The following is a 286,226-nucleotide window of genomic DNA, read 5'->3' on the forward strand; positions in this document are numbered from 1 at the left end:
GGTGTGGGTGGGGCCATGTTAGGGGGGGCATGCGTGCTTTGTGCTGGGGGGCTGGGGCAGTGTTGGATGGGGTTGGGGGCAGGGGACGGAATTGGATGGGATTGGGGAGGGGCGGTGTTGGACCAGGTCGGGGTGCGGTGTTGCACGGAGTTGGGGGTTGGGGGGAGGGGGTTGGGGGCAGGGGGCAGTATTGCACGAGGTTGGGGCGGGGACTAGCGCTGTGTGCTGCTGCAGTCTCTTGAACGAGGAGCAGACTTTAAAAACTCCGAACCACAAATGAAAGGCATTTAATCAATTTTCTGAATAATTGATTATCCGAACAAAATAGTGCCCGCCCATCTCGTTCAGATAATCGAGTTTCCACTGTATTTCTCTTGCAGGATATATTTATAATTGCTCAGATATTGATGTAGTCCATCTCCAAATGCAGCAAGATCTCAGCAATATCCAGGCTTGGGCTGATAAATGACAAGTAACATTCATACCACACAAAAACCAGGCAATGTCTACCTTCACCAAGGCAGAATCTAATCACTGTTTTTTTAATCTGCCACGAACAGACCATTAAACACCAATGAACATGGGCCATTCCTTCATTGGTGCTGGTTCAACCGCTTGGAAATCCTTATGTTCTCAGAACAGCGAGAGCCCAGCCTTGTACCACACAAGGTGCAATGGTTCAAGAAGATGGTTTCACCATCATCTCCTTTACTTATGTGGACACTTAGTTTTAAAATAACTGTCATAAACACATATGGGAAATCCATAATAAAGCTTTAGGGAAGGTGGTATGTAGTGGTAATGTCAACAGCACTAAACTAATAATCCTAGGTGAATATTCTGGGGATATGGGTCAAACTACACTGTAGCAGATGGTGAAATTTAAATTTAACAAAGGTTTGGCCAAATGATGACTATGTAACCACAGTTGAAAGCACAGCAGGCAACATCCAAGGAGCAGGAGATGAAGGGCTCTTGCCTGAAACATCGATTCTCCAGCTCCTTGGATGCTGACTGACCTGCTGTGCTTTTCCAGCACCACACTCTTGACTCTGATCTCCAGCACCTGCAGTCCGCCTTTCTCCTCTATGTAACCACAGTCAATTTTGTGAAAATCCATCTGGTTCACTATTGTCCTTTAAAGAAGGAAACTGTCTGCCATTCCTTTCTGGATCTGCTGTATATTTGGTCCCAGATTGACAGCAATGCAGCTGCCTTGAAACTGTCCTCTGAAATGGCCTAGTGCGTCAGTCAGTTCAAAGGCAAATCAGGATGGCAACAAATGTTGGCCTTGCTGGTGACACCCACATCCCACAAAAATTTTTAAAATAATTTAATTATGTAGAATAAAACATCCCGAAATGCCTCACAGCAGCACTATCAAACAAAATTTAACACCGAACCATGAAGTTATATTAGAATACATAACCAAGAAATGTTAACCAAAAAAAGGAAGAGAGAGTTTGAAATGTTTTGGGAGAGAATTACAGAGCTTAGGACCAATGAAACTGAAGCACAAATGCCAATGATACAAAAAAGGTCAGAATTAGAGGGGTGCAGAGACCATAGACGATTGTGGTGTCACAGAACTGGGAGATGGGTTCCAGGCCATGTCAGAACTTGAAAGCAAGGATGAGCAAATTAAAATCAGGCTATTTTCTGGAATTGATTAATTCGATGTATTTATTGTCATGTGTAGTTTGTTACAAAATACAGTGAAAAGTGTTGTATAGTGTCGCCACTTTCCATTGTCATCTTAAAACACAAAAAAACCCACAACATTGAACATAAAGGCAGAAGAATAACAACATTTTTGAAAAGTGTTCAGCTTTACAGTCCTTCTTGTTAAGTGCTCTGCCATGGGCCATGGACCAGGCATGAGTCTCTTTGCCACAGTGGCTGGAATGAAAGTCTCCACTCTTCTCCTCCATCAACGTCCTCACCACAACCAGTCCTCGCTGGAGCTCACCAGTGCAGACACTTAACAATACTGGGTACCGCACTGACCCAAACTCAATTCTACTACCACTGAGTCCACTTTGGGCTCATCTTGCTGATGCAGCTGCTGCCAATGCTGCAGGCTTTCATACCCTGAGAACAAATGTACTAGTAAGCAGATGGCTGGTGCTTGGTGTATGCTAAATTGTGGGGTGGCTTCAAGTTCATAGTGGATCGATCAGGACAGCATTGAATTAGTTGAGTTCAAACATAAATGATGTGGTTTCAGCAGCAAATGAACTGAGGCAGTGGTAGGAAAAGATAGTGTTACGGACGTCATTATTCAAAATCACACAACACCAGGTTATAGTCCAATAGGTTTATTTTCAATCTGGTGTTGTGTGATTTTTAACTTTGTCCACTCCAGTCCAACACCGGCACCTTGAGGTCATGATGGTAGAGAGGATATAGAATTATATTGCAAAGAATTTTACAGCACAAGGAAATGTTATTTGGTCAAACAGATCTTTGCTGTTATGCTCTTATGCTCCTAAAAAAGCCTCTTGCCACCTCACTTCATCTTATCTTACAAGTTTTGTGCTTTATGCCTTTACTGCTAACTGGTCACTGAGATAGCTGTCTGGACTATCTCTGGCTGTAGATGTCCAATTCCTCATATCTAAATAAGAGTCTTCAACCCTGTAGGACTGTAATAGTCCCTTATTTACATTTACGCACTGTGACATCACACAGTACACAGTTCTCTAATGTAGTGTCTAAGTTTTCTCTTTTGACACTCTCATTCTATATAGGTATCTCCTCTCTTATTAATGTCAAAGTCATATGATCAGCTACATCTTTGTAATTTACATGAATCTCACCTATCACAATCCTTCTAATCCTCTTTACCTTAAGAACTTATCTGACTTTTCCTGAATTTTTCAGTACAAAGGTTAAATTCTGTATAGATGCTGAAAATCTGTAAACAGAAAATAAAGACCATTCCCCACCCACCCACCACCACCCCAAATTCAAGAAAGATGGTGAAGTTGTGGTATTGTCACTGCACTAGTAATGCAGAGACCAAGGAAGTGTGTGTTCAAATCCTATCAGGGCAGCTAGTGTAATTATATTTTAAATTTTGGAATAACATGGACCATGACAATTTTTATTTTACATAAAGCCATCTGGTTCACTAATTACCTTTTCTGGGAGGAAATCTGCCCTCTTTACCTGGTGTGGCAGTGCCCTCAGAACTTCAGCGATGGGTTGAGTCCAAAACAGCTTTACTTCCAGGTCATTTGAAGATGAGCCACAAATGCTGCCTTTGTAGGCGTTGTCCACATCTAATGAATGAATGAAAAGTCAGATAGTCAGCGAGGACAGAGGGGCAGAGTCATAGAGATGTACAGCATGGAAACAGACCCTTTGGCCCATCTCATCCATGCCGACCAGATATCATAACCTAATCTAATTCTATTTGCCAGCACTTGGCCCATATCTCTTTAAACCCTTCCTATTCATATACCCAACCAGATGCCTTTGAAATGTTGTAATTGTACCAGCCTCCACCACTTCCTCTGGCAGCTCATTCCATACACGCACCACCCTCTGCGTGAAAAAGTTGCCCCTTAGGTCTGAGTTGATGGTGATCTTTGTCATCATCGTTTAGTGCTTGTAGCTTGTTATCAATTTTGCGCAATTGTTTTGCTTTATTTAATAATATATTTTTATTGAAAAAATAGATTTTTAAATAATACAAGTACAAAACAATGCAATTCAAAACAGTACAAAAAACCCAAATAATAAAAAAAATCCCCAACCCACCCTCATGTACAAATGTATTAACATATATAGAAAAATATAGAATTTTTAAAAAACCCAAACTGGCTATTTAACTAAATAAATAAATAACCAACAACAAACAAATAAATAGTAATAACTCAGCCCAGCCGAACAAAACGCTCATACATTCACAGTTCCTCCTCTCTGGACATCGGACTCATGAAACACAATTGTACGGCTCTTATAAAAGCCCTTGTTAGTGTGGCAGATAAATCTGTGTCAAGGTATTCCAAAAAGGGCTGTCATGTCTTGTAAAAATTCTCAGTTTTGTGGTGTACCATACTTGTGAGAAAATCCAGGGGAATATGCTCCATAACAATCTTCCACCAACCCGACAGGCCTGGGGTTTTTTTCGGATATCCAACCTAGCAAGATATTCTTTCTTGTACGGAATGTGAGAATATTGAAAAGTTTTTTCTTATGTGCATTGCAGGAAATACAGTTGGTATGCCCAAAAGGAGAGAGAGATAGGGTCCTTCTCCACCCTTACACCCAAAATTCTCTCCATTGCACCTGCCACAGCACTCCAATATGTTTGAAGCAAGATCAAAGGCAACGAGTAAGAGTGCCTGTGCAGACCTTGCAATTGGGACATGCTGAAGATACCCCTAGTTTAGACTTTGACAAACAGTCTGGAGCCAAGTGGACCCTGTGGAGAATCTTCAACTATAATGCATGGGTCCTATGTCTTCCTTGCATTCTCCCAAATATCCTCCCATGCCTCTGTGGAAACTTCAACACCCGGCTCTCTTAATTGTTTTGCTTTTACGTGATTTAAGTTTCCTATATATTGTGATTCCCATTTGTTGTGCTGATGATGTTTACTTTCTCAGTGATGTTCCCTTCATTTATTGTGATGCTCCTGCGTGGGTGACAGACCAGGGCCTAGGACTACAACTCCCACAATTCTCCGCTCGGCTGCGCCTGACGTCAGGCGGCCAGCGTGGTGAGGTGGCACACGTCAGTTCCTGTGTTTGGAGGTTGCAGGCTGAGACGAGTCAGGGCCCTGGGGCTGCGGATCGCTATGGGAGACCAGGCTGTGGGGAGGCGAGTGCCCGGGGACAACAGCCGGTAGACGGATCACCTTACAGCACCGTCTGAGTCTGCACTGTCCTCCTGCCCGCGGGGAACGACCGAGGGAGCCGCCGCCGGGGATCTGGCCTCTGCTCAACTGCCTCAGAGTTGGTGAGAGACCCGAGAAACTGAGCCCTGCGCCCGAGGACTGTCTGCCTCCCACTGACGGACAGTGACAGCAGCTAAACAACTTCATCGTGAACCCCAACCACAACCTGCTTCAGCACTCACCCACTCTAACACCTGATCCCCTCTTCTCCCCCCCCCCCACTCAACCCCGATCCCCTCTTCCCCCCCCCCCCACTCTAACACCTGATCCCCTCTCCCCCCCCCCACTCAACCCCGATCCCCTCTTCCCCCCCCAACCCCGATCCCCTCTCCCCCCCCCACTCTAACACCTGATCCCCTCTCCCCCCCCCCCACTCAACCCCGATCCCCTCTTTCCCCCCCCCCCAACCCCGATCCTCTCCCCCCCCACTCCACTCCCCACAGTCTCCCGTGCTCCCACTGTCTCCCATACACCCTCTGTCTCCCCCACTGTGCCCCCACCTCTCTCCCCACACACAACCCTCCAACCCCACTGTTCCCCAGACCTCTCCCCATACACTCACACCCACTATTCCCCCGCTGGTCCCCCCACCTCCCCCGCTGGTCCCCCCACCTCCCCCACTGTCCCCCACCTCCCCCACTTCTCTCCCCACTTCTCTCCCCACAGTCCCCCACTTCTCTCCCCACAGTCCCCCACTTCTCTCCCCACACACACAACCCTCCAACCCCACTGTTCTCCAAACCTCTCCCCGTACACTCACACCCCACTGTTCTCCAAACCTCTCCCCATGCACCCACCCCCACTGTTCCCCAAACCTCTCCTCATGCACCCACCTCCACTGTTTCCCCAAACCTCTCCCCACGCACCCACCCCCACTGTTGCCCAAACCTCTCCCCACACACACAAACGCCCCACCCCCACTGTTCCCCAAACCCCTCCCTGTACACCCACACCCCACTGTTCCCCAAACCTCTCCCCATGCACCCACCCCCACTATTCCCCAAACCTCTCCAGCCCCCACACACCATTGTTCTCCAAACTCCCCCTGCATACCCACCCCTCTACCCCCAGTGTTTGCCAAACCTCTCCCCACACACCCAATCCTCCACCCCCACTGTTCCCTCAACTTCCCCCCCCCATACCTCTGCTGCCCCCCCCCACACCTGTTTCCCCTTCCCCATAACCCTGCGCTAACCCTCACCTCTTCACCCTAGCTAGCCCCCAAAGCACCTCCCCCCTCCGGCTGTCACCCACACCTCTTCTCCCCCCACCCTTCTGTCCACCCCACACCACTTTCCCCCCGCCCCCACTACCCCCACACCTCTCCCTGTTCCCTGAACCCAAAATTGGCCCCTGTCCCCCAGATCATTCCCTGTCTCCCAAACCACTCCCCTACCCCATCCTCCAGACTAGTTATCACATCCTTGTTCCCCAGATCCCGCCCGACTGCCCACGTCTTGTCTCCTTAACCCCATCCTCTCCCTGGTCTTGTCATCCCATCATCTTTCCCCTTGGCCTGCACTGTAACCATTGTAATCCAACTCTTCTGCCCTCCCAACCTCGTGCTCTTATCCTGTATACTTTTGTTGAAAATGTGCTGCTGGAAAAGCGCAGCAGGTCAGGCAGCATCCAAGGAGCAGGAGAATCGACGCTTCGCGCATGAGCCCTTCCTGAAGAAGGGTTCATGCCCGAAACGTCGATTCTCCTGCTCTTTGGATGCTGCCTGACCTGCTGCGCTTTTCCAGCAATACATTTTCAGCTCTGATCTCCAGCATCTGCAGTCCTTGCTTTCTCCTGTATACTTTTGACATGTTTGACATGTTCAGTGCATTGTCAGGATATTGAGTAACACATTTGGAGGAAGTGGGAAAGGTTTCACTTTTGTTTGCTTTCAAAAACATTTACAGTATTTTGACTGATTTGAGCACCTCTGCTGCGATACAGTCAGTGTTTTAAAACTCTTCTAATGTTGGAAAGGGTACAACGTAATATGGGGGCTGGGGATGTTTTGACATAAATGGCATATCTGTAGTTTTACTTTGTATTCCTTGTTTAGCTGATGTGGTTATGACAGTGGAGTCAATCTGCTATTGTTTAAGTCTCCTCTTGCCTTCCCCCTACCAAGTTCCTCGCATAGGGGATAACATTTACCAAAAAAAATCCAGAGATTTCACATTTAAAAGTAGAGGCCTTTCCTTTGAGGTACCTGGCCTGCTTTTTCAATGTTGTGCGTACATGTCGAAGGATGAAAACGTACATGTTGGCAACAGCAACATATGTTTTTCATAAAATATATGCAATTCCCGTGTCCATGTTTTTAATTAACTCACGAGGCATGAAATATTCATGTAATGATCAGATTTAATAGAACATAGAACAATACAGAACAGAACAGGCCTTTCGGCCATCACCTTTCAGTCAGTGTATTCTTTCTTTGCAAGAAAATTTTTATTGTGAAGCAAATAATAACGCAGGCTGCTGGCTTTGTTCTGAAGATACTTGAAGTGAAAGGTGTTTGGAACCATGTGCAGTTCGCTTTGCATCAAGCACCTGCTCACCATACTTCACAGGAGTGTCACATTTTCAAACTCAAATGACTCCTCTGTTGAGTCATAATTGCCAGCCAGACTGAACCTGTGATGTACCTTGAAAAATAAATGCAAGAATTTCTGATATTTGAAAATGCCACAGCCATAACTAGAGCAGATCACACTTTGTTTATTGTATGTATATGAGCATTTAAGACAGGAGGATCCGAGGGTTATCCTTGATCTGTTCTGAGGCAGCAAAGTAGTTACTGAACAAAAACAGAAATCTGGCATCATCGATGGGGAGAAACCAGAGTTAATGTTTTGAGTCAAGTGACTTTTCATCAGAAGTCATCCTCTCCGAAGACTCGTCAAACTTGAAATGTTAACTGCTTTTTCCCACAGAAGCACCCAGACTTGCTGAGTTTTGCCAGTAATTTTCTGGTTTTGTTTCAGATCTCCAGCATCCACAGTTCTTTGTTTTATTTAAGCTGTTAATTTAGCCTGGGTGGTGGTTGGATTTGGAGGGGAAAATCAGCCCGGATTCCCGTACTTTCGAGATTGGCTGAGCAGATTCGATGTTAAAATGGAGAGAATGGAAAACACTCAGCTATTTAGAAAACTGCAGCGAAGAAATAACAAGTTAGGATTTTGGGTTCATATCATGAAGCAAGACTGAGGAGGTTTGTTACCAGTTCAAAATGCTACTCTTGTTTTCAGTTAAATAATTCCTGATGCATGCCGTCAAGGCTCAAGTTAAAAATACCCATTCTGATAAGATGCCTTCCATGCCATGAAAGGTTTCCTGCTATTGGAACCTTTATGAGCCTTGTATCCTTTCATACACAACTCTTTAGTCTCTGATCAAGGCCATCCCTCCTCCCCTCTACCTGTTGAGGTCAGAGTATTTGCATATCTTGGGTATCCCTTTTACTTCAGATTTAATTCCGATAAATGCGAGGTGCTGCATTTTGGGAAAGCAAATCTTAGCAGGACTTATACACTTAATGGTAAGGTCCTAGGGAGTGTTGCTGAACAAAGAGACCTTGGAGTGCAGGTTCATAGGATAGTGAAGAGGGAGTTTGGTATGCTTTCTTTTATTGGTCGGAGTATTGAGTACAGGAGTTGGGAGATCATGTTGCGACTGTACAGGACATTGGTTAGGCCACTGTTGGAACATTGCTGCAATTTTGGTCTCCTTCCTATCGGAAAAATGTTGTGAAACTTGAAAGGGTTCAGAAAAGATTTAGAAGGATGTTGCTAGGGTTAGAGGATCTGAGCTACAGGGAGAGGCTGAACAGGCTGGGGCTGTTTTCCCTGGAGCGTCGGAGGTTGAGGGGTGACCTTATAGAGGTTTATAAAATTATGAGGGGCATGGATAGGATAAATAGACAAAGTCTTTTCCCTGGGGTCAGGGAGTTCAGAAGGAGAGGGCATAGTTTTAGGGTGAGAGGGGAAAGATATAAAACAGACTTAAGGGGCAACGTTTTCACGCAGAGGTGGTACGTGTATGGAATGAGCTGCCAGAGGAAGTGGTGGGGGCTGGTACAATTGCAACATTTAAAAGGCATTTGGATCGGTATATGAATAGGAAGGATTTGGAGGGATATGGGCCAGGTGCAGGCAGGAGTGGTACTAGATTGTGTTGGGATATCTGGTCAGCTTGGACGGGTTGGACCGAAGAGTCTGTTTCCATACTGTTCATCTCCATGACTCTACTTGAATTTTGTGAAGTTGGAATTATCTGCCATGGCTCAGTGGTAGTCGTCTTGAGGTTCAGGATCAGACCAGGATTTGAATGTATAAATTAAGTTGAAGTTTCAAAGTAGAATTGAGGGAAGTTGCAGTGTAAGAGAAACCATCTTTTAGATGAGACAGTAAAACCGAAGTCATTAGCTGCCTCAGCTGGGTATGAAAGAACATTTCAGAAAGGAACAGGAAGTTCTCCTACAGCAAAATACAATGGATTTTGACCGTCTGAAATAAAAACAACATACTAGAAATACTCTGCAGTTCAAATAGCATCTGAGAAAGGGTCAGAATCTGAAATATAAATTTTGTTTTTCTCTCCCAGGATGATGTCAGACCTGCTGTGTATTTCCAGCATGTTCTGTTTTCATTTAGAAAATCTTTCTGACCTCTTTACTGTAAAATCCAGAAGCAGGTGGTTGGTGAGAAATTAGTTCTCGTTTTGTTAAATTCTGCCAGGGTCTTTGCCAAATTAAGGAGTGGGTGCAATTTGCTGGGCCTTGGTTTGATCCTTGGCAATGGTTAAGGTGCTGTTAGCTCTGTTGACTTTCACTTTATCTTTTGACATATCCAAGGGAATGATGTGGTTTCTCCACGTGTTAGATTGAGAGGATTCTTATGTCACAATTTCCAGTTTTGTGGCCAACCTTTGTCCTTCACGCAACAAACAGATCATCCTAATTCTCTCATTAGCTGTATGCAGGGTTTCACTGTGCAAATGGCTTCTGTTGCCATCAAAATAACAAGTACTGCTTTGTTTCTTTTAAAAAATACCCCTCCACCAGCACTCTCACCTTCAACTGCACCATTGCTGGTTTGCAAAGTTTTTTGCTTTGGTATATTCTGATTTTCTTTCAGATGCATTGAGCTGTAATCTTACATTTGCTGTTGGTAACCTTTTGCTTTTAGGTTAGTGAAAACAAAACAAAGTATCTAAGCATGAACACCAATCCTTCGAAATGTCCATATATCTTGATTGTACTGGCAGATTTATCACATACAATGCATATTAATCCTGACACAGAACTTAATAACTTTGTAATTAAGCAGCTGTGTCTCAATTATTGTCACTACAGCAAGATCCTTTGCTGTTCTTTTGACGTTTTATCCCCATTCCATTTGGAGACTGTCTCTGAAACTAAATTTCTTTTTTAAAAAATAAACGTTAGTTTTGTTTTATACTGTGTTTCGCAAAATGGAGAAACTGAAGTCCTCCCTCTCTGACCATGTTGCTGAGAGTGAAATTTATATCAATGATCGTAGTGAAAGGGAGTTAATGTTAGGAAGTTGCACAACAAATCAAACAGGGCAGTTAGCTGTGCATTGCCTGCTGTACATCAGAACTGCTCAGAAATCGGGGCTTGTCTGTCCTGGCTTATGATACTGGAATCAGAATGAGTACTGTGTGGGCATTGTTGTAAGTTTGGGGAAAAAAGCCTGCATACAAAATTGTCTCTGGGTTCAAAAGGAAAGGATTGATTGTCATTGTTCAAGTGACCGATGTCTAGAATTTGAGCTGTGACTCTTGTCAGATTTTTAAATGGGATCTTGTGTGAAAACTGCAAATTTGTAAAGAATAATGTTTGTTGGTTTATCAATTCTCTGAATTCAGTTCAGTGAAAAACTTGGAAACAATGCAAATCCCCACAGTGAGAATAAAGCAGGGAAAATGAACTCGGACCATTTTTTTTAACTGCAAAATTTAACTGTAACTAGATTGGAATGGCATATGTGGAATTATCTTAGCACTTCCACTTGAACTGCGGCAGAACCACTTTCACTGCTGGCACGGGGGTGAAATACTATGTTACGGACCTTTCAGTGATGAGAGTAGAGGTAGAACAATTTAAGGTGATGAATGAGGAATATTGGTGCTGTACTAAAGTGCACTGGTTGAAGTTATACAACAGTACAAAATATTAGTACCGTATTTAATTAGTATGTGGACTCCTTTAACTTCAATTCTTTGCCTCCTGATATTGGATTTTTTAATGTATTCAGAGAGAGGATATGAGTAACAAGATGAAAAATGAAAAATAAATAAGAATAGACTGTTTAGTCATTCCTGTTCTGCCTTTGAGTGAGTTCTCTGTTGATTGGATCTCTTTCTTCCACTCTAGTAAAATTTACAAAGCCCTATACAGTTGTTGCAAGAATTCACAATTCTTGTATTCGAGCTCTGAAGTAATAAAGACCAACATGCTGTTTTCCATTTCGAAATGTTTGTTTTCTTTCATGTTCCAGAATATTTAGATCTTCCAATTCCAGAATATTATGCTTTTCTATTCTTTCTATCAAACTGAATAATCTCTCATTATCCTGCATTGTACTCCATCTGCATTTTCTTGCCCAGTCACTTCATTTGTCTGTATTCCTTTTGCAGTCCTTTGTGTCCTCCTCACCACTTATCGCCCCACTAGCTTTGTCATCAGCAAACATGGGTTTATTACTTAGATTAGGTTCCCTACAGTGTGGAAACAGGCCATTTGGCCCAACAAGTCCATACCGACCCTCTGAAGAGTAACCCAACCCTCCCGATATTTACTGAGCCACTTCATCCCTTTATTTTAAGTAATTAGTATAGATTGTACATAGTTGAGGTCCAAGCGCAGGCTGCATGGTGGCTCAGTGGTAAGCACTGCTGCCTCACAGCTCCGGGGACCTGGGTTCAATTCCACCCTCCGGTGACTGTGTGGAGTTTGTACATTCTCCCCGCATCTGTGCAGGTTTCCTCTGGGTGGTCTGGTTTTCTCTCTCAGTCCAGAGATATGCAGGTTAGGTGGGTTGACCATGCTAAATTGCCCAAAGTGTTCAGGGATGTGTAGATTACGTTTGCCATGGGAAATGCAGGATTATAGGGTAAGGGTAGGAGAATATGGATGGTGATGGGTCTGGTTGGGTTGCTGTGGACATGTTGGGCTGAAGGGCCTGTTTCCACAATGTAGGGTTTCTAAGCTTCATTAGCAGAATTTTGGTTTACAGAGAGTAGCGATAAAGTGAGTAAAGTTGGTCGGCTATAACACTGAAATGTCACAGCAATTTGTATGGATTCTTCACTATGTGGAAACAGGCCCTTCGGGCCCTATTATCCCATATCTACCCATGACTAATTCACCTAACCTACACATCCCTGAACACTATGGGCAATTTAGCTTGGCCATTTCAACCTGCACATTTTTGGATTGTGGGAGGAAACTGGAGCACCCGGAGGAAGCTCACACAGACACGGGGAGAATGTGCAAGCTCCACACAGTCACCTGAGGTTGGAATTGAACCCGGGTCCCTGGCGCTGTGAGGCAGCAGTGCTAACCATTGTGCCACCCTCAATAATAATCAATTTTGAATTGTTATTAAAGCTGTTTGCATGAAGCTCCTGTTGGATATGGCAGGTAATCTGCTAATACCAAGCTGTCTTTTCAGTTCTTTGAAATGGTGAAGACTGTACTCGAGGGAAGGAAGTAATGGAATACTGTTTGAATACTGCATGCAATTCGGGTTTCCCTCCTATAGGAAGGATGCTGTGAAACTTGAAAAGGTTCAGAAAAGATTTACAAGGATGTTGCCAGGGTTGGAGGGTTTGAGCTGTAGGGAGAGGTTGAATAGGCTGGGGCTGTTTTCCCTGGAGCATCGGAGGCTGAGGGTGACCTCATAGAGGTTTATAAAATCATGAGGGGTGTGGATCAGGTGAATAGACAAGGTCTTTTCTGTAGGGTGGGGGAGTCCAAAATTCGATGGCATAGGCTTAAGGTGAGGGGGTAAGATTTAAAAGAGATTTAAAAATCTTTGACTTGCATCAAATTTTAGGGTGAGACCTGAACAAAGCACAACCTTGCATTTCTGTTGTCTTCCACAATATTATGGTGTCTCAAAGTGTTTCATTGCTGATTGAAAACAGTATGGCCAATTTTGTGATATGGAAATATGCAGCACCTATTTACTTATTGTAAAATCCTTTAGATAGCAATGACTAAATAATATTTATAAGCTGCTTATTCACCTGGGCAAAAAGAATTGAAATATAGGAGATGAAACAAGCGAGGCTCTAAAGAGGGTTATGAGTGATTAAGATATGTTTTCGCTGAATCTTTTGTGCCTTACAGGAGTACAAACATTGTGCAATTTCTAGGTTTTGTTTGCATAGTAGGTATTATGATCTTGGTGTGGTCTTGACTCGTGCTTAATCATTTCCCATATATAAGGATGGAAATGGGTCCCAGGGCTCACTTCTGACGATAACAGGAGAAACCAATTGGAATTACTTTGACTCTATGTGCTTAATTTTATTTTGAGCATTTTCATCATTTTGCTGTGTGATGTGAATCGTCTTGTGGCTAGTAGGATCAGAAATTAGTGTGCCGTCCATCTGCATTGCGTGGTTTGCAGAATAGCTAATTACTCTCCTGATAACTAATGTCAAAAAGAAATCAGCAAATGGGACTTGTAATAACAGTGTAATACTGCAGAATCTAATTACCACGTCTGGACAGATGTGATTGAAATTGAAATAACATACAAATCGTGTTTGAAATTAGCAGTTCTTATAGGCACAGTACATTGAAATGAGCGAAGTGCTGTATATGGTGCATAAGAAAATTGTATTGCCTCAGAAAACAAGAGTTCTGTTTTCTATTTTGAATGAGTTTGCTGCACAGTAAATCACTTGTGCTGACAACTTGCTTGTCTGAACACAGCACTCGTCACATCATCACCAGATAGATTTGGAAGTGCTTCATCTCATCTGATCTTGCCATTCCAGAATAACAGCTTTCATACTCCCAATTACAGTTCTTAGCTGCTGAAATAAATCCAGTATCCTTGCCTGAGCCACTGTTTCTGGCAATCTGTTTTAGCTTTTCATTAACTTAGTAAAAGCAGTCTTTTCCGCCATCAGTCCTACCCTATCTCGTCTGAACCTGTGGCACCCTTGGTCAGTTGGCATTGGCAACATTCTGTTGTACACCTTTATAATGTGAAATTGTTTGTGAAAACCCTCAAAAACTAAAGCTTTAAGTATTCAGAATACTGGGAAGTCCTTTTAAAGAATATTGACTTGCTGATTTAATGTTTCTGCCTGAAGGCAACAGAGACTTGAAATTGCCAACAAATCTGTGATTGAGGCTTATAATACGGATTGACGGACAACTGTTGTATAGTTAGTTCTAAATTAGTCTTTGTTATAACGTATAAAAATTTTACAAAAGTATTGTCATGACCTCAAAACAACAAACTGAGCATGTTATCCTTTGTAAGCCTGGGTAAATTTATGTTAGCCATGGAGGTCCTTTAAGAAGGCATGGGCGGAAAGCAGTTTGCTCGATTACTTTTTCTGTATTGTGTAATTTATGTCTGAGTTTTAAGAGGAATGATTTTATGGGTGTGGTTAGGAGTGATTGTTCTACCTTTCCAAATAGATTCAAGTATGCCTTACTTTACAGGACATTTTGATTCAGAAACTGATGGGCTCTTGGCAGGATAATTTTGAAATCCGAATTGCTGTGAGGTTACAGAGCTTGAAATGATCAGTAATACTCTCGGAAACTCAACTTTGGTTTAAAGTCTCTTGCAATCATTCACCTTGGGGAAAATGAGGACTGCAGATGTTGAGATCAGAGTCTAGAGTGTGGTGCTGGAAAAGCACAGGTCAGGCAGCGTCCGAGGAGCAGGAGAGTCGACGATTCGGGCATAAGCCCTTCGTCAGGAATGAAGCTTGTGGGCCTGGGCTGAAAGATAAATGGGAGGGGGGTGGGGATGGGGTTGGGAGGAAGGTAGCCAAGAATGCAATAGGTAGGTGAAGGTACGTTGGGACGCTGCAACTACACAGCATTAATGTGGATTTCACCAGTTTCCTCATTTCCCCATCCCTGCCTTATCCCAGTCCCAGCACAGCACTGCCCTCTTGACCTGTCCATTGTTTTTCCCATCTATCCATTCCACCCTCCTCTTCAACCTATCACCTTCTCCCCACCTTCATCTACCTATTGTATTCACAGCTTACGCTCCCCGCCCCCCCCCCGCCCCCCCCAACCCCCTCGCCCCCCCAACCCCCTCCCATTTATCTCTCAGCCCTCTTGGCGCACAAGCCTCATGCCTGATAAAGGGCTTATGCCTGAAATGTCAATTCTCCTGCTCCTCAGATGCTACCTGTCCTGTGCTTTTCCAGCACCACACTCTCCACAGTCATCCAGTTTGCCAAAGTATCTGCAGTCTTTTAATGGGCGGGAAGAGTATTTGAGATTTCCATTACCATTTACGTGAAAATACATTTTGGGATTGTAATCCCTAACAGAGTCGTAGAGATTTAAGCACAGCAAAACCCTTCAGCCCATTACTTCTGTGCTGGTCAAAAGCAACCACCTAAGTATTTTAATTCCATTATCCAGCATTTGGCTCATAGCCTTGTATGCCTTGGCATTGCAAGTGCACATCTAAATACTACTAAAATGTTATGAGGGTTTCTGTCAATGCCCCCCCCCCCCCTTTAAGGCAGTGAGTTCCAAATACCCACCACCCTTTTGTTAAAAAAGAATTGTTCTTCATACCTTCTCTAAAAGTTCTGCCTTTTACCTTAAATCTGTAGCCTCTGGTCATTAATCCCTCCATCAATGGGAAAAGTTTCTCTCTGTCTACCCTATCTATGCCCCTCATAACTTTAGACATCTCATTTGTGTCCCTTCTCAATCTTTTTTGCTTTAAGGAAAATAACTCTAGTTTTTCCAATCTCTCTTCATAACTGAAACTCTTCGGGCCAGGCAGCATCCTGGTAAATATCCTCTGCACCCTCTCCAGTGCTATCACACTCTTCCTTAATATAGATTACAGAACGAGACACAGTACTCTCGCTTTGGCCTAATCAATGCTTTATACGGATCCAGCAAAATCTCCCAGCCCTCAAACTCTGGGCTTTGATGAACAAAGGCAAGTAGATGCTGTGTGGTGCTGTAAAAGGCACAGCAGGTCAGGCAGCATTTGAGGAGCAGGAAAGTCCGAATGAAGGGTCTTGCCTGAAACACTGACTCCCTTCTTCAGATGCTGCTTTACCTGCTGTGCATCTTCCAGCGCTACACAGTATCTGCTTTGATTCTCCAGCATCTGCAGTCTTCACTATCTCCTAATGAAGGCACGTGTAACTACTTTATCCACGGGTCTAGCTAACCTTTGTGCTATCTTATTCTGGATTTCCACAGCAGAGGAAATAGTTTGTTTCTTAAAATAATCCATGGTAAACTTGATGAAATTTTGTTCCAGGAAATAATAATGTGTCACGTGTTTAAGGAAATCAGTTTCAGTCTTACAATTAGTCTGGATCAGTTGACATTTCAGTATAGTAACATACCGTTGCTATACTTTTTTTTATGGCGGTCTGTTTGATACATTGTCTGAACCCATAGCATTTATTCATTCAGGCCAGCGTTCCAAGAGGTGCAAGGAATTCTCACAATATTGTTCATGAATCAGATAGAAATAGGAGAAAGTCATTCAGCTCCTCAAACGTGTTCTGCTATTCTGGTTCACCTGTACCTCAATTCTGTTTAAATCTTGCCTTGTTTCTTTTACCTAAAAGTAAGTCTATGAATCTCAATGTGGGAAAATGATTGCATAGAGCTATTATTGCTAAGAGAGTGGAAGCAGAATTTTTTGATTTGTATCATGTCGGAATGTGGCATTGGTGCCAATTAATGATTGCCAGTTAATTTGGACATGGCTTCCAAGTTAATTGATGTAGAAGATGTGATTTGCTTTGGGGAAGCTCTGTTTGGTTTCTACCATTCTTGTTTATTAGCTGGAGAAGAAATTGATAAAATTCCATGGGTAGGTAGTGGTTACTTAAGGGTTTTTTTTAAAATATCCACAGCTTGTGGAAGTTTTAGTGTCACTTTTTTAATAGATTTTATTTTTACAAAATTACAAAAATAGTACAAACTAGTGTATTCCACTTTACAGTATAATAACAGCACCAATATAAGATTAAAAAAGAAAAAAAAACCTAACTAATCTATTCTACAAACAACCAAAACATTGAAATAGAATATCATATATTACTGACAATAAACAGAAGGAGCAAAGAAAACAAATAAGTAAATAAGTAACTAAATACATATTCAAAACAGATTTGTATCCAGTTATAACAAAACCCGTATTTATACGGGATTCCACCTCCCAGGGGTCCCCGAACCAGCCAGAACCATTACCACGACTAAGCAAAGGCCTTGAACAATATGGCTGAAATATGTGTCAATGTAGTTCAAAAAGGCTGCCATGTTCTATAACATAATTCTCTTTTTTGGTGCACCATACTTGTGAGGAAGTCAAGGGGGATATATTCCATGATTATCCTATGCCAATTTGAAAGTCCTGGGGGACCTTTGGATACCAAATTCACAAAAATATTTTTCCTCTCAAAAAAGGAAAGGAGAGTCAATAATTTCCTCCCGTATACATCCAAAGAGGGGAAATTTGGGGAGCCCAAGAGGAAAGACAGTGGCTCCAACACAATCTCTGTACTCAAAATCTTTGTCAAGGCATTCACTACTCTGTCCCAGTACCTCTGGATCTTATGGCATGTCCATAGACAATGCGTGAGTGTGCCAACTTCTATTTTGCATTTAGGACACATTGGGGATGCTCCTGCCTTGAACTTTGCCTGGAACTGTTCAGGTGCCATTTGAGCCCTGTGGAGTATCTTTAATTGAGTAGCCTGAGTTCTGCTACAAATAAAGATCTCCCTGGCATTTTCCCAGACATTCTCCCACATTTCTAAGGAGATTTCCATCCCCAAATCTTGACTCCAGGCTTTACATAACCGTTCCATGTCCTTCGATACTTTATGACATAGTAAGTGGTAGAGAGTACTGACAGAGGTCCGACCCATCAGCTGAAGCAGGCTCCTTTCCCTATCTGGTTTATAAGGATTAATTATCAATGTGGTCATCTTTTGTATAAAATCTTCTATTTGAAATTACCAAAAAAGGTCCTTGCTAGGCAGCCAAAACTTCTGACGCTGCTGCTCGAAGGACGTCATGAGCACCCCATCGAACAGATCTCCCAAACAGGAGATAGAGTCATAGAGATGTACAGCATGGAAACAGACCCTTCGGTTCAACCCGTCCACGCCGACCAGATATCCCAACCCAATCTAGTCCCACCTGCCAGCACCCGGCTCATATCCCTCCAAATCCTTTCTATTCATATACCCATCCAAATGCCTCAAATGTTGCAATTGTACCAGCCACCACCACATCCTCTGGCAGCTCATTCCATACACATACCACACCCTGCGTGAAAGCGTTGCACCTTAGGTCTCTTTATTGTCTTTCCCCTCTCACCCTAAAACTATGCCCTCTAGTTCTGGACTCCCTGACCCCAGGGAAAAGACTTTGTCTATTTATCCTATCCATGCCCTTCATAATTTTGTAAACCTCTAAAAGGTCACCCCTCAGCCTCCGACACTCCAGGGAAAACAGTCCCAGCCTGTTCAGCCTCTCCCTGTAGCTCAGATCCTCCAACCCTGGTAACGTCCTTGTAAATCTTTTCTGAACCCTTTCAAGCTTCACAACATCTTTCCAATAGGAAGGAGACCAGAATTGCACACAACATTCCAACAGTGGCCTAACCAATGTCATGTACAGCTGCAACATGACCTCCCAACTCCTGTACTCAATATTCTGACCAACAAAGGAAAGCATACCAAACGCTGTCTTCACTCTCCTATCTACCTGCGACTCCACTTTCAAGGAGCTATGAACCTGCACTCCAAGGTCTCTTTATTCAGCAACACTCCCTAGGACCTTACCATTAAGTGTATAATTTCTGCTAAGATTTGCTTTTCCAAAATGCAGCACCTCGCATTTATCTGAATTAAACTCCATCTGCCACTTCTCAGCCCATTGGCCCATCTGGTCCAGATCCTGTTGTAATCTGAGGTAACCCTCTTCACTGTCCACTACACCTCCAATTTTGGTGTCATCTGCAAACTTACTAACTGTACCTCTTATGCTCTCATCCAAATCATTTATGTAAATGACAAAAAGTAGAGAACCCAGCACCGATCCTTGTGGCACTCCACTGGTCACAGGCCTCCAGTCTGAAAAACAACCCTCCACCACCACCCTCTGTCTTCTACCATTGAGCCAGTTCTGTATCCAAATGGCTAGTTCTACCTGTACTCCATGAGATCTAATCTTGCTAATCAGTCTCCCATGGGGAACCTTGTCGAACGCCTTAGTGAAGTCCATATAGATCACATCTACTGCTCTGCCCTCATCAATCTTCTTTGTTATTTCTTCAAAAAACTGAATCAAGGTTGTGAGACATGATTTCCCACGCACAAAGCCATGTTGACTATCCCTAATCAGTCCTTGCCTTTCCAAATACATGTACATCCTGTCCTTCAGAAATTTCCTCCAACAACTTGCCCACCACCGAGGTCAGGCTCACTGGTCTATAGTTCCCTGGCTTGTCTTTACCGCCGTTCTTAAACAGTGGCACCACGTTTGCCAACCTCCAGTGTTCTGGCACCACATCTGTGACTATCACTGATACAAATATCTCAACAAGAGGCCCAGCAATCACTTCTGTAGCTTCCCACAGAGTTCTTGGGTACACCTGATCAGGTCCTGGGTATTTATCCATCTTTAACAGTTTCAAGACATCCAACACTTTCTCCTCTGTAACCTGGACATTTTGCAAGATGTCACGATCTATTTCCCTACAGTCTATATCTTCCGTATCCTTTTCCACAGTAAATACTGATGTAGAATATTTATTTAGTATCTTCCCCATTTTCTGTGGTTCCACACAAAGGCCGCCTTGCTGGACTTGAGGGGCCCTATTCTCTCCCTAGTTACCCTTTTGTCCTTAGTATATTTGTAAAAACCCTTTGGATTCTCCTTAATTCTATTTACCAAAGCTATCTCATGTCCCCGTTTTTCCTTCCTCATTTCTCTCTTAAATATACTCCTATTTCCTTTATACCCTTCTAAGCATTCACTCGATCTATCCTGCCTGTGCCTGACATATGCTTCCTTTTTTTTCTTAACCAAACCCTCAATTTCTTTAGTCATCCAGCATTCCGTGTGCCAACCAGCCTTCCCTTTCACCCTGACCGGAATATACTTTCTCTGGATTCTTGTTACCTCATTTCTGAAGGCTTCCCATTTTCTAGCCGTCCCTTTACCTGCGAACATCTGCCTCCAATCAGCTTTTGAAAGCTCTTGTCTAATACTGTCAAAATTGGCCTTTCTCCAATTTAGAACTTCAACTTTTAGATCTGGTTTATCCTTTTCCATCACTATTTTAAAACAAATAGAACTTTGGTCGCTGGCCCCAAAGTGCTCCCCCACTGACACCTCAGTCACCTGCCCTGCCTTATTTCCCAAGAGTAGGTCAGGTTTTGCACCTTCTCTAGTAGGTACATCCACATACTGAATCAGAAAATTTTCTTGTACACACTTAACAAATTCCTCTCCATCTAAATCCTTAACATGATGGCAGTCCCAGTCGATGTTTGGAAAGTTAAAATCCCCTACCATAACCACCCTATTATTCTCACAGACAGCTGAGATCTCCTTACAAATTTGTTTCTCAATTTCCCTCTTACTATTAGGGGGACTATAATACAATCCCAATAAGGTTATCATCCCTTTCTTATATCTTAGTTTCACCCAAAATACTTCCCTGGATGTATTTCCGGAATATCCTCCCTCAGCACAGCTGTAATGCTATCCCTTATGAAAAATGCCATTCCCCCTCCTCTCTTGCCTCAGATCGATGTCTTTCCTCACTATCTCCCTGGGTCCCACCCCCTCCCCCCACCTTCGTAGTTTAAATCCTCCCAAGTAGTTCTAGCAAATTTCCCTGCCAGTATATTAGTCCCCTTCCAATTTAGGTGCAATCCATCCTTCTTGTACAGGTCACTTCTACCCCAAAAGAGATTCCAATGATCCAAAAATGTCAATCCTTCTCCCATACACCAGCTCCTCAGCCATGCATTCATCTGCTCTATCCTCCTATTCCTGCCCTCACTAGCTCGTAGCACTGGGACCTCCTTTTTAAATTTCTGTCTAACTCTCTGTAATCTCCCTTCAGAGTCTCAACCTTTTCCCTTCCAATGTCGTTGGTTCCAATGTGGACAATGACCTCCTGCTGGCCCCTCTCCCCTGTGAGAACATTCTGCACCCTCTCTGAGACATCCTTGATCCTGGCACCAGGGAAAAAGCACACCATTCTGCTTTTTCTCTGCTGGCCACAGAAACGTCTGCCTGTGCCTCTGACTACAGAATCCCCTAACACAATTGATCTCTTGGAAGCCGACGTACCCCTTATCGCATTAGAGCCAGTCTCAATATCAGAAACTTGGCTGTTTGTGCTACGTTCCCCTGAGAATCCATCACCCCCTACATTTTCCAAAACAGCATACCTGTTTGAAATGGGTATATCCACAAAAGACTCCTGCATTAGCTGCCTACCTCTCTTACCCTTCCTGGAGTTAACCTATCTATGTGACTGTATCCCCCTTTCTATAACTGCCATCCATCACATACTGTTGCTGTTGCAAATTCCTCATCGCTTCTATCTGTCTCTCCAACCGATCCACTTGATCTGATAAGATTCGCATCCAACAGCATTTAAGGCAGATATAATCTGCAGTAACCCTTAAACTCTTTTTAAACTCCCACATCTGACAAGAAGCGCATACCACTCTTCTAAAGGCCATTTTTGCTCCTTCACAATCTACAGACCCAGAAAATAACACCATCTTATTCCTCTACAAACACTGCCCCAGGTTAAATTAATAGCTATAGCTTATATTTTAAGTTTAATCAAGAGACTTATCTCCAAAAACACATAATCAAGAAAGAATCCACTCACTTCTGCAGCCTTTCCCTTGGACAGACTGAAAACAACAATTAACTTATCTGATTCTGTGCTGTGAACTTCATACGTCTGGACTCCCAGATTTTGAATACAGCATCGGTCAGCCCTGGCTGGAATCCCAACGTTCCCACTATCTGGGTATAAGGGGAGGTTTTTTGTAGGTTACCCTCATCCTGTCGCATTATCCTCCAGGCTTTAACTGTATTTAGTACAATAGGGTTTTTTACAATAATCCATAATAACTCTCACCTTGTCCATAAATCGTAGATTTATGAGTAGATTTTGCTTGGGGCGCCTTGATATCTAACCAAATTGATTATGGGTCACAAGAGACCCAATCAGCTGCATAAGATAATATAGAGCTCAATTTCAGATGAGACTTCAGACCTCCTGAAATCTGCAAAGTCCAGCCCACCCCTTGTGGCAGCTGCAGCTTTTCTAATTGATAAGGGGCCGTCTATGATTCCAAATAAAGGAGCCGAGCCAACCATAAAGCTTACACAGCGCCTGTCGCAGCAGCATCAAGGGGAGCACTCTCATAGGATATAGAAGACAAGGTAGAATATTCATCTTAACTAAGGCCACTCTATCTAGCCAGGATATTGGGAGAGCTTCCCAGTGTGTGTAATTGGCATTACATAGTTGACCAAATGCTGGAATAATAAAGATACCTAAGCGACCACCGAAAGGGGAAACAGGATCCATCTGGAAAATTGGATATACTGGCAAGACCTTCCAGCGGCATGGCCTCCGATTTCATAAAATTGATTTTGTAACCTGAGAACATAGCAAATAAGTTAACCACTTGAATTAAGCGGGGCACGGATGTCGAAGGATCATTTAAGAAAAGGAGGACATCATTGGCATAGAGAATAATTTTGTGCTTGTCCGATCAAATCTCTGGAGCTGTTATTTTAGGGTCAGTTCGTATAGCTTCCACCAGCGGCTCAATCACTCGCGTAAATTGTAATGGTGCGAGAGGACATCCCTGATGACAGCCTCTGCCAGCGTTAAAGCTATCTGAACTTAAACCATTGGTGATCACTGCTGCTTTGTGATCATCATATAATACTGTAACCCATTTAGTGAAGACCTCTCCAACATCAAACCATTCCAGTGTATAAAAGAAATATGGCCATTCTACCTGATCGAATGCCTTCTCTGTGTCTAGGGAGACAACTAATCCCGGTATCACTCCTTGCTGGCAGGCTTGTGCCATATTTAAGACCCTTCTAATGTTATTAGTTGACCTGCAACCCTTTATACACCCCATCTCGTCTTTTTTTATAACGACCCTCTTCAGTCTTAATGCTAACATTTTTGAGAGAATTTTAAAATCCACATTTAACAAGGATAAGTGTCTTTATGACGAGCAGTCATCTGGGGCCTTTCCCTTCTTAAGAATGAGAGAAATGTTTGCTTTTCTCAATGAAGGTGGGAGGCAGCCCTGACTATGTGAATAATTATACATATTTATAAGTGGCCCGGCCAGTTTCCCTCTAAATTCTTTATAGAATTCAGTCTGGAATCTGTCTGGCCCAGGCACTTTGCCACTCTGAAGCTGCCTAACCGTGTCCTGTACTTCCTGGGTTGCCAGAGGGGCATTCAAGATCGACACCTGCTCCGAGGTTAGGCCCAGATTTTTAAAGAAAGACTCCATCTTCCTCGTTCTATCCTCACAGTTCTGTGATTTATACAATTCAAAATAGAACTTTCTAAAGGGAGCATTGATTTCTTGACGATTCTATGTCAGGGAACCAGCGGTTTCTCTAATAGACGTAATGGCTTGGGGAGCTTTTTTCTTTCTGGCAAGGTATGCTAGATACCTGCCAAGTTTGTATTCAGATAGTCTCTGCTTCGCAAATAATATCTCCCTCTTTGCTGTTTGAGTAAGTGTGTATTCAAGGCTGCCCTAAGGGCTGTGATCCTCTGTAGCTTAGGAATGGAGGACCTATCAACATACGCAATTTCATTAGCCTTCAAGCGAGCCTCAAACAGGCACTGTTGTTCTCCCTTTTGTCTTTTCCGAATCACAGAATATGAGATAACCAAGCCTCGGGCGTATGCCTTAGCAGTCTTCCACATCGTCGAAGGGTTACTGGCCATGCCTGAATTGATATCCCAGAAGGTTTTAAATTCTTGTGAAAAATATTTTATGAACTTGCTATCCTTCAATCAAAAAGGGTCCATACGCCAATGTCAGGAACCTATCTCATCATCAATAGTGTAAACCTCCATATATACTGTGGCATGGTCCGAAATAGTTATATTGCCTATTTTACAAGATCAAGTTCAGAAGGGTCGAGGGGATAAAAACAATGTCAATTCTGGTATGGCACTCATGTGGAATAGAATAGAAAGTAAAGTCTGTACCCTCTGGATGAAGACACCTCCACACATCTACCAGCCTCAACTCCCTCAGCTGCCTAGATCGCAAAGATATTTCCGCAGAGTTCCTAGGTATCCTGTCCATCTCTGGGTCAATGGTACAATTAAAATTTCCCCCTATAATTGTATAGCACATCCCAAGGGCAATCAACTTGGAGAATGCTCCCATTACAAATTTAAAAGGGTGTGCCCAGGGCAATTAAGATTCAAAATCCCGTATTCCACTCCATATATTAGGGCTTTAAATAATATATACTGTCCAGACTAATCTTTTATCTGGCTTAGCGTTTGGAACGGCAGTTTCTTCCAAACAAGAATGGCTAGTCCCCTTCTTTTTGATCTGAAAGATAAAAAGAACACCTGGCCAAGCCTGTCTGCGGTGAGAGCCTTTGCCCTGAGTCATTTTAAAAAGCACCAAACTGTTAAAGTTTGATGCAGATTGGCCGGCGATGCTGGGAAAAAATTATTTTAGGTAATTTCGTAGGTGAGGTGAGGATGGGTACCCCACTTTGCCTGAGTCTTGGGCAAAACTCTGCAGACTCTGACCTATTGGGTTGCCGCCATCTTGGATCTCCCCCTTGTGTCACTTTTTAACTTCGTTATCAACTGTGCTGCTGACTTGTATTGGCTTCCCTGGTTCTAACCTTTCCTGTTGGCTTTCCCGTTGGTTTCACTGTCACTAGACACGACTAAGGCTTTAGCTTCACACAATGCGTCATTATGGTACCCTTAACTTCAAAACAACACATTTAGGGTGAAATCTTCACTGTTGGTTGTAATACATGAAGGGTAAGTCCCATAGTTTTTACATTCCCAGTGGTTAGAGTGGACTGGGTTCTTTACTTCATACAATATATTTTCTTATTAAAAAGCTGACATCTTCTAAACATTTTTCCTCATTTTGGGAGCTTTAATATTTTCATAAAGGCAACAGTCTGTGTCCTAAGGAAACAGCTAAATTCACTGAAATAAGTAAGAAACAAAAGGTGATGTTTGAAATAAGAACAGGCTATGATCTTTCAGAGTTGCTGCACTGTTCATTAAAATCAAAGTTCTATCTTTTTCCTCATTTCCATGTTCTTTCCCGATCTAAGACAGGTTTTTTAAAAACAGAGAGAGAATGTGAAGACAGCAGCATCCGAGAGAGAGAGAAAACAGCAACTTCAAAATGAGAAGAGTGACTGTGACAAGAATGGCAGGAGTATGAGAGAGTGCAAAAAATTGAACCTATTTCTACCTGTCAGAGCTAAAGCATGGCATTAGAGGTACACAAGTGCATGATTAGGTAATACTTCTGCCTCATTTGGCCAATTGGCTTAAATCAAAAGACATTCTTTAAGCAGAAGAGTACGGTTAAGAAATTAATTTTCAAAATATTTAACCTGCAAAGTAACTAAATAGGTTAGATTTGATGGGACAGGTGATGTGTTTGACCTGTGGGATATGGGAGCTGGTGGACGCGGATGAAATCCACAGTGACCACATTTGCAACAAGTGTTGACTGCTTGAACTTTGACTCAGCATTGCTGAGCTGGAGTCCAAGCTGCAAATACTATGACACATCAAGGAGGGGAAGAGTTGACTAGATTCCCTGTTTCCTAAGGCAGTTGAACAGTTTTGATTAATTGCATCAGATTTGCTCCATACTCAGGGCAGAGTGCAGTCTCCATGAGTGAGGCAGTTATGGGGATCCAAGAATTAGCTTTGGTAAAGGACCAAATAGTGCCCTGTACTCTTGGTATAATAGGTGCAAGATTCTTGCTCCTAGTGGGACAAAGGCACAGACTGCAGGGAGGGTGAACAAACTGACCACAACGCTGTGGTCCAGAGCACCATTCGTGGGGAGGGAGAAAAAGAGAAAGTAGTAGCAATATCCTTGAGTATTGAATTCCCAATCTTGATATCTCTGTGACATCAAGTGAGAAAGTGAGAACTGAAGATGCTGGAGAGTCTTCATTTAGTGGCATAGATAATCTTCCCTCGGGCAGAAACCGGTTTCCAAAGGCTGTGTTGCCTACCTGGTGCCAAGGTGCAGGACATCTCTTCTGGGCTGAAGAGGAATTTGGAGTGAGAGTTGTTGTTGTAGCCCACATATTCACCAATAACATAGGTAGGACTAGGGAAGAGGTTCTGCTGAGGGATTATGAGCAACTTGAGGCTAAATTAAAAAACAAAACGACAAAGCTAAAAATCTCTGGACCATTTGGGCGGCACAGTGGTTAGCACTGTTGCCTCACTGTGCCAGAGACCCGGGTTCAATTCCCACCTCAGGCGACTGACTGACTGTCTGGAGTTTGCACATTCTCCCTGTGATTGTGTGGGTGCTCCGGTTTCCTCCCACAGTCCAAATATGTGCAGGTTAGATTAGATTAGATTACTTAGTGTGGAAACAGGCCCTTCGGCCCAACAAGTCCACACTGCCCCGCTGAAGCGCAACCCACCCATACTCCTACGTTTACCCCTTACCTAACACTACGGGCAATTTAGCATGGCCAATTCACCTGACCTGCACATCTTTGGACTGTGGGAGGAAACCGGAGCACCCGGAGGAAACCCACGCAGACACGGGGAGAATGTGCAAACTCCACACAGACAGTCGCCCAAGGCTGGAATCGAACCTGGGGCCCTGGCGCTGTGAGGCAGCAGTGCTAACCCCAGAGCCACCATGCCAACTTAGGTGAATTGGCTATGCTAAATTGCCCGTAGTGTTAGGTGAAGGTGTAAATGTAGGGGAATGGGTCTGTGTGGGTTGTGCTTTGGCGGGTCGGTGTGGACTTGTTGGGCTGAAGGGCCTGTTTCCACACTGTAATCTAATCTAATTATCCAGCCATATGCAAGTTGGTTTCGGGTAGATAAGATTCGAGAGTTAAATGCATGACTCGGTTAGTTTGGACGGAATGGGTTCTGATGTTTGTGGAACTGGGATGAGAGATAGCAGTTCCAATGGGATGTGCTTCATTTGAGCCATGCTGTGACCACTGTCCTGTTGAATTCTGTAACTAAAGCGTCAATAAGTTTTTAAACTAATTAATGGTAGGATGGGTTCGATTTGACGAGAAGTTTAAAAAATCAAAGGACGATGAGAACATATAACAGTAGTGAAAAGTTGAACATGAACTAAAATGTGACAGGGAGGGGTAGAAAATAGATCCAGAAGCGTATATCAGCATTGTGAACCAGAGTAAATAATGCTATTTGTGACAAAAATAGATGAGTTGTCTGCACCAGCAGAAATAATTGAATACGACTTGACAGTTATTATGGAAATGTGACCACAGAGATACCAAGGGTCAAAGGGTGTGGCACTGGCAAAAGCACAACAGGTTAGGCAACATCCGAGGAGCGGGAGATTCCGCATTTTGAGCATATACCCTCCTTCATTCCTGATGAAAGGCTTATGCCTGAAACGTTGAATCTCCCGCTCCTCGGATGCTGCCTGACCTGCTGTGCTTTTTCCAGTGCTACACTTTTCAAGTCCGACTCTCCAACATCTTCAGTTCTCACTTTCTCACTTGATGTCACAGAGATATCAAGATTGGGAATTCAATACTCAAGGATATTCAATATTGGAGAAGAATAGGCAAAGAGGAGGTGGTGACTGGCTTTCTCAGTAAAGGAAGATGTCAGTGCAATGAGGAGTACTGATATAATTACAATAAATTGTGATTTGGAATTAATTTGGGTGGAAACAAGCGATATCAATAGAAAGAAGTCAAAAGTATAAATTCAGAAATAATGGTGGCATGTAAGAAAGGCATCCCAGTTGTCATAGGTGATTTTTATTTGCATGCTGACTGAACTAATCAGATGATAAGGGTAACATGTAACATGGAACATGCTGGTCAAAAAGAACGACTCTGAGAAGGGTGAACTACCTGTGGTTAAGAGTGGTCAAGGAGAGTTTCTAATCCAACTTAATTACCAACTTAATTGAGTTCTTCGAGGAAGTGACCAAGTTGTTAGATGAAGGAAGGGCTGTTGATGTCATTTACATGGACTTTAGTAAGGCATTTGATAAGGTTCGCTATTGGAGACTAATGGAGAAAGTGAAGTCACATGGTGTGCAGGGTGTTCTAGCTCGGTGGATAAAGAACTGGTTGAGCAACAGGAGACAGAGTAGTAGTTGAAGGGAGTTTATTGAAATGGAGAAAGATGACCAGTGGTGTTCCACAGGGGTCAGTATTGGGGCCACTGTTGTTTGTGATATATTTAAATGATCTAGAAGTGAGCACTGTTGGTATGATCAAGTTTGCAGATGACACAAAGATTGGTGGAGTAGCAGAAAGCATAAGGCACTGTCAGAGAGTACAGGAGTACATAGATAGACTGGAGAGTTGAGTGGAAAAGTGGCAGATGGCTTTCAATCCAGACAAATGTGAGGTGTTGCGTTCAGGCAAATCTAATTCTAGAGCGAATTATCCAATGAATGGAAGAGCCTTGGGAAAAATTGATGGGCAGAGACATCTGGGAGTGCAGGACCATTGTACCCTGAAGGTTGCTGCGCAGGTGGATAGAGTGGTCAAGAAGACATATAGTTTGCTTGCCTTCATTGGAAGGTGTATTGAGTATAAGAGCTGGCAAGTTATGTTAAGGTTGCATAAGATATTGATTCGGCCTCGTTTAGAATACTGTGTACAGTTCTGGTCGCCCCATTACCAAAAGGATGTGAACGTTTTGGAGACGGTGCAGAGAAGGTTTACGAGGATGTTGTCTGGTATGGAAGGTGCTAGCTGTGAAGAGAGGTTGAGTAGGTTAGGTTTATTTTCAGAGAAAAAAGGAGATTGAGGGGGGACCTGATTGAGGTTTACAAAATCATGAAGGGTGTATACAGGGTGGATAGAGACAAGCTTTTTTCCAGGGTGAAGGATTCAATAACCAGAGGTCATGCTTTCAAGGTGATAGGTGGAAAGTTTAAGGGGGATACACGCGGCAAATACTTCACACAGAGGGTGGTGGGCATCTGGAATGCGTTGCCAGGAGAGGTGGTAGAGGCAGGCGCGGTAGATTCACTTAAGATGCGCCTGGGCAGATGCATGAGTAGGTGGGGAGCAGAGGGATACACCACCTCCAGCAGACTACACCTCCTCCTACCCTGCCCCCTGTAAAAACGTCATCCCATATTCCCAATTCCTTCGTCTCTGCCGCATCTGCTCCCAGGAGGACCATTTCCAATACTGGACAACCCAGATGGCCTCCTCCTTCAAAGACCGCAATTTCCCCCCAGATGTGATCGACGATGCTCTCCACCGCATCTTCTCCACTTCCTGCTCCTCTGTCCTTGAGCCCCGCCCCTCCAATCGCCACCAGGACAGAACCCCACTGGTCCTCACCTACCACCCCACCAACCTCCATATACATCGTATCATCCGTCGTCATTTCCGCCACCTCCAAACGGACCCCACCACCAGGGATATATTTCCCTCCCCTCCCCTGTCAGCGTTCCGAAAAGACCACTCCCTCCGTGACTCTCTCGTCAGGTCCACACCCCCCACAAACCCAACCTCCACTCCCGGCACCTTCCCCTGCAACGGCAAGAAATGCAAAACTTGCGCCCACACCTCCCCCCTTACTTCCCTCCAAGGCCCCAAGGGATCCTTCCATATCCGCCACAAATTCACCTGCACCTCCATACACATCATTTACTGCATCCGCTGCACCCAATGTGGCCTCTTCTATATTGGGGAGACAGGCCGTCTACTTGCGGAATTTTTCAGAGAGCGTCTCTGGGACACCCGGTCCAACCAACCCAACCACTCTGTGGCTCAACACTTCAACTTCCCCTCCCACTCAAGGACATGCAGGTCCTTGGGCTCTTCCATCGCCAGACCATAGCAACACGACGGCTGGAGGAAGGGCGCCTCATTTTCCGCTTTGGAACCCTCCAATCACCAGGGATGAACTCTGATTTCTCTCGTTTCCTCATTTCCTCATTTCCCCTCCTCCCACCTTGTCTCAGTCCCAACCCTTGAACTCAGCACCACCTTCCTAACCTTCAATCTTCTTTCTGACCTCTCCGCCCCCACCCCCACTCCAGCCTATCACCCTCACCTTATCACCCTCACCTTAACCCCCCTCCACCTATCGCATTTGCAACAACTCTCCCCCCAAGTCCCTCCTCCCTACCTTTTATCTTAGCCTGCTTGGCACACTTTCCTCATTCCTGAAGAAAGGCTCATGCCCGAAACGTCGATTCTCCTGCTCCTTGGATGCTGCCTGACCTGCGCTTTTCCAGCAACATATTTTCAGCTCTGATCTCCAGCATCTGCAGTCCTCACTTTCTCCTAGAAGATGTATTCCTCTTCAGTCTGCTTCTGCCATCCTTAAGTGATTGTTACGTTTAAAATGAAAAACAATCAATTTTTCCATTGTTTTGCTACCTTAGACATGAATTTATAACATGAAGTACTCCCAAGTAGTCCACACCAGGATACTGAAGATTAAAATTAGGATTTACTTTGAGCTATGGTGCCACCAATTAGCTTTGGAAAAGACAACAATCTGCAACCCTGGTGTATGGGAAGACTGAAGTGGGTGGTGGAGGCAGGCTCTCTTGCAGTACTTATGAAGCAATTGGATAAGTACTTAAAATTCAAGGGCATAGAAGGCCAATTGCAGGTAAATGAGATTCATGTAGATTGGTGCTTGTTGGCCCACCATCTCTCTGCCAACCAAAAGGCCTGTTTCGAAGCTGCATGACTCTGTGCCTCTAAGTCACTTAGATGGAAGTGGACTAACAAACAAACAGATCAGCCAAAATTATTTGCACTTACTTCACTACATTATTTTATATTCCAACCAAACTCAAATGTAACTCTAGCTGTTTGTTTTTATGCTTCTGGCCAATTTACTTTCATAATTAATTTTCACCCTCTTTTTTAGCTGTTTAGTCATCAACTGTTGGTTTCTTTAAATAAAAATTCCCAATTCTACAGCTTTTGTTGTTTTGTATGGTTTAGGTTGGGATAAGAACAAAGAAAATTTACAGCCCAGGAACAGGCCCTCCAAGCCTGAGTCGATCCAAATGTACTCTCAACCTGTCGGTCAATTCCTAAGCATTTTCAGCTCTGAAGAGGAATACATGCAAGTTAAATAATGTGGCAGATGGAATATAATATGGGGAAATATCAGTTACGCACTTTGGCATGAACAATATTAAATATTAGTTAAATGGAAAAAGACTGCAGAAAGATACAAGTCTGGATTTGGGAGTTCTCATACATGAATCACAAAAAGCTAGCATCCAAGTTCAGATAATAGGGATGGCAAATGGAATGTTGGCTTTTGTTTACAACGGGGTTTAAATGTAGAGAGCATTTGTTAAAACTAACAAAGGCCTTGAGGAAAGTCTGTGACCAAAGGGCATAACCTGAGTAAGCAGTCTCACATTTAAGGCTCATGTAAGGAGGAATTTCTTAGAGAAGTGAATGTGTGGAAATCTTTACTGCAGTGGGATGTATAGGTTGTGTCATGAAGTATATTCAAAGCTTAGATGGGTAATTTGTCATTAAGGGAATCACAGTTGTGGGGAAAAGACAGGAAACCAGAGTTGAAGGTATCGGATCAGCCATGGTCTCATTTAATAGTAGCGGTGATTGATGGGCTGAAAGGCCTACTTCTGCTTCCATGTCTTACGGTCTGAGAATTAACCTCTTGGCAACTGGCTGCTCTGAATAAAGTTCTAAATACAAGTGCATATATGTAGCATTTTTAATTTAGTAAATTTATGGAACATAATCAGACAAAATTTGACACTGAGCTGGTTGAAGGTGTTAAGATGGATGATCAAAAGAGTTGTGTTTTAACTGTTTAAAATGTATTATGTTAAGCATATAAAAGCACTTGGTTAGAAAACTGTGAAATAATGTACCACAATTTTAGTTTATAATGAATGGGCTTCACAAACCTTTTCAGTCTGCTGTAACCTGTTGCACTTTCTGAATTGTTTAAAAACTACATTTGCGTCTGCCATATGTATATAAATGAGGTTATGCTGGTTATCTGTGCAGACTGATTTGCTTGCTACTTGTCTCATTGAGGAAATTTTCACACGTTTCATTACTGCATTCCATTCATCCAGAAAAACATAACATTGAAATATGTTCCTCTTTACTGAATATATCTGCTTATGAGGTGTAAACCATAAAACATCGAGTACTGGTTTTTTTTTGCAAAATGACTTTGCTGCATATGCTTGCTAAAATACCTAACATTTATTTGTACTGCAATAAGTACTTGACTGTTTTCTTGTGTCAGTGGGCAAGTATCTTGCTTGCAGATGTTGCAGTGTTTCGGAGCAGCTAAGGGTATTAACCTTTATTCATTGCGGCAAACTTTGCATGAAGGAGAGCAGTTCAGTGACGTTCCATTGGTAGCTTATTTTGCCATATTGTTAAATAAGACCACTGGGTGTAAATGAGGAAAGGGTAGTGCCTATTGACGTGAAACAAATACTTGTCACCTTTGGTAGAGTCTTAGCAATTTAAATGGTGTTCCAAAATTTGTCTTATTTCCTTAAATCTTTGTTGCTTTGCTTTGCTTCTGTTATTCTCCAAGCTGATTTGCCCCAAATTTCTGCTATGTAAGTTTTTTCAGAAAACCAAAGTTTTTGTTAGAATATATTCAAATGTTAAATCTCAGCACCTCTTATGTCTACCACTTCGACCACTGACAAAGAAAAGGTCAGCAGCTGCAAGGAAATGCCGTTAGTTCCAATGTTCCATCAAAGTCACTCATCCTGATTTGAATTGCTTATCAATTGCTGGGTCAAACTCCTGGAATACCCTCCCAAACATCTCCAGATGAAAACCCAGGCCACATGCATTAGAGGTTGAAAAAGACAGTCCATTATCTTCTCAAGGGAAATGAGGGACTAGCATTAAATGCTGACACTACCAGTGACGCCTATGTCCCTTGCATGAATTTTAAAAAATCAATTAGCTTAAGGTCCACTTATAGTTTCTGCGAATTGTCTCACTTTTTTTTTCCTGAGAGGAATAACTCATGCTGTTTTCATAGCCCTTGGATAGACCCTACAAATCTTTGTATTGCTACCCTTTACAGTCTTTGTAATTGTTGGCAATCCAACAAATCCTGAGACCTCAAACAGACTTGCCACTTTTAGTAATGCCATACAGCTAACATTCTTTTGTGAATTTGAGGGATCTCATGCTAAGCATTACAGCCTTATTTCCCTTATTAATTCATGGAATGGAAAATATAACCTACTTGAGACTAACTTAGTGGTCTATACATAGTATAGGCGTTTAACTTGGTTGAAAAAGCTCTGTTTTCAAACCAAAATCAAGAAAATAGCATTTCAGCTATGCGTTGAAAGTGCATGAGTGTGAAAAACAGTTTAATTCAACAAATGTGGCCTAAATCTATTCCAGTTAGAACCCATCTAAATTATAAATAAAAATCAGGAAAAGTTGAGGTGAAAATTAAATGGTCACAATTCCGATTATGAAGACCTTTAACTTGCAACTGTTCACAAGATGGGGGCAAGTCATTTTTAAAATGTTTCAGTATGCATGTTAGAATGAATGCCTTTAAACATAATTTTTTGAAGATGATATATGGCAAAGAGCAATTGATTCTTTTATTTATGAGGTTTTTTTTGTCTCCAAGTAAATTATACGTAATGTTTGAGATGTAAGTTGACATTTTGGAACAATACATGAATGGTTATCTGGAGATGGTTCTGATACTGTCAGTCTTGAAAGACTAGCAATGGTATTTCCTCTAATACTGTGCACTTAGTACATTAATTATATATAATCCTATTGCACTGTAAATTTGAATAACTAGGATAAATTAAGTTATTTAAGAATTGGAATAGATTTGTTAATCCAAAACTTAAAATGAAGGTTTTATTTTAAGGTTTAGAGTGATAGGGAAATTCCATTTACAACATTATCAGAATGAACCAGCACATGCTGCAGAGATAAAATATCTAATGCTCATTGGAGCATGCACATAAAGGCTGGTCTTCCCCAATATGAGTTATTGTATAGGAAGGGAGAGAGATTTGTACTGAACTATGAAATTTAAATGAACAGTTGTGGAAGACTGTTTATTTGGTAAATGAATGTTTAGCAATATCACACAGGGCTTAAAGTTTGTGAATAAACACCTTGTGACCATTCTTGTGACTCGGTTGGAATTTCTATTTCAAATCAAATGATTGATTTACCTTCCTGCAATTTATTATGGTCGAGGATTCCCAAAGTCAAATTGTTAAGCAACAGAGAGAATTCTTTGGGGTAAGGAGGTAAGATGTTAGGTGAGTGAGTGGTAAGGTGATCAGGAGGTGGATGAGCGGGTAGAGTGGGTTGGGAATAGGGAAGGGAGTGTGGAAAGTCACGTAGGGTCGGGGTGGCTTGGACTGGATGTTGATGGGTGGGGGAGGGCTTAGTACGTAAGAAATAGAGTAGGTTTTAAACCTCTACCTGGATAGTTAACCAGAAAAGTTACGAGCATTGGACTCCTTCAAAGTCTCTGACTCCGAGTTGGACTCTTATTCATAGAGTTCTGAATGCAGGGCACTTGTCTGTCAGAAGTTTAAGCTTCCTGAGCAATTTATGTCTAATCATTGTGTTGGGATTTTCAGTGGGACTCAGTGTAGTTTGTCAGGGTTTGTCTGATTCTCGACTATCCTTAAAATGGATAATCTCTGCCATTGTTTCTCCAAGTTTTGTACAATCCCATATTTGTTGTGAAATGGAATAATTTTAGCCATAAAAGAAAAGTTGAGTTTTCCAAAATTAGTGATTGTGCAGTGATGAAAGGGCCCTTGGTGAAGCACTCTGTATTACTTGTTGTCTGGATGGAGACCATTTACCTTGCCAAATCTCTGTTGGCTCTGCACTGACAATCGAGTCCATTCTGCTTGATCTATGTAGCCCTGCAACTTTATTTATTTCGACTGCTTATCTGATTTCCTTTTGAAATCATTCATTGTTTTGCCACCCTTGTGGACACCATTCCAGATCATTACCACAAACTACGGTGAAATACAGCAGCGTTTGTTTCTTTTATTACAAAATAGATTATTGCTATTGATTTCTGTTTACTGGATTTAAATTCCAAGTAATTTTCTCTCGTTAGTCCTTCTTTTATTTCCTCATTTGTCCCATTTAAATGTTCTGTGATTCGAGGTTTATGAAGGGCTGTTGGTGCTGTTTCCTTGACCAGTTTTTGCCATAAAATCACTGTTGTTTGATATTTGCAGTTGTGAATGTATGCAAACTAATTAGAATATGAAGTTGAAAGTTAGGCATGGCCTGAAACTCTGTGTGCATGTTTTATGTGAAGACTAAACTTGGAGCATCTGGGAACAAGAGCAATGATCGCTAATTATCTGGGTTTCACGTGTGTACAAATTGTACTGGAATGTAACAAAAATCACTTTCAAACTTATGTTCTGAATGAGGGTAACTGAACTTGAAGCATTAACTCTGATTTCTGTCTAGATGCTGCTGGACTTGCTGAGCTTTTTCAACAATTTCTCTTTTGGTTTCAAATATTAGACCAGGAAACTTTGAACTGCCATCTAAGGCAGCACCATATCTGTAGAAACTTGAGTGACCTTGTTCTATTCTATACAGGCTGGAACTTTATAAGTACGCAGCAAAAGGTTTTGACAGTTTTGCCTCTTGAATTGGTGCAAATCAGAGAAGTCATCATGTGGAAAGCAAAACGTTATTAGGGTCATCATGCTGCTCCATGGGGGAAATTTATCCATAGCAATGCCTGACCATAAAGCCAGTGTCAATCAGTTATGTATGAATCTCCTGAGAGATAACAAAATTTGAGAACGTGCTCTTAGGTAGTGATTATGCAAAAACATTCCAGGACATTTCGATATGTCCAAATTTTTATTCACTGAACTCATTATTCCCTGATTGTATCTCATTGTGGTGACGTGCTGTCACTATGTAGAATTGAGAACGTTTGACTTGTAAAAATAAAGTATCGCGATGAATTATTTTGAAACCTTTGGATCAAAATTGGAGCAGATTGCAAGTCGGATTGAGTTCTGAGGCAGTAATGGCTGTGAGAATCTCCATCTGAGTTACAGGCTCTCAGTCTCACATTGCCCAGGTCTCAAAGTTCTCACTTGTGCAGTTATGATGATTTTTGAGCCTTGAAATGGGGTCATGGAGGGAAAATGTTGAAACACAGCTTTCGGTTACTATAATTCATTGGGTTATAACAGCAATTTGCATGCACTTGTGTTCTGTGCCTACTATAAAAACAAAGTCCTGCAGGGTGCTAGAACTGTGGAACAAGCACAGAATGCTGGAGAAACTCAGCAGGTCTGTTAGTATTTCTGGAAGGTGAAGCAGAAGTAACGTTTAAAGTCTTGGATTATTTTAGACCTTCTCCAGTCAAATCATTTCAAAGTATTTCATAATGGATGAGTTACTGTCAAAACTTTTGTGGAGGTTTTTAAAAAAAGCAAGCAGCTCAACTGAGACAGATATCAGTACACTCTATGACTGGATGTGTGAGTAGTTCAATGCTCCGTGTTTTATTACTGGTGTTTGTAGCAGTTGGATAAGCCTCGCTCTGAAATGGAAAGCCACCTGTCGATTGGCCCTCTGACAATTGAATTGGCAAATTGAAGTAGCCCTGTCATGGACAAAAAATTTAGTAAACGTATGATGCACCTCATCAGCTGATCCAACTTTTCTGGCTAAGCTTACATACTGGATGTACAAAGTTAAAAATCACACAACACCAGTTATAGTCCAACAGGTTTAATTGGAAGCACACTAGCTTTCGGAGCGTCGCCTGATGAAGGAACGATGCTCCGAAAGCTAGTGTGCTTCCAATTAAACCAGTTGGACTATAACCTGGTGTTGTGTGATTTTTAACTTTGTACACTCCAGTCCAGCACCGGCATCTCCAAATCATGAATACTGGGGGTGGTCTTGTTTTGTAGCCTATTCACAAGGCTTTAAGAGCTGCAAATGTGATCAGTGGAGGATGCTGGAACAAGTAACATGCTGTAGTCACATGGAGACGGATGGATGCCAAAAATGTAATTGCTGTGTCAACTAATCATTAAATGCATTGAGCCTTGTCCATGTGGGGGTTCATGTCAATATGATAACAACAAGAATGAGTTTCCTCAGTGCTTGCGAGACTATAAATTTTCCATGTTTTAGGGAACTTAAGGAGTTTGTAACATTTTGATTGAAAGTGTATAGTAGACTAGCTGAGGTGGCTGCAAAACACCAGATGGCAAGCATGTGGATGAAACTTGCCTCCTCATTAAGACATTTGTGTGGCCTAGTTGCCTCCAGCTCAAAAATACTGATGTTTGCATTACTAAAGCTTGGCTCGGTTTTACTTCCAGAACAGTTGTTGTAACTTTGTGATTTGTTTTTCCTTCCTCAAGATTGAGGAATTGAAAAGACTTTGATCTTGAGAAAACGAACACTGGCCAAAATTGACTTTGATGTTTTCTTGGAAGACTTCTAGCTATTTGAGACCGAAACAGCGGTACTCAGTCTCTTCAGTGGCATCAATCTTTTTTTTCTCCATGAAGGTTTGGTTTCTTATTTACATAGAAATTTTATAGGAGCAAGATCCACACAATAAACACCACCAGGGTTGACATTGCAAAAAATACAGTGGAATGGTTTCAAGTAACAGTGACTGAATTATTTCATCCTTGATTTTTGGAAGTTTTACTTTTTAAGAAGTGCAAATTTTAGTGGTGGTCATATTTTACAAGACTGGGCAAGAACAATTGAAAAGTAGAAATGATGTACGATCTTTGATTTAAGCAGAGTGTTGGAAGGCCATGCAGGATAACATATTCTTTGATCAGTTCCTCTGATATGAGTGCCATGGAGTTGCTAATGATAGAACCACATTGGTTTGTGTGAGGTCCTCAAACCATTCTGTGCTGCCCTTTGCTGGAGTTGTCAAAAAAAATTCCCACCATCCTGCTTTATTTCCATTGGTTGGTTTTGTACAAATATTGTTTTCTTCCTTCCCTTCCTGTCTGCTTCTTCATGTAAATGCAACTTCATACAATCCTGGACGGACCCTCAATTTTGTTATGATCTTGATTGAGATTGGAAACATTTTTTGAAAGAAATCCAAAATCCCAGTTTTTTTTTTACTGAAGGAATTAAGTCACAGGAATCAACAATTTAATTCGAAAGGATTTTTTCCAATGTTAAGAGTCAAACAAGCAATCTCTAAACACTATTTTTAGTAAACACCTATGTTCTAAAGCACAGAATCAACTCAAGTTAAATATAAATGAACAGACAAATTGCATTTGATTCCAAAGTTTAAATTACACACAAAGTTACAAATACAGTTAGGGCTTTGCAAATTGGCTTGGCAGTCCAGTCAGCATGTATGTCATCTTACTTGCAGAGTCTTTCAAAACTGTCTTCTAAAAATCCAGTTCCTCTTCTAAATGTAGCCTGATCCCTAGGCAACAGCAGTGCACAACCAACCTGAGTGTCACAGTTTTCAGTAGAAAGCACAGATCTGCAGAACCTCCTCAAAACACTGGTCTGAGTAATATACAGAAGACATCCACCAAGACTTGGGGGTGGGAATGGGTGTTCAGGTGCATAGCTGTTTGAAATGCCTCCAGCAGCTGCAGAAAATAGTCAAGGTTAATGGAATGCTGGCCTTATTTGTAAAAGGCTGGAATGGATGAATTATTCAAAACTCTAGTTAGAACCCACTTAATACTAAGAGCAGATCTGGGCACCACCCCTCAGGAAGGATGTTTTGTTGTTGGACAGTATTCAACACAGGCTGGTTAAGGATGATACCTGGGCCTCAAGGGTTAAGTTAGGAGGAGAGATTAGACAAATTAGGCCTTTATTCTCTAGAATTTAGAAGGTTAAGGGTTATTTCAAGGTACTAACAGGGAAAAGCAGGGTAGATTTTTTTATTCATTCTCAGGTTGAGGGTGTTGCTGGTTAGGCAAGCATTTATCGTCCATTTCCAAGAACATTCCAGAGTCCTCCACATTGCTGTGGGTCTGGAGTCGAAGAATTGGGGCTGGGTCATTCTGGAGAGATGTTAGAAAGCATTTATTCACACAGAGTAGTAGAGGTTTGAAACTCTTACTCAAATGGTGGGTGATGCTAATTCTATTATTAAATATGAATACGAGAGACAAACTTTAATTAATCAAGGGATATGGACCAAAGACTGGCATATGGAGTTAGGCAACAGATCAGTTCTGATTTTTAGAGCAGGTGTGAGGGGCTGAATGGCCTACTCCTGTTCCTAGATTCATCCATGTTCACTTCACTTTAAAAAACTACTACAGCAGGTATTTGCTGATTGTTCCAGTTACTGTTAGCTTCAGCCTGCTTGTTATGCATCACTGTGTTGATCGTCATCAACAACTGAGTTCTCATGGTTGCCTTTTTTTATGATTTCAACCATTTCCAACTGCTAACCAATTAACCAGCTGCAGCTACCTTGAGCACTGAGCTGGTTTATCACTGAGACTAAAGGAAACTTTGGGTAATTCTCAGTTATGTTAACTGCTAAATGCGACCTTAACAGGATTTTACAGAGGTCAGCTCCTGAAACTTCCCCACTTAGCAAAATGCCAGAGTTAAGCACTTGGCCTTGCTTCACTCAGTTCTGATCTGTACTTCATAAGCTTTTTCTTTAAAGTTGCAACACAAACTGAGGTGTTCAACCTTGTTTTTAGAATCATTGCCTGAGTCTGCCTAAAACGTTTTCTGAAAAGGGAACTGTTTACATTTTGGTTTTGAGCTTCCAGCTTTCTTGACAAATCTTCCAGCTTTCTCATCTTTCCTGATAATGAATCTTTCTCGGAGTAGGAATTCACGGACGCACGGATTTCTGAAAGCAACCACTGTAGAAATATTAGCAAAATCTGCACAGGAAAGTTGAAACTTGCTCAAATACCGTTGGATGAAGTGACCGTGTTGGGATCGAGAGGACATTTTCAGGATGGCAACCGGCAATGTGGAGTGCCACAGGGATCAGTGCTGAAGCCACAATTATTGATAATATATACTAATGCCTTAAATAAGGGAAGTGCATTTACTATCACGGAGTTTGTGGTTGAAACAAAAAGGTTGGAAGGCAAATGAGGATGACATACAATTTACAGAGGCATATCGACTTTTTCGACGTTTTAAATGTGAGAGCCAAAACTTGGCAGATGAATATAATGTGAGAAAATGTAAAATTTTGTTATTTGCCAGGAAACTTGGGCCTCAATATTGATAATGTGGAGAAAGACAACAGAGGGCTGAGAATTTCATAGTGGAATTTGAGAGTCCTCCTGCATGAAACACAAAGCGAGCATACAAGTTCAGCAAGTAAAAAGGAAGAGTAACTGAATGAAGAGAGATCGAGTAGGTTGGTCATGTGTTTACTGGATTCTCAACCAATAAGCGATGCTGTTATTGAAGCATGTAAGATTGTTTGGGGGCTTGAAAGGCTAGATTCTCAGAAGTTGTTTCCCTTTGAGAGACTAGAAGGCATAATTTCAGAATAAGGAATCACCCATTTTGAATCTGTGGAATTCTTTATTGCAAAGGGCTGTTGAGACTGGGTCATTAAAAATATTCAAAGCTGAGATAGACATTTTTTAATCATTAAAGAGATCAAGGGTTATGGGAAAAATGCAGGAAATTGGAGCTAAGAATGATTAGGTCAGTCATGATCCTTTTAAATGACAACAGACTCGATGGGAGGCAAGCCGATGTGTTCTACTTTTTGTGGTCATAGATGAGGCTTTATAGCTAAAACTGTAGATATGGACAGGATTTGGTTGCTTGTTTTGCATAAACAATGAGAATATGAACAAAGGAGATGGAACTGCTACATTTACAGAAGGGAATATAAATGCTGAAAAATGTTACATGTTTTTGAAATGATGCATTAAATTAATTGTAGACACTTTGAGTTCTAATTGCTTCACAAACAAAAACAGTCACTCACTTTGTTGACAAATGTAAGTATCACACACCTGTACTGAAGTTGCTTGCTGGGTATCTCGGGCACTCTGCCCCACTGGGCTGGAGTTGTGGTCTCCCTGGTGCAGCTTGCAGTCCCTTGATTAACTCTCATTAAATCACAAATTGTATTCTTTCTTCCTTCTCATCCATTTCTCAGTTCAATAACATTCACTGTTCTCCCCTTTCCAATCTAATGTCGAAGCTGGTACTTAGCTTGTACCTGAGTAATTTCAACCCACCCTCTATTCAAATTAGAATTTTACTCTTACTCGCGCACCCGTGCTCTAGTTTAAGGGAAACTGTAGTCGATGTATAACTGAACCACTAATTCAGAGGTTAAAAAAAACGACTACCCCTCATATTTTGCAGACTCAGCAGTGATCTTACACAGGATAGAAATCTTTAAAGTCTTCTCTCCACAATTACAACTTGGCCTCCTGAGTATTTCTAGCATTCTTATTTTCTTTCTGATTTCCAGCATGTACATAATTTGTTTTGTATTTGGTAATTCAGAGATCTGAACTAATGATCCAGAGTCATGAGTTCAAATCTCACCAAGGCAGCTGATGAATTTAAATTTAATTAAATTGGACTTGAAAGCTGATATCGACCATGTGTTCGTGGAACTATTGAAGTGTTTTAAAGTTATATCGAGTTCGTTGTCTTTTAGGGAAGAAGCTGTCATATTTCTCTGGGCTAGCCTGCATGTGTCGCTGCATGCATTCTGTTTAACTCTCAACTGCTGTTTGAAATGGTCTAGCAAGCACCTTGTTTGTGTCAAACCACCAGAAGAAGGTCTAATATACCAAAGCCAGACTTCACATTTGGTGTTCAATTCGGTCCCAGATGTGACAAAAGTATACCCAGCCCATTTGTCCTGGCGTGTTCCCAGATGCTAATGGATTTTGTGCCAAAATTGGGACAGCTACCCCACAGACAACAACCTGATCGAGTAGTACTCAAAATCATACCATCCAGCCATCTCAAACACCATTGCTTAGTGCCAGTAACAAGATGGACCCATTAGAGATCGTGGCACAGTGGTATACCTCAATATTGATGATCAGCATGGAGTCTCATGACACCAAGTCAGATGTAGACAAGGAAACCCCCTGCTGATGGACACCTACCACCCTCACTTTGCTGACAGACATTACGTAATCAAGTTGAACACAACTTTGACGAAGGACTGTAGGTGGTGAAGGTCCAGAATCTTCTACTGTGTCGGGGTTGCAATGTCTGCCAACAACAGTGTTTCAATAACACCACAAATTGGGTTGGCCATACCCTAAAGGACATAGCTGCAGAACTGGATTCATAGTTGAGTGATGAGATAATAAACAGAAGGCGAAATTTGTTCTTGATTTTGTCTCCGTCATGATTGCATGAGTGGGAGTGATAACTAGACAGTCTTTCTGGTCACAAAATTTTGTCTTCCTCATGAAGTCACTCTCCATTTAGCACCTCTCTTGTGCTAAATGGGATAAATACTGATCTGATCAAACTGTTGCAAACTGCAAGGGACTATGGACCATCAGCGGCAGAATTAATGACATTATGATCTGTAACCTCACGAACTGGCATATCCTTCTGTTACATTGCTTTCAAGCAAGGAGACCAAACCTATTTCAATTGGAGCGTTACCAGGGCAAAGCATACCTAAAAATGAGAACCTATCCTGGGAAGCTGAACAGTGGAAGCAATGTGCTGTAGACCGAGCTAAACAATCTGACAACCAGTGGATCAGATTTAAACTCTGCAGTCCTGTCACATGCAGTTGTGTATGTTGTGGAAAATTAAACAACTCAATAGAGGAGGAGGCCGCACAATTATCCCTGTCCTCGATGAACAGGGAGCCCACCACATCTAAGGGGAAGATTGAGCATTTGCAAACATCTTCAGCCAGAAGTGCCAAGTGGGTGATCCATTTCAATGTATCTAAATCCCCAGCATTATAGATGCCAGCTTTTAGCAAATTAAGTTCATTCCATGTGCTATTTCTTGATATCACAAGTATCTGAATGCTACAAAGGCTATTGGCCCTGTCAACAGTCTAGCAGTTGTATTGAAGAAATGTTCCAGAGCTAGCTGTGCTCTTAGCCAAGCTGTTACAATTTATTTAGGATACCAGCAGCTAGCCAGAATATCGAAATTTGCAAGTCTACAGGGGTTAGGCATATTCTACCTGATCAATTACTGCCCCGTCACTTTGCTCTCGTCATCAGAAAAATAATATAAGATGTTGTCGAAGGTGCTATTGTCGAAGGTTTTTCATTAGCTGCTCATTGATGTTCAGTCTGAGTACTGCCAGGGTTTGTTGTAATAATAGACCTTGATCCAGACTTGGACAGAAGAGCTGAACTTACTCTTTGATGCCACATTCAGTCAAAAATACTATCAAAACTGGAGTCAGTGGGAATCTGGAGGGCAACTCTTCCCTGATTGGAGTCATTCCTGAAGAAGGGATTATGCCCGAAACGTCGATTCTCCTGTTCCTTGGATGCTGCCTGACCTGCTGTGCTTTTCCAGCAGCACATTTTCAGCCCTGATTGGAGTCATACCTAGCATACAGGAAAGTGGTCACGGTTGTTGAAGTTCAATCACCTCAATCACAGGATATCACTGCAGGACTTCCTTAGGGTAGTGTTTTGGCTCAAATATCTTCAGCTGCTTCTTCAACAATCTTCCCTCCATTATAAGGTTTGAATTGTTGATGGCTACTGATAATTGCATAATATTCAGCATCATTCTCATATCCTCAGACATTGAAGCAATTTGTGTTCGTATACAGCAAGTCCTAGATAACGTTGATGCATGAACTGATAAGTGGCATGTTACATTTGCGCTGCACACATGCCAAAGAATGACTATCTCCAGCAAGAGAGAATCCATCAATTGCCCCTTGGCATTCCTTAGCATGGCCTTCCCCTTTATCAATATTGCGGACTAACATTGACCACAGACTGAACTGGATCAATCTTCTAAGTACTGTGGACAAAAGAACAAAGAAAACTTACAGCCCAGGAACAGGCCCTTCAAGCCTGAGCCAACCCAAATCTACAGTCTAAACCTGTCATCCAGTTCCTAAGCATCTATATCCCTCTGCTCCCCACCTACTCGTGCATCTGTCCAGACGTGTTTTAAAATGAATCTACTGTGCCTGCCTCTACCACCTCTACTGGCAATGCATTCCACACACCCACCACCCTCTATGTAAAGTACTGGCTGCATGTATCCCCTTTAAATTTTTCACCCCTCACCTTGAAAGTGTGACCTCTCGTTATTGAATCCTTTACCCTTGGAAAAAGCTTATCTCTATTTACCCTGTCTATACCCTTCATGATTTTGTAGACCTCAATCTGGTTCCCCCCCCCCCCCCCCGCCCCCCATCTCCTTTTTTCTAATCAAAACAAGCCTAACCTACTCAACCTCTCTTCATAGCTAGCACTTTCCATACCAGGCAACATCCTCGTAAATCTTCTCTGCACCCTCTCCAAAGCATCCACGTCCTTTTGGTAATGTGGTGATCAGAACTGTACGTAGTATTCTAAATGCGGCTGAACCAACATTGTGTACAATTTTAACATGACCAACAAAAGGAAAAGTCCAAAAGCAGTTAATTCTATGGCAAGTATCTTGCGTTCTGACTGTCCAGTGCCTGTCTGCCATTTGCAAGGTGCAGGTCAGGGATGTGATGGAATGCTCTCCATTTCCCTGAAGTATTGCAATTCTGATGACACTCTATGCTCAATCCCATTGAAAACAAAGTTGTTGACTTAATTGGCGCTCCATGTACATGCTAAATATTTGACTGCTCTGTCACCGACCCATACAAACATAAGGTGCACTGCAAACATTCACCAAACTCCTTTAGGTAATGACTTTCAACCATGAGCTTTACTGTCTAAAAGGCTAAAGACAGCAGATATGTAGGTGCACCACCTTAAACCCCGCACCATCCTGACTTGGAACTACATCCTTATTCTTGCACTGTCGCTGGCTCAAAATGCTGGAAGTCCCTCTCAAACAGTGGTGTGGGTGCCTCTTCAACCAGAGAATTGCAGGGGTTCAAGAGGCAGCTTATCACCTTTTCAAGGCAATTGGGGATATTCAATAAATGCTGCCCAGCCAGTGATGCTACATCCTGAAAATTAATTTTCAAAAAACCTTAATTGGGTGAGTGGCATCAGTATTAGAATATAGAACATAGAACAATACAGCCCAGAACAAGCCCTTCAGCCCTCGATGTTGCACCCACCTGTGAAGTAATCTAAGCCCATTCCCCTATACTATCCCATCATCCTCCATCTGCTTATCCAAGGATTGTTTCAATCTCCCTAATGTGGCTGAGTTAACTACATTGGCAGGTAGGGCATTCCATGCTCTTACCACACTCTGAGTAAAGAACCTGCCTCTGACATTTGTCTTAAATCTATCACCCCTCAATTTGAAGCTATGCCCCCTCGTACAAGCTGATGTCATCATCCTAGGGAAAAGACTTTCACTGTCTACCCTATCTAATCCTCTGATCATCTTGTAAATCTCTATCAAATCCCCTCTTAGCTTTCTTTCCAATGAGAACAGGCCCAAGTCTCTCAGCCTTTCCTCATAAGACCTTCACTCCAGACCAGGCAACATCCTGGTAAATCTCCTCTGCACCTTTTTCAATGTTTCCACATCCTTCCTATAATTGGGCCACCAGAACTGTACACAATATTCCAAGTGCGGTCGCAGAGAAACACTGCTCATCCACACTGACCAGACATCCCAATCTAACCTAGTCCCATTTGTCAGCATTTGTCTGATATCCCTGTAAACCCTTCTGATTCATATACTGTATACATCCAGATGCTTTGTAAATGCTGTAATTGTACCAGCCTCCACCCGTTCCTCTGGCAGCTCATTCCATACTCTCACCATCCTCTGCAGGAAAATGCTACCCCACAGGTCCTTTTATAATTCTTTGCCTTCTCACCTTAAACCTATACCCTCTCGTTTTGGGCTCTTCCACCCTAGGAAAAAGACCATGACTATTCATATCCCTCCTGATTTTATAAATCTGGACACGGTCATCCCCTCAGCCTCGGACGCTGCAGTGAAAAAAGCTTCAGCCTCTTCAACTTCTCCCTATAGCTCAAACCTTCTAGTCCCAGCACCATCCTTGTAAGTCCTTTCTGAACCCACTCAAGTTTAACAACATCTGTCCTATGGAAGGCTTACCAGAGCTGTATGCGTTATTCCCAAAGTGGCCTCATCAATGTCATGTCCAGCTGTAACATGATATCCCAACACTTATACTCAATGCATTGACCAATGAAAGCAAGCATGCCAAACACTGCCTTCACACTGTCTCCCTGTGACTCTATTTTCACCCCAAGATCTCTTTGTTTGACAACACTTCCCAGGACCCTACAACTGGGATTGAGTGAATCCCTAGAAAGGTACAAGGGCAATGGGAATGTGCTCAAGGGAAATTAGGAAGGCAAACTGGGGACATGAGATAGCTTTGCCAAATAAGGAGAACCCAAAGAAATTCTCTAAGTACGCTAAGGGCAAAAGTGTAACTCAGGATAGAATAGGGCTCCTTAAAGATCAGCATGGCTATCTATATGTGGAATGATAGGTGAGATATTAAGTGAATATTTTGTCAGTGCTTACTGTGAAGAAAGACTTGGAATCTAGGGAACATGGAGAAATAAATATTGATGTCTTGAAAGGAGTTCATATTAGTGAAGAGGAGGTGATGGTGGTGTTAACACGCATTAAGGTAGAGAAGTCCCCAAGACCTGATGAGGTGTTACCCAGAATTTGCAGGAAGCTAGGGATGAGATTGCTGTGCCCTTTACTAAGATATTAGTATCATCGATAGCCAACAGTGAGGTTTTGGAAGACCTGGAGGTTGGCTGATGTGGTGCCATTATTTAAGAAAAGCTCTAAGAGAAAGCAGGTGAATTACAGACCGATAGCCTTGCGTCACTAGTGGGTCAGTTTTTGGAGGGGATTCTGAGGGACAGGATTTACATACATTTGGAAAGGCAAGGACTGATTAGAGATAGTCAGCGTGGCTTTGTACATAGGAAATCATGTCTCACTAACTGGATTTGAGTGTTTTGAAGAAGTAACAAAGAAGACTAATGAAGGGAGAGCAATTGACATTGTCTATATGGACTTCAGCAGAGTGTTTGACAAGCTTTGACATGGTAAACTGGTTGGTAATGTTGGGTTACATGGAATCTGGGGAAGCTAGCCAATTAGAGAAAGGGTGGTGATGGAGGATTGTTTTTCATACTGCAGACCTGTGACCAGTGGTGTGCCACAAGGTCCAGTACTTTTTGTCATTTGCAGAGAAGGAGCAGTACTTGACCTTCTGTTTGGGAATAAAGCAGGGCAAGTGACTGAAGTGTCAGTGGGGGAACATTTTAGGGCGAGTAATCATAATTCTATTAGTTTTAAAATAATATTGGAAAAGGATAGATCTGATCAAAATGTTAATGTTTAAATTGGAGTAAAGCCAATTTTGTCAGTATTAGATAGGTACTTTTAAAATGTGATGGGAGAGGCTAATTGCAGGTAAAGGGACAGTTGGGAAGTGAGAGACTTTTAAGAGTGAGAACAAGAGTTCAGAGACAGACTGTTCCTTCTCGTGTGAATGGCAAGGCTGATTGGTGAAGGGAATGCTGGAAGTTTAGAGAAATTAAGGCTCTAGTCAAGATAAAAAGGTATGTATCTGGTATAGACAGCTACCTTGCTAAGACAACTTGCAGCACTTAACACGTAGAAAGTCAAGGGTAGTAGGTGTATAGGAAAACAATCAATTACAAGTTCCCCTGCATTATCTTGCCTCCAAAACCTTCACCAGCACATGATCAAAATTCTGGTATTCTTTCCCTCAGAGCACAATGTGTGTCCATGTCCACACAAGCTACATTGATTTAAGAAGCTGGCTCACCATGGGCCACCAGATAGTTGGCAATAATTCCTGGCCTCGCAGTGGTATTTGCATTGATTAATAAATAGGACTTGTATGACTTTGGTTCAAGACAGACTTAAGGGAAACTTGCAGCAACCGATTATCGTCTTCTTCCTCCATCTCTCTGTCCCAAAAGTGGTAATGTTGCTTAAAATGCAGAACTTTATGCTTGCTTGAAGCAATACAACAATTCATCATGCATACAAAACAGCAGTAGCTCCTTGCGTAATCAAGAAAATCACTGCTTGCATTGCTAGTTGTGAACTTGAATCATGGAATACCTGTTGAATGGTTTTAAAACTTTTTACTAACTTGATGAGATTGCTTATGTTGTATACAAGACCGCTAGAGCAAGCATTGTTACAGCTCACTGCACCTGTCTGCTTTGTATCGTCTGCGCCTTTATGTGTGCCGATGTACACTGGACGAGAAGGCATTTAACATAGTTGTCCTTCTGTTTTGGTAACTAAATAATTGGCATGGTCCACATTGAAGTGCTGGTGGATGACTGTACACTTTCGGCTAAATTGTGTTATGCTCTATTTGCAGGCATGTGAAACATTTGGAGTGCTTCGTTCTGCTTCATTGCGTGGTGATGATGGCTGAGCAAGTAGTGGAGGAGGAGGTAATCAACGTTTCAATGTACCAAGGAGATTCCCATAGTGGTAGGTACTGCATGGCAACAGTGTTGCTCTTTCATACATTAAGTTATGGTTTGCTTGCATTAAATGGTGATGCCCAAAATACAAAGACAGTGTGCACATTTGCTCTTTGCACATTTTTTTGTGAGATTACAATTAACATTCTTTAAACCTTGTTACCTTGTTTCCTTGTGGCTATCTTTCCATTTGTCATATTTGTGCATTTCCTTGCAGAGAACGTTCAACTCCACTTCACTTCATTCAACTAGATCATGCGCATCTTTAATCTCTTTAGTTCTTTTGGTTCCCTAAATCTTTAACATCGTTGCTTAACTGATCTAATAATCAGTTTTGATTTTTGAATTGACTTTTGGCCTCAACAACTTTGCTTCCAGTCTTCCATTATCCCATTACGTTTACCTGATTCATATAAAAGATTATTTGCATCAGAAGTCTAAGTCAATTTAGATTTTCTATAAGACAGACCAGTTATGCAGCTCCATCATCAGGGTAAGTTGGAATTCATGCAGATTTTGTGTTTTTTGTAACGAGTAATTGCATTTGGTGTTTGAATTGACAAAATGTTTCCATGAAAATTATTAGAATAACAATTTATGTAGAATGTTTAGAAATTATGGTTGTTAGAGGAACATTCCTGTCATGAAAGTAGTTTTTTTTAGCTTTGCCTCCCTGCTGCTGATGAGAGAGTCATGAAAACATTGAGCAAGTAGAGGCCCTAATTGGGTCCTTGATAGTCAGCTTTAAAATCTTATGATGTTTTTGTTTAATACTTGGGGTTGTTGCTCTATTTTCCAGCTGATCAAAATGACTGTGCAGCTGTTAGCTAATTTTGAAATGTTCTTTTTAAGTATCTCTCTTCTTAAAATTATTTCATCATTCCCTTCTTGTTGGTGATTTAGAATGGATGAAATTACGTTCATTTCAAATGTTTTTGACACTTATTCCTGTTCCGATGAAATTGATGTTTACCCTGACCTCAAATTTTCCACCCACCGTGCAGTTTATATCTGAGAGCCACATTGTCTTTTGTTTCCAAATCGTTCTGTCACAGACCTGCAGCACACAAGGCCACGTTGCATATTGGTGAGATTTTTCAGTTTTCTTGTGGCACTGTGTTGAAATTAGACTGTTAAAAAAAATTTGCTTCTTTGACATTCACTGATTTGGAGTAGTATTGAATTTGATGCAATTTATTTCACAAGAACTTCTTCCTGCTAGCAAAAAGAAAAAAAACGTACAGCACACCTACTGGATTCCATCCCATCTCAATTAAAAGGAGTAGACTATGCAGCCATGCACCCCCTTCGTGCTTGTTTAGCCAGTGCACGCTGAATCCAGAATAGTTTGAAATAGTTGTACCTTGGAGTTTAACTCTCATTTCTGTTAAACTCAATTTTCCTTCAACTGAGATAGAAAGTTATGAAGGGACCCTCCTTGAAATCACATTGGTCAGGTGATTCAGTCAAGAAGTGATATTCCCAGACAGGGGCAGACCCTTTTCTCAAACTGTTATTTGAAACTGTAACTAAATCTTTGAGGAAATGCAGAATTACAGTACTTAAATAGAATGGAAGAGCAGAGATGTGAGAGCTATGGCTTGCTTCTCAAAGCTGCTTGTATGGGCTTTTTTCTGTCCTGTGTAGAGCTGCAATCAAGTGGCAGAATCTAATTATCCAAATGTACCAATGTTGCTTTGCAGAAGCATTCCATAAGCACAAATATATTTAAGACTGCCTCTCCTTTTAGGTTTTAAAGTGATGGAAGAGTAACATGAATAACGCTAGTTGTTCCTGTAATTGGCAAGTAGATATATCATTCCAAAAGCAAGCCAGTTACTGTTTGTTGGCCTTATTTTCATCCTGTGGATGGAAAAGGACAGACAGCGCTAAGAGTCATTATTGTAATGACTCTGCTTTTTTTTTTGTTGCAAGATCTTAAGTTGACATTTTAGTCTGTTAATATTTTTGCAAGAAAAATACTGCAACAAATGGGTTTGTGATCTTTAATAAAAAGTATTTGAACAAGCTTTGTAATGCAGAACCAACCATTTACCATCACCAGCTCCTGGGAAGACCACCTACAATGTGAGGGAAGTGTTCCTTACTCTGTCTGTGTTTTGCCCTGCCATCATTTTTCATGCCATTCTGCTCTGTTCCCCTTTTTTCCAATGATTCTATTGTGCTGCATTATCCATCCAACTGCTCTGGTTTGACTTGTATCACTCAGTATCTGAAAGAAACATTTCACGAAGGCTGGAAAAAAAATTATAAATGTTGTAAATATCTTTTTACAACCAAGTCTTTATTCCTCAATTTTTGTTCCAGTATGGAGAGACCCTCGCAATACGCCAGTCATCACCATCTCAGATGACTCTGACTCAGATGATGATCCTCCAGTTGTGGCCATTGAGAATCAACTCGTAGAGGATCAAGATGTTGTACTCATTGAGGTATAATACTTTGTTACAGAGCCTTCTGTTTAGGGAAATGGGTTTACTCAAAATATGCATTAATAGGAACAGTATGATGGTGCTTCAGTATGTGATATGAATTTTTGGAGTTGACAGTATTGGCCAAGAAGACCTTAGCTATTGATCTCAGCAAGAGAACTTTTTGATACAAACATAGAAATATATGAAATAGGAGCAGAAGCAGACCTTTTGCTCTTTGGAGCCTGCTCCACGGTTCAGTAAGACTGTGGCTGATTTGTTTGTGTTTTGAATTCCACATTACCATCTAACCTCAAACCTAGATTCTCATTAGTCAAAGGAAATCAATCTATTTCTGGTGTAAAAATATTTAATGACCACTGCATTCACCACATTCAGAGGCAGAGAGTTCCAAAGTTGCAAAACACTGAGAATTCATCTCATTTAGAGTCATGGAGATGTACAGAATGGAACCAGACCCTTTGGTCCAACCCGTCCATGCCGACCAGATATCCCAACCCAATCTAGTCTCACCTGCCAGCACCCGGCCCATTTCCCTCCAAACCCTTCCTATTCATATACCCATCCAAATGCCTTTTAAATGTTGCAGCCTCCACCACTTCCTCTGGCAGCTCATTCCATACACGTACCACTCTCGTGTGAAAAAGTTGCCCCTTAGGTCCCTTTTATATCTTTCCCCTCTCACCCTAAACCTATGCCCTCTAGCTCTGGACTCCCCGACCCCAGGGAAAAGACTTTGTCTATTTATCCTATCCATGTCCCTCACGATTTTGTAAACCTCTATAAGGTCACCAAGGGATCCCTACTTTTGAAACGCTGCTCCTTAGTTCATGACTGACCCACAAGAAGAAACATCCTTTCCACATTCACCTTGTCAAGACCGTTCAGGATCTTAAACACTTCAATCAAGTGACCCTTTACTCTTCTAAACTGTAGTGGAACAAGTGCAGCTCACCCAGTGTACCCTTAGCTGTCAACCCACTCATTCTAGTTATCAATCTAGTGAACCTCTTCTGATCTGCCTCCAACGCATTTACATTGCTCCTTAAATAAGGAGACCATACCGCATGCATTATTTGAGATCTGATCTCATCAATGCAATACAGTAGATGAATACAAATAATCTGTTTTTTCTGGTGGGGACAAAATCTTAAATACAGAGCCAAGTTGTACAGGAATTAAATCAAGAAGCGCTGCTTTCTCACATGCATTAGCAACCTGGAACTCTTTTTTTCCAAAAAGTTCTCAAAATTGGGTCAGTTGTAAAGACATATTTTTAGTATTTTTGTTTGTGGACTGAAATGAGAAAAGAACAGGTTTAAAAACAAGTTATCTGACACTTTGCTGTGTAAACATTGTTTACACTATTGGTTCAGCAGTTGAAGCCTTATTATAAATGTGCTGGAGCTGTACACAAATGGACGGCAAGAAATAACTGGTCTGTGAAATGCTGACTAGTTCGCAAAGACAAACTTCATTGGCCTATCAACAACGATGTGATTGGCTCACAGGCAACAAAGTAGCTTGGGGTGTAAATGTTTGGATCTTTGTTTTTGCTTTGCAGCAGGTTGTCATGCCTGAAAATAGCCAGTTTATTTCCCCTCACCTATTATTATAAACTGAGACCTTTATACGTAACAGTACTTGGAGAAGGAAGATTAAGATGCACAGTTCCGATCAGCAAATGGTTCATCTCAGCAAAGTCCATGAACAAGGATAATTGCCTCCCAGTCTTTACCTCTTCCCATAGCACCCTTTTTTTTTGTATCTGCCGTGTGTGTGTGTAGAACGGGTGTTTATAAGCGAGTTAGAGTTTTAATTAGGAAAGTCATGTTATCTGGGGTCTATTTAATCTAGAATCTATTTACAAGAAATTGTCATTTCTGTTATCTAAAAGATTGCTAAATTGAGGAATTCTCTGTACTTTTGTCTTGACTCCAGAAATAGCAGGGGTTGATTTCCAGTATGTGAACCCATGGAGGTATAGCACAATTGAAACTTTCACCACTGAATTTGATAGTTTTCTGCTTAACAAGGTATCATATAATATGGTACAGTGGAGGTGCTGTATGGTTTATTCTGTCGTCTGTACCTATTATTCATAACAATGATATGGTTCCCTAAAGACAAATACCTTTTGGCCCACAACATTGTTGTCAAAAATCAGCCATGTGGTAAGCTATTAAGTGGGAAAAGGAATGTCCAAAATAGTCAATATGTTATGATGTACAATATAACTTAATAAATGTAAATCAGTTGGGAGGATAAGAGGAATAATTTAATTTGCTCATTCGAATATTATTGTTGCTATAGTTAATTGCAAGTGAATAGAGAAACTAATTTATGTAGTTTTGTTTCTGTTGATGACTTTGTAAGCCACATTATATGATTAGATTAGATTACTTACAGTGTGGAAACAGGCTCTTCGGCCCAACTAGTCCACACCGACCCGCCGAAGCGCAACCCACCCGTTCCCCTACATTTACCCTTTTACTTAACACTACGGGCAATTTAGTGTGGCCAATTCACCTGACCTACACATCTTTGGACTGTGGGAGGAAACTGGAGCACCCGGAGGAAACCCACATAGACATGGGGAGAACGTGTAAACTTCACACAGTCAGTCGCCTGAGGCAGGAATTGAACCCAGGTCTCCGGCGCTGTGAGGCAGCAGTGCTAACCCTGTGCCACCGTGCCGCCCAATTATACATTGATGCTGTTCAAGATATAAATTACTGATATAATTTCTTTCAAATATATCTTGTCTCCAGTAGGAGTGAGCTGCATTTGGTTGATTTAGCTAAGCTTGTGATGGATTCTGAAATCATAGTGGCAGATTGCTTGCAATAGTACAAGCTCAGTCCAAAGTAGTCTGATTTGCAGTAACTTAATTAGTTGAGCTTTAAATCTGCTCTAGAAAATTTGGGGGATTTTGGGACAGGATATGGCTTGGAGTGGGTCATATTGTGGGGTATGTAGAGTTAGGAAGGATTGTGTTGGATCTGGGGTGAGGATGGGCTTAGGTAGGGGATTGTTGCATCAGTCGTCAGATGGACGAGCTTTGTGAGGGGTTCAAATGGGTAGGGTGTAGGAGGTTCAGGAGCGTGGGTGGAGGAGAGCAGGTAGGTAGTCGGGTATGTTCTGTTTATCTGGGTTGGGATGTTGGGCGGGAGATGATCAAGAGTGTGCTGGGAATGTGGTCAGCGCGGAGCGAAGGCATGGTTGATCAGGAGAGGGGCGTCCAGTTGATAGAGTTCAGGTTGAAGGTGAATAATGTTGGTTTACAGTTAAGTGCCATGTTAGAATGGGTTGCGCCTGTTGTTTCAGGTGTGAGACCTGTTGCGTTGAGGCTATTGACATTTTGGGTCAATTGGAATTGGAGGGTGCATCGGGTTGCATTGGGTGGAGTTGGGATGGAGGATCAGGTTGGGTCAGTCAAGGGCAAATATAGCGTCTGGTCGGTGGGGGAAAGACTATGAGCAGGAATATGTGAGGGATGTTGTGTCTAGTATGACTGTATAAAGCGATTGAATTTCCTTGGGGATATTCCCATTGTGCCCACTGAAATTCTAGCAGGAATCGTAGCACAAATCTTGTTTACAAGTTTAAAAGTGGTCTCCACTGAATTACAGCTCAAGCTGAAACAGACCCTTCGGTCAAACTCATCCATGCCAACCAGATATCCTAAATTAATCTAGTCCCATTTGCCAGCAATTGGTCCATATCTCTCTCAACCATTCCTATTCATGTACCCATCCAGATGCCTTTAAAATGTAATTGTACCACTCTCCACCACTTCCTCTGGCAGCTCATTCCATACATGTACCATCCTCTGCGTGAAAATGTTGCCCCTTATGTCCCTTTTAAATCTTTCCACTCTCACCCTAAACCTGTGCCCTCTAGTTCTGGACTCCCCTACCCTGTGTAAAAGACTTTGTCTGTTTGCCCTATCCATGCCCCTCATGAGTTTTTAAATCTCGATAAGGTCACCCCTCAGCCTCCGACGCTCCAGGGAAAACAGCCCCAGCCTGTTCAGCCTCTCCCTATAGCTCAAACCCTCCAACCCTGGCAACATCCTTGTACATCTTTTCTGAACCCTTTCAGGTTTCACAACATCTTTCTGATAGGAAGGAGACGAGAATTGCACGCAATATTCCAACAGTGGCCGAACCAATATCCTGTACAGTCGCAACATGACCTCCCAACTCCTGTACTCAATGCTCTGACCAATAAACGAAAACACACTAAATGCATTCTTCACTATCATATCTACCTGCGACTATACATTCAAGGAACTATGAACCTGCACTACAAGGCCTCTTTGTTCAGTAACACTCCCCAGGACTTTGCCATTAAGTGTATAAGTCCAGTGTTGATTTGCTGTTCCAAAATGCAGTACCTCACATTTATCTGAATTAAACTCCATCTGTCACTCATTGGCTCATTGGCCCATCAGATCATGATCCTGTTGTGGGGTAATCTTCACTGTGTTACATCTCCAGTGGTGTTATCGGCAAGCTTACTAACCATACCTCCAATGTTCAAATCCCAAATCATTTGTATAAATGACAAAAAGCGGTGGACCCAGCACCAGTCCTTGTGGCACACCATTGGTCACAGGCCTCCAATCTGAAAAGTAACCTTCCACCATCACCGTCTGTCTTCTACCTTCAAGCCAGTTCTGTACCCAGATGCCTAGTTCTCCCTGTATTCCATGAAATCTAACCTTGCTAACCAGTCTACCATGCAGAACCTTGTTGAATGCCTTACTGAAGTCCATATAGATCACATCCACACTCTGCCATCATCAATCCCCTCAGTGACTTCTTTGAAAAACTCAGTCAAGTTGTGAGACATGATCACCCATGCCCAAAGCCATGTTGACTATCCCTAATTAGTCTTTGCATATCCAAAGACTTGTAAATCCTGCCTCTCCGGATTCTCTCCAACAGCTTGCTTACCACCAATGTCAGTCTCACCGGTTTACAGTTCCCTGGCTTTTGCTCACCACTCCTCTTAAATAGTGGCACCATGTTACTCAATCTTCAGCCTTCCAGCACCTCACCTGTGACTATCGACAATTCAAGTATCTTAGCAACTGGCCCAGCAATCATTTCCCTAGTTTCCCACAGTGTTCTAGGGTACACCTGATGAGGTCCTGGTAATTTATCCACCTTTGAATTTTAAGACATCCAGTACCACCACCTCTGTAATATGGACACTCTTCAAGATGTCACCATCTATTTCCCCACATTCTGTATCATCTATGTCCTTCTCCACAGTAAATACTGATGCAAATACTCGTTTAGTATCTCTCCATCTCCTGTGGTTGCGCACACAGGCTGTCTTGCTGATCATTGAGAGGTCCTTTTCTCTCCCTAGTTACCCTTTTGTCCTTAATGTATTTATAAAATCCGTTTGGATTCTCCCTCACCCTATTTGCCAAAGCTATTTCATGTCCCCTTTATTCCCTCCTAATTTCCCTCTTAAGTATACTCTTACTGCCTTGAGACTTTTCGAAGGATTCACTCGATCTCTGCTGTCTATATCTGACATATGCTCCCTCCTTTTTCTTGACCAAAACCTCAATTTCTCTCATTATCCAGCATTCCTTACATCTACCAGTCTTACCCTTCATGCTAACAGGAACATAACTGTTTCTGGACTCACGTTATCTCATTTTTGAAGGCTTCCCATTTTTCACCAGTCTCGGAGTTTGGGGGGCGTTATAATTCAATCTCAATATGTGAACATCCCTTTCTTATCTCTCAGTTCCACCCAAATAACCTCCTTGGACCTATTTCGAAGAATATCCTCCCTAAGTACTGTTATGTAATAGAGTCATAGAGATGTACAGCATGGAAACAGACCCTTCAATCCAACTTGTCCATGTCGACCAAATATAACCCAACCCAATCTAGTCCCACCTGCCAGCATCCGGCCCATATCCCTCCAAACCCTTCCTATTCAAATACTCATCCAGATGTTATCCCTTATCAAAAATGCCTCCTTTCTATCTTCCCTATAGCATTTGTATCCTGGAGCATTAAACTTCCAGTCCTGACCATCTCTGAGCCATGTCTCTGTGATTGTTATGATATCCCACTCCTGTTTCCCAACCGTGCCCTGAGTTCAACTGCCTTCCCTTTTAGTCCTCTTGCATTGAAATAAATGCAATTTAATTTACCTCTCCCTTTGCTTTGTTTTGTTTCTGCCTGTCCTGACTGTTTGACTTGCTCCTCTTCCCAACTCTACCAGTCTCGGATTGATCTCTTTCCTCACTATTTTTGAGTCTCTTCTCCAAGAAGCTCTAGCAGATCTCCCTAACCAGTACATTAGTCCCCTTCCCATCCAGGTGCAATCTGTCTTCCTTGTACAGGTCTCTTGTACCCCAGAAGAGATTCCAATTATCCAAAATGTGAACCCCTTCTCCCCTGCACTAGCTCCTCAGCCACTCATGCTCTCTTGTCCTATTCCTACCCTCACTAGCTCATAGCACCAGGAGTAATCCTTTTTAAATACCTGCCTAACTTCCTAGATTCTCCATGCAGAATCTCATCCATTTTTCTTCCTATGTCATTAGCTCCGATGCGTACAAAGAACTCCTCAGAGTGGAGTGCGACCACCAAAATATTCTTCACTGTTTCTGAGTTATCCTTGATTTTAGCATCCGGGAGGCAACACACTGTTCTGATTTCTCGCTGTCTGCCACAGAAATGTCTGTCTGTGCCTCTGACTAGCGTGCCCTATCACAATCAATTGCTTGGAGCTTGTTACATTAGAGCCAGTCTCGATACCAGAAACTTGGCTGTTCATGCTATATTCCACTGAGAGTCTATCACCCCCAAAATTAAAACAGCATACTTGTTTGAGATGGGAATACATACAGGAGACTCCTACACTATCTGTCTCCCTCTCCTACCTTTCCTGGCAGTAACCCATCTACCTGACTGTGTTTTTTTCTCGTTTCCTATAGCTGCCATGCATCACACCCCCTTAGCTCCGGTAAATTCTTCATTGCCTCTAACTAAAGGAGTAATCTGCCATGGGTATTGTGCGAGATAAGTGGCTATCCAGCCCCATCTACGGCACTTTTTATTTCCCTTCCCAGGAACAAAGACACGGAGGAGTCTGTCCAAAACTTTTTCATTCAACTTTGCAAAGTCGGGTGCTGTTCCCAAAGGTACACACACACAAGCATAGTAATCTCCACACATTATATACATGTATATGTGGGCTGGGTTTACTACTGCTGCCTTGACCAACGAGTGCTCGGATTCCCCACTGTTTTCCTTATTTGGGTTCTGGTGCCTGGGATTCTTTTATCATTCACTTGGCCAATCAGTGTTTGAGCTTCCCATTCTTCCCTTATATGGATGATGTTGTACAACTGTGGTTAAGGGCGGCCTCTCAACTATCGAGGAAAGCTGTTACAACTGTTTCATTCATATAAACGTGGGGGAGGTCCGGCAACAGTTGAGTGTCTGCTTGTGTTTACTATGAGGTAGAAAAGACTAAAAGGCAGCTAACCGTTTAAAAATTACACTACCCCCTACAGTATCCAGGGAACTAAGGAAGGCTATCAAATTGAAAGAGAAGGTATATAAAGTGGCCAAGATCAGTGGGAAGCTAGACAATTGGAAAAGCTTTAAAGGTTAACAGAAAGCCACAAAAAGAGCTCTAAAGAAACATAAGATAGGACATGAGAAAAAAAACTAGCACAGAATATAAAGACAGATAGCAAATGTTTCTATAAATATGTAAAATGAGTGAGTGGCTAAAGTAAACGTTGGTCCTTTAGAGGATGAGAAGGGCCATTTAGTTATGAATATGATGAAATGGCCGAGGCATTGAAGAGATATTTTGTTTGTCTTCACAGTGGAGGATATGAATAATGTGCCAGTTATTGACAAAGAGACGAAGGTAGATGAGGACTTGGAAACAATCATTGTTATGGAAGAGGTTGTGTTGGACAAGCTAATGGAGCTAAGTCTCCTGGCCCTGATGAAATGTATCCCAGGGTACTAAAAGAGATGGCGAGACAAATAGCAAGTGCACTTGAGGTAATTTTCCAAAATAAACTGGAGTCTGGGGTAGTTCCAGCAGATGGGGTAAACAGCAAATGTGATGACACTGTTTGTAAAGGATGGGAGACAAAAGATGTGAATTTATAGACCAGTTAACTTCTGTAGTAGGGAAATAGCTTGAGTCTGTTATCAAGTAAGAAATGTCAAGGCATCTGGATGGAAATTGTCCCATTGAGCAGATGTAGCACGGGTTCATGAAGGGCAGGTCATGCTTAACAAATCTTTTGGAATTCTGTGAAGACATTACAAGCTTTGTGGACAACGAGGACCCAGCAAATGTGGTGTACCTAGATTTCCAAAAGGCATTCAACAAAGTGCTGTTGAAGAGGCTGCTTCATAAGATAAGGATGCATGGAGTTAGGGGTAAAGTATTAGCGTGGATAGCGGAATGGTTGACTAACAGGAAGCAAAGAGTGGGAATAAATGAGTACTATTCTGGTTGGTAGTCAGTAACTTTGTGTTCCTCTGATCAGTGTTGGGACCACAATTATTCACATTTTATATAGATGATTTGGAGTTGGGGACCATGTGTATTGTGTCAAAGTTTACAGATGACACTAAGATGAGTGACACAGCAAAGTGTGCAGAGGACTGTGAAACTTTACAGAGGAACGTAGATGCTTTAAGTGAGTGGGAAAAGGTCTGGCAAATGGAATACAATGTTAATAAATGTGAAGTCATCCAATTTGATAGGAGTAACAGTAAAAAGGACTATTACTTGAATAGTAAAATGTTGCAGCACACTGCTATTGTAAAAGGACCTGGATGTCCTTGTGCATGAATCACAGAAAGTTGGAGGACTGTATGTACAACAGGTAATTAGGAAGGAAAATGGAATTTTGTCCTTCATTGCAAAAGGGATTGAGTTTAAAAGCAGAGAGGTTATGTTGGAGCTATACAGGTGCTGGTGAGACCACACCCGGAGAATTGTGTTCAGTTTTGGTCTCCTTCCATGAGAAAGATTGCACTGGCACTGGAGGGGGTGCAGAGGAGATTTGCTAGGTTCACTAGTTGAGGGGGTTGCCTTATAAACTGGGATTATATTCATTGGAATTTAGAATAATGAGAGGGAATTTTATAGGAACATATAAAATTATGAAGGGAATAGCCTCAAAATTAGGGGGAAGCAGATTTAGGACTAAATGGAGAAGGAACTTCTTCACGAGAGGGTTGCGAAACTATGGAATTCTCTGCCCTGTGAAGTAGTTGATGCACTTCAGTAAATGTTTTTGAAGCTAAGATAGATCCTTTTTTGAACAATAAAGGTTACGGTGAGAGGGTGGTAAGTGGAGCTGAGGCCACAGAAGGATCAGCCATGATCTTATTGAATGGTGGAGCAGGTTTGAAGGGCCAGATGGCTACACCTGCTCCCGATTCTTAGGTTGTTTATGTTCTAACTGCTGCTCCAGCCAATCCACGTGACCTGATAGGATTCGCAACCAAGTACACGTTACTGCAGACATAATCATTAGTAACATGGAAACTCTCCCTAATCTCCCACATTCAACAGGAATAGCACATCACTCTGGTAAAGGTCATCTTTGCACCTGAACAATCTACAAAAAATAGCACAATCTTACTGCATTAAAAAAAATTGCTCCAGGCTAACTTACTACCCATGTTTTGTTTTTAATTTTTAATCAAGAGATAGACCGAAGTAAAACATATAACCAAAAAGAACCCACTCTGCTCACTATTTTAGGAAAAAAGACAGGAAGGTTACACTTACAAACCATGCACTTGTCTGCTCCTGTGCTGTGAGTGCGCTCACACAGGTTCTTCCAAGGCCAGCTGTGAATTTCGCTGCTTGTTAAAGGCAGTAGCTGTGCAAATTCACTGCTTTCAGTCAGCAGTGTAGGTTTCTGTTTCTCTTGCACTCCCACTCTTCTGCCCATCCTCTCGCTCTCTCACTTACCATGTCTTCGCTACCTTTGTTTTCTTCCTCCTTTTTTAGAGTGCCATTGTTTCGATCTTTTTTTTATCCCCGAAGTTCCAGAACAATGCAACAGCTTATAAAACAGGAATTACTGCGTCAGGAATTTGAGCAAATCACCTCCAACATACCTCAAAAAAGGAGTAGCTCTTACAGCCACAATTTTTCCTGTCCTCCATCTTAGATTATGTTTCACAGTTTGGCTCTTAGCTTTAGCATATTCCATTTTACCTGCATTGTCTTTCTGTCAAATCCTTTGCAGACCCCTGTTCGACAAATTCGACCTCCTATCATCATCCGACCTGCGTCGGAATGGCGAAACATGCAACAGGAGGAACGGCCAAGAGAAAACCATGGGGGGAATGAAAACTTTGAGGAGGACCGGAGTTGCATCTTGGTGGCTCAGCATAAAATTACATCCAATATCGTGGAAGTGAAGGCAGAACCTCAAGCCCAACCTCAGTTGGCCGCCAGAAATCAGGAGATTGAAGCAGGTGAACAGCATCATATTGCACAAAGGAATCAAGAACAAAATCAGGTGGACCCTGGAGTAGCTGTTGGTCCCGCTGAGGATGTGCAGGCTCCAGAAGTCCAAGCAGATGAAACTAAACTACTGGGCATTCCACTTTTTCCAGCAGCTAAAGTGATGGAAGCAGAACAGGAAGATGCTTCAGTAACACTGGTGAGGGAACAAGATCCTGTGTTACCTCAGCCAGATATTTTACAGGATCCTGTAAGAGAACAAATTCAGCAAGTTGATAATGAACTCGGGCAGGGACACCAAGGGGAGGATGTATTAGGAAATATAATAATGGACTTGGAGAATTTTGAGGAAGCTGCTGGTGAAGGCAAGGAAATCTTAAGGTCACTTGTGAAAGAAACAGTAAGTGTTTATCTTTGTGTATTATGCTCAGTCAGTGTAATTTGTTTTAATGTTTGACAAACCAATTTATTGTACAATTCCTGATGTGTTTCCGCTATTTCTAGCAGAAGTGTTCGTACTTGAGACCTCGCCTGAAGTATTTTCAACACGTTTTACATTGAAACATAGATAATAGGAACAGGAGTAGGCCATTGGCCCTTTGAGCCTAGTCACCATTCAACATGATCACAGCTAAGAAACTCTTACACTCTTCCTTTATGTCACTGGCTCGCTTACCCTCTTATTTAATCATCTAACTCCTTATTTCTTTGTTCACTGCCTCCTGTTGGTCTTTGTAAGCTTCCCAATCCTCTGGTTTCCCATTGCCATACACCACTTTTTATGCTATACCTGACTTCCCTAGTCAGCCATGGTTGCCTCATCCTCCCTATACCATGCTTCTTTTCCCTCCAGATAAACCTCTGCTGTGTCTCCTAAATTACTCCCAGAAACTCCTGTCAATGCTGTTCCACTGTCTTTCCTGCTAGGCTCCTCCCAATTAATTCTACCCAGCTCCTCCCTCATGCCTCTGTAGTTGTCTTTATTCAACTGTAATACTGTTACCCCTGATTCTATCTTCTCCCCCTCAAATTGCAAAGTAAATTCAAACATATTATGATCACTGCTTCCTAAGAGTTCTTCACCTTAAGCTCCCTTATCAAGTTTGCCTCATTGTACAACACTAAATCCAGTATTGCCTGTTCCCTGGTGGGCTCCACCGCAAGCTGCTCCAAAAAGCCATCTGGTAGACACTCCAGATTTGTTTTCTTGCAATCCACTCCCAACCTGATTTTCCCAGTCCATGTGTATATTGAAGACCCCATGATGACTGTAGCTTTGTCTTTCCTACACCTTTTATATCTCCTGATGTAGACTGCACCCCACCTCCTGACTACGGTTTAGAGGCCTGTACATAACTCAAACTATTTTTTGTTTTATCTTTGCTGTTCCTCAATTCTACCCATAAAGGTTGTACACCATCTGACCGTACTTCGTTTCGTACCTCTGCTCACCTGCCTATCTTTCTAAGATTACAAAGGGATCTTGATCAAATGGGTCAATGGGCTGAAAAATGGCATTTGGAATTCAATCTGGATAAATGCATTGTGTTGTGTTTTGGTACAACAAACAAGGGTAGGCCTTATACAATTCATGGTAGAGCATTGCAGAGTGTTGTAGAACAGAGGGACCTAGACGTTCAGGTACACAACTCTTTAAAGTTTGCATCATATAGACAAAGTGGTTAAAAAGGCATTTAGCACCCCTGCCTTCACTGCTCAGTCCTTGGAGTAGAGGAGTTGAGAAATCAAGTTGAGGTTATATAGAACACTGGTGATACCTCTGTTGGAATTGTGTGTCCAGTTCTGGTCACCCAGTTATAGGAAGGATTTTATCAAGGACTGACCGGGTTCAGAAGAGATTTACCAGGATGTTGCCTGGTGTGAAGGTCTGAGTTGTAAAGAAAAGCTGCATAAACTAGGACTTTTTTTTTCACTGGAGCGGAGGAGGTAGAGAGGCAACCTTACACAAGTTCATAAACTAATGAGGGGTATAGATAGAGTTAATGGTAGTTGTTTTTTCCCCAAGATGGGGAATTTCAGGACTAGGAGGTACATTTTTAAAGTGAGAGGAGAGAGATTTCATAAAGATGTGAGGGCAACTCTTTTTACACAGAAGGTGGTTTGCATGTGGAGTGAACTTCCTGAGGAACTGGTGGGTGTGTGTAAAACTATAACGTTTAGAAGACATTCGGTTAAGTACATGAATAGAGAAGTTTTGTGGGGATTTGGGCCAGGAGTAGACATGTGGGACTAGTTTAGTTTGGGAATATGTTTGGTATGGATTGGTTGGACCATAGGGTCTGGTTCCATGCTGTGTGATTCTACTTAGAATATAGAACATTACAGTGCCATACAAGCCCTTCGGCCCTCGATGGTTCCATAGGTTGGCGCAACAATCAGAAGCCCATCTATCCTACACTATTCGATTAACATCCATATGTTTATCCAATGACTATTTAAATGCCCTTAAAGTTTGTGAGTCTACTACTTTGCAGGCAGGGCATTCCACACCCCTACTATTCTCTGAGTAAAGGACCTACCTCTATCATCTGTCCTTTATCTATCCCCTTCAATTTAAAGCTATGTCACCTCGTGTTAGCCATCACCATCCAAGGAAAAAGGCTCTCACTGTCCATTCTATTCAACCCTCTGATCATCTCAAATGTCTCAATTAAGTCCCCTCTCAACCTTCTCTCTAATGAAAACAGCCTCCAGTCTCTCAGCCACTCCTCATAATGCCTTCCCTCCATACCAGATGACATCCTAGTAAACCTCCTCTGAACCTTTTCCAAACCGTCCACACCCTATAAAGCGATGACCAGAACTGTATGGAATTGTCCAAGTACAGCCTCACCAGGGTTTTGTACGTCTGCAACATGACCTTGTGGCTTCGAAACTCAATCCCTCTACCAATAAAAGCTAACACACTGTATGCCTTTTTAACGACCCTATCAACCTGAGTGTCAACTTTCAGGGATCTGTGTATTTGAACACCAAGATCGCTCTGCTCATCTACGCTATCAACAATCTTACCATTAGCCTAGTACTCTTTATCCCTGTTGCTCCTTCCAAAGTCAATCACCTCACACTTTTCCACATTCAACTCCATTTGGCACCTCTCAGCCCAGCTCTGCAGCTTATCTATGTCCCTCTGCAACCTGCAACACCCTTTGGCACTGACCACAACTTAGCATCATCTGCAAATTTACTAACCCATCCTTCTATGCCCTCATCCAGGTCATTTATAAAAATGACAAACAGCAGTGGCCCCAAAACAGATCCTAGGGGTACACCACTAGTAACTGAACTCCAGGATGAGCATTTCCCATCAACCAACGCCCTCTGACTTTCAGCTAGCCAATTTCTGATCCAAACAGCTGAATCAGCCTGAATCCCACAGCCCTGTATTTGGTACAATAGCCCACTATGGGAATCTTATCAAATGCTTTACCCTCATCCACCTGTTTGATCACCTTCTCAAAGAACTCAATAAGATTTGTGAGGCACGACCTAATGGATAGGCAAGATTCAGAGGGATATGGGCCAAACACCGACAAAGAGTATGAACTCTATTTAGGAAACCTGGTCAGCATGGATGAGTTGGACTAAAGAGCCTGTTTCTATCCTCCACGATTGTATAATTATTTGAATTATGGAGCAAGTTTAATAAGTGGAGTGGCCTATTCTTCTGACTATTTATGATCTTATGAAACAGCCATACCACAAAAAGAATAAATTTCATGTTTGTCAGGTTTTTAATCTTGCTCACTGAGGACGTGAGAGCAAGTAATTCATGAGTGCACAGAGATAGGTGTTGGGCTTTTTAACCCCGAAGCCTTTTCTGCCAGTTAATGAGGTTATGGCTGCTCAGTGAGTTTAGTCCTCATAGCCATATTTTCCCTGTACTTCTAATATGTTTGATTAAATACGATCTACCATAAATTACCACTAGCAGAACAATGTGAAATTGCTTCCACCTTTTACGTGGAGATGTTGCCTAATTCCACTCAACAGTTGGATTCTAATTTGCGGACCACAGCCCTCGAGTCAGAATAGCCAGCCAGCTTATTTCTACTCTCTTGTTTCCCTTTTAATGTCTTGAAAGCTATTCCAAATTTCAAGGAATAAAACCCTAATTTGTTTGTTTTTTCTTTGTATTTTAATACTTGGAGTGTTGATTTTCTTTTCCCTGCAGTAAGTCCAAGCTGCAGTCCCTTCAAGGACAATATTATCCTTTCTAATGTCTCAAACAGAACTCTGCATTGTATTCCAGATGGTCTAACTGGGCTTTGTATAGCTGAAGTATGCCTTCCACTCTTATAGATATAAAGACCAGCATTCTATTAGACATTTGGTTATTTTCACTGCATGACAGTTTAATAATCTGTGTATCCAGATCCCAAATGTGTTTGCACCTTTTTTTAAATAGCTTACCACTGTTTCAAGTGTACCTTGTTCTATCGTTGAGTCAAAAGTGGATGAGCTAAGATTTGCATGTTTGAATTCCATTTGCAACAGTTTTGTCCATTCATTAATCCACTCATATTACTATGTAATGCTTCCATCTTACCTGAAGAATGGGCCCTCTGAGTGTGCTACTCACCTTCCATTGATGTGTTTACCTAGATTATCTACTGACGTGGAACTTCAACCCCAAAGTCAAGTTTTGGGAAAGAATGCAATCAAAAATTCTTTCCAGAAGTCTCACCCAGAACTCTTCATAGTATTCCAGATGTCTAGCTCTGTGCCAAATTTTATGCTTTGAATTCTGATAACTTTGGGGAATCTCAGCATTGCTTTTGTGATTTATGAAATCAGAATTAAAATACTTAGTTGCTTTTATTGATTTGATTTTCAGCCATCTGATACCAATTGAATGTTCTCTTTTGTTCATACATGGTACTAAAGTGGGCAGGGCTATTGTTTAAAAGTTTTCCTGGCACTTTTTAAAATCTGTTTGCTTATTTGTAGTAGCCTTCTTATTTGTATCTTTTTCACTGCATTTACTGTGTTTTACAAGCTAGCTTAAATTTCATACCTTGACTCTGCTAATCTTAATCAGCAGTTTTTAATGTCACTTTTTTGTCTGACTTTTCTTCATAATAATTTGATTACCATTTCAGGTGCACAAATATAGTGTATTCCTGAGACCCAAGGATTTGTGAAGATTTTATTTTTGATTTGGTTTTCCTTGTCCACTATGTACAACAAGACCCTCTTTTGTAGAAGACTTTAAAACATATACAGAGTTGTCGAAATAGAGATCTTTTCAGTTAATCTCAAGTTGTTTTACTACGGTTTAGACATGTCACAGCCATTGCAGTACTTAATAAATCACCAAACAGTAAATAATGCAATGCAGAGGTCTTTTATATTGTGTAATCATGACTACTTTAAATGATCAGTAACGTAGAAAAGAAGTTATAGAATGTTCCATTAAATGTAATTGTAATGTTAGCAGTACAAAAATATTGCTGGAATGTGAAAGTGACGTTCAAACAGATGACTTTGCTGATCAAGAATGATCTGGGAAAAGCGAGCAGCTGAAAGGCTGCCATTTTAACCTTCATGTTACTGCATTTATTTATCCAAATGGTTCCAGCTGTAATTTTTGTTTTTGTCCCAACTGAATTTATTGGCTTACATGTAATATTTAAGAGACGACAGCATCAACCTTGGCTAAGTGTTGTTGCACTTACAAGATTGAGAACTCAGTCATCTTTTGAGATGTTCTACTGGAGTACCAGGAGTGTGCTGTATTGTTGGAGAAGCTGCGTTTAGAGTAAGACATTAAACTGAGGTCTCACCTACATTGTCAAATGGATGCAAAAGATTTCTTGGCACTGCAAGGGTAAAGGATAAATTTCCCTCATTTTCTGGACCAACATTTATTCTTCAGTTAACACTTAGAAATCAGAACAGATCAATTATCAATTTATATTTTGTTTTATGGTTGACAGGATCTAGTTGCACTGAAATTGACTACTGTGTTTTCGATGTTACAAAATACTCATTGCCAGTGACAGTCAGAATAATCATAATTTAAATACAAGTGTGGCCTTTAATGAACCTATAAATAATTTGCAATTCTCCTGTAAAATCTGGTATTCCATCTTGCTGCAGTACTGTTTCTTTCTGGAATCTAATTGCATCACCAGAGGCTGGGATTAACTTCTGCTTGCATGGAGCTAAACTACTTTCTCTGGTCTTTGTTTCTTTCTTTGCCTCCTTATTAGTTACAAAACAAGTGCTTTTTACTTGATTCATCTGATCTTTCTTTTGGTTCCTAAACTGGATTTTTTTTCTCATTCGTAATCCCTTCAAATTTGTTACAGCTTTTGAATATGCCAGCTGTAACACAGTAGACACCTGAGCACCTGGGGGATAAATATAATATCAATACCCCAAAACAAGTCATTTTTTTGTTGAAAGTTTAGAACATCTTGTCAAGGCCTCAGAGTATTCTCTGTACCCCCTAACATAGACCGGGCTTCTCTTCTGTGCTTACTTGCTAATCTCCAATTTGCTCCCAAGTCAGGCAGTCCCCTTGATTTTTGAAATTCTAATCCTAGTTTTCCAATCTGTCCCTGATCTGATCTCCATATTCCATCAATCATTTGCAGTCTTAAGGCCTCCTGAGATCTGAATCATTAAGTCATACAGCATGGAAACAGACCCTTTACTGACCATGTTCCCAAACTAAACTAGTCCGACCTGCCTGGTCTTGGCCCATATCCGTTCAAATGGTTAATGTTCGTGAATTTACAAACGTTGTAACTGTATCTGAATCTACTATTTTCTCTGACGAGTCATTCCACACATGAACCACACTCTGTGTAAAGAAAGTTGCTCCTCTCACTTTAAATATGCCCCCTAGTTTTGACCCCCCCCCCCCCAAAAGGGGAAAGACCATAGTCATTCACCTTATCCATGCCTCTTGTGATTTTATAGACCTCAATAAGTTCACCCCTCAACATCCTATGCTCCAATGAAAAAAGTCCGAGCCTTTACTGTCTATTTTTATAACTTGAATCCTCCATTCCTGGCAATATCCTGGTAAATGTTTTCTGAACCCTCTCCAGTTTAATCATTGCCTTCCTATAAACAAGGTGACCAGAAATGCACACAGTATTCCAGAAGAGGCCTCACCGATGTCCTGTACAACTTAACAATGACATCCCAATTCCTAGACTCAAATGTCTGAACGATGAAGGCAAGCGTGCTGAACGCCTTCCTAACCACCCTATCCACCTGTGATGCGAATTTCAAAACATTGTGTACCTGAACTCCGAGGACTCTGTTTTACAAACTACCCAAGGCCCTACCATTAATTACATAAGTCCTATCCTTGTTTGTATTGCCAAAATGAAATACCTTTTATTATTTATCCAAATCAAGCTCCATCTGCCCCCCTCAGTCCGTTGACCCAATTGGTGATGATTTATTTGTAATCTTAGATAACCACCTTCGCTGTCTGCTATACCACTAATTTTGATGTCATCGGCAAATTTATTAACCATGCTTCCTTTTATTCTTATCCAATTCATTTATATCAATGACAAACAAAAATGAACCCAGTACTGATCCCTGTGGAACATTGCTGGTGATAGGCCTCCAGTCTGAAAAACAATCCCCCTCCACCACCCCCTCTCCAATCATAAAGCCAATTTTATATCCAATTGGCAAGCTCGCTCTGAATCCCATGTGATCTAACTTTGCAAATTATTCTACCATATGGAACCTTGTTGAAGGCTTTAGCAGTCTTTTTTTTGCATAATCTTTGGAATTCAATCCCCATGGCCTTGACCACCACCTTCACAGTGGTGAAAGGTTCACTTTTCACCAAGCTTTTTATCACTCTTCGTGGTATCATCTTGTGTGGCTCTGTGTCTAATTGTTTCTGAAGCATTTTGGGAAATTTTACTGCGTTATGAATGTCGTATAAATGCACACTTTTGTATAGACATTTAATTTTTGTGTCTGGAGATATGTAGAGAGAGTTGATTGAAGCATTTGTCAAAATCTGTAGTGGTGGGTTGTATTTTGTTTAAAATTCCTGTCTTCTTTCAGCGAAGATGTAGCAATGATTCTTTTTACTTGAATAAATGTTTTTGCAGAGAAGTCACAACTGTGTTTGGAAGTGAACTGCTGTGTAGGTCATGAGCAAACTGACCTTGTAAGAAATTATGGGAAAGCTGACTTCACTGGAGTAATCTAACTTGTAGGTGGAGAAGAAAGGGCTGGTTAATCCATTATTAAACACTGCAGAACAAATTAGACACGTACTTGACCGTAAATGAATTTATTTTGGTAATTTTCTAAAATGGCAAATTTTCTTGATTTGTAACCTCAGCCCCGTATATATTATACACCATTGCTGCCATCAAACCAGTGGGTCAACTTTAGTTCAATGACTAAGAAAGCATGCCAGGAGCAGCACGAGGTTTATCGAAAACAGAAGTGCCAATCCAGTGAAGGTGCAACATAGGATTCTGTACCTGATAAGTAATAAGAAATAAGTGATCCCAAAACCAATGGATCAGGTCAAAGCTCTGCAAACATGCCACCTCAAGAAGTCTGGTAGGCAATGCAAACTAACTGGAGAATGGGGTTGCGTTCTTGATGACTGAACTCAGTGCATGTGACAAAGATCAAGCCTCAATGTTTGCAACTAGTTTCGAGCAAAATTGCTTAGTCATCTCAGCCATCTCCTAATGTCCTCCATTGCACATTGGCACCCTACGGTAAACTTCACTCCAACAATATCACGAAACAATGAAGCTAATGTGATATAGCAAAGGCCCCAACACTTTCAAATCTGGGGTAGTGAGGAGTTGTATTCTCGAAGCCACACCTGTCGCCAAGCTCTACCAGTACGGATACAATATTCGCATCGACCTAGTGAAGTGAAAATAATTGTCTGGTATGGCATGTCTGCAAAAGCAAGACAAATTTGACCTGCCCAGTTATTGTCCCATCAGTCTGTTCTCAGCATAAGTATGATGGTTGGGTTTGTCAGAAAGTTTATCCAGCAGCAATTGTTCAGCAATAACCTGTTGACTGCAGCTAAATTTAGTATCTTCCAAGATCACACTGTTCCATATTTCTTGATCTGAACATAGGTGAAAGAGCTGAATTTGAGGTGGCATCAGAGTAACTTGATGTCAAAGCCAAGAATCCCAAATACAAAATTCATGTGTAAACTTCAAGTACATGGGATTGGAGTTAGTGTACAGAGAAGGATAGAAAATGAGTTAGCAGATAGGAAACACAGTAGAAATTAATGTGTCTTTTTTTTGAATGGCAGACAGTGACCGCATATGTCATGGTGTGATTTGGGCAGGTTGAGTGACAGGGCAAATGCACATGTAGTATAATGTGAATAAATGTGAAGTTATCCACTTTGATAGCAAAAATGGGAAGACACATTGAGAGAGGAGAATGTTCAAAGAGTCCTGGCTGTCCTCGTACACCAGTCACTGAAAGTAAGTGTGCAGATGCAACAGGTAGTTAAGAAGGCAAACTGTATGATTGTCTTTGTAGTGAGAAGATTAGAGTACGGGGACAAGATGTCTTCTGGAAGTCTTGAGGATAGAACCAGTTGAGTTAATTGGGGGAGGAACAAGTAGATATGTTTTATTTGGACTTTCAGAAGGCTTTTAATAATGTCCCATGTAAGAGATTAATGCATAAAATTAAAGTACATGGGATTGGGGTTAGTGTATTGAAATGGATAGAAAATTGATACCAGACAGGAAGCAAAAGAGTAGGAATAAATGGGTCTTTTCTAAATGGTAGGCAGTGACTGGTGGGGCACTGCAGGGATTGATACCAGGAGTCCAGCAATTTGCAACATGGTCATGATTTTAGATGAGGGAACTAAATGTATGATCTAAATTTGCAGATAACTTGGAGCTGGGTGGAAGAGTGAGCAGTGAGGAGGATGCAGAAGTGTTGCAGTGTGATTTGGACAGTCTCTGTGGGTAAATGCATGGCAGATGCAGTAAATGTGGATAAATGTGAGGTTATCTGCTTCGCTAGCAAATATATGAAGGATTATGAGCAAGAGTTACAGCTGGGGGAAGGGAAATTACGATGCAGTTAGGAAAGATTTAGGAAGCGTAGATTGGGGAAGGAAACTGCAGGGGATGAGCACATTAAAAATGTGGAGCTTATTCAAGGAAAAACTCCTGTCTGTCCTAGATAAGTATGTACCTGTCAGGCAGGGAGGAAGATATAGAATGTGTGAGCTGTGGTTTCCTATGGAAGTGGAATCCTTGGTCAAGAAGAAGAAGAAGGCTAATGTTAGGACAAAATATGAAAACTCAGGGCGCTTGAGGGTTACAAGGAAGTCAGGAAAGATCTAAAGAGAGCTCAGAAGAGCCAGGAGGAGACATGAGAAGTTGTTGGCAGATAGGATCAGGGTTAACCCTAAGGCTTTCCATAGGTATATCAGGAATAAAAGAATGACGAGAGTTAAATTAGACCCAGTCAAGGATAATAGTGGGAAGTGGTGTGTGGAGTCAGAGGAGATAGGGGAAACACTAAATTAATATTTTTCGACAGTATTCACAATAGAAAATGAAAATGTTGGCGAGGAAGATACAGAGATACTTGCATCTAGACTAGAAGAGATTGAGATTCACAAGGAAAAGGTATTAGAAATACTGCAGAGAGTGAAAATAGACAGGTCCCCTGAGCCGGATGGGATCTATCCTAGGATCCTCTGGGAAGCAAGGGAAGAGATTGCCAAGCCTTTGGCATTGATTTTCAAATCATCACTGTCTACAGGAATAATGCCTGAGGACTGGAGGATAGCAAATATGGTTCCCTTGTTCAAAAAGGGTAGTAGAGACATCCTGGTAATTACAGACCAGTGAGTCTCACTTCAGTTGTTGGTAAAGTGTTGGAAAAGGTTATAAGAGATAGGATTTATAACCATCTAGAAAATAATAATCTGATCAGGACAGTTTTGTGAAGGGTAGGTCGTGCCTAATGAATCTTATTGACTTTTTTAACAGTGACCAAACAGGTAGATGAGAGTAAACCAGTTGATGTGGTGTTCGATAAGTTTCCCCACAGTAGGCTATTATACAAAATGCAGAGGAATGGGATTGTGGGAAACATAGCAGTTTGTTTTCTTATAGCATGCCAATTACTGATCCAGAGGGTTGTAGTTGATGGAACATGTTCATCTTGGTGTCCAGTTACTAGTGGCGTACTGCAAGGGTCAATGTTGGGTCCACTGCTGTTCGTCATTTTTATAAATTACCTGGATGAGGGCTTGGAAGGGTGGGTTAGTAAATTTGCAGACAACGCTAAGGTCGGTGGAGTTGTAGATAGTGACGAAGGATGTAGTAGGTTGCAGAGAGACATAGATAGGATGCAGAGCTGGGCTGAGAGGTGGCAAATAGAGTTTAATGTGGACAAGTGTGAGGTGATACACTTTGGACGGAGTAATCAGAATGCAAAGTACTGGGCTAATGGTAAGATTCTTGGGAGTGCAGATGAGCAGAGAGATCTGTGAGATCCCTGAAAGTTGCCACCCAGATTGACAGGGGGGTTAAGAAGACACACAGTGTTTTGGCCTTTTATTAATAGAGGGATTGAGTTCTGGAACCAGGAGGTTATGCTGCAGCTGTACAAAGCTCTGGTACGGCCGCACTTGGAGTATTGTGTACAGTTCTGGTCACCACATTATAAGAAGGATGTGGAAGCTTTGGAAAGGATGCAGAGGAGATTTACTAGGATGCTTCCTGGTACGGAAGGAATGTCTTACGAGGAAAGGCTGAGGGCCTTGAGGCTGTTCTCTTAAGAGAGAAGAAAGTTGAGAGGTGACTTAATAGAGACATACAAGATAATCAGAGGGTTAGATAGGGTAGACAGGGAGAGCCTTTTTCCAAATATGGTAACGGCAAACACGAGGGGACACGACTTTAAAGTGAGGTGAGATCGGTATAAGACAGATGTCAGAGGTAGTTTCTTTACTCTGAGAGTAATAAGGATATGGAATGCTTTGCCTGCAATGGTAGTAGATTCGCCAAGTTTCAGTGCATTTAAGTCTTCATTGGACAGGCATATGGACGTACATGGAATAGTGTAGGTGGGATGGGCTTCAGATTACTATGACAGGGCGGCGCAACATCGAGGGCCGAAGGGCCTGTACTGCGCTGTAATGTTCTATGATTATTATTTGAATGGCTGTAAATTGAGTACAGTGAGTACAATGATCAAATTGCAGAGCAGACCTGATGGGCCGAATGGCCTAATTCTACTCATTTTCTTATGGTCTTGTGTTGTGTTCAATGACACCTGGGTATCCCTATGTAGTACTAAAAGTAAGTGGGCAGGTGTAACATGTAGTAAAGAAGACAAACTTTATGTTAGCCACCTTAGCGAGAGGATTTGATACATTAGCAAGATGTCTTACTGCAATTATAGAGGGCATGGGTGAGGCCACATCTGGAATAATGTGTGGAGTTTTGGTCTTCATATCTGATGCAGGACATTCTTGCGATAGAAGGAGTGCAACAAAGGTTTACCTAATTGATTCCTGGGATGGAAGGATTGATGTGTGAGGATGGTTTGAGTATTCACTGGAGTTGAGAAGAATGAGGAGAGAATCTCACAAAACCGATAACATTCTCACAGTGAATGAGACAGAATAGATGCAGGAAGGATGTTCCAGATGGTAAGGGAGTCCAGAACCAAGGGTCATAGTTGAAGGATAAGGGGTAAGAGGATTGAGAGGAGGAAAAATGTTATCACCCAGAGAGTAGTGAGCCTGTGGAATTCACAACCACAAAATGGTTGAGACCAAAACATTGTGTTATTAAGAAGGAGGTAGATATAGTTCTTGTGGCTGAAGCAATCCAGGGATGTGGGGGAAGGGCAGGATTAGGGTATTGAGTTCAATGTTCAGCCATATTATATTGAATGAATGAGCAGGTTAAAAGAGTCAGATGGCCTCTTGCTGCTCCTATCTTTTATGTTTCTCTGTTTTATGTTTTTTTTGTAATTCTTACAAAATGAAAGGAATTGGGGATGAATGGAAAATTGTGTGGCTACTAGGAGCAGGTCAGTGGCTAAGAATTGTGTGGCAACTCACCCCATGTTTCCCTACAGCTGGTTCACTATCAACAAGGTACAAGTCAAGAATGTGATGGAGTGCTCTCCACTTGCCTGTGTGAGAATGCAACTCCAGAAACACTCAAAAACAACTCAAAGACAACACTCAGTGCAAAACAACTGGCTTGATCAGCACCCTTTTCATTACCTCTGCACTGTGGTGGTAATATGCATCTTGTATAAAACACAGTGCAGCATTTTGCTGAGACTTTTTCAAAATATCTCAAACTGTGACCCCTCTTTGTGGGAGGATAAAGGAACTCGTCTATCACCGACCTAGCTTGGAACTGTAATTTCACTCCTTCACTCTCGCTGAAAACCTGATTGCAGTTCCCATATCACAATGACTCCTGTTCAAGAAAATGTCGTATCAACTTCACAAGTGATATTGCTGATAAATGCTCACCTTGCAAATGATGGCCACACCCACAAATTATACAAAATATACTTTCACCTCTTGTGGCTTATGTTTTGAACCCTCCAGACTAATAATGGTTTGATTTATTTTTGTGCTGGCTAGGTGTCAAATGAAATGATATATAGGGTTGGACAGCATTGATCTGTTTTGTTGGGAGCTGTATGTCATTGAATAGCAAAAGGTCTCTGTAACTCATAATTAGTCAAATATTGTGGAAGTCTCAGCAGTGACTCTTATGGAAAAATGGTCGCCCCCTCTTCCAACTTTTCAGAATTTTTTATCCAGAGTCTCAGTTGCCATAGTTTTGGGGTTAATGGAACAATTTAGTGCATTGGACATTGGAAGTTCAGTTTGGTTTCAAAATACAGAAACTCTTTGTTTGTAATATTCGGCTAATCAAGATTTTGCATTTCTAGCGTTGTATTTTAATTCAGCTTGACTTTTACAGGTGAATCTGTTCCCTGATATCGAAGAACAGTTTGTTGAAGAACTGATAACGACAAACGAAATCTGGGATTTAAATGTGTAAGTCATTCTAATCATTAGATGGAGGAATATGTGATACTGTAATTTGTGGAAAATAGAGGTAACAATAAAGTCGCCAATATCATGGTGGACCATAGAGCTGCTCTCTAATAAGAGAGAAGCAACTGGTGATGGTTTCACCTGAGGGTCACTACACCTCAGGCGATGGAAGAGGTTAAGAAGTGCAGACCTTGAGGATGACAAAAATTGTGGGAATTGATGCAAACTGGCCATCCAGCTAACTGACCCTGAAAACACACAGAATAGGGTACTGCAAATGTAACCAATTTAGTGTACCCAATAACATTTCTTGAGTATTGTATTGCTGAGAATGCTGTTTCTCTTGCAGTGGTTCTTGCATATAATTCCACCTCTTCAGAGAGAGTGTTTCTCAAATATTATCAGTTTCAAGCACTCCATATTTGATTTTGTGTTTCTGCAATCAGACTACTACAGTGTAGAAGGAAGCTATTTGGCCCATCAAACCTGTAATGCCTGTTTATTAGAGTTCACAAGCTAATCCTACACACTGACTACTTTTTAAAACTTCATTCATGGGATGTGGGTGCCACTGTCTCTGCCAGCATTAATTACCGTAATTGCACAGAGGGCAGTTAAGTGTTACCTATAATGCTATGGGTCTGGAGTCATATGTAGTCCAGATCAGGTAAGGATGGCAGTTTCCTTGAATAAAGGACATTAGAGACTCCGATTTTATGGTCATCATTAGGCCCCTAAATCCAGATACTTAATTCAGATTTCACCATATTATGTAGCAGGATTTGAACCTGGACTAATAGTCTCGTGATAATATCACAAGGTCATCATCTTGCCCTTCTTTATAACCCTTCAATGTTTTTCCTTCCAAATATGTATCTAAGTCTCCTTTGAAATTTAGTATTGAATATATTTGAGACTCTTTTTTTCAGGAAATGCATTCCTGGTCACTTCAACATCCTCAAATAATCTCAACTTCTTTTGCCTATCACCTGAGCACTGTGTGCTCTGGGATCTTGTCCATTTGCCACTGGAAAGTGTCCATCAGAGTCCTTCTTGATTTTGATGATATTAAATGTCTTAACATCACGTCAGGCACACTGCAGTCAACTTCTTAGGGCGACACGGTGGCACAGTAGTTAGCACTTCTGCCTCAGCACCAGAGACTCTGGTTCAATTCCCGCCTTGGGCAACTGTCTGTGTGGAGTTTGCACATTCTCCCAGTTTCCTCCGGGTGCTCTGGTTTCCTCCCACAGTCCAAAGATGTGCAGGTGAGGTGAATTGGCTGTGCTAAATTGCCCGTAGTGTTAGGTGAAGGGGTAAATGTAGGGGAATGGGTCTGGGTGGGTTGCTGGTTGGAGGGTCAGTGTGGACTTGTTGGGCCGAAGGGCCTGTTTCCACACTGTAAGTAATCTAATCTAATCTAATCTAAACAAGCACCCAGCATCTGCAGTCTCTTAACATAACTGAAACCTTTTAATTTTGGTTCATTTTGATAAGTCTGCTCTGCAACTTTTCTAAGGCTTTGTTATCTTTCTGAAGTGTGGTACCCAAAATTGAACGTATTATTCCAGTATTAGCTTTTTAGTATAATCTTTTCTTTGACTCTTTGTAACAATTATCATTTCTAAGCTAAGCTTTAACCAACGTGGTCACTAAAAAGTGCATGACAGCACAATTTTTGTTTTTATTCACTTCAGACATGGGCGTTGCTGGCTTGTCAGCGTTTATTCCCTATGCTTGGTTGCCTTTGAAAAGGTGGTGGTGAGCTGCTTTCTTGAACCACAGCAATCCATGTTCTGTAGGCTGTTAGGGAGGGAATTCCAGGATTTTGGCCCAGTGACACTGAAGGTGCTGTAATATATTTTCAAGTCAGGATGGTGAGTGGCTTGGAGGGGATCTTGAAAGTTTTGGTGTTCCCATGAATTTGCTACCCTTGTTCTTTTAGATGAAAATGGCCATGAGTTTGAAAGGTGCTGTCTAAGGATTTTAGTGAATCATGGGATGACTTAGTTCTCCTTTACTCATTATTTGAGTTAACACCTCACTTATGGATCTCACTTTGTCTGGCCACATCATGACTATGATATCAAATTTGTTTAGTTAAAAGTCACAACTGTGAAGCTACATTTGTTACCACAAAACATTTTTTGACAGCAATGCGTGTGGTCTAAAACTTGATTTTGAGAATAGAACACATTTTCAAGAACTCAGGTAGTTGCAGAACATATAACATATTTGTTACCTTTGCAATTTTTTTGAGTTGAAGTGCTTTTTAATGCACAACGTTGTGCAGTTAAATGGAAAGATAAGCAGGAGGATAGCATGTATGCAGGTGGATTTAACCTTGAGGTAGATTAGGAATACAACAAAAAGGAAGGATAATTTATGACATCTTACGACTTCCAATATCTCTAATGATAAGAATGTTAGCCTTCAGGCACTTTACCTGAATGCTCGTAGCATTCATAACAAAGTAGATGAACTAACGGCACAGATCATCGTGAATGATTATGATGTGGTAGGCATCACAGAGACATGGTTGCAGGGGGTTCAGGACTGGCAGTTAAACATCCAAGGATGTACAACCTATCGAAAAGACAGGGAGGTGGGTAGAAGGGGTGGGGTGGCCTTGTTAGTTAAGAACAAAATTAAATCTATGGCACTGAATGACATAGGGTTGGATGATGTGGAGTCTGTGTGGGTGGAATTGAAGAACCACAAAGGCAAAAAACCATAATGGGAGTTATGTACAGACCACGCAACAGTGGTCAGGACCAGAGGCGCAACATGTACTGGGAAATAGAAAAGGCATGTCAGAAAGGCAAGGTCACGGTGATTATGGGGGCCTTCAATATGCAGGTGGACTGGGTAAATCATGTTGCCTGTAGACCCAAAGAAAGGGAATTTTTGGAATGCTTACAGGATGGCTTTTTGGAACAGCTTGTCATGGAGTCCACAAGGGAGCAGGCTATTTTGGACCTAGTGCTATGCAATGAACCAGACTTTATAAAAGATCTTAAAGTAAGGGAACTCTTAGGAAGCAGCGATCATAATATGGTAGAGTTCAGTCTGCAGTTTGAAAGAGAGAAGGCAAAATCGGATGTAACAGTGTTACAGTTAAATAAAGGTAATTGAGGGCATGAGAAAGGAACTGACGAAAATCGAATGGAAACAGAGCCTAGCAGGGAAGACAGTAGAGCATAAATGGCAGGTGTTTGGGGGTTTAATTGAGGACACAGTACAGAGATTCATCCCCAAGAAAAGAAAGATTATCTGGGGAGGGATTAGACAGCCATGGCTGACAAAGGAAGTCAGGAAATGTACCAAAGAAAAAGAGAGATCCTATAAAGTGGCCAAGAGCACTGGGAAATCAGAAGATTGGGAAGGCTACAAAAGCAAACAGAGGATAACAAAGAGAGAAATAAGGAAAGAGAGGATCAAATATGAAGGTAGGCTGGCCAGTAATATTAGAAATGATAGTAAAAGTTTCTTTCAATACATAAGAAACAAATGACAGGCAAAAGTAGACATTGGGCCACTTCAAACTGATGCTGGAAGGCTAGTGATGGGAGATAAGGAAATAGCTGGGGAACTTAATAAATACTTTGCGTCAGTCTTCACAGTGGAAGACATGAGTAATATCCCAGCAAATAAAGGGACTCAGGGGGCTGAGTTGAGTATGGTTGCCGTTACAAGAGATAGTGCTAGAAAAGCTAAAAGGTCTTAAAATTGACAAATCTCCTGGCCCCAATGGGCTACATCCTAGAGTTCTGAGGGAGGTGGCTGAGGAAATAGCGGAGGCGTTGGTTGAGATCTTTCAAAAGTCACTGGAGTCAGGGAAAGTCCTGGATGATTGGAAGACCGCTGTTGTAACCCTATTATTCAAGAAAGGATCAAGACAAAAGATGGAAAATGATAGGCCAATTAGCCTAACCTCGGTTGTTGGTAAAATTCTAGAATCCATCGTTAAGGATGAGGTTTCTAAATTCTTGGAAGAGCAGGGTCGGATTAGAACAAGTCAACATGGATTTAGTAAGGGGAGGTCATGCCTGACAAACCTGTTAGAATTCTTTGAAGAGGTGGCAAGTAGGTTAGACCAGGGAAACCCAGTGGATGTAGTCTATCTAGACTTCCAAAAGGCCTTTGATAAGGTGCCACACGGGAGGCTGCTGAGTAAGGTGAGGGCCCATGGTGTTCGAGGTGAGCTACTGGCATGGATTGAGGATTGGCTGTCTGACAGAAGGCAGAGAGTTGGGATAAAAGGTTCTTTTTCGGAATGGCAGCCGGTGACAAGTGGTGTCCCACAGGGTTCAGTGTTGGGGCCGCAGCTGTTCACGTTATATGTTAATCTGGATGAAAGGACTGGGGGCATTCTAGTGAAGTTTGCCGATGATACGAAGGTAGGTGGACAGGCAGGTAATACTGAGGAAGTGGGGAGACTGCAGAAGGATCTAGACAGTTTGGGAGAGTGGTCCAGGAAATGGCTGATGAAGTTCAGTGTGAGCAAATGCGAGGTCTTGCACTTTTGAAAAAAAGGATACAAGCATGGACTACTTTCTAAACAGAAAATTCATAAAGCCAAAGTACAAAGAGATCTGGGAGTGCTAGTCGAGGATTCTCTAAAGGTAAACATGCAGGTTCAATCCGTGATTAAAAAAGCGAATGCAATGTTGTCATTTATCTCGAGGGTTGGAATATAAAAGCAGCGATGTGCTACTGAGACTTTATAAAGCTCTGGTTAGGCCCCATTTGGAGTACTGTGTCCAGTTTTGTGCCCCACACCTCAGAAAGGACATACTGGCACTGGAGCGTGTCCAGCGGAGATTCACACGGATGATCCCTGGAATGGTAGGTCTAACATACGAGGAATGGCTGAGGATCCTGGGATTGTACTCATTAGAGTTTAGAAGGTTAAGGGGAGATCTAATAGAAACTTACAAGATAATACATGGCTTGGAAAGGGTGGACGCTAAGAAATTGTTTCCGTTAGGCGGGGAGACTAGGACCTGTGGGGACAGCCTTAGAATTAGAGGGGGTAAATTCAGAACAGAAATGCGGAGACATTTCTTCAGCCAGAGAGTGGTGGGCCTGTGGAATTCATTGCCGCGGAGTGCAGTGGAGGCTGGGACGCTAAATGTCTTCAAGGCAGAGATTGATAAATTCTTGATGTCACAAGGAATTAAGGGCTACGGGAAGAATGTGGGTAAGTGGAGTTGAAATGCCCATCAGCCATGATTAAATGGCGGAGTGGACGTGATGGGCCGAATGGTCTTACTTCCACTCCTATGTCTTATGGTCTTATGAATTTGATATGAAGGGTTTAATTTCCCACAATTTCATCAATGAAATGTTCCTTTGGTAATAGCTGCTGGCTTGATAGTTGTCGTTCCCCAAAGCTTTGTTGATCACATGCACCTCGTCAGAGAGGGCAAGAATGGGTGAAGAATATGAAAGTAAGGTTACCTGATGGACTTGCCAGAACTGTTACTGATTCATGGTTTGGTCAGGAATGTATGGAAGACCTTAAAGTTAAGTAAGGCAAAGCCTTTTTTTCAAAGGTATCAAATCTTGTGTGGTTGTAGTCAGTACTGAAATTTTGCATTTTCATATACAAAATATAAATATTCATCCCCTCCTTTAGATTCTCATTGCTCTTTGCTTAGTCAATGTATACTGGAAAATTTTCCCCTTATGTTTGATATAGATAGGAAGCTGATTTTCAATTTAAATAAATTTTAGACCGACATGTTTTCTGTCCTTGTTTTCAGCTTGTGTAACCATCTCCTGGAAAATCCTGATTATCCGAAGAAGAATTTAATTTTCTCACACAGCAGCAGTTTGCTTGAAAGTAATGAAGAGGTAACTTGGTTTGTTCTTGTTATTTCACATGGAACATCACTTTGTTGCAGATGTTTGAGTGAAACTGGCTTCAGTTATTTTGCTGTGCGGCATGTCTTGTCTACAGTAACAGAGGAGAGGAGGACATGACACCACGAAATCCTAGCTTAGACTTTGTTTCAGGCATGAAGGACAAGCTGCAACAGCCCAGAGGTATCCCCACCCCTTTGGAGCCTTCCTCTCCACCACTATCTGCTTCCATTCCTTCTCTCAACCCCCACTGCTTGTCTCATATATTTATTATCCCTTCTGACCTTCTGTCTCTGCTGAATGGTCTATACTTAGCAGAAGTCTTAGTCTTATCCCTCTTAATGAATTTGAGGCACAACATGACATGGAATTCTCGCCCTGCATTTGTGGCCATTTCTTTGGACTAGAGTACGCTCTCCATCCCACAGTCCCCTTTACCCACCTCCATCACACCCCCTCCACCTGGATCCTTCCGTCTAATTCAGAATTTAAATTTATCAATTTCATTTCTAATTTCCACTCTGCCCTCATCTTCACCTGGTCCATCTCTTACACTCCCTTTTCTTCCTTGACATCTCTTTCCACTTCTGCGCAATGGCTGTGAAATAACTCCACAGAGATCAGTATCCTGACACCACGTTGCCCTTTATTTACACGTGGAGAGTCCTTGACGATGATCCAGCTCCCTCAAAGTGAACAGGATGTCTGTCATTCCTGTTCATATCTGTTGGCTGCCTGATTGGGGCTATTAACCTGATCCAGTCAGGAAACTTTTGTATTCTTTGAGATCCAACTAGCTACCCTGGTGACAGTCATTACACTGGCTACACCTTGTACACTACAGTGTCGCCATTTCTCACCCAAACTATGCATCCTTACTCCCTGCATCCTGTAAAAACTTGACTCCGTTCTCCCAGTTTTTTCATCTGTTGTATTTGTTCTCATACTTTTTGCAGAGGATCCTCCGAAACGTCCAAATCTTTCCCCACCGCCATAGTTGACAAAGACCTCTGAAACGTCAGACATCTCCTGCACTTTGCCCTTCACCCCTTTTCTTCCTTCGCACAACACCGATAAAGTTCCTCCTGGTGCTCACTTTCCACCTCAGTAGCATCCACATCTAAAGGATCATTTGCCTCCAGTGGGGTGCCACCACCAGATATTCATTCCTCTCCTACTCCTTGTCAGTATTCCACAGGTCCTGGTCCATACAGGGCACCCTGGTCTGAACCTCCTCCATTCCCAGCTCCTCCCCACATCCATACAGCACTTTCCCATGCAATCACAGAAAGTGTAAGATTTGCCTGTTTCAGGTACACCTTCCAGATGAAGAAGTGATTTACCTGCACTCAGCTCACTCACTGTTCACAATGTGTTCTGCGCTACGCTGGGGAGGCAAAACATAGATTGAGCAACCGCTTTGAAGAACAGCTACGTTCTTTCTGCAGACATCACCCCGAGCTTCCAGTTGCCTGCCATTTTGCCACACCACTGTGTTCCCTGGCCAGTATTTCTATCTCAGACTTACTTTTGCACTCCACTAAGGCTCAGTACATGTTGGAAGAGTGGCATCTCGTGATCTGCTTGGGAACCCTGCAATCTTCAGGACACAATAGAGTTCAATGATTTTAGAACCAGAGCACAACCAACCCATTGTCATGGTCCCATTAACAGTTCTTCTTTCTCCCTAGCTTAAAATTATCCATCACTCTGTATGCTGAACTGTCTGGCTTTCGAGCTCCACCTATCACTTGCTCCCTGTACCTCTCCTTGTCTTCATTTATACCACCTTTTCCTAGCTATCATTTGTTCTGGGGAAGGGTCGCTGGACCAGAGATGTTAAGTCTGCTTTTCCTCCACAGAACTGCAAGACCTGCTGTGTTTCTCAAACAGTTTTTGTTTTTGTGTGTAGTATACATGGTGCAAGTTATGGGAATTGTGGGAAGATATCTGTTAGCTTCTGCAGTCTAGAACTTCATATTGCATGTTCTTTTAGTTTATTTTTCCACTTAGGAATGGTTTCCAGGGAAAAAGTAAAACATTTAAAATTGCAGATCTGTTGTTTTTGCCAGCTTTGTTTTTAGGTATGAGATGCTTATCTGATCAGTTGTTATGTGCTCATGAATTTGTGCATGTGTATGTGTTCTGTACTGAACAGAAACCCAAAATGGACTTTTTTGACTTCTCGAAGCTTGCTCCTGTGAACCAGCAGTGTTTTCTTCAGGCTTCTGACCTCCTCATGGCAGATTTTAAAATGTTAAACAGTCAAGACATCAAATGGGCTTTACATGAGCTCAAGGGACACTATGCAATCACCCGCAAGGTTTGTATTATCAGGTGCTTCTTATTTTCTCCTTTTCAGTTTTGTTTTAGTTACTGATTATTCATAATCATCTTAAATAAAGATCTATTCCAGTACTAATGTTAAGTTGACATGTATTACTTACATGTCTGCGTGTGCACACACAACACTCAATGTTATGTTTTGCAACTTACTTACTCGAGATCAATGACACAGTTAAAGTTTGCTTATATAAGGAAATGAAAACTTGTGTAATCTAATATCAATAACCAGAAATGAGGCTACATTGATTGGAGATTTCAAGCTAACAGCTTCCTGAAGTTAACTCTCATAGAGTCATAGATGTCTACAGCATGGAAACAGGCCCTTTGACCTAACCCATCCTTGCCACCCAGTTTTCACAAATAAACTAGTCCTATTTGCCTGTATTTGGTCCATATCCCTCCATACCTATCCCATCCAAGTACCTGTCTAAATGTTTCTTAAATGAAGAAATTGTACTTGCTTCTGCCACTACCTCTTTAGAGACAAAAAAAGCAGATATTGGACTCCAAAGTAGACAAACAGGAGGCTGGAAGATCAGCAGGTGGAGAAACCAACATTTTGGGTGTAACCCTTCTTCAGGACTGGGGTTGGGTGTAAGGGGAGCTGCAGATAAAGGGGCTTGGGGGGGGTGGGGGTGGTGAAATAGTGATAAGAGAAAACTAGTAGAAGGAAGGAATCAATCCAGTTGATAGCTGGAAGGAAGGTTGAAAAGAGGAATGGAAGGGAGGGGGTGGGTTTTGAAAGGGAGGTTATTTCAAGTTGGAGAACTCAGTGTTGAGTCTACCGGGCTGTAGGCTGCCTCGGCGGAAGATGGGGTGTTGTTCCTCAAATTTGCGGTTTGATTCACTGTGGCAATGGAGGAGGCCAAGGGTGGTCATGTTGGAGAGGAAGTGGGAAGGGGAATTAAAATGGGAGGAGACTGGGATGTCAGGTCAGTCTTTCATCTTTCTTTGATCCTGGAATCCCTACAGTATAGAAACAGGCCCTTCAGCCCAGCAAGTCCACACTGACCCTCTGAAGAATATCCCACCCAGACCCATTCCCCTACCCTATTACTCTACATTTACCCCAGACTAGTACACCTAACTAACTATGGGCAATTTAGCATGGCCAATTCACCTGACCTGCACATCTTTGGTCTGCAAGAGAAAACCGTAGCACCTGGAGGAAACTCACATAGACACAGGGAGAACGTGCACACTCCACACAGACAGTCGTCTGAGGCTGGCGTGGTTGTTTGGGAGAGTGGCACAAACCAATGATTGGTGAAGGGAACGGTCCTCGCAGAAGGCAGTGAGGGGTGGGAGGGGAAGGTTTTCTTGGTGGAATCTAGTTGGAGTTGGCGCAGGTGTTCAAGGATGTTGGAGACTGGAGACTGGTGGAGTGGTAGGTGAGAACAAGAGGATCCTGTCTTTATTACATTTGGTGGAGGGAGTTAGAGTAGTGAAATAGGGAATGGAGATGATGCAGTGGAGAACTGTCTGGATGACAGAGTGGGGAAAAGCACAATGTTCAAAATAAGTGGGCATCTGGGATATTTGGGAGTGGAATGTCTCCTCGTCCAAGCAGATGCCTGGGTGACAGGGAGGAAATGAATGTTGTCTCCCCACCAACCTTCCTGAGCCCCGAGGTACCTTCCCTGCAACTGTAAAAGATGCAAAACCTGCCAGCACCCCACCCCCCTCACCTCTATCCAGGGCCACAAACAGCCCTTCCAGATGAGACAGAGGCTCACATGCCTCACCTCCAACCAATTTTACTGTATTAGGTGCTCCTGACGTGGTCTTCTCGACATCAGGGAGACCAAACGTAAACTTAGGGAACGGTTTGCTAAGCATCTCAGCCAGACCCCCAGGGGCCAACCTGATCTCCCAGTTACAGCCCATTTTAATTCCCCTTCCCACTCCCTTTCCGACCTGACTATTCTCTATCTCCTCCATTGCCATAGCGAATCAGACCACAAGTTGGAGGAGCAGCACCTCATTGTCCGCCTGGGCAGCCTACAGCCCAAAGGACTCAACATTGAGTTCTCAAATTTCACGTAACCTCCCTTCTTGTCCCCGACTTCCTTCCCAGACCCTCCCCCTGCCTTCCATTCCTCTACCCTTTCTTTCAGCTACCAACTGGATTCATTCCTTCCATCGACAAACCAGGTCATTTCCTGTACTTGTGTTCACCTATCCCCACCTCATCGAACCCTCCACTCCCCAATCTGCTGTTTTCCCCTTACACCCTCGCCCAGTCCTGAAGAAGGGTTACACTTGAAAAGTTGACTTCTCCACCTCCTGATGCTGCCTGTCTTGCTGTGTTCTTCCAGCCTCCTGCTTGTCCACCACTACCTCTGGAAGCCTGTTCCAGATACTTAGTACCCTCTGTGTGAAAAAGAAATTGCCCCTCCTATATCTCTTCCCCTCTTGCCTTAAACATGTGCCCTTTACTTTTGGACTCCCTTACCTACCATGGGGAGAAGCTGTTGCTTATCGACCTCATCTATGCCTTTCATGATTTTATAGACCTCTATAAGATCACCCCTCAGAGATTAAAAGTCCCAATCTCTGCTTTTAACTCAAACCTTCTAGTCCAGGTAGCATCCTCGTAAATTTTTTCTTCTATAGTAGGGCGACCTACTATAGAATTGCACATAGTACTCAAATGTGACCTTATCAATGTTTTGTACAGCTGCAACAAGATGTCCCAGCTCCTACAGTTAATGCTCTGACCAATAACAGCAAGCGTGCCGAAAGCATTCTAGAATTTACCTAGCAATGTAATTTACATAATAAGTTCTAAAATGCGTGGTGCGTAAATGTTTGTTTCCGATGTGTGTTGATTTTGTACAAATAATATATCTTATACAAAACAAGCAAAGGTCCTTTGAGCAAAATTGTCATTTTGCTGTCCTCCAGCTTTGCATATTGCATTAATCTCTAAATATAAACTTGCTTTTGGATTTTTTAAACTTCTTTGCTTTTATTTCATTTTGCTTTTAATTTAAATTTCAAAGCTAATTATTGCTCTGAATAAAATTCTTTTTCCGATTTGTGACCTATCATCAATATTACATAAATGTCACTGTGATTTAAGTAAGCTTAGTTTTATTATTCAAAGACGTTCATGCCGATGCATCAACAGACATAGGGTAAAAAACCTTATGAATTCTTTCCATTCATAAAAGGACTTAAATAGCTAACTGTAGCAAAAGGAGCTTTACTTTTTTTATTTTTTACGATTGCTTTTATTTTACGATTTATTTATTAACTACTTAGTTTGTGAATGATAAATCTGAGGACCAACTTTTTTTTTTGTTCTGTGAACTGTATACCATGTCTGTTGTTATAATTTTTTTTCCTCTGTCTATTTTTAAGGCCTTATCAGATGCTATTAAGCAATGGCAGGAAAACTCGCCACAATCCAGTCAAAAAAAGAGCAGACGAAAAGAAATGAGCTCATCTAATTCAATCAGTTTCAAATTTGAACAAGGTAAGGAATGAAAATTGCTACTCTATGGAATGCCCATGCTTTAGGTCCTGAGTTTGGATTAATGTACTTTGAGATAGTCCAAATCAAACTTTGCCATAATTGTTTAAGTGCCTGTTGTTGTATTTAAATGATTTGGCTCCAATCCCATTTTTATTTCATTTCGGTAATTCAGGGAAAAAAAAGCTATCATCTTTTCTTGACACAAGCATGCAGAATGTTGGGGTCAGTGTTAACATATCCTATGTATTACACGCAACATCCTGATTTTTTTTTTTAACCCATAAACATGTGCAACAAAATGTGATATTCATCTACGGCCTATTACTGAGTTTATTGACAGCCACATTTGAGGAACAGTTTGAATAACCAGAGATTATTTACATCTTTTGTCTTCCTTGTGAGATTCTCATTTCACTTGTTTGTTGAAAAATAAGGGGAACACTCTTGTTTAACAGTCCAGCAGAAACTGTCTGCTAACATATGCAAATGTGTCCTTTTATTGTGCTTGGCAACACTTGTGCTGCTGTGGATTCAGTTTTAATCCCATTTGTTGGGAACAGTTTAAAGTATTCCAGGACCAGCATTTTAATGAAAGCCAGATAGTGTTACCATAATATGTCTGATAATAGCATGAGTTTCTACCTCCAGTGAAGTTTCAAGTATTTCAGTGAGGCCTTAAGCATCTGTTTTGTGTGCCTTATTTGCTAAAAAACATTGAAATGTAAAGTGGCCAACTGCAGAAGAATAAAAAGTTGGAAAACCAAAATAAATTTATATATCGGCTTGTCCAACAATTTGTACATGTTCACTTTTGCACTGTTGGAAATGATAGTGATTGGAAGCTTCTCATTCTGGCTGTGTGTTGCAATTTTCTCAGGTGCCTTTAAAATAGAGAGACAGATGCGCTTTCTAGAAAACAAAAGACGACACTGGAGATCGTATGAGCGGGATGGCCTTCATCCTCTAGTGCGACAAGAACTGGAGTTCTTCCATCAAAAGATGAAAGAGATGGAAGAGGTGAATCATATGCTCAAGATGTACAGCAGTGAAAGTTCCAAAATTCTTAAACTTTATCTCAAGTGTATGTTTTAAACAGTTTGTGGGCAGGATCCTAATTTCTCCATATCTTATACCCAGGCACAAGGCATTGGTCTGTGTTGTTAGATTAGATTAGATTACTTACAGTGTGGAAACAGGCCCTTCGGCCCAACAAGTCCACACCGCCCCGCCGAAGCGTAACCCACCCATACCCCTACATCTACATCTACCCCATACCTAACACTACGGGCAATTTAGCATGGCCAATTCACCTGACCTGCACATCTTTGGACTGTGGGAGGAAACCGGAGCACCCGGAGGAAACCCACGCAGACACGGGGAGAACGTGCAAACTCCACACAGTCAGTCGCCTGAGGTGGGAATTGAACCCGGGTCTCCGGCGCTGTGAGGCAGCAGTGCTAACCACTGTGCCTGTGTTATTAATGCTGAGCAGAAAACCTTTTATTTCAGACAAAAAAGGTTCTCCATTTGGATTAAAGATATTCAAAAAAGATAGAGAAAGACAGAGGAATCCTGGTCGCATCGATTATTGAGAATAACATTGTATCTAGAGAGAGTGGAGTTTGCACGTTCTCCCCGTGTCTGCGTGGGTTTCCTCCGGGTGCTCCGGTTTCCTCCCACAGTCCAAAGATGTGCAGGCCAGGTGAATTGGCCATGCTAAATTGCCCATAGTGTTAGGTAAGGGGTAAATGTAGATGTAGGGGTATGGGTGGGTTACGCTTCGGCGGGGCGGTGTGGACTTGTTGGGCCGAAGGGCCTGTTTCCACACTGTAAGTAATCTAATCTAAAAAAAAAAGAAATGCACAGTGTTTGAGTTTGATTTAGTGTCATACATACCAAGATACAATGAGGATTGTTGTTTTATGTACTATCCATACAAATTGTACCATACAAAGTGCATCAGGGTAGCAAAATAGAGTGCAGAATACAGTGTTGCAGCCGCAGAGAATGTGCAGGGACAACGATCAAAATTAACATTTGAGAGGTCTGTTAACAGCCTGAAGCTGTTCTTGAATCTGTTTGTACACTTATTCAAACTTGTATATTTTGTCTCCAATGGAAGAGTATAAACGGGTGTCAGAGGGTCTTTGATTTTGGTAGTTGCTTTCTTGAGGCAACGGGAAGTATAGGTGGAGTCGATGGATGAAAGGCTGGTTTGCATGATGGACTGGGCTGTGTTCACGACTCTGTGTAGAAATTCAGCACATCTGGCAATAGCTGAGGAGACAGAAACAGTCTTAACTGTTCAAGACCGAGAGAGAGTCCTTTTCCTTTTTATTTTATGAGAGTTGAGAAATAGAAATCAACTCAGTGTACTCCATATGCTATCAGCTAGTTGGGGAAGTTCTCATAGTTTCAACGTATGTCTCTCATGTCCTTTCAAAAGCTATAGACTGGTGATGATGGGATCTTTAGTTATCTCAATGTAACTGGAATGGTGACTGTGTGAAGGACTGAAGGGGAGAAAGGTTTCTGAACTATACTGAAGAGAGTTGTCTCTTGGGTAGCATTATAGAACCGAGGGGTTCAGGTCCATAGTTCTTTGAAGTTTGTGTCACGTAAAAAGCATTTGGCACACTTGCCTTCATTGTTCAGTCCTTTTGAGTGTAGGAGTTGGGAAATTATTTTGAGGTTATGCAGGACATTGGTGAGGACAATTGGAATGCTGCTTGCCCAGTTATAGGAAGGATATTATAAGTTGGAGAGGGTTTAGAAGTGATTTACCAGGATATTGCTGGGTACGGAAAGTTTGAGTTAGAAAGAAAGATTGGATAGTCTGGGACCTTTTTCACTAGAGCATAGGAAGTTGAGAGGTGACCTTATTGAAATTGATAAAATAATGAGGGGTATTGATAGGGTTAATGATAGTTGTCTTTTCATTTGGATGTGGGATTTCAAGACTAGGGGGCACTAAGGCAAGAGGAGAGAGATTTGCAAAAGATGTGAGAAGCATTTTTTTTTACACAGAGTGGTTCATGTGTGGAATGAATTTCCTGAGGAAGTGGTGGATGTAAGTACAGTTAGAATGTTCAAAAGACATTTGGATAAACACATGAATATGAAAGGTTTGGAGTGATATGGGCCAGGAGCAGGCAGGTAGGGTTAGTTTAGTTTGGAATTATGTTTGGCATGGACTAGTTGGACCAACGGGTCTGTTTCTGTGCTGTATTTGTATGACTTGAAGAGGGCATTGCTGGATTGGATTCTAGGAAATGAGGTAGGCCAATTCGATCAAATGTCAGTTGGGGACTGATAATTTGTCTTCCTCTCTCGGGGTTTTTAGGGTGGAAATTTCTTCTGTAGAAGGTAGGGTCTTTAAATGTATTGAAAGCTGATTAATAGATTATTGTTAGACATGGAGTTGAGAGTTGTGCAGCTCAGAGCACAATTAAATCAACCCTGATCTTATGCATTGATCAGGCTTGAAGTACCAAATATTCCATAATATCGCAATGATTAGACAAACAACAGAAAAATAAGGTGCAAAATATCCAGAGTAAAAGGTAATCAAAATGAACACAGAGTTCATGTCGAGAATTATTGAACTCTTATGTTGAGTCCTGAAATGCAGACAGAGCAAGGGTGTCCTGCAAAGCAGTCACCAGTCTGTGACTGATCTCATCAATGTAGTGAGAATTATCTGGATAAGTTGAAATTTGGTTGGCAAAACTTGAATGGGCCACCTTTTAAGTATATGCTTCATATATGGATCAGGTACATTCCCAAGTGGTGGTACATTCCCAAGCGGTTGACAGTAGGACAAATCAAGACACTGCACAATGCATGGCAAGAACAATAGTGAATAAGATGAAACAAAGATGATGTAAATTACAGATTGATAGGACGACTGACAGCCAGCCTGAATATAGAAATTTTAGAGGAAGAAATGACAGACAAATAGTATAAGAATAGAATTGCTACTAACAACAGGTTAGTAGCAATAGCATCTATTGTAGTCATGTTAATAGACAAGGAGGAGTGGGGCTGATCAAGGACCAAAAGGAGGAAGAATTTGTGAAGGCAAGAGACATGGAAGCACAGTCCTGTGAGGCTGGCAAAGGCAGATACTCTTGCAACATTTAGGAAGCATCTGGATAAGTACTTAAAATGTCAGAGCCTGGTACACTGTAGAACAAGTGCAGATATGTAGGATTAGTGTAGTATGTTTATTGATCAGCATAGACATGGTAGGCCAAAGGCCCTGTTTCTATGCTGTATGGGTATATGACATGCTTTTGGTGCATATTCAGTGCCTTACATCTGTTGTTACCAAGGAAGATAATGCAGTTTGGATCAGAGAGAAAGAGGAGACAGTTGAGATTCTAGATCAGCTAAAAATTGATCAAAAAGAATGATTTCAAGTTGATAAGTCACCAAGACTGGTAGAATGCACCCAAAGCCAATAAGAGTAGGAAAGGAAGTACAAAGTTGCAGCAATAAATCCAATACCTATAGGCAAATCAGTTTACCTTTGATGGGCAAGTGTTTAGAAGCTATAATTCAGGACAATATTAAGTTAATTACACCAATGTGCAGTCTAATAAAGGAAAGCCAACAAGGATTGTTGAAAGCAAATTCATGTTGAATTGCCTTGACTTTGTTTTTTCACGTTGAGGATTGACAAGAGTAATGCACTTGAAGTGGTATAATTATATATGATATTTATATATGACTTATAAATGATATTTAATAAAATTCTGCCCAGTCAGTTTGCCAGCAAATGACTGTGTGCACACGTGTGCAGACTCTGGAACAGTTCCGACAGGTTAGAGGGTAGCTAATGCATTTCGACTATTTAAAAAGGGAGGTTGAGAGAAATCGGAATTATTGACCAGTGAGTCTGACATTGGTAGTGGGGGAAAATGCAACAGAGTGTTATCAAGGATTTTGTCACAGTGCACTTAGAATGCAGTGGTACAATCAGACAGTCAGTCTGGGCTTATAAAAGAAAAATCATGCTGGACAAATCTTCTAGAATTTTTCAAGAGTATAACTAGTGTTAGTCAGGGCAACTAGTAAATGTGATTTATTTGAACTTTCAGAAGGCTTTTGACAAAGTCCCACATAACAGATTAATGCGTAAACTTAATTGGGATTGGAGTTAGTATATTGAGATGGATAGAAAATTGGTTACCAGATAGGAAGCAAAGAGGGTCAAATCCAGTGGCCTAATGGATAAAGCAATGAGTTCCTAAACCAGGGATTGTGGGTTCAAATCCCATCTGTGGTGTTTGGTTTCTCTATCCATGCTGGTTGAGTGTCCTTTAAAAGGTAATAAATTAGTTAGACATGATTCCCCTTTCATGAAGCCATGCTAACTCAGCTTGGAATAGGTATTGAATTCCCAAATGTGCTGTTTATCATTTCCTTAATAATTGATTCCAACACATTTTCCAACAGTAGGTATTAGGCTGATCAGCCTACAGTTACCAGTTTCTGTCTCCCTTTTTGAATAAGAGTGTCATATTGACAGTTTTCCAATCCTCCAGTACTTCAGTATCCGAGGTTTTTTGGAAAATTACAAACAACGCACCCACTATATCTGTGGCTACTTCTTTTCGGTTCCTCAGATGCAAGGCCATAGGACTTAACTGTTTTTAGCCTCATTGCTTTGTCTAATACTGCTTGTCTCGTAATTCTTCCCCCATATTCTTTAGTATAAATGGCATGTTCAAAGTATCTTCCACTCTAAAGACTGGTGCAAAATATCTGTTTAACTCCTCTACCATTTCCTTGTTCCCATAACCATCTCCCCAGAATCATTTTCTAAGAGGCCAATTGTTCACTTTGACTTCTGTCAATTTATATTGGTGGGGTGGACAGCTAGCAGTAGTGCTAAATGATGTAGGTTCTGAAATAAAAACAGATGAATGAGGTTCTCCATTAGGAAATGAGAGTTGGGTCGTAGGTTGAAGAGGAAAACAACTAAGATTATAATCACTGGATCCCTTCCAGTGCTACATGCTACTGAGTATTGGAATATAGATCAGATGAACACATGGCTAAATGGATGATTTAGGAGGGAGGACTTTAGATTTCTGGATCATTTACTGCAAGTAGGTGTGCTGATGCAGCAGGCAGTGAAGCCAACTATATGTTGGCATTCATAGCTAGAAATTCCAGTACAGGACCAAGGATGTTTTGTTGCAATGATCCAGAGCATTGGAATACTGTGTCAAGCTTTGGTCTCCTCATCTGAGGAAGGATGCAGTTGCTATAGAGGGAGTGCAGCAAAAGTTTACCAAATTGATCCCTGGAATGGCAAGACTGACGTGTGAGGTTGAGTGGGTTAGGATTGTATTTAAGAAAATTGGGCAGGTTAGATGCAGGAAGGATGTACCAGATGGTTGAAGAGAGAGAGAGAAAAAAGCCTGTGGAATTCACACTCTCAGAAAGTGGCTGTGGTCAAAACACTGTGTTCTCAAGAAGGAGGTAGATGGAGGTCTTGTGGCTAAAGGGGTTAACACATATGGTGAGGAAGGCAAGATTAGGATATTGAGCTCTGTGAGTAGCCGTGGCTGTATTGAATGATTGAAAAGGTTTGAGATACTAAATGGCCTATTCCTCCATCTATCTTCTCTGTTGCTATGAAATAGCAAACAACTAAGCAGTCATGCTAATTACTATAGAATCAAGTGGAAGTAGTCTGCCAAGCAATCTACCAGGCTGTGTCCAATGTAATGTTCCAATGAGACACAACACAGGCTTGTTTTCCATTTAGGAACTTCACTACAGCCTTGTGGCCTCAATATTGAATTCAGTAACTTTATGAACACTCTGCATTATGTCTTACATTCTCTGCCTGCTCCGCTCTCAGCACACCCACACACACAAACACGCAGTAGTCTTGTTTACTTTGCACTTATTAGAAGCAATCGTTCTCTCCGTCTGGTATCTTAATTTACACGCTTCTCATTTTTTTCCTCCACTTTTAACAACTCTTTATCTTTTGCACTGAGCCTTTTACCCCATTTGCGCTCATGCTCCCAAAAGTATTCAAAGCCACTTAATTTCTATCACCTTTCCGATATGAAGAAGAGTCCTACCAGGACCAGAATTAACTCTGCTTCCTTCCACAAATCCTTCAGACTATTGAGTTTTTCCAGCATTCTCTGTGCTTCAGATTTCCAACATTTTAAGTATTTTGCTTTTAGTCAAGTGTATGCTTATGTTTCTCAGGTCAGTGCAAGAGCCATTGCTGCTCTTGATCTGTGTTACATTTAGACTCTGGGTACACAACATCTCTTTGAAATTTGCAGTTGATGCAAACCTTGGAAGTACTCCTAACTGTAATGAGGTTCGCAATTGACTTTGAGAGAACATAAGCAGATTGGCCAAACAAGACACATGGCTGATGAAGTCTAATGCAGAAAAAATGTGAAGCTGAAGACTTGAATATGAACTATGAAGGGAATATGAATCTAATATGGATAAGATAACTTAAATGGTTCAGTCTAATGATGATGTGGGAACATTCAAATATTCATTTAACTGAAGGAGGCAGAACAGAGAGAAATGATCAAAAAGACATGCTGGATCATAGACTTTGTAAATAGAGGAGTGTATAAAAGCAAAAAACGTTGTGATGAATCCTTGTGGAGCTCAAGTTTGGCCTCACCTTGAATCTTGTCTCTATTTATGGTCACCACATTTCAGAAGAGCTTTGGAAAAGATCCAGAAAAGATTTATGGGAATGGTTCCAGGACTAGGGTCCTCTGTTGTATGGATGGTTTAGAAAGGTTGTGCTGTTCTACTTAGAATGTGGAGAGAAGATTTGACAAAGATACCTGAAGTCGCCAGTGCTGTGGAGTTTGCACCGGGATATTGTTTGCATTGGTAGAAGGGTCAAGGATCAGAGAACGACAATATAGGTTCAATGACTAATGAACAAAAAGTGACATGAAGAAAATCTATTCTACATGTGTGACTATGATCAGGAACACGTGTAAGATTGTAGAGAAGACTGGTTCAGTCGTGCCTTTAAAAGGGAATTTAGACAGTGATCTGAATAGGAAATCTTTGCAGGGTTGTGGCGAAAGACCATGATGATGGTACTGAGTTGTACAGAGCTGGCATTTACTCGATGTACCACATAGCTATATACTGTGCTTTAATCGTTCTACCTTGGAACTTTGTGTTTGGTGAAACAGCTTCTATGTATGTTGCATGCTCTTTATGCCAGCACAGTTTAGCTTCAACAATATTTCAAATTCAAACTGCAGCATCTTTGACAATTTGCATGCAGTTGCATTTTTATTTTACATTTTACATCTTCATGTGAAGCACTGTCTTGTTTCATACCAATGACAATGGTACCAAGTAGAATTTCTTAACCAGTACTGATGGCAGCTGGACATTGTTTGGGGTGGTGTAATTAACCTTGAAAGAATTTTGCCTGAGAATAGACTGGTTTAGCTTTGCAATCTGTAATCAATTGATCCTCTGCTCTGTGTTTTATTTCCCTATTCCTTTTCTCATTCCACACTCTCTCATTTCATTTCCTTCTCAAGTTTTGCTTTCTATTATATATCCTGGTCTATGTTTTAATGGATTTCTTCTGATATTCCATACAGTGAGTCAAAGGTTGTATGTTGTCTGACATGGTTGGATGTGAAAGTGGAGGATAGCTTGGGAAAGCGCTCGTTTTAAAAAGAAAATTAGAACTTTGTACCAAATTTAAATAATGTACAGTCCTGGAACTTGCTATTGGTATGAGTAACTGTGGTATTTTTGGGATTGATAATGTGAAAAGCAATTTGTGCAACCACTTAGAAAACAAAATAGCTGTTTGAAGAGTAAAATGCATCATGTAGGCTTCAACCCTTGATGAGTCAATAATCTCAAAATAGGATGATATTCTCCCTCAGACAGAAGTCACATGACACCAGGTTAGAGTGCAACAGGTTTATTTGAAATCACAGGTTTTCGGAGCGCTGCTCCATCAGGTGAAGTGACTTCACCTGATGAAGGACCAGCGCGCTCTGAAAGCTTGTGATTTCACATAAACCTGTTGAATTATAACCTGGTGTCATATGATTTCTGACTTTGCCCATCCCAGTCCAACACTGGCACCTGCAAGTCATGACTCCTTCAGAAAATTTAGGAGAGAGAAAAGCAAAATCCTGAATGAGTTCACGCAAGGAGCAACTGAGTCAGAATCTGAAAATTCCCCTTCCTCTTGAATTTGTTGATCTTCATCCAGGCAGGGTATGGCTGCTGCAGCTAGTCTCAGTGCCTTGTGTTCAGTAAAGAGTAAATCTGTGAGAATTCCTATTCCAGATTTCTGTCCAGAGATTCGTGCTATGTGTGCCCATGTGAAGACGGGATTAACTTTGAAATGCTGACCTTATCTAACGTTACACGTGAAAAAGTTATTGAAATACTGGAAACTACCTGGGATCTATGAAACCACATCTCAGTAAAGAATCAGTGCCTTAAATGGAGATTGGGAAGTGATATAACAGCACACCAAGAAAACCAAACTGTTAGGTGGTTTGCCAGTCATGCTTGGAACCATGCTTATAATTCTCTTTCTTTTGCAGTATGCAGATTTTCAATTTGCTATGCAAATGAACGAAGAACAATATCAGAAGGTAAGTGCAAGTTGTATGGCATCTCAAGTCTCCACATTAGTTTTTAATTTCCAACTTGAGTAACAGCAAACTTCATACTACCTTTAGAAGTGACCTTGATTTCTTCCAAAAGTGACCATGCTGAGAGACATCTGAATGTTCCATCATCTTAAAACATTGCTGCAAATCCTCTGTGATCTGATTTTTAAAACAGATGGGATTTGTTCTGCTGTTCAGTTTCCTTGTTGAAAAAAGGCCTGCTCGGAACCATCCAAGCATAGGTTGTATCTTGAACTGCTGTAAATAAATGCAAACTTTTTGAATTTGTGTTTTTGCCTATCCTTAATTCTATTTCTTCGCTTCTATGTCAGTTTTGTACTCAACTGACTTTCTCTTTCCAGATGCCAATAGAGCTGTTGTGTATTTCCAGCATTTTGCTTTGAAATCTTGCACATTGTGAATATTTATCTTCAAGCTGGAATAGTATTCCTCCTTTGCCTTTTTCTCCCAAACTAATGTGGGCGTTATATAATACTGTCTGGTTAATTCATTACGTGGTTTGAATGATGTCATCTGATTACAAAGAAAATATGGAGTCAAGTATTGTATTACAAACTTCAGGAGCCATTAATAAAATTGCATGGAAACCCATTTCTCAAGAACCATATGGAAACCTACAGTTCCAAAACTATAGGCAGAAAGCATGTGTGCAAATTGCCACCCATCATGCACAAGCGAACTGCTGTCTGCTAGCCATAGCCCAAGTCTTTGACCGTTGTTTTCTATCCCTTGTGCAGCACTCTTCATTCTAATGAAGCCGGAATACATATCCCTATATTCATAAGCATGGACGCTTCTGAATCTTTAGACCAAGGGTTAAAAAAAGTATTTTTGTTCAAATTAATATGCCATTCTTTTTAGGCATAAATTCTGTTAAAATGTTGTCCTTGGAATAGAGTTGCTGTTTTACAACTCTTCTATTAATTTCAGCAGATATTCCTAACTACTCTCCTGTCATTAGCCAGTTATTACTTTAATGATTCAGATGTCCATGCACCCTTCATTTAATTCACCAGCATCAAAAGATAAAGCATGGCACTTCAAAAAAAATAATAAGCATTGTGCTTCTTCACTTTTTTTCTACTTGAATCATACTTTGCTCAATTTTGAATCCACGCTGTAGGATTCAGTTATTTTATGTATTGAATGGCTAAAGCTAGCCTGACTGACTATCATTTCTGTCTGGTTCAGATAAGCCTACTTTTAGCTTACTCTTAAATACAACTTTAAAAGCACCCTTTGAATCTATCATTTTCTCCGTGAGGGTCACAAAATGTGGATTGGTAACCGGGTATATTGTTGGAACTGTGCCTTGGGAAGGATCAACAACAAGGCGGAATGATTGTCCCAATCAGTGTAACTACTGCAAATGAGAGAGCATGGTTTTAATTTATTGTCGCACTTCATCATTGCCTTCTATTCAGAATTGATCAAGTTTTCATAGAATTGATTTTCCAAAAGTACACTTGGTTTGGAAATTTGTGGAAATAAATTACAAAGCATTGGGACTTGAACCTTAGACAGTTTGCAATAAAATTCAGCTTATTCCCATACAGCATGTTCTACTCAATGCTATTGAAATAGACTTAATTTTCACAAAGTGCATTCCTTGTCAGCTGTACAGCCTGAGGGCAAAATATTTCAAATTGGAAGTTATAGAAGGTATAATTGATATAATGTTTTTCTGTATACAGCATGCTCCACTCTGAGGTGCCTCAATACATTTTCAATTTTCTTGATTTACAATGTTTATTCCTTATAAGGTGCACAGCCAAAGGGATTTTACAGTTTCCAGCCCCTCAGTTTACAAAGTCTCAAAGGCTTCAGGCAGTAGTTCTTCCCAGTTGTATCTCTGTGGCTGTCCCAATCTTCAGTGTGTCCCTCAGCACATAGTTATGGACCTTGCTGAGTTGGTGATCCCCCAGGTACAGGAAGTTAAGATCAGGTCATGTAGGAAGTATCTGAAGAAAAAGACCTTCCTTCCCACTAGCCAAGCTACATCTTGGTGATTGTAAGTGCTGGTGAGGCGGCCTTCTGCCATATAACTTTGACAGTTTGCTTGGGGACATCTGACAAGTCCTATACGTCCTCTTCCCAAAGAGCATCAAGGACATTGCATGCTGATGATCACTGCCAGATGGTATGTGATTCATGGTGTTTTCTACCTAATATTCTCTGCTAGAGACTAGCAGTAGAAATTGCAGAATTATTTAAAACAGACTTGAAGTATCCACTGTTTCAGTTTATTTTAAATTATTGGATTAGTTGAACTTGATAAAAAGTGAAATAAAATTTCATATTGTCAAAAAATCCTGAATAGCAAATAAATCCATGATTGTTGCACACAGGATGGACAGCTGATTGAATGTGGCTGCTGTTATGGAGAATTTGCCTTTGAGGAGTTGACACAGTGCAGTGACGGTCACCTCTTCTGTAAAGAATGCCTCATAAAATACGCACAAGAGGCTGTGTTTGGAGCTGGCAAGGTAAAGTCTTAATTTAAAATGTGTCCTTTGATAAACTGAAGACTTGCGTCCTTGAGATTTAATTGTGTATGTAGAATAATAAGACCTGGATTCTGTCATCATCCACTTTCTTTTTGACATTGTCTAGTTAAAGTTATTTCATTGCAAAAGTTGTCCAAATTTTGACAGTAGCTTGCATACCAAAAGACTTTTCTGTTTTTTTGTTTGTTCTGTGCTAAGTCTCTTACCATTGATCTGTATTTGTATGATTGGCAAGTTGAAAATGATGTGAATCAGAAGAAGCCAGGTTAGTTTGGGATTTTCAATTGACTAGTTGCTCCTGTGACAGTCCAATTAGCGCCTGGTCTGAAGGAAATGGGTTTTGGATGAGTATTACGTAAATATGGTCATCATGCAAATGAGAGAGTTCCAAGGGAAATTAATGATTGAAATAATTGATTGAAAAGTACAAAGTTCGTATTTGGAATGCCATAATGCATGAGAAATGGTGCCTTCATCCCTCTCATACAGTACAAAAAGGAAAATACAACAAGCTAAAACTTTTGATCACTAACCAAAAAAAATGTTTCTTTGTGTTGAATTCTGGGTAAGCAGAAGGGAGTGCTTAAAGTGCCAGATGACAGACATTATTAAGAAACCAATGATGGTCAATTGGTTCAAATATTAGAATGGGATTGTGGCCAAACTGGCCATCAACAGGTCCAGGCAGCGGGCCATGGAGGGGGTCGTTAGGGCCGACTGCCTGCTCCTCTTCCGGGGTTACGTTAGAGCCCGGGTGTCCTTGGAGAAGGAGCACGCAGTGTCCACCAACACCCTGGAGTTGTTCAGGGAGAGGTGGGCGCCGCAGGGAGTGGAGTGCATTATTTCTCCCTCCAACTCTATTTTGATTTAGTCCCTACCCTCCCCTTCACTGTTTTGATCACACAGCATTGCCCTTTGATGTGAAGGGCAGTGCTTGTCACTGGCCACTCGGGTGTTTTTCCTATCTTCCTGGTGGTGGAAATTGAATAAAGATTCGTGCACTTTGTGTCTTTCACTGTGTTTCACACCTGCACACACACACCATGGGTGCTGGGGAAAAATAAGCACTACCGCAGTTAGGCGGTAGTGTGGGGGTTTAAAAAAAAAAGAATGGGATTGATGGAAGTCTGTTCTAGGATGATATTGTTACCTGTTGAAGCAGATAAATTTCACACAAACATGTGGTATTGGAGAAACAATCTGAAGTCCACTAGAATAGTTTTCTTATTTGTAATGCCATGACCAAATCAAATTTGAGAATCTGAGGTTGAAGATGATATATGAAGGATGAGGGATTTGGGAAAAACTATTTTGAAGGTATGGTGGAACACTGAGGATTTGAGAAGAAAATACTGACAAGTGGGATTTAAGTGTCACTGAATGGTTTAATGGTTTGTTAGTCTTGTGGCTTTCTATTTAATACAAAATTCTCGCTCGGAATGAGATAGTTGAAGATAACATCAAACACACCTGGAAGGGCATGAATTTGGAGCAGGAATGGGCCTGGTGGCTCTGATCTGCCATTCAAATAAGATCATTGCTGATCTAATTGAGCCTTCACTATGCATTCCTGACTTGCCTTGGATAACCTTTGACTTCTTTGTTTGTCAACATCTACCTCTGACTTCAAACAGGAATAGGCAATGACTTTGCTGTCTGGGCTGAGTGTTCCCAAAGACTCAGCCATCTGAGAAAAATATCATCTCTGCCTTAAAGAGACTTTAAATTTATATTTAAATCTTTAAATGATCATAAAATTTAATTATTCACTTAATATTTGTTTGCAATCAACTCTGTCTGATGTTGACAAGTTAATACATTTGGTAATTAATTTTTGGTGGCCAAACAGTTGCCTTTTGAATTTTTCAATGGATCATTGTGTCTAGTTTTCTTTTGTTTTCAGTCCCAGTTGTGTTGTATGGATAGCTGTTGTAGCTGCACGTTCCTCAATGGTGAACTGGAAAAAGTATTGCCAGAGAACATACTATGCAAATACTATGAACGTCAAGCAGAAGAGGCAGTTGCCACTGCATGTGCTGATGAGCTAGTACGGTTGGTATCCCATACACACATTCTGTACTTCTCAATTAACCAATCCTAGACCAATGTTGAACCAGCATGCAGCTTATTAGATAATGGTACACTAAAACGTGTTTAAATAGGTTGGTTTAGAAATAATTTATTAGTTACAGTTGTGAGTTATTTGCTGGGATTGATCACTGTATTTATAACTACTTCGAGCAGTTGTTCGATGTGAAAATGGTGTTTATCTGAGCAATGTTCACTTTAAATAAAGAAGAAGAAAGACTTAATTACAAAACATTTCCTACAATCTCAAGAACCTCAGAACTGACTTATAGCCAATTAAGTTATTTTCAAGGGAAGTTGCTATTGTTATGAAGGAAATGAAGGAACCAGTTTGTGTAGAGCAATGTCCGACAAGCAGCTCTGTGATAATGACCAAGTCATCAGCTTTTAATGATATTGCTTGTGAGTTTAATTTTTTTCCAGGGCATCTCAGGTAATTTTCTGATCTTTAAACTTTAGTGTCTATGTATGGGAATACATGGAGTCTCAATTTGATGTCTATCCTAAAGAGGACATCTTTAGAAGTTAAGCATTCCTCAGTAATGGAATGGGATGGCAGCCTTGTCTATATCTTCTAGTCTCTGGAATATTGTCTGTGTTGAAGAATTATCTTTCACTAATGCTGACTTAAGAATAGTGACTTGACATAAATATTTACTTCTAAAATGCATTTAAACATGAAGTTGCTATACAAAGTGCATTATTTTAGCGTTTATCTTGTGTAGAAATAAGAAATCGTGCTGCGTTTACGTTTAGCTTTAGTGGTACAGCATGTGGAGTGCTGTCGACGGTCTCCACCATGGAGGTTCAACAAAGGTGCTCCCGATTAATTCCTAGAATGGAGAGACCTCTCCAATGAGAGCAAATTAAATAGAATGGACCTGTGTTTTCCAGAGTTAGGACAAGAGGGGATCTTTTTGAAGCTTAAAAATCTGTAGAGGCTTTGATGTGAAGAAGTTGTTTCTCTGGTTGCAGAGTTGAAGATTTGGGGAGATGAGAAATTCACTCAATGTTGTGGAATAGTTTACCTCAGAGCTGTGAATGCTTATTGACTGACTTTATTAGCAATTTTGATCAATAGTTTTTTTGACTCTGGGGGAATCAAGGGATAGGGGATATGAAAAGGTAGAGTTGAAGTAGAAGATTAGCTTTGATCTTATTTGAATGGCAGAGCAGGCTCCAGGGACTTGGAAGGCATTCTTCCAATCAGTTCTTAGAGTAGGAACTAAATTTAATATCCTAACCTTTTCCTTTTGCAATGTTCTTATTTCTGCTCCTGCCATGATTTTGAACCATGCCATTTGTTGATGCACCAGTGGGATACTGTGAACAGGAAAGCTAGGCAAAACCCAGCTGTCAATCCGCATTGCAAGGTGCAGTTGCTTCAATGTCCTGCTCCACCTGGTGGTTTGAGTCAAAGCTAACAAAGCTGTTCCACTAAAACCAGCAGAGTTTAGTCACAAATGCTGTAGACCCGAACTTGTGTGCTCAATCATGGCTGACTGGGTTACCTTTATTCAGAATTTGGTAATTTACTGATTTCTTTAATACATCAACTTGTTACTGATACTACCAGTTTGTAAGCATCTATTTTATTGGATTTCCATGCTGTCAGTGGCATGTTCCCTCGCATTAATTAAAATGATGCTGTCTTGTTATATTGCCACAATACTTATAGTCTGAAGGAATTGGAAGAAGAACCCAATCTCCAAACCAAGCGCTGACAAAAAAAATTATTTGCATCCAACTGAAATACATGAAGTGTATTTGCCTGTCCTGATTTCTGTAGTCATTGTCCTTTCGAGGGTGCCATTCCATAGGTATAGAAATTCTTTCCTTGCTTTGCTCACTTTTCCATTAATTACATGTGAGCCTGAACATTAATTGTCTGTGGGCTATTCAATCACATTGCAGCTAACATATAGATACAATTAAAAGTAGGGTACAGAAACAGAAGTTTACATTCATACAGGAATAGATGGGGAGCAAGCTAGTCTGGAATACTGACATAGATCATCTGGGTAAAAAGCTTATTTCTGTTTTTTACATTGTGTAGCATTAGCTTGATCTTGCCTCAGCTGATTTCCAGGCATTCGAACAGTATCTAATTGGAGTTTCTCAATATTAAGTGGTATTTCTGATGCATGTTTTTCCCTCAATCAGTGAGGCACTATAGAGCCAGTTTTATTGCTGCAACTGCTGTCCTGTCTAAGATCAAAACAACACAAATTGTGAATTGAATTTGGGATGTAATTGGCTTAAAGTTATGGTAGACATTCCCTTTGCTCACTGGATAATTTATTAGCCTATATGAAGGGTATTTGTTAATGTTGCAAGACTTTAATCGCTTTTTTTTGGTTCTTTGCTTGTTACAGATGTCCATTCTGCAACTTTCCAGCATTACTGGACAAAGATATTAATATGTTCAGCTGTCCCAATCCTCGCTGCCGAAAGGTAAGAATCTGCTCATTTTTTTTTCCAAGTGTAGCTATTGGGAACTTGCCTTCAAGGAATTTGGTTGTTTGAAGTTTTTTGAAAATCTGACTTCAGTCATTCATAGCTAAGCACCAAGCAACCGATTTGTGTTTATACAGAGAATCTCCACCCGAGGTTAAAGTGCAATGGTCGTATTAGATGTTGCAAATCACCAATATGAAGCAACCAGATGCAACGATGAAAAATAGTAACTGAGATCTATAATTGCTTGGGCAAGCATTGTCCTAGTGTTGGTGTGGATTTTGATGCCGTGTCCGAGAGAAATGTGTAGGTGCTAGTTATCTCCTTTTGCTCCTGATATACCACATTACAACTATCAGCTTTAATTAAAATAGTTATAGATTAATACTGTGAAACCACCAATTATTATACTTAGTGTGATTATATTGTTTTTCATAATTAGAGCTTTCTTCAAATTAAAGCCAGAGAGAACAACGTGCTTTTAATGGTAACCTCTTAAATGCATATTGTGTTTGAACTGCAGAGGTTGCCATTTTTCCAAATAAATTATCCATTGTAGGCATTTAATCTCCAATAAAGCACATTAAATGTCATGCAAATGAATGTAATACAATTGAATATTTTTAACACTGCAGTAGATAAACGTTGTCAAAAATCTATCAGGCTGATGGGAATGTACAGTTGAGGCCACAGTCCAATCAGCCTTCACGTTGTTGAATGGTGGAATGGTTTGAGGAGCCAAATGGCCTGCTCTTTCTAATTCACATGTTTTAATAAGGTGTTCGTAAAACTATATCTGTTAGAGAGGGTGTCTGTGATGGTTGTTGGGAAGCTGTGGCAGATGCAAGGCAGAGGTGAAGTGGATTTCTTGAGCAAATGGTTTGGAATGATACACAAAAACTACCGTGGTATTAAACCTGGGAATTTACTATCATTTGGTTCAATTATAAAAATGTAGAGGTTATCCCCTTGATTTCTTGGTGTGTTTCATTTTATTTCAAAAACAATAATCCAGATTGCGTCTGCCCGCTGACTAAAATCAACCCAGTCTGATAAAATCAGGAAATTGGATTGCCTGAAGCAGAATAGAATTTTACTTGTAATAATAATCTTGCAAGTCTGGGAACATGTTTCTTTCCGATTCATAATTTGAGTTGGATTTATTTCCCGCCTTCACTGAGACAATTCACATTGGTTAATACAAATTTTTTAGTTGTATTAGGTCATTAATGGTACAAGTAATGTTTTTGGTGCTCATAACAGACACTATCACTTAAGTTGTTTAAAGTTTGACCGAGTGAACATGCTGCGTTTTGGTGAGATCTGTTTGTACATATTTTTTATGTTACTTTGTGGGTTTTTTTCCCATTTCCTCCTCCACATGTTGAGGCACTTTGTGTCTTACTAGTAAAATTACTTCTGGAAGATGCATAAAGGTGCTTTGGGGTGACATACCTATGGTTAAAGGAGTTATGGTTGTTGCTCAGCAACACTCTGATTCTCTTTCCCATCCAGAAAATCCATGTGAAATATGGAACTTTACAGGTGGGGGGGCGGGTTGGATCTGTTAGCTGACACTCCACAGCGTGTAAGAATACTGGATTAAGAGATGTGAAAAATAAAAGCACATTGCATCAAGTACATAGTGAGATGGCTTCCTTGTTTGGGTGGAGGCACTGGTCTGCAAGACCTGCATTCGACTGCTAGTTTAGAATCACTTGTAAAGCAATGGATCTTCAAAAATCTCAGCAAAGTATAATAGAATTTCCACTAGGTGGTGCTGTAGGACTGCATTGAAGTGAAGTTTCTAACCTGAGAAATCTGTCTGGCTGAATGGAGAGTATGAGAATAGGATTGATAATACAGAGAAATTTTAAGTTTCTGGAAATTGTTTGCATTCTGCTTAAACATGCTCCCTTCACTTTTTAGTAGAGGTGATACACTTCCACCTTTTTAAAAAAAAGACCATTTCTGGAGAAATGATCAACTTTTTTAAGTATAACATAATACCTCTGAACCTAATTGTTACATGGTGATTGTGTAAGAAGTGAGGAGGAAAAAGCCCAATAGGATTCTGTTTCATGTCTGGCCGTACTGGTGGGTGCAATAGTTTGTCTTTTGAGGGCATGCTTTGAATTTTTATATACTTGCACTTTGCTTTTCGCTGTTAGCTGGGATACTGCATGTACCACTCCAAGATAATAGTGAACTATCCATCTCACAGCAAGTTGTTCTTTAATTAAATTGTTGGATGAGACGTTAAGGAAAGTTGAAGGTCTACTTTCTGTGGATGGGGTTAGAGGAAGGGAAGTCTCAACTTAACATAATGGCAATTGAGATTATTCAGAGAAAATTGGGAAAAAAAAGTCCTGTGATTCCATATCATTTAATTGTGTCCGAGAGCAAAATTATTTTTAAAAAGCAGATTGTCTAAATAATGAGCAATTGTGATCTGGGCGTCCTCACTCTTTGAATCACAAAGGGTTAGTGTGAGTATGCAGCAATATTTAAGAAAGCTTAATGGAATGTTATTTTATTACAGGGGGAATTGAGACACATTTTTGTGTGCTGTAAGCAGAGTCTTGGAATATTTTTAAGCCAGCCAGGGTTGGGTAGAATCTTAGTAAGCAATATTTTGGTGTGGACAGGGATGTAGAGCAGTCCGATCAGTAATGATAGAAGAGGCCCAAGTGGCCGAAGAGACTGCTCCTGCTTCTAATATATGCATTCTAATGTATATTAGTGTAAAAGAATTCTTTGAGTTGTATGTTTTGCTGTGGCCCTCTCCACTCTCTGAAGTGATGTCTCCAGGTGTGAATAGAACAAACCTGGCATTGAACGTATTTTTTTTGGACTATTGTGATAGAGGTGTATTTTGATATCTTCTATGTTGGATGAACTGTAAAGAAAGACTTAAAGGCCTCCTATAAATTCTTGACATAATCTACTAAAAAAAAAGTCACTGATCATTTGTTCTTGGCCTACTTCCAAACATCTAATTTATAAAGCAGTATCCATGGAATCCATTGTAGGGAAGTTATGCTGACCTAGTTAAATATGCCAAGTACAAGTTTAACCTTGGAATCTGTGGAATGGCAGAATGAAACGGAAACTGAAATGCAGGTTTTATTATACTTGGGGGAAGGGGTAGAAAAATTCTTTCCTGTTCTTCAAGGAATGTATTTATAAGGACTTAACAGGGTGCTGTCATTCACCTCCATTGTCACGGAATGTAAGGAAATTCTGGAGTTAAGTTAGCACTGTGTAATCAGAAGTGTTGACATTGATCAGAAGAGTGTTAATCCAAATTCAAGGTTACAGGCATTTAATTTAAAATTGCTGAAATAAGTTTAGATTGCTGCCTTTGAAATCTGATATGGAGATGCCATTGTCAGACTGCAGTAGACAAGGTCAGAAGTCACATGACACCAGGTTAAAGCCCAATAAGTTTAGTTGAAATTGTGAGCTTTCAGAGCGCTGCTCCTTCAGGTGGAGTATGAGCTTCACCTGACGAAGGGGCTACGCTCCAAAACCTTGTGATTTCAAATAAACCTGTTGGACAAAACCTGGTATCATGTGATTTCTGACTTTAAAATCTGAGACATGCTAGTTGTTGTATGAGTACATGTTTCTAATTAGTGTTCTGTTTAGGATGTTCGCTGGCATAAATGCACTTGGGTTTTTCTTGAATCCACCCGTCATGTGCTTGCAGAAGTGCTAGAGTTTTTAAAAACAGTAGAGGAAGTATTTGATGAAATATCCTTGAATGTTTTTTGTTTAATTTGCACCAAGGTTGTAAAAGTTGGTCATGTACTACAGTACTGGAGCTGAGGATCTGCTTTGTTTTAAAACCTAACACTCTGTTCAGTTTTACGGAACTGTATAATTCTGGCTAACATCGTCAAAGTTTAAAACCTGTTTGTGTAATTATCTGAAGCAAGTTATGCAGGTTGATTTGAATCTTCATTTACTGGTGTGCAGATGTGATTTGCTGCACTTTTCTCGAGTTTTCATCTATGGATAGATCTAGATTTGTTGGTCAAATGCCACTCTTTTGCTATGTTATTTCAGGCAGTCCCTGAGTTACGAGTGGGTTCTGTTCTCAGGTATGTTACTAAATCATCGAATCATACAACATGGAAACAAACTCTTCGATCCAAATCATCCATGCTGACCAAGTTTCCTTAACTGAACCAATCTCACTTTCCTGCATTTGGCCCATATCCTTCTTAACCTTTCTTCTATTGATCTACTTAACCAAGTATCTTTTAAATGTTGTAACTTCCTCTCAGACCTTTGGTCTTCACCTTATCTACGCTCCTCATAATTTTATAAACCTTGACTTATATGCAAATCTGAACATAAGAGAGCAAAATAAAAAAGTCCTTTGTAAGTAGGAACAAACATTTGCATGTCAGACCTTTAAACTTAATAATGATATACCCCAGTATGGGATCTTGTTCAAGCATTTGACAAGGTTCTGCATGATAGACTAGTTAGTAAGGTTAAATCACATGGGATTTGGGGGAGCTAGCTAAGTGGATACAAAATTGGCTTCAAGTTAGGTGACAGAGGGTGGTTGTAGAGATTGCTTTTTAGACTGGAGGCCTTTGACCAGCGGTGTTCCACAAGGATCACTGCTGGGTCCACTGCTTTTGGTCATGGAAATAAATTGATTTGGATGTGAACGGAGGAGGAAAGGTTAGTAATTTTGCAGATAACACAAAGATAGGTGGTGTAGTGGACAGTGAAGAAGTTTATCTGAGTACATCAGGACTCTGATCGGATGGACCAGTGGGCTGAGAAACGGCAGATACAGTTTAACTGAGATAACTGCGAGGTGTTGCACTTTGGTCAGGCAAACTAGGGCAGGACTTCTAAGGTGATGGTAGGGTCCTGGGAAGTGTTGCTAAACATAAAGACCTCTGGGTGCAAGTGCATAGTTCCTTGAATGTGGAGTTGCAGGTAGACAAAGTGGTGAAGAAGGCATTTGGCTTGCTTGCCTTCACTGATTTGAACATTGAGTTCAGGAGTTGGGAGGTCGTGTTACTGCTGTACAGGACAATGGTAAGGCCACTTCTGGAATATTACATTCAATTCTGGTCGTCCTTCTATAGGAAGGATATTGTTAATCTTAAGAGTGCGGGAAAGATGTACAATGATGTTGTTGGAACCAGAGTGTTTGAGTTATAGGGAGATGCTAAATAGTTTGGGATATTTCTTTTTCCCTGGAGCATCGGAGACTATGGGGTGACCTTAAAGAGGTTCATGAAATCATGAGGGGCATGAACACGGTAAATAGCCATGGCCATTTCCCCAGTGTAGGGGAGTTCAAAACTGGACAGCATAGGTTTAAGGTGTGAGGGGAAAGATTTAAAAAGGACCTCAGGGGTAACCTTTCCACGCAGAGGGTGTGTGGAACAAGCTGCCAGAGGAATTGGTGGAGGCAGGTACTTTGAAACAGCCTCTTCTCCAGAAAAAATAACTGCAGCCTATTCAGCACCTCCCCATAGTCAAACCTTCCAACCCTGGTAACATCCTTGTCTGAACCCTTTCCGATTTAACAATATCTTTCCTCTATCAAGGAGCTCAGAATTGAATGCAATGTTCTGAAATGATAGGTTTTCAATCCCATACTCCTACCTTTTCCCTGTAACTTTTGATCTCCTGTTTAAACAAGAACCTATCTGTTTCAGTCTTAAATACACTCAATGTCCTCTGTGGCAGTGAGTTCCACTGATACACCACCCATTGGATGAAGAAATTCCTCCTCATCTCAGTTTTAAAGGGTCATCCCTTCACTCTGGGATTATGCCCTCGGCTCTTCTACGAGCAGAACCATCTCCACGTCCACTCCATCCAGGCCTCTCACTGTTCTGTTAATTTCAATCAATTGCACCCCTCAGCCTTCTAAATTCCATTGAGCGCAGACCCAGAGTCCTCAACCGCTGCTCAGATAACAAGCTCTTCCATGGAATCATTATTGTAAACCCTCTCCAATGCCAGCTCATCATTGTTGAGATACAGAACCAAAATTGCTCACAAGATTCCAAATGCAGCCTGACCAGAGCCTTTTATAGTCTCAGCAGTACACCTCTGCTCCTATATTCTAGCCCTCTTGTAATGAATGCTAACATTGCATTTGCCTTTTTAACTACCAACTGAACCTGCATGTTAACCTTAAAAAAAATTTCATAAACTAGGAATACAGTTTCTTTGTGCTTCAGATTTCCAAAGCCTTTCCCCATTTTAGAAAATAGTCTGTGCCTCTATTCTTCTGACCAAAGTGTTTAACATCACACTTTTCCACATTGTATTCCATCTGCCACCTCTTTGCCCACTCTCCTAGCATGTCCAACTTCTCTTGCAGCTTCCTCGTTCCTCTCAATACTACTCGTTTTTCCACCTATCTTTGTATCATCTGAAAACTTAGCAACAATGCCCTCAATTCCTTCGTCCAATTCGCTAATGTATAACATGAATAGTTGTGGTTCCAACATAGGCTCCTGCAGAACGCTATTAGTCACCAGCTGCCATTCCTGAAAATAGACCCATTTAGCTTCACTCTGTCTTCCGCCAGTCAGCCAGTCATCTATCCATGCCAGTAACTTGTCCTTTATACCAAGGCCTCTTTTCTTACTTATCACCCTCCTGTGTGACACCTCATCAAAGACCTTCTGTAAATTCAAAAAGATCATAATCACTGGTTCTCCTTTGTCTAACTACTTTGTTACCTCCTCAAAGAATTCAAACAAAGATTTGAGAGATTTGGCTTGATGAAGCCATGCTGACTCTGCCCTACTTTACCTTCCACTTCGAAGTACTCCACAGTCTCATTGTTAATAATGGGCTCTAAAATCTTATCAGTTTCCTGCCTTCTGCCTTAAACAGGGGTGTTTTATTAGACATTTTCCTGTCCTCCAGTGACCCTCGCTGACTCCAATGGTTCCTGAAAGATCACTAATCCTTCTACAATCTCTTCAGTTATCTGCTTCAAAACTCTGTGGTTTAGTCCACCTGGTGTTAGACCTGAACTGATATTTTCTAATCACCCTGTTGAGAGATGTTATTACACACGTCCACAGCAGATGGGACACGAGCCCAACTTGGAGGGAGGGGCACTACCACTGCACCACAAAAGCCTCCATGCAACCCAACTAAACTTGCATTTAGTTATATAAAACTGCTACATAGCCCTAAAAATTAATAAAACAAGGCAGACCACCAAACGTCGACCCCAGCATCAGAAGCAACAACGAGCTCAATCCTGTCGACTCAACTAAGTCATCCTGATTAATATTTGAGACCAGTGCCAAAACTGAGAACAGTCTCTCAGATGAGTTGAGCAACAACCTAATATTGTCTGTAAGGTATGATTTGGAGAGTGTGACTATGTCCCAGAAAACGCCACCACCATCCCAGGGTATATCTTGTCACACCAGGACAGACCCAGAAGGAGTAACAAACGCAATGGTACGCAGTCAGGAGGCTGTTACATACGAATCCATAACATTTTTCCTCCACTTCCAGGTTAATGTGTGATCCTGTGTTTGAGGGTTATTTGAATTTATCAGTTTGACGTTTTCTCTATTCTGCACTAATCCACCAGAGGGAGCAAGACAGCATCTTGTCCAAGGCTGGAAAGTGATTCCTATGCATGAGCCTTGGTATTGATTTGATGTTCCTTTCAAGCATTTTTTTGGTTTTGTTACCAGTGCAATCCAATTTCAGGGAGATTGCGGGTAAGTGGCATTGGAATGTCCATCAGCCATGATTGAATGGCGGAGTGAACTCGATGGGCCGAATGGCCTTACTTCCACTCCTATGTCTTATGGTCTTCATTAACTAATTTTAAAAGCAGGTGATATTCTCTTTTATTTTATACTGAACACCAAGCTGTTTGGTTGTACTGTTGAGGGAAAAAAAAATAGGACATTAACCTCCACCTCATTTTGTGTGATATGATGTGATTGGGAAATTACAAATAAACATTTCCGGGAGCTAGAATTGCGGAAGCTAGAATAGCAGGAGGCCATTTGACCCATTGAGCTTGTGCCAGCTCTTTTGAAATAAGATGGCACAAGTATAAATATACCTTTTGAATGTTTTAATTAAAGCCATTTCCCTAATCTTTTCAGGTTGAGAGTTTCAGACCATATTTACTTACTTAATGAAATTGCATCTTCAACTCAACTCTGCCTCTATTCCCAGTTATTTTAAGACTGTCAGAACTAAAAGGAAAGCAATCAGAGTGTCCCAACGGTGTGAAAGGAGGCCATTCAGTCTATCGAGTCCAAACCAACCTTCCGAAGAGCATCATCCCCCCCACCCCTAACCTTGCATTTTCCTTGGCTAATCCACCTACACATGCCTGAACACTACAGGCAATTTAGCACAGCTAATCCACCTAACCTGCACATCTTTGGACTGTGCGATGAAACCAAATCACCGGGAGGAAACCCATGCAGACACTGGGAGAATGTGCAAACTCCACACACAGTCGCCCAAGGGTGAAATCTGACCCAGATCCATGGAGCTATGAGGCAGCAGTGCTAACCACTGTGCCTATCCTAAAGAGTAAAGATATGGTTTCAAATTCATTTACGTATGAGGGATCATGTGGATATTGTCCCACTCCTAAGGACCCCAGGTGTGAACACATTAAGGATAATTTCAAGTTAGCCTTGACAATTATGCAAATATGTAGTGCTGTCACTGAAGAAGATAAGTCACCACAGTCTTACCAGACCATAAGACAGCTACACTCATTAGTGAGAGATGACTGGTAGTTTAACGTGAAGGACATCCCACTCAGGTGAGGGGAGAGGTTGAGAAGGAGAGTTCTTCATGGTAACCTCAGTTGGCATGGGAATTGAACCCACTCTGTCTTTCCTGCATCGCAAGCCAACTGAACAGATTTCTAATTAAGGGCGGTTGGGTTGGAAGTTTTATGGACTCGATCTTTCTACTGCAGCTACTGTGCTTTCCCTGCTCTGTCCTACTCCTCTTTCCATGAGAGAACTTTGACATGAGATCAGACGGAACCTCTGAACTGACCTAAAATCTTTGAATCACTCTTTTCTAGCTAAGATTAATTATTGGTTATTCTGAAGAGAAAATTGATGACTTTGATATTTACCCAAGGCTCTAGCCTACTTGTGAGGAAGCCTCAAAGAGAGTCACTTTCTAAAGCAGATTTAATTTGTCATCCTCTCTTTCATCTTTTTGAGATTTTGCTGTTATCAAAATGGCTTGCTGCACTTTGCTACATACCGAGTAGTTTTATTTCAGAAGGAACGTACTATGTACAGTTTTGAGACTTCCGAGATCATAAAAGCTGTGTGTAAATGCAAAACTTTTTTTTACTATTGCACTCTACTTTGCTAGCTGTTGCAAATTTTGTGTTGTAATTAAGTTTAGCGAATAATTAACAAAACAAGTCATCCAGTTTGATGAACTAAGTTAATTATCTTTGAGTTTATGTTGTTCCACGTTTATGCTTACATGTGTAAATACTGGTCAGTAATATGCCTGATCATTTTCATTGTGGTTTTGCAAAACAAACGAACAAGATCTTTTGCAGCATGTTTGCCTGACCAGGAATTTAATACATATTTCTGCCTAATTTAATAGAATTATATAATCTGAATTGCACAGAAACCGATCATTCAGTCCTTGCCAGTGTTTATGCACCTGAAAACCTTCCAATATTTACTGATGTCAATCTGCAATTTGAGTTCTAAGCATCTGCACCCTGCATAATCGTAGGCTGTGTTTCATTATATTTGGGAGCATAATGTAAATCGACTTTATTTTAAGTAAGACTCCTCATTCATGTCAGCTCAGGGGTTGAAGGAGGAGATATCAGTTCAAATTTGGGAATTGATATTGGACTGGTTGTGACATGGGTAAAGTGCACACAGATGCAGGTTCAGAAATGACTTCGAAATCTCGCCGGTACCATGACAAGACTTTGATCCAAAGCAGCTTACATGATTTATCTTTTTTAAAAAAAGTTGAAATGAGATTTTACTTTGGAAACCATCCCTCTATATCATTGATACTCAGTATAAAACTGGTCTTACTGTTCAGTACAAAAACTACAAAGCACTTTACAGATATGCAAGGTGAGTGTAAGTAGAACCTGAGCCAGTGGATGAGATATTAGAGTGTTAACCAGTAACTTGGTCAGTGAGGTAAGAGTTTAGGGAGGAGTGGAAGAATTGGCTGGAAATGAATTCATTTGGTGCTGATATAGTTGAAAACACAGCTGCCTGTTTTGGGATGGGGTGTTGGCAATGTGTGCAAATGTTCAGTGTCAGGGGAATCGAGTTCAATGGGAGATCGTTTTAATGTTGGGGTGGGACATTACAAAGATGTGGCCATGAAAGAATTTTAAAACAGATGGGACTTTTAAGTTTGACATGTTGGGGGACAAGGAGCTAATGGAGGTCAGCCAGGACATGGATGATGGGAGAGTAAACCTTGAAAAGTCATAAGATTCAGGCAGCAGTTTTGGGTGAGCTGAAGTTTGCTAGTGAGTTGCAAAATGTGAAACTGATCAGAAAAGCATTGAACATGTTTGATCTAGAAGTGATATGACTATGGCTGAAGTTTTCAACATCTGGATAATATAGGACTATTGATAAATAGGTAGTCTTAATAAAGACGAGGACATGGAATTAGTTTGTGATCTGTTACAACTGGTCCCTGGACAAGACATCCCGATTTGTTACGACTGCAGAGATGATACCCTCAAAAATGGTTATGTTCATTAGTGAAGAGGGGGGAACTGGCTCCTCTTCTTAATTCAGTTCCTCTCCTGGTTAGTCACTACAAGGTTAATTTAGAAAAGGACCCCTTCCCTTATGAATACCTATTTTACAATACAAAAGTATTTGCTTTACAACCGTTAACTTGGTTTTGTTAAGTGAAATAGGAGAAGGTGAGGACTGCAGATTCCTGAAGAAGGGCTTATGCCCGAAACGTTGATTCTCCTGCTCCTTGGATGCTGCCTGACCTGCGCTTTTCCAGCAACACATTTTTCAGCTTTGTTAAGTGAAAGAAGGCTGTATTGTTCGTTAGCTACGATACCTGAGAAACGATGATAAAATGTGACGTGTACAAAGAATGGAAATGAGTAAAAAGTTGACAGTTTAAAAGGTACATAAATCATCCTTTGGATTCCATGAAGAAAGTATGGTGGAACATTGCAGCAGTTAAGTTGGGTGATACTGGTAATACTGACATTGGTAGTGCGACTGTTGGTTTCAAGATTCATGGTTTTGCAAGTTACCTTGGCGTCCTTTTGTCTTGTTTCCTTTTCGGCGGCTTTACTGGCTTGTCGGCCTTCCATCTGTCAGAACCCGAGAGAAGTTTTCTTTACCTGCAGTATAAGGATGTCTATTGGCTGTTCTCAGGAAGTGACTTTCACAGCAAGCCAATCCACACCAGCTAGTCTGCTAATGCACATTGACCATGGGTTCCAGTTATTTTTTTAACCATTTTTTTGCATATTTGTGGGAAGGTAAAATGAAACCCCTCTGCACTTTCAGACATTATTCACAGGAGATGGCTTTCTACTGAGGCGACAGGCTGCAGTTTGTTTGAAATTGCATCTCTCCTTTTGAAGAATTAATTTTTATTTCGTTTCCCTGGCATTTTTTTTCAGGCAGGACATTGAATGGTATCTCTCCTGACTTTGGCATCCACTGACATTGGCCATAAGTCGTCATAAAAGAAAAACTCATATTGGAAGATGACACTAGGAAGATGTTACCTAGTCTGAAAATGAACCTTTCAGCTCAGGGAACAAACCTACATCCGAAAAACTCATATTTATGATTAAAAGTTCTGTATGTCCATACATAACTCAGGGTCATGAGCTTTTGTCATGACAGTGGTAGAATAGAGCACCAAGAATGCACTGAGAGTGCTGCCTGAGAGTGTAGGTGGGGAAAAAAAAATTGCAGAAGGGCAGATTTATGGCAGAAGTCGAAGATAACGATTTTACTTTTCCCAATTTTTAACCGTACCAAATCACAGCCCATGTAAAGCTGGTGAAATTGACTGCCCAGATGAAGAGGGAGGAACTGGTTGCTGTTCTTAATTCAATCAAGATAGATTGTTTCTCCACGCTAAAAACTTCCAAGGGTGTAGACTCAGAGTGAACTCTGCAAGGCAGAGATACTTGTGATTTTGATTTGTGGTGTTGCAAAGGTGCAAATGAGTTATGAAGTACTTTTACTCAGCATTTGAAGTTACGTAATTGGCGATTGTTAAAAGGTTCTGGTAGCAATGGGGAAGTGAGAATAATGTTTACCCTGGAATATGTTCAATTTACTGGCAATTTCTTTCATTTTGTTCATACATGTATTTTTTTCAAAGTGAAGGACCATAGTTGAGAACCTGTATGACTGATAAATCTTGCTGAAAGTACTACTTGTTTGTTTTCAAATGCCAAAAGTGTCTCTGACCAGAAAGGATGATTCATGTTTAAAAAGGTGATTGAAGTGATTGCCATCGTACTCAACAGTACATTTCAGCACTTGCTTCAGCTATTGCAAGGGTTTGCCATTATTCTTTATACCATATTTGGGAAATTAAAGTTTCAAAGCTTGAGTCATGATTTTGTAATCCTGAGGAAGGTGATGGTTAGGGCTATTTTTTTAAGAATGAAACCTTAGGAGGAAGTAATGGCCTAATAGTAGTATTGTTGAATTATTAATCCAGAGACTAAATCCCACCATGGCAAATCATGGAATTTAAATTCAAATTTTAAAAATCGGGAATTAAGAGTTTAATAATACTGTGGAATCATTGTTGTTTATTAGAAAAATGTGCCTGGTTCACTGTTGTGCTTTAGGGAAGGAAGCTGCCAACTATACTTGGTCTGGCCTATATGTGACTCCAGACCCATAGCAATGTGGATGACTCTTAACTTGCTCTCTGGGCAAGTAGGATTAAGCCATGAATGCTGATCTTGCCAGTGACACCCACATCCTAGAATCATTTTTTTTACTTATAAAAATGCACTTGGTGCAAGAACAACATAAGAGGCAAGATCGAGTCCTTAATTTGATGCTATCACAGGCATCAAATCTTTTGATTGAGAGATAGTCAAGGAGAAAATCCTTGAGAGAACCTTGTGCATCTCCCAGGTGTCTTATTCACTGCCAGTACATCAGATGCCAAGAATTAGGAATCGTAGTCACACTGGGATCAAGATTTTTCATACAGGTTTACCAGAACTAATAGCAATTTATAGGCAAAAGTGAGTACCGCAGGTGTTGGAAATTCAAGTCAAGAGTGTGGTGCTGGAAAAGCACAGCAGGTCAGGCAGCATCTGAGGAGCAGGAAAATCAACGTTTTGGGCAAAAGCCACTCCTGATGAAGGGCTTTTGCCCAAACGGTTAATTTTCCTGCTCCTCGGATGCTGTCTGACCTGCTGTGCTTTTCCAGCACCACACTCTTGACTACTTGTAATTTATGCTCTGCTTATGAAGCCTGTTGAAAACTCAGATTTCAGTGTGATACACCTGACAACCGTGGGTTTGCTAGACAAATATACACAACTTGCTCTTTCATATTGTGCAGTCAGCTCTGGTTCTTTGAACCTAGCTTTATGCAATACTTGGATGACGATATCGAAAAGACTTTGGATTGGTAAAGTGAAAAATCACTGGAACTCTGCCTCACTCCATCTCACATACTGTCTGTTTCCATCACAGACTGTCTGCCACCTTTGCTTGGACCTTCTGTGCCTTCGACAGCATGCTGTTTGTACCTTCCTCACTCACCCCTGCCCTGACTGCCTCACTCACTTGGTAAGCTGTCCCAGTCTGCACCTCTGTCTTAACTGAACATGTATGCCCTCTCTCCAGCACACATACCCTCTATGCCCCTCCCTCTCTTGACATGGTATTGATTATAGGGCTCTAAGCAATTCACCCAAAGAAACCTGGGGCCTGTGGCAACAATGAGAAGGAAATACTAACTCATTTATATTTGAGTTTGTGACCTGTTTGGTTTAAATTAACAAGTGTCTGTTAATTCTGAAAGGACCTTTGTTTAAAACTGCATTTGTTTCTGCTTAATAGTTAGAGCTGAAAAATTGTTGCTTGCCTCATATTGTTTGTACTAATTTGAGAGATTTGTTTGTAGCTAGTTCAAACATTTCATGGTATTTATTCCAGGATATCAATTTCAGAGCATTATTTTGTAGCAAACATTGATAAAAAAGCAGACAGTTCATTTTCACTTGTGCATTTGTAATTTTTGTGACTTCTATCGAAAGTGTTTTGGTCACTTTGGTATTAAACTCTGTTCAGGCAGTTATGCAAATGCGAATATTGATCAGAAATGGAGAGAAGGAACATTTGTTTGGATTGGTGGCTCGTTTGCTTTCTATTGAGTTTGTCTGGGTAACAGGATGATTCTGTGTGTTTGTGACTGTTATAAATTCCAGATGACTGTAGTGCAGATTGCACTGTTTGTGGGCTATTTGGATAACATAGCCAAACAAGTGGTGAGCTGGACTTGAAATTTTATTGAATTTTCACTCAGTGAGGCAGGAAGGAGGAAATAACCATCAAGGGATGAATTCTTGTGTGAAAATGAGAAGTCAAAATTGAACCTATATCCACTAATTTGCTCGGGACCAACTGTAAGAGTTGACGTTTTCAGAATTGGTCCAAGTTTCTAGGTTTGCAGCTTGGGTGAGACATGTGTTACCTTTTCCTGCAGTGGACACAACTCGATGTTTCATTTGTTCATTTGTACAAAATATGAGACTCACTCTTGCATTCTATCTATGCAACTAAGAGGTTTGAGAATTCTTTTGTATTATTGAAACTCAGGCACACAGTTGGCCTTTTTAGTTGATTTGAGCTCATCAAAGCAGTACATAACCAACCCATGTTGAGCTAAAAGTCATACCTGTGAACCTGGCCAAAGCTGTTTTGGCTGATATTTGTGAAAGGCGAAAACTGTGCTACCATTCGCCTTGGTGCTTCTGAGCTAGGTAGGTGTAGCTGGCCCAAAGTCCCGCTTCAGTTCATTATCTCAAAACCGGACTGAAACTTGTGCATGTGTGGATATTGGTAAAGGCCAGGATTAAGCTTGGGTGTAACTTGCCTCCTGTAGACAAATAAACTATTGTTAGTCTTTGTGGTCCCTAATAATGGCATCCGTCCAAGGAAGCATTCAGACATCTTTATGCCCATACCTCAAAGAGTTGATGACTTCAGATGGAGGGAAAGCAGAGAAATGATAAAGGAACCAGAAAAAAAAATTTAGTTTGCTAAAGTACTTATGAAATACTTTCAGCTGCTCATCTCTCTACTTGTAAACACTTACCTTTAACCTGAATAACACTAAGGCAAATGTCTATGTAGCTTGCTTGTTGAATGCAGTCTTTATTTGAAAATGGGAGATAGTGACAGAAAGTTGGCACAATTGTAATTTTCACTTCCGATAGATTCTTATGAGATAAACAAGGCTTAATTCCATCATAAAGTGTACATTCAAAGATGAGTGCAGGCACTGTAAAAGGGCAAATCTACACTTGTGCTACAAGACAAATGTGATGTTGCTGAAACGCAAGGACTCAATTATTTATGTGTATGTGTGTGTATGCACGCTGCCTTTATAGACGCATTGGTTGCTTTTAGAATGACTGCCATATTGTCATCGAGCAACACTTGGCAAGGTAATTTTGAGAGTGTCACACCCCAGAATCGTGGAAAATGAGTAGGCCGAACCAGAAAAAGATCAAATTAGGTCCTGTGGAATGACTCACCACGTTGTGACTATTGCATGCTTGCCCTGCCTGATGAGAGGATGAGTGCTGGCAGTGCAGTATTTTTACATGCTCTGCAAGACCTTATTACTTGGGGGAAAAAAATGCTGTGCAGTTTTGTAAGCTCTATTAGTCGAATTCTAGCAAGCTGCCTGCCGTGAGCCTACTCGTTAAATGTCATGCCCGCTGTGAGGTCTTGTCAAATCTCATTCCCAGATTTCCAGTGTAAAAAGAAATGTTCTCGTGATACATATTTGCTGCTTTATAAAATGTAATGTACAAATGATAAAATAAAATTCTGTCAAGTAGTGCTAACACTGCTTCTAATGAGCTGCCCAATGCTACAAAACACATGGCCTTTGTACATTTTTGCTCATGTCACTGTGTATGTTTCCTTAAAAGTGTACTCTTTCTGTCCCAGACTGCAGCTCCCATTGTCATTATTTCCTTATAAGGAAGCTGTAAAGTTGCAAGGAGTACTTGAACTCTGGAAAAACTTCCTCATTGCATAGTGTGTAATAGACCATTAACCAATTGCAAATGTGCAAAGCTACATAAAATCAATTTTGTTTGTTTTGCCAACACAGAATAAATAATTCCAAATATATTTAAAAGAAGCCCTCCTTTTATGTATTCGTGCCTTGTCTTCTTAGTCATTCTTGTTCTAGAATTGCATCAAACTAAGCTAGACAAAGAACCGTAGGCATTAACTGATGCACAGAATACATATTCTTAGGTTTGTTGGTAAGTATTTCTATTGCAGTGTGATATTTCAATGTAAGCTTATTTACACTTTAAATTGCTGTCCCGCTAAGTGATTGTATGATGCTGAAATCTTTAATTTTAAGGAGCTGATGATTAAAAAATGTCACAAGTGGAGGGAATTGTAACTTCTCTGAATTGTCTGCAGCTTGCACATTTTGCTGTTCAGCTTTGAAGATTTTGTTGTTTGATGGATTTAATGATGGTCTTAAAGTTGGTATTTATGCTCATGAAACTTATGATATATCTTTCTCTATTGTGTAGCACCGCTGCTCTTGATGCTATTACATCGAATAAAACTAGAATTACTTCTTCAATCAGGAAGTGTAACTAATTCCGTTAGCATGGAAACACATTTCCAGATTCCCATTAGTGTTTATGTTTCTTGATTCCAAATTAATTTCTCAAGTCGTCATAGTAACACTTGCCTGGTGTACCCAGATGTTCACTTAAGTTCAACAGTCATTCCCATATTGGATCCTATGCCTGTATGATTGGGAATAAATCTTGACTAGCTGTACAATATGGTGATCTGGTAATACCGATGAAAATTCTGCTATAGAAAGTGGACACTAATCTGTGTGCTCATTCATCTGCACATTTCTGAATTAACTGAAAGAGATACAATCTGAATCAAATCAGCAAGCTAATCAATTACATAAGTCTTAAGTAAATCTACTGAGCAATCTTTAAAGTATTTCAGATATTCAAAGTGGCTTATAGTATATTAAGAAAAAACTGTGACAATATTCTTGTAAAGAATAGTAATGAAAGCTATTCTATTCTGTTCTATTCTAAATGGGTTAAATAATCCTTCTCTTTCTAGCCAGCCATCTCTGAATCTGACTTCATTGTAAAGGAAGAGAAGCCCTCTCTCATCTGTCACTCTTGCAGCACATTCAGATTCAATAGCACCACTGTGTGTCTTTTGTTCTTCTGGGCATGCCCATTAGGGCTACCATTTAAACTAGATTGCTGTAATGAATAGACTAATATCCTCCATTGGAGGAGCCAGAATTAGAGCGCAGAGATTTTATAAGGTTGTAGAGCTGGTGGAAATATTCCTATAGAGATGGAGGGATGAGGCATTTGTACCTTTGCCCCAGTTGTAAGGCGAATTCAGCAATGCTCATGGATCAAGGCCTAATTTTTATCTGATTAGTGTGACTCCGGCGGCACGGCTCAGTGGTTAGCACTGCTGCCTCAGAGCGCCAGGGATCTGGGTTTGATTCCAGCCTCAGGCAACTGTCTGTGTGAAGTTTGCGCATTCACCCTGTGTCTGCGTGGGTTTCCTCTGGATGCTCCGGTTTCCTACCACAATCCAAAGATGCGCAGGTTAGGTGAATTGGCCATACAAAATTGTGTTCTGGGATGTGTAGGTTAGATGCATTTGTCTGGGGTAAATACAGGATAATAGGGTAGGAGAATGGGTCTGGGCGAGTTACTCTTCAGAGGGTCGGTGTGGACTTGTTGGGCCGAAGGGCCTGTTTCCACACTGTAGGGATTCTATGGCGACTCTGAACGTTTTGTCTTTTTTTTCATTCTGCTTACGGAGAAGTGGAGATGGAAATAGAGGGTGAATGCATCCAACATAAAGAGGATCCCAGACTTGATTTTTGATATGTTGACATTGCTGAATTGAGCTGGGTGGATGAGGATGCCAAATTTGCTGTTTCTTAGTGGAGTGGGGATTAGCTAGAGGATGCTTCTGGCCCATAAATTGCTCAGGTGTGTATATTGGATGGTTGAAAATAGCATTGGGATTGTCTGTGGTCTGTGCTATTGAATAGCCTGCTGACACTTGTTATAGAACTCAACATGAAATATTCTGTCATGGGTAATCCATCATAGGGCTGTTGGCACTTTTGGAGGTTTTCCCTCATGGTGGGATACAAGTCTGAAAGTACTGGGAAGGAAGAAGCAGCTAGCAGTTTTAATGTTTTTAAATGTTGCCTGTTACAGAGAAAAAAAAGAGCTAAAATAGTAAAGTAACGAAACTGCAGTCCACAAACTAGAATGGATAGATGGTGATGTGCATAATTCACTATTCCTGACTTCTCCTACTCTGAGCAATACCGGTAATGGATCAACCCCACAATTCGTCAAGAATGCCACAGTGAATCTATTTGACGGGTACCAAGGACAGTCTTCCAAGGAAACTGGCTGTGTTCTTGGGTATAGTAAATTACATTGTGGTGAAACTTAATCCAGATAAATAAACATTTGTTCCCAATAAGTATTGTCAGAATTTTGCTTGGATCAGAGTTTCTACATACCTCAGATTAAAAGTTGCTGGTTGCTAATTTTTTGTTGCAGGAGCTGTGGTGCAGTATCTTTGCAACTTATTGTATTTTGAAAAAAATTGAAAGAATTAACAAAAATGCTCAAATTCAAATAAAACTGGTGAAATTTGTGTTTCTCAAGGTCAAAATGTTTGCACAGCAAAATAGGCATGTCCACCTCTGCGTCAGGAATAGAGCAGGGTGTCCAAATTACAAGGCTTGGTTCACATGCTGCCCTGGCATTGATAAGGTGGACCTCAAAGCAAGGACACTTTGCTGCTGTTAACATCCTTTCCCAATCTCAATCAGCTTCTCCCCTTTATAACCTTAGGAGATTTCTGAACTCTTCCACTTTGGAGAGCACACCCCTGTTTTATTTTGCTGTGCTATTAGTAGCCATGTCTTGAGTTGTCTAAGCTTTCACCTTTGAAATTTCCTCCCTGTACCTCTCAGTCTTTACATCTTTTAATACAAGGCTTAAAACCAACCTCTTTGACCAACTACTTGGTCATCTGCCCTAACTTCCTTACGTTGCACAGTATCAGATTTTGTTTGATCGCATTGCTGTGAAGCACCTATGGATACTTTACAATAACAAATGTGCCACATAAATGAAGTTGTACCTACTTGTTGGTTTGTCATTTTCTGGCTTAATTTTTTTTTAGGAATGTTCTTACAATAGTTTCCTGTTAGTATTAACAATTACAAAATAAATTACTGCAGGCATGGATTCAAACTTTATGACCCCTAAAATTTTGTGATGGACCCTTGTGATCCATAATACTTGGACATTGTTTCTATGGCAGTAATCATTTATAAAATGCCCCAAGGTGATACTTAATGTTTAATACTTGGATATTTAGTGAACACAAAGTTTGAAGAGTCTATCTCAAAGCTTGACTCTCCTGGACAAAGCAGTTCACTAGATTGGCATGTCATTCACTATCTTAAACTATCCCATCCTTCCACTCTCAGTGTACTGTGGCTGCAACATGAACTATCTGCCAGATACATTGCAACAACTTGCTACTGTTCATCTGACAGTCCCTGGCAAATCTGTGGTTACCACTCCACAGAAGGAAGACTATTGAATGGAACACCATCTCCAAGTTATCTTCAGGTCTCTCTTTAATTTGCAACATGCATCATCGTTCTTTCTTTATCACTATGTCAAACAGCTTTGTGGGAACACCTTCATTAGTTGGACAGCAGCAATTGAAGAAGGGGCTTCTTTGTCAAGGGCAACTAAGGATGAGGAATAACGGATGGCCTGCTAGTCAGCACTCATGCTTTGAGAATGGGAAAGAAAACTTGTAATTGTTTACGTGTTAGATTTCTCATCGTCAGACAGTGATGTGGTGGTAGGCTGTTCAGACCAGGGAGATTCCAAGTTTAATCTGTAGATGAGCAAAAGAGAACATTTATGTTTGAAAGGACTTTGCAGTCATGATGTCCCTTTGACATAGACTCACTCTTTTAATGAGGGAAATAAAGCAGCTGGTTTGCACTTGGCAGGGTCCTACAAGCTAAAACACATTTTTTGTGATGAAGGCTGAGGGAACAATATTGGCCAATAAAGCAGGGATAACTTCTCAAATGTTCCTTGAAATATACCATGCAGTCCTTTATGCCTGTTTGAGAGGGCCGATGGTTGAAGACAACTTCTGAAAGATATACTGATCTTAGACTTGGTTTTGTACTCAAGTTATTGGGAGTGAAACTCTACCAAAAGTAAAAGTGTTATTAAATGAGCCAGGGTAGAAAATTCTTTTTGCCTGTGCTTGCCAGGTTTTAATCCAACTTAACCATGTAGTTGCATCTGTGCATAATTGTTTGTAGAAACATGATGAAGCCAGTGTGTGATGGCTCCTTCCCCCACAGCCTCACACATGAAACGGGCATTCATTTACAGCATCTGCCAGAGAACTTATCAGGTTTAAAGGGGTATTGGAGGCTTTAAGTCACAACATGCTCTATTGTTGCTTAATGAATTGTTTATTTCCTCTCACAAGTACCATAAAAGGACAATGGAATTTATCAATAGTTCGAATGCGACACCACAGGAAGACCAACGAGATGTTATCAGTATTTCTTAATACGTGCGGGTTAAGTAGTAAACACTGAGGTTTAGGAATGAAACACATTTGCTAAGCTATGGCTTCTGAAACATTGTTTCCTGTGACAAGCGTATTACCAAAATAGTTTGAATAAAATTCTCCTTATAGATCCATTTGTCTTATTGCTGTTGAGTTTTGAATGGAGAGCATCAAACTGATTACAGGAAGTCACATACCTTGCACTGGTCTTCCTGTTTTTCCTCCTGCAGTGATGAGAGTTTCAACCCTGTCTGACCTGCTGCTGCTAACTTACTCTTAAAAGCTCAATCTGTAAATTTAAAGCAAAAACACACTTTAATTTTCAAGCAGCTTTAGCTGAGTAAAATGTCCCAAAGCACATGACAAATTGAATAGAATTAGAGTACTGAGCAGCTTGCAGTAGAGGAGATCTTCAGTGAGCTGCAGGTTTAGGGAATTAAAGTGCCTTCCATGCCTTTCTGTAGAACTGATGATACTAATTAATCATGGCAGGACACAGGTGATTAGCTCATGGTCTTGAGGGAAAAAAGGAAATGAGGTCATGAAATGGCAAAGGCACAGTCAAGAAAAACTGGTCAGAGCTTTTGAAGCAAGGGAGGAAAATCTAGTAACAGAGACACTGAGGCTTTCAAGGATGTAGAGGGGTAGATTATAGCTGATTGGAGGGAGCAGGCAACAGGAATCTGGCTGGAGTTGGAGGAACGGTATTGCTCATAGATCTGTGGAGTTGGAGGAAATTCTCGATATTGGGAGGGCCGATAGTTGAGGTGAATTACAGGTGAGAATGTAGAAACCATTTCTCCAGAGGTGAGGGACCCGTGTTACTTCATAAAAGACGTAGAGAATGTCGGTGTGGATTTTTGTTAAGATGATGATCAAGATGTGAATGAGAACACATGAGGTATTCTGAATGAGGTGTAGCTGATAGAGTTGTCTTGGGGTATCTGCTAAGGATAACGTTGGAAGTGATTTGAATTCCTGAACTGTACACAGGTCAGGGATGATCAAGTGGATATCCTGGGACAACTTTTTGTTTTTAAAATGTAGATATTTTGTTTACAAGTTTATAGACTCTTTAGGACATGAATATTTTGGGTGGGATTTTGAATGATAACAAACAAAGGAATTGTCTCTGGACCATAGACAGCAATGTCTGTCTAACTCCAGTACAGTCCACACTGAGCACTGCCGTGGCCCAAGTGTGAAACTTGTTTTTGAGTCTTGCGCAATGCTAAAATTCTACAACTGCTTAATCTGCATTCATCAATCAGTGAACAGCTTGCATATTCAAACGACGATCATCTGGTGCTCAGGATAAAGATCAGCTGGAATCTTTTATCATTGTGTCAAGGAAAGTCATCTATTGTGCTTGCTATAAGTGAATGTATAGAAGACCTGCAGATATTGGATGCAAGGTCTGTCTTATTTCAGTACCAGAAATTAAAGCAACAGGGTGATTTCCCTTTATGTTTTAATTCTACTAAATACTTGTTTGCAGTGTTGTTTCCTTTCACTGTTCCCTCTAACCCTGTTGCTACAGTGGGTTCTGTGTGTCTCGTCACACAACTGCAACTTCCCAAATTGGTCAGTCTCATGGAAGAGGTTCAGCAACCCTGAAAGGGATCACAACTCAGCCTGACCCTGTCCTCACCTACTGACTGTAAAATGCACTTTGCAGCTGTGATTGCTGGGCAAGGATTAAATTGGGACACATGCTTTATTTTGCCCTCCAGTATCCTGGGATGGACGCTGAAGCAATCTGCCTTTCCAAGTTGAAATAAACACATTTTCCTCACACTGGGAATTCGGTTTAGCCTTTCTGGTCAGCTATGTACACGTGAACAACAGGGTTATCATAGATATATTTGTGAAGCTTTTTTTGGAACTTTAGTGCACCAATAAATGTATTTTGTCAATCTGTGATTTTATTAATAGCAAGCAAAACATAAAAAGAGTGGGTTGACTGGTATTTAAAAACTTATTGCTCATTGTAAGTTAAGTTGAATTGCTTGCCTCTGACTTCCAGACAACAGTATTCATCTTCAAAAGCTATTTACTGCGTAAGTCACAAAATGTGTCTTGAGAAGGGGTTAAATGAGCTTTGGAGATTGAAACTAGAATTTTTTGCCTAATTTGGTTAGAGCTACTGGAAAGGCAACCTGTATGTTTGAATCATGCAAGCAGGAGGAAATGGCTCTTATCAGAAGAGTTGCAGATTGACACTCACTTCCTCTTTAATGAGGAGGCAGATTCTTGCATGCTCCTTTTTTTTTTAAATAATCTATTTCTGATACACCACAACATATCCATCTTTCCAAAAAAATTGCTAGTAGAAAGGTTTTGACAGGAAAACAAAAAAAGAAGTATCACTTTTGTTTGACACAACTTAGGCATTTTTCAGATCTGTTTACTGTTAGTACATTTGCATTGAAAACAATGTGCGACAATGACGAAGAGAACAGTATCCCAAATTTGGAAGAAAGCTGCCTTTCCATCGTTTTGAACATTCTTAAATGGCTTCAAAAATAGTTATAACTTTATCCAATGCTGGATTCTCCAGGGATGAGAGGCTTTTTAGCGACCCACTGTTCGTTCTTCCGTTTCTTACTTGAAATACTAAAATAATAATTTTACATTCGTTAAAGAAAATTCAAATTCAAATAATTCCAGCAGTTTTTTTAATTTCACCAAGTAAGAACACAGATTCAAATGCTAATGTGCAATTTGATCATTTCTAGGGCTGCTTGCAGCAGTTTCTAGGAGATTGGTGTGGAATCTCCAGGGGGGGTGGTGGGTACTGCAGATGCTGGAGATCGGAGTCAAGATTAGACTGGTGCTGGAAAAGCACAGCATCTCAGGCAGCAGGAAAATCTACGTTTCAGGCAAAAGCCCTTCATCAGGAATTCCTGATGAAGGGCTTTTGCCCGAAAAGTAGATTTTCCTGCTCCTCGGATGCTGTCTGACCCGCTGTGCCTTTCCTGCATCACTGTAATCATAGAATCTCCAGGGTCAGTCTTGAAGGTTTAGCAGTCTTGAAGTTAGTGTGTCCTCTTAACAGTCAGTTGTACAGATTCAGTGAACAACTACTTGAACGTACTTGCCTAGCAGACACCGTCCTGAATTGAAATTCATCTCAGCATGAGTCACTTTCAGGGGAAGGAGAGTTGGAAAGCTGATGCATTTGTAATTGCTCTAATTTGCAATTTATTGCTTAAGTTTGAATCCCAAATATTGTCTGAGTGGCAAAAATAATTTGTCCCAGTCGCTAGTCTTGTACTGGTAAGATCATATTTTAGTTCATCTCTCAAATCTAACTTTCCATTTTTACCTCCACTGTTCTGGTATCACAGGAAGATGAAAGGAAATTTGGGAAACGAAATGAATTACAATCTTAGACAGCAGCAAAATTAGTTTGTGTTTAAATAGCATATTCCACGTGGTGAAACAATCCAAGATGCTTCACTGGTGTGTTGTCAAATCTAATTTTGACACTGCACTGTTTTTTAAAAAAAATCATTCACAGGAAATTAAAATGTTGGTGCTCAATATTTTGTAACAGTTGAAAATCCAAAATAGAAATCATACCTTTGGAAGAGTACCTGTATGCACTTTTTTTAAACATTGGTTTGTTTATAGGCTGTAACTTTCTTGGAACTGCTTCCATTTCAAAGCAGCAGAAGTTACAACAGTACAAGTGGGATCAGTCCAGAAGAAATTCCTGGCCTTGGTATTACAATAGTAGTTAAACATGAAATTTAGATTGAAAATCAGTTGATTTTCATGAGATGAGAGTGAAAGATACTTACCTGTGTTTTAGATTAGATTAGATTCCCTACAGTATGGAAACAGGCTCTTCAGCCCAACAAGTCCACACCAACCCTCCAAAGAGTAACCCACTCAGACCCATTCCCCTACCCTATATACACCCCTGACTAATGCCCCTAACACTATGGGCAATTTAGTAAGGCCAATTCACCTGACCTGCATATCTTTGGACTGTGGGAGGAAACCGGTGCACCCAGATGAAACCCACGCAGACAGGGAGAATGTGCAAACTCCACACAGGCAGTTGCCTGAGGCAGGAATCGAACCCAGGCCCCTGGTGCTGTGAGGCAGCATGCTAACCACTGAGCCACCATGCCGCTTGTTGGTGCTTTGGTAAAACTAAGATTTCCCATATGCGTTTTAGGAGAGGTTGCAAAGACCGACACCAGAAATCCATTATATTAATTTGGAGGATGAAGTCCACTATCCCATATCATCATTTTATAGCATTTTGTATTAAATAATAGTGAAAAAATGTAGAGACTGGATTGGGGAAGGCTGGGAAATTAATAGTTTGAAGAACTCTGTAAAGATTGCCTCATGAATCTTGGGGATTTTGTGGCTGTAGTTTGAAAATTTTTTTCTGTGGGTTGACTCAGTCTGGATTTATTGCCAGCTGAAAAAAAAAGTACATTTTTTTCCAGCAACTGCCATTCAGTCTGGATGTGTTTTTGTAGAGGTTACCAACAGAGGTCACTATTGCAACATATTTTAGTCCATTTAAGGCTTTTAACTGCTGCTTGGACGTTGATTGGCTGAATGAATTGATGCCCTGCTACTTAATATACCAGGGACATTTCCGTTTGCATAGCATAAACTGTCTTTTTCTTTTAGACTTGGGCTCTGAAAGTGTGTTTTAACTAAGTCATGGCCACTCTTAAAGCTTCTATAGCCCAAGGTTTATTTTCACTACAAAGGAAATATTATTTTTTGATATCTCAGTATAAATGTGAATATTAACCATTTGCTGCATCCTTTTATTTGAGCACACAAGTTAAAATACTGCAGCAATATAGCAACATCCTATGGCTCTTCTATGTTTTGAGCCAGTTTTGGGAAATCAAAACCTGTGCTGTGCACAACTCTTCACTTTTTTTTATTTTGGAAGACTGACATCCACGTGTATCGTGAGTTTGACTTCCAGTGTAGTGTCAGGGAGAACAAAGAGGCAGATTTTCTCTTCTTCCAGCCAGGTAATCCTAGATCCATGTTTTAGTTGTCTGCAATGCAGCAAGTTCCAGGGAACCCAGCTTTCAGAGCGGTTAGGACAAAGCCTAGTCTGCGGTGGTGCATGTGAAAGATCCCAACACGGTATTTTGAAGAGGAGCAGGGGAGTTCAGTTTGGTGTACCAGCCAATATTTATCCCTCAACCAAGATCAATAATGCAGGTAATCTGGTCATAAGCTCATTGTTTGTATGAGCCTCCTGTATGCAGATTGACATTTCCCGCATCATAGCAGTGAGAACATAGCTGTACTTTAGTGTTTAAAACTATGTCTTGAGGGTGTCCAAGATGCAGCGCTTCACATGTATGCTGAGGAACACAGTTGACACACACAGATTCTCAACAGCTAGTTGTACCTTTCTTGTGTACGAGCTTTCAGAAGTAAGTAATCTGAAGTCATCTGCCTGTCTCTATTCTGTAAGCGTATAACCCATGGTACATTTTGATAGATGTTTAAATGATTTTTGTCTCGTTTCTCACCAGTATTAGCTTTCTCAGATGCTGGTCCCCATTACCAGCATCGGTATCAGGAATCTTGGGAGAGTACTAAACTAGTAATTTGAAGGAACTTATAAACGTGCTTAATTACCAAATCTCTGAGAAGGGGTGCCAGATTATTAAGTGAAACCTAGAATCACATTTCTTTTCAGTTGCTTTCACATTGGTATTATAAATTGGAATTCATCTTGCATCTTGTGGTTTAGTGGTTAGAACTGCTGCTGCATGTCACCATGGACCTGGATTTGATTCTACTCTCGAGAGACTGTCTGTGGAGTTTGCACGTTCTCCACATGGGTTTCATCCCACAGTCCAAATATGTGCAGGTTAGCTGGATTGGACCTGTTGAATTGCCTGTAGTGTCCTGGGATGTGTAGGCAAGGTGGATTAGGCATAGGAACTGCAGGATTACAAGGATAGGGAAGGAGTTGAGTCAGGGTGGGATGCTATGGGGACGATTGGTGAGGATTGGATGCGCCAAATGGCTTGCTTTCTCAACAATGTAGGTTCTGGTAGTTTGTATGCATCTTCAGTCTGCCAAATTTTAAATTGATTGGCAAATATGGCAATATTGAATGGCCCTTTTAAAAATTTTGAATAAGTAACTATTACCTTAATTATTAATCATCTATTGTTTCTATTTCCTCCCTAGAAATATTGCACTTTGCAGTTATCTGTTATATTTTGCTTCTCTTTAGCTTGCTGTGACTTATGATTTCTTACGAACCATTTTATTTCTTAAGTAAAATAACATGTCAAGTAAGTTTAGTGGTCATTGAATTTGCTGACAAATTGGCTGCTTACCAAGTAGTGTATGATTTGTTCTGTGCAATGCTGTTCCACAATAGTATTATGCAGTGCCCTCCAAAATGGTGGGTGTGCTTGTGTTCCCCCCAGTCTGCTTCGTGCTTAGCACACTGCACTTTTGCATTAGAGACAGAATCAGAGACTGTGATTCTTTTTTGCTGGTTGTAGTATGAATGGTATAACCAGCAAGTTTGATAAAGCAACTTTTATATGGGTTAATAATGCTATAAGTTTGCTTGCGGGCAAATGGGACATGGTCCTGCCAAGTAAGTGCAATTGTTGTTTCTCCAAGCTTCCAGTTGTAGTTGGTTTATCATGGTTAGATAAATACAAAGCTAAAAAGTTATCTTTTGCCAGCTTGAGGATGGGAGGGAGTTCTCTTACTTTGCCCCCCTATGATATATCTACATCCTAAATTTTGAGATGCATCATGAAATAGTTTTGATTCAGCAGAATGGAAACTTCTGTCAGCTGGCTGTTAGCACCCACAGTTGCAAGTTTTGAAGAATTTTAAATTGTACAGATTCCAAGTAAATACTTCATGAAAAATCATGACCCTGAAAAAATAAGAGATTTCTTCTGGAATATGTGCTATTGTTGCAACTTCATTGAAATCTTTGAATGTAGCTTAAAAAATGCTTTTGTATTGCTGTTTGATGATTAGATTGGTGAATAAAGCATAAACTTCTTCAAGAGCATTCTGGGAAATTTTACACCACTCTCGGGAAAACAATTGGCTTTAGGTTCATAACTGAAATTGTTGAAGGAGTTGAATGCTGAGAGCACATGCTTAGCTTGCTGTGAAAAAGTAAACTTCTCAGCATTTTGGGTGAGACCAGAAAATTTTACTGGTGACTATTTAACAATTTTTAAAATTAAATTCTTTAAATTGATCTCTTTTCAACCATTGTTTTTCACTGTTACTCCTCTGTAAAATAAGACAGAAAGTTCTTCAAGAATGCATTGAATATAGTAATATAATTTTACTGTTGTTTATCTCGTGTAACTTTGGAAATGGTAAAGCCCTTCGTACACACTGAATTTTTTCTCATTTAATCATGCTAAATAAACTAGACGTTATACATTTACTTGGCTTAACTCATATCCTTCCTCTCCTTAAGCAGACAAAGAAACCTTTATATGGTAAAAATAGTGAGGAACCCATTGACCACAGGAAGTGTTGCACAAATTAATGCAGACATTTTAATCTATTGATTGCAAATTTTCAACTTGGGTCAGCTACTAGAATATATTTATCTACTGTAGCTTAATACAAACTAGATTGTTCATCTGTCTCTTTTACCCAAGTTCTGTTACAAAATTAGTTTTCAAGATAAATCAGATTTATTTACTTTGGTAAGGCTAAATTGTGTTCCCTTCTTCCCCTTCTGCTTAATCCCTCTCAGGGCAAAGAAGTGGTTGGAGGTTTGCCCACAGCAATCTGTGGTTGCATCTTGGTAAATGGTTTTTACACAACAGGATGTGGTAAAACAATATGATCTAGTATCATAATCTGCCAAGTGGTCCAAATAGAAAGTTGCCGTAATTATTGCTTGCCAACTTAGAGGTTAGGGCTGTAGTTACCTGGCTGAAGCCAGGGGGTGGGTTGGGGGGAGGGGTAAAATGTTGACAAACTCTTGGTAAAGTGATTCAGTGGTTCATTGTTTGATGTTATATGGTGTTAAGTAAAGGAATGTAGGTTCAATCCCTAGACTAATGCTGGGTTCATTGCTTCCATCTAAGGTGGTCATGGGGAGAAGTTAAAAAGGACAGGCTCCAAGTTGCAATTGCTTTTTAAGGAACTTCGGTTTGACATCGAGTTGATATGCTATTGATTTAGCTGTGGTAGTCTTCATTGTGGACCTTCCTTGCCATTGTTGTCCATCTAGGCTCACTCATGAGATCAGTACAATTGGGTAGGCTATCAGAAAACGACAGCATGAGTGGAATAGTGTTCAACAAGAGCACCAATGTAGCAGTAAGAGCCAACTTAGTTTTAGGCTTTTGCATCAGCTGATCATATTTCTGATTTCACCCTCCCTTTGAGGAGTGAAGGGAGACATTAGAAGGATTTGTACTGCTTCTGTACTATTTCACTTCCCAGCGCACACTGGAACCATGTTCCATTTTCAGTTGTAGAAGACGTTGTGCTTATTGTTTTGAAAGAAATAAGTTTCTCAAACTGGACCACGCGCGAGGGTGAAGTCGGAAATATAATCAGCTGATGCAGAAGCCTAAAATTCAAGTTAGTACTTATTGCTCCATTGCTGCTCTTGTTGAACACTATTCCGTTGGTGTTGTCATTTTCTGGCAGCTTACCCAATTGCACTAATCTAATGAATGAGTACCACAGACACTTTAAGACAAGTAAGGAGGACTTTCCTTCTCTTAGTCAGCTTTCAATGCAAGTGATTGAGGCGAACACCGAAGAAAATGCAAAGGAACCTCGATTATCTGAATGTTGGATTATCTGGCAAGATCGCAAGGTCCCAATGCTTGGCTAAACTGTTACATGACATTCAATTACCCAGAATTTGAGTAGCCGAGCGAAATACTCCCCATCTGTGTCCTTCAGATAATCAAGGTTCCTGTGTACTTCCATGCTGACACAGAGGAGAAAGGCACCACCTGCTGCAGGTTGTTCTGCTGTAACACGACAGTTGTGTTCCACTGCAACCTCACGCAACAGAAAATTGAGCTGTAGAAGATAGCTAATAGAAAATTGCTATACCTGTTCAGCAGAAAGTTTGTCTTAACCAAACAACAACTGCAATTTGTCAATCATGTAATAGCCAATTCGTCCTGACAAAACATGTATTATAGCAGAATGACCTGGATTCTGAAGCGAAAGTGAGGACTGCAGATTCTGGAGATTAGAGTCAAGAGTATGGTACTGGAAAAGCACAGCAGGTCAGGCAGCATCGGAGGAGCAAGAGAGTTGATGTTTCAATGAAGGGCTTTTGCCAGAAATGTCGATTCTCCTGCTCCTTGGATGCTGCCTAACCTGCTGTGCTTTTTCAGCATCACACTCGAATGTATTCTGAAGCGTGCAAACCAAAAGATCGCAAATTTGGTGTCAGAGTTGTATTGTGTTTGCTGATCTCACTCAAGGTAACGATGAAAGAATCAAAGTTTGCCTTATCATTCTGAATTAGGAAAGTGAAAGGTCAGTCTGGCATCTGCTCCTGATCAGAGTGGTGCTGGAAAAGCATAGCAGGTCAGGCAGCATCAGAGGAGCAGTAAAATTGACATTTCGGGCAAAAGCCCTTCATCAGGAATTCCTGATGAAGGGCTCTTGCCCAAAACGTTAATTTTCCTGCTCCTCTGATGCTGCCTGACCTGATATGCTTTTCCAGCACCACTCTAACCTTGACTCTGATCTCCAGCATCTGCAGTACTCACTTTCATCTATCTGCTCCTGATCTACAGCATTAACTGGCAGTTTCTTGTGCATGGATATTGGATAAGAATATGATGAATCTCCACTCTGATACACTCTTTTTATGAAGAGCATGGAGAGGACCACTAAGGCATTGAGAGGATAATACCATTGGTAACAATAGAGGGATGGCAGAACAATTATTATCATCAGAATTACCCAGAAGATAGACAAAGCAGACATGTGTTGAGTGATGAAAAGATTAACAAGATAATTGGATTTGAAATAAGTGTCACTGTATTGAATAAAATAAATAAACACCCAGAATAAAGCACGATTTTGTGTATCACTGGACATCGGAGTGCATCTGGGAAAATTAACAAACAGTGAAATTCACAACTAATCTTGGAGGAACTATTGGGCAAAGTTCACAGCACAGAATCAGATAAGTTAATTATTGTTTTAAGTCTGTCCAATAGAAAGGCTGCAGTAGTGGGTACAGTGGATTCTTTCTTGATTATATGTTTTCGGAGATAAGTCTCTTGATTAAACTTAAAATATAAGCCATAGCTATTAATTTAACCTGGGGCAGTGTTTGTAGAGGAATAAGATGGTGTTATTTTCTGGGTCTGTAGATTGTGAAGGAGCAAAAATGGCCTTTGCAGTGATATGTACTTCTTGTCAGATGTGGGAGTTTAAAGAGAGTTTAAGGGTTGCTGCGGATTATATCTGCCATAAATGCTGTTGGATGTGAATCCTATCAGATCGAATGGATTGGTTGGAGAGACAAATACAAGCAATGAGGAATTTACAACGCTACAGTATGTGATGGATGGCAGTTATAGAAAGGCGGGAAAGTCTCAGATACAGTCACATAGATGGGTTAACTCCAGGAAGGGTAAGTGAGGTAGGCACCTAGGGCAGGAGTCTTTTGTGGATATACTCATTTCAAACAGGTTTGCTGTTTTGGAAAATGTAAGGGGTGATGGATTCTCAGGGAATCGTAGCACGAACAGCCAAGTTTCTGGTATTGAGACTGGCGCTAATGCAATGAGGGGTATGTTGGCTTCTAAGAGATCAATTGTGTTAGGGGATTCTGTAGTCCGAGGTACATTTCTGTGGCCAGTAGAGAAAAAGCAGAATGGGGTGTTGTTTCTCTGGTGCCAGGATCAAGGATGCCTCAGAGAGGGTGCAGAATGTTCTCACGGGGGAGAGGGGCCAGCAAGAGGTCATTGTCCACATTGGAACCAACGACATTGGAAGGGAAAAGATTGAGACTCTGAAGGGAGATTACAGAGAGTTAGACAGAAATTTAAAAAGGAGGTCCTCAAGGGTAGTAATATATGGATTACTCCCAGTGCTAAGAGCTAGTGAGGGCAGGAATAGGAGGATAGAGCAGATGAATGCATGGCTGAGGAGCTGGTGTATGGGAGAAGGATTCACATTTTTGGATCATTGGAATCTCTTTCAGGGTAGAAGTGACCTGTACAAGATGGACAGATTGCACCAAAATTGGAAGGGGACTCATATACTGGCAGGGGAAATTTGCTAGAACTGCTTGGAAGGATTTAAACTAGTAAGGTGGGGGATGGGACCCAGGGAGATAGTGGGGAAAGAGATCAATCTAAGACTGGTACAGCTAAGAACAGAAGTGAGTCAAACAGTCAGGGCAGACAGGGACAAGGTAGGACTAATAAATTAAACTGCATTTATTTCAATGCAAGGGGCCTAACAGGGAAGGCAGGTGAACTCAGGGCATGGTTAGGAACATGGGACTGGGATATCATAGCAATTACGGAAACATGGCTTAGGGATGGGCAGGACTGGCAGCTGAATGTTCCAGGATACAAATGCTACAGGAAGGACAGAAAGGGAGGGCAAAAGAGAAGGGGAAGTGGCATTTTTGATAAGGGATAGCATTACAGCTGTGCTAACAGAGGATATTCCCGGAAATACATCCAGGGAAGTTATTTGGGTGGCGAACTGAGAAATAAGAAAGGGATGATCACCTTATTGGGATTGTATTATAGACCCCCCAGTAGTCAGAGGAAAATTGAGAAACAAACTTGTAAGGAGATCTCAGCTATCTGTAAGAAGAATAGGGTGGTTATGGTAGGGGATTTTAACTTTCCAAAGATAGACTGGGACTGCCATAGTGTTAAAGGTTTAGATGGAGAGGAATTTCTTAAGTGCGTATAAGACAATTTTCTGATTCAGTATGTGGATGTACCTACTAGCGAAGATGCAAAACTTGACGTACTCTTGGGAAATAAGGCAGGGCAGGTGACTGAGGTGTCAGTGGGGGAGCACTTTGGGGCCAGCAACCATATTCTATTAGTTTTAAAATAGTGATGGAAAAGGATAGACCAGATCTAAAAGTTGAAGTTCTAAATTGGAGAAAGGCCAATTTTGACGGTATTAGGCAAGAACTTTCAAAAGCTGATTGGAGGCCGATGTTCGCAGGTAAAGGGACGGCTGGAAAATGGGAAGCCTTCAGAAATGAGGTAACAAGAATCCAGAGAAAGTATATTTCGGTCAGGGTGAAAGAGAAGGCTGATAACTATAGGAAATGCTGGATGACTAACGAAACTGAGGGTTTGGTTAAGAAAAAGAAGGAAGCATATGTCAGGTACAGGCAGGATAGATTGAGTGAATCCTTAGAAGAGTATAAAGAAAGTAGGAGTATATTTAAGAGGGAAATCAGGAGGGAAAAACGGGGACATGAGATAGCTTTGGCAAATAGAATTAAGGAGAATCCAAAGGGTTTTTACAGATATATTAAGGACAAAAGGGTAACTAGGGAGAGAATAGGGCCCCTCAAAGATCAGCAAGGCGGCCTTTGTGTGGAGCCACAGAAAATGGGGAAGATACTAAATGAATATTTTGCATCAGTATTTACTGTGGAAAAGGATATGGAAGATATAAACCGCAGGGAAATAGATGGTGACATCTTGCAAAATGTCCAGATTACAGAGGAGGAAGTGCTGGATGTCTTGAAGGATAAATCCCCAGGACCTGATCAGGTGAACCCGAGAACTCTGTGGGAAGCTACAGAAATGATTGCTGGGCCCCTTGCTGAGATATTTGTATCATCAATAGTCACAGGTGAGGTGCCAGAAGACTGGAGGTTGGCAAACGTGGTGCCACTGATTAAGAAGGGCGGTAAAGACAAGCCAGGGAACTAAAGACCAGTGAGTCTGACCTCAGTGGTGGGCAAGTTGTTGGAGGGAATTCTGAGGGAGAGGATGTACATGTATTTGAAAAGGCAAGGACTGATTAGGGATAGTTAACATGGCTTTGTGCGTGGGAAATCATGTCTCACAAACTTGATTGAGTTTCTTGAAGAAGTAACAAAGAAGATTGAGGAGGGCAGAGCAGTAGGTGTGATCTATATGGACTTCAGTAAGGCGTTCGACAAGGTTCCCCATGGGAGACTGATTAGCAAGGTTAGATCTCATGGAATACAGGGAGAACTAGCCATTTGGAGACAGAATTGGCTCAAAGGTAGAAGACAGAGGGTGGTGGTGGAAGGTTGTTTTTCAGATTGGATGCCTGTGACCAGTGGAGTGCCACAAGGATCGGTGCTGGGCCCTCTACCTTTTGTCACTTACATAAATGGTTTGGATGCGAGCATAAAGATGCAGTTAGTAAGTTTGCAGATGACAGCAAAATTGGAGGTGTAGTGGACAGCGAAGAGGGTTCCCTCAGATTACAACAAGATCTGGACCAGATGGGCCAATGGGCTGAGAAGTGGCAGATGGAGTTTATTTCAGATAAATTTGAGGTGCTGCAGTTTGGGAAAGCAAATCTTAGCAGGTCTTGTACACTTAATGGTAAGGTCCTAGAGAGTGTTGCTGAATAAAGAGACCTTGGAGTGCAAGTTCATAGCTCCTTGAAAGTGGAGTCGCAGGTAGATAGGATAGTGAAGAAGGCATTTTGTATGCTTTCCTTTATTGGTCAGAGTATTGAGTACAGGAGTTGGGAGGTCATGTTGCGGCTGTACAGGACATCGGTTCAGCTACTGTTGGAATATTGCATGCAATTCTGGTCTCCTTCCTATCGGAAAGATGTTGTGAAACTTGAAAGGGTTCAGAAAAGATGTACAAGGATGTTGCCAGGGTTGGAGGATCTGAGCTACAGGGAGAGGCTGAACAGGCTGGGGCTGTTTTCCCTGGAGTGTCGGAGGCTGAGGGGTGACCTTAGAGGTTTACAAAATTTATGAGGGGCATGGATCGGATAAATAGGCCAAGTCTTTTCCCTGGGGTTGGGGAGTCCAGAACCTGAGGGCATAGGTTTAGAGTGAGAGGGGAAAGATATAAAAGAGACCTAAGAGGCAACCTTTTATGCAGAGGGTGGTACGTGTATTGAATGAGCTGTCAGCGGATGTGGTGGAGGCTGGTACAATTGCAACCTTTAAGAGGCATTTGGATGGGTATATGAATAGGAAGGGTTTGGAGGGATATGGGCTGGTGCTGGTAGGTGGGACTAGATTGGGTTGGGATATCTGGTCGGCATGGACAGGTTGGACCGAAGGGTCTGTTTCCATGCTGTACATCTCTATGACTTCTATGACCTGGTCTGGATGGACTGCATCTACATGTCGTACAGCATGGAAACACTCTTTGGTCCAACTTGTCCATGCTGACCAGATATCCTAAATAAATCTCGACCCATTTGCCAGCACTTGGCCCATATCCCTCTAAACCCTTTCTATTCATATACCCATCCAGATGCATTTGAAATGTTGTAATTGTACCAGCCTCCACCATTTCCTCTGGCAGCTCATTTCATCCATGCATCACCTTCAGTGAAAAGGTTGCCACTTCGGCTCCTTTTAAATCTTTCCCCTCTCACCGTAAAGCTTGCCCTCTAGTCCTGAACTCCATTACCCTGGAAAAAAGACCTTGTCTATGTACCCTATCCATGCCCCTCCAGGATTTTATAAAACCTTATAAGGTCACCCCTCAGTCTTGAAGCTCCAGGGAAAACAGCCCCAGCCTGTTCAGCCTCTCCCTACAGCTCAAACCCTCCAACCCTGGCAACATCCTTGTAAATCTTTTCTGAACCCTTTCAAGTTTCACAACATCTTTCCAATAGGAAGGAGACCAGAACTGAATGCAATATTCCAACAGTGGCCTAACCAATGTCCTGTACAGTCACAACATGATCTCCAAACTTGTCTACTCTATGCACTGACCAATGAAGGTTCATTAAGCAAAGTTCACTTCACTCCTCCCAAGTGAAGAAACAAACGTGTTGAAAGCAAACAAAGAAGCAGTAGCCTGGCTGACCAACTTTAACTTCTGAAGAGTGCAGGAGGAATGTGAAGGTAACAACATGTCCCAAATTGGTGTTATGAATGGACATATTGCAAAGGGCCTTGGCATTGAAGAGCATATTTTGAAAGCATCTCGCAAGGCATACAAGACATCATTACTGCTCAAATTTGATCATTCACTAGAGAAATGTGTAGTGCCAGTGGACCGGCAGATAGCCGGAGTAATTCCTATATTTGAGAGGGCATAATATTTCCAGAGAGTAATAGACAAGGTGGCTTAACATTTAGTAAGAAAAATAATGGAATCCTTAGCAAAGGAGTGTAGAACATCTAGAAGTGAGAAATATGCTCATGAATAGTCAACATGGATTTCAAAATGGAAAATCTTGTTTGACCACTTGATTTGAGGAGGAAATGGGAATGTAATTCACCTGAAGTTTCAAAAGGCCTTTGGCAATATATTCCATAATGGACCAGTGAATAATGTTAGAGAATCTGGAGATGGAAACAAGTAAAAGAATTAGTAGTAGTTGGAATAAAGGTTAGCCGGTTAGTGTGACGGGAAGTGTTGTTCCACTAGGATCAATGATGAGACCATTTCTGTTCACCATATGCATTAATAGTTTTGAGTCTGGAATCATAAATACAACTTTAAACTTTGTCGATGTCAAAAAATTTGGAGGGATGGTCAATGCACAAGAACATGATAGGTCTAGATTAGATTACTTACAGTGTGGAAACAGGCCCTTCGGCCCAACAAGTCCACACCGCCCCGCCGAAGTGCAACCCACCCATACCCCTACATCTACCCCTTACCTAACACTATGGGCAATTTAGCATGGCCAATTCACCTGACCTGCACATCTTTGGAGTGTGGGAGGAAACCGGAGCACCCGGAGGAAACCCACGCAGACACGGGGAGATCATATGGATCATTCGCCTGCTTCACCATTCATTCTGACCACAGCTGATCTCTCGCTTGAACTCCTCTCTCCCACCCTGTTCCCTTGATTCTGACACCAAAATTGTCTCCATCTCAGTCTTAAATATATTCATTGAGAGGAAAAGAGACTGTAGAAATAAAAATACAGAGGACAGTAATAACTTTGCAGAATAGGCAAATAATTCACAAATTAAGTTCAATGCGGGTAAATGAGATGTCAATAAAGGTCTTTAAAAGTATGAAAGGTTTTGGCAGAGTTAATACAGAGACAATGATTGCTCAGTGTTGAGACATAACTTTTCACTTTATAAATTAACGATCTAGACAAAGGGACTGAAGATATTCTGGCTATGTTTGCAGATGATACAAAGACAGGTAGAGGGATTTGGACAGGTTAGAATGGGCAAAGAAATAGCAGATGGAGTATCATGTGGGAAAGTGTGAGGTCATGCACTTTGGTAGGAAGAATAGAGGCATAGACTACTTTCTAAATGGGGAGAAAATTCAGAAGTTTGAAGAGCAAGAGTCTTGGGAATTTTAGTCCAGGATTCTTTCAAGGTAAACGTGCAGGTTGCGTCAATAGTTAGGAGGGCAAAGACAACGATGGCATTTATGTTGAGAGGACTTGAACGTAAAAGCAGGGATCTACTACTGAGGCTCTATAAGGTTCTGGTCAAACCATATTTAGAGTATTGTGTACAGTTTTTGGGGCCCATTTCTCAGAAAGGATGTCCTGGCCATAGAGGAGGTTCATGAGAATGGTCCCAGGAATGAAAAGTTTAACATATGAGGAATGTTTGAGGAATCTGGGTCGGTATTCAATGGAGTTGAGAAGTATGAGGGGGGAGTCTAATTGAAACTTGCAGAATACTGAATGACCTGGACAGAGTAGATGTTGGGAAGATGTTTTCTTTGGTAGGGGAGACTAGGACTCGAGGGCATAGCTTTTAGAGTAAAGGGAAAACCTTTTTAGAACGGAGATAAGGAGAAACTTCTTCAGCCAGAGAGTGGTGAATCTATGGAATTCATTACCACAGAAGGCTGTGGAGGCCAGGTCATTGAGTATATTTAAAACTGAGGTAGGTTCTTGAGTATCAAGGGCTATGCCAACAAAAGGGGTTGAGAAACTTATCAGCCATGATTGAATGCCAGAGCAGACTCGATGGGCTGAATGGCCTAATTTTCTGCTCCTATGTCTGCCTGTCTTCTGGGGGAGACATAACTAGAGGCCATTGATATAAAGTGGTTAACAAGAAATCCAATAGGAAGTTTAAAAAAGTTAGTAATGAGAAGCTAATAATATGGATTCATTTCAAGGGGAAGCTGGACAGACAACTGAGGGTGAAGGGAATGATGATTACAAAAGTAGATTTAGAGACTTGAGTAAGCATCAACTCTGGAATTGGATAGTTAGGCCAAATGTTATGATTATGTCATAATCCTGTGTGATCTCCAAACTGACCACAGCACTTGAACTTCATACAATTTCCTGATGGAACTAAAATGCTCCAATTAGTCTCGGTATCTTCAGGAAAGGAGATGGAAGAAAACTAATGTGAAAGAAAGCTGCAGCAATTTGAAAATGTATTCACTAGACTTAACAGGGGAAACAACAATTTGAATTTAGATTACACAATAGTAAAACTAATGACGTACAGCTTGACATTGGCCAAACTTTTGTTACCTCTTCCAGACTGTGCACTGAAGAATGGTCCTGCAGTTTCAACCTGGCAGCTTGAACAACAATGAGGCTGAGAGCTGACTTTAGTGTCTTACCCCAGCATCAAGGAAGTGTTATTTTCCACAAGTTTTTTAAAAAAAGGTTATGGTACCTTGCAGACATGACAAAATTGAGCTTTTAATGCAGCAAGTGATTGGGATCTGAATGCACTTTCTGACACTTCAGTGGAGGTTGGTTCAACTGAAATAATCCAATAGAGAATTACACTGGTAGCTGATTTCAGGGAGAAGTTGAGAGTATGGCACGAAGTGAGGACAAATTACTGCAGATGCTGGAATCTGTCCTCAAGGGGGAAAAAAAGTGCTAGAAATCACAGCGGGTTAGGCAGCATCTCTGGAGAGATAGCAAGCCAATGTTTCGGGTCCAGATGACTTCACCAGAGCTCATCTAGTCTCAATGTTGACTTGCTCTCTCTTCATCCATGCTGTCTGGCCCCCCTGTGATTTTCTGTCTTTGAGGCACTCAGTGAATTGCTCAGAGCTAGTGCAGACACAATAGGCCAAATGGCCGCCTATTCTATAATGATTTTGTGACTGATCATTTTGGCTCAGTTGTAGAAATGTGCAGAGTACCTGAAATTTCTGATTCAGCTTCTGGTGAAAAGTGATAAACTTATGTTACAAAGTAACAGACGCTTTGAAACAAGGCACAAATTCTGTAGTGAAGAAGCAATTAACACAAAATCATATTCTTGTTATCTTTGAGCAAGCTGATATGTTACTTTGTTATCCAAAAAGTGTGTGAATCAATGTTTTGATGGGGTTGGAAAAGTTAGTTTGATAGCATTAATTCTGGGTAAGGGTTCTGAAAAGAATGTGTGCCATTCTTGGTTAATGAGAATAGTCCTTCATAAATATAATCAATCCAGTTGTTCAAATCTCAACCTCCGCAGTTTTTTCAAAATTGTAGTATTTCAAACTTTACTTCACTTTGTTCAAGCCATAATTCACTCAGTTCACAAATGCAAAGTTTGCTCTGATTGTGAACCAAAGCAAAGAAGGTCTGCTGAAAGTTTTGTATTTCAATTGAAAGATTCAGAATATAATATCTACAATGCAAATAATCGTCCAAATTCCGCTCCGCTCCCCCCCCAAAACCACAACCACCTCCCTAGAGCTCCACATCCTTCCCCAAACGTCTGGAATTGCCGACTTGTGCTAATTCTAAGAGCAGTACATAAATTCTGTATGCCACTGAAGTGCTAGACATATGCCTGCACAACAGGTGTTTGGCTATTCAAATGTAGCACCATCGAAAGACATTTGATTTTTTTTCTCTGTTGTTCACAATCTAACTTTGCAGTATAAGCAATGGGAATAGAGTTGGTCATTTCACCCCTTAAATTGAATATCTCGTTGTTCTAAACTCAAAGAAAATAGAACCTAGCCAACTCCTTGCAATTTTTCATCAAAGGACAATTCCGCCAGCCTAGCAAGAGTCTTGTAAACGTTGGTTGCAATTCCACTAAAGTGAGAATATCAATCCTTGGTTAAGGATACAAATAGAATATGCAGTATTCTATATTTGAGTTTACATATATATGAGCAGCATGGTGGCTCAGTGATTAGCACTGATGCCTCACTGCACCAGGGACCAGGATTCGATTCCAGCCTCTGTTGACTGTCTGTGTGGGTTTCCTCTGGCTGCTCTGGTTTTCTCCCACAGTCCAAAGATGTGCAAGCTAGGTGGACTGGCCATGCTAAATTCCTTACTGCGTCCAGGGATGTGTAGGCTAGGTGGATTAACCATGGGAAAAGCAGGGTTACAGGGGTAGGGTAGGGGGCTGGGTATTTGTGGGATACTCTTGGGAGTGTTTGTATGGGCTTGATGGGCCAAATAGCCAGTTTTCATACTGTAGGGAATCTTTGATCCTCAAAGACCTTATCACAGAATGGCTACTCTCAGAAAATGACCATTCAACCTGCCATGCCTGTGTCAGTTCCCTGCAAGAGAAATTCATAGTCTATTTAGTATGCTTTTTTTCCAAACCCCTGTATACATTTCCTCCTCAAATAATCAAATTCTTTTGAAAGTCATTACTCAAACCTGCTTCCGCCACACTCCTAAGACAATATATGTGACTGAAGTTAAGTAACTTGATCAGCTACCTGGGCAGTTAATTACTGAATATTTATCAAGTTTTTTATGATACAGAAACACATGGTCAGGGAAGACTACTAGGTTGTGTTCAGAATAACAGTATCATAGCAGAAGAACAAGGGTTATTTTTCACTTTTTGAATTTTCTAGACTGAAGGTTTAGTTTGTACAAAATGTCACAGCTGATAGGGAATCTGCTGGCTGTCAGAATTGGAAAGAAATTTTCAGGCCTTCAGATCCAGAAAAACATTTTGAGCTGTTTCAATTGAGAAGGGCTTGAAAGAGTTGTTTGAGTAACCGAAACATCAAGATAGACGTGACATTTCATTGGGATTGAGTGACCGGCAAGTATCTTACTGGGAACAAGGTTAAAATTTTCTTTTCGCTGTTAATTTTAAGGACTGTAAGTTGTCTTGTAAGTAGTTTTTTTGTGTACTTAATTTATGTTCTTCTGTTCAAAGAACATTGACAACCCCATGTGAATATCTTCAGTGACTGTCCATCATGGTAACCAAACTGCAAAAATAATAGATATGAGCTTTTTTTTCTGAAATCTGGCTTGTCCAGTATTACCATTAACTGAGATCATAACGTTGAGTTATAATTTTAAGGAAAAAAAGTCATCCTCATTTGTTCATCCTTCACAGTCGACCAAATTATGGAAATTATAGAGCTGCAAGCCCCTCCCTTTGGCTTTTGTATTGTTCTGATATTGCATGTTGAATCACTCTTGCGTCAAGTACCGTTTTCTGAAGTTGTTTCTTTGTCTGACAGAAAATTATTTTTCACCAGCATTTTATTCCATCTGTTTTCCGAGTTAACTTCCTCTCTTTCCTAACACACATTCGTAACCGATTTGTTGAACGTCGCACTAGGTTAGTTTGATTTCTGAGTCAATTCTACCGTTATGGATCGGTACAAAGGCATAACGTAAAATATAAATGTTTTGCAATCATTTCAGATCGGCATATTACACCGAGTGCAAATATTCTATGTTCATGGAAGAAGTGTGGATTCATGTTTTTTGAGCTGTCAAAGAGAATCTTTCAACGACGCTGTTTAGGGGTTTTGCTGCAGCCATACTCAGTTAAGTGAATAAAATGCCGCTAACATCAGCATTAGTTTTAAGGGGTAGCTTAAATCTGCGCAAAGCAGATTCTGCAATATCAGCTGCGCAGCTTCACTTCTTTTCCCTGAAGATTATTTATTTAAAAAGCTTTTCTCTGTAGTACCCTCACCATTCCGCCTCTGATCCTCGGTCTCTTCAGTGGACCCAGTCCTCTGTGTATTCGGTGAAGTAAGACGAGGCAGTTGCTACAAAGGTGGGTGTGGTTTTTGCAGGCGTTCTACAGCTGTGACATGGTAATACTTTTTTCCCCCTCAGCACTTTCCACTGCAGCGCTTTACCTCAGGAAGAGATGTGTGTGTGTTAAACGCGTGCTCTGAATGTTTTATTACTCAGGAGGCTGCCAGAGACTTCCTGCAGCATTTGTTCAGTCTGACAAGCAGTTACAACATTGTTCATCTAACTCTTTGAGGGTCAGCGTGACATTTTTCTTACATTATTTACCAAATAAAACAATTTTCTTGGTACCTTCTGAGTGTAATGCCTGCTTGTACAATACGTTTAAGAAAAAATGGAATTAATAACATTTGATGCCCTTTTCCCTTCAGGACACTGTTGATGGCAATGAGCACAAACGTATTAAATGATCTCAACTTTTCCTTTAACTACACTCAATTGTGAAAATTATGCAGGAATATTTCAAAAATCCAAGGTGTAATTCCAATAAATGGCATTGTGGTGATGACCAGATGATTATCTTCCATTAATGATGGTTAAGAGATCAGTATTGATCAAGAAAATGGAAGCACTAACCTGCTCTGCTGAGAATAGTTCAGCTTTTAACATCCACTTGACAATAAATGAGGCCTTGATTTAACATTTAATCTGAAGGATAGCACTTCGAACACTGCAGTACTGTCTCATTACTGCATAGTGCCAGCCTTGAATTTCAAATTTTCAAATAGGGCTCAGAGCATATTTCTGACTTGGGGTGTGAATAGACCATTAAACCAAAGTCTGATACATTGGTGGACACACATTGCCTGTTTGTTTTATGCACCAAATTTATTGACTTATTGGTTCTGATTTTGATTCAATATACCTCATTCTTTTCCTGTGGAAGACTACATAAAGCTCTAGGAGCAACACTGGAATGAAATGTCCTGCATAGTGTGAAACTGAGCCATGTGAGACAACAAAATTCCTGTTCCGTTCCATTGCTTGTCTCTTGAATTCATTCAACTCCACAGAGCTGGGTGGGTGGGGGGGAGCATTACAAATAGCTTCCTGTCTAGCAAATGACATCTTAGTCAAGATTTCCCACTCCTGATTACTATTTCTACCATTAAAAGAGACAAGAAGTGTTTTGAGTTGAGATGTGTTTGGGTCTACCAACACTTGCTTTCTGGGTTCATAGATGGAAGAGCTGAATTTCAAAGCCATGTTTTATTTCAGATAGCCATTTCATCTGCCTGTATTAAGTATGTACACTTACTTGTATTTCATGAATCATGAACTGTAGGTGCGTGTTGGACTCGCTCTTGCCAATTATTTAATTTTTTCAATTTCAATCTTTGCTGAATGTTAATGTAAAACATGAGATCAATTTCAGTGCAGCCCATCAAGCAATTCTAAGTTTAAAAACACTGATGAAAGTTCTTACTACTTAAAGTCATTGTTCAAGAAAGTGAGGTTTGTGAATTGTAAATCTGAGACTTGTTGTTTTAAATTTAATTTCTGATGTAGTGCATTCAATGCATAACTGTTGAATAAAAGTAGCCATCAGATGGCAACAGTGGCGCAGTGAAAGGCTTGCAGTCACACCCACAGCTCTGCTCAAAAGCTGCTGTGCTCAGCAGACTGTATTATGTGGACCAAGGAGCAAGAGTTCTGATTCGTCCTAGAGATGGATAACATATGTGATTTTGAAATGCTGCAATTATTAAAAAATTCTGTTAAAGTTGCATGCAATAAGCCTGGTCAATTTAAACTGAACTTCCAATCAACCCTGTTCTTTTATGGATGTTGCTATTAGCATTTGTTCTCTATTATTAATTGCCCTTGAGGTGTTGGTGCTCCACATTCTTGAACTATTGCAGTCCATGGGATGTAAGCACACCCACAGTGTTAGGAAGGGAGTTCTCAGATCTTTTGCAGTACAGGTGAAGCTACAATGATACACTTGTAAATCAGCTTGGAGGGATAATTGCAGATGTGTTTGTATGCATCTGTTGCCCTTGTTCTTACAGATGGTAGATGTTGTGGATTTGGATGAAGCTTTCAGAGGAGTCTCTGTGATTTGCTGCAGTGCTGCTACTGTGTCAGTGTTGGAGAGAATGAATTTTGACAATGTTGAATGAAATACTAATCAAGCAGAATGCTTGCCCTGAATGATGGAGCATCACCCATCCATGACTGACTGGTGCTTTGCAGTTGGTTGATCAGCATTAGGCAGTTAGGAGGTGAATCACCCACCTCTGACCTGCTGTTGTAGCCAGTATTTATAGGGCTGGTCTATTTCAGTTTCTGGTCAATGATTGTCTTTGGAAGGTTGATAGCGGAGAATTCTGAGATTGTAATGCTATTGAATGTCATGAGGGAGCATAGTGTGGTTAGTGTCTCGCTTGTTGGAGATGATCTTTGCCTGACAAGTGGCTGTAATGTCATTTGCAATTATTGGTCCAGACCTTGATGTGGGACAGATCTTGTTGGATTTGGACGGCACCAGTATCTGAGGAGACGGGAATGGCACTGAATCTTTTCTGATTATCATCAAATGTCACTATTGCTGGCTTTGTGGTGGAGGTAAGGTCGTTGATAAAACAGCTGGAAGTTGGTTGGTGCAATAAATGTGCAAGAACCAAGATACAACGTAAATCCAAACTGGGCATAATTCACTTTCCAGGGTGACCTGAATGGGCAGACCCTACTAATAGTGCAGTGATTTAAGTTACAGTCATAGAGATGTGCAGCGCAGAAACAGACCCTTCAGTCAAAATCGTCCATGCTGACCAGCTATCCTAAATTAATCTAGTCCCATTTGCCAGGGTTTAGCCCATATCCCTATAAACCCTTCCTAATAAATACCCGTCCAGATGCCTTTTAAATGTTGTAATTGTATCAGCTTCCACTGCTTCCTCTGGCAACTGATTCCATACGTGCACCACCCTCTGCGTGAAAAAATTGCCCCTTAGGTCCCTTTTAAATTGTTCCCCTCTCACCTTAAACCCTGTAGTTTAGACTTGCCTGCCCAGGGGGATAGAACTTGTCTATTCACCTTATCCATGCATCTCATGATTTTATAAACCTGTATAAAGTCAACCCTCAGCTCCAGGGAAAATAGCCTCAGCCTCTCCCTACAGATCAAACCCTCCAACCCTGGCAATGTCCTTGTAAATCTTTTCTGATCCCTTGGCATGAAAAGCAGATTTGATATGTAATCCAAAATGACTTGATCTCTTGAAGGATGTTATGAAATTATCCATCATGCTCTGTTTCCCTACTAACTCCTGATTCACAATATACAGTGTTCTACTAAATAGCAAAGTGAAATGTATTTGCTAAACAGCCTGTGACACCAGTGGCAGCACTGTGAGGTCACTGCTGTGAATATTAATATGGTTTAACATGTCATCACTATCCTACTTTCAGTTTGAAAGTATTCTTAAACATTTACAGTAACCCTCTATGAATTCTTCTGAACTAGTTTCACTACTGGATAGTGATGCATCTGACACAGCTATGTGACTGTGCATGCAAACTGCAGGGCATTCCCCTAAATAGCTGCAACAGTTATTGGCATTGAATGGATGGTAGCCATTTATCTGTTGCAGTTCTGGGAAAAAGGTTTTTTTTAATTAATAAAAAGCCCCTTTTAATCCTTGAGAGGAAATGGATCTGCAGAAAGAGTTCAAATTAAAATAAAAATTTGAAGATTACTTTCCCTACAATGTGGAAACAGACCCTTCGGCCCCACAAGTCCACACTGACCCTCCGAACAGTAACCCAGACCCATTTCCCTCTGACTAATGCACCTAACACTATGGGCAACTTAGCATGGCCAATTCACCTGACCTGCACATCTTTGATCTGAAGAGGAACCATAGGTCAAAAAGAAACCTGAACAGCCCAGAAATGATTTATTTTGTATCCAAGCAATAGATAATGCTACTAGAACTTCCTCACTTCTATTTCCTAGTGCTTTCAAATATTAATTTTTTTTAATATATGTAGATTGCTATAATTTTAGTGATGATCTGTACATGAGAAAGAACCAACGTTGTGCTGGTGTGCAATAAAGATTGAAATGGAATTTGTGCTTGACTAAGATCTCTCCATTTTTAGAAAGGTTAAGTATCTTAGATTCAGGTATATTTCTAATTAAAGTCAGTTGCATATTGTACTGACAGGTATTTGGTATCTAGATGAGACATGTGTTCCTCCTCTGACATCTCTCCACATGCCTTGAATGACAATTGGGTGATGGTGCAACATTCCAGTTAAGCACATTATCTGCTTTTATTCTGCTGCCTCATTCCCTTTCATGATTTCTACATTCCAATTTGGTTATGGATTTGACTGAACATGTGAGCTTTTTGTTAAAAAACTGACTGTGCTCCCCTGCTGGCTCTTCGTGCTGAAAATGTGATTGTTCAATCAGCTGGGAGACATTGTCATGGAAACTGGATCCATATGATGATGTGAAGAGTGCTGACGCATCACCAGCCAGCTTCTGATTGTTAGGCAAATAATTTAAAGTTCGATGTTCGATGCATAGTTAAAAAGAATAAGCTATTAAAACCATTTTCTTGCCTTGCATATTAAATACTCATTATTATCTTGGTTAGCATAACAACTGATAATCAGACCACTGATTTATGTGTGGTGTCAGGGTTTTGCTGCCCTGGTGACCCTGATCCTCTATATATTTCTCATTGGCTTATCACAGTAAGATTGGCTGCAAACAAAAACTCCTGGCGTGGCGTTCAGTTGCATAGCAATTAAGAACTTCATTTGTTCCTGGCTGATATCTCAGCTATTCTTGCTTATGGTGTCAAGTTAGGATTGGATCTGGTTCCACCAGACATGTGCACTCTTGGCTGGTCTGCATGGGGATACTATTTTAAAACAAAACTTTTAGGGAACATGTGCAAGTTGGCCTGTAAGATGTTGTCTAACTACAGATTGACGATGTGTGTAATGCCTAATAAACACTATCAAAACTGAGAATAGTGAATGCTTTTGTGCTGTATCATAAGGATGTGCCACTTTTATCACGGGATTTTAGCCAGATTTAGAGATTTCCACCAGGTTTGTTGTAAGTATTTTTGCTTTTATAATTTAGCTAAAAATGGGAAACGTTTATGTGACGTGGTTGAAAGTTTTCTTACTTGTAGCAGGGCATTTTTTTGTTAGTTTTGTAGAGAACAAGCATGAAGCCATGGGGAAAGTTGCAAGCTTGCTTTACATCAGCTAGTGTACTGAATCACAAACCAATTTATGAGACGGGGAATCCCTGATCAAAAAGGTATGAATCTATGAAACGACTTTTAATGAGCCATGTGCCATAGCCTCATTATCATAAATCTTCACTGTCTCTCTCCACTTGACATATTTGAAGAAAGCACTGACAAAAAGGAATAAGGCTTTGCTGAAGTGATTAGGAACAGGAAGAAGGGAATTCCAGAATTCCGGGATTAGGCAGCTGAAGGCATGATCACAAAAAGTGGAATCATTAGAATCAGGAATGCTTATGGCTGGAATGATGATCTTGAGAATGGGGCCAGGTGTTTGTTATAGAGCAGGAAGTGATTAAAGAGAAGACACCAGCCATTAAAGACATCTGAAAACAAGGATGCAAATTGAAAATCCAGGCATTGTTTCACCAGGAGCAAATCTAGGTCAGCAAGTTTAGGGGTGATGGGGAATGACATTTGATGTGAGTCAGGACAAGTTCAGCATAGCTTTGCGTGACAGTTTTTCGGAGGGTGGAGTGTGTGAGGCCCACCAGGAGTTCTTTGGAATAATCAAGTCTGATGTTAACAAAAGGCACGGATGAGAGTTTCAGTCACAAAAGAGTTAAAATTGGGAGAAAGCCTTCCACAGTTATGATTGTGGAAATAGGTAGTCTTGTGATAGTCAGCATATAATCGTTAGCTCATCCTGGGGTCGCACGTGATACCAATGCTGAGAGCAATTGGAATTTCTGACTATTATTAGGGAGAGAGATGAATCTGTGTCAAGAGTTGACTTTGTGGAGAGGCAGAAGAATATTTCTGTTCTTTAGAGTGCTGAATGTTGGATAAACTGACAATTTCAATGCATTGTAGGTGTCAGGGAGATCATGGTAAAGAAGAGCTGGGTGACATCAGCACAAAGGTTGTGTTTTTATGTGATTAGCTGAAGCATAGTATATCAAAGAACAACAGCAGGATTCAGAGGATTGTTCCTTCGGGTAGTCAGAGTAACTTTATGGGCATGATAAGAAAAGCCATTTATGGTGATTCTCTGGCTATGAATAGATAGATAAAAATGCAAATCCAACAAGCTGGACAATGTGTGAGAGGCATGGAGAAAAATACTGTAGTCAAGCATTTCAAAGACTGCAGTGAGGTCAAAAAGATAAGGAGAGAGTCTGCCTTTCACAGTAACTGGCCATGTGATTTTTGACAGGCATTTTGGTATGTGGCTGGCACATACATCATGGAGTTCTGGGAAGGATGGTCACAAATTTGGGAGGTGACAATGCTTGGAGAGGAAAGAGATGATGGAGATTGGGTAGTAGTTTTCAATGACGGGGTGAAGGGTGTTTTTTTAAGGCGAAGGGTTTTGATGACAGACTTAAAAGAGCCTACAGATGTCTTCCTTGGTAGGCTAACTTGTAGGCTAAAATATGTCACTCTTAAATTTATTGACTCTTTGATCCTCAGCTGAGAGCACATTGTGAGCAAAAGAGACACTGTTCTCTTGCACACATTTTTAGGAAGAACACCATCCCTGAAAATGCGTTTTTATCCTGAGGCATTTATACACTGCAGACTCTGTTGCTTTTAAACCATGCCATCCACAATTAGATATACCATTCTACACGCTTTTAGTTTGAGCAATATTGCCTAAGGTGTTGGGAGTTTTCAGATATAAAAACAACTATTTTACTTTTTGGAGAAGGATGTTTCATGAGGCTTGTATTGGCTAGAGAAACAGAAGCAAGCCTGTTGGAGGTTTCAAATGAGTTGTCTTTTCTTTAGTTTATAATCAGAGTGTTTAATGGAATAAGTTTAATCCTTCTTTGTTTCTACATGAAACACTGTTGCAATTCAAAGGATATGAATAAAAATGGGTGAAATGATGTGTTTCGTTGCTCTTTCTAATCTCTGCTGGCTTTGAAAAACATTGAGTAGTTCCGAAGTTTTGCTGGTGTCTCAGGTTGGTAGTTCTTCTGCCTGAGTGGCAGAAAGTTTTGAGATTTGACTTCAGTCTGAGATATTTGAGATTATTGTCAATAGAACCCGTTTCTTTTAACTGAGAGATTGCATTTGAGATGTGATCCCTTGTAACTGCAGGGTCTCTAAAGATTGGTAGTGGCTAACATTTGGGCTTCAACTTCAAAATATTATCAATGTCCTGTTCCCTTCTTACTGTAGGGAGAATGGGATGAATCATTTTGTAACCATTCACTGCTGGTCAGACTACAGGTAATTCTTGAGAAGTATGATGCATTGCAATGGAAGTCAGTTTTCCTATTCTTTCCAGATAGTGCTGCTTCATCCTAGTGAGAGTTCCTTGGGTATTAGTTGTCGCCATGTATTTCAGCTCTTCAAATCTCCTGATACAATAAGCTTTGGTTCACAGCCAAGCTCAATCATCTCATTGAGGAAGATCATCTTGGCACACATTCCACCATTATTGGATAGTAAAGAATATTAGCTGATTTTTTTTTCATTTCCTCCCAAGTCCAAAGGTGCTGACTTGAACCAACTGCAATCAGTTGAACCATCATTGTTGATCCAACTGCAATCAGATAATCCAGCATGGACTCAAGTGAGATATGGTGATTTTAATTCCACAGTGGCTGGTGCACTTTCACACTCATTTGGGAAGCTTGTAGTGTTTAATATTGAATTTGATTGAGTTTAAACTACACATTTCGGAAATGAGTCGAAAAATGCATAGCTTTCCCTCCTTCCTATACTCTTTACTTGTCCATGATCTAACTAAAGAAATTGATGGGAAGTCTGGTAATAACTCGCCTTTAGAGTTGTAGTTCCTTGCTATGTTAGATTTGCAAATTTTGAAAACTAGCTATAAACGGGGTAATCCCTATTGCAGCTTATATACCAATGAAAGATAAGTTCACACAAGAATTATTAACAAATTAATGTCCTATAAAATGGATTCCACAATTTATATCACACTCCAAAAGGATTTTGAGTAAATAGGCTTAATGGATCAGCCATTTAAATGTAGCTACAACAGCAAGTCAGAGGCTTGGAATGATACAATGAGAGACTCATCACCTGCCCCATTGCCTGTCCACCTACAATCCACAAGTCTGGAGTATGTTGAAATACTCTCCACTTGCCTGGATGAATGTAGTTCCGATAACACTCAGGGTTGATACCATGCAGGACAAAGAAACTCACTTGATTGGCATCATATCTACAAACGTTCGGTCTTTCCACCATAGTTGCATATTGGCAGAAGTGTGCACAATTTTCCACAGTGAACTACAGTGACTCACCGTGGGTCCTCTGATGCACCTTCTGAGTTCATAACAGCAGATGCATGAGAACCCTATTGCGTGCAAGTGCTTCTTCAAACCATACATCATCCTGACTTGGAACTATATCACTTGTTTTTTTCACTGTTGCAGGGTCAGAATCCTCAGGGTCCCTAACAGCATTATTTGTGTCCCCATGCTGCAAAGACTGCAGTGGTTCAAGAAAGCAGTTAACTAAACCTCTTTCATGTTGGTCTGGAATAGATAATAAAGGCTGACCCTTCCAATGACACCCATTATCCTATGAACAAGTTTAACAAAACAACACGCTAATACTCGAACTTCTGATGGATACGTGAATGACTGAACTGGAGCTGTAAAAAGGGCCAGTTTGGTTGTAAGTGCATTCTTTCCTTGGTGTAAGTACTTCACTTTCCTTGCTTTTACCTCAATGAGCTCTTTGGAAAATGCAAGAGGAGGCACAATGGATATCTTAATGGATTTAAGCTTGCATAGTGAGAAAAGACTAATAATGGATTGAGGTAGAAATTTGGTGCGAGAAGAGTGAAATGAAAGATGATGGCAATGTGGAGGACAAAAGGTGTAAAAACCTGAAGAGAAAATAAAGAGGGATTGGGTCAGGAGTGACACAAAATTAGAATGTGAACGGACTGCGTTTGTTTTAGTATGGCAGAGATCAAGGGAAATATGTTCTGATTATGCATAAAAGATGGAGAAAATAATAGTATTTATGTCAACTATCCAAAGGTACCTTGTTTTGTTGTTTTATTTGGAACACAGGTGAAAGTTGGGAATGGACAAAGTCAAACCTCGGTTCTCTGCTGCTTGGCATTTATGTTGTCAACAAGAGTCAATTTAGGTCCTGACACATAGACATGAGTTAAGTGACCAGTAAACTAAAAAATGACAATGGCTCCTTGTCTAATGAAGTTGGGGAGGGTTTTAAATCCAAATTTAGCTTATCATTCTGTGACCATCTATGAACTTGTTGTCAAGTTTTTTTTCCACTATTTTTCACTTCATTTCAGAAGAGAAAGAGTAAATTCTTCCATTTTTGTGTCGAGTCCACAACATTCTAGGTTAGCATAGTTGGTACTATTTAGAAATAGTGCTGGTCACCGTTGCTCCTTGTGTGGTGACAGGGGCCCACCATTGCAACACTTATGTATGGGCACACAAATCCAAAGCGATTTCATTGGGATTAGGATGTCCATCTTTCTGATCTCACTGGAAGAGTTGTTGAGTAAACAATATGGAGTTTATAGCGTTGCTGCAACTATTTACAGACTGCATGAATATGACTTGGACTTATCCTGATGATTGCAAGACAAAAAACTTCAAAGTCATCTCTTTATAGCAGTGTTCAAATTCTGTATGACCAAGCAATAATTAGTATGACCTATGTTGTGACTGAAACTGTTAGGAGCACTCAAGCTCCAGGTCTTTCTCCCACAAACTAAGAACAAGGAAAATTACAAGAGAGGAACAGGCCTTTCGGCCTCCAAGCCTGCGCCGATCCTGATCCTCGATCTAAACCTGTCACCTATTTTCTAAGCATCTGTATTCCTCTGCTTCCTGTCCATTCATGTATCTGTCTCGGTAGCATCACTTAAGATGTATCATGCCCGCCTCTACCACCTCCGCTGGCAACGCGTTCCAGGCACCCACCACCCTCTGTGTAAAGAACTTTGCATATCTCCCTTAAACCTTTCCCCTCTCACCTTGAACTCATGACCCCTTGTAATTGAATCCCTTTATTTTCACCCTTGAAATGAGAAGAAATACTGAATATTTTATATGTCATGCTAAATGGGAAAATAAAATGGTTTTTAATTTTTTTTGGCAGTCAAGAATATAATTAGATCATTCAATCCCCCAAGCTTATTCCAGCATTCAGTAGAATGTGTTTAATCTGCATCTTAACTCTTCTGAGTCCTATTGTTTCAAGTTGGGTATTTTTCATCTCCTTTTTCCTTCAGTGAACAAGGGTTGATTACAGTCCCTAGATCTCCTTTGTACTCAGTCATGCCATTTCTGTAATGAGAGGCAAATTTTGGTTCACTCTTCTGCAATCTTCAGTGAGTCATCATTGGTAGGAGGGCCTTATGTAGCTGTACGCTGGGCGGGGGGGGTTTGTAACTGATCAGAATGGCAATGGGAAAGCCAATAGAATATGCATCCAATTTTGAGCAAATGGCCACTTCTTCAACCTGAGATGACTGAAGCCCTCAAGTAAGGTCTGTCAGATAATACAGTAATTGTTGTTTGTTAAAGATTATACCTTTGTGTCAGACTGAAAGCATGGCTTTCAAAGGATTGATGGACTTCTGCAAAATGGCTGACAACAGCTAACTACCAGCTTAAGGAAGACAAATGCTCTTCTTAACAAATCCTGACTGTATCCCATCTACTGTAACTGCCATTAACACAAGTCTCAACTGTTGATAACCGCCCATATTGGAAGCACAATATATAGAAATATCTATATTGAGATGGCCAATCAAATTGTCAGAGCAAGCAAAGTATTTGAAACATCATAGTTGTTAAATGAAAGGACCAAGTGCCCAACTCTGAAGCACCAAAATAACTGCAAATGAAGCACTCCTCTTCAGAGCCCAGCTTCGATGGAGAGGATTTATTGCACATATAAAAGTAAAATGCTGAGGGCAACTTAAACTTGGATGCCATTTGTAAGATGGCTGGGATTAAGATTCAAGGACTTTTTGAAGACAAAACCCAGGAAATGAGGCACGTCCACCATAAACTAAAATTCTAAAAATGTGCAAGAAAGTGCTACTGTAGTTAGATGATGTGGAGGTGATGGCCTAGTGGTATTATTGTTAGACTATTAATCTAGAAACTCGACTAAATTTCTGCAAACCTGGGTTCAAGTTCACATGCCAGATGTTAAAATTTGTACTTGATTAAAAAGAACTGGAATTGTACTCCAATGCAATCTGCAATCTCATGGCATAACCCCTGCTCAATCATTACGATTAAGCCGGGGATCAACCATGAATCAGTGGAAAGCATCAGGAGCTTATCGATGAGGTGTCAACCTGGTAAAGCTACCAGCAGGACGAGTAGTGTACCAAACAAAATAAGCAGTAAGTAACAGGCTAAGCTAAGTGATCCCATAACCAATGATCAGAGCTAAATTCTGCAGTCGGGCCACAACCATCCGCCAATGGACCTGGACAATTAACAACTCACTGGAGGAGGAGGCGGCTCCATAAATAACCCCATCCTCAATGATGGAAGAGCCCAACTATCAGTGCAAAAGAGAAGGCTGAAGCATTCACAACAATCTTCATGAAAAAGTGCCATGTGCATGATCAATCTTGGCCGTCTCCTGTGGTCCCCACCATCAGAGATGTCAGTCTTCAGCCAAGTCAATTGACTCCACATGATATCAAGAAACTGTTTGGAGGCACTGGATATTGAAGGCTAAAGGCCCTGACGACATTCCGGCAATAACTCTCAAGACTATGTTTGGATATCTGGTCTGCATGGACAAGTTGGACCGAAGGGTCTGTTTCCATGCTGAACATCTCTATGACTCTATGATTAATACTCCAGAACTTGCTACTCCCTCTTTCAGTATAGCTACAACACTGATATCCACCCAACAAGGTGGAACGTTGCCCAGATGTGTCGAGTATGCACAAAACAGGACAAATCCAACCAGGCCAATTACTGCCCCATCAATCTAGTCTTGATCATCATTTAAAGTAATGGCAAGTATTATTAATAGTGCTACCAAGCAGCAGTTTGGGTTCCAAGGCCACTCAGCTCCTAACCTCATTACACCGTTTCGTTCAAACATGGACAAAAGAGCTGACTTCCAGAGGTGAGATGAGAGTGACAGCCTTTGACATCAAGGCTGCATTTGACTGTGTGGCATCAGGAAACACTAGCAAAACTGTTTTAAATGGGAACTGGGTGTAAATTCCCCTTTGGTTGGAGTCATAGTTAGCACAGAAGATGATGATTTGGTTGTTAGAATTCAGTCACCACCTCTCCAGCGTGTATCTGCAGAAGCTCTTCAGGGTAGTGTCCTAGGCCCAAGCATCCTCAGCTGCTTCATCAATGACCTTCCCTCCATCATAATGTAGGGCTGTTGATGGATGATTGCACAATATTCAGCACTATTCGTGACAACTTAGATACTGAAGCAATCCGTGTTCAATTGCAACAAGATCTGGAAAATATCCAGGCTTGGTCTAACAAGTAGCAAGTAACATTCATGCACACAAATGCCAGGCTATGATCATCACCAATAAGGGACAATCTAACCCCTGCCCCTTGACATTCAGAGAAGTTACCACCATTGGATTCCCCCCCACTATCCACATCCTGGAGATTACCATTGATCAGAAATTCAGCTGGACACTCTGCTGTTTGTGGTCTATGTAAATGATTTGGAGGAAAACTGCTAGTTAGTAACTTTGCAGGTGAAACCAAGATTGGTAGAGTTGTGGATAGTGAGGAGAATTGTCAGAAGATACAGCAGCATATGGATAATTTGGAAGCATGGGCAGAAAAATGGCAGATGGAATTTAATCTGGACAGATGTGAAGTGATGCATTTTGGAAGGTCATGGACAGGGTGGAAATTATACCGTGAATGGCAGAACCCTTTGGAGTATTGATGTGCGAAGGGATCGGAGTGTGCGGGGTCTACAGATCATTTAAGGTGGCAGCACAGTCAGGTAAGGTAGTATAAAAGGCTTATGGCATGCTTGCTTTCATTGGAAGGGGATTTGTGTATAAGGATAGAAAAGTTATACTGCAGCTTTAAAGAACTTTAGTTTGGCCACACTTGGAATTTTGTGTACAGTTCTGGTCACCACACTACCAGAAGGATGTGAAAGGAGAGAAAAGAGCTGATGTTTTGAGTCTAACTGACCCTTTGTCAAAGACTCGAAACATCAGCTCTTTTCTCTCCATACAGATGCTGCCAGACCTGCTGAGATTTTCCAGCATTTTCTCTTTTGGTTTCAGATTCCAGCATCCACAGTAATTTGCTTTTAACCAGAAGGATGTGGATGCTTTGGAGAGGGTACAGAAAATGCTTACCAAGATGTTGCATGGTCTGGGGGATTTTGCCTATGAAGAAAGGGTGCAGAGGAGATTCACTTGGTTAGTTCTGGAGTTGAAGGGGTTGGTTTATGGAGAGAGACTGAGTAGATTATGTTCATTGGAATTTAGAAGAATGAGGGGGTATCTTATAGAAACATAAAATTATGAAGGGGACAGATAAGATAAAAGAAGAGAGGATGTTTTAACTGGTGGGTGAAACTAGGACAAGAGGGCATAGCATCAAAATTAGAGGGAACAGACTTAGGACTGAATTGAGAAGCAATTTCTTTACCCAGACGGTTGTGAATTTGTGAAACTCCCTGCCCAATGAAGTGGTTGAGGCTTCCTCAGTAAATGTTTTTAAAGCTGAGATTATGTTTTGAACCTTAAAGGAATTATGCAATATGATGAGAACCCAGGTAAGTGGAGCTGAGGCCACAAAAAAGATCAGCCATGATCTTAGTGAATGGCGGAGCTGGCTTGAAGGGCCAGCTTCCCCCCTTGCTCTTAGTTCTTATGTTCTTATAGACTGGGCTTGTTTTCTCTGGAATGCAGGAGGTTGAGTGGCAACCTAATAAAAGTTTATAAGAATATGAATGGCATAGATAGAGTGGAAACTATGAAGCTTTTTCCCATGGCGGAGGGGTCAATTACTCGGGGACACAGGTTCAAGGTGCGAGGGGGGATGTTTAATAGAGATGTGCAAGGCAATGGTGGTGAGTGCCTGGAACGGGCTGCCAGATGAGGTGGTGGAAGCGGGCACAATAGTAACATTTCAAGAAGCACCTATTCATGGATGAATACATGAATAGGAAGGGAATAGAGGGATTCAGATCCTGTAAGTGAAGGCGGTTTTAGTATGGAAAGGCAAAATGTGGTGGCACAGGCTTGGAGGGCTGAAGGACCTGTTGCTGTGCTGTTTTTCTCCTCTGTATAAATATATATTTGTAGTGGCTACAAGAACAGGTCAGAGGCAAGGAATACTATGGCAAGTAACACACCATCTGACTCCTGGAAAGCATGTCCACCATCTACAAACCATGGATTGTGATGGAATGCTTACCACTTGCCTCGATGGGTACAACTTCAACAATACTCCAGAAACTTGACACCAACAAGGACAAAGCAATCTACATGATTGGCACCACACCCACGAGCATCTACTCCCTTCTCTACTGTCACTATGTAGCTTCCGTTTGTACTATCCACAAGATGTACTGCAGGAATTCACCAAAGATCCTTGGCACCTTCCAAACCCACGACAACTTCCATCTAGAAGGACAGGGGACGCAACCACCTGGAAGTTCCCCTCTTAGCCACTCACCATCCTGACTTTGAAATATATCATTAATCCTTTGCTGTCAGTGGATCAAAATCCTGGAATTCCCTTAAGGCATTATGGTTCTACCTTCAGCACAAGAACTGCAGCGGTTCAAGAAGGCAGCTCACCACCACCTTCAGAAGGGCAATTAGGGACAGGCTGTCCAACCAGTGATACCCACGTCCCACAATTAAATAAAAAAGGCAGCAATCTTTTGTTGTTTTTCTTCAAATGGCAAAAAAAAATACAAGCCACAAAGGGCAAGCCACCAATACTGGGCAGTCCCAACAAAATCAAATAGTCTATCCCTGCAAACTATGTAGATCTGCAGTCTGGCTCCACACCCATGTTAGAATGTAAACAGATGACTCTGTGCAAGAAACAGCTCTCTTTGATTAAGTGGAGAACAAACAATGAGGAGTGATGTTGGTATCACAAAACCAATACTTTTTACATGAACTCTTTAAAAGCATTCCACTCAGAACACATTTTATTTTATTTTGTGACCTTTGAAATTGTGAGATGTGCACTATGCTGTATCTGTGACCACAGTTGGCAGTATTATTTGCACTAGAAAGGCACTGGTAACCAATTCATTTACAGAGGGGAGTAGCCAATTTACTGTGACCAGTCATAACAAAAAATCTAATTATTCCAACAACATTTCCTTTATGGCATTAGTTTATAAGCCTAGAATATTTCCTTTTCTTTAAACTGTGAACAGCCTCATCTTTGACTTAATTGTCAAATATCTGTAACAACCTGATTAAATTTTAACTATTTTATGGGTCCGCATAAGTTGAGCAGTCGTAGAAATGAATAGAATCCATGGATTCTATTGCGAAGAGGTGCAGCGATCTGCACACTGAAAAAAAACCGTTCAGTTGCAAATTCAGACTCCACCCCTGACCAAAATTGCGGCAAATAATTTCTTCCTTATATGGCCTGGTGCTGCTTACAGCGTGTGTGACTGGGATTGAGAAAGTATGGGTGGAGAGGAGATGCTGGGAACTGAGACTGCAGGGGGAAGGGAGGAAGTGCATGACTCAGCTCAAGGAGTATGGAACTGATCTGTGTAGCTCAGGGAAGAATAAGGAACATTTTTGCTATTATCCTAGATTTAGAAAACAACCTATTGACATTTGATCACTTGCATCTGAGGACATCTAAATCATTTGGTTTTGAAAAGTACTAAATCTGCCTTCCCTACTTTGTAACGCCACTGCAGATCAGTCTAGTTGTGAATCACATATGTTATTTACAGCGCAGCTCTCAAGTTTTGGTTGGTTTTGGACGTACAGATGTTTCAAATCAAATTAATTTTTTTAAAAAATCACTTGCTTCCCAATGCAGTTCACTTTTAAAATAAACTCAGTTCAAATCCACTCCTATACCACATATTCCAGTCGAAGAAAGTCGAAAATAATAACTGCAGTATCAAGGAGCCTCAATACAACCATGCAGGAAATACCCCGGGAAATATTAGAGGGTTTTGTTGGGGTTTTTTTTTCTAATGCCAAAACGATTAGCAAGTTGTTTTATCTGAAGCAAATCATATTTTCACTTATTGAAAATACAAGGTGATTGACAGGACTGTGTTTCATTGCCATATAACTGCCATACTTGGCACAAAAACAAAATATTGCCGAGTGTTGGAAATCTGAAACAAACAAAATGCTGCAAACAATTGAAAAGATCGGCAGCACCCATGAACAGAGAAGAGTTAACATTTCAGGTAAATGACCTGAACTGTCATTGATCTGAAATGTTAAACATATGTTGGTAATTGTATGGATTGAATAAAAGCTCACTTTCTCAGGATAAGTAACTTTTTTTTAAATCAATGTCGATATCTTACGTAGTAAATAGTCACAATGGTAATGCATATATGGCTTGGGATTCATTTGATTAATATCTGCTGTCAAGGTGTTTCCTATCACCAACCAGGTACAGTGCTGCTTATTAAGGCAACATGGTTTCCCGGTTACCTCCGGAAGTTGCCTCATGATGCTGAGTAGAGTAGATAACTGTTCAAAACCTACCTATTTTAGTTTCAAGCCGATTAGTATTTGGGAGTATTTCAAAAATTGTAATTGCCATGAAACAATTCCTGCACTTTGTCCAAAGTTTGGGTGCACGTCGTTCAATTTGATTTCTTGCCCATCATTTCTCATAATCACAGCTTGGGAGGTTGTCTCCCACAGGAAATATGAGAGGGTAGCCTTGAGGCGTTAGAGAATCCACGTGCTATCCTGCTGCTCTCTTATTTCCCAGTGGTTTTATTAAGTAGACATCTGGGAGCAGATGATCTCCTTGCCCTTTTAGGCAGAGATGGTATGGGAGTGACAAGAGGTGGGGAAAAAAGCATAGAATCAAGATATCCCCACAATGTGGAAAGAAGCTATTTGGCCCATCATGTCTGTGCTAACCCTCAGAAGCGATTCCACCCAGAACCAGCACCCCTCCCTGTAACCTCACATTTATCATGGCGAAGCCACCTGTACAGCCCTGGACACTACAGTGTAATGTAGAAAGGCCAATCCACTTGACCTACATATCCATAAATGCATAAACTTAGTGCACTGTTGTGTATCCTTATTTAGATGTGCCCTTTATAAAACTGCCAGACCTGACATTTCTGTGTTTAACATTTCTAACAATTTTCTTCAATCGTTGTTCAAGTATGTATGGAAGACAAAATATATTTTTGTATGAACTTCCTTCACTCTATGATGAGCTTCACTGGAGCTCTCACAAGATATTCTAAACAGAGTCTGACTGACCCTCTTTCCCAGTTCCCGTAAATATAAAAACCTCAGTCACTTAAGTCTGCAGAGCTATGCACGCTGGATTGAGTCATACAGCATGACAATAGACCCTTCAATCCAACCAGTCCATGCCAACTATAATCCCAAACTAAACTTGTCCCACCTCCCTGCACTTAACCCATATCCCTCCAAACATTTCTTATTCTTGTGCTTATCTAAATGTCTTTTAAACATAATGACTGTACGCGAATCCACCATTATCTCTGGAAATTCATTCCCCACACAACACTGTTTCTTTTGAAAAAAAAGCTCCTTTTTTTAAATCTATCTTGTCTCACCTTAAAAAATGCCCCCTAATCTTGAAAGTCCCCACCCTAGGGAAAAGACACCCATCATTCACCTTACCTATACCCATTATTATTTTATGAATCTCTATAAGGTCACCTCCCAACCTTCTATACTCCAGTGAAAATTGTCCCAGTCTTTGGATTTATCTTTGTGTTTAGCTGATCTGAGACAGGTTAGTGGTTTGGGTGATGCTGTTGGCCTCGGTGTCCCCCTCCATTAGGATTGTGAAATCAATCCTAATTTGTTTGTATGAACATCATTCACTCTATGATGAACTTCGCCTCCTATTCAGGAGGTTTCATCATGTGACACAGTAATCCCAATCTCCCCATTTTTGTGTGCTGCCATCAGCTGCCTGATAGCCCAGACTTTCTGTCGAGGCACTTCCCCACTCCAATCCATGATCCTATTGAATGATACTTGATCTTCAAGCAATCTTTTGCCCATGACCAGCATTTCTTTAGTCACAATTAGTAAAGAAAATTAACGAAATCACACACAAACAAATGTGATAGCAAAAGGAGTAGATTCTGCACCCTGTAACATTTCCTTCATTATTCACTATAGTTCAAACTTGGGCTTCAATTTCACTTTCCCACCCAGTTCTTATCCCTTGATTCGCTGAGATACTAAAAAATCTGTCTATAACAGCATTAAATTTAAACAACATTCGAATATCATCAACCCTTTGCCATGGCTAATTCTCAAGATTGAATGAAGAAATTTTCCCACATCTCAGTCCTCAGTGATTGGTTACTCCATGCTATAGTGGAAGCAGCCTGGAGGAAGAATGTCTCATCTTCTGCCTCGGAACACTTCAACCCCAAAGCATCAATGTGGACTTCAACAATTTCCTCATTTCCCCTTCCCCCACCTCACCCCAGTTCCAAACTTCCAGCTCAGCACTGTCCCCATGACTTGTCCTACCTGCCTATCTCCTTTTCCACCTATCCACTCCACCCTCTCCTCCTTGACCTATCACCTTCATCCCCTCCCCCACTCACCTATTGTACTCTATGCTACTTTCTCCCCACCCCCACCCCCACCCTCCTCTAGCTTATCTCTCCACCCTTCAGGCTCTCTGCCTTTATTCCTGATGAAGGTCTTTTGCCCGAAACGTCGATTTTACTGCTCCTCCGATGCTGCCTGAACTGCTGTGCTCTTCCAGCACCACTAATCCAGAATCTGGTTTCCAGCATCTGCAGTCATTGTTTTTACCTCTGGTCTATCCTGATAAGCCTTGTTAGAATCATGTATATTTCAAAAAGATCATCTCTCATTCTTAACTTCAAAGAATATAGACCCAATTTACCTTGCCTCTCATCATAGGAAAGTTGTCTCATCCCAAGCACCAGTCTAATGAGACCGACTGCTATTGGTGGCAATCATCATTGCATATGGAGTTTAGAACTGAACGTAATACTTCATGTTCTCTCCAGAGCATTTTATAATTATGATGAGAGTTGCACTCCAATCCTTTGCTTTATTGCTCCAATGATTTTCCACCCATTTGCTGAGGAGGTTACTGTTTAATGCTTGGTGACTTTTGGGCCATCCTTATAATGCTGGCATGTCTACCCTCAGTCCAAAATCAGCCGAGGTTCATACTCATTGCTGTCTCGTGATTACTGCGTGAAAACATAGTTGTGGGTGGGTGAGGGAGGAATGCTATTTCGCGTGGTAGTTTTTCCTAGTTATCTAGTCTTATGATGCTAATTGTTCAAATTCACGTGAAGAGTTAGCAGTGCAAAATAGCTATCTGCAAAATTAAGATTAGATTAGATTCGATTCCCTACTGTGTGGAAACAGGCCCTTCAGTCCAACAAGTCCACACTGACCCTCTGAAGATTAACCCACCCAAGTTCATTTCCCTGTGACTAATGCACCTAACACTATGGGCAATTTAGCATGGTCAATTCACCTGACCTGCACATTTTTGGACTGTCGGAGGAAACCCAAGCAGACACTGGGAGAATGTACAAACTCCACAGTCTCCCAAGGCTGGAATCGAACTTGGGACCCTGGTGCTGAGAGGCAACAGTGCTAACCACTGACCCACTGTGCTGCCCCCATTAAATGATGGGATTTTGAATATCTCATTTGAGGTTCATGGGGCGATGAAGACCAATAATGGGATAAAACTTTCATCATTGCTATACTGAATAAATGCAGATATTTTGCTCGATTATAATCTGAATTTAAAAACTTTCTGCCAAAGCTGGTATTTCATCCAATAAGTGCCCTGAAGATTTTTGAATACATTCAGTGAGGTTAACAGCAGTCTTGTATTATTAGCCGTAATGTTTCCTATAGCAACCCTCCACATGTTTATAGTTATGCATTGGTTCTGTGACGAGCAGAAGCTGGAGATTTGACCTTTGCCTTTCAGCTGATCTCCCACATGACCCAGCACACAACTACGTCCAATCAGAAAACACCAGCTGTCACCAGCAGTCTGCATTCGTGCTCAACTGTTAGCTGGCAGAAAATGGAGTGGATTTAACTGTTTGAGTGCTAACCTTTATTTAAATATGACAGACTTTTATCTTTTTTGCATATTTACAGTTTTTTTTTTGCAAAGGGGTATGCCAGCTGCCTTTTGTGGATTCCGAGCAGGACTACAAGTATTGGATCAATATTTGTAGCTCACTTGCAATATATTGATCATCTTAAACACAGATTACTTTGAAGCAATAATAAAAAAAACAAATGGAAGAGGGAATGTTACTTTCCTCATGAAGAGCACATATTATAAATAGCTCTGTCAGGTAACCATCTTCAGCATAGGGTGGAGTGAGTGAGAGACTGTAAAGGAGAGAGCAAGGGCTGATATCTTAAGGGTAGGTTGTTGCACTGTGCAGCAACCAAAAACATGCATATTGTTGTATGTCCATAAAGCAGATTTGCCCATTGTAATTGGCCCTTCTGTGTTTTTATTGAACACTAAGCTCAGTCTCTCCTCTGTTCCCCTTATGTGTGTTTTCTCTCTCCCTTGATTCGTTCTGACCATGAAAACTGTCAGCAAGTATATATAATCAGGAAGACATTCACCATGTACTACACAAAAAATATCTCTTGATAGAAGAAAAATGTACAAAATTGCACTCAATATGAGGGAGGAACAGCAGACATGTCCAACTCTGCCAGTTTAGAATGCCAAACATTGTACACGGTCTTGTGTCAGAAATACAATTGCTGGATTTGTGTATGGAGATACATGATGCCTGCACATATGCTTATGTTTGTGTGTGTGTGTGTGTGTTATATATTATATATTTTAAAATGTGCATTTAACGTGTGTGTGTAGAGGCTTACGTACCAAAATCCATAAAATGTAAAACTAAGGAATGCTTCAATGTATTTTCAACGTGTCCTTGAGCCAAATTAGAAAAGTTTCAGGTTCAGTATACATTCTGTCTTGGAGAAGTTGGGAGGGATGTACTTATTTTGTGTTTTTGGATAAAGAGGAACAATTATTCTGGGCTTCTGCACCTAATTTGCTATCCAGGCGCATTTCTCAAATTGGATATATGTGGGCTTCATGGTGTGGGTGTGAGCTTTGATGAATAGCTCAGTGATTCTGTCTAGCTTCCTATATAAGTGATTGCTTAAACAGCAAAGTGTCAGTGGGATGGTATTCCATGAGATATTGATGCCTTTAAGGGAAGATTGCAGCAAAGAAAATTTGGCTGAATGGATTTTTAAAATGGAACTTGTGCAATCGAAGCAAATTTGATATGTCTATAAAGACTAAATGCAGAGTCTGAATTATTGATTTTTTATTAATGTTAATATTTGCTTTTGCATTGAACACTTGAAGAATGCCCTAATAAATGCTTGAGAGGAAGCAGTGGGGTAGTGGTATGTCACTGAACGAGAGGTGTAGACTGATACTCTAGGGATATGGGTTTGAATCCCACTGTGGGAAATAGCAAAATTTGAATTTAGTATAAATGTAAATTTAAAAGCTAGCCTAATGGTGACTGTGTAACCCAGTGCATGGCAAACCATTTGCTGCTGTGACCCTGTTTGACAGTTTGAAAGTGTTGGGACCCATGTCAAGAGGTGAGAGCAAGGGGTAATGTGGGTTCAGTTGTGACACTTAATCACTTATTCATTCTGTGTGTTGCTTGCTCAGTCTTGATCTCTCTCCATCAAGTTCCTCATCTATGCCCCTTTCAGGTCGAGACTTCATGATTCTAATACCTTCCCCATTGACTTCTCGTCCTCCGTAAACCTGAAATTATCCAGTACTCTGCTGCCGTTCCCAAAACTGCAACATCGTTGGTTTACATAACTGCCCATTACATGGGTAATGTTAACGAGACTGATTTCACATAATGTTCAAATGTGTAACACTTGTCAATAAATTTGAAGTTATTTTTTAATGATTTGTTCATTAGTACTTTACAAGATGAAAATTCTCAGTTGTTTTGGCTAGGTTGACAGAGTAAACATAGGGAGGTCTTGGAGCAGTGGTGATGGGGTGGGGGTGTCCATTTTATGGTCAGTGGACCTGAGTCATCAGATCATATTCAAAGGAAAACTACTCTCAGAAGTTCCTTTGGTCAGCTGATATGTTTGGGTGGACAGTGAGACTTGGCACATGTGCACTCATGTTCCTTTCCACACGACTCATTTTCTCTGTGGTTTCCACGGTCCATTGCTTTTGTGTGCAAGGGGCACCACTTCATTTTACCATAGCGAGCATCACAGCTAAGTTTGTACTTCTCCATTTTGGCATCAACAGGCTGAATGCCAGAGTAGGCTGTACAATACAATTCTGACACAATGTCCAATCTCAATTATAACTGCGGACTCCTGCCTATACTTAAGGCAAACTCCACATAGGACAGGGTTTTGCCTCTGTCCTGGTCTGTATAAATAAGCATGTAACACTGTCATAACTGGATTGTTTGTTTTTCCCTGATATTGATTTTGCATCTTACCTCAGTTTTTCTTGTGAATGTGAATATGACTCACCTCTAATTGCCTCAGTTCTGAAGAAAGATCACCTTAATTCTGTCTCCCTCTCTACACAGAAATTCCCTAATCTGAGGGTTTTTTTGTAGAATTTCTTTTGTTTTTATTTCAGATTTCCAGCATCTGCAATATTCTGCTTTTTCAATTAGTGAATTGCTCACTGTTAAAGCTGTAAGGTTGATATAACCTGTATTGCTTTGCATCTCATGACATAGTTGCTGTGTATGTAATCTGTTTTTGTAGTCTCTTTTAAGCCTTCAGAGAGATGTTTGAGAGTAGTCCCTACAGAGAGCAGTAATTCTATATTTAGATTTGCATTGCTGCACTTTACCTAATCAATAACATTTTACATCTGTGTTAACGTTTTGCAAAACAGATGTGCCTAAAAATGTTTAAGATACTGTAGTATTTTTGAAAATCATCAAATTCCAAACCCCAGTTAGCATTTTCTTCCTTCTGGTATCCAGCATTAACTGATTTGTCTGCTTGCCATTTCTAAACTAATAAACACTGATAAGAATTGGTCCTGAAAAGTGCTGTCAATCTGTTGGAATACAGGAAATTCTGTAATTGATCTCATCCCTTGAAAATAATCATGTGCGAAGGCTATGACGCAAGGCACTGCCTGAGACAGTCTAGTATTCACGTGCACATTAGTGTTTTGGTTTCAGTGGGTTAGAATAACTTGGGGGGCAAAACCACCTCCTCGCATTATAGGAGGTTGAAAGCTGCTTTCAGGGTTAAATTTGCCTATGTTGGCCCTGGCCGCTAACACGGATGGGTCTTGTGTTGTCAATACCTCTCATTTACCCTGTCTGCACTGATGGCAAGTTTACTTTGTGTTTGCAACTGGTTGTGTATGACCCATGTAAGCAGATCTAGTAGCACAAAACCAGTACAAAAGACAGCAATTGTTTTTGTAAACATTAAACATTCTTTTCAATAAAACATGTTTTGTGTGTTTTTGATACATTTTCTTGACAAATGTAGAATAACACATTATTAAAAGAAGTTGAACAGCATGGCTCTTTTAAAAGCTTGGATTACTGGTAATCTTGATTCCTGGAACCTTTCTCTGTTACTCTATTCAGTGTTAAAATGGAGGCAATGAAGGTGACAAACAACCTCATCCACCCCTACTGAAAAGGCGCCTGTCATCAAAAGCAGAGCCTTTTTGTTTCCCACTAGGATGCCCCTTAATTATGGCATAAATCTTGTCATGAGCAATCCTTAAGTTAGCCTCCTAGTCCTTTGTGATGCAGAATTGTGACCCAGCCTGAGTGCACAGAGTTCAGTATCATTCAAGTATTGCAATTGGAAAATGCAGGGTTTATTATTGAATATCTGGCCCAATGAGGCATCAGTCGGAGCTTTTTCAAGTAGATAAAAATTCAATTTTGTTTGGGTTTGTACATAGGTTTTACCTGCTAGATGTCTGCTCCCTGATTTATTGGCTCATATGCTTTTAAATGCTACTCTGGCCATTAAACTTGTCTCTCTAGTGGCATAAAGCAGCAGCTGTTTTGTGGAGTTGTTTTATCAGAAAGAAAGATAAACAGTGGTAGCAAAACTTCACAGAAAATTTCATGTCCTGCCATGTTTGAACTATCTTTAAAAAATTCCAGTGGAAATTATCTGCAACAAACTGTCCTCTATTTGACCACAAAAGAAACTCCCAAAACCATTTGCAATGAGAACACAGTAATTTATGTGGCACCCAATTTTGCATTATGCACCCCAGAGGTTATGGAATTATAAGCGGAGGCATTTTGGCCAAATGTATCTGGGCCAGCCTTAGGAACAAAATGAAACTGACTTTAACACTGAACACCACCACCCTCTGATGAATGACTTTGTCCCTGGCCCCAAAGATGTTTGCGCACATGTGCACCTCAAGTTTTTACCTCTGTTGTGCTTCCCATACAACTTGCTCATAATTTCATTCTGAATGAAATTGCACACAAAATGTTTCAGAATTGGATTTTGCATTTAAGGTATTTTCAGTACACAAACGTGTATGGATAATTATATACCTTGACCTATGACAATCAAGTGTGCAAAGATTTCCTAGGTTTTCCATGTGGTTGACAGAAGGTATGCTTCAAGTGAAACTTGCAGAGCTGCTAACTGCTTAATCAGCTGCATTACTTCATTCTCCAAATAGCTTGATTTTTTTTCCCCCTTGTATCCGGGCAGATTCCACAATTGTTACATTTGGAAGCAGCGACTGAGGCAAGAGACCATTGGTTAACAGTACAATATACTTGTTGTTTCAGGATTTGCTCTGGGATTCAGTAACAGCTTATATAGACAGATAACTAGTTCTGTTTAATCTGATTTCATTCTGTTTAAAATGGACTTTGGCTCAGTTGGTGACCTCTCAGTTAGCAGGTCATGTGTTCATGCTCCATTTTAGAACATTTTCCAGTTTGGCAGTTCAATGTACTACTGACAGAGTACTATGTTATCAGTGATCTAGTCTTCCTGAGTCATTAAACTGTGGCCCCATCGTTCGATCATCCTGTTCCATTGGTTCAGATAAATGTTGCTAGTTTTACTTTACTGCATGAGGAAGAGTTATGGTATTCTGCTGTTATTAAAATAAATATTCCTTCCTCTATCAATATCGAATCTCACTGTGCACAGAATGGCTGTCCTATTTGTCAATGCAGCTGATTACTGCACTTCAAACATATTGAGTCATAGTTAGACACTTTAACTCAAAAAAGAATTACTTGCTTTTATATAGTACCTTTCTCAAACTCAATGTCCTAAATAGCTCTCAGAAAATGAAGTACTTTTGTGATATTGCTATTGTAAGAAAAGCAATAGCCAAATTATGCACAATAAATCCTGTCAGGCAGCAATAATGACCAGGAGTACCCATAAGGTTGATCAGAGGTTGTTTTCAATGGGGACTCAAAAGAATGTTCAGATAGTGGTGCATGTATTTAATGTGCATTGCTGCATTGTTTCCTGTTTACAGAGACTGTTGCATCTGTATCATTGTGACTACTTAATGCCTGTTGCTGTATATATGTCCTTATATGGATGTATGAAATGTTGCACTCACCTTTACAATTTTTTTAAACTCAATTATAGTATTTGAATACTTGCAGTTACAAAGTTATGTCCCTTTTTAAACAACACAGCATGTGGCAATGTTTTTATTCTTCGCAAAAAAGGTCTCCTATTGAGAGAGTTTCTGTCAGTGTGGAACTAATATGAAGCCTACATTTATTTTCATACAATTCTGAAGTATAGACGTTATAACACAATGTGGTTTCTACACACAGTGAAAGGTCACAGTACTCGTGTGAGGTTAGAGTTGACTGCTGCTGATAATCAGAGCTATTTTTAGCACCTGTATATAAAGTAGATTCAGCCTCCCCAGCTGCCAGACTGGCTTAGTTCGACTCTCCTAGTTACCTTCTCGCGTATTTCAGTAAGCATAAACTTAAAAGAAACTTAAACTTCTGCAGGAGTTTTAAAATTTTGGAAGGATTGCTGAATTCAAAGGCTATGACTAAATTGTTAATTTAAAACTTTTTAATGAAGGCCATTAAATCAGAATCATTCTCTGAAATAGAATATTTGCCTGACTGCAGGTCATGCGATAGACCACTTGGATATATTCAGATATGGATTTTTCTTCATCTTGAGAATGTGGTTTTAAACTTCCCAAAAGCTGCAAGCCTGATGCAACTCTTGACTTTTAACCTGCTATATAAAGAAGATTTCTATTTGATCATTGCTGCAAATGCCAAGACTGACAGTGAGGAATTAGTAGTAATCACCAAAGGAGACATTTGTCTAATCTGGCAGGACGGCACTTGAATCCAGTATTGAAAGGTTACATGGGCACAGAATTTTGCCATCTGGTACCCTAGTTCTGTATGTTCCCCATGTTTATTATTGGTGTATTAATGTGTTTCTAAAGTTTGGTCTTGATATTGACCAGGCACAATGTTATTTGACAAATAGTGTCAAGGAACAATTTAACTACCGAGCATAATGTTATGTTGCACAATAATTCAGAATTAAAATAACCCAGAGGCAGCATGCTTGCCTCATGGTTCATTATGCAGAAATATTGGAAATGAGATTTGTTTTCATTTTAGTCATTCATGGTCAGGTCAGCATGAACTCCTATCCCTAATTATCCTTTTGAAGATTCTCGTGAACTGCCATCATGAACTGTTACAGTCTTTTGTGTTATGGGTGCATTCATCGTACTGTTAGAGAGGAATTTCTGAGATTTTGACTGAAGAAAGTGAAAGGATATGGATAGATTTCCAAGTCAGCACAGTGTGTGATTTGTTGGGGTACTTGCAGGTGATGGTGCTCCCTTGCCTTTGCTGTCCATAGGTGATAGAATTGGGAGTGTGGAAGTTGGTGTTGAAAGAGCCTTAGCAGGTTTGTGCAGTGCACCTTGTAAATGGTACATGTCTGTGTATGAGTGATGGAGGGAATGGATAATTAAGATTAGTGGAAAAGCTGTTTTATCCTGGACACGTTTGTCCATGGTGAAAAAGCATCCAGGATTCCCTTCCAAGTTGTTATTCATTTGACATCTGCTGGAAAATACCTGTATGGGACATAAGGTGAAGACAAGCTTGAGCTGAGCTATGAAAACTCATCTAGTTGAATTGCGTTCCAAGACTGATTGATTGTATATGCTGGCTCCTGGGCAAGGTAATCAGGGGCCCAAGAATCAATGCCTTCAGGTGAAGAGAAGATAAAACAAGAGAGAGGAGAAAAGGAATCTAAAGCAATTGTGATGCTAATTTGTTTTCTTTAAAGAGTGTGAAATACAGAACAGGGGAATAGGGATAAGGATCTCCTGAAAACCAATACACCCTTTAAGTGATGAGTTGTGACATTGAGAGTTTAAATAAACGAGTTAGCTAACATATATTTGGTGTATAAGCATCTGTTTCAACTCCTTGCTTTTTCTAAGACAAGTCATCAGAATGAAATTGTAAGCTGACTTCCTTCAAAATTTAAGCTTTCCAGCTACTGCAAGAAAATTGTTTTTCTGTTTAACTGCACCCTGACGTGAGAGGATGACCAGCAAACAGCACTGGAGTGGTGTGCTTTAGGCCGCTTTAATAAATACAAGTGAAAGGTGAGAGGAAAATGAGCAAAACTGTCCTCTTTCTATTCACCCTATCCAGTTGAATTTTTATTTTCAAAGTGACAGCAATTTTTTGAGAGTTGCAACAACTTCTATCGTTCAGCTGAAACAGTTTGTGTCAGAAGTGAATCCTATTTCACCACTAGGGTTTGCTCAGTCACTACTGAAAACCAGTGTTTACTGCAGTGTTTCCACTTTGAAGGCGTGGCTTTACACGCTGCTCTGACAAGGCGTGATCTAGTTTTTTTTAGTTCCAGGTTTTAGTTTCTTATCTGCTGAATCCATATTTAAATGAAATGCTTTAAAAATTCAGCAAACTAGGATTGATTTTTGAAAAGGTGGCTGATTGAGACATAGTCCTGCCTGAGTTTCAGGCCAAAAAATGGCGCGGCCCATTTTTTTTTCAAACTGGGTATACAACTTTAAGTGAATGATCTGCCCAAAGATGGTATTCATAAGTTAAAAATCAAATTCAATTTTACAAGGTATACTTATAATCAAAGGTTTCATGGTTAAAAAAGCATTCACTACGCAAGGTAGATTAGTTTGCAAAGTTCAAACACGCAGAATAGTGGGAGAACTAGTTATTTGGATACAGAAGTGGCTTGCAGGTAGAAGACAGTGGGTGATGGAGGGTTGCTTTGCAGACTTGGATGCCTGTGACCAGTGGTGTGCCACAGGATTGGTGCTGGATGCACTGCTTTTCGTCATTTATATAAATGATTTGGATGTGAACATCGATATAGTTAGTAAGATGACATCAAAAATGGAGGTGTAGTGGACAGTGAAGACGGTTACCTCAAGAGTACAATAGGGTCTTGATCAGATGGGCTGATGAATGGCAGATGGAATTTAATTTAGATAAGTATGAGATGCTGCATTTTGGAAAGGCAAATCAAGGCAGACTTAACCACTCAATGGTAAGGTCCTGGGGAGTGTTGCTGAACAAAGAGACCTTGAAGTGCAAGGTCATAGTTTGTTGAAAATGGAGTCCAAGTAGACAGGATAGTGAAGGCGGTGTTTGGTGTATTTGTTTTTATTGGACAGTGCATTGAGTATTGGAATTGGGAGGTCATGTTGCGGCTGTACAGGACATTGGTTAGGCCACTATTGGAATACTGTGTGCAATGCTGGTTTCCCTGCTATAGGAAAGATGTTGTGAAACTTGAAAGGGTTCAGAAAAGATTTACAAGCCTGTTGCCGGGGTTAGAGGACTTGAGCTATAGGGAGAGGCTGAATAGGCTGGGTCTGTTTTTCCTGGAATGTTGGAGGCTGAGGGGTAATGTTGTTATAGAGGCTTATAAAATCATGAGGGACATGGATAGGGTAAACAGGCAAGGTCTTTTCCCTGGGGTCGAGGAGTCCAGAGCAAGAGGGCATAGGTTGTGGGTGATGGGGTCGAGACTTAAAAGGGAACTAACAGGCACATTTTTCATGCAGAGGGTGGTGCATGTATGGAATGAGCTGCCAGAGGAAGTAATAGAGGCTGGTATAATTAGAATATTCAAAAGGCACCTGGGTGGGTACCAGAATGGGAAGGATTTAGAGGGATATGGGCCAACTGCAGGGAAATGGGACGAGATTAAGATTTTGAAGATTTGTAGCTCAGGTTTTGGGACAGGTTGTGGGTTTGCTCGCTGAGCTGACGGGTTTGTTCTCAGCCATTCCATCACCATGCTAGGTAACCTCATCAGTGAGGCTCTGATGAAGCGTTGTTAACTTGTTTGGCTTGCTATTTGTGGGTCTTGATTTGTTGTGGTCGGTGATATAATTTCCAGTTCTGTTTGAGAGGTTGGTAAATGGGGTTCAAATCTATTTGTTTGTGGAGTTCTGGTTTGAATGCCAGGCGTCTAGGAATTCCCGCTCGTGTCTCTGTTTGGCCACTCCTAGGATGGATGTATTGTACCAATTGAACTGGTGTCCCTCTTCGTCTGTGTGCGTGGCTACCAGTGACAGTTGGTCATGTCTTTTGGTGGCCGGTTTGTCCAATGTAATGTTTGATGCAGACCCTTACAGATTATTTTGTATATCATGTTCATTCTGATGGCTGTGGGTATGGGATACTTTAACTTCATCAGTAGTTTAGTGTGGTGGTGGGTTTCTGGGCTACCATAATGCTTAAGGGCTGGAGTAGTCTGGTGGTCATTTCAGAAATGTCTTTGATATATGATAGGGTGATTAGAGTATCTGGGTTTGTTGTGTCTTCCTTTTCAGGTTATGACATTTCAAGTGCTCATCCATGAGCGGTTTCCCTACTCTCTACCAATTTTTATTTCCAAAGGAAGGATATTAATACATTGGAAAAGATGCAGAAAAGATTTACCAGGATGTTACCAAGATTGGATGGTTTGAGTTATAGGAGAGGCTGGATAGGGCTGTGACTTCTTTTCCCTGTAACATAGGAGTTTGATGGGTGACCTTATGGAGGTGTATAAAAACTTGAGGGATGTAGATAAGGTGAATACTAAGGATCTGTTCCCTCGGGCAGGAGAGTTCAAAACTAGAGAGCATAAATTTTAGGTGAGAGGAGAAAAATTTAAAAGGGACCTAAGGGCCAAATTTTTCACAGTGTGATTCATATGTGGAATGAGCATCCAGAGGAAGTGGTAGATGCCGATTCATTTAGAACATTTAAAAGACATTTGAACAGGTACGTGAATAGGAAAGGTTTAGAGGCATATGGACCAAATGCAGGCAGATAGGACGAATTTAGTTTGGAAGCTTGGTCAGCATGAATGAGTTGGACTGTTTTTATGCTGTATGTCTCTCTGACTCTATGAATGCCAATTATTTTCACTAAACTGTAGTTTACATGTTGCTTTAGTTAATTTGCTGAAAATGTCCACAGCGAGAGGACAGTTCAAAGTAGAGCATGATACAATTTGCTTATTTAGCAATGCAGCAGTGATAGAGTAAGGAATTGGTTTCTGATAGATATGTATATTAACCCAGCTGTCCAAAGGCTGTTTTATCCATTGTGATCTTCAGTTCAGGTTGCAGCATCTGCAGTAATTTGCTTTTGCCTGATAATCATGGAGCTCTACTCGGTATTCCAATTCAATCTTCTCAAACCTTTTTTAATTCCTCTTTCTTCAGTTGGAAGTAATTGTGCTATCGAATGTTAAAACCATTAAGTTGAAAATGGTTTGGTGCCATGGTTCTAGGCAAGAGACCTAAGGGGCAACTTTTTCACGCAGAGGGTGGTACGTGTATGGAATGAGCTGCCAGAGGATGTGGTGGAGACTGGTACAATTGCATTTGGATGGGTATATGAATAGGAAGGGTTTTGAGGGATGTGGCTGGGTGCTGGCAGGTGGGACTAGATTGGGATGGGATATCTGGTCGGCGTGGACAGGTTGGACCAAAGGGTCTGTTTCCATGCTGCACATCTCTATGACTCTATGACTAATTAAAATGGAACTGAACTAGTGAGACCCAGACGGATTTTCAGGTTGTGCTGAATTAGGTAACAGCAGTGAGCCTACAATAAAGTTTTTTGTACTCAGGGGCAGTATAGTCAGAAAGTAGATTTCAGATTATGTTATCATTTATCAGTCGCTATTAAATAAGTATCAGGTCATCATCGGATGTGATGGTGTTCTACAGTTGAATATTCTGCTGATAGTCCCAGGCTGATGGGGAGAGAACTCGTTGCTAAAGTGGCTCAAAACAAACCTCATTTTCCATTTTTTTTTAACTCTCCCTGAAGTGTTGCATTTATCTTTGCTTCAAATATGTCCCCCTTTGATCTGCATTCTGCCAATTGTAAGCTGTTCTATGCGCAAAAGCTGTTGCGGGGAAAAGAATTATCCTGCCTATCTTCACTTGTAACGACAATTTTGCATCAATAACCACTTAACGGTTAGACATCATAGGATGTAGTCTTTCACTATTCACTCTATTAGAACATTTCATAACTTTTAAAACTTCAGTGCACTTGGTTATTTTGGTGGCAGTGATTCGTCTCAATATCTCACTCTTTTTATCTTTTTCCTCCTATTCCCTACACTCATAGTTTTGATGGAGAACTTCATGTAAACTGGCATGGTGTAAAAGGGGCAGTTCAGTCACTCTTTGACGTGGTGAGTTAGCAAAAGGAACAATGGCAAAATGAGAGAGAGATTTTCAACCAGTGATAGGCACAAACTACAGATTTTGAGGAGAGGAAATAATGCAAGTTAGAAAGGAGAAGTAAATTAATTCAAACACCTTCATATTCTTGAATGTTCAAATCCCTCAACAATGAATATTTTTGAAATGTAAGGATGTAATGTTCCCAAGCAAGATAGTCAGTCAGTTTTCACAATGCAATGTTTCACAGATGTATGGGGCAGTTCACTTGTTCTCAAAGGTGTTTGTTGAGTGGTAAATGTTGACCTGGATAGTTCCCTAAGATATGTAAATTACTGCCACAGGACCTTGGTTTAACATCTAATTCAAAAGATGACATCATGAGCAATGCAGAACCCTCGTGCTGCGTTGAAGTGTCAGCCTGCATTATGTGTTTAAAGTATGGAATGGAACCTGAATCTGTAACCTCTAGACCCAAATGTGAAAGTACTACCACTGATTCCAGCTACAACTTGAAAGATGGGGTCTTGGTAATATATTTTATACAGTAGAGAAGGGCTGTAGAAAGGGCAGAAGTTATTGTATGGGGTTAGTTAGTTCAGTTGTTAGGGCAGCTAGTTTGCGATAATATGGTGCCAACAGCATGGTTCAATTCTGCACTAGCTGAGGTTATCCTGAAGCTCCCACATTCTCCGTCTCTCCCCTCACCTTAGGAATAGTGAACCTCCCGTAAACCACCATCAGTTGCCTGTCTCCGAGAGGGCAGCCCTATGGTCTGATAGGCCTATAGCGACTTTACCTTTTATTGTGGTATTTTGGCTGATGAGAAATTTACACATGAGCTTCCAAGATATGAAAATACAATTGCTTTACTCCCAACCAAATTAAAAAATCTGTGGTCCGCAAAACCTCAACCATCTTTTAACCGGTACCCTGTATCCTTAAAACTGTAAGAAATCAAAAAGTGACAAGATTTTAAACAAACCTTGGTCTTAACTAAACAAGGGATTCCAGTCTCTTTGAACACATGTACACAGCTGGTGGAAACTCATGTAAGTTTCCAAAAGGAAGCATTTTTTTTCAATAATTAAGATGTTTTATTTCAATGTTCAGGTGAGAGTCTTATTATGAGCACAGTCTTGGCTATCTTTGCTCATTCTATTAGAACAGTTGTGGTAGAAGCTGTGATCTGCTATGGTTTTGCGCTGTACAGAAATTTCACTACCTTCTGTCAGCAATGCTAGTTTATTATCAATTTCTCTTTGCTCCAAGAAGGTTGTCAGTTAATTCTCCTGATAATGCTTCTGGAGAAAAACAATTTTGCACTGTGACTCAGCAATAATGAAGGAACATTAAAATCTGTCCAAGTTGCTGTCATGTATGTGGATGGTTAGAAACAGGGAAAACAGCTTCTGTAGTATTGCCTGCTTCTGCCTTGGTAATTGAGGTTGAGGGCTTAGAGATGCTGCTGCAATAAGATTGATAAGTTGCTGCAGCGCTTCCTGCAGAAGGTATTGAAGGTGAAGTGGCCGTAACCCCAGGTGACCAAAGGGCTGCTCTCCCAGTTGAGAGAGATGACTGGTGATGGTTTAACCTGAAGGTCACCATACCTCGGGCGCGATTGAGAAAGTGGGACCTTCTGGTGACTTCAGCCAGTACAGGAATTGAGCCTGCAATGTTGGCATCACTGCATCGTAAACTAACCAATGGAGCTAACCGACCCCCACAGTTGGTATTAACCGCAGCCACATTGTTAAGTCAAGAATCGAATGGATAGTAAGTCGAGCTAGAGACATCAAGCTGGTATGAATATTTGCATATTGAAAGTGCTATCATCTGTGAAGGGAAAAATGTTAATGTGCTGGTATATTTACTTTCGTTATCAGAAAATATGAACATTACACAATGATTTGATTATTATCCATCATGAAGATTTGGACTTTATTGATGGAAGGGCTTTTAACCCCTTTTAAATTTTCCTTTGTTTTTAATTTTTTTTTTCCTGAAGCAGTTGGCCATCATTCATTGGCAAAATTTCACAATGAATGCTGGCAGTCTGTTGCCTCAGGGAGTTGGGTCCTGGGTATGCTACATCATCCAACAACATCCATAGGATAGTAATTGGGAGTGGCAACGTTGGCTATTTTTTCCTTCCCTAATGAACTCCAACAAAAAGCAACAACAGTACAATTCAAATTTCATCTCTGTGCTTTTGAATATCAACAATTTTGACTAGCGTCAGAAAAAAATACGTAAGTATTATGCTTAAGGCCAACACGTGAATGTAATTATTCAGGTCCCTATTTATCGCTCTGTGATTTCCATGTTCTACAAATTCATGTCGGTTCAATGATAACACATTAGGCAAAGATTGAATTACCCTAAAGCAGTTAGCCCAGTGGATAGTCATCTTTGCCAAATTCATATCATAGATTTATATCATAGACAGGTATAGAGGGCTAAATCCAACCATAACACAATTTACAATGCAGTATCAGAATTGAGCTCTGATCTTAATACACAGGCCAGAGAGAAACATTTTTGCAATAGATTTGCTCATGCCTACTTCAAGACAAGGAAATTTTTCTTAACTGCACCTATTATTTGCAAACTCATATGTAATCAGTCACTGAACCAGGTTTGCATTTAAACTGTAAAATGATTTTCCCTTGGAATCACATCTTTTCATGTTTTGCTGTGAAACCACCAGGATCATGTGTGCTTGTTGCTCTGCCACTGTATTTTCAAAATAAACCAATATATTTAGGTGGCACAGTTGTTTTCACGTAGTAATGTTTGTTCACAAGCATTTTTAAAGTCAGTTAATAAAGACAACTAGCGAGCACAATTAGATGTGAAGAACTTGAGGATCCTAACCAATAGCTCCAATCTCTTTCTTACCTCATGTTGCTTAATTTCTCTGAATTACATCACTAACCCTATCAACAGGAAATGGATCTCTTTTCAGTATCAGCAGTGGACACTGTCAGGCTGAGCTGCTTTTGCTCCAACAGTATATGATTATGTGCCCAAGGGAGGCCCACACATCAAAAGAGCATTCTGTACTGTACATATGATATTTCTTCCATTTTTCACATCAGGCATCTCTTTGCTTCCCTCAGTGAAACTGCCAATTAATGTCAAATTAATGCTTATCTTCCTTTTGATAAATTCCTTGTGTGTGGTATAACAAAGTAGAGAAAATCATATAGGAGTATGAAGGACCCAGAAAGAATACTTAAAATGCACCTGATCCTCTAAGACTAAAAATAAGTAATCCCATCATTTATATTGCAATATCTAAACAATAACTCAGCTAAACACTATTACACATAGTGTTAACTTTTCTTTTTGCAATATACATCCCATCTTCACTTTGTAACAGGAGCACAGTTGGCTTCCCATCATTTTACTCCTAAGGGCGTCTGTGTTTAAGGCAAGATATTAAGCAAAACCTTGTCTACTTGTTCTGCTAGACAGAGTAGTTCTTGTGGCACTCTTTGAAGAAAATAACAAGTTCTGTTTTATGGCTCTGCTGAGAATAGCATGATTTGGAGATGCCGGTGTTGGACTGGGGTGTACAAAGTTAAAAATCACACAACATCAGGTTATAGTCCAACAGGTTTAATCGGAAGCACACTAGCTTTCGGAGCACTGCTCCTCCTTCATTTGATAGTGGAGGGCTCAATCCTAACACAAAATTTATAGCAAGGAGCATCGCTCCGAAAGCTAGTGTGCTTCCGATTAAACCTGTTGGACTATGACCTGGTGTTGTGTGATTTTTTTTTAACTGAGAATAGCAGGTTTTCTAAATGTTGTATAAAACAGAGCAGAACTGCCCAAGTATTTTGTCAACTTAGTGCATCCCATAATTCCATGTGTTTCACTTATCAAAGAAAGAGCACACATTTATGATGCCTATTTTCAGAATCCATAAGTCATGCACCACCAGTTAATGACCTTTAATTTTTGTCAGTGTTTAATAGGCAAGCACAAGGCCTCCATAAAACAGGAAAAGTGATGAGCAATCAATCAATTTTTTTTTTAAATAGTTCGGAATGAATGTTAATCAGGATGAGGGTGGGAAGCAATTCCTGTTGGGCAGCTGCAAAATAAGGGGCCGTGGGCAACATAACGTAAAAAGCAGGGTTAGGTAGTTGAGAGTCATGTCAGGAAGCACTTTTCACACAAAACAGTGGAAATGTGGAATACTGTCCCCCAAAAATTTGTCAATTGAAAATTTCAAAACTGAAATTCGTGGACTTCTGTTAAATCATAGAAACATAAGAATGTTGCAGAACAGAAAGACCCTTCAGCCTCATGTGGTTGTGCAAGACAAGAAAAACGAGCAAAAATAAATTAACAATTAATTTTAGGTTCTACCTTCCACACCTGGTTGGCAGCCTGTGCCCTTAGTAATTGTCCTCTCAGATAACACAAGTGGGTCTTTGCTTCCTACTTTATCAAAGCCCCCCATAACTTTATAAACCTCACTTAAATTACCCCTCAGCCTCTCAAGATAGATAACACTAGCCTATAAATCTTTCCTTGTAGCTGTAATTTTTGAGCTCTGGCAATATTCTAACAAATCTGTTAAGCAAAGATGTTACGAGTTACAGAATCAAGGTAGCTAATGGAGTTAAATACAGATATTCACCATTCAATATTTCACCAAATGGATGAAACATCTGAACAACTCTGTTCCTTAATTCCTTGTAGTCTGGGAGAACTCGCTTCTCTTCATATGATTTCTTGGGATCTTTTCCATCCACCTGAGTAAGTGGACAAAACCTTGTTTTAGCATCTTGCCTGAATGGCAGGAATTCTGACAATGCAACCCTCCTTCAGTATTGAGATGATGAGTTTACATGTTAGAGTTTGAAAATTGCTTAAACTCAACCTTCAGACTCAGAAGAGACTGCCATCAAGTAAAACTTTAAACTCTATATAGATCTCCAGTTATAACTAGTTTTCCAGTGTTCCAATTTTTATCCACCAATGAGTTAAGCATTAAGAATGGACATTTATAAGCCTCCAGCACAAAATTCAAACTGGACAAAAACAGGGTATATGAAAGAGTGGCTTAAATAGAACTAGGCTTTATATGTACATCTGGGCATGCCTGAAATAGCGAACACTTGCACAAATATTTAAAGTATCTCTACTGAGCAATATACTGACCACAAATGAGGATTTTGGTGTACGCACTTCTCCTCAGACTTAAATTGTGCAATGTATATTGCCATATTATATGCAAGGTCTCTGGAAGATGGAAAATTGCAATAGTCACTTAAAGAACAATGGTCTCTATAATAGTACTTTCCCTTCTTCCCTTCTTCCTTTCATTCAGTTGGTTTTGCCAATGTATTGTGCAAGACGTTTTTGAGGTCAATCTGAAAGCCCATAGGACATCTAATTGCACTGAGCCCAGAGGCCAACAATGCCTCCTATCAAAAGAGGTGCAAGTGACAGAGGTTCATCAGTAATCATTGGTTGAAGCTCAGTGTTCCGCAACTTTGAGACAAACAGATGGAGCTGAAAGATCGCTAATAAATGCATATGGAATGAATATTTTTAATTTAGTACCTTCAATTTCTTATTTGTTATTCATACAGGAAGTAGCTAGCAAATGTTATTGAAAGGCACAATGTGTAATATAAATTTGAACAACTGTCTATTAGAGAAAGTTCATAAAATGTACCATAGCTTTGCATTAAAAGGCTGGTAAGATGGCTGCACTCCTTTTAATGCATTTGTCCATCCAGGCTGGCTTCCTAACATACAGATTGTTCTGATTTCTCACTGTTCATCCACATTCCTTTGGATCAGTGATGTTCATTTACTTAAAGGTTTGCTTTTTGACAAAACTGAAACTAATCGGTAAAACTTGCACTAGAATACTTTTTATATTGATTTTAAACACGTGTTTTGTATTTGTGAAGAAAATGGTGTTTGAATATTTACCTAACATGTCTTGAAACCGAAATCAATTTGTTTTGTATTGACTGGTTTCTTTTTATTCTAATGCACTAACCATGTCCTTGATTAGAAAGTAATGAATTTATTACTGCAAAGTGTATATCAGTATATTTTTATATCATTTGAAGCTATTTTATGCTGTGAGAGAAAACCAGTACATTGTTGGTGCAGCTCAATGTGCTTAGAATTGTAATCAGGCGAAGGTGGAGTTTCAAATACGGAACCGAAAAACACTCAACATAATTTTAGATGAATCAACGGAATTAAGAAAGCTTCAGGCTGGTGTTCATGATGCTGCTTTTAGTCTTAAAGAGCCACTATCTGATGTGCCGTATTGGTGCATATTGGCCATGTCTCTAGTCTTATTCCCTAGTTTGGGCCAAGTCAGCCAGTCATAGATTCTGAATGCATTTCCTGTGTGCATTCTTCAGGTGTAACTGTATCAGGCCAGGATCCACCCCTTGTCCTAATATCCCTGTTCTTGGTGTGCATTTTTGTTTGATTATACTTGCGTGGAACGCTTAGGACAATTTTTCTTTACTTAACATGCCACATAAATTTAGGGGGTCATTGTAAGAATGATGCCCCCTGTAAACAAGAAGCTTGTTCAAACTTGCATCTGAGTAAGAATTCCTTGAGTGTGGGAGCAGAGAGCAGCCACACTAGGGGCATTAGATGGAATAATTTTGAACTGGGAAAATGTCTCTGTTAAAATGTTGTAAAAAATCTCCAGTTTTGTTCTAAGACGCTAATTCTGCTTCCTGTTGGAATCTGTTGAAAGATGAAAAATGTTTTTATATCTCGCCATTGTTGCTACAACAGGGAATAGAGAAAAATAACACTCAGAATGGCAGACTTCAAACTGTAACAGTGTGATATCGAGTCATAGAGATGTACCGCATGAAAACAGAACCTTTGGTCCAACTCATCCATGCTGACCTATATCCTAATGTAATCTAGTCCCATTTGCTAGCACTTGGCCTATATCCCTCGAAAGCCTTCCTATTCATACACCCATCCAGATGCCTTTAAAATGTTGTAATTGTACCAACCTCCACCACTTCCTCCGACAGCTCATTCCATACATGCATCACCCTCTGCCCCTTAGGTCCCTTTTAAATTTCCTCCCCTCACCCTAAACTGATGCCCTCTAGTTTTGGATTACCCCACCGCAGGGAAAAGACTTTGTCCACTTACCCTATCCATGCCCCTCATGATTTTATAAGCCTTTATAAGGTCACCCCTCAGCCTCGAATGCTCCAGGGAAAACAGTCACAGCCTATTCAGTCTCTCCAAATCCTCCAACCCTGGCAACTTCTTTGTGAATCTAATCTGAACCCTTTCAAGTTTCGCAACGTTTTTCTGACAGGAAGGAGACCAGAATTGCATGCAATATTCCAAGTATTGCCTAACCAATGTTCTGTACAGCTGCAACATGACCTCCCAACTCCTGTACTCAATGCTCTGACCAATAAAGGAAAGCATACCAAACACTGCCTTCGCTATCCCATGTACCTTTTTTCTTCCATTTTTCTGAAGTGCATTAGATCTCTTATTTTCTACCTAGATGAATATGGTTTATTTTTTTTCTTTCATCTTTTTCCTCTGTTCTTTCCAGGAAAGTTGCAGGAAGTGTCAGGTGTTGTGGAAGGACCATGCTGGGCTGTCATGTGATCAGGTGGTGGAAAAAGATGAAATCAAATTCAGGACATCATTGTAAGTATCTGGCTGTATTGCCAATTCAAGAAAGATTATCTTGCAATCATCGTAATTGAATATCTTGTTTTTCCATGAATTGATGCTGCAGGAAGGGGAATGAAAATGTGCTTGCTTTCTTAGTAAATTTTTGATTTTGAAACTTGAATTTTTGTTTTGAAGAGGACCCTTTCACAATCATATGCCTAAAATTAGCACAATCCAGAAAAGGAAATGGCGAGAACTCCTAGGTAGCAAAGCAAGAGGAAGGAAAAAAGTGCGGGAGAGGTCCACAGGAAATGGAGGAGAGAGGGCCAGAGAGGCAAAGGAAGCGAAAAGACCTAAATGGGAATGTATGAGCTTTCTACTGAAGAAGTGGAGTGACTGAGGTTGGGTAGAGTCACTTACGGAAAGTATGGAGTAGAGAAAGAGATGGCTGTGGGGCAGAATTCAAAATGAGCATTGCATGTTTTCATGGCCACAGATACATGAGGGGGTCTGATTATTTTGGTAAAATTGATTTAAGTATTTACAGACTTGCAAAAAGAAATAAACGATTTTTTTCCAAACATTAGGATTTTGCTTTTGTAAAGCCACCTAGAACTGAGAAGCAATGACAGCAAAACTGTACATTTGCCCTGTGAAGTGCATGAAGCCAACATAATTTAGTTGAATTATCTAAATCTGTTTTGCAATTTATTTCCTCTGCGTTTGAAGTTCTATCTAACTAACTGGTAATACTTTGTGGCTTCATCTGCTATCTTAACCATGTGGCCTGCTTCTGTGAGAATTCTGAGTAAGGTATCCTAATTAGGAGGCATAGAATCAGGCAGTAAAATGCAGGGTATGGGGACAGTGGAAATATGGAGCTCGTTTAAGGAACATATATTGCATGTCTTTGATAGATATGTCCCTGTCAAGCAAGGAGGAAGTGATAAGGTAAGGAAACTGTGATTTACTAAAGAAATTGTATCTCTTATTAAGCGGAAGAGGGAGGCTTATGTGACATTGACGCGAGATGGTTCCAATGAGGCGGTGGAGAGTTAGAGTAGCTAGAAAGGATTTAAAGAGAGAGTTAAGAAGAGCAAGGAGGGGAGATGAGCAGTCTTTGACAGGCAGAATAAAGGAGAATCCTAAAGCTTTCTATAGGTATGTGAGGAATAAAAGGATGACGAGGGTCGGAATAGGGCCTGTCAAAGACAGAAGTGGGAAGTTGTGTGTGGACCTTGTGGAGATCGGAGAGCTGCTAAATGAATATTTCTAATCTGTTTTCACTCAGGAAAAGCAGAATATTGTAGAGGACAAGAGAGATACAGGCTATTAGACTTGAAAGGATTGAGGTTAGTAAGGAGGAGGTGTTATCAATTCTAGAAAGTGTGAAAGTAAATAAGTCCCCTGGGCCCTAACGGATTTTTCCAAGATTTCTCTGGGAAGGAGATGGTCGAGCCTTTGGCCTTGATCCTTGAGTCATCATTGACTACAAGTTTCGTACCAGAGGATTGCAAATGTTGTGCCCTTGTTCAAGAAAGGCAGTAAAGATGACCCAAGTAGTTATCGACCAGTGAGCCTTACGTCTGTTGTCGGAAAGGTTTGGAAAGGATTATAAGAGATAGGATTTATAATCATCTGGCAAGCAACAATTTAATTGGAAATAGTCAATGTGGATTCATCAAGGGCAGGTCGTGTCTCACCAATCTCATTGAAATTTTGAGAAGGTGACCAAGCATGTGGATGAAGGGAGGGTAGTTGACATGGTGTACATGGACTTCAGCAAAGCCTTTGATAAGGTTCCACATGGTAGGCTACTGGAGAAAATGCGGAGGCCTGAGATTGAAGGTGATTTAGCAATTTGTATTAGAAACCGGCTTTCTGTAAGAAGGCAACAAGTGGTGGTGGTCGGAAAATGTTCAGCCTGGATTCTCGTTACTAGTGGTGTGCCACAAGGATCTGTTTTGGGACCATTGCTGTTTGTCATTTTCATAGACGACTTGGACACTGGCATAGGTGGATGGGTTAGTAAGTTTGCAGATGATACTAAAGTTGGTGGAGTGATGGGCAATGTGGAAGGATGTTGCAGGTGACAGGGAGACTTGGATATATGCAGAACTGGGCTGAAAGGTGGCAAATGGAGTTCAATGCAGATAAATGTGAGGTGATTCTCTTTGGGAAGAATATAACAGGAAGGCAGAATACTGGATTAATGGAAAGATTCTTGGTAGTGTGGATAAGCAGAGGTATTGTGATGTCCGTATATATCGATCCCTGAAATTGCCACCCAGGTTGATAGTGTTGTTAAGAAGGCATATGGTGTAATAGGTTTTATTGGTTGAGGGATTGAGTTCTGGAGCCGTGATGTCATGTTGCAACTGTACAAAACGCTAATGCGGCCTCACTTGGAATATTGTGTGCAGTTCTGGTCGCCCTATTACAGGAAGGATGTGGAAGCATTAGAAAAGGTATATAGGAGATATACCAGGATGTTGCCTGGTCTGAAGCGAAGGTCTTATGCGGAAAGGCTGAGGGACTTGGGTCTGTTCTCTTTAGAGAGAAGGAGGCTAAGAGGGGATTTAATAGAGGCATAAAAGATGATCAGAGGATTAGATAGGGTGGACAGTGAGAGTCTTTTTCTGAGGTTGATGACGTCAGCTTGTACGAAGGGGCATAGCTTCAAATTGAGGGGTGATAGATTTAAGACAGATGTCAGAGGCAGGTTCTTCACTCAGAGTGGTAAGGGCATAGAATGCCCTACCTCCCACTGTAGTTAACTCAGCCACATTAGGGGCATTTAAACAGTCCTTGGATAAACATATGGATAATGATGGGATAGTGTGGGGTGATGGGCTTAGATTAGTTCACAGGTCAGCACAACATCGAGGGCTGTTCTGCGCTGTATTGTTCTATGCTCTATTGAAAGGGATGCTTCTGAACCAAATCCAAAGCTGCCTTGACCATCCACACACACAGTGCAAAAGCTGATCTGGACTTGCGTTTTTCCATCTCTGGCCTAACTATCAATCCAATCCAATGCCCTATGTAAGAGTAGCTCACTAAGCACAGTCAAAAATTGACAAACTTTTGCACCATGTGGCCTCGGAATACATCAGTTGATACCTCTGTCGATGAAGAGCAAGATAATATTATATGCATCAAGCAGTATCGTAGGATGCATCCCACCTTCGTTGATGTTTATTATTTTTCAACTATCCTGAACATATTGGCAGTGAAAGTACAATGAGAGCAATAATAGCTGACTGCTGGCACCTTATGAAAGGTGGTCATTGTTCAGCAATTGGAATATTGTAACCTGGTTCTTACGTGTGCACATTCCAGGGTAAGTTTCTCCTGCTTTGTGTTCAGGAACAGTGAAGTCAATTGCTATCCCTACTGAGCACAACTCAAACCTCATTTCCATGCTCCAGATTGCACTTTAGAAAGATAGAGGTGTGATCTGAAGATCAAAGAACTTTGTAATGTTATAGATGATGAAAGGAGCTGTTTATGTGTTCCTCATAATTTCTGTGCTCAAGTTTAAAAGCAAGTCTGCTTTTGTCACCTTCTAGCTGAAGTATGCCAAAGTTAGGATGCTGAACAATATCATTGAAACAAGGGCGATTCCTTTAAACAAGATATATTCTTACCACAATTCATTGCTTAGGCTTTCAGAGCACAATTTAACAATGCTTTAAATCTGCACTTTTGCAGCTATCTGTTCTGCTGTTAAACAACCTCAAACCTGCATTTTGAGAACACCCTTTAATGTTATAACATGTCCCAAAGTGGGAAACAATGCTGTGCCTGACTGGGCTGGCACATTGGAAGTCAAGCCCTGCTATTCCTGCAGTCACCACAAAAGTTAAAGATTTTAGAAGTTTGTTGAATCCATTTGACAGAAAACACAGGCCAGGTTTTTGTACTCAAAGGTGTCAAGATAGGATGATCATGTAGGAAAATGCACCGAGGTAGGAAATCGACCAAGATCTCACCAAATGGCACAATAGACTTGAGAGGCCATATCGTTACCACTTGCTATAATTTGTATGTTCCCAAAGATCTCCTGTGTGGGATTCAACCATTGCACTGTGTATATATTAGCATAGTGCAGGTGCAAACAGCATCAATGGAAACCTGGGAATATTAACTTTTGCCATGAATTTTACATGCAGTGCTTTTTGAAGTTTGTCATGCGTTATGTCACAGATCACCGTCAAATAACAGCAATGCTGAGAATTGGAACAGTAAATGAATTAAGAGCATGAGTAGGCCATTTAGTTCCTCAAGGTTTGCTGTGCCCTTTGATTAGTTCATGACTGATCTGATTTTGGCATCGCCTCTTACTTTCCTGTCTACACCCTATAACTTTTGATTCCCTTTGAATCAAGACTTAGCCTTAGAAATATTCAATGATCTATGTGGGAAAAGAATTCTACAGACTAACATTTTTCTGAGAGAAAAATGAACTTCGCATCTCAGTCTTAAATTGGATGCCTGTTAATGTTTTTCTGTTTCAGTATGTGCATAGAAGTTATAATTGCCAAGAATCTTGAAATAATAATTTCTAGTATACGACATCAATCAAAAATCGATTACTGATGGTTCGTAGCCTCCTATGAACTCAATTTTAACTGCTATTTAATTTGTGACAAAATACATTTTTTTTCTGTGCCCTGAATTTGGCTGGATATATTAACATTCAAACCACAGAATGTTCTGATGTCTGCCAAATTTGCTTTTTGCCTAGGAACGGAACAGGGCCTGTTAGCAAGTTTTAAAAGGTCACTCAGAATAGTTCAAGAGTCATTGCTGAACTGTTGCTCAATGTCTCAATGAGAGATGTTGCTGAAGTGCTGCCATTTGCTGGTTCAGACAGTTCTTGCAAAATAGGCCTGTTGGCAATAGAATTCTGTTCCGAGTAGCAGAAGTACTGAAATTGTGCCATTGATGCTGGAGTGTAGTCTTGTTGGATGCGTGGATGCAGTATTGGGAGAAGAGATTGAGTGATTGGAAAGTGAGCACTTGTTGGCAGCAACTTGTCTGAGGATCTGGGCATTCATTCAAGTACAGGTAACTAAGAATGGGGAAGACAGAAACCCACAAATAGTATTTGCAAAGTGCAACTGAGGAATATTGGACCTTGGAGAAACCAAAGGCCAAGAGCAGCCTAGTGAAGCAAGCTGTACACAACAGACCTGGAATTCTGCCCATGAATCAATGCTGGAATGCAACAGTTGGAATTCATTGGAATTAAGTGTTGAGAAGAGATTGCTCACATCCCCGTTGGACAGTAACTGAGGCAGTCCATGATGGAGTTTGAAAGTTAAGGCTAAATATTTGTAAGTGAATAATGGCAAGTATTTGTAAAGGAGACAGAGCTTTCAAAGAATATTTTATGACTCCGTGATCACTCTTGTCTGAGAAGGATGCTGCGAATTCCATGGGATCTGTCTTGATCACATCTGCTTTTTGATGTACCAGTTGACTGTAATTTGCCTGTTTCTCAGATTTACCTTAACTCTGGATGTTAGAGTATAAGATGCATATATAATTGTTTAATTGTTATAACTTTGTGGAAAACTCAAGACTATGGAATCTTGTTTCAGTATTTTTTTAGTGAGCATCCAGGATCTGAAATATGGTCTGCTTTGAAGAAAATTAATTGGTCCCCAGCCAGATCATAGCATAGTTTATTGGTCATATCTGAAATTGTAACAAAATAAACATGATTCTGAGGCACAAACAGACTCATGGAAATGAAATAATTTCAATGCTTTCTTTAAAAAGTTTAAAGGTCTGTATTAATCTGAACAAGGAATGAAACTGATGTTGATGGTGTTCTGTAGTGGAGGAGGAGGAATGAGTCACCCCCCAGTGTAGCTTGATTCCATGTTTTTAAAGCTTGAGGTTAATGGAATGCACCGTATTAGACATGCAAAGTCTCCCTTCACAGTATCTGCAATTGGTGTCTGATTCCAAGCATTTAGAGCCTGTCAGTGGAAGGGGGAATTTACTTGTTGGATTCCTGTACTGTAAAAGGTAGAGATATTTTACATTGTTTCATGTAACTGATAGCTGTTGTATTGTATTGTGGAATACTGTGTGTGTCTCCTATAATGTTACAGTTGGGATTGGATATATCTGACTAATTCCTCGATCAAATAGTGCAGAATTCTCAGCTAATTCTCTGATGAGAGCATTTTAAATACCTGGTGACAGCATGCCAGTAACAGTTACAAAATTGAGGTGAAATGGAAGGGCCCAATTGGAGTTTTAAGGTTCCAAGGGTTGCACACACTTACTCTACCACGCTAAAGAGTAGTTAAAAGCTGTGCACTGAAGGCAAAATATCATGAAAATACAAGTGTTGACTTTCTGGGACAGGAAAGAAAAGGCAGAATGCTATGCTAGCACTTGACAAAGGTAGCTTTAAGCTATTGCGTAGACTTTGATTTTGAAACTAAGACTCATAATTTCCATTTACATATTATGGTAGTGCTAAGTTTAAGTCTGATGCTTGTTACCAATGGAAACTTGCACAATATTGTCAGCCACAAGAGTTACAGAGGTCCGGAAAGTCATTAAACCTTAGTTTAGAATTGTTCGTGGCCAGCTGAAAATATTGTTTCCTAGCTGTGCAGATGCGATAGAAATTTAGGAAGTGTATTTGTCATTTTCCTGAGGACGTTGAGCACCAAATGCTGTGTCCGTCATATGTGGTTTCCTTTTTGACCATCGATGCATCCTGCTCCACAGAAGCAGGAAGAGCCTGCCGCAGTTCACCAGAAGATGCAGTATGAGTCTTTGCAATAGATTGTCTAGAAAGGATGGTTTTGAAATTAGCCTTTAAATACCAATTGGTTTACGTGTTCCATCACAAATGTTTAGTTTTCATATCGTGCAACTGAATCATTTAAATCTTGGTAACAAGAACATGATTCTACTTGTGGATGTAACCAATTAGAAACCAGAACTAGATCTGGATAATTGCACTTCACAAAAGCAAGTATGGGCACATTGGTATCTCCAAGCATACCAGTAAAATGTTTTCTCAGCATGATCCTGGCAACCTCACAAAGCTCGGAAAAGTCTTTATTGCATACATACAAATATGTATGTTGAGATCCCTGGTGCCTACTCTGCCATTTGATGAGATCATGTAGCCTCAATCTGTTTTCCTGCCTACCTCTGAGATTCTTCACTAAATATGGAAATCAAAGGCTATTTACCACCACTGCCTTAAAAATATTCAAATACTCTGTTTCCACTGATCCCTGGAAGAAGACCATAAGAGATAGGAGTGGAAGTAAGGCCATTTGGCCCATCGAGTCCACTCCGCCATCAAACATGGCTGACGGGCATTCCAATGCCACTTACATGCACTTTCCTTGCGAGATCAAGAATTTATCAATTTCTGCCTTGAAGATATTTAACGTCCTGGTCTCCACTGCACTCCGTGGCAATGAATTCCATGAATAGAGAGTTCCACAGACAGAGAAAAAAATTCCCTTCATCTCTACCTTAAATGAGCAACCCTTTTTAAACTCTGTCCTGTGGTTTCAGTCCCTCCCACAAGGGGAAATATCCTTCCAGCATCGGTGCTGTCAAATCTCCTCAGGACTGATGTTTCAATAAGCTCACCTCATCATTCTTCTAGTGGATACATGTCCAACTATGTAGCACTTCTTCCAATAGATAACCTCTCATTCCCAGTTGCTCAGCGTTCTGTGTTTGTCCCTACATCTGAATGCAGTGTTTTGTTATGAAGGTGTCAAGGTATACTGTACCTTTTAAGAGAGTTGAAAAATGAGAAAGAACTGACAAAGCACCGAGTGTCCTGAACAAAGTAAGAATGTAACACTTGGGAAACACATAGCTGCAGATGAGTTGCCACGAAACAAAAACAAATTCAAATTAAGCCAATCAGTTTAAATTATGACCCAAGATACCAAAATCCAATCATTTAAGTTTAGTAATTTGATAATATTAAAAACAATGAAATGATCGGATGTTTTGGGGTACAAAACCAGACATTTTGAACAGTTAGAAGGAGAACTGCCAAGGGCATCCACAAATATGGACTGCTGATTGAAGAGCTCTCTGAAAGGTACACGTCTATAAGAAGTTTATGCAGCAGAGCATCGAAACCAACCTAGGGGAAAATCTGCAGAGAAAGATACAAAGAGAAGATTCGACAGCTAGCTGGTTTTGAAAGTTGAATTTCTTTTATAAGTTTTAATTGGGATGTTTTATCAGACCAGTATTGTAGAGTGGGAGGTAAAAGATAGGTTTAAGAGAAAGGAGTTGTTGATTTTAATATTCTCTGTTGGACTTAAAAAATACATTTGTTTATTTTTACTTTAAAAGTGACCTCTGGGACAGTTCTTTGCCTCTTGATTTTTAACAGATTATGGTGCGAGGTGAACTTTTTCTGTGTGGCTGGTTTAAATGAGCAGAGGGGTTTGCCCCATGTCGTAACAGTTTCAAAAAAGCCGCTACCACTCTCTTCTCCAAGGTAATGTTCCCCATGGTAGGCTCATTCAGAAGGTCAGGAGGAATGGGATACAGGGGAACTTAGCTGTCTGGATACAGAATTGGCTGGCCAACAGAAGACAGTGAGTGGTAGTAGAAAGAAAATATTCTGCCTGGAAGTCAGTGGTGAGTGGTGTTCCACAGGGGTCTGTCCTTCAGCCTCTACTGTTTGTAATTTTTATTAATGACTTGGATGAGGAGATTGAAGGATGGGTCAGCAAGTTTGCAGACGACACAAAGGTTGGAGGTGTCGTTAACAGTATAGAGGGCTGTTGTAGGCCGCAGCGGGACATTGACAGGATGCAGAGATGGGCTGAGAGGTGGCAGATGGAATTCACCCTGGATAAATGCGAGGTAATGCATTTTGGAAGGTCGAATTTGAAAGCTGAGTACAGGATTAAGGATAGGATTCTTGGCAGTGTGGAGGAACAGAGGGATCTTGGTGTGCAGGTACATAGATCCCTTAAAATGGCCACCCAAGTGGACAGGGTTGTTAAGAAAGCATATGGTGTTTTGGCTTTCATTAACAGGGGGATTGAGTTTAAGAGTCATGAGATCTTGTTGCAGCTCTATAAAACTTTGGTTAGACCGCACTTGGAATACTGCGTCCAGTTCTGGTCGCTCTATTATAGGAAAGATGTGGATGCTTTGGAGAGGGTTCAGAGGAGGTTTACCAGGATGCTGCCTGGACTGGAGGGCTTATCTTATGAAGAGGTTGACTGAGCTCGGACTTTTTTCATTAGAGAAAAGGAGGAGGAGAGAGGACCTAATTGAGGTACACAAGGTAATGAGAGGCATAGATAGAGTCGATAGCCAGAAACTATTTCCCAGGGCAGAAATTGTTAACACGAGGGGTCATAGTTTTAAACTGGTTGGAGGAAAGTATAGAGGGGATGTCAGAGGCGTGTTCTTTACACAGAGAGTTGTGAGAGCATGGAATGCAGCAGTTGTGGAAGCAAAGTAATTGGGGACATTTAAGAGACCACTGGACATGCATATGGTCACAAATTTGAGAGTGCATACATGAGGATCAATGGTCGACACAACATCGTGGGCTGAAGGGCCTGTTCTGTGCTGTACTGTTCTATGTAATTAGGTGTATTAAATGCTGATTGAATCAGCCATGCCCACACCCGAAGAACAAATTAAGAGGAGGTATCAGAACACCCACAATCCTCTGTATGTCAATCTTTAATTCCTCTCTCTTTAAATAATATGCTGCTTTCTGCTGTTCTTGGCAGAATTTGTACTTTCCCAAATTATACTCATCTGCGAAACCTTTGCACATTCATTTAATCTATCTATAACCTTTTGCAGACTCCTTGTTCTTTTCACACCTTACTTTCCTACAATTTTTGTATCATCAGCAAAGTTAGCAATCATACATTTGGTCCCTTCAAATCATTAATATGGATTATAAAAGTTTAAGCATTTTCTGAACTTGTGTAATAATCTCAATATTATAACAGAAAAAATATTACTCTTTCTTTCTATTTATAGTCCACTATCTAGACTAATTTAATTGAACTTTCCTAGTTCAGTCTAAAAGTAAACAATTACCTCAGAATGGTGATTTCTGCATAACAGGATGTCTCTGGAATGTGAAACACTTTGTTCTTTGTTATTAAAAATTGAAAAGTACCTTATAAAGTGTAAACTTTAGACAATAGACAGTAGACAATAGGTGCAGGAGTAGGCCATTCTGCCCTTCGAGCCTGCACCACCATTCGATATGATTATGGCTGATCATCCTTAATCAGTATCCTGTTCCTGTCTTATCTCCATAACTCTTGATTCCACTATCCTTGAGAGCTCTATCCAACTCTTTCTTAAATTAATCCAGAGACTGGGCCTCCACTGCCCTCTGGGGCAGAGCATTCCACACAGCCACCACTCTCTGGGTGAAGAAGTTTCTCCTCTTCTCTGTCCTAAATGTTCTACCCTGTATTTTTAAGCTGTGTCCTCTGGTTCGGCACTCACCCATTAGTGGAAACATGTTTCCTGAGTGTCCAATCCTTTAATAATCTTATATGTCTCAATCAGATCCCCTCTCAGTCTTCTAAACTCAAGGGTATACAAGCCCAGTCACTCCAGTCTTTCAGTGGAAGGTAATCCCACCATTCCAGGAATTGACCTCGTGAACCTACGCTGCACTCCCTCAATAGCCAGAATGCCTTTCCTCAAATTTGGAGACCAGAACTGCACACAGTACTCCAGGTGTGGTCTCACCAAGGCCCTGTATGGGATACTTAATTGACTGTATGGGATACTTAATTGACAAGTACATCTGATTGTTGAACTTGGCTATGGTTGCCACCCATCTCCTCATTCAACTAATACACCGTCCAGATTCCTGTGAAAGGCCCTTTGACAAGTTACTAGAAATGTGTTAAAGAGATGAGCGTTAAAAGAAAAGGATTTAGATGAACAACAAGCATTGAATTGAGAATGTTTGCAATTTATCTTTGCAAGTCAATGTTTTCTCAATCATACTGATCTTGTGTTACAGTGAGGAAAAAATGACTGCAGCTGCAATCAGGAAATGTCACAAATGCACAATGGGCCTCATAAAATCGGAGGGATGTAACAGGATGTCCTGTCGTTGTGGGGCACAGATCTGCTACCTCTGCCGGGCTCCCATAAATGGGTACGACCACTTCTGCCAACACCCACGGTCACCAGGAGCACCTTGTCGTTTATGCAAGAAGTGCTCTTTATGGACAGATCCTAAGGTAAGGTGTTAGGCAGTTCAAAGAATGTTGTGAACTGTAATGCAGAATTCTGATGTATGACAGACATGATTCAAGCAAATAAAGCATTGCAGATGCTGAAAATCTGAAACAAAAACCGATTGCTGAGGAAACCCAGCAAGTCAGGCAGCATCTGTGGAGAGAAAGCAGAGTTAATATTTTGGGACTGTTTTGAAGGGTCACTGGACCTGAAGCATTAACTCTGCTTTCTCTCCACAGATGCTGCCAGACCTGCTGAGTTTCTCCAGCAATTTCTTTTTAAGATTCAAGCAAACCTTGTTTCTAACTTTCAAGAAATGGGCCCATTGTGTGAAAAGAGATAATTCCAGACGTGTTACAAGGGATGCAGAAAACAATTCAGATGGAAAACAAAAGTAACTGACCTGATAATTGTGTTGCATTATACATCAAAACATGGATCACTGGTTTGAAAATCATAGTGGAATGGCTGAAAATTAACGAGTGCTGTGAGAAAATAACTTAAAAATGTAGCTTCACTTGACTTTTTTAATTAATGTCCTTATTATGGGGGAATGGATGTCCAATATAACAAATTGGTCTTCTATTTCTTAACCAATAATAGCAATGAAATGCGTTCCTTCTGTCATACTCCTGCAGTTTCATCATAAAGGCATAACAGAGGTGGCTTTTTATGGCTTTATCACGTTTTTGATCACATTTAACTTGGGAATGATATTTTATAATTATTGTTATGTTAAATGTTGTTAGATAAAGAAAATCAGAAGGATGCATGTGTGGATCATAAATTACTAACGTGTACTATTTATGGTTAATAGTCTATTTCAGAGTTGTACATTCAATCTAATTAAGATAATTATTTGCTGCAGGTCTGATGCTTGATTGGCATTTTTTGTCAAACAGGCACCTGAGTCCTTATGTTGTTCAAAACCTGACTACAAGGTTTTATTCTGGCAGTAAGGACCTTTTGGTTTTGGTTTTAGCAGAAAAACTACATTTATAGGGCACCCTTTAAAGTTTAAAGAAAAGTTCTAAATTGCATCTCAAAAGCCCAAGTAAAAGAAAATACCAAACAATTTGATCAAAGAATAAGCTGTAAGGAGGGTTTTGAAGAAGTGAAAAGTAGGGGCTTACAGAGGCAAATGTCAGAGTGCAATGCATAGATATCATAAAGCACATCTGCCAACGCAGGAGTGAAGCTGGGGAAACATAAAATAAACTGTAGTCTGAGAAGCAGCCATTTCAGGGTTTAGGGGTCATAGTGCCCAAGATATTATGGAGCTGAAACCGAAGACATGGGGATGTTTGAATCTAAAGCTGAAAGTCTAATGTGCTGGGAAATCTGGAACATTGTGTTTCAGCAAAGAAAGGGGTTACTGGCAAGTAGGAATTGATGCAGGATTATAAGGTTGTAAGCATTTTTCTGGTACAATTATCCAGAAGACTAGCTAGGAAAGCAATAGAATAATCATGATTGACAACAGTAAAGGTGGAAATGAGGGGGTTCATTGGAGCCTGGAGTGAAGTGGCTGTCTGACTGAGACCCATGTTAATATTTTAGCATTTTGCCACTTTATAATACTCAAATTTAATACTGTACAATTGATCCTTTGAATTATGCCACAATGACATTGCAGCTAGTAATATAGAAACAAAAGATGTATAATGTATTATTCACCATAAAAGCAATGAGATATGAAAATACAGTGGGAAGCTGTGCATGAAAGCAAAACCTCTTGCAGACTCTGTCTGTGAAAACTAGCAATCAAGACAGTGCATAATTGGGAGCATTTTACAGTATATGGTGCCAAATAGTATGTGTAACAAGGAGTAGCAGATGATGAGGGGACATTACAATGTCCCTGCAGTGCCTGGGAAGTAAAACCTCTGTGTAATTTAGGGTAGATTTGACATGTACAAAAGGAACGAGAATTCAGCTAACCGATTTGGGCATTTCAACCTCAAGTAATTGGTTCTCACACAGACAGTTTAATACTTCTGTTTTAATGACAACTCAGTCTTTAGATCGTTGAAAGCATAATGGGTTTGCATGACTGGTCTTATTGTTTAGCAGTAGCCGATCTGACTCAATTCTTGCATGAAAAAGCTTCTTGGACTGATTATGTGACTAACATGTTGCTTTAAAGGGAACTAATTGAAGACATGTGGGAATGTTGTTCATGTAGTAGAGCTACGAAATTTCCTATGTGGAGGAAAGTCTCAGCCTTTCATTACTTTCTGCTATTTTTACACCCTTGCTTTAATTTCACAAAAGCTTGGTACATTAAATTAAAGTGTTGATACCAAAGAGGGACAGCTACCGATTCCCACAGCTACCTGGACTACACCACCTCCCACCCTGCCTCCTGTAAAATCACTATCCCTTATTCTCAATTCCTCCACTGCATTTGCTCCCAGGAGGACCAGTCCCACTATGGACCATCCCAGATGGCCTCCTCCTCCAAAGACTGCAATTTCCCCTCCCATATAGTCGACAATGCCCTTCAAGCGCATCTCTTCTGCTTCCTGCACCTCCACCCTTGAACCCCATCCATCAATAAGGGCAGGAGCCCCCTGGTCCACACCTTCCACCCCACCAACCTCTGAATACAATGCATCATCCTCCGATGTTTCAGCCATCCACAAACTGACCCCACCCCAAGGGATATATTCCCCTCCCCATCCCTATCTGCATTCACGAGCAACTAATCCATCCACGATTCCTTTTTTAGGTCCACGCCCACCCACCATTCCTGGCACCTTCCCCACCACCACAAGAAGTGCAAAACCTGCGCCCACACCTCACCTCCATCCAAGGCCCCAAAGGAGCCTTTCACATCCGACAGAGATTTACCTGTACTTCCACACACACCATCTACTGTGTTCGTTGCTCTTGGTGTTGTCTCCTCCTCGTTGGGGGAGACAGGATGCCAACATGCAGAACAGTTCAGAGAACGTCTCTGGTGCACACTTACTAAGCAATCCTACTGCCATGTGGCCAAACACTTTAACTCCCCCTCCCACTCTGCCAATGACACACAAGTCCTTGGCCTTCTCCACTGCATAACTGTAGCCACCCGATGCCTGGAGGAAGAACGCCTCATTTTCCGCCTTGGGACCCTCCAACCACATGGGATCAATGTGGACTTCACCAGTTTGCCATTTCTCTCCCCCCACCTTATCCCAGATCCAAACATCCAACTCAGCTCTGCCCTCATGACCTGTCCTACCTGTCCATCTTCCTCACCCCCCCCCCCCATCTACTCCACTCTCTTCTCTGACCTATCACCATCACCCCCACCTTCATCAAACTATCACATTCCTGGCTACCTCCACCCTCCCATCCCCTTCCATTTATTGCTCAGATCCCTTGGCGCACCCTCCTCCACCTTCCTGATGAAGAGCTTATGCTCGAAATGTCGACTCTCTTGCTCCTTGGATGCTGCCTGATCGGCTGTGTTTTTCCAGCACCATACTCTTTGACTCTGATCTCCAGCAACTGCAGTCCTCACTTTCTCCTTCTTGCATGTCAGTGTTGTCCACCTTGAATAACTTTTAGTTGTGATAATTTTTTGTCAGGCTAATTGGATCTTTGTATCTCAAAGGAAAATAAAGTTTACAACTGTATTTCCATCATAATAACTATGGTAAACAAGAAAGGCTGTGCAGCGCGAGGTTTACTTGCTTTTGAGTAGAAATTAGAAATATTTATTTGGAATTTTCCAGTCTGCTTTTCCCCTCTAATATTTTTGCTAATACTTCACAGGTTTTCTCTTGTGCTCACTTTGTTTTCAGTTAACACTGGAAAATATATTTTGGCCAAGATAGTTTATATGGAAAAACAGTAAAATTATAGCATAGAAACAGAGCATTCAACTCAATAGGCTTTTGCCAGTGATCGTGCTCCATGCAAGCCACCTCCCAACCTACTTGATTTAGTTCTGTCAATGCATTCTAAGATTCTTTTCTTGTGTATTTCTTTAGCTTCCTCTTAAATATATTTATGCTACCCATCTCAACTGCTGCATAAAACAGCAAGCTGCATGTTCTCATTACTCTGAGTCAAGATGATTCACTTCCATTCTGTATTGTATTTATTAGTGACTACCTTGCATTGATGGGTTCTCATTTTGCAATTTTAGAGCTCCTGCAAGTGGATCTATTCCTTATATTTTGAACATTAAATTTACAATTGAACTTGTGCTATCTTAAAGGTGAAAGACTCAGGGAAGAGTCCAATGTCATGTGCAACATGCATGCTGCTAATTCCTGGCTGAAATGTGAGCTGGATTTACATAGTCAGAAGTCACATGAGACCATGTTATAGTCCAACAGGTTTATTTGACTTCATAAGGTTAAGAAACGCAGCCCCCTTATTAGGTGCAGTGACTTTGTTCATTCGAGTTCAACACAGGCATGTCCACATAGTAATACTACACAGGATGCTATAGTCAAGCAGGGATTGACCTGGCACTGGTGCAGATCTGGACTCAATATGTCAGTGTTGGTTGTGACAGTCTACTGAAGTTGCATTGCAAGCAGTAGTTGATTTTCTCAGGTGCAAAATGGATACATGACCACTCAGAATCGGGGTGCAGCAGGTGAAGCTCCGAAGGAAGGAGTCTCTTCACCCTGACATTGCACGAGGGCAAAGCACTGTGCTGTCAAACCCCATTCACTAGCTGTCTAGGGGCTGTCTTGGATACAGTCATCACTTTACAAATATACCTGCCATTGTCTTAAATGTTTATAAAATGCAAAAGCTGTTAACCACATACAGAGGCTACTGAAAGGTGCATTCCTGTGAATGTAAGCATACATAGCTATCCTGGCCAGTAAAGTCTTAAAGTCATAGAGATGTATAGCATGGAAACAGACCCTTCAGTCCAACCCGTCCATGCCGACCAGATATCCCAACCCAATCTAGTCCCACCTGCCAGCACCCGGCCAAAATTCCCTCCAAACCCATCCTATTCATATACCCATCCAAAGGCCTCTTAAATATTGCAGTTGTACCAGCCTCCACCACTTCCTCTGGCAGCTCATTCCATACACGTACCACCCTCTGTGTGAAAACGTTGCCCCGTAGGTCTCTTTTATATATCTTTTCCCTCTCACCCTAAACCTAAGCCTTTTAGTTCTGGACTCACCGACCCTAGGGAAAAGACTTTACCTATTTGTTCTATCCATGCCCCTCATAATTTTGTAAACCCCTATAAGGTCACCCCTCAGCCTCTGATGCTCCAGGGGAAACAGCACCAGCCTGTTCAGCCTCTCCCTATAGCTCAAATCCTTCAACCCTGGCAACATCCTTGTAAATCTCTTCTGAGCCCTTTCAAGTTTCACAACATCTTTCCGATAGGAAGGAGACCAGAATTACATGCAATATTCCAACAGTGGCCTAACCGATGTCCTGTACAGCCGCAACACGATCTCCCAACTCCTGTACTCGATACTCTGATCAATAAAGGAAATCATGCCAAATGCCTTCTTCACTATCCTATCTACCTGTGACTCCACTTTCAAGGAGCTATGAACCTGCACTCCAAGGTCTCTTTGTTCAGCAACACTCCCTAGGACCTTACCATTAAGTGTATATGTCCTGCTCTGATTTGCTTTCCCAAACTGCAGTACCTCGCATTTATTTGAATTAAACTCCATCTGCCACTTCTCAGCCCATTGGCCCAGATCCTGTTGTAATCTGAGGGAACCCTCTTTGCTGTCCACTATACCTCCAATTTTGGTGTCCTCTGCAAACTTACTAACTGTACCTCTTATGCTCTCATCCAAATCATTTATGTAAATGACAAAAAGTAGAGGATTCAGCACCGATCCTTGTGGCACTCCACGGGTCACAGGCCTCCAATCTGAAAAACAACCCTCCACCACCACCCTCTGTCTTCTACCTTTGAGCCAGTTCTGTATCCAAATGGCTAGTTCTCCCTGTATTCCATGAGATCTAACCTTGCTAATCAGTCTCCCATGGGGAACCTTGTCGAACGCCTTACTGAAGTCCATATAGATCACATCTACTGCTCTGCCCTCCTCAATCTTCTTTGTTACTTCTTCAAGAAACTCCATCAAGTTTGTGAGACATGATTTCCCACACACAAAGCCATGTTGACTATCCCTAATCAGTCCTTGCCTTTCCAAATACATGTACGTCCTGTCCCTCAGAATTCCCTCCAACAACTTGCCCACCACTGAGGTCAGACTCACTGGTCTATAGTTCCCTGGCTTGTCTTTACCGCCTTTCTTAATCAGTGGCACCATGTTTGCCAACCTCCGGTCTTCTGGCACCTCACCTGTGACTATCGATGATACAAATATCTCAACAAGAGGCCCAGCAATCATTTCTGTAGCTTCCCACAGAGTTCTCGGGTTCACCTGATCAGGTCCTGGGGATTTATCCACATTTAACCACTTCAAGACTTCCAGCACTTCCTCCTCTGTAATCTGGACATTTTGCAAGATGTCACCATCTATTTCCCTACAGTCTATATCTTCCATATCCTTTTCCAAAGTAAATACTGATGCGAAATACTCATTTAGTATCTCCCCCATTTTCTGTGGCTCCACACAAAGGCCACCTTGCTGATCTTTGAGGGGCCCTATTCTCTCCCTAGTTACCCTTTTGTCCTTAATATATTTGTAAAAACCCTTTGGATTCTCCTTAATTCTATTTGCCAAAGCTATCTCATGTCCCCTTTTGACCTCCTGATTTTCCCTCTTAAGTATACTCCTATTTCCTTTAGACTCTTCGAAGGATTCACTCGATCTATCCTGTCCATACCTGACACATGCTTCCTTCTTATTTTTAACCAAACCCTCAATTTCTTTAGTCAACCAGCACTCCCTATACCTACCAGCCTTCCCTTTCACCCTGACCAGAATATACTTTCTCTGGATTCTCGTTATCTTATTTCTGAAGGCTTCCCATTTTCCAGCTGTCCCATTTTCCAGCCTGCGAACATCTGCCTCCAATCAGCTTTCGAAAGTTCTTGCCTAATACCGTCAAAATTGGCCTTTCTCCAATTTAGAACTTCAACTTTTAGATCTGGTTTATCCTTTTCCATCACTATTTTAAAATTAATAGAATTATGGTCGCTGGCCCCAAAGTGCTCCCCCACTGACACCTCAGTCACCTGCCCTGCCTTACTTCCCAAGAGTAGTTCAGGTTTTGCACCTTCTCTAATAGTTACATCCACATACTGAATCAGAAAATTGTCTTATACGCATTTAAGAAATTCCTCTCCATCTAAACCTTTAACACTGTGGCAGTCCCAGTCGATGTTTGGAAAGTTAAAATCCCCTACCATAACCATCCTATTATTCTTACAGATAGCTGAGATCTCCTTACAAGTTTGTTTCTCAATTTCCCTCTGACTATTGTGGGGTCTATAATACAATCCCAATAAGGCGATCATCCCTTTCTTATTTCTCAGTTCCACCCAAATTACTTCCCTGGATGTATTTCCTGGAATATCCTCCCTCAGCACAGCTGTAATGCTATCCCTTATCAAAAATGCCACTCCCCCTCCTCTCTTGCCTCCCTTTCTATCCTTCCTGTAGCATTTGTATCCTGGAACATGAAGCTGCCAGTCCTGCCCATCCCTGAGCCATGTTTCTGTAATTGCGAAGATATCCCAGTCCCATGTTCCTAACCATGCCCTGAGTTCATCTGCCTTCCCTGTTAGGCCCCTTGTATTGAAATAAATGCAGTTTAATTTATTAGTCCTACCTTGTCCCTGCCTGGCCTGACTGTTTGACTCACTTCTGTTCTCAACTGTACCAGTCTCAGATTGATCTCTTTCCTCACTATCTCCCTGGGTCCCACCCCCCCCCCCCCCCCCCCCACCTTACTCGTTTAAATCCTCCCAAGCAGTTCTTGCAAATTTCCTTGCCAGTATATTAGTCCCCTTCCAATTTAGGTGCAATCTGTCCTTCTTGTGCAGGTCACTTCCACCCCAAAAGAGAATCCAATGAACCAAAAATGTGATTCCTTCTCCCATACACCAGCTCCTCAGCCATGCATTCAACTGCTCTATCCTCCTATTCCTGCCCTCACTAGCTCGTAGCACTGGGAGTAATCCAGATATTACTACCCTTGAGGACCTCCTTTTTAAATTTCTGCCTAATTCTCTGTAATCTCCCTTCAACCTTTTCCCTTCCTATATCGTTGGTTCCAATGTGGACAATGACCACTTGCTGGACCCTCTCCCCTGTGTAATTCTGGACTGAGACAATAATCTGGTTTGGGTTGGTGCCTGATTGCAACCCGACTTGCCATCCGAGCTCAGACCTATAGTTGCCCTATTCGTGCTCCTTTTTAATTCTCCAACCTGTTCAAGTATTTGTGTATACTTGTCCAGTTCTCCTGTGTATTTGGCTTTTCAATTGCCGCTATTTGAATAGCTATCACTATCGCTGGTGTATTAACTAATTTTTCATAATTTGTGAAGTTCTAAAGTTTTGAAAGTGCCAAATTTGAAAGTTGACAACTTTTATTAGCTAATCGTAATCCATATTGGTATTCTGGATCCTTCTGTATTGACTGCAGTCTTTGTCAAAATTCCATAGAGACCAGTGCTTTGATCTTGCCTCACAATATTATAGCATTTATTTTGAGCAGATTATTGTCAATATTGAAAACTGATCAGAAAATCTATTAAATCTGTTTCAGAAATGTAAATGCATGATGAATAAGACACATTTATAGTTGTCAGAGCTCACTATTGTTAGCTGCTGCATTATGTACTCTTAGCCTACTTGTGTTGATCTTTCTGTTGAAAACCTCATTTTGACACAACCCAATGAAGATAATCCCACATCAACAGCAGGTTACTAATGACATTCGACGCAGGTGCCTTGGCATTTTGCCAGTCTACTCCTCATGTTGGTAAGTCAACATCAGTGTCTTCCTCATGAGTTGATGCATGGAATCTGCTTTCATTTGGGAATGGTGATGACAGAAGCTCGAATAATTGACTATTGCCTTTTTGAACAGGTTCCAAATTGAGGAGCTCAAAACAGCAGGATCGATCAAAGTTTACATACTTTGGCTGCTGTACCTTTAAGGTCAAATGCTACAAGACAGATTTCAAATAATTTTTGAGTGAGCTATTGAATCTGGACAGTTGATCATATTAAAATGCTGTCTTTTCCTTTAAATCTTTTTTTTCTTTTAATTTCAGGCACATGGTACTTAATACGATTGATTTCTAATAATGTCACTCTTCTGGAAACTAATTTTCCTCTGAAATTAATGTTTTTATGCAGTTTTGAACTAGCAAAGAATTTTTTTTAAAAGCCACAGGTATATAATGAGATCTCAGGTAGCAATTTGTTTTTCATTTACTTGTCTCCTCTGGCAGTAAATTTTAAATAGTTTAAATTGGGATTATCCAGTGAACAGTAAAAATTAGGAATTTGTATCCAATAAATGTATTGTGTGCCAGGATGACATTGGACTTGACTGTATTATTCCTTACAGCGAGGTGCCTGACATCTTGCATTGACTTAAATATGAAGGCTGGTCACTTAAGGAAGGTATGGAAGGCATCATACAAAAACCAAGCAAGAGTTAACCACTGTAATGGAAATTATTAACTCTGCTGTTGCCTAATTTTGAACAAGAGCACACACTGCATAGTGTTACGCAGCTGTGTTGAATGCTGAATATCTCTAGTAACATGAAGTAAATAGACATTCCCCAAAAGACTACCTTTAAATAAACGTCAGCAGTTATAATGCCCAATGGTGTCAATATGAAATTATTCATAGTCATTGAGAATGTATGTCAACAGGCAGCTGTCCTGAAAGCTTATGTAATAGTCACCTTTCTACAGTAAAATTGAATTTATTTTAAAGGCTTTGAAATGTAAATTGAAGTGTGTCATAATCTCTCAGTACTGTTAAGTGACGCAGATTTATTGCATTATTTTATAGGTCTGAGTAATTTTTCCTGGGTAATAGTATCCTGAAGCAATTAAATCCTGCAGCACAAGATCAAGAGGCTGTCCTAACATTTTGTTAATTATTCCTTGTGAGAAAAGGAGAGGCTCCTATGCGTACCCATGTGTTATTTTAGTGTGTTTATATTGCTATTGATGAAAGACACTTGGGTGTCTTTAAATGTCGTGACAATGAATCAAGAGTCGATCAGTGTAGCAGACGTTATAAGTCTGTGCTTCTGCAGGAAAAGTCGTTTCATGTAGCAAGTGGTTAAAGGAACACACTGCTTGAAACTGTGGTGGAGACAGGTTTAATTAAAACATCCAAAAGAGAATCTGAAAAAGAATATGCAGGGTTATGGGAGAATGGCACCTCGCAAATTTCTCATTTGGAGAGCTGTGCAGATGCGATGGGCTGAATGGTCTCCTTTGTGGAGATCTATGATCCTGTTGTTTCTGAGGAGATTCAGTGCTGCAACCTGGAAGCCACATTTGTCAGTTTTCACCAGTTCTCAAATCCTAACCCTGCGAAATTCTTCTGAGAAGGAATTTCCATTTTCCTTATTGAAATGCAAATTTGCCAAGTAAACAGCGTATGTTGGAAATTCTCAATATGTCTGACAGCAGTTTGTGGAGAAAGAAACTGCTCATATTTTAGGTTGGTGATCCTTTGTCAGAAATGGGAGATGTAATGGTTTTTAAGTAGGGAAAAGAATAGAGGAAAGAATCCAAGGGAAGGTATGCAGATAGATCACAGTTTGGTGAGATTAAACAAAACAAGGAGTAGATTAGATTAGATTAGTAGTAAAACTCAAAACAAGATGGTCGTTGGATATCCTTGAGCTGCAAATTGAAAAGCGTTAGTACCACCAACCATTGCCATCTAGAACAAATGGAAGCATGGGCTATAATTTGGAATTGTTGAACTCTGATGAGTCAGAAAGACTATTATAAATTGTTTCATTGAAAGATGAGGTGGCATTCCTGCAAATTGCACTAAGCTTCTTTGAAACAGTCAAGAAAAATGAGGACAAAAAAATCAGTGGGTGGGGGGCGGAGAATTAAAATAACAGACAACCAAAGATTGCCAAGTGAACTTTCAGCTGAGTATTTCCAGAATGTTCTATTTTTATTTCAGGTTTTCAACCTGCTCAGTATTTTGTTCTAGTAAAATTTCAAACAATATTAACAGTGATGATAGTGATTTATATTAGCTGATATTAATGGAAAATTAAATTCAATGTGAAATTTGTGCAGCTTGTGTGAGTTTGTGTAGAAAGTGTTAGTTTTTGGAGACAGCAACCCTTACATCCTGAAGTCAGGCTGATTCTTGTCTCTGCCTTACTGCTGACAGACAAGTTGGCTGTGGGAAATGAAAATGAAGTGATTGAAATTTAAATTGCAGATATGAGTTGCATGTGAATAACAATTAACAGAATTCCCTGAGGGAAAACTGATGCTAGTGAAACCAAATCAGAAATTGCTGGAGAAGCTCAGCAGGTCTGGTAGCATCTGTGGGAAGAAAGCAGAGTTAACATTTTAAGTCTGGTGAGTCTTCATCGAAGTAGTAATGCTTGTGAGGTTATTGCAAAGAGAAGAGTTGTGTTATCACCATCATCGTAGGTCAGCAATGAAGTATATAGCAGGTTTCAAATTGCAGCTGGGCAGAACTGCCATTAGGTGTTCTCTGCTTCATGAGCCATTCAATCATGTGACTGATCAGTTTCTCAACCCCATTCTCTCACTTTCTCCCCATAATCCTTGATCCCCTTCGCTCAAGAATCTATCTCTATCTTAAATATACTCAATGACCTGGTCACCACAGCCTTCTGTGGCAGTGAATTCCGCAGATTCACCGCACTCTAGCTGACGACGTTTCTCCTTATCTCCATTCTAAAATGTCTTCCCTTCACTCTGAGGCTATGCCTTCAGGATCGAGTCTCTCCTACCAATGGAAGCATCTTCCCAACATCCACTCTGTTCAGGCCATTCAATATTCTGTAAGTTTCAATTAGATTCTCTCCCCCCATCCTTCTCAACTCCATCAGTTATGGACCCAGATTCCTCAAATGTTCCTCTTACGTTAAACTTTTCATTTCTGGGACCACTCTCATGAACCTCCTCTGATTGCCGTTCAGGGCCAGTACATCCACCCTGAGATATGGGGCCCAAAGCTGTGCACAACACTGCAAATGTGGTCTGACCAGAGCGTTATAGAGCTACAGAAGTACATCTCTGCTTTTATATTCAAGTTCTCTCCAAATAAATGCCATCATTGCATTTGCTTTCATAACTACTGACTCAATCTGCAACTTGCACTAGAACTCCCAAGTCTCTTTGCACTTCAGACTTCTGAATTTTCTCCTCATTTAGAAATTAGCCCATTCCTCTACTCTTCCTACCAAAGTGCATGACCTCGCACTTTCCCACTTTGTACTCCATCTGCCACTTATTTGCCCACTCTCCAAACCTGTCTAAATCCTTCTGCAACCTCCCTGCCTGCTCAATGCTACCTGTCCCTCTACCTGCCTTAGTATCATCTGCAAACTTAGCCAGAATGCCCTCATTTTCTTCATCTGGATCATTAATGTGTAAAATGAAAAGTTGTGGTCCCAACACTGAGCCTGGTGGAACACCACTTGTCATCGGTTGCCATCCTGAGAAAGGCCCTTTAATCCCCATCATATGCTTTCTGCCAGACAGCCAAGTCTCTGTCCATGCTAGCACCTTGCCTCTAATGCAATGGGCCCTTGTCTTACTCAGCAGCCTCCTGTGTGACACGTTGTCAAAAGCCTTCTTGACATTCAGGTAGATAACATCCATTGGTTCTCTTTGTCTAACTTTGTTGTCCTCAAAGAATTCTAGCAGATTTGTCAGGCATGGTATCCCCTTAATGAAACCATGCTGATTACCATACACTTCCAAGTATTCAGATATCTCATCCTTCACAATGGACTCCAAAATGATGACTGTGAGTTCAGTAACAGATGGCTTATATCATCATCTATTTGTGCACTGACCAATGGTCTCGAAGATGGTTCCCTGCCAGTTGTTTACAGGTAAACAGGGCAATACGAGCACACAGTACTTGATGAGAATTTGACAGCTCCTCACAATACCACAGAGAATCTGACGACCCATGATTTGTGCCAATACAAAAAAGCATCCAGATTTATAATTCTGGGTGGTACAATGGCTCAGTGGTTATCACTGCTGCCTCGTAGCGCCAGGGACCCAGGTTTCATTCCACCTCTGGGCAATTGTTTCTGTGGAGTTTGCACATTATCCCCTGGGTCTGTGTGGATTTCCTCCAGGTGCTCCAGTTTCCTCCCACAATCCAAAGATGTGCAGGTTAGGTGGATTGGCCATGCTAAATAGTCCATTGTGTCCAGGGCTATGCAGGCTACAGGAATAGGACAGGGGAGTGGGTCTGGGTGGGATGCCTTCAGAGGGTCTGTGGACTCAGTGGGCTGCATGGTCTGTTTCCACACTGTAGGGATTCTGTAGCAAGTCTAGCATTGACATATCATCTTGTCATTCATGTTTATTGCTAACAACATCCGTTACAAATGCTGATTCTCTCCACAGTGTGCACATCGTGCATTTAGATACATGAGAGTGCAGATTTAGCGACCACAGAAACCTCTGCAATTTTTACCAGTTGCATCACTCCATTTGTTCCTCTGCGTACATTGCAAAGATAAGGTAGAGAAATTAATTGGAAGTGGAATTAGTAGAAAAAAACATGAACAAAATTGTCATGAGAAGTCCAAGTGCCAAAAGACAAGAACGTGTTAATAAACCACCTGTGCAACTGTAAAATTTGAAGGAGGGGTTTTTGAAGGAGATCGTCAAAATTAGCAATGAGTTCTTGCAGAGTCAATAAGGAAAAATAGTTTCTAATGACAGAAGGGCCAGTAACCAGAAGCCAGCTATTTAAGGTGGTTGGAAAAAGAATCTGAGGCAAGCTGGGGTGAAATTTATTTATGCAGCGCATGATTATAATCTGGAATGTGCTGCCTGAAAGGGTAATGGAAGCAGGTTCAGTAATAGCTTTCCAAAAAGACTTGGATATATACTTAAAGGCAAAAATGTGAAGCAGCCATGGGGAAATGGGGACAGTTGGTTTGCTGTTGTGAACAGCTGCACAGACACTGTGTGTTAAATCAACAAGTCCTATTGCGTTTTGTTCTGTGCTTTTATGAAATGGCTACAAAACAGTTTCTCACTGGAACTATACCATTACCTTGTAACTCTGTACTTTATATGGATGTAATTATGAATGGAAATCCTATACACTAATCTTCATAAATTGCATTCATTGGAGATGATTTTTATGTTTTGATTAATCAGACCCCAGAATCGCGTACCTTCTGAAATGCATTTCCTGCCTGTGATGTTATGCTATTCAAAATGAGGGTATAGTATAATGCCAGATTTTTGACTCAATTTTTCAGTTGGTTGTCTAATTTGTATGTGCAAGTTAGGCAGACCCAATCTAAAAACTGAAGCTACTAATTTGTGTTAAATATAGATAGTTCAGAGTGAACTTTGGTGCTTTCCTACAGAATTAAAGAATATGACACAGTACTGATTCTTGTAAAACTTGTATCACGCACCAAACGTCTGACTCCTGATTTCTGGGCTGTTGGATGATAGGAACAGGAGTTTATTATTTTAGCTCATCGAGCCTATTGTAACATTTGGTGAGATCATCTCTGACCTTACTTCATAAAGTTGCTTTGCCCTTTCTCCATCGATGCCTTTGGTTAACAAAAAAAAATCTAACATTCTCTTTTAAAATGAACAGTTATCAGACACCTCTGAAATAGAGATATCTATAGTAAATTTGGAGAGGCAGTAACATAGTGGTAAGATTAGATTCCCTACAGTATGGAATCAGGCCCTTTGGCTCAATAAGTCCACACTGACCCTCCGAAGGTTGATCCTCTGAAGATTAACCTACCCAGATGCATTCCCCAACCCTCTATTTACCCTTGACTAATGCATCTTACACTATGGGCAATTTAGCATGGCCAATTCATCTGACCTGCACATCTTTGGACTGTGGGAGGAAACCAGAGGAAACCCACACAGATGCGGGGAGAATGTGTAAACTCCACAGACAGTCGTCCGAGGTGGGAATTGAACTCTGGTTCCCTGGCACTGAGAGACAGCAGTGCTAACCACTGAGCCACAATGCTGCCTTGATAACTGGAATATTAAGTCGAGATTGTGATGCTAGATAAGCACAGCACGTCAGGTAGCATCAGAGGAGCAGGAGAATCGACATTTCGAGCATAAGACCTTCATTAGGAATCATAGTTTCTTGATGAAGGGCCAATGCTTGAAACGTTAATTCTCCTGCTTGATGCTGCCTATCTGCTGTGCTTATCCAGCACTACACTCTCAATTCTGATCTCCAGCATCTGCAGTCCTCGCTTTCTCTAACTGGGATAATAAGCCAAAGCTAATTTTCTGAGGGTTCAAATTCCACCTGGCTGCAGATGTAATTTTAATTCAATGAGTAAACCTGAAATACAAAGCAAATTCATGGTGATTGCAAAACCACTGTCCAATCTCATAAAGCACATCTGGCTCACTATAGAAGAAAATTTTGGCCTGTCCAATGTGACTTCCAAAATACAGCAATGTGGTTTACTCATAAATGTCCTTGGAAATGGCTGAGGAAGCCATTGACAAATCACTACAAAGTCTAATAAAAGGAATTAAATTGGACAGGTCACCCAACATTATCCTAGGCATTGGAAATGAGAAGAGCAGTCTCAACCCTGTTGATCTTGTAAAATCTTCACAACCAATATGTGGAAACTTATGTCAAAATTAGAAAGGCTATCTCAACTATTTTCGAATAACCCAGATACCACCACCACCATCTGTGGGTAAGTCCTGTCTCTCTAATAGATTAGACCCACCAGAGGTGGTGGAATAATGGTATATAGTCAGGAGAGAACTCTGGAAGTCTTCAAAATTGATGTCAAGAAGTCTCCTATTAAAACCTATAATACATTGAAGGCCTTGACAGCATTGACTTAGAGAGGTTGTTTCCCCTGTGGGGATTCCTAGACCAGAGGCCATGATCTCAGAATAAGGGCGAACTTAGCACAGAAAAATGAGGATTTTTTTCTCCTAGGTGTCGTCACTTTGGGGAATTCTTTACAGCAGAAGGCTATAGAGGCTGCCGTTGAGAATATTCAAGTCTGAGAGAGCTTTTTTTAATCAGTAAGGTTATTGGGGAAAACACAGGAAAGTGGAGTTGAGGATTCAGGTCAGCCATAATCTCTGGATGGCAGAGCAGACTCAGTGGGCCAAAGGCATAGTTCAGCTCTGACACCTTATGGACTTATGGTTGTACAATACCTACTTCTCCATGAGCTGCAAAGATTCAAGAAGGTGGACCAGCACCACCACAACAAGAGCAATTAGGAATGGGCAAAGGTAGGAGCAGCAAGAGCAGACGGGCTTACAAAATGCACTGAGCCTCCTAGCTGACAAGCTGGATTGATACAGTATGTCCTCTGACACACTGGCCCTGATTGCTCAGAAACTGGAGTAAGTCCTGCAACTTTGTATTTGTTCAATAGACAGGGTTGAGCTGCCATGGAGAGACAAGCCTAGTACCTTCAGGGTCTGCTGAAGAGTCATGACCACCTATTTTCCATTGCTCCATACATTGACCCTTAGGATTGAGGAAAGGGCAAGGATTCTTGGCACCGGTCATGGAGCCCTGACCCCACAAGTGCATAGAATGGTGCCATGAGACACATAGGGAAGCCACTCACAGGCCCCTTGGCAACTTTCACTCGGGTCACTGGGGTCTCCTTCTCCACCCTGCCTGACCATTGGAGTTTCAAGCCAAGAATGATCAACTTGTCTGTGACTAGAAGACCCTCGCATGTCTGGTATGTCCAGACCAACCCCAGATCCCTAATGAAGGGCTAATGACCAAAACGTTGACTTTCCTGCTCCTCGATATTGCCTGGCCTGCTGTGCTTTTCCAGCACCACACCTTTTGACTCTGACCAACCCTCTAGCATCAATGACCTCCATGATGGAACAGATTCCCTCCATTCCATAGTGAAGCAGGGTAGCTCAGTGTGGTTCATACTGAAGACTCGTGGGACCATGGCTGACAGTTATGTAAATAGAAAGTTTTGTTTATAAACACCTGTTTTACACCATTCATGTGATGGTCTCTATCTCTGTGTAGGGCCTAGATGCTTTGCGCCCCTCAGTGTCATTCCTTAGATAGTAACAAGATGCCACATTTGGGAGTCTATGGTGAGTGCCAGTTACATCATGTGGAAGTGGGGGGTAGCAATGTGTGTATATGACATTCGATCACTCTGATTCATTCGCTGTCCCCATCCCTTTTCAGCATTACCTACTGTTCAGAGAGCTGCATGCACAGGAGTGTAAATCTCGGGCAGTTTCCTAGCAGTGTCTGTGCTTAAGGAAGTGCAACACAAATAATCAATGCTGCAGGATAGCCTGGGAGTACACACTCTGTATGCTTGTGTTGCCAACATCTGGTACGTTAAAGTCCAATGACCAGATGCAGCCCTCTCCCTCACGTCGGCTCGCTTTCCCCACCTAAAGCGTTTGCAGCACTTATCCTGAACATTCTTTATTTTCCATGTGCTTCACTTTTGAAACAACAGCAAGTGGTTCACTGACACCAACTTTCACCCTCAGCAGTGACACTGAGGCACCTAACATTACTGTCTTCATTTGTCTAGGTGCCCTCGAGCAACTTGACCTGTCAGCACTAGACCAGACCTCTAACCGGTGGCCAGACATGTCACCTGCTGCAACAGCCCTCCCCACCTCGAACTGGCCCATATAGAGAAAAAAGACACACTCACTGAACTCCATGGGACTCCTTGTGCAAAGCCAGACAATGCTCAGTACAGTCTAATTATGTTGTTCTTAAGACCGTTGGTTCAGGAGATATCATTTGCTGTTATGGACTATTTTGAGCCACATCCTAGTCACAGATACTGATCCAACTTCATTGTAAGTGATTGAATTAATGCGACAATGAATTGACAGTTAATTGAGCTTGCTAAGGTTTATTCACCCAATACTTAAAGAAGTCGCACTCGCCAAGTTCAGTTTTTAAGCTATGCTTTCCTTGTATGGCAGCTACATTCTTTAGGTAGAATTTCCACTTCAGGGAGAAAGCCTCAGTCAGCAGTCTCAGCTGGAGAGGCCTGGCTTGTGGACCATTGGGGAGGATTTGATTGGGCTCCCATCCAATTTCACCCACAACAAATGTGTGAGGAATTATACTTACAGATGGTGATGGTGAAGATTTTCATGATCCCAGCCTTCCAGAATTATCGTTCCGTTTCTTGAGCAGAATATTTCAGATTCACATTCAGGACAGCACAGATTCACATTCATACTCCATTTCAGAATTACTCGCATTCGCTTTCAGAATAATCTAGATTCACATGCAAGTTTTCACCCATAAAGGAGCAAAGGTTTTACAGCATAAATCCTTTAATTTTATTTTTTTATTTTCTGCAGCCAAAAACTTTTAAAAGCTGGTGGAATAGCACCAACACGAGATGATATGAAGTGCCAAACGCGCGCACGAATTAATTTGTAGCAGAAATCCGACTTAACATATTTTAGGTTGCGGAGTAGAGTCTAACCATGTTTTGGCAGCAAAATACATGCTTAAGCCTAGACTCAGCACGAGTCAACCCTCGCATTTTTTAGCTACCAAACGCATGGTTATAGCATGATTAGGTGTTAGCCTCAGATGTTCAGCTGGGAAATGCATGTTTTGTGTTATACTCGCCTTTCAGTCAGCTCACGGGATTCAGTAGGCTGTGGAGATCATGTTTCGAAGAAAATGTGTACAAGGTTATGGTACCATCACAAAGCAGCCTGCGCATAGCAACCGATTAACAGAACTGGGTTCTCCAGCAAAAGAAATTAAATACAAAGCTGGTTTCAGGCTAAAAGGCATAACATGTGCTTGCTCATCAAAACATGTACTGCAGTGGAAGAATTTGGTTTCAGTGAAATACTGGTGCCAGAATAAAAGGAAATGTCCAGTCCACCCCACTCCACCACCCCTGCCCTCCCACCCCAACTCCAATGAAGAAGCTGCTTAATGTCAAATATCCCCTCTGAACAAGATTACCATTGGCCTGATCTTGGGAAGCTCAGACCAGAATGGGTCCTTGGATATCTGAATGAATGAGCCAGATTTTGCAAAGAGTAGAAATGATGATCTCCTATTTTCTCTGTTAAGACAGAGCTTCATGTTTCTGGCAGAGGATTGCAATCATGGCCAATTTGGCCTGCCTTTGTATTGCACAGTAGTTGGGGGGGGGGGGGTAAATCATGCCCCCTTTGTCATAGTAGTAGCTGCCATATTCTGTGAAGTAAAATGACCAGCATTACAGAGCCACTTTGATAACTCCTGTGAAATGTCATTATGTAAGGATGGTGAGAGTTTATTATACTTTGACACAAGGTAGGTAGGAATAACAGATCAGCTGTGGAGCTTTTAGAGTTGATCAGGATGGGCAGGATGTGCTAGGTCTTGTGATGAGAGGATGAGAAATGTTTTATTTAATGAGACAGAGGAGTGGGAGACTGTGTGTGTGCAGCATTGTTGGATCCACAAGGTAAAGGGAGGTGTTGGTAATACATGTGATAGGTGGGGTGGGGGGATGGTCAGTTTACTAGCTACCCAGGAGTTTGACTAGGTTTTTAAATTATCTAAAGGTTTCTGGGTAACTATTAATTCAATTGCAATGGAATGCCCCAGATTTTCCAATTGAGATGGATTCTTTCCAAGGATTTCAGGGGAGTTGCCCCACCAGAATCTTCAGCTTTTCTGGCAGTTCCCTTGGAGAAAGATATGTCAACAATTCCATAGGATCCCAACCTGCACCCTCCTGTGCTGCAGAAATGACTATCTGACTATTAGAAAATCTGTGCCGTTATGTCGTCACCACAAATACAGTACGAAATCCACCCTGAGTTCAGCAATGACTTCAGAGTAACAACCAGTTTGTGTGGTCACTTAAATGTTTCTTGTGTTGTGACAGACCGTGATTACTCTGAGACTACCATAAGATCTCTATCAAAATCATCAGTTTCTACTGTTTCATTATCAGACAACAGCCAAAACATGACTATCCATGATGTTACATCAGCAACATAAATTAAGTGCCTCAACAAACCATTCAACGATCATGTTCATGTTGAATCGGTTAGGTTGATAGTTGACAGAGAAACATAGCAGGAAATGTGTGTAGTGACAATGTAATGTTTTGTAGGGTTTTATCATCAAATCATAGGATTATATTAATGTACGAACTGTCATCAAATCATTCAAAAAATGCAGAATATTCAATTTAGTGAATGGAGGGGAAGATGATTTGCAGGGGAAGCAACACAGAAGCACCACATCTGATCTGGAGTGGGCTTCTCATGGCTAAAGTGACCCATAAATTCAATAAACCCTTTGTGACAAATGTCAAAGATGATGAATTTGGCCATTTTTTAAAAAAACTGTTATTCTAACTATCTTTGAATTATATTTTATTAAATTAAGCCGAGGGTATTATTTTATTTCAAGTACAAGTGTTTAGTTCCTTTTCACATTTCCAACTGGAAACAACCAACATCAAAGATTCACATTTTATACTTACAAATTGGGCCTTGTTTTAAAAGGATTGATGGAAGCTTCAGAAGTCAACTTGTACATCACCATCTTTAATATTTGCAGTCGTTGGTACACTTCACTGTATGTCATAAGCTATGATAAACTCCTTGTAACTTTATCGTTAAAACTAACAAAATTAAGTAATGTTATTTAAAAAGTGGAAACAGTGGAGAAGTGGTAATGTCACTGTGCTAGTAATCTAGAGACCCAGTCCCAGCTCCCTGCCACACAATTTCACATCCACTAATGGTAGCTAGTGTAATGTAAATTCATTTAATTAATAAATCTGCAATCAAAAGTTAGGGGAAGGAAATCTATCATCTACACTGATGGCTGGTCTACATGGGCCTACAGCCCATAACAATATGATTAACTCTTTACTACTCTCAAATGGCCTGGCAAGTTATTTAATTTAAGGGCAGTTGTGAATATGCAACAAATGCTACATCCCATGAATGAACAATAATAAAACAAAAGCTCTGCCAACATTAACCAATCAAATACATCTTGAACAAATCACAAGACTTGTTTAAATTTGAATGGAGTGATATGTTTCCTTTCTCCAGCAAACTGTGTTGCCAGCAGGGTATTAATCTCAGCTTGGACGTATTTCTGTGAATAAACATGTTTCCAACCTCTACTGTCTAATGCCTGAACTCAAAACAAAAAAGTTCAGCACTAGAATAAACTTGAAACGAATATGCTTTTTGTTGCAAACTTTCACGAAGGTGTGAGGCATCTGGTGATGAATTGGATGGAACATTTGAAGCTCAGATATAGATTGAACAGAATGCCAGTTTTGTTTTAATTGGTTTAGTTCCAGTTGCATGAGTAGTTAGGGAGCATAAAATTTCTAACCATTTGAAGCAGAAGATGATTCAAGTATTTAGAGAGCGAGCACAGCCAAATCAATACTCTGAGTTGCATTTGCAAAGAGCTAGCACGGGAACAGTGTGTCAGCTGGTCTCTTTCTGTACTGAAAATAGTTCTGAAGAAGAACAGAAATTGATAATTCAAACCAAGCTGCCAAAAAAAACCTAGACCTTCGAGCACAATAGGTGAATTTTAAAGAAACGTTGTTGATTTGCTGCTTTAACTGCAGTTTTGTGATATATCATGATTACAGAAATCCTTCTAGAAAGCATATCATCCTTAATGATGCCACACATCTGAAGCAGAAGCTAAAACGGGTACTCCTTCATCTGAGTCAAAGAAAGAAAGCCTGTATGCTTGGGTACCAACCACAGCAACTCGTGGGACCTCAAAATAAATGTATTCCAATCTCTAACCACCATTGAAGTTAACAGATCATTCTTCAGCGATCTGAGCAGCACCTTTATAACATGTTCAATGTCTGCAGAGTGGTTGACAATATCTAACTACTTGGTATATCCTCTGTGCCCGATACCCAATGTCAGTACATCCCAATAGGCACCCTTTTAATCTTCAATCTTCCAACTTGCGTTGAGCTGGCATCAAATTGAAGGCTGCAAGTCGAGTTAACTCTGCAACATTTATGAGAGCTGCAATGCAAGTCCTGGCAACTAATCCAAGTGCCAATGTTTTAATTTTAAGTTTACATTCTTCGCAAGTCAGTAATGCAAAAGATCCTAACCAAGAGGAACGTTTCTGCAATCCAGGATTTAATTTACAAAATTATAAATGCAAGTTAATATTCACCTTATTTACGTAATTTTGGGAGAAAGCAAATTTGTTACAAATCTTTGCAACATAAGAGCAAAATAAGAGACTGCTCCATTATGTAGTCAGATTATAGCATTCTATCAACTGCATTCTGTCACATAACCAATTTAAAATTCAAAGTTGGTTCTTATTTTCACACTGTGACTATCATTCAGAACAATAGGTATCCTCAGACTGGTATAATCCTGATCATTTATCCTGAAGCAGTGATAATTTATTGCTGGGAATGCACAGTTTCTATACAAATTTAATTACCACTTTAAGTATTTGCTTGTGCAATGCATTTTCATAATTGTCTTTCACAATTATACAATTAATTAGACAATAGGGAAGATTTTTTAAAAAAACAAGTCAAGCAGATTGATTCATATCCCTTTCCACTTTTTCCTTTCATGAGTAATTGATGCCATCCTGATTTGGATGGACATCACCATATATTGTCACTTTGTTAATCTCCTTAAAGGGTTTACGAATATGTGTTTCTATATAACCAGTCCTCCTTATGGACTTCTCACGTATAACAGAAAATGCAAATCCAACACCTATGGTCCTCAAAAGAATATCCAAGGCAGACTGCATGTGGAACTGGAAAATTCAAGATGGGGTCTGGGGCCAACCTGGAAAGTATGTGGAACTGTGGGTAGCAAATCAACAGTTAATAAGGATTGAGTGTATCTTGAGTGACTAAATGTTCTAATAATTTTATCCTCCAGGTGAGTGGAATACACACTATCATCTGCTCAGAAACAGACTATTTGCCCTAACCAGACTTTGTTAGTGTTTATACTCCAATTCAGCCTCCTCCTATCTTTCCTCATCTAAATCTATCAGCATAACCCTCTATTTTGTTTGTTCTCACATGCATGTCTGGCCTTCCCTTAAATGTATCATTGATACTTGTTTCAACCACTCCTTATTATAATGAGTGCCACATTCTCAACTCTTTGGCTAAGGAGTTGTTTATAGTTCCAAGGGAATGAAACTGGCTGTGTCCGGCTGCAACACTCAAGGCCTGATTACAGTCTGGTACTGTTGACATAGGCTGCTGCATCCACATGTCCTGTTCACTCAATACTGAGTTGCTGTGACAATAATGCCCCCTCAGTACTGTTGGTTAGAAATCAACTGATTCCACTTTCAATAGCAATGGTTCCAAAACAAATGGATTTCTTTTGTTTCCTTTTCCTCTGTCCCTCAGCAAACGCTTTGACACATTGGTTGTGGAGTTGAGCGCTGGAAAGGAAAACGTGAAGGGACAAGTATTAGCCTTTCATACAGTTATTATGTTGGAGCTCAACATTAATTTGATTGTGGCATGTTCATTTTTATCTTTTGTCCTAACACTGGTATATGCATTTCCAGTGAACTTGTTGCAAATGTTTAGTTTGTTAACAATTTTAGAGGTAATGTTTATATCTGTGAAGGTTATAGTTGTAAAGGAAAGCTAATAATAATGCTAAGCTTTAGAGATTGCCAGAACACTCAGAAATGGTAATTCAAAAGCAGTCTCATTTTTTTTAACATAGTTAAAATAGAAGGGAGTGATCTGTGAAATAGCAGGAGGGCTTCCATAATTAAGCAACTAGAGAAATGACATTTGCAGCACCTGCATACCTGAAAGATGTTTTTGTTTGCTGAATTCGAGCTAAATTTGTTTAAAAGCATTTAATAAACCCTGAAAAGTTGTACAACCTATTTTTCACATCAAAAAAGAAATTCTAAATGAGGAGTAATTAACGAGGGTCAATCTAAGAACATTCAAAAACATGCTACTTCATTGTGGCAACATGAGGAACTTAGGAAAGTTCTTTAGTGTCAGTTTATCTGTATGTTTGCTGAGAGTGTTAGTTGCCTTTGGTACTTGTGCTTTGCAGGCGACCGAAAGAAGCTAGCCATAATAAACGATAGTTAGATAGCCCTGCATTGTAAACAAACTAAATACTTAAGGCAGGCAGGGGACTCTTAATCTTAGATTGAATTAAAGAAACAGGATCCTGAAGATAGCCTCGTTTGAAACTAGTGTAAGTATCTATTGTGGTCCTTTCAAGGCCTTGTGGTAATAAAAAAAAGTAGCAAACAGAGCTTGAAAAGCAAGATTAAGGCATCCATAGTCAAAAGATGGAAATGAACATGTTTCCTCTGATAACTGGAGATGAGAAGTATTCTCCACAAGACTGTGACGACAATTATGTGCAATCCCCGTAAAAGTAAGTAACTTAAAAGATTGATTTGTTTTATAAGAGAATTCTTGGGAAAGTAAACCATACTGTTACTTAATAGAGCTTTGAAATAACTGCACAGAGGCTAGCATTCCGTCATCAAGTCAACCTTTATTTACTTGTGTACAGTACACTGGCTGTGGCTAGCCAACTCGGAATCAGTCCCCTGAACTGAGGAAATTCTAAATCTCTTGTTTATATTGGTCAGCCAAGGCTTTCCTGATTGGCCCAGGTTAATATCCCCAATAAAGGAGCTTGTAGTGAATGAGGTCCCTATGGTTCCAATCAATACAAGTTTGTTTTGTTGATTCTAGTCTATACAGTAATGTATTTTTAAGTGAGGTCTTATGGTGTATTCCTATCAGTTCAAATGTTCCGATTTCTCTATAAATATTATTGGCCTCTGACCAGATTGTTGATAGTATCAGAAGGTTCTAGTTGAATTTTGAGGAAAAGATAGTGGCTTGGGGGTCCTTATTCTGCTCCTTCTCTCATATCTCAGACTTATCATTTACTGAAAGAGCAGTAGGAAGCAGCAAGAAATTTACTAAAGCACATCAAAAGAGAGGAGAAAAATCAAATGAATGAGAGAAGAAATTGTCTCAAACCTGGAGGTAGCAAAATGATAGATGACCCATTTTCAACAGCAGATGGGCTTAATCAAGGGCCAGAGTGGGCAGTAGCTGCCCTTGATGCACAGAAAAATTGCCTGATTTTCTTTAGTATGTAACATCTGAAAATACTAGACCAGACATTGGTTTAATGTGCCATCTGAAAGTCAGCATCCACAGCAATGAGCACACTTCTGATAATTTGCCTCAGGTCTATTTATGGGACCTTGCTGTCTACAGATTTGCTGCTTTAGGTGTTGCCTATATTGTAATAGTGACTGCACTTAAAGTACTTCATTGGCTATAAAGCACTTTAGGGTGTTGCAAAGCACTCTATGAATGCTAGGTTTTTTTTCTAGCTATCTGTCTCTTTCTTTCGATCCATCTTAATTTCTGGTTTCACACAAACTTCATGATGTGTTTATAAGCTGAACCATTTAGATGAAACAGAATTGGGTATGTGTGTCTGAGGACTGCATTGTTGCCTGACACTGACAGGCAGGTTGCACCCACTATGAATGTTACTTTTAAGCAAGTATTTGACAACAGCAAACACTGTTGCTCAGAAAACTGAATGTCTCCTAACAGACCGTTTGAATCTTTTTGACCTGTCTGGCTCATCTACAAGCTGCTTGTGCCAACTAATCCATCACAAACTGCTACAATAATTTTGAATGTGTTGTGACTATCTTGGTACTGCCGCCATCAATAATGACCTCAATTTTCTGGCAGGAAGATGACGAGAGACTCATCAGAGAGATTCAAAGTGAAGCTGAAAATGAGCAAAAGAAAAGGATTGGAGGTAAGTTATATAGAAATTACGGAACCAAACCTTGGCCCAACTCCTGTTGGTGTTTCTGTCTCACCCAAACAGCCTACCATACTTAACCCTGTCAGCATAGTCTTTATTGCTTTTTTTTCTCTCCTTGTGCTGGATGTTTGAGATGGAATTATTTTTGGTTCAATTTGAATTTGTATGACAGAGTATGAGTATGATAGTTTTGTAGATATTTTAATGGTATAAAGTTACTTCACATTTGTGTATCTCTTCGAGCCAGTCTTTGTCTGGTTGTCTGACTCCTGAGAAGCACACACCGGTTTGATTTATTCACTTAAGTAACTAAACAGGTGTCACGGGTTTTGCTTGAGTATTAATGTTGCCAAATTATGATTAAATTAAACACCGACCCCTTCCCCAAAGTTTGGGCAGAGTTCAACTTTTTCAGCAACTTGCCATTTCAACTAAATTCTTCTCAATGACCAATTTATATCCAGTGAATTTACAGAAACTGTATGACACAAAAAAATTAGATCGTTAAATTTTATATAATCTGAAGCAGAAGTACACTACTTTAAATGTTGAATGTGCAGTAAGCAAGCTTATTTTGCATCACCACATCATTGTACTAACAAGGCTAGCAAACCTGCGACTTCAACTTATGCATACCATAAAAATCTGTAAGATGCTGTAACAATGACTATTTTCTACAAATCCACATTTAACTGTTTCAGATTTTTTTTTTGGTTTTCAATGCCAGTCCTTTAGGAAATTGTGCGTTTTTTTCCTGTGTTTACTTTGTTGATAAATATTAACGTACTTGTTTCAAGGGAAAAAAACAATAGGTGCAGGAGTAGGCCATTTGGCCCTTCAAGCCAGCATCACCATGCATTATGATCATGGCTGATTATCCACAATCAGTATCCTGTCCCTGACTTATCCCCATAAACCCCTGATTCCACTATCTTTAAGGACTCTATCCATCTCTTTCTTGAAAGTATCCAGAGACTTAGCCTCCACTGCCTTCTGGGGCAGAGCATTCCATATATCCGCCACTCTCTGGGTGAAGAAGTTTCTCCTCACCTCTTCTAAATGACCTACCCCTTATTTTTAAATTATGTCTTCTGGTTCTGGACTCGCCCATTAGGGGAAAAATGCTTCCTGCCTCCAGAGTGTCCAATCCTTTAATAATCTTGTATGTCTCAATCAGATCCTCTCTTATCCTTCTAAACTCAGCTGTATAAGCCCAGTCGCTCAATCTTTCAACATATGATAGTCCCGCCATTCCGGGAATTGACCTCGTGAACCTACGCTGCACTCCCTCAATAGCCAGAATGTCCTTCCTGAAATTTGGAGTCCAAAACTGCATACAGTACTCCAGGTGCGGTCTCACCAGGGCCCTGTACAGCTGCAGAAGGACCTCTTTGCTCCTATCTAGCATACTATCTCAAAATACTGTCCCAATGTAATATGTTTTATTCAAATAATGTGCATAGAAATGATTTTTTTAAATTTTATTTTCGTTGTTGAACTCTGTAATTTCAGTGTGCAATGATTTTCTGGTAAATGAAGATAATTACAGGTTAGACGATTCATGAAGGATGCAAGGGAAAATCAGGATAGTTTCCCAAGAACACTAAATATGATCCAAAGTTTCTGTTGCAGAGTGAAGAGTGTTGATAATTTGTCCAAGGCCCTCGTGCTCCAACTTGATTAAGCGTTAAAGGTGAACTTTTGCCTGTGATGAATTTTTTAAAACTTTTTTTCTGTGCAGTGTCAGGCTATTTCCAGAACACACTTGCCAGTAGAGACTATCAATTCAAAGTCACTGTGTTTTGGCATTCTGCTTTTCAGAAGAGAGGGGCAGGTGATTATTTGAGGTATTCTTTAGTCATCACAGAATGAATTCATTTTATCTGAACATCCCTTATTTGGTTGAAAATTATCTGTTGTCTTTCTGGAATCTGTGAGACAGTCTTTGCAGTTAGACCAGCTGAAGTGTGCTATGGTAGAAAGAAAATTGGACAGCATTCTGATGGGCTTCCTAGTGACCTGTTACGGGCTAGGTCCTCAACCTGAGATAATGCCTATTTCAAACTTCTTTGTCACCCCCACCCTCTGGATTCAATGACAAGCTGGAGCTCTGTGATTGACCAGTTAGACTGGTTACTTTGATTGGTAGGAGTTTTATCTTAGAGTAACAGCGACAGGTGGAGTTTATTTGTGTTACACAGTCAGTGACCGATAATCTTTCCACGTTTAAACCAGCATTACCAAAATAAGTAAAGTTAGTAACTGGGCTTCTGTTTGGAAAAAAAAAAAGCCATGTTTGGAGGGAAAGTAGGTTGTATTTTTCTTGTTTTTGGCTGAGGGGCGTGAGGCAGTTTTCACTTCCTGTTCATCCATGTACTGTTAGTTTGCTTCCAGTAGAACTAAACAATTTAATACTTGTTATCACGTGACTGAAGTGATTTCACTTACAAACTGTAAAGAAAACCTCTTGCTTCTGCATCAGATGATTGTGGATTCAAGCCCTTACCTGAAACTTGAGTATATCATTTTAACTAGTTGTTCGATACAGCACAGAGGAGAGTCACACTTTTAAAGGCACTGTCTTTTAGATAAGACACTAAACCCCTCTGTGTCCCCTCAGATGGACAATAAAGAATCCTTGCTACAATCATGAAAAGAGTAGGGGACTTCTCCTGTATCCTGGCCAATTTTGATCCCTTAACCAATACTTAAAAACAAAAGCGATCTGACCACGTCATTACTGTTAGGGGGAGCCTTGCTTTGTGTAAATTTGTTTCCATGTATGATGCAATATGCATTTCAGAACTAATTAGACACTCAGAATCCTGCAGGTCAGAAGGAAGCCATTCAACCTATCATGACTGTTCCAGCAGTTTGAAAGAGCTATCCAATTACTCCACTCCTTTTCTCTTTCCCCATGATCTCTTCTGTGCAGTAAACGTCTATAGATATATGTTGCTCTTCAACTATTTATCCATTTGTTTGTTGAAAGATATTATTGAATCTACTTCCACCACCCTTTCAAGCAATGTAGTACAAGTTATCAGTGTTTAAAAACAATTATTTATTTTGCCTCTGGTTCTTTTGCCAGTCACCTTCAATCTGCTTTCTGTGATTGATGGTCCTTCTGGAAATGGAAACATTTACTCAATTAAACCATCCATGATTTAGACACCTCTATTAAATCTTCATTGCCCTCAGGAGACAATCTCATAGTTGAAGCCCTTATCCCTGATACTGTTCCAGTATATCTCTTCTACACCCACTGCAAGGACCTTACATCCTTCTTAAAGTGTGGTGCCCAGAATTGAACAGATTTTGCAAACAGACCTAACCAGTGTTTAATAGCAACATGGGAATGGCAGAGAGAAACAACTTTGTATCTGTCTTCACATTGGAAGACAATTAAGTTATCCCAAGAGTTGTCAAAAATCAATAGGTGGAAGAGAAAGAGGAACTAAAGTGATCAGTATTGTTGGTTAGACCCCACTTGGAGTACTGTGAGCAGATCTGGGCACTGCACCTTAGAAAGAATACATTAGCCTTGAAGGGAGCACAACATAGATTTACACGAATGATACCTGGAATTCAGGGATTATGGTATGTGGCAAAATCATGTCTCATTAACTTGATTTGAGTTTTTTGAAGAAATAACAGAGGATTGATGAGGGCAGAACAGTGGATGTAATTTATATATACTTCAGTAAAGTGTTTGACAAGGTTCCTCATGAAAGACTGGTTAGCAAGGTTAGATCACATGGAATACAGGGATAACTACCATTTGGATACAGAACTGGCTTGAAGGTAGGAGACAGAGAGTGCTGCTTGAGGGTTGCTTTTCAGACTGGAGGCCTGTGACCATTAGTGTGCCACAAGGATCGGTGCTGGGTCTTCTTGTCATTTATATAAGTGATTTGGCTGTGAACATAGGGGGTAGAGTTAGTAAGTTTGCGGATGACATCAAAATTGGAGGTGTAGTGGACAGCAAAGAAGATTACCTCAGAGTTTAGCGAGATCTTGATCAGAAGGGTTAATGGGACAGGGAGTGGTAGCTGGAATTTAATTTAAATAAATGTGAAGTGCTGCATTTTGGAAAGGCAAATCAGGGCAAGACTTGTACACAGTGAAGAAGTCCTGGGGAGTATCGGAGGCTGAGGTTTTTATAGAAGTTAATAAAATCATGAGGGGCACAGATAGATTGAAATGACAAGGTCTTTTCCCTGGTATGGGCGAATCCAAAACTCGAGGGCATTGGTTTGAGGTGAGAGGGGAAAGATTTAAAAGGGACCTAAGGGCCAACTTTTTCACGCAAAGAGTGGTGTATGTATGGAATGAGTTGCCAGAGGAAGTAGTGGAAGTTGGTACAATTACAACATTTAAAAGGCATCTGGATAGGTCTATGAATAGGAAGGGTTTAGAGGGATATTGGCCAAATGCTGGTAAATGGGACTAGATTAATTTAGGATATCTGATTAGCATGGATGAGTTGGACTGGAGAATCCGTTTCCATGTACAGCTCTATGACTCTAAATCGGCTGTACAGTCTGAGATTTTGGGATAGACCATTCACGAGAGAAAAGCATTTTTACCACAAAGAGTGGTAAAAGTTTGGAAGTCTTTTCCACAAATGATTGTCGATGCTAGATCTGTAGTTTGTTTTAAATCTGAGATAGATTTTTTTTGTTAAGCAATGGTATTAATGGATATGGACCCTTATCAACTTTAATCTTACTGAAGTAGATCGGAGGAATCAATTGGTTTCCTCTTGCCCTTATTTCAAATGTTCTTGTATTGCCCCTCCTGTTCTTCCACCAAATAGCCCACTTTTCAGCATTAAATTGCATCTGTCATATGTCTGCCATTTCACTCATCTGTCTTGCACCTTGCCAACATCTGTTACTATCCTCCTTATTATTTACTACATGTCCAAGTTTTATGTCATTTGCAAACCTTAATATTGTGCTCTGTACTCCCAGTCCCTGTTTTCAATATGTATCAAAAGGAACAGAGTTCCAAATGCTGACCCCGAGGAAACACCACCGTATGCCTCTCGACTGTCTGAAAAATAATGGATTCCCCACTTCTCCCTTAGCCAATTTGTATCCATGTCAGTTTAATCCATAGGCTTTAATTTTGCTAATAGATCTATTCATGATACTTTGTTAAATGCCTTTTCAAAGTCTATATGTATATCAATCATGCTACTCTCATCAAACTCTCTCATCCACCTGTGTCAGATGTATTTTCAACTCTTAATCTCCTCCAGTTAAGTATTTTTACACCTTATATCATGTTCTTACCAGAGTTATTCCAAACCATTGAAATATCATCCACTTGCCCACTCCGTCCTTAGACTAGGTGCAGCACTGCTTCCTTTCTCATTAGGTTGGAAATGCACTGATGAAGAAAGATGTCTTGTATACATTTCAGAAATTCCTCCCTATCCCCCATTGTCCTTCTCCTGTCCTATTACATAACAAGGTCATTGAAGTTCTCCATTCTCACTACTCTGAACTACTTGAATCTTTCTATAACTTACCTACAAGTGCTCTCAGCTCTTAGAATTGGATGATCTATCATACACAACCAGTCAATTACCGAATTCCGATCAAAAAGCCTTCAGTCCCTCAACTGCTGTACTCTCATTTATTTGATTAATGTTGCTACCTACCATTTTTGTCTTCCCTATCTTTCCTGAATAGTGTATTGTCAGAAACAAAGTTCCCAAACTTCTTATTTAAGCCAGAACTCTGTTGTTGCCACGACATCAGTCCCATGTGGCCCTATATTCCTGCGGCTCGCCAACTTTATTTACAATGCTTCATGTATTTACATGTATGCAGTCCAAAACACATTTAGCCTGCCTTGCATTTGTCCCCTTTTGAACCATTCATTTAGATTAGATTCTTTACAGTATGGAAACTGGCCCTTTGGACCAACAAGTCCACACCGACCCTCCGAAGAGTAACCCACCCAGACCCATTTCCCTCTGACTAATGGGCAATTTAGCATGGCCAATTCACCTGACCTGCACATCTTTGTGACTGTGGGAGGAAACTGGAGCACCCGGAGGAAACCCACGCAGACACGGGGAGAATGTGCAAACTCTGGAACCGAACCTGGGACCCTGGTGCTGTGAGGCAGCAGTGCTAACCACTGAGCCACCATGCCGCCCTATTCTGAACTGATTTTTTCTCTCTAGTGTTGTTTGTCTCTCTTAGATCGCTGTATACTTTATTTATTTTCTTTCATGTTTCATCCTGGTTCTGATTCTCCTGTGGAATTCTTTAAACTATTTCTCCACAGTACTTGTCAACTGCCTCACAAAAAACTTTTTCACAGCTCTATGATGCCTTTCTAATGTGAATAAGCCCCTGCTGTCTCATTGTCCCAAAGATCCAAAGCCCTTCCACCTGCATGTGTCTCCAGCTGCTTATACTGTTATTCATATATTCATTAATGCATGAATCAGAAGTTCTGCTTTTTCAAGTTCCTGAAATTGACTGTGATACTTCAACTCCTTTCTCTCCCGCGATATGGGTTCCCATTTGAATGGCAACTACTGGCTGTTCTCTTTCTCCCCAGTTCTTTTGCTGCCTCTCGGTCACTATAAATTTTGGGATGTCTGGAGGGATCATGAAAGGTGCATATAAATGCATACTTCCTCCCTCTCTCTTTCTTCGTTATGATGCCAAGATCAATATATCATTAGTTTATCTATTTAACAAGATCAATTTTTGATTGTAGGGAATGTGAAGTTTATTGGAGAGAGATTCTAAAGCTTAAAGAAGTATCTCGCCTGAAATCTCTAACTCTGACAGTGTATTCTCTGTGAATGCCTGCTTTCTAATGCAGTAACAAATTTTCTGCTTTGGTCATACCTACTTTAGAGCAAGCTGTGAAAAGAATTGGGCCTCCTCCAGAGGATCCTCCTCCCAAGAATGCAAGAGTTGAAGAAAGAGGTCAAGCAGTGCATCCTGGAGTGAATTTTAACCGCAATGACCTTCCTCGACCAGCGCCAATGATACCTGAATTTCCCCCTATCCCACCAGTGCCCCCTCATCTGCAGGTCCCCTTTCCACCGCCTCCCTATTTTCACTTCAACTTTGATGCTCTGCAGCATATTAATTTTGAGCACGAGTACCCAATGCACTTTGGCCCGCAGCCCTACCACCGGCGTCATCGCCACCACCATCACTATCATCATCGCCACCATCATCATCATCCACCAGAGGCTCCACACCACCACCATCCACCACACCATCACCGTGACGGTCCCCATGGACACCCAAATGTGCCGCCGGTTTACCGACCACCACAGGACCATATGATGTTCAACTTTGTACCAGGAGCAGAGCAGCGTAACCTTCGATGACCAGCATTGTTCCCGTAGACTTTATTTTGAGCCAAAGAGACCTTTGGTGTTTGTTGTTTGCTGAATGTTTAAATGAAAGGCCACAGATAGATTTACTGTGTAAATACTGATCAAATAAACCATACTTTTTTTTTTCCACTTGCAAAAGACAGATTTTTGTTCTGTTTTTCAGAAAAAGAACAAAATTTTACTTGGGTACATATGAAGAATTAATAAAATATTTGCATTATAAACAGGAAGTCCTCAATTTGATTTCAGGGCCTGGTGTCTACTTCCAGGTCACCAGTCAGAGTTTGTTCGTCATGGTGCTGAGACTGGAAGTGGAGTAATGCAGATCACAGATCCGTCTTGTTTCAGATATTCATGTGCTTGAAGACTATCATTAAAAGAAAATGGTAGCGTAGGTGACAGTGTTACTGCTAGTAATCTAGAAGCCAGACCAATACTGCAGTAAACTAGTTTAAATCATACTGTGGAATTTAAAATTCATTTAATTAATGAATTTAGAGTAAAAGTTTGTCACAGTAACTGTGTCTGTGAACTATCAGATTGTCAGAAAAATCCTTCAGGTTCATTTATGCCCTTTAGGAAAAGAATTCTGTAATCATTACCCAGTCTGACCTGCCTACATGTGGCATCAACAGTAATATGGTTCTCTTTTAATTGCCCTCTGAAATGGTGCAGCATGTGTTCTCAAGGGTAGTTAAGGTTGGGCAAGAAATCTGGCCGTGCTTATGAAGCTAACATCCCATAACTTGATTAAAACAGAAACTTCTTCTTAAAAATGCACTTAAAGCATGGGTTCCATTCACCCGATCATTGAATGTGTGTGCAAAATTGAATGTCCTGAGCTCCCTTGACTGCTTTGTGGGCAAGTATAGCTTCTAACATCCATACAGACCCAAGAATGTCTTTGGTTCCATCCCTGGCTAACACAGCACAAAACAATGTCAGAAGATTACAAAGGGAAAATGCATTGTACTCGCAGAACTGCATAGTGGTTCAGTGGATAGCACCATTGCCTCACACCATCAGGGAAGGTGAAGGTTACACATTCTCCCTGTGTTTCTTCCCACAGTCCAAAGGTTAGGCAGATTGGCCATGCTAAATGTCCATAGTGTCCAGGGATGTGCAGGCTAGGTGGATTAGCCGTGGGAGATGCAGGGATAGAGTAGGGAAAGGTCTGCGTGGAATGCTCTTCGGAAGGTTGGTGTGGACTCGATGGGCAAAATAGCCTGCTTCCACACTGTGATTCTATGATTCTGTGAACTGATGATCATGTAAACATTATTCATTGGTGAATGACTAATGGTCCCTCAACAGGCACCGTTAAAATATAAGGAGTAAAAGTCATATGAATATCTGAACTGACAGCACCCAGAATACTGTGAACATCTCAGGAAAGATACGTTTGTCTTAGAGCTTAACATAGAATTTACCAGAATTTTACCTGGACTTCAAGAGTTAAGTTGCAAGATAATGTTACACAAACCTGGGTTATATTCCTGAAAAATGTAGATGCTTGAGGTGTTGCAATCTGATCGGGTATGACCTTATAAAATAAAAGGTTTGAGGGTCTAAATTGCTTTTGAATGCTCCTAACTCTTACGTATGCCATTATTATTCACAAATTGTGGTAACGTGTAATATGGTCTTTCACAAGTACAGTATTAACGTTTTGAAATGTGTAAAGAACAAAGCAAGGATTCTTGCTGCTTTTTGCTGACAAGCCTAACATTTGCTGCCCATTTCTAATTGCCTTTGGTGACTTCTGGCAATACTGGAACAGAGATTTGTTGGTTTCATGTAGGTTTCCCAAAAAAACATTGTGTGGGATTCCTGAGAACTTAAATAGTTCATCCAGTGAGTAACATGACATCCCTGGTCTCTGCTAAGTAACCTAACCATGGCTGAGTCAGCAGTAAAGTACTTCAGTACTAATGGGTTAAGTGTACAACGTTAATGTCATTCAGAATTTACGCTCTTGTTACTGTGGTCAGTGCTGGGAAGTGGCTCACCTGTTTGACTAAACATTTGGTCAACTGTCTTCATATGTGTGCCTTGGTGCCAGAGTTTGACAATCCCTTGTGAAGCAACTTTGTTATTTCGATTATTTTGAGGATGCTGTATAAATGCAAGTTTGTCTGTGTCCAAGCATGAAGCACAAAATTTTAATTTTCCCCAATGTCATTAGAGCTGAAAAGCCAATGTTGTTGAGCAAGTATTGGGGATTTGTTCCATTTTAGAAAATGAAATCCTGCCTCGAGGTGAATAGCATTCATTCAAGTGGCATACTTCAAATTTGAGATGTGCCAGTAATAAGAATTAGCTTGCTATTTTCTTGGCAGCACTATTCCAAGAGTGCTCCTGTTAGTCTGACTGCAAGCACAATCACCATGGTGATGATTTTTAGAAACATTTTGAAAAAGGACCATTACTGAAGAAATTTTATGGATGGTATTTAATTGGCAAAAATAAGAGTGTCGATCTTGATACAGGAGAGGAGGGAGAAATGTGTCTTTGGATTTCAGAAAGGTAACATACCCAGGCTTTGGTCTGTCATTGAAGAAATCTCCACATGGTGCTTGTTCCAGATTTGTTTTTGATTGTCAGTTCTCCATACTTAGGGAAGGTTTGACATGTATCAGACAATAAGCAACACCACAGCTGAGCCTCATCCAATTTGTAATCTGGATTCACACATCATTTCTTCTACATCTGCCACTTCAGTACAAAGGGAATGCTGTATTCTCAGAGGCAGCTTTCAGATGAAGGTTTGAACTGAAGTGTCTCTTCTTTTCTGGTTATAGGTCCTGCCGTAGTATTTCAACAGAAAGGTAGTTCTTCCTAGTAACCTCAAAAATATATATTCTTTAACTAATGCTACTTAAAGCTTCTCGTTCTCATTGTTGTTTGTGGGAACTTGCTGTGTACAAATTGACTGTGTTTTCCATTGTACAGCTGATAATGGGTAATTACACTTCATTGGCTGTAAATTGTAGCTGTAAAATGATTCAGGACTTGTTAACGTCATTGATAGGTGTTTTCTAAAATGCAAGCCCCTTTCACTTCCTGGTGATTTTAACTGAAGCCTGCAGAGTCCTCCTCTCCAACTAACTGGTCCATTGCATGACAAAGATCCATGTTTGATCCCTGGTTTGTAATTGCTGATCTTAAGCATGATACATTTTAGGGCATTAGTATTCTGGGGTTAAAGCAGATTTCGAGGAGAAAGTGAGGACTGCAGATGCTGGAGATCAGAGCTGAAAATGTGTTGCTGGAAAAGCGCAGCAGGTCAGGCAGCATCCAAGGAGCAGGAAAATCGACGTTTCGGGCATAAGCCCTTCTTTGTACAGTGACTCTCACTGTTGTGGCAATATACCATGCTGGTTGAAGACATGATCATTTGCACTATATAATTGCCCTTTCTTCATATTCCTAGTAAATGAGATACTTTTGCTTGCTTAGATTAGATTTAGATTTTCACCAAGTTTTTCTGAATGTGATCCCATTTTGGGGCTTGAAAATTGTTGCACCCTCCAGTGTGGGGAGAGGACAACATCTTTGGGAGCTTAATCTTTCGACTTTTGTTGCATTGGCATTCTTGACCCCAAAATTTCAGACCCCTCCTTTCAAACGCCAACTTGAAGAATTTCTGTCTTAGGCTATTGAAATTGTTTTGTTTAGATTGTACTGAAGATTTGTGTTCTTTGTGGAGGTCATTAGCTCAGTTTACTGGACAGTTGGTTCGTGATGCGGGGTAATGCCAACAACTTGCCACACTTGATGAGGGCACTATGAAGTTCTCCCCTTCGCAACCTCACCGCTTGTCATGTTGGCCCACAGGGTAAACCTCCAGTTGTGTGTCTGTAATGAGAGAGCAGTTCTATGGTCACCTGGGACTATGGCATCTTTTTATCTTATTATTTTACTTGTGTTCCCTATTATCTCTGGCTTCCACTCCATCTGGTCTTTATCTGAATGGAATATTATTTGGCTCTCAATTAGTAGGTTTATAAACTAATAAAGAGGAGTTCACCATTCAAGTTATCTCCTAGGAGGTCACTTAACTGGTCATGTGAGAAATAATGTGACCATAATTTGATCATGTCCAAGACTAAAATTGATACTTGTCTGAGATTCACAATTATTTGCAGTAAAGATCACTGAAGAGTGAACTGTAGCCATTTTCTTTTCCCTTCCTTATTCACAGCCTTTGTGACCACTTCTAAGCCCTTCCCAAACTGGCTTAGCTGTTCAATAATTCATGGTATCAAAGGGAGAGCCTATAGTCAAGGAGAACCCATTATCATCTGTATCCTGTTGACATCTGTTTGAACGTAAGTCTCTACTTTTTAAGGCCAAAGTATGTATACCCATATGAAATTTGTCTTCATATAATGATAGAACAGTATAATTTTTTTAATTGCAAAATGTCTTGACCTGGCCATTAAACAAGTTGCGTTTGTGTAGTACTTTGAAGGTAATCAATTCCAAGGTGCTTTGCAAGTTCCAGTCTCTGGAACAATTGGCACTGAGCCAAGGAAGATGTTTCCAGATGGATGATCTAATGCTTGGTTAGTCCATCTTAATGACATTTACAGAGGGAGCTTAACAGCTCAAGGTTTGGCCACAATGATGTGACAAAAATCATCTGGAGGCATTAAGGGGATAGATTTGGGTGATTGCAGTTTGGAAGATAGTAAGGCTGGAGAATGTTAGAGATGAGAGAGTGGATTCTAAAGGAAGTTCAATGAGGAATGATCATTTTAACATTTCAAGTGTTGATGGTCTGAATGCCAACGGAGGTCAGTGACTACATGAGTAATGATGAACAGTGTCCTGGTACGTTGATTGAATTTAATAAGTGAAAAGATTTTTTTCTGTCTTAAGACTTTTACTCATATCATGTATTATCATGTCTCTTAACAGTGACTAAATTGAATGCAATGACTGATATGTTGACAAATAACTTTTTTGTGTGTACAACAATTTCTACCAAACACGATTGAAATGAATAAGCAACTGATCAGTTTTAGATGCAGGTTAGAATGCTGATCAAAATACAGGGCCACATCCTGCTTATCCAATATATGGTTATGGTATACTGTACTTCACAAAAAATAATGTGAAATGAAACATCCTTTTGTTTAATATTGAATGCTAAATTACATTTGCAAAACACCTTTAATATATAAAAATGTTACAAACAGCTTTAAAATTTGACACCAATTCACAGCAGGTGAAATTATGTCAGGTGACCAAAAGCTTTGTCAAAGAGAGAGGTTTTAAAGGAAGAGATTTGGGAAAAACATTTCAGTGTTTGGGTCCTGGGCAGCTAAAGACACCGTTATCGATTTTGAATCATTAGTGTATTTTTGGATGAAACTAAGGTAGCAAGGTAACAAGGCAGTAGGTTTATGACTAGGGACTGAATGTGTGCAGCTACAAACCATTATTCTATTTGTAGCTCTACGTGCGAGTGTAGTGTATATTTCCACATCACCAAAGTGGGAGGTGAGGTTAAACAGAAGATGCTTAGAAATACCAGCCCAGCACATTGAAAAGAAGTGGAGGGACAAGGATCTGCTGGAGTGAAGTTGTGGAGGAAGTGACTTTGTCTAAAATTGGTTTCAACACTGGTTTAAAGGCATTCAAGACAGACAAGCCCAAATTTGAAACAGTGCTGGAGAACTCGGGAAGTCTGGCAGCATCATAACCGACAGATTGACGAGGTGGGGTCACTGGACTCAAACGTTAATTCTGCTTCTGTCTTGACAGCAGCTACCAGATCTGCTGAGTAACTCCAACAGTTTCTGTTTGCGATTCAGATTTCCAGCTTCCTGCAGTTCTTTGTTTTTACTTTAGAGCCCAGAGCTGATGTAATTTTTTGGTTTTTTTCCCTCTGTCTCTTAAAGTCTGACTTAAAACATCCATGTCCAGAATGGGAGTAGTGGTTAATGTAGCTTTCATTGTTGGACTATCTGTCTGCTGTGACAGGGGATAGAGTTGGCCCCCAAGTTCTGGACCAGATATTCCTGGATTGCGGGAAAATTTGTTTAAAAATTGCTGCGACTCCTACATGCAGCTCTACATCCATTTAGTTCTAATCAGTAGATTAAGAAAAGCAGCATTTCTAATGCCATAAAAATAATGCTGTTTACTGATAAGTCCCCTTTTATGTGAAGCAATTGTGAAAACAGCCCCACTGTACTCTCAAAGTGAACATAGGTTGTTTTGTGAAGGTTTAACTGCACCTATGACAACATTTGAATGAGATTTATCTGAATTTAAAGATTACAGTCAGTTGGGGGGGGAAAAAATTAGTGCATTTAAGAAATTTGCCTTAGACCTTAAGATTTATTGATTTTAGTAATTGTATTCACAAGATACAAAGGTAACCTAATACAATGTAAGGCCTTGTTCCTCTTTTTGTGACATAACATTCACTTCAATTACAAAGGAGAATTTACAACACAGAAACTGTCTTTATTCTACTTCATCACCTCTCATCAGTAGTCAGGATATTAGACATTTTCTTCCCTGATGCTTTCACCCATCTCAAATGGTGTTAACGTTTGCAGATTGGACCTAACCAAATTGAACATTGGAACAAGCTTGATGGGCTAAATGGCCCAAATCTGTTTCAAGGCTCCAGTGTCTAAAAGCAAATCAATATCCTCTCTTTCATGAGTGGTGTGATCAAAATGCAATGTGAAAACTCAATGTTGAGTATTATACCGACTGCTGTGATATCAACCAACATATTCTTAGAGAATACTTTGACTCATCAAGTTACATGTCTGATGTTCAATACTCAAACAATACAGAGGAATCCACAGCAAGTAATCACACAATGTTTGTGATGGGAAATTGTTTCTGAGAAGATTACAGCTCATGTGAATCCAGATCCAAAGGAACTTCCAGGTTCTGAGGTCCCTTTAGTTCATTTTACAACAATATTCCCTTTGTCCACCACAATCTTGTGAGGTTATGAATTTAGTGAAGGTGGGTATGTGTTGGAGAAGAAGGTGAGCATGCAAAGTAACAGTTAAGAGAAGGGTACAGATGGCAGGTAAGTGGTCAAGTGTCTAAGGTGGGTCTGGTGCCAGGGGAGACAGTTAGTTTCAGGGAACAGGCAGTTGCAGAGGGTGGGTTGAGTCAAGGAAGCTTTGATAGGGATCGGCGGCAGGCACTTGTGTGCAAGAGGTGAGTAGAGGTGTCAGAAATTGTCTTTGTAGAAAGTGGGGAGTAGAGACTGGGTAATCTAGGCTTTTGGCAGATCTGAATTTAATGTGAATGATTGGGAATCAGTTTTCTACTCAGCTGTTAGAGCAGACATAAACCCGTCTAATTTTCCTTGATAACTAATCTGCTAGGTAAAAGGGAACACTCCAAAGCCTCCAGCCTGGAGTTCGTGATTTTTGTTTTCCCCAGGATTGAGTCCTGAAAGTTGTCAAGCAGAAAGTGAGGGACTATTCCTCCAGCTTGCATTTGCCTTCACTGGAAACTTCACTGGTAGCACAAACTGGACTGTTCTAGGAGGCAGTTCATTTCAGCTTGTTTCTGCCGTACCAAACTAGTTTCTTCCCATCTTAATTCTATGCTTCCTGCTCTCAGCCAGTCTCTTCCCACTTATGTTCGTGATGCTTTATGTCAGTTCCATAATTTTCAGTTTTCTAGCCCTAGCCACCTCCTCTTCACCATGAATAACAATCCCTCCACATCCGTGATCACCCCCCTCCTTTCCAGAAAGGAGGCCCAAACAGACCCCATCCACCAGCAATCTCCTTCACCTGGCTGAACTGATTCTCACTTTGAGCCATTTCTCCTTCAGATCATTTGATTTTGTCCAAGTCAAGGCATGGCTAAGTGTACACCCATAAGGAACAGTTGTGCCTGTGACTTTGTGGTGAATATGGAACATTTCTTGTTCCAGTTCTACTCAGGCTCCCACCCACAACTCTGGCTGTGGTACGTAAATTATGTCAATAGTGCTACTTCCTGCTGTCACTCAGAATTCCAAAAAAAGGTTGATTTTCCTTCCAATTTCTATCCTGCTCTCACCTTTTACCTGGTGCATCTTGGACTCTTCCTTTCCCTGATTTCTCTACATCCATTTCGGAGGATAGGCTGTTCACCAATATCCATTAGAAAGCCACCAATCCCCACAGTTGTCACAATAACCCTACTTCCTACAATGATTCCATTCCATTTTCCTAGTTTCTTGGTCTTCATTACATCTATTCTGATGATGCCATCCTTCCACAGGGGTGCCTTTTTTTTTCAACCTATGATTCCCTTTATCACAGTTGACAGGGACCACTGCTTTGTCTGATCCATTTCCCACATCTCTATCTTCACCCCTTCCCTTACCTCCTGAAACAACAGTATAGTTCCCCTCATCACCATTTTCCATCCCAGCAGTCTCTACATTCAAAGGATCAACCTGCATCATTTCTGACATTGCCAGCAGGATGCTACCATCAAACACATCTTCCCCACCGCACCCTTGTCAGTATTCTGCAGGGACCATTCCCTCTATGACAGCATGGTCCACTTTTCCACCACTTCCCGAACCACCACCACCCCTACTCCATTGATATCTTCCAACGTAACAGCAGAAGGTTTAACATTTACTCTTTTACCTCTTACCTCCTTATGTTCAACACCTCAAGCATACTTTCTACATGAAGTAGCATTTTACTTGTTCTTCTTTTGATCTAACCAACTGTATTTGTTGGTCACAGTGCAGTCTCCTCTGCATTGTAAATTAGATGACTGTTTTGTGAAACACCTCCACTCCATTCATGAAAATGATCACCACCTTCCAGTTACTTGCCATTTCGATAGTCTATCTCGCTTTCATGCGAACATTCCTGTCCCAGACCTGCTGCAATGTTCCAGCAAAGCCCAATGCAAGCTGGAAGAACAGTTTTTTGTTTTGGCATTTTACAGCCTTCAGGATTCATCTTGCATTCAGCAGCTTCAGAACACGAAGATGGTCCTCCATTTAATTATACCTCCTCCTGCCCTCTGTCTTGTTTGTACAGGTTTGCTCTAAACAAAGCGAACCTACCTTTATCTATTCTGACCTATCATTAACACTTACTTTGCATCTTAGCCCTGCTTTACCACTATTAGCACTGCCTTTATTTTTCTCTCTGTACACCCATACCATCTGTTCTGTGTATCTTCCTCCCCTTTGTCATCAGCGCGAACATATCATTTACCACCCCTCTGAATTTCCGAATCGGACCGTCCTACTCCACGTTAATTCTGTTCTCTTTCCATGGATGCTACCATTCGTGCTGTATTTCCCAGTACTTTGTTGTTCTTCACTTTGCCAGAGATGGGTTTAGAAGAAAAATGAAAAGAACTGCAGGTGCTGGAAATAGGAAACAAAAAGAGAAATTGCTGGAAAATCTCAGCAGGTCTGGCAGCATCTGTGAAGAGTAATCAGAGTTAACATTTTTGGTCCAGTGTCCTTCCTTCAGAACGGAAGAAATTCCAGCAGTCCCCATTGTTGTTTAGGTTTTAAAGAGTGTCTCAAAGGCTGTGGAGTTACTGAGGAGTCATCTTAGGAAAGAAATTCCAGGAGTTATGGCCTCAGCAGTCGAAGACAGAGCCACCAATGGTCGAAGTGTGTATATTGCACAAATGGCCAGAATTTGGAGTAGACTTCATTGTATTATAAAACTGGAGGAGATTACAGGGGTATGGAGACACAAGGCCATGGGCAAATTTGAAAACCAGGATAAGAATTTTATAATCAAGTTGTTGATCACCAGGAAGTAGTGTAGATCAGCAAACATAGGGATGGTTGACACTTGGAGCAAGTGAGGGGGACAACATGGTTTTGTTTGAGCTCTAGTTCCATTTAAGTAAACGCAGGAAACTGGTCCTGTGTTTGCACATTGTGTCTTTTATGTTCTATCACAAAACCAAGCAATCAACATTTATTATGAAAAGGGAGATAATGGGGCACACAGAAATTCCACAAACAGGAAGTTAGTAACAAAAGCTGCTTGACAGGAGGAAGTGGCCTTTTAGCCAAAAATAAACATAGTTCTAGCTAGGTGGAAACTCTGATTAGACCTAGAACCTGGACTTACCTGGTAGGGGAAATGATGGGGAGAATCCTGTGATGATCAGGAGAATGACAGCTATTAACATGAATCCCCCATTGGAGTGACAGTCAAAAATGATGAAGGAGATTGTTGTAAAACGGCGTGAATTTGAAGCTACAGCCGTGAATGTTTTGGAAGACTCTGCCAGTCCTGGATACTTTGATGTGACTTCAGAAACATTTTGGTATGTATGAGTTCTTCAAGATCACCAGATAGAGGACTCTCGGAAGATTAAATGCTGCAAGCTGCACGTTGAGGCAGATCAGTTCTACAGGAGCTGCCCAAATGCTGCATAGATTATGTACTTGCAGCAAGACAATAATAGTCACATGTATGGAACAGTGAATGTGCACCAAGGCATTCTCCATCCGCAAGCTCTCCACTGAACTGAGCAAGTCAAAGACATACTCTGGAAGGTAGATGAAATTTGGAAAGACTGAGGCAGCAATCAGCCAAATATCATCACCTAGACATCCCATTCCTCAGTAGACTGAATCAATGGAGAAGGAACCAACAGAGGAGTGGCAGTTGCTTAAAAGGCAGCCAGGAAGGGATGATATAACATCCCAAAGCAACAGGACCCCTCCAACACGGGTGACAAAGACAATTTCTCTCTTAACAAGAAAGGAGAGAGGCAGCATTGACAGAAGGAGCAGCAAAGTGCAAGGAGGAAACATCTGAGCCCCAAATATTGGAGTCAGTGAAGAGACTAGTGCAACCCAACCACACAATGAAGAGATGGCCCATTCTTCACTCCAGCGCTTTAGTGATTGCTCAATTTCACTTTATCTGGAGGATGTATATGGATTGTGGGGCACGATGTACACATTTCCAGAGGAGGGAGGAAAATGTCCTTAACATCTCCCTCATGCTGCTGCCACCTTCATGTGCAACTGCTTCAAGCTGGATGTTGACCCTCGATACTCAGAGTCATTCCTTGCTGAGGTTTTATCTGGCCAGATTTCCAAAGAACGCTTCAAATAATTAGACCGTGCTTGTCTCTTGTGATGAGGTTTATGCAGGAAAGTACTTATGACCACAAGTGCGTCGGGTGGTGGTCAGCATGTAGCATCCATACGGTCCTGCAGAGAGATAAGATGATCAATCCTGTCAGATGGTTCACTGAGTCGACTGTCAGAGTCATTTGGCAGAATGCCTCCTCACCAGAACATATAAACAAGCATCAAGATTAATTGGTGGTGAAAATGGCCTTTCTAGTAAGAAATTCCTTGCAAATTTTCATGAAAATTCTGATTTTTAAGTGGAGATGGTTATAGTCATAGTGACATTAAAAGTCTATAGCACAAAAAAAAAGTACTTTTGCCCATCACATCTGTGCTGGTCAGAAGTAATCACCTGATTAATCTAATCCCATTATCCAGCATTTGGTCCATAGCTTTGGTATCACAAGTAACCATTTAAGTATTTCATGAATATTAAGATTTCTGCCTCTGCCAGCCTTACAGGTAGTGTCTTCTAGATTCCAACCAGCCTTTGGGTGAAAAAGATTTTCCTCACGTCTTTCTGCCTCTTACCTTAGTCTGTGGCCCCTGGTCATTGATCCCTCTGTCAAAGGGAGATGTTTCTTCCTATCTATGTCCCTCACATAATTTAATACATCTCACTCATGTCACCTCTCAATTTCCTCCAATCTAAGGAAAGTAACCCTAATTTTTCCAATCTTTCTTCATAACTAGAACTCTCTGACCAAAGCAACATCCTGGTAAATCTCCTATAATGTGGATTCCAGAACTGCATGCACTACTCTCGCTGTGGCTGAACCAATGTTTTACACAGCTGTGGGAGACACTAGGACCAGAGGACAGAGTAAGGACCCTGAAAACTAAAGATGCTGGAAATCTCAGTGGGTCAGGCAGCATCCATGGAAAGACAGCAAGCTAACATTTCGAGTCTAGATGACTCTTGACCAGAGCTCCTTAAGAATAGGGGCCCACCCATTTATCTAAAATGAGGAACTTCTCCAAGAGTCATGAAGGAATTCGTTATCACAGAGTCATAGAGATGTACAGCATGGTAACAGACCCTTCGGTCAAATTCATCCACACCGACCAGATATCCCATCCCAATCTAGTCCTACCTGCCAGCACCTGGCCCATATCCCTCCAAACCCTTCCTATTCATATACCCATCCAGATGCCTTTTAAATATTGCAATTGTACCAGTCTTCACCACTTCCTCTAGCAGCTCAACCCATACATGTACCACCCTCTGTGTGAAAAAGTTGCCCCTTAGGTCTCTTTTATACCTTTCCCCTCTCACCCTAAACCTATTTTCCCTGGACTCCCCAACCCCAGGGAAAAGACTTTGTCTATTTATCCTATCCATGCCCCTCATTATTTTATGAACCTCTATAAGGTCACCCCCTCAGCCTCCGACACTCCAGGGAAAACAGTCCCAGCCTATTCAACCTCTCCCTATAGCTCAAATCCTTCAACTCTGGCAACATCCTTGGAAATCTTTTCTGAACCCTTTCAAGTTTTACAACATCTTTCTGATAGGAAGGAGACCAGAATTGCACGCAATATTCCAACAGTGGCCTAACCAATGTCCTGTACAGCTGCAACATGACCTCCCAACTCCTGTATTCAATACTCTGACCAATAAAGAAAGCATACCAAATGCCACCTTCACTATCCTATCTACCTGCGACTCCACTTTCAAGGAGCTATGAACCTGCACTCCTCGGTCTCTTCGTTCAGTAACACTCCCTAGGACCTTACCATTAAGTGTATAAGTGCCGCTAAGATTTGCTTTCCCAAAATACAGCAGCTTACATTTATCTAAATTAAACTTCATCTGCCGCTTCTCAGCCCATTGGACATCTGAGCAAGATCCCGTTGTAATCTGAGGTAACGTTCTTCGCTGTCCACTGCACCTCCATCAGCAATCTTACCAACTATACCTGGTATGCTCCCATCGAAATCGTTTATATAAATGATGAAAAGTAGTGGACCCAGCACCGATCCTTGTGGCACTCCACTGGTGACAGGCCTCCATTCTGAAAAACAATCCTCCACCACCACCCTCTGTCTTCTACCTTTGAGTCAGTTCTGTATCCAAATGGCGAGTTCTCCCTATATTCCATTAGATCTAACTATGCTCACCAGTCTCCCATGGGGAACCTTGTCAAATGCCTTACTGAAGTCCATAGAGATCAAATCTACCACTCAGTCCTCATCAATCCTCTTTGTTACTTCTTCAAAAAAAACTCAATCAAGTTTGTGAGATGTGATTTTCCACACATAAAGCTATGTTGACGGTCTCTAATCAGTGCTTGCCTTTCCAAATACATGTACATCCTGTCCCTCAGGATTTCCTCCAACAACTTGTCCACTGCCAATGTCAGGCTCACTGGTCGATAGTTCCCTGGCTTTTCCTTACCATCTTTCTTAAACAGTGGCACCACGTTTGCTAACCTCCAATCTTCCGCCACCTCACCTGTGACTATCGATGATACAAATATCTCAGCAAGAGGCCCAGCAATCACTTCCCTAGCTTCCCACAGCGTTCTAGGGTACACCTGATCAGGTCCTGGGGATTTATCCACTTTTATGCATTTCAAGACATCCAGCACTTGCTCCTCTGTAATATGGACATTTTTCAAGATGTCACCATATATTTCCCTACAGTCTATACACGTTCTATATTCTATCCATGTCCTTTTACACAGTAAGTACTGATGCAAAATACTTGCTTAGAATCTGCCCTATCTCCTGCAGCTCCACACAAAGGCTGCCTTGCTGATCTTTGAGGGGCCCTATTCTCTCCCTAGTTACCCTTTTGTCTTTAATGTATTTGTAAAAACCCTTTGGATTCTCCTTAACTCTCTTTGCCAAAGCTATCTCATGTCCCTTTTTGCCCTCCTGATTCCTCTCAAGTATATTCCTACTGCCTTTATATTCTTCTAAGGATCTATCCTGTCTATACCTGATATAAGCTTCCTTCTTTGTCTTAACCAAAACCTCAATTTCTTCAGTCATCCAGCATTCCCTATACCTACCAGCTTTTCCTTTCACCCTAACAGGAATATACTTTCTCTGGACTCTCGTTATCTCATTTCTGAAGGCTTCCCAATTTTCAGCCGTCCCTTTACCTGTGAACATCTGCGCCCAATCAGCTTTTGAAAGTTCTTGCCTAATACCGTCAAAATTGCCTTTCTCCAATTTAGAACTTCAACTTTTAGATCTGGTCAATCCTTTTCCATCACTATTTTAAAACTAATAGAATTATGGTCGCTGGCCCCAAAGTGCTCCCCCACCGACACCTCAGTCACCTGCCCTGCCTTATTTCCCAAGAGTAAGTCAAGTTTTGCACCTTCTCTAGTAGATACATCCACATACTGAATCAGAAAATTTCCTTGTACACACTTAAGAAATTCCTGTCCATTTAAACCTTTTAACACTATGGCAGTCCCAGTCGATGTTTGGAAAGTTAAAATCCCTTACCATAACCACCCTATTATTCTTACAGATATCTGAAATCTCCTTACAAATTTGTTTCTCAATTTCCTGCTGACAATTAGGGGAGGTCTATAATACAATCCCAATAAGGTGATCATCCCTTCCTTATTTCTCAGTTCCACCCAAATAATTTCCCTGGATGTATTTCCTGGAATATCCTCCCTCAGCACAGCTGTAATGCTATTCCTTATCAAAAATGCCACTCCCCCTCCTCTCTTGCCTCCCTTTCTGTCCTTCATGTAGCATTTGTATCCTGGAACATTAAGCTGCCAGTCCTGTCCATCTCTGAGCCATGTTTCCGTAATTGCTATGATATCCCAGTCCCATGTTCCTAACCATGCCCTGAGTTCATTTGCCTTCCCTGTTAGGCCTCTTGTATTGAAATAAATGTAGTTTAATTTATCAGTATTACCTTGTTCTCTGCTTTGTCCCTGCCTGCCCTGACTGTTTGACTCACTTCTGTTCTCAACTGTACCAGTATTGGATTGAACTTTTTCCTCACTATCTCCATGGATCCCACCCCTCCACCTCCCACGCAGCTCTATCAAATCTCCCTGCCAGTATATTAGTCCCCTTCCAATTTAGGTGCAATGCATCCTTCTTGTACCCCAAAACAGCTTCCAATGATCCAAAAATGTGAATCCATCTCCCATTCACCAGCTCCTCAGCCATGCATTCATCTGCTCTGTCATCCTATTCCTGCCCTCACTAGCTTGTAGCACCAGGAGTAATCCAGATATTACAACTCTCGAGGACCTCCTTTTTAAATTTTTGCCTAACTCTCTGTAATCTCCCTTCCGAAACTCAGCCATTCTCCTTCCAATTGTTATTGATTCCAATGTGTACAATGACCCCCTGTTGACATCTCTTCCCCCTTGAGAACATTCTGCACCCTCTCTGAGACATCCTTAATCCTGACACCAGGGAAGCAACACACCATTCTGATTTTCTGCTGCTGGCCACAGAAATGTCTTCTGTAACTTGGACTAGAGCATCCCCTCTCACAATCGATCGCTTGGAACCCACATTAGAGCCAGTCTCAATACCAGAAACTTGGCTGTTTGTGCTACGTTCCCCTGAGAATCCATCACCCCCTACATTTTCCAAAACAACATACTTGTTTGAAATGGGGATAGTCACAGAAGACTCCTGCACTAATTGCCTACCTCTCTTACCTTTCCTGGAGTTAACCCGTATATGTGATTGTATTTGTGATATTTCCCCTTCCTATAATTGCCATCCATCACGTCCCCTTACTCTTGTAAATTCCTCATTGCCTCTAACTGCCTCTCCAACCGATCCATTCGATCTGATAGGGTTCGCAAACGATGGCATTTATTGCAGATATAATCCTCAGTAACCCATAAACTCTCCCTAAACTCCCACATCCAACAAGAAGAGCATATCACTCTACTAAGGGCCATTTTTGCTCCTTTCAATCTACAGACCCACAAAATAGCACCGTCTTATTCCTCTACAAAAAACTCCGCCAGGTTAAATTAATACTTATGGCTGATATTTTAAATTCAATCAAGAGACATAGCTCAATAAAACATATTAGCAAGAAGGAGCCCAGTCTACCCACTACTGCAAACTTATTTTAAGGCCACACTTAAAATCCACTTATCTGCTTCTGTGCTGTGACCTCTCCCAGACAGGTTCCTCCAAGATCAGTTGTGAATTTCACTGTTTTTTAAATTTTCCCAGATGCACTCTGATGTCCAGCGATATGTGAATTCAACAGCAAAGGCAGTAACTGCTAACTCTGTCAGTTAGCAATGTAGGTTTCTGTCTGTCTGTCTGTCTCTCTCTCTCTCTCTCTTTTAAAAGTGCTGTTGTTTTGTCTTTTTTTCTCCAAAGTTCCAGAACAATGCAACAGCACATAAAACAGTAATTGCTGCTCTTGGAATTTGTGGAAATCATCTCCAGCACCTAAAATATCTCCAAAAAGGAGCAGCTGTTCCAGCCAGATATTTTTCCTGACCTCCATCTTGGATTACCCAGAATCCTTCTCGGAGGCTATAGAGGCTCGGCTCGGTTGTTAAGTGTATTCAAGAATGAGGTAGATTTTAAATCAGTAAAGGGATTGAGTGGAAAAGGTAGAAAATTGGAGTTGAGGATTATCAGCCTTCCTGTCTATTCCCCTCATAATTTCATTTATCTCAAATAGATCTCCCTTCGGTCACCTCTGCTCCAAGGAAAACAGTGCCAGTCAATCCAAGCTCTCTCCATAACTAAAATTTTAAAGTACTTTTACAAATTTTGTGAGCAAAGTACAGTTTTGGAAAAAAAAGTGTCAGGATGTAATTGTCAACACTGACACAGCTGCACACAGTTCTGTAATGAATCTAACCTGCTTATTCTGTTTCCTTCTCCTATATCAGAATAATAGTGTTTTATGCTGTAGCATGAACCAGGTGAGTTTACGCTTTTCATGCAAAACTAAAATGCAAATATTCTAAAGGTACATTCAAACTGACAATGGGATGCAAATTGCAAATATTGGGAAGTGAAAAAAATGAAATTAGTTATCATAGCATTAGCAAGAATGTAGGTCCAAGGTTTGGGTGCAATCCTTTGTCAGAACTGTAAAGCTGACAAAAAAGGGGCACAAAATGCCAAAAGCTGCTGCAGTGACAGGGAGCAGGTTAATGAGTTGAATGAAGTGCACGTTACTTCAGAAAAGAAGCAAAGAACTCACATTTGTATAGCATCATTCATGACCTTGGGATGTCCCAAAGCATTTTATAGCTAAATCCATTTCACCTGAGGTGATCCAAAAGGATGTTAACTGACTAAGCAATTAGTGTGAAAGTGCATGAGAGAGCCTAATACAAGAACAATGGAAAATAATGCTTTAAATTCATCAATTTAAACTTGTTTTAATTACCTAATTTGGTTATTACTTAATATTCATTGGAAATACAACATTGGGAATTCAATCCACATTTACATAGGCCACATAAAAGAATGTTAAATACTAATTTCATTAGAACTCAGCTTTATTCTGCACAGCTTGTCACTTGAGATTGAATCTTTATTAACAGCCGGTTTCCCTGCAGTGCACCAGTGCTGGCATTGGGAAGTTACATAGCCATCAATAAATTGATAACATGACAATACTGCACAGATTGTTAATAATTGCATTTCACCCTTAAGCCAAGCAGAAATGAAAAATTACAAGACCTAGTATGATTGCAAGTGTTTAAAGCATTTTCTGTACTTCACTACTCCCATATTCTAGTTTTAGATGTTATTCTTCTCACTGTTGTTCTAACTTACTGTCTCAGTCACTTGTCATTTCATAGAAAATACATGTGCTCACTTACAATGCATTGGCTCCTCTTCTGATGATGCCTCAATTTTAAAATTTTCTTGTATGTTTTCAAATCTCACCATGGTCTCACCTCTCCCTATCCCAGATTTCTGAGATCTCTGTGGTCCTCCAATTCTGACCTTAAGACCATAAAACATCGGAGCATCAATTAGGCCATTCAGCCCATTGAGTCCGCTCCACCATTCAATCATGGCTGATAAGTTTCTCGACCTCATTCTCCCCCTTTCTCCCTTTCACCCTTGATACTCAAGAACCTATCTATCTCAGTCTTAAATACACTCAATGACCTGGCCTCCACAGCCTTCTGTGACAATGAATTCCATAGACTCGCCACTCTCTGGCTGAAGAAATTTCTCCTTATCTCGGTTCTAAAAGGTCTTCCCTTTATTCTAGTCTCTCCTACCAATGGAAACACCTTCCCAACATACACTCTATTCAGGCCATTCAGTATTCTGCAAGTTTCAATTAGATCTCCCCTTCATCCTTCTAAACTCCATTGAGCATAAACCCAGGGCCCTCAAATGTTCCTCATATGTTAAGGCTTCCATTCCTGGGACCATTCTCATGAACCTTCTCTGACTATGCTCCAGGGCCAGTACATTCTTCCTGAGATATGGAGCCCAAAACTGTGCACAATACTCCAAATGTGGTCTGATCAGAGCGTTATAGAGCCTCAGAAGTACATACCTGCTTTTATATTCAAGTCCTGTCAAAATAAATTCCATCATTGCATTTGCCTTCCTAACTACTGACTTAACTTGCAAGTTTGCCTTGAGACAATCCTGGACTAGAACTCCCAAATCTCTTTGCATTTCAGACTTCTGAATTTTCTCCCCATTTAGAAAATAGTCCACATTTCTATTCTTCCTAACAAAGTGCATGACCTCACACTTTCCCACATTGTACTCAATCTGCCACTTCTTTGCCACTGTCCTAAACTGTCCAAATCTTTCCGCAGCCTCCTTACCTCCTCAATGCTACCTGTCCCTCTTCCTGTCTTTATATCATCTGCAAACTTAGCCAGGGTGCCCTCAGTTCCTTCATCTAGATTGTTAATGCATAGAGTGAAAAGTTATGGTCCCAACACTGGGCCTTGCGGAACACCGCTTGTCACCGGTTGCCATCCTGAGAAGGATCCTTTTATCCCCACTCTCTGCTTTCTGCCAGACAGCCATACCCACATGCTTCTATCAATTGTAGCTCCTCCTGTACATCCCCAGGTCTCTTAGGGAGTGCTGTGCCAAAGGCCAAGGGATTTTTATGTAGTCATTTTGGTAATGATGACTTCTCCACCACATGCCTCCATCTCATGACAATGCCCTCTTATTATTACATTTCTATTTGATACAGTTACTTCATGTTGTGCAGTGGTTTCCCTTGCCTGGTGAGTACACATGCTTCAAAGCTTCATCCTTGCCCATCTCCATTCTCCTCCACGTGATTCCTGTTGACAACATGGGATGGCATGGTGGCTTAGTGGTTAGCACTGCTGCCTCACAACGCCAGGGACCTGGGTTCAATACCACTCTCTGGTGACTATCTGTGTGGAGTTTGCACATTCTCCCCGTATCTGCATGGGTTTCCTCCAAGGATGTGCAGGTTAGTTGAATTGGCCATGCTAAATTGCCAATAGTGTTTAGGGGATGTGCAGGCTAGTCATGGGAAATGCAGGGTTATGTGGTAAAGTGATGAGTCTGGGTGCAATGGTCTTTGGATGGCCGATCTCAATGGGCTGAATGGCCTACTTCCACACTGTAGGGATTTTGTGGACACCATTTGTAAGCTGTAAAAGTTATATTTCATATTTCACATCCAAAATATTGTATCTTTAAGACAGTGATAGATTCTTGATTAGTAAGGGAATCCAAGGTTACAGGGAGAAGGCAGGACAAATGGGTTTGAGAAACATATCAGCCATGATCGAAAGTTGGGGCAAACTCAGTGGGTCAAATGACCTAATTCTGCTCCTATATCTTGATGATCTGGTTTGACCCTGTCTAGATTAAGCTTGCCATTCACAGAGTTAACAGCCAAAATGTAAAAAAAGGTGTTGCATTGGCAACAAGATTAACCTGTTCGAAACTTTGGATTTAGCATGCAATTCTGGACCCAATTGCTGAATACCATACTTGGATTTGTGAGAACTTTCTGATTTTGCAGGTACAACAGGCAAGCGTTGTAGATAATTGCCAGTATATTTGTGCATCTGACACTGCTGGAGCTGTGCAGCCTTCTGGTGAGCCCAGGATCAGGGAACTAGGGAAAGGGTGAATAGGTTGCTGTCAGTCTGGCATTGGAGGTCCAGCAGGTGGTGGGATGCCCTATACCTGCAAGCCTGGGGATTCCAGTGGAAGATACCATCCCACCCTGCTCTGATGGTTGTCCCTCCTTTCTGCAGCAACTAGTGCTGCTCAGCTTGGCCTCCATGGCCTTCTCCCTTGGGATACCCCTTGCAAAATGCCCATGAGCAAACTCTACCTTTCTTCTGATGGCTTCCCTAATCAGTTGGAGTAGCATAACATTTTCTTGCTTTCGGCAAAGTCCTCAGAGAATTTCCAGGATCAATGTTGTTTTAATGTTGCTGATGTTTTGATGAAAAGTGTTCCATTAAGTCTCTCGATGTGTTTTGAGGATATTCTTCACTGCTATAACATGAAACGATGGGGATCCCTTTGTGCTGAGTTAGGTCCATTACTGGAGAATAGGGCCTGTTTGGCGTGCATTTTAGTTTTGGATTGAACATAGTCTGTTGTGGCTGTAGAGGTCTATTTTGGAGTGCCAGACCCTTTTTTCCAGCTGACACAGATCGACCACAATGGCCCAAAGTTGACTGACTTCTTTCTTCTTGTGGCAAGCTCCCTTTTGTGCTGCCCTGTCACTTCTTTCACCCTCTCCTTGTTTCCAGACACTCTGGTCTCAGGACTTGCCACGTGATGAAGTATAGACGTCTTGTACAAGCCAAGGATAGAAGCCAAACAGTCCAACTCTGGTGGATCACCTCTTGGCAAGACAAAGTGCCAAATATGGAGAGCAAACAACACATTAGACCTTTCCAGAATGTTTGCCCTTCAGTCAGTGGTGACTTGGGTTGTGAATCAATTGGATGATGGCTGTATCCGTTTTCCCAAAGACATGCTCAATGGCAGGTTAGCCCCTGGCATGCGACCAATAGTTTCCCATATCTGCAATATAAACATATCCACAACCGAGACCTCAGGGATCCCTTTAAGTGGTGAGTATCTCTTTAGGCTGCTCCTGAAAATGTTACATTTGCTCTCAAAACAGTTGGCTGATGTTATAATTGAATTGTTCGTCTTCAAATTGCCACACCCTCCTTTAGTGACTATTATCAGGAATTTACTGACAATCTGTTTGACAAGTGTTATTGCCTCAACTCTTTAATCAAGATGGTGTCTTGCACTAAACTCTAGTTGAACCAACATTTCTGGTCAGATATTTTCCAATCAACCTGTTCAGAGATGTTATGACACACCTATAGCAGGTGGGACCCGAACCCAGCCCTCCTGGATCAGAGGTAGGGACACTACCGTTGCACCACAAAAACCTGAAAAATGTGTTGCTGGAAAAGCTCAGCAGGTCAGGCAGCATCCAAGCAGCAGGAGAATCAACGTTCCTGAAGAAGGACTTATGCCTGAAACGTTGATTCTCCTGCTCCTTGAATGCTGCCTGACCTGCTGCGCTTTTCCAGCAACACATTTTTCAGCTCTGATCTCTAGCATCTGCAGTCCTCACTTTCTCCACCACAAAAACCTCCCCATTTTAGTTCAAGCACCCATCCTGGACCTTTTTTTAACTTGACCATCATCACATCATACACCCAATTTCCTATCAGTTTTTGTTTGCTGGTAATTAAGTGTGCTTTCCCTTTAACGAACCGTCAAAGCAGGTGATTGATAAATTGAAAACAGCTAACACGTTTAGGACATTTAAGACCATCATTTAAAAAAAAGACCATCTAGTAGTCAAGAAGGGACTCTTGTGGTGCAGTGACAGTGTCCTTACATAGGTTCAACTACCACTTGTTCCAGAGGTGTGTGTGTGAAGTAGATTAAAAATATACTTAAAAATAGTACTTCATTACCCAATTAAAAACAATTAATTCCATGTGTGGCTCCATCCTATACTTTAATATATTTAATAGTGCTTAATTACCAAATAAACACAATATTCTTTCCATCATCAGTGGCTCCATCAGTCTGGCCTCTACGAACTAATATTTAGCATTGTTATCTAGCAGCTGAACCAATGCTTTTATTCTTACTGAAATGGATTAAACTTCGTGAAGGATGCTGCTGTGTGAAACACTAGTAATGGATCTCAGGTGATACAAATTTTGAGTCAACTATGATTTTAGTTCTCTCCTTTTGACTTGGAATATTGAAGGTGCAAATACTATATTAGCACAGAAAACCTAGACTGATAGTTCAGGATGGTACCGAGGGAGAGTTATGCTGTTAGGTGCTGTCTTTAAAGCATTTAGGCCTTCTTGGGATTAAAAGATTTTATGGCACAATTTTGAAGCAGAGTAGGTGAGTTTTCTTTGATGTCCTGACTAACTTTTAATCCTGTAATCAACATCATTAAATTCGATCCTTTGGATATTATTGTGTTGTCTAGTTCCTCCTCAAAGCAAGTTAGATAGCTCCAAACAGTGTTTTGAGTGAACTTGTCCAGGTGTCCCACAATACTGAAGTGGTCAAATCACTGTGAACACAAGGCAGTAGCAATACAAAACAGTCCTAACTTCAGGAAACCAGTTATGATAACTTTTACTGCAAAACAATGCTAGCTCTAATCCACTTCGAATCCTTAAGCTTTCCTCTCTCTGTCAGTGGATCTCTGTCTTTTGCTATGCTGCTCCCATCAGAAGGTTCAAGAGATCAGTCTGCAGGCGAACCCTCTTTTTTTTTAATATACCTTCTTGGAAAGTTTTCTGGAGCTTTCTGTAGTTCTGGCGAATCAGGGAGACTCACTTGATACTATTTTGGTACTTTGGCAATCATTTGGATGGTTTGATATTGCTTGTTTCTTTGTGTCGCATCCCTTTCTGTCTTGGTCCTTGTTTGTTTGGTGGATAAATTGTCAGGAATATATCTGTCCAGGATTATTGTTGCTTTTTGTGTTATGCTAATATCATTAGCACCTGGCTGCTCTGTTTGTACTGTCTGGTGCCAAGGTTTTGTCATTTAGAGTTTTACTTGGCTAACGTACCAACATCCCTAACTGTTTGGCCAAGTTTGCAATGTGTTTTAGTCGGGCTGCTACAATTGGATAACTCTCCTTTAGGAATTAATTGTGCAAATCCTACATTACAGCAGTAATGCTTCTTCTTCAGAAATATCTCTGGCTGTAAAGTTCTTTGACGCAGACTGAAGTGAAGAAAGGTGCTTATCAATGTATATACTTCCTTTTGAGTGGGTATGCAACCGATTATGGTGGTCAACCTTCACGTTTCTTTATTCGCTGCACTAATAGACCACATTCTTTGGAGTACCATAAAGGGTGTGGATTTCAACAGCATTTCAATAATAAAATGCAGATGTGGGTATGAAAAATGGAGTCCATCTTAGAAAACTTTCCCTTTAGAAATATTTGTGTAGGCTGTTATTCTACTCTACTCTAAATCGAACTATGTTCAGTTCAAACATCAGCAGTCAAAGGCTGCAGACTTCAGCGAATGATCTGAGAATACTATCTACTACAGTTTGCAGGCTGCAGTTTGTGGCATCTTTGTGCTACCTCATCATCCAAGAGCAAAGTGAGTGAGGAACATAGGTACAATTATTTAAAACAGGCCAAGTGGAATTTTGTGTTAATGCAAACATTTGTTTAGAAATAATTTTAGATTTCAAATCTCTCCATGCAGACAAGCCATCTCCCTGGGCATTATAAATGCTTCTTTGCATCAAGCTATTAGATCCATTTACAATATATTGCCTTTTATTGCAAGTAGTGAGAGATACTGTCATAGAGGGGATTCACAGAACTTGTCTGTAGTACTGTAGTCTGATCAGAGTCTGACTCTCAAATTGTGTGAATGTTTACTAAGCTATTGAAGCTCGGTTTTACCTGTAGTAATGATCTGCTGCGGTGGAATCAATCACACTAAAGGCTGATCACATGGTCATAGCCCTGTTGCTTTTGGCACCTTGTATGCAAAATGGCAGCTGTACGTCTCCATGTGACAAGGCTGAGAGAAATGATGAGGTAGCACATAAATGCAAGATCTTTCCTTATGTCACCTTATAGTCCATCATTGATTTGCCATACATGCATGTGAACATACAAAGTAGGAGCAGAATATTTAGCCCCTTGAGCCCACTGTGCCATTCAGCAAGGTCATGGTTTGACCTAATTGCAACCTCCAATGCCCATCCTCATCTACCCTAATAACCTTTCACTCCCTTGCTTAAAAAAAACTCTCTACCACCTCAAATATTCCATGATTCTGCAAGAGAGTTCCAAAGATTGAGAGAAAGGTTTGCCCTCTCTTGGTTTTAAATGGATGACCCTGAATAGAAACTTTACTCCTCGATTCTCCCTTAAGAGGGAACATTGTCTCCACATGTACCCTATCAAGGCCCTTTAGAATTTTATGCATCAATCAAATTACCTGTTGCTGTTTTCGACTCCAGAGGATACAGGCCTAGCCCGTCCAACTTTTTCTTTCAAGATAAGCTCCATTTCAGGTATTAATAGAGTTAACCTTCTCTGAACTGCCTTTAATATACTTACATCCTTCTCTAAATAAGCGAAGGAATATTATGCACAATATTTCTAAAGTGGTCTCGCTTCTATAACAGAAGAATAACTTCCATTCTTCTTCAGTTTCCCTCATGATAAATGATAACATTCTGTTAGTTTTCCTAATTACATACCGTACCTAAATACTAACCTTTTTCATGCATAAGAATGCCCAGATTGCTGTGCACCAGAGGTGCACAATCTCTCACATTTAGCTAATGCTTTTTTTTTCCTTCCTGTCAAAAAGTAGATAATCTCCCATTTTCTCTCATACTCCATTCGCCATATCTTTGTACCATCTACTTCACCTATCTATATCATTTTGTAACTTCCTTAAAGTCCTTCATGACTGACTTTGAGTATCTTTGTACGTTCACAAATTTTGCACCATACTTTCCATGCCTTTATTTTTTGTATGAATTGTAAACAGTTGAGATTCCAGCACCAATCCCTGTAGCACACCACTCATTACATCCTACTTACCTGAAGATCACTCATTTATGCCTACTCTCTGCTTCCTATTAGCCATGCCAATATGCTAAACCCCTACAATACTTCCCACAATAACCTTTCACGTGGCATCTTATCACATACCTTCTGGAAATCCGCATAGTACATCCACCTTTATCCACGGCACATTACCTCATAACTGCAATAGATTGGTCAAACATGATTTTCCTTTGACAAAACTATGATGACTTTGCTTAATTACCCTGACCTTACCCTGATTGTTCGGAAAGACATGATATACCCTCTTTCATCCTTTGTAATAGACTCTAACACTTTCCCAATAATGGTCTATTACTGCATGTTCTTTTTGTCTCCTTCCCTTTTTAAATAAAAGGCATTACATTGACAGATTCCAATCCTCTAAACTTTACCAGAATCTAAGGATTCATCCTCTGCCACTGCCACCATTAGGGATATATCTCCCTCTCCACCCCTATCAGCGTTTCAGAGAGACCATTCCCTCCGCAACTCCCTTGTCAGATCCCCACTTCCCCCCCACCAGCTCTCACCCCTCTCCCGCCACCTTCCCCTTGCCACCACAGGAATTGCAAAACCTGCGCCCACACCTACCCTGTCCAAGGCCCCAAAAGATCCTCTCACATCTGACAGAAATTTACCTGTATCTCCACTAATGTCACCTACTGTATCTGTTGCACCCTGATATGGTCTCTTCTACATCGGGAAGACAGGATGCCAACTTGCGGATCATTTCAGAGAATATCACCAGAACACATGCACCAAATAACCCTGCCATGCTATGGCTGAACACTTCAACTCCCACCTCTCACTGCAAGTCCTGGCCCTCCTCTATTGCCAAACCCTAACCACCCGATGCCTGGAGGACGAACACTTCATCTTCCACCTTGGAACCCTGCAACCACATGGGATTAATGCAGATTTCACCAGTTCCCTTACATTACTTTTGTTACCTTTGTTATATTGGCCTTATCCTTCTCATTTAGATCCACATGTTTAAAAGTGTATATTTTCTAATTTATGGTAACTTGCAGACCATCCATAACTAGTTTCTTGTCAATCAATTAATTTAAGGATTTCCTGTAATATTACTTGTTGTTTTCTCACTGTTTCAAAAAGCATGAGCTGCTTCCTAGCAAGGTCTTGTCCAACTAGTAAGATCGATGTCAGCTTTGTGCTTCAGCCCTGATTTACAGACTGATGCTCCAAGCTGCTCTCTCATTGACCTGCAGGTCCTGCCTCTCTGACTCCAAGATATCATTTCACACCAATCAGCTGCTGTCCCTAAACTCATGACATCACACTGCTTTTGGTTTCAGTGCAGATAGGCCTTTCAATCCACAACTAATTTCCTCCTCCATACATCTCTCATTCTGGACAGTTTATTCATAGCAATAAGTCTTTAAAACACTTTTATTTCCCCCTCTCTGCCCCAAATGTCCCTCCCGCTGCAAACTTCTCCATAGCCCTCAATTCCTAGTTGCTTGCTCTGTCTCAGCCTTACTCTGGCAAAATCTCCTTTCCTCTAATCTAACACTCAGTAACAGTTCCACGAGCTAGTATGTAGCTTTCCTCTTTTTAAAAATAGAGGTACACTTGCTATCATCCAGTCCAATGGGACCATGAATAAAGGGCCATTTATTCAGTCACTTCCTTTCAGTCCCAAGGATGAGGTTTATGAGCACCTGGGCTCTTGTCAGCCAACAGCTTAGTGATTGTGATTTTCCTGAGCTGCTCCCACCCTTCCATCTTCTGATTTATTATTGCTTCTGGGATGTTACTTGTATCTGCCACAGTGAAGTTGATGCTAAATACTTGTTCAATTAAGCTGTTCGTTTCTTTATTTTCATTATTAATTCTCCAGTCTGACTGTCTAAAGGATAAATGCACACTGCTAACTCGCTCTTCAAAGTTAATGCAATTCTCATCCTACTCCATATGTAGAACATCATCAGGAAATAGCAGAATCTGTGATAGGACCTTTTTTGATTTTATGAATGGGGTGTTCAAAAAGAAAACATGACTTAATCACTTGAGAATGCTCGGAACTGCGCATCTTGTGCCCAAATCCTGTCCAAGCAGTAATAAAATGTTGAGTCAGTGCGGCTGTGAAAGCAGCTCACAAGAAGGTCAAAATATCAAAAGCTTTGTTGCAAAGCTCAAATTTCAGCAGCCTGGGGAGAACATTGCAAATGTTGTGAAGAATAACTCACGTAATATGAGCCAGTCTTGTTTGATGTCAAGACACCGGGGAGGGGATGCATGTGTGCAGGGAATTTGAGAATTCTTGAAAAGAAACTCTATTTCCAAATACATCACCAGTGTTGAAGTTGACCATGTCATGTGTTTTATATCGAGAGCTGATTGGATATGTTTCAGAGATTTGATCACTTGACATATGACCAGACTTTTGATGGCAGTTTTTCTTTCCAGCTTAACACTGGTTAATTTCATGTTGCCATAATTTAACTGGAGATAGTCTGAACATGTCTTTTACAGATTTATTTTAAGTCCTGCTCCCTCATGGACCTGTGGAATGCATATTAGAGAACAATGTGTCCTTTCCATCCTCTGAGGCTATCAGTATTTTTTTAACATATTATAGTAGTACAGTTCGGTAATTGGCCAAATCCAGTCATTCCAGGGGCTTAACTCATTAAACAATAGAACATGTTAGGCCTGTTATCTCTCTGGTCCAAGGGTATTGATTTTCTTCCACCATGAATTCAAATAATGATCGTTTGACTCTGCTGCATTTTGGGAAAGCAACTCTTAGCAAGACTGGTACACTTAATGGTAAGGTCCGAGGGAGTGTTGCTGAACAAAGAGACCTTGGAGTGCAGGTTCATAGCTCCTTGAAAGTGGAGTCGCAGGTAGATAGGATAGTGAAGAAGGCGTTTGGTATGCTTTCCTTTATTGGTCAGAGTATTGAGTACAGGAGTTGGGACATCATATTGTGGCTTTGCAGGGCATTGGTTAGGCCACTGTTGGAATATTGTGTGCAGTTCTGGTCTCCTCCTTATCGGAAGGATGTTGTTAAACTTGAAAGCGTTCAGAAAAGATTTACAAGGATGCTGCCAGGGTTTAGAGGATTTGAGCTATTGGGAGAGGTTGAATTGGCTAGGGCTGTTTTCCCTGAAGCGTCGGAGGCTGAGGGGTGACCTTATTGAGGATTATAAAACCATGAGGGGCATGGATAGGATAAATAGACAAAGTCTTTTCCCTGGGTTGGGGGTGTCCAGAGCTAGAGGCACAGGTTTAGGGTGAGAGGGGAAAGATATAAAAGAGACCTACGGGGCAACTTTTTCACGCAGAGGGTGGTACGTGCGTGGAATGAGGTACCAGAGAAAGTGGTGGAGGCTGGTACAATTGCAACATCTACAAGGCATTTGGATGGGTATATGAATAGGAAGGGTTTGGAGAGATATTGTCTGGGTGCTGGCAGGTGGGACTAGATTGGATTGGAATATCTTGTCGGCATGGATGGGTTGGACTGGTTTCTGTGCTGTACATCTCTATGACTCACCATCCAACAGTATGGACCAGAACCCATTGGCAATGTTTGAGATTGAACCCTCTGTTAGGATTTTAATCGATTAATAATTGTGGAGGGATTTGCCATTATGGGGTGTTCCCAGAGAGTTACTTTATGAAAGGCAACACAATTGACCATTTGGTCAGTATGATCTATCTGGTTTCTTTATTTGCCATAAAGGGGAGTTAGTGGTCCATATGGTTTCTCTCTTGTTCCACTAGATGTTCCACGATATTCTACATGGCTGCCTTTGCCTCTGGTATTGTCTATGGGCTCAATGTTCCAGCCTTGTATATTAAATCCTGTTTAGATTCTGCCCTAAATCCTTCTATCATCTCACACCGTGGTCCCCACTTGCCATTCTTGTTTCAGTTCTGGCTTCCCCCAAATTCTTATCAACTAATTGAAGTTTGACTCGGACCTCCGAAGTTCTTTTGGTCTTGCGGGGGTGGATAGCAGGTAGTAATTTAAAAGGTACTTTGGCCATCACTTGTTGGCTGGATTGTTGGTTTGCAGAGCACTGTGATGCCAATAGCATGGGTTCAATTCCCATCACCGGTTTGAGGTTACCATGAAGGACTCACCTTCTCAACCTCTCCCCTTGTCTAAGGTCTGGTGGCCCTAAGGTTAAATCACCACCAGTCGTTTCTCTCTAATGAGAGAGCAGCCCCTATGGTCTGGCAAGATAATGGTGACACAACAACTCTCCGTCATCATCAATTTGTTGTGGAGTTTTTTTTTAATTCAACATTCGACACTGTCGAACATCAAATATCCAGTGTGTTTGTTTTTACACCGGTGTAAAAATAATGTGGGAAATGTGATGTCATGCACTTTGACTTGAAGAATAGAGGCAATGAATATTACTTAATGGAGAAAGATTGCAGAAAGCTACAGCACGGAGGAATTTGGGAATCCCTGTGCATAAATCACAGAGAGCAAGCAACTAAGTGAGCAGATAGTAGGGAAGGCAAATAGAATGTTGGCCTTTATTTCAAAGAGAGTGGAGTATACAAATAGAGAATTCTGACTGAAACTTTTCAAGGCAGTAGTCAGACCATATGTGGAGTATTGTGAACCGTTTTGACCCCCTAATCAAAGGAAAGATACACTGGTATTGGAGACAGTCCAGTGAAGGTTTGTCAGGCTGATACTACGTAAGGAGGGACTGTTTTGAGGAGAGGTTGATTAAGTTGGAGCCTATTCTCATTGAAATTTAGAAAAATGAGGTATTAATCGCAACATACAATATTCATGAGGGCTTGACAGGGAGAAGCAAGAAGATTGTTTTCCTTGTCATAGAGTCATTGAAATCTACGGCACAGCCCTTTAGTACCAGTCAAAAACAGCCACTTAACTAGAGTCATAGAGATACACAGCATGGAAACAGACCCTTCGGTCCAACCCGTCCAGATATCCCAACCCAATCTAGTCCCACCTGCCAGCACCTGGCCCATATCCCTCCAAACCCTTCCTGTTCATATACCCATCCAAATGTCTTTTAAATGTTGCAATTGTACCAGCCTCCACCACTTCCTCTGGCAGCTCATTTCATACAAGTACCACCCTCTGCGTGAAAAAGTTGCCCCTTACGTCTCTTTTATATCTTTCCCCTCTCATCCTAAACCTATGCCCTCTAGTTCTGGACTCCCCAGGGAAAAGACTTTGCCTATTTCCCCTATCCATGCCCCTCATAATTTTATAAACCTCTATAAGGTCACCCCTCAGCCTCCGATGCTCCAGGGAAAACAGCCCCAGCCTGTTCAGCCTCTCCCCATAGCTCAAATCCTCCAACCCTGCCAACATCCTTGTAAATCTTTTCTGAACCCTTTCAAGTTTCACAACGTCTTTCCGATAGGATGGAGACCAGAATTGCATGCAATATTCCAACAATGGCCTAACCAATGTCCTGTACAGCTGCAACATGACCTCCTAACTCCTGTACTCAATACTCTGACCAATAAAGGAAAGCAGATCAAACGCTGCCTTCACTATCCTATCTACCTGCGACTCCACTTTCAAGGAGCTATGAACCTGCACTCCAAGGTCTCTTTGTTCAGCAACACTCCCTAGAACCTTACCATTAAGTGTATAAGTCCTGCTAAGATTTGCTTTCCAAAAATGCAGCACCTCACATTTATCTGAATTAAACTCCATCTGCCACTTCTCAGCCCATCCCTTTTCCCAGCACTTGGCCATAGCCTTGTTTGACTTGATATCACAAGTGTCCATCTAAATACTACTACAATGTTATGAAAGTTTCTGCCTCTACCATCATTACAGGCAGTGAGTTCCAGATTCCCACCACTCTGAGTGAGTGAAAATGTTTTTCTTCCCAGCTCCTCTAAACCTCCAGCCTCTTACCCTAAATCTATGCTCCCTGGTCATTTGATCCTGCCATCAAGGGGAAAAGTTTGTTCCTGTCTACCCTACCCAAGCCCCTCATGTCCCCTCGCAACTGCGGTCTGTCCAAACTCTCTTCATAACTCAACCTCTTCAGTCCCGGCATCATCCTGGTAAATCTTTTGTACAGTGCAATCACATTCCTCCTCTAATGTAGATTCCAGAACTGCACATCATACTCTAGCTGTAGCCTGACCAATGTCAGTTTTACACCATTGTGGGAGGGCTTAGGAGCTGAGGGCAAAACCTCCGAGTAAGGGGTCATCCATCTCTGTCAAATGATGAGGAATTAATTTTCTAAGCGACGTGAATTTGTGGAATACTTTAGCACAGAGGACTGACAAGGCTGGAACTTGATGTATATACAAGACTGAGAGACAGGTTTTAAAACAGTCATGGAATCCAGGGTTGTGGGGGAAAAAGGCAGGAAGGTGGAGTTGAATATCAGATCAGCCATAATCTCAAGTTGACAGAGCGATATCATTGGGCTACAGTACCAACTTGTTCCCCTAAATCTTAAAATTTTATAATCTTCCTTGTAATCAAGGAGAGTTTAACATTAATATCTGAGAATCATTTTAACCCATAACTATTTTTGAAAACCCTACTTTATTGTCTATTTGGAGGAATTCCCTCCCAGACAAATTTTGAGGCTGGGTAATCCTCTGAAAATTTCAGAAGGAGGTGTATGGAATTTTTTATTTGGCAAGTGTATTGAGAGTTACAGAACAAATATTAATAAATGGGGTTAAGATATATATTAGCCGCATTCTATTTAAAAGTGGTGGCTCAGGCAGAAGGGGTTAAATGATCAAGCGAATTTGTTACTAACAAACCAGTTCCAATTGCAGATTGTACTAAATTTTAACTTTTAAATCATTCTTGTAAATTGATTTTACTGGTCCAGTAGACACTTAGCTAAAAGTCACTACAACTGCATCACAAGAGCAGCTTCTGTTATCTGCTGATTGGATAAGATGAGGTGGAAGTGGAAAAACATATCCTAACATGATATAACTCTTGGGGAAAGGTAGCAGTGGTCTGTGATTGTAAAGTTCACTGAGGTTACTTCACACTTTGGGCACATATTTACACTATTTTAAACAGTTAATCACTGGACTTTTAAACTGATACTGTCCTTTCAGTATCATGTCTCCTAAAATCGAAATTTTTTTTCTTTAACTAACTGGTATATGATTCAAAATTTTCACTGAAATTAAAAGCGATGCACTCTGAAAAGTTGAAAGTTCTCTTATTTGTGCTTAAATCTGTGATTTTTAAATCACAAAAGGAGAAATTGTTGGACACATTCTCTTTCGGATTTATAATGATTGAGTTCACTATTGAAGAATAGACCCCAGTTGTCAATCTTTAACATCAATCCAGAATATTCTGTAATCTCGTGTTTCCTTATTTTTACTGTGTAGTTTTGGTTTTAATTACTTGGGAAGGTTCAGAGGTTAAGTGAGAACAGCTGTACTGATAATTACAGCAAAGTACAAGTTGTTGTCTCATTAAATATTAAAATCACATTGAATCTTCTACAGCACTAATCAGGGTTAACTATGTCTGGACTGCTGGCAGAATGCTGAACTCTTAGCAAATGTTTCTTTTTGTGAGACTCCTGGAGTGTCTTTCCACAGCCAACAGCACTCCTGAATTTTGTAAAGGCTGTAAATCTTTGTGTGAAGCCATTATGTCTGTGTTTGTAAAGTTTAAACACCTGAATGCAAGCAACAAATCTACAAAAGTGAGCAACTTCTGACTCTTCCAACCATACCCCTCAGCTGTTCTTGATACTGAAAGTGATCCCATATAGAGCAGTGATCTGCAATTGCAGACTGTCTAAGAGGGTTTACCTCTTAAACATAGAACAGGACAGTGCAGGAGAGGCCCTTCAGCCTACTATATCTCTGTTCACCATGATGCTATTCTCAACTAACCTCATCTGCCTGCACACAGTCCATATCTCGCTATTGTCTGCCTGTTCATGTGTCTGTGTAAATGCCTCAAGTGTTGCTATCATCATTTACTGCATCCTTGGAAGCATTTTCCAGTCTCCTCCTCCTTGCTCTGTTTAAAAAAAAAACTTTTGCCTTGCACATCTCTTAAACACTTTCCCCTCTCACCTTAAACCTATGCTCCCTAATATTTGGTTTACCCCCACTCCGGAGAAAAAGACTCCAACTATCCACGCCCTTCATAATTGTATATCTTTTATCAGTTTTCCCCTCAGTTTCTAATGCTCTCAAAAAACAATCCAATTTTAAAGTCATGCAGCACTGAAACAGACACTTCAGTACAAAAGTCAATGCTGACTATGTTCCCAAACTAAAACTAGCCCCACCTGCCTGCACTCGGCCCATATCCCTCCAAATATTTATTATTCATGTACTTATCTCAATGTCTTCCAAAAATTGTAACTGCTCCCACACCCACCACTTCCATCTGGAAGTTCATTCCCCACAAAACCACACTTTTTTTAAAAAATGCCCTTCATGTCCTTTTTAAATCCTTCTCTTAAAATATACCCCCTAATATTGAAATCCCCCGCCCTAGGGAAAAAAAACACCTGCCATTCACCTCTATATGCCTATTATTTATGTACCTATTATTTTATAAACTTCCATAAGATCACCTCACAGTCTTGTCCAGCCTCTCCCGATAACTAATATACTCCAATCCAGGCAACATCTTGGTAAACCTCTTTACACTCTCCCCAAAGTTTCCACATCCTTCCTATAGTGTAGTAAGCAGAACAGCAAACAATGGCCCAAATGTGGCGTAACTAAAGTTTTTTGTGCAGCTGCAACGTGACTTGCCAACGCTTATACTCCATGCCCTGACTAATAAAGGCAAACATGCAGCACCCCTTCTTTACCACCTGTTTCACTTGTGTTGCCATTTCTCAGAGAGTTAGGGACTTACACCCCAAGATGCCTCAGTACTGTATATCAGTGTTTCTAAGGGTCCTGTCATTTACTGATACCTTCCTCTTGCATTTGACCTCCCAAAATGCATCATCTTAAACTCGTCCAGGTAAAACTCCATCTGCTACTTTTCTATCTAACTAATCACTATCCTCTGGAAAAGGCTTCCTCACTATTCAGAACTCCAACAATTTGTGTTGTCTTCAAATCACCAACATTTTTATCCAAATCATTTATTCATTCTCTGTAGTGGCCCAGTAGTGACTATTTAATTGACGTTGTAATACAAATAACCACAGGAACCAAAAGCAATTCTGAAAAAGAATTCTGTTTTACAAAGATAGAATGCATTGACATATATCAGAGTGTAGTTGACATCTCTTCAGTATAAACAATAAATCAACAAAGTGGCTTTTCTTTTTCACTACCTTCCAATTATCTTTCACTGTCAGTATAGGATGGTTCTCTCCTTTTGTTCCTCTTTGCTACCTTATTTTTAGCTTACCCATTTCCTTATCATTCTTTGTCTTCCTCAATCCATTATTGCTGCCTTTCATAGAAAGTCATATCGATCTGATGGCTGCTTGTGCACTCTGAGGCTGTGTGGTTGATGCTATAAGTCATGAATCTGCATTGATAGTTCAAAGGCTCAGGGATTACTGCAGTCCTGAACTGGATGCTCCACTTGGTGTCTGAATATTTAGCGCAAGTTATTAATCGGAGATGATTGACAATGTACTGAGCTTATATCTGACTTTCTGCTTTGAGACTGTTTAGGACTTCACTATCAATGAATCACAGCTCAGCGTCTGGTGCTGGTCACTGACGTAAAGGATGCATTAGTTAGAGTAGGATCAGTGGAGTTGCTGTTGTTTTCTTACATCAATATCCCTTGTACATTAAGAAAAAGTACAGACGTTTTCTTTAATAAGAGTGGGAAATGATTTTGTTTATTAAGATGGCGGTTCGTGCTGTGGTGATCAACTCTGTGTGTTAAGCATCGAAATAAAACAAAGAATGGCAGATGCTGGAAATATGAACCAGAAGCTGAAAACGGTGGAGAAGCTTCGCAAGTCTGGCAGCATCTGTGGAGAGAGAAACTGAGTTGATGTTTTGAATCGAGTGACCCATAATCCAGTGATGCAGTGTTTTTTTTTTCAATGCTTTCTGTTTCTATGTTTAAATATTGCCTGGTGTGGCTCAGGAGCTGTACTCTGCGACAGCAGCAAATGGAGCTGGGATTGCCAAGGGAGTTAGTAGGCTGAGAAGGTGCAGGATTTGCTGGTTTCGGTTTTCTTTGGGCCCTCGTCTCCACTGGCTGAGCTTTATTTCTGTTCAGCCCCTTCAATGCTAGATGGTCATCTCCAGAGGTCACTGCTTAGTATAGGATGTTAGTCGTGCATTATCATGGCTCAGTGGTTAGCACTGCTGCCTCAGTGCCCAGGACCCAGACTCGATTCCACATTTTCCCTGTGTCTGCATAAGTCTCCTCCGGGTACTCTGGTTTCCCCCCTCAGTCCAAAGGTGTGCAGCTTAGGTGGATTGACAATGGGAAACGCTGGGACACAGGGATTGGGTCTATGAAGGATGCTATTTGGAGCGTCGGTGTGGTCTCGATGGGCCGAATGGCCTGTTTCCTCACCTGAGGGATTCTATGATTCTGTTATGTGATGAAGCACCCATCATATCCATCTACACAATGGAATATCTTTCTTAAAATAGCATTTACGTTTCCTTCAGTTTTTGAGCTCTTCATCTTAGCAAGGGCTCTTACAGTTCCATGGTAAAGGGAACTGATATTTCCAACAGCCTCCATGTTGCAAGTAGCATGGACAAGTCAAGAACCTGAGAGAACCCAGTAGTGTTAATAGATAATGTGTTTATGCTGTTGAGTTTATGACAGCTGAAGTAAACACATTAAGGAAATTCCTTATGACTATTCCTAATGAAGGGCTTATATGCGAAATGTCAAATCTCCTGCTCTTCAGATGCAGCCTGACCTGTGCTTTTCTAGTGCCACACTTCTCAAGATTAAAGAAATTTAGCTTAGTATCAACTTCAGAATAGAAGGTTCAAGGTCTATGTTCAGAAGAGCCTGGAGTTCAGTTCAAAGAGAAGATTGAAGATTTACTGAGCTTTAAACTGATTTTCTGCTTTCGGACAATGTATTGACAAGTTAGATCTGTTTGTCATCGGTGATCTGTTTCCAAGTTGGTGGCATTGGTAGCAAAGTGGGCAGTTATTGTCCATCCTTAATTTTTCTTGAGAAAGTTAATGATGGACATTTCTCTTGGACCTTTACAGGGCCGCCCATAGTGCTGTTAAGAAGGGAGTTCCAGGATTTTAACACAGAGGATGGAACAGGGTTATAGTTCCAACTTCGGATGCTGTATGAATTGGAAGAGAACTTGCAGGTAGTGGTCCCACATACCTGTTGCTCTTGTCCTTCTAGGTGAGAGGGGTCATGGGTTTGGGCTTTGCACATTTGGTGGCAATAGTAAAAATCCAAACCCTAAATAGAGTTTCAGTCTCTCATTGGTAAGGGTATTTACTGAAGGAATCATTTGAAGATGTGCAGGAGAAAGAATTTTTAAGGAAAGACTTGCATTTATATCGTGCTTTCATGAATACCAGATACCTAAAATGAGCTTAACAGTTAATTAAATTATTTGTAATATTGTAAATACAGCAGCCAGTTTGCACAGTGAGCACCAATAAAGAACAATGTGGTCATGACCAGACGTTCTGTTTGAAGGTTGGTGGTTAAGAAATAAATATTGGCCACGATATTGAAGGAGAATTTCACTGATCTTTGAAGCGGGGCCTTGGGATGATCTTATCCACCTGAGGGACTCTGTTTCACATCTCTTCTGAAAGATAGTGCCTCCAGCAGTGCTACACTCCCACAATATTGGGATATAAATGTCAGCCTGTGTGATCCAGAGGCAAGAGCAGTGCTTCCTACTGACCTATGATTGACACCACTATGAGACTGAAAATTGCTAGTAACACATCTGCCTTTCCTAATTTACACCCCTCTTGTTTTTCTTGTCCTTTCTTCTCAATCCCAGTCTCTTTTACTTATTTTTCAAAAAAAATGTAGCTTGGCACATCCTGAGCACTATCTGTTTTAACTGGCTGTGATCCCTTTTTTTGGCTCTGCAGAAGAGGAACAACCTGACAGATTTGAATATGTGTTCCAATGTGACTAACTGAGTGGGAAGAGTGGGAGTGAGGAATGTGAGAATACAGAGGAGGGGGAGAAAAAGCACTTCTCTTGTTTATTCGTCAATGGGTTGAGCTAAGTGACTTGCTAGGCCCTTAGACAGACAGTTAAGAGTCACCCTCACTAGTCATAGATTCCCTTCTCTAAAGGGTATTAAAAACCTGATGAAGTTTTGCATGGTCATAATTGAGAGTAGCTTTCAATTCGAGATTCACTGTGAATTTAAATTCCATCACTGCTGTAATGAGGCTTGATCCCGAAATCCCAGACCATTAGCTGGGGCTCTGGATTATTAGTCCAGTGCTATTTCTATGATGTCATCACCAGTTTTAAAAGGGAATTTTAGAGTTTTGGGGCCTTGAAGGAGCGGAAGGTAAATGCTATAGTGATGAAAATCCTGGATGAGAGTTCAGAGTTCGGGAAGTGCAGATACCCTCGCAATTTCATCAACAGATGCCTAAGGGAGAGACAACGGAACGAGGACATGCCGCAACCCAAAGGACTAGCCACACTACCATACATCAGGAGCATTTCTGAACTGACAGCCAGACTACTGCGACCACTAGGACTCCTAACAGCACACAAACCAACAGCCACGCTCAGACAACAACTCACCAGAACAAAGGACCCGATACCCAACATGAGCAAAACTAATGTAGTGTCCAAAATCCCATGCAAGGACTGCAGAAAACACTACATCTGACAAACAGGAAGACAGTTAACGATCCGTATACACGAACACCAACTAGCCACGAAACGACACGACCAGCTATCCTTAGTAGCCACACACACAGACGACAAGCAACATGAATTCGACTGGGACAACACTACCATTATAGGGCAAGCCAAACAGAGAACAGCCAGGGAATTCCTAGAGGCATGGCACTCATCCACAGACTCTATCAACAAATACATCGACGTGGACCAAATATACCGGCCACTACAGTGGACAGCTCGAACTGACAACCGGAAGCGGCAGGAGACAGGCCACTATAAATGCCGGAGGAAACAGCACAGAAGCTCTTCACAGGAGGCTCCCAAGCACTGAGGATGTCACCAAGACAGGGGACGAAATGTTTGCAAGACAAATTCCCAGCTTGGCGAACAGAACCACAACAGCAGGGGTCTTGGGTTAGAGGAGTTTTGGTTAGGTACTTGTGATTGTACTGCTAAATCAAATCATCATCTTGCAGGTCTCATTGTATGCACCTACAGCCTCTGGTTCCTTTATGGTTTTAGGAATAAAGGCATTGAAAATGTAATTTACAGCTGGCTGTTCTGATAGGCCAGACTAATTTAAATAATCTCGCAGATCCTTACAAGCAGCAGTTTGAGTGGAATGTGTAAGAAATACAAATGCAAATAGATACTGCACCACTTGTTGCTATCCGAGAAATAAATTGCCCCTTCTCCCCTTGTTTCCTCTATGTAAAGCTGATCATTAATCAAGCTGACATTTTTGTAAGGAAGGATTCACTGGTGTAGGCCACAACTACAAATTTGTGAAAGCTGGCCAGTTTAGATAATGGTGTGGCAGTTTTAAAAGTCCCATCCTCATTTTCCAATGTGATCCTCTGACAGTCCCATTGTCAGACACAGAACTGGACAGGGAGGACCCTTGCCTTGGCTCAATGACACCAGAGCGGGTAAATGACCCCAGTGAGGAGCTGGATAGCTACCTCGGCCCAGCGAAGGTCCAGCAGTTCGTGCTAACCATGGGGATGTAGACAAGCTACCCCAGAGACCGGACAGTCAAATGGACAATGGTAACCCCATAAACTGGGGGTTAAAGAAGTTTCATTTGCTTTCATATAACAGGGCACTCACTCAGTAGGTGGGTTCCGCTGAAGCCACAGCCAAATACCAAGAGACTGGATAGTTAATAAAGGTAACTGTTAATAGGATAACTGTGAATTCGATTAATTCAATTTGTTCTTTGTAACGTTAAGACATGCAATGTATATAACTATGAACAACATGGAAAATTGTACAAGTACCAGAGATTTATTTACATGAATAAAGTATATTTTGAAATTTTAAAAATCCCCATTTTCCAGATCGTTCCTGGCCTTGCCCAGTTTCTCTGCAATCTCTTTTGACTGCACAAGTCTCCAGGATGTTGGGATTCTTCCCCATCTGGTGTCCTGAGCATTACTGATTTTTGTTTCAACTGTAGAATCACTTTCTGGGCTCCAAACTTTGTACCATGTGTTCTCTCAGAATTAGAGATGTATTATGGCCCAGAGGGAGGCCATTCAGCCCATTGTGCCTGTACTGGCTCTCTGAGCATTTTAATTTAGTGCCAATCTCCTTCCTTTTCCGCATGACCTCAATGCCTCCATTGAACCTGTTTCCACCACGCTTCCAGAAAGTGCATTCCAGACCCGATTCACTACGTTAAGAGGTTTCTCTCACATTGCATTTGCTGCTTCTGCTTAGTACTTGCACCAATGCCACCATTACTGCAGGATGTCACCACCAAACATATCTTCCCTCTCTCCTTCATCGTCAGCATACTACAGAGACTGTTCCCACTGTGACAACCTGGTCCCCTCTCACTCCTAATACCCACTCACCTCCAGGCTACCTTCCCATGCAAGCACAAAAGGTGCAACACTTGCCCTTTATATCTTCCCTCTTCTTCATTCCTGGTCCGAAATGCACTTTCCAGTGTTTTACTAATACTCCCATCAATTGAGTACATTGTATTCACTGCTCACAATCTGGTTGGTCTCTACACCATCTTGCTGCTATTGCTAATATTTCAGTCCTAGGCCTATGCTCCAGCAAAGCCCAATGCAAGCTGTATCTCACTTTCTGAAAGGACCCAACATTGTGCATGCTCTCAGATTATTGACCTCCAAAGTATCTCTCTCTCTTTCCCCCTGCTTTGTTTCTAACTTGTTGGTTTTACTGTCTGCAGAGCTGTTTTCCTGTTCGAATCTGTTTTAGCATCATTTTCTCCCTTCCAACATTAGCACGACCTTTTGTCTTTTGCCCCGAGTCCCCTCACCATCTGTTCCACATGTTCCTCCTCCTCCTTCCTTGTCAACAACATAATACTCATTTTTTATCCCCTTCAGTTTCAAAGCAGAGTCTTTTGACTCCACATTCGTTGTTTCTGTCTCCACAGATGCTGTTAGACTTGTTGTTTCTTCAGCATCTTCTGTTTGTAGTTCAGATTTTCTTCATCTGCATTGTTTGATTTTACTTTCCTTAATACAGTGCTCTCTGGTTCACTTTACAAGTAGAAACCGTTTCTCTCTATCCATTCTGTCCAGACTCCATATGAAAATGTTTATCAAATCCCCTTGTATCTGCCTCATGAGAAGGGAACCAATCCCAACTTCTCCAGTCGCTCCTCATAACTGAGAGGTCTCATCCTGGAACCATACTCTCCCCAATGCATTCACATCCTCCTTATAGTCTGTCACACTGCACTGTACATGAACTTGCAACTGAAGTTTAATCAGTGTCTTGTGTATGTTCATCATAACGTTCCCCCCTCTTGTGCGCTTTGCCCCTTTTTAACCTAGAGTAAAGGTAGAGTCACAGTAGCTGCATATAAACATAGAGCTGCCCTCTCATTAGAGAGAGAGACGGCTGGTGATTTAACCTGAGGGTCACCACAACTCAGGCAAGGGGACAGGTTGAGAAGGAGAGTCCTTCATGGTAACCTCAGCTGGTGCAGGAATTAAACTTGTGCTGTTGGTGTCACTCTGCATCATAAACCAACTGAGCTAACTGCCCTCTAAACTGCTTTATTAACAGTTCTCTACCTGTCCTGCCACTTCTCTATCTCTCCAAAGTAGGATCTTTCTTAAAACCTGCAGTTTTATCAAACCTTTGGTCATCAATCTATAACTGGCTCAGTGTAGAATGTTGTTTTTGATTGTACTCCTGGGAAGTGCCTTTCTTTTGTTGTGTCTCCTGACTGCAAGGTTATAGTTATTTGGAATGTAGACACAGCACTGGAGAGAGAAACTAAATCTTCTAAACAGTGGTTTAAATGTCCTGTCTTTATCTGCTTACACACAAACAGTCCGTACCTGAAATGCATACAGTACAGAAACAGGCTCTTCGGTCCAACTTATCCATGCTGACCAATTTCCCAAACGATATGATTTCCACAAGCCTGTGTTTGGCCCATATCTCTCTCAAACTGTTCCTATTCATGTACCCGTCCAAATGTCTTTTTAAATGTTGTAACTATACCTGTATCTACCACTCCCTCTGGCAGCTCGTTCCATACATGCACCAACCTCTGTGAAAAGTTGCCCCCGGGTCCCTTTTTTAAAAAAATATTTCTTCTCTCTCCTTAAAAATATGCCTCCTATTTTTGAAGACCTCCCCCCGCCCCCCACTAGAAAAAGACCCTTGCTATTCGCCTTATCTATTCCGTCATGATTTTAAAAACCTCTAAGGTTACCCCTCAACCTCCTACGCTCCAGTCCTCCAAAAGTGGCTTTACCAACCTCAACATGATGTCTGAACGCTCATATTCCAAGATCTGAGCAATGAAAGCAAGTACTGTACATTTAAATGGCTTCTTTACCACCCTCTACCTGTGGAACAACTATATCTGAACAGGCAGACAATAAAAGAAATACTTAGACTTCCAGATGGCATTTCTCCAAGTGCCTTCAAACATGAAAGATAATAGCACCAAACAGGAGCTCAGTGTTGGGGGGTAACACATTACCATGGATGGAAGATTAGCAGAAAACAGAGAGCTTGCATAAATGTGTTTTTTTTTAATCACCAGGATGTGACAAGTGGAATCTCAGGCTGGGGCCTTTGTTTTTTGCAATCTGCACCAATGACTTAACTGACAGGAGTGAAGACATGATGTTTTAGTCATCTGCATGTTCAGGAAGGTATGCAAGTACATTGGGAAAAGGATGCAGACTGGTATTGATAGATTGGGTGAGTGGACAAAAATCTGGCTGTATAATGAAGTAAAATGGGAAGTTGTTCACTTTGACAGAATATAAAAGAGAAGTATTATTTAAAATGAGGACAACTGCAGAATTCTGAAATACAAAGTGATCTAGGTGTTCTACTGCACGAGGCTCAGTGTGCATGTACAGCAAGTCATTAAGGATGCTAATAAAATGTTATTATGCAAGGAATTGACATAAAAGTAAGGATGCTCTGATTTAGATGTACAGTGTGTTTGTGATACTACAAAACAAAAACAGTGCAGTTTTGGTCTCTATATTTAAGGAAAGTTTAAAAATCACACAACAACAGGTTATAGTCCAACAGGTTGCATTGGAAGCAGACATATTTAAGGAAGGTTGTAACTGCATCAGAGGAGCTTTATTACTTTGATTTCTGGAATGGGAATGTTGGGCTTGTTTCCATTGGAGTTTAGAAGAGTGAGGAGTGACTTGATTGAACTATAGAAGTTCATGAATGGTCTTAACAAGATCAATGAGGCTAGGGATGGGGTGGATTTTTTTTCCCTGAGGTTCTGAAACTTCGGACCTGTCTGCCCCAGAAGGTAGTGCAGTTGGAGGGTCATTAAAGATATTGAAGGTGGAGGTTAGTTAGCTTTTGATTCCCTTGGCTAATAAGAATCTTAGTGGTAGATGGGAATGTGGAATTTCAAACACAAACAGATCAGCTAGAATCTTATCGAATAGAGACAAAAAATACTGCAGATGTTGGAATTCAAGTAGACAAGCCAAAGGCTGGGAGAAAACAGCAAGCCAAGCAGCATCAGGAAATGGAGAGGTCAATGTTTCAGGTGTAAGCCTTCTTCAGGATCTTATTGAATGGCACAGTAAGCTCCACTCACTCCTATTTTGTGACATCACTGGCCCAGTGGCTGATGGATGGTGTAGAGCGGTCATAAAATTGGCGATTCTGGTTAGATTCTGGAGGTTTGTATATTTTTTAAAAATTCAGCCATAGGAGGGGGGTGTTATTGACAAGGTCATCCCCAATTGCCCTTTTTAGCCGCTGGGTGACTGGCTCGGCGACTTCAGATGGCAGTTAAACACTGATGTGGGTTTGAAGTCATTTATGGGCCAGATTGGATACAGACACAAGATTTCCTCTTCGAACACATTATTGTTAGTAAGCCATCTGATGCATTAATCATGGTCACTGCTGCTTGCTTTTTATTCCAGATTTATTTGAATGAAATTCCCCACTCGCTGTTGTGAAGGTGGGATTTGAATTCATATAAATTGACCTTTAATCGTAATCTCTAGTTTGCAAAGCAAGTGACATAACCATTGTGCTAACATTCCACTAACAAACTACTAGCTTTGTCAGTCAATAATATTTTCCATTATCTTCAATATTTTAAACACCTAATGAACAAAATAAAATAGGAAACACATTGTAATGTCTGAGATTTTTCTCTGGGATTTCTCACAGCAGTGAACAGGGAATTGAATTCCTCAAGGATTCGTGACATACCTACAATGCTGGCAATTCTAATGTTCTGGCAGCCCTTCCATGGTGATAAAGTGTTGACCAATGCTACAATAGCAATGAAGGGGCTAGGAAACGTTGGCCTTATTGTAACCTGCAGAAGTGAAAAGTGTGACACTGGACAAGCACAGCAGATCAGGCAGCATCCGAGAAGCAGGAGAGTTGACGCTTTGGGCTTAAGGAGTCAATGTCAATGAGCATTCAGCAAGATCCCATAAACTCCCATGTGGTAACTGTCCAGATCATCTGATTTGTCAATTGAGAGATAAAAATTCCCTTGGTTGCAAGAAGAATTCCCTTGGTTCTTCAATGAAATATATCTTTTATCTTGTGTTGAGGTCTGGTTACCCAGTTGTAGGAAGGATATTATTAAACCGGAGAGATTTTAGAAGAGGAATTGCCAGGATCGAAGGTTTGAGTTATAAAGTAAGTCTGATTAGGCTGGGATTTTTTTCACTGGAGCGTACGAGGTTGAGAGGGAAAATAATGAGGGGTATAGATAGAGTTAATGGCTTGTGAGTTTTGAGAAGATTTGTAGCTAAGGTTGAGGTTTGGATGTAAGTTTGCTCACTGAGCTGGAAGGTTTGTTTTCAGATGTTTTGTCACCAAACTAGGTAACATCTTCAGTGAGCCTCCAGTGAAGCACTGGTGTTAGTGACACGCTTTCTATTTATGTGTTTAGGTTTCCTTGGGTTGATGATGTCATTTCCTGTTCTTTTTCTTAGGGGATAGTAAATGGGGTCCAAGTCAATGTGTTTGTTGATTGACTTCCAGTTGGAATGCCATGCTTCTAGGAATTCTCATGCATGTTTGGCTTATCATAGGATGGATGTGTTATCCCAGTCGAAGTGGTGTCCTTCCTCATCTGTATGTAAGAATGCTAGTGAGAGAGGTTCATGTCTTTTTGTAGTTAGTTGATGTTCATGTATCCTGGTGACTAGTTTTCTGCCTGCTTATCCAATGAAGTGTTTGTTACAGTTCTTACAGGGTATTTTGTAAATGACATTCATTTTGCTTGTTGTCATTATAGGGTATTTAAGTTCATTAGCTGCTGTTTTAGTGCTTTGGTGGGTTTGTGGGCTACCACGATGCCAAGGGATCTGACTAGTCTGACAGTCATTTCCGAGATGTCTTCGATACTGGGGAGAGTGGCTAGGGTTTCTGGACGCGTTTTGTCTGCTTGTTTGGGTTTGTTGCTGAGAAATTGGCAGAATGTGTTCATTGGGTACCTGTTCTTTTTTAATACATTGTATAGGTGATTTTCCTCTGCTCTGCGTATTTCCTCGGTGCTGCAGTGTGTGGTGGCTCGTTGAAATAATGTTCTAATGCAGCTTCGTTTGTGGGTGTTGGGATGATTGCTTCTGTGGTTCAGTATTAGGTCCATTTGTGTTGTTTTTCTGTAGATGCTGGTTTGAAGCCACAAGAAGACATGACCCTCTCTCACAAGTATCCTTACATACAGACAAGGAAGAACACCAGTTTGACTGGGACAGCACATCCATCCTAGGACAAGCCCAACAGAGACACGCATGAGAAATTCCTAGAAGCAAGGCATTTCCAACTAGAACTCAACAAACACATTGACTTGGACCCCATTTACAACCATCTGACAAAAAGAACAGGAAATGACATCGCCACAGGATTGATGTCGCCAACCCAAGGAAACCTAAACACACAAATAGAAAGTGAGTCACTAATACCAGTGCTCCACTGGAGGCTCACTGATGTTATCTAGTATAGTGACAAAAACGTCTGAAAACCAGCTCAGCGAGCAAACTTACATCCAGAATTAATGGCGGTTATTTTTTTTGACAAGATGGGGGATTTCAAGACTCGGGGGCACTTTTGTAAAGAGAGTTTTTAAAAAACACATGGGCACATTTGTTACACAGAGGATGGTTCGTGTGTTGAATGAACTTCCTCAGGAAGTGATGGATGTGGATGCAATTACAATGTTTAAAAGACATTTAGATGAGCACATGAATAGGAAAGATTTGGAGGGATATGGGTCATGAGCAGCCAGGTGGGAGTTATATTAGTTTAGAGTTATATTCTGCATGGACTGGTTAGTCGGAAGGGTTTATGACTCCATGCCTATCTGAAACAGCAGCTAGGGCCTCCGATTAATGCTCCCATTTCAAAAACTGTATCTCTGACACCACAGTATGAGAAGGTCGACTGACATTCCCTATTATACTCACTGGACAGGGACTTGAACCCACAAGCTCAGAGAGGAGTGGACTCCCCACTTTGCCACAACTAACATCCCATTTACCGACTGTGGTGTCATTAATGTTGAGGCTGTTGATGTGACTGACTAGTAAGCATAAGACCACAATGTTTTGGATGACCCTAATTATTGGAAAATACTTGGATATTTGTATTAAAGGTGTTAAGTTGGGCCCTAATCTGCAGCAAATAGGATGATATTCATGGACCCTGGGAACATTGACGATTCACATTTTGGAAAAAATGCAGGAAATTACCAGACAACTGAATGTAATGTAATGTTGTTAACCAGGATTCTTGATTAAATCTGATCCATCCTCACAAGATCCTGCTCCCACACGTTGGAGAAATAGAAAACTGAGCTCCCTCCACAACATCCTGCGTTCTTTGTTGCGTTACCAAAGAAATAGCTATTGCAGATGCGTACCATTCCTGTGCCCTTTGACTAATGGTTAGACTCACTGCCTCAGTCATCACCTTTTACATATAGTGATAAGCATGCTATCAATCCCCAGAATAGCTAATTTGTCTCCAGTGATTTATTAAGTTGAAAATGGCTGTTCTGACAGTGAGAAGCCATCCAAGAACTTGGAAATTGACATAAAAGATTAGAAAGCCAGTATCCGGAATTGTGATCATGCATGGGACCCAGGATTTGAGCACAAAGATGCTTCCCCTTCCCCACCTTAATCCTGCCAGGGCATTTCCAGTTTTCATAACTGTGTCGTGATAGAAATTGCACATTTAAGACATCAGCTGGATTAAATCTCTCTCTGTAGATATTCAAAAGAGCCTGCAATTGTACAGCATCATGACTGTAGCAAAATGCTTCTTAAAAAGAGCAACAGTATTTTTACAACCTCATTACACCCCAGATTGCCCCTCAACCAATGAAATACTTCCAAAGTGTAGTTTGTAATGCAGGAAACATTAAAAAGCTAACTTGCACGCAGCAAAAGTCCCACAAGTGATTTCTGGTGACGTTGATTGATGCATCGATATTGGCACGTACACTTCCCTTTTGTTTTCATCCTTCCACAATAGGCACTCATGCATTCACCTGTAAACTCTAAAATCTGGACATCTCTGCCTGAATCTCTCTGCCCCTTTAAGGCACTCATTAAATTCTTAGCTCACTGATGAAGCATTTGGCCATCTGGTTTAATAGTTCCTTGTGTAGGATGTGAAATTTTGTTTTGCTAATCTGATGAAACACCTTGGAGCTATTTTAGTACCTTTTTAAAAATGTTTTGATAGATGCATGTTGCTATTGTTTGAGCAAAGGTAAACATGCTTGAAGGACTTTAAAACTGGAGATAGGACTTCTCTTCAAAAATCTCTCTGATCTGCCCAGAGGACTGGAGGCTGTATAACTGATGTAAAAGAGAGGAGGGGGCAGGAAACACAGTTGAATAGAGCTGGAAAGATAATGTATGTGAACAGCATGATGATGCAATCATTTGAAGATGATGAAAGCTTGACATTACAGGTTGTGAATAAGAGGCCCAATGTAGAGTTAGTGTATAGAGGAGCTCTCCAAAACGCCTTGTAGAAGAGCAACAAAAATGATGGGGATTGGGATATTCCACACCTGCCAAGAAATCGATGGCTCTTGCATCAAAGTTTGATATCAAACCTTTTCCTTCGTAAAAGTACAGAGTGTGGATTGTCCCCAAAAAGAAACTGGATGTGACAGAGTGAGAAGTCTTACTGTCATCCTCCTATGGTCTGTGCCAAATAAGTGCATGCATATAAGTTCTGGAAAGCTACGCTCTCTCTCTCTCTCTTGAGATTTGTAAACCACTGTCTATTCTATCTGTTCCTTTATCTGTATGGGTCTTGAACGTTAATCTGGGTATAGGTTTAACGCTGTGAGATAGTGTAGGATGGATGAGAGCAAATTGGTCACCAGTTTTACATCTCTCCATGATTTTAGTTACCATTTAAACTTGAAAGACTGCTTAGTATCCCCACCCCACTATCACAGTAATCCCTACAAATGTGGGTTGTGCATCGTGAAACATACTGGTTAAACAGAAAACAAACCAGTCTGAAACAATTAATAGATTGACTGACTGTTCAGCTCTGCTGTGGACTTGACTCTGAAACAACACAATAGAACAAAGAATCTTTCAGGACCGACAGACATGACTTTCAGTAACGTAGGTTGGCATTCAGTAAGGAACAGATTTTCAAGCGCAGTGTAATAACTTGCAGATTCCTGTCTTTGTACTGAGGGATAGATTTACTTTATAAACAAAAAGAGGAAATTAGATGCTTGAAAGCTGGTCACAAGTTTTTTTTCTCAGGTTTTTTTTGTGTGGTGTTCCTTTTCTCACACACTAGGCCCACAATTTGGAAGTGTAAATTTAGAATGACCAATTTGAAAGTCCCTAGATAGTTTACCATGTTGTCCAGACATTAACTGTGTTGTAAATGCAAATAGTTTGCCATTAAATTCAGTGGAGTATGGTTTGTATGAGGTAAATGCTGTATATACTACAAATTGAATCTATTTATTCTGAAACTGCCAGGTGCTATATGTTATCTGTATTTCATTTTAAAAAATGATCACCCTTACTTCCCAAATCCTTCTGTCACTAGAACAGACTCCAGCTTTCCTAATTCTCTGATACTTGTTTCTTCAATTCTGGCCTCTTGTACATTCCCACTTCACCATTCCCAGGAAGCTCTGGTACTCCTCAAAACTAGGTGCAGGAGGTGCATTTGGCCTATCATGGCAGCAGTGATTCTTTTGAGCATTTTGAGTGCCAGTCTTCCTGCCTTTTGGATGTAGGTTTGTTCGCTGAGCTGAAAGGTTCATTTCCAAACATTTCATTACCTTACTAGGTAATATCTTTGGTGGACCTCACGCAAAGCAATTGTGAAAATTCCTGCTTTCTTTGGGTTGGCAATGTTATTTCCTGTGGTGAAGTCACTTCCTGCTGCTTTTCTCAGGGGGTGGGTCTAACCCGATGTGTTTGTTGATACAGTTCCAGTTGGAATGCCTTTAACCCTATGCATTGGATGATTCTGTAAGTAGAAACTATGCTCCCTTGAATGCCTCAATTGAACTTATTTCCATTACATTTACAGGCACTGCCTTCCATGCCCTAACTGTTTGGTGCGTGAAGAAGTTTTCTCTCACCTTGTATTTGTTTGATCCATTCTCTCTGTTAACTCTTCAAAAACCTCCAGCACATTAGTTAAACATGATTTCAAATAAATCCGTATTTTCCATGCGACTATTCATTCCACCCTGCACAATTATTTCAAAAAGGTTTCCCACCACCCAACTTTAATTGACAGACTGTGATTGCTGGGTCAGTCTTTACGACTTTTATTTGAGTAAAGGCATATGACTTGATGTTCTGTTTTTTTTTTGCTGAGGATGAGATGCATTGAATTTTTGAGGGTTTGTCATCCCTAAGCCCTTTGTGTTTCTTACCAGTCTTAATTCATTAATTATCCACTGTGGCCCCATGGTGTGTCTGATTTCCGCCCCATGGTGTGTCTGATTTCCACCCCATGGTGTGTCTGATTTCCACCCCATCTTACCACACACCATACCTGGAACAACTCACCACTTGGCAGATATGGTGGAATTACCCAGTATCCCTACTGTCTCCACCATCGTTAAAAGCCTGTTGTACAGCCAGTCAAACCCTCGTTTCAGAGCATGGCTCCTGCTGTATTTTTGGAATGTATCGGACAGGGGGTAACTGTGTATTGGAAGGCCTTGCTGGATGGGATGGTGCCAGTGTGGGACTTCTTCCCCCCAGGATCGGCAGCAGAAGCCATTGACAGCAAGCCATGCCAGCCTGATCCAAGATGCCACGCGGGGTATGTGACCAGTCTTAGAGGAGTAGCTGGCACTAAAGGACGAAGGCCAATGTCTTTCTCCACTTTGCTAGCATAAGGCCACCATCTTCTCTCTGCTCCTTCACATTCATTAACCCTAACCACTACTCTACTCCAAACTTTACCACTCTTACCATTGGCTGTAACATCTGCCCCATTGTCATCCACCCCAACTCCTGAAATCACTAACCCTGCATACCATCTGTTCATGCCACCTTACTTGTTGGGGGGGGTGGGGGTGGGGGGCAGGTCCTCAGCTGCACGAATGGTAATAGTGGAGCCCCCTCTTTCTTCTTCCATAATATCACTCTCCATGAGGAAAGCAACCTACAATGGGGCAGAAAGAGTCACCGTGGTGGTGTCCATCATTTGACTTCCCCATCCGTTAATGCAGTGAGGATTCTGACTGACCACCTCCAGCAGGGCCTGCACTTATATCAGAGGCTGCCCTTGACTTACTGTGCTGTAAACCCTAGAACAAACATTACCCCCCCCTCCCTTGACTTGACAGGACTGCATTGATATGAGCCTGGTACCTCTGTCTGAGGAGAAAAAGAGCAACGTCACTACAGTCTTACCAGACCATAGAGCTGTTCTTTCACTACAGAGGGATGATAGTGGTGGTTTAACCTGCCTCAGGTGTGGGGCGAGGTTGAGAAGGCTAGTGGATAGGACACAGAGTGAGTGTGATTTATGACAGCAAGTAGAGAGCAGAATGGCACCCTGGTCGATGCCATGAGCTGGGTGAGTGTTCCTGAGCACCGTGTCCTTGCTGCAGCATTACAATGAGAGTTTTTGGTAGAGTATTGAAGTGCAAAAGCATCCTGTAATTGGATCAGAGATGTGCCATAAGGGTTCTTAGAGGCTGGCACATATCAGATGCCCATGTCTATAGGGTGCAGGTGGTCAGTGTCTGAGTGTGCTCTGAGATGTAGTGCCTGGTTTCTAACAGGAACGTGGTGAGCTGAATCCACCAGGAGCTTTCTCTGGTTTCCTTGTTGAGTTTGCCCAGTCAAACTTGTGTGGTGAGGTGCAGGGTGCATGTTAATGAGATGAGGTTGGCTATTGTCAAGGGATTTAACAGGCAACGAACACCAATGCAAGGCAATGACCATCTCCAATAAGAAACAATCGAACCACCATCACTTAACATTCAATGGTGTTACCATTACTGAATCCCCCCACTGTCCACATCCTGGAGGGAGGGGTGACCATTGTCTGGTGAGTACAGTTGAATTTCTGAGCGAACAGTTCAGCAGCTAGTGTTACTGCAACAAGTCACCGCCTGACTGCCCAGAGCCTGTCCATCATTTACAAGGCTCCGGTCAGGAGAGTGATGGTGTACTCCCCACTTACTTGGATGGGTGCAGCTCCAACAACACTCAAGATGTTTTGGCACTTCCCAAGACAAAGCCTGCTTAATTGGCACTGCATCCACCACTGACACTCCGTAGCAGCAGTGTGTACAGTCTACAAGATGCACTGTAGAAATTCACCAAAAGATCATTAGACAGCACCTTCCAAAACCACGTCAACTTCCATCTAGCTGTACAAGGACATGGAAACACCACCTTCAAGTCCCCCCTCTGAGCCACTCACCATCCTGACTTGGAAATATGTTACAACACCACCAGGTTATAGTCCAACAGGCTAGTGCTTCCAACTAAAGCTGTTGGGACTATAACCTTGTGCTGTGTAACTTTTCACATCATTGAAATATATCACCATCCCTTCCCTGTCACTAAGTCAAGATCCTGGAAATGCATCCCAACCACCACCACCCCCCCCTCCCCCCACCAAGGGCACCGTGGATCAACCGACAGCACATGGACTGCAGTGGTTCAAGTGGCTCGTGCCCACCCCCCCAACCTTCTCCAGGACAGTGAGGGAGTGAGGGCCAACCATTACCCACATCCCATGAGTCAACGTTTTTAAAAAATAATGTAAAGTATTCATTTAACACCTCAACCATGCCTCCAGAATAAATCCCCTTCATGGTCCTTAATTTGTCTTGCTTCTCCTTTTTACTACTGAGGTACTTATGAAGACATTAAGATCCCCTTTTTAAGTTAGCTGCCAGTCTTTTTTCATAATTACTCTTTGCTTTTTGTAGTTGCTTTTTCACTTCACTTCTGACCTTTTGTATTCCGCTTGGTTCTCAGTTGTACTTTAATAACGCACAACTGCCAGAAGTACATTTCCTTTTCTTTAATGCAATTGCTATTTTCTTTGTCATCCAGGAAGCTTTTAATTTGTTTGTTCTTCCGTTCCCTTTTGAGGGAATATACCTTGTTCAACTACTATTTTTCCCAACAGGCTTTAGTTCCAGGTTATTCTTTCCACTCTTTGCCCTTTGACTGCTGTCAATCTGGATTGAGCAACATCATCTCCTTATGTCATCCTAAACCTTAATGATACAATAATTACTTTCCCCTAAATCTCTTTGCACTGTTTGGCCCATCTTATTTCCAAGAATCAGATTTGGCAGTGCCTCCTTTATTATTGTCCTGGACACTGTGGGAAATTCTCCTGAACACAGTCTTGGAGCATTTGTCCCTTGCTGTTCCTTACACTGCCACTAACTCAGTCAATGAATGGGTAATTAAAGTACCTTGTTATAACTACTCTGATGTTTACACTCTCAGTAATTTCCCTGCAGACCTGTTCCTCTATCCTTCCCACTAGCTGGTGGTCAAAATGCTAGTGAGCAAGGTAATTTGCACTTGGCTCTAGACAAGTGATTCTGTCGTTGAAAGCACTGAACTATTCTCTTTCTTCACAACTGTCATACTTCCCTCAGCAAAATATCACCTCTGGTCCTTTTCATTTCCTAATTTTGCTGAACACTCTGTAACAAGGATTATTTAACATTAGGTTTCTAGTATCACAATGTCAGAATCCCAATCCCTGTGCCTACAATTGCCCAATCTTATTAACTGCTCCCTGTGCATTCACATAATATGTATGAAATGAACTGGTGGAGGCAGGTACAATTACATTCAAAAGGGTTTATGAATAAGAAAGGTTTAGAGGGATATGGGCCGTATGCTGGCAAATAGGACTAGATTAATTGAGGCTATCTGGTCAGCATGGATAAGTTGGACCACAGGGTCTGTTCCTATGCTGTACAGCTCTACGACTCTATTTGTCTTGTTAAAACCAGCTCATCTTGTCTTGACAATGGAATCCCATAGTTGGTCTTATTTTGTAATAACCTGACCATGTATGGAAGGGAATTAATAAATTTTATTCATTATGCATCACTGCTTACGCCAGCACTTATTGCTCAATCCTAGTTGTCCTTGAATGTGGTGGTGAGCTGCCCACTTGAACTGTTCAATCCATGGGTGTAAGTACCCCCACAATGGGAGAGATTTCCAGAATATTTGACCCATTGTTACTGAAAGAATGGCCATATAAATAAAAGTCTGGACTGTGACTGGCTTGGAAGGGAACTTTGTAAGTAGTGGTGTTCCCATGCATCCACTGTCCTTATCCTTCTAGATTGTATTGATTGAGAGTTTAGAACATGCTATCTGAGGATTGTGGTGAGTTTCTGCAATGCATCTGGTAGATGGTGTATGGTGCTGCTACTGTGCATCGTGGTGGAGGTAATGAATGGCACCTCATCCACAGACAGGTAATGGCTTTGGGATGGTGTCAAGCTGATTCTTGAGTATTGTTAGAATATTCCCACTTGCTTGGATGAGTGGGATCCCATCAGTCTCCATCTGCCTTGTGCCTTGTGGAGAGGCTTTGTGAAGTCGAGGGAGGAGTTACGCAACAGGATTCCTTGCGTCTGATCTACTCTTGTCAACATAGTACATCCAGCTGTGTGTCACTGTCTTGACATTTGTGTACTGTTAGTTACTTGTCATTATCCAGGTCTTCCTGCATTTGGACATGCGATTGCTTGAATAACTGTGACAAGGAGTTGCAACAGTGCTATGGAATCTCTGACACACTCTGCTTTTGCAAAGTTAGAATCTCAGGTGAACTATGAATCCAGTAAATAATTTCCAGTAATCTTAACTTGACTATCTGAACATCCAGAGATCCAGATAAACCTGTCTTTACATAGGGTACAGAAAATAATTCAAAAATAGAATCACAAATTACTTGTTGAATGTGGTCTTATCATGTTTTGACTACAGTGACTTGGTTTGGGGGTCTATTGAGTCTATGCAATTTATCAATTTGAATTTTAGTGGAAGTTTCTCAAGTGGATAAAACTGTTCAAGATTTTGAGTGTGTACTGGTTAAACTGCACAATTTTCATAAACTTGCAAAATATTCTTCAAAGTACTTCATGAATCACAAAATCAATACCGTGGGCGGCACAGTGGCTAGCACTGCTGCCTCACAGCGCCAGAGACCTGGGTTCAATTCCCGCCTCAGGCGACTGTGTGGAGTTTGCACATTCTCCCTGTGTCTGTGTGGGTTTCCTCCGGGTGCTCTGGTTTCCTCCCACAGTCCAAAGATGTGCAGGTCAGGTGAATTGGCCATGCTAAATTGCCCGTAGTGTTAGGTAAGGGGTAGATGTAGGGGTATGGGTGGGTTGCGCTTCGGCGGGGCGGTGTGGACTTGTTGGGCCGAAGGGCCTGTTTCCACACTGTAAGTAATCTAATAACGTGCCAATAAGACTGGTCCAGCACAGAACACCATTCTGTGGAGTCCATCACAGAATAATTCCGATCAGGGAAATATTGTGCCCATCATCATAGAATAGTCCAGCACATCAGGAATTAAAAACCTACATTTTGGTGTACAGGGTACAATTTGAAAGTTTGCAGGAAATAGAAAAATTAGAAGCACTGTAAACCGTGGAACAGTGTACAAATGCAAAAGGACCCTGAACAAGGTGGCAAACTTCATTTGCCACATGTCAGCCCAACGCTGAACTTCATGAAGAGTGTAAAGTGATTCATTTTGATAGGAAGTGTACAATTATAAACTGGGTGCAGAAACAGAGGGGATCTGCATTTATATGTGGATTAGACCATGGATCATTATGAAACAGGAAGAAGCGTATGCTGTTCAGCTCCTCAAGCCTGCTCTGCCCTTCAATAGGATCATAGCTGATCCAACATTCCTTACATCAACTTTCCTTTTCCCCTGTAACCCTCATTTCCTCTACTGAATATGTTCAGCACTGCCTTTATATACAAGGACTCTACCCCCACAGCTATCTGTGACAAATACTAAACCCTTTTAAGAAATTCCTCCTCCTCTTCCTCCCATAGTCCAAACATATGCAGGTTAGGTGAATTGGCTATGCTAAATAATAGGTGCATTTGTTAGGGT

At 40.9% G+C, this 286,226-nt stretch overlaps 1 protein-coding gene across 1 annotated transcript; it reads left to right on the forward strand.

Moving 5' to 3' along the window:
• The first annotated feature begins 4,756 nt into the window (after window positions 1-4,756).
• Window positions 4,757-231,239, forward strand: rnf216 (ring finger protein 216). The gene is made up of 17 exons (XM_072559323.1): window positions 4,757-4,968; window positions 48,955-49,070; window positions 51,392-51,516; window positions 61,799-62,419; window positions 76,014-76,090; window positions 81,859-81,949; window positions 84,117-84,281; window positions 87,671-87,785; window positions 88,663-88,802; window positions 97,388-97,438; window positions 99,826-99,963; window positions 101,888-102,036; window positions 104,448-104,526; window positions 186,377-186,474; window positions 197,486-197,708; window positions 223,639-223,708; window positions 230,608-231,239. The coding sequence occupies exons 2-17, from the start codon at window positions 49,001-49,003 to the stop codon at window positions 231,090-231,092; spliced, it is 2,697 nt and encodes an 898-aa protein (XP_072415424.1). The 5' UTR covers window positions 4,757-4,968; window positions 48,955-49,000; the 3' UTR covers window positions 231,093-231,239.
• The last annotated feature ends 54,987 nt before the right edge of the window (window positions 231,240-286,226 follow it).

This window comes from Chiloscyllium punctatum, chromosome 40, assembly GCF_047496795.1.
Source record: "Chiloscyllium punctatum isolate Juve2018m chromosome 40, sChiPun1.3, whole genome shotgun sequence".
Classification (NCBI taxonomy): domain Eukaryota; kingdom Metazoa; phylum Chordata; class Chondrichthyes; order Orectolobiformes; family Hemiscylliidae; genus Chiloscyllium; species Chiloscyllium punctatum.

What these genes read in the sequence shown, in the direction of transcription:
- rnf216 (XM_072559323.1), top strand. Translation starts at nt 49,001, where the DNA reads ATGATGGCTGAGCAAGTAGTGGAGGAGGAGGTAATCAACGTTTCAATG. An exon ending in TGCTTGAAAGTAATGAAGAG is followed by an intron (nt 81,950 to 84,116) that starts GTAACTTGGTTT and finishes TGTACTGAACAG; the next exon opens with AAACCCAAAATGGACTTTTT. An exon ending in CTGTGTTTGGAGCTGGCAAG is followed by an intron (nt 99,964 to 101,887) that starts GTAAAGTCTTAA and finishes TTTTGTTTTCAG; the next exon opens with TCCCAGTTGTGTTGTATGGA.